This window comes from Loxodonta africana, chromosome 1, assembly GCF_030014295.1.
Source record: "Loxodonta africana isolate mLoxAfr1 chromosome 1, mLoxAfr1.hap2, whole genome shotgun sequence".
NCBI lineage: Eukaryota > Metazoa > Chordata > Mammalia > Proboscidea > Elephantidae > Loxodonta > Loxodonta africana.
In genome coordinates, this window is record NC_087342.1 from 41,073,650 (window position 1) to 41,361,350 (window position 287,701).

Genomic DNA, 287,701 nt, shown 5'->3' on the forward strand with positions numbered 1-287,701 from the left:
CTTTGCAGAATCCAAAACATCGAAATATTACAAAGCATCTTCTCAGACCACAAGGCCATAAAAGTGGAAATCAATAACAGAAAAATTAGGGAAAAGAAATCAAATACTCAGAAACTGAACAATACCCTCCTGAAAAAAGACTGGGTTATAGAAGACATTAAGGAGGGAATAAAGAAGTTCAAAGAATGCAACGAGAATGAAAACACTTCCTATCAAAACCTCTGGGACACAGCAAAAGCAGTGCTCAGAGGTCAACTTATATCGATAAATGCACACACACATAAAGAAGAAAGAGCCAAAATCAGAGAATTGTCCCTACAACTTGAATAAATAGAAATCGAGCAGCAAAAGAATCCATCAGGCACCAGAAGTAAATAAATAATAAAAATTAGAGCTGAACTAAATGAATTAGAGAACAGAAAAAACAATGCAAAGAATTAACAAAGCCAAAAGCTGGTTCTTTGAAAAAAATTAACAAAATTGATAAACCATTGGCCGGACTGAGTAAAGAAATACAGGAAAGGAAACAAATAACCTGAATAAGAGACGAGATGGGCCACATCACAACAGACCCAACTGAAATTAAAAGAATCATATCAGATTCTTATGAAAAATTGTACTCCAACAAATTTGCAAACCTAGAAGAAATGGATGAATTCCTAGAAAAACACTACCTACCTAAACTAACACAATCAGAAGTAGAACAACTAAATAGACCCATAACAAAAAAAGAGATTGAAAAGGTAATCAAAAAACTCCCAACAACAACAAAAAAAAGCCCTGGCCCGGATGGCTTCACTGCAGAGTTCTACCAAAGTTTCAGAGAAGAGTTAAGACCACTACTACTAAAGGTATTTCAAAGCATAGAAAATGATGGAATACTACCTAACTCATTCTATGAAGCCACCATATCCCTGATACCAAAACCAGATAAAAAAAGACACCACAAAAAAAGAAAATTGCAGACCTATATCCTTCATGAACATAGATGCAAAAATCCTCAACAAAATTCTAGCCAATGAATTCAAAACATATCAAATAAATAATCCACCAAGACCAAGTGAGATTTATACCAGGTATGCAAGGCTGGTTTAATATTAGAAAAACCACAAATGTAATCCACCGTATAAATAGAACAAAAGACAAAAACCACATGATCTTATCAATTCATGCAGAAAAGGCATTTCACAAAGTCCAACACCCATTTATGATAAAAACTCTCAGCAAAATAGGAATTGAAGGAAAATTCCTCAACATAATAAAGGGAACCAACAGCCAGCATCACCCTAAATGGAGAGAGCCTGAAAGCATTTCCCTTGAGAACGGGAACCAGACAAGGATGCTCTTTATCACCACTCTTATTCAACATTGTGCTACAGGTCCTAGCCAGAGCAATTAGGCTAGACAAAGAAAAAAAGGGCATCCGGATTGGCAAGGAAGAAGTAAAATTATCTCTATGTGCAGATGACATGATCTTATACACAGAAAACCCTAAGGAATCCTCCAGAAAACTACTGAAACTAATAGAAGAGTTTGGCAGAGTCTCAGGTTATAAGATAAACATACAAAAATCACTTGGATTCCTCTACATCAAAAAAAGAACATTGAGGAAATCACCAAATCAATACCATTCACAGTAGCCCCCAAGAAGATACAATTCTTAGGGATAAATCTTACCAAAGATGTAAAAGACCTATACAAAGAAAACTACGAACTACCAGTGCAAGAAACTAAAAAGGAACTACATAAGTGGAAAAACATACCTTGCTCATGGATTGGAAGACTTAACATAGTAAAAATGTCTATTCTTCCAAAAGCCATCTATACATAAAATGCACTTCGTATCCAAATTCCAGGGACATTTTTAAATGTGATGGAGAAACAAACCACCAACCTCATATGGAAGGGAAAGAAGCAGCGGATAAGTAAAGCATTACTGAAAAAGAAGAAGAATGTGGGAGGCCTTACTCTACCTGATTTTAGAACTTATTATACAGCCACAGTAGTCAAAACGCCTGGTACTGGTACAACAGCAGGCACATAGACCAATGGAACAGAATTGAGAACCCAGATATAAATCCATCCACATATGAGCAGCTGATATTTGACAAAGGACCAGTGTCAGTTAATTGGGGAGAAGATAGTTTTTTAAACAAATGGTGCTGGCATAACTGGATATCCATTTGCAAAAAAATGAAATAGGACCCATACCTCACACCATGCACAAAAACTAACTCCAAGTGGATCAAAGACCTACACATAAAGGCTAAAAAGATAGAGATCATGGAAGAAACAATAGGGACAATGTCAGGAGCCCTAATATGAGGCATAAACATAATATAAAACATTACCAAAAATGACGAAGAGAAACCAGATAACTGGGAACTCCTAAAAATCAAACAACTATACTCATCTAAAGACTTCACCAAAAGAGTAAAAAGACCACCTACAGATTGGGAAAGAATTTTCAGCTATGACATCTCCAACCAGTGCCTGATTTCTAAAATCTATCTGATTCTGTTAAAACTCAACCACAAAAAGACAAACAACCCAATCAAAAAGAGGGCAAAGGATATGAACATGCACTTCACTAAAGAAGATATTCAGGCAGCTCACAGATACATGAGAAAATGCTCTCGATCATTAGCCATTAGAGAAATGCAAATCAAAACTACGATGAGATTCCATCTCACTCCAACAAGGCTGGCATTAATCCAAAAAACACAAAATAATAAATGTTGGAGAGGCTGCGGAGAGATTGGAACTCTTATACACTGCTGGTGGGAATGTAAAATGGTACGACCACTTTGGAAATCTATCTGGCATTTTCTTAAAAAGTCAGAAATAGAACTACCATACAACCCAGAAATCCCACTCCTCGGAATATACCCTAGAGAAACAAGAGCCTTTACAGGAACAGATACATGCACACCCATGTTTATTGCAGCTCTGTTTACAATAGCAAAAAGATGGAAGCAACCAAGGTGTCCATCAATGGATGAATGGTTAAATAAATTATGGTCTATTCACACAATGGAATACCACGCATCGATAAAGAACAGTGACGAATCTGTGAAACATTTCATAACATGGAGGAACCTGGAAGGCATTATGCTGAGTGAAATTAGTCAGAGGCAAAAGGACAAATATTGTATAAGACCACTATCATAAGATCTTGAGAAATACTATAAATTGAGAAGAACACACACTTTTGTGTTTACGAGGGGGGTAGGGAGGGAGGGTGGGAGAGGGTTATTTACTGATTAGTTAGTAGATAAGAACTACTTTAGGTGAAGGGAAGGACAATACTCAATACATGGAGGGATCAACTGGACTGGACCAAAAGCAAAGAAGTTTCCGGGATAAACTGAATGCTTCGAAGGTCAGCGGAGCAAGGGCGGGGGTTTGGGGACTATGGCTTAAGGGGACTTCTAAGTCATTTGGCAAAATAATTCTATTATGAAAACATTCTGCATCCCACTTTGAAATGTGGCATCCGGGGTCTTATATGCTAACAAGCGGCCATCTAAGATGCATCAATTGGTCTCAACCCACCTGGATCAAAGGAGAATGAAGAACACCAAGGTCACACGATAACTATGAGCCCAAGAGACAGAAAGGGCCACATGAACCAGAGGCTTACATCATCCTGAGACCAGAAGAACTAGTTGGTGCCCGGCCACAACCGATGACTGCCCTGACAGGGAGCACAACAGAGAACCTCTGAGGGAGCAGGAGATCAGTGGGATGCAGACCCCAAGTTCTCATAAAAAGACAATACTTAATGGTCTGACTGAGAGTAGAAGAATCCCAGTGGTCATGGTCCCCAAACCTTCTGTTGGCCCAGGACAGGAACCATTCCTGAAGACAACTCATCAGACATGGAAGGGACTGGACAATGGGTTGGAGAGAGACGCTGATAAAGAGTGAACTATTTGTATCAGGTGGACACTTGAGACTGTGTTGGCATCTCCTGTCTGGAGGGGAGATGGGAGGGTAGAGAGGATTAGAAACTGGCAAGACCGTCACGAAAGGAGAGACTGGATGGAGGGAGCGGGCTGACTCATTAGGAGGAGAGTAAGTGGGAGTATGGAGTAAGGTGTATATAAGCTTATACGTGACAGACTGACTTGATTTGTAAACTTTCACTTAAAGCAAAATAAAAATTATTTAAAAAAAGAATTTCATCAAGTTTTTGGGAAAAGTAGGCAGAATAAGTTTCTAAATCTAAACTTGAGCCGCTATCATGTTTCTTGAATAGTGGAAGACACATATTTATCCTTCTATTCATCAATATTTTACCACACTCCATCATGCCACTGCCCCAAAAGATCTGATCTGTTGAGCTCTTAACATGATTAAAACATACCTGAGGACTGAAAGACAAATGCTGCGTCAAACATATAAGAATAACGGCACCCTGGTTTAAATGATCTCAATGCACCATGACTCCTAACAGCAGCTTCTTTCATATAATGCCCTGCACAAAGCAAATATGTTTACTAGGATATGCTTTAAAAAAAAAAAAAAAAATGAAGAGATGAATGTTTTAGTTTTATGTCTGAGATTTAAAAATAAATTCAGTACTTCACTGTTTTATTATTAAAACGCAGCATCCATCTTCCTCCCTCAGGTCAGAAGTTTTTGGGGGTCTTTCAATTCTCTCCAGCTGGATCTTCACTCATGCTTCCTCCCTTCCCACCAAATCTACCAGGCGGGTGTCTGATAAAAGATGATCAAAGATATCATCTTATCACTTAGAACTTGACGAATTAGTGTGAATTCCCATTGCAGGGCTTCAGAACACCACCAGAAAGTCTCCCTCAAAAAGCTGGATGTGGGTAGAATCACTTTGAATCCACAGTGTGATTGACCGTTCTTAGGGTTGTCATACTTACCTTCTCTTGAGAGAGCCTCAGACCTGCTGGTATTCCGCAAATGTTCCCTTGCTCACTATGTCTTCCATCCACTGGCCTCACATGGGCAGCCTAGGAACCACAGGGAGGAGGTGAAGCTCTGGTCTAGGCCACTCTGTGTCGAGGTGTTGGTGTTGAATAGTCTACTGAAAAAAATCCCCAAGACAAAGCTTATTGATCACACTGAGATCTGCTCTCTCCCCTTTTCTAAATCACATAAACACATTTTCAGTTTTAGTTTAAATTTTATAAATTTTCCTGATTTTTTTTTTTTCTGGTTTTCCTGATCATGGGGTACAAGTTCCTATGCCACTTACTAACATGTAAAGACAATAACGATTGATTAAGAATAATGGAAGGAATAGTTTACATTTCTATATCACTTTATGACATACAAAGTGATTTCACATGTTTTCTCATCTTGGGTTTGTAAGACTTCTTTACAAATTTCATCCTACTGTCTGTAGCATCAGACTGGCTATAATAAACATAACCAAACAAAATACTAAGCCAGTTGCCATCCAGTTTATCCTGGCTTAGGACAACCTCATGTGTTTCAGAGTAGAACTGTGCTCCATAGGGTTTTCAGTGGCTGACTTTTCAGAAGTAGATAGCCAAGCCTTTCTTCTAAGGTGCCTCTGAGCAGATTTGAAATGCCAACCTTGCCATTGGTAGCCAAGTGCTTAACCTTTTTGCCCCACCCAGGGACTCCATAAGCATAAAAAATAAAATAAAAAAGCATAGCCATCATTTATAGAGCCCTCATTGTGCTCCCACTTCTGTTCTTTGACCTTGTTTGTTCTAATTCATTTAACTGTTATAGTGAACTCTAATAGGTATAGTTATTGCCTGCATTTTATAGATCAGAAGACTGAAGTACAACACCTTGCCTGAAGTTGAACAGCTAAGGAAAGGGGCAGAGCCAGGACTGACCCTGGGCCAACTGATCCAGAGCTTCACTCATAACTGCTCATAACCACTGGCCCATTGTGTGAAGCTGGGCTAGTTACCTAACCACTTTCCTCTTGGTCCCCTCATCTTTAAATAAAGATAATAATGAGAATAACACAAGGATTTGTTGGGATTGAATAACATAATGTATATAAAGTGCCTCCTACGTGCTAAAACAGTTTTGAGGTGTTTCTTTTATTTTGGGTCATATATTCTCCCAGCAAATATTGAGAATCTATCATGTGCCAGGCCCTATGCTTGTGCTGAGGTTACGATTGTGTCTTAGGTTCCTGTTGCTGCTATAACAAATTGCCACAAACTCAGTGGCTTAACATAACACAAATATATTACATGATAGCTCTGGAGGTCAGAAGTTGGAAATGAGTCTTACTGGGCTAAAATCAAGGTGTTGGCAGGATTGTGTTCCTTCTGGAGGCCCTAGGGAAGAATAGTTTCCGTCTTTCCAGGTCTTAGAAGCTTCCCACACTCCTTGGCTTGTGGTCCTCTTCCTCCATCTTCCAAGCCAACAATGGCAGGTTGAGTCCTTTTCACATTCCATTATTTACTTGTTTCCCTCCTTTTTCCCTTATAAGAACCCTTCATGGTTACGTCGTGCCCACAGGAATAATCCAGGATAATCTCTTCTTCTCAAGATCCTTAACTTAATCACATCTGTAAAGTCCTTTTTGCCATGTAAGTTGTCAAAGTCTGAGATTCCAGGGATTCAGACATGGACTTTGGGGGCGTGGAGGTCACTATTAAGTTGACCACAGATGGTGGCATACCAGACATGGTCCCTGACTTAATGAGGTTTATTTACGATCCCATTTCTAGCTGGAAAAGGTTAGGAATAAGAGAAGAAATGGTTTACAGAGACCCTTGGAAGGACCAGTGTTGTTGAGCATTGCCAGATCATAGCATATTAGATTTTGAGAAACAGAGCTTTTTACAAAAGTCTCTGAGTGGCACAAATGTTTTGGGCTCAACTGCTAACCTAAAGGTTGGCTGTTCAAACCCATCCAGTGGTACCTCAGAAAAAAAGACCTGGTGATCTGCTTCTGTAATGATTATAGCCAAGAAAACTCTATGGAACAGTTCTACTCTATAACACACGAGGTTTCCATGAGTCAGAATTAACTCAGTGGCAACTAATAACAAGAACAATAAGCTTTTTACAAAATGCTTAGGATTTCTCTCTAAAAATAACCATATGTTAGATTAGAAAGAGTGAGAGAGCTAGAGAGAGAGAGAGGTAGAGGGAGAAAGAGTCAGAGAAAGTGAAAAAGAGAGAGATAAGGAAGAAAGGATGGAAGGGAAGGAGGGAGGGAGAGAGGCAGGGAGGAAGGAAGGAAGGTAGGTAGGAAGGAAGGAATTAAGGAAGAAAGAAGAAAGAAAGATTGAAAGGAAGAAGAAATCAGAGTTACCAAGGATACCTGGTGTGATATTCTAATTACTCATACTATTTATTTATTTATTTGTTTGTTTGTTTTGTCTAAGACGTAGTATTAATATGTTCCTGATACATTAATTCTGGAGATACAATTTCAGGAATATTTTTAAACTGTAACTAAAATTCTTCATCTGAAGACAGACTTTTGGAGCCATCTTGTTTTGTTCCTATAATTAATCAAATTCACTGTCACAATCAGATATTTCTCTTGGAAATAATTAAAGGCAACTCCAAACACTTCGTTCTACTGTTGCAGAAGAGCCTGTCTGATTAAATGCAGATTCTACCTATCCCAAAATGAACATTTCCTGTATCATATAGTGCTCATAGAAAACTCTTTGTTGTAACAGAAGTTCTTCTTCCTTCAGTTTGTGGTGTGAATGCCCTTGGACATCATTACTTTAAGTTTCAGAGTCTCTATAAGAATATTTTGTAGGCTAATGGGTAATGATGCTTAGAACCTAAAGGGACTTAGAAAAATAAATAAAATTTTAAAAGTGAGAGTCTGTCAGCCTTGCTGAACTTTATAATTACTTTTACAACCACTCTGCTGCTATTTAAAAGCTCCTCCTCGAAGCCAGAATCATTCAATTCTGCTTACTCGTACTTCACATAACTCTCTGTTTGGTAATTAATATGATATTGGACAACCACACACACACAAAAAAATTTCTTGCTGGAAGAAAAATGGCGGCACGTGATTGATTCTTCACAAATCAGGCCTTGTGAATGAGCGCTATTTCCCATTTGGTAGCTGGTTTTTTTTTTTTATGCCTAGGTAGGGAGCCTTGGCACAGTAGTTAAAACACTTGGCTGCTAACTGAAATGTTGGCAGTTGGAACCCACTAGCCACTCTGTGGGAGAAAGATGTGGCAGTCTGCTTTCGTAAAGATTACAGCCTTGGAAACCCTATGGGGCAATCCTCTTTTGTCCTATAGGGTCACTATGAGTGGGAATTGACTTGGTGGCAGTGGGTTTATGCCCAGGTAGAATTCTCACCTTCCATGTGAGAGACTCTAGTTTGATTCTCAGACAATGCACCTTATGCACAGCCACTACCCGTCTGTCAGTTGAGGCTTGTGTTTTGCTATGATGCTGAACAGGTTTCAGCAGAGCTTCCAGACTAATCAGTCTAGGAAGAAAGTCCTTCCAGTCTACTTATGGAAATCAGCCAGTGTAAACCCTAGGGATCAAAATTGTCCAATTTGCAACCAATAATGCACCAGGCAGCATTTTGTTCTGTTGTGCATGGTTCAGGGACCAACCTGATAACAGCCAGCAGCAATAAGCACCTGGGTAACAGGAGTTGGCTTTATCCTAATCAAAGCCTACAGAGTTAGGAAAAGGGCTGTAATACATGGAAAACCATATCCCCAAATCAAGAAAGTAACTGATTCTCAAGGGTATATACTATGTGGGCCAGTAAGTTTGGGGAAATTGTCATTCTGTAAAAGAACTGGAAGAGATCTTAAGGGTCATCTGCTCCAACTGTAATATCCTCTGGATGAGGTAACTGAGCCCAGACAGTACGAGTGACTCACCAGGGTCACCATCGAGTTAGTGACAAAGCCAGGGCATGCCAACAGGCAGCCAGGGAGACTGGTGACTCCCACCAAACCTTCCTGGGCTCTGAACTCACTGCAGGAAACTCTTTGTTTAAAAGGTAATTATTTTTTGTTGTTGTTGTTTCAAAATTGCTCAACTTTTCACACCTATAGGGAAATTAGCACTTTTTCTTGTATACTAAAAAAAAAGCAGTAGTGTAAACACGAAATTTACGAGTTTGATGAGGATATAAAGGACAAGCATGGAAGAAAAGAAAGATATTTTTGATTAATTTTGAAAAAATGTGCTGTACAGAAATGAAAGTTTAAATGTGTAAATACTGTGTGTCCTCAAGTTCATGTCTTAAATATATATTAAAGTCCATCTTTCTTTTCCCCCTTGCCCTTCTCTCTATCCCCCTTTAAAAAAACACACAAACAAACAAAAATTGCCATGCTGTCCCTACTCATGAGGGTCCCACCTGTGGCAGGGTAGAACTGAGCCCTGTAGGGTTTTGTTTTTTTTTTTTTTTTTGAGTTCCCATTTTCTCCATCCTTCTTGTTTTTGGTTTTAATTTTTATTGTGCTTTAAGTGAAAGTTTACAAATCAAGTCGGACTGTCATATAAAAATTTATAAATACCTTGCCCCAATGAGACAGCAAGCTCTGCTTTTTTCATGTCCACTTGGCCAGCTTCTGACCCTCTCTATCCTCTCATCTCCCCTTCAGTCAGGAGACGCCAACATAGTCTCATGTGTCTACTTGATCCAAGAAGCTCATTCTTCACCAGTATCGTTGTCTCTCCCATAGTCCAGTCGAATCCTTGTCTGAAGAGTTAGCTTTAGGAATGGTTCCTGTCTTGGGCAAATAGAAAATCTGCAGACCGTGACCTCTGGGGTCATCCTAATCTCAGTCAGACCATTAAGTTTGGTATTTTTATGAGAATTTGGGGTCTGCATCCCACTGCTCTCCTGCTGCCTCAGGGATTCTTTGTTGTGTTCCCTGTCAGGGCAGTCATCAGTTGTAGCTGGGCACCATCTAGATCTTCTAGTCTCAGACTGATGTAGTCTCTGGTTTATGTGGCCCTTTCTGTCTCTTGGGCTCATAATTACCCTGTGTCTTTGGTATTCTACATTCTTCTTTGCTCCAGGTGGGTTGAGACCAACTGATTCATCTTAAATGGCCACTTCCTAGCCTTTAAGAACCCAGACACCACTCTCTAAAGTGGGATGTAGAATGTTTTCTTAATAGATTTTATTATGCCAATTGACTTAGATGTCCCCTGAAACCAAGGTCCCCAAGCCCCCACCCCTGCTACACTGGCCTTCGAAGCATTCAGTTTATTCAGGAAACATCGTTGCTTTTCCTTTAGTCCAGTGGTGCTGACCTCTCCTATATCGTGTATTGTCTTTCACTTCACCTAAAACACTTCTTATCTACTATCTAATTAGTGAAAACTTTTCTCTCTCCCTCCCTCCCCTCTCTTGTAACCATCAAAGAATATTCTCTTCTCTATTTAAACCCTTTCTCGAGTTCTTATACTGGTGGTCTTATACAATATTTTGATGAAGTAAAAGCAATGAACAGAAGATTTCAAAGGGCCTCTCGAGAAGACAAAGTAAAGTATTATAATGACATGTGCAAAGAGCTGGAGATGGAAAACCAAAAGGGAAGAACACGCTCGGCGTTTCTCAAGCTGAAAGAACTGAAGAAAAAATTCAAGCCTCGTGTTGCAATAGTGAAGGAGTCTATGGGGAAAATATTAAACAATGCAGGAAGCATCAAAAGAAGATGGAAGGAATACACAGAGTCATTATACCAAAAAGAATCAGTCGACGTTCAACCATTTGAAGAGGTGGCATATGATCAGGAACCGATGGTACTGAAGGAAGAAGTCCAAGCTGCTCTGAAGGCATTGGCAAAAAACAAGGCTCCAGGAATTGATGGAATATCAAATGAGATGTTTCAACAAACAGATGCAGCAGTGGAGGTGCTCACTCATCTATGTCAAGAAATATGGAAGACAGCTTCCTGGCCAGCTGACTGGAAGAGATCCCTATTTATGCCTATTCCCAAGAAAGGTGATCCAACCAGATGTGGAAATTATAGAACAATATCATTAATATCACACACAAGCAAAATTTTGCTGAAGATCATTCAAAAATGGCTGCAGCAGTGTATTGACAGGGAGCTGCCAGAAATTCAGGTCGGTTTCAGAAGAGGACATGGAACCAGGGATATCATTGCTGATGTCAGATAGATTCTGGCTGAAAGCAGAGAATACCAGAAGGGTGTTTACCTGTGTTTTATTGACTATGCAAAGGCATTCGACTATATGGATCATAACAAACTATGGATAACATTGCGAAGAATGGGAATTCCAGAACACAATTAACTGCTCATGTGGAACCTTTACATAGATCAAGAGGCAGTTGTTCGGACAGAACAAGGGGATATTGATTGGTTTAAAGTTAGGAAAGGTGTGCATCAGGGCTGTATTCTTTCGCCATACCTATTTAATCTGTATGCTGAACAAATAATCCGAGAAGCTGGACTATAAGAAGAAGAACAGGGCATCAGCATTGGAGGAACACTCATTGACAACCTGCATCATGCAGATGACACAACCTTGCATGCTGAAAGTGAAGAGGACTTGAAGCACTTACTAATGAAGATTAAAGACCACAGCCTTCAGTATGGATTACACCTCAACATAAAGAAAACAAAAATCCTCACAACTGGACCAATGAACAACATCATGATAAATGGAGAAAAGATTTGAAGTTGTCAAGGATTTCATTTTATTTGGATCCACAATCAACAGCCATGGAAGCAGCAATCAAGAAATCAAAAGACCCATTGCATTGGGCAAATCTGCTGCCAAGGACCTCTTCAAAGTGTTGAAGAGCAAAGATGTCACCCTGAAGACTAAGGTGTGCCTGACCCAAGCCGTGGTATTTTCAATCACATCATATGCATGTGAAAGCTGGACAAAGAATAAGGAAGACCGAAGAATAGTTGACAACTTTGAATTGTGGTGTTGGTGAATAATATCGAATATATCGTGGCCTGCCAAAAGAACGAACAAATCTGTCTTGGAAGAAGTGCAACCAGAATGTTCCTTACAGGCAAGGACAGCGAGACTGCGTCTTACATGCTTTGGACATGTTGTCAGTAGGGATCAGTCCCTGGAAAAGGACAACATGTTTGGCAGAGTACAGGGTCAGCAGAAAAGAGGAAGACCCTCAACGAGGTGGACCGACGCAGTGGCTGCAACAACGAGTCCAAGCATAACAACAATTATAAGGATGGCGCAGGGCCGGGCAGTGTTTTGTTGTGTTTTGCATAGGGTAGCTGTGAGTCAGAACCGACTCTAGGGCACCTAACAACACGGTAGTTCTATTTCTAGTTTTTTAAGGAAGCACCAAATTGATTTCCAAAGTAGCTGTACCGTTTTACATTCCCACCAGCAGTGTATAAGTGTTCCAGTCTCTCCCCAACTTCTCCAACATTTATTATTTTGTGTTTTTTGGATTAATGCCAACCTTGCTGGAGAGAGATGGAATCTCGTTGTAGTTTTGATTTGCATTTCTCTAATGGCTAATGATCGTCAGCATTTCTTCATGTATCTGCAAGCCACCTGAATGTCTTCTTTAGTGAAGTGTCTGTTCATTTCCTTTGCCCACTTTTTAATTGGGTTACTTGTCTTTTTGTAGTTGAGTTTTTGCAGTATCATGTAAATTTGAGATATCAGATGCTGATGAGAAATGACATAGCTAAAAACTTTTTCCCAGTCTGTAGGTAATCTTTCTACTCTTTTGGTGAAGTTTTTGCATGAGATAAGTGTTTGATTTTTAGGACCTCCCGGTTATCTAGTTTCGCCTCTGCATCATTAGTAATATTTTGTATACTGCTTATGCCATGTATTAGGGATCCTAGTGTTGTCCCTATTTTTTCTTCCATGATTTTTATCATTTTAGATTTTATATTTAGGTCTTTGATCCATTTTCAGTTCCTTTTTGTGCATGGTGTGAGGTATGGGTCTTGTTCCATTTTTTTGCAGATGGATATCCAGTTATGCCAGCACCATTTGCTAAAAAGATGTCTTTTCCCCATTTAACTGACTTTGGGCCTTTGTCAAATATCAGCTGCTCATCCGTGAATGGATTTATGCCTGGATTCTCAATTCTGTTCCATTGGTCTATGTATCTGTTGTACCAGCACCAGGCTGTTTTGACTACTGTGGCGGTATAATAGGTTCTCAAATCGGGAACAGTGAGGCCTCCTACTTTATTCTTCTTTTTCAGTTCTGCTTTACTTATCCGGGGTCTCTCTCCCTTCCATATAAAGTTGGTGATTTGTTACTCCATCTCATTAAAAAATGTCACTGGAATTTGGATTGGAATTGCATTGTATCTATAGATCGGTTTTGGTAGAATAGGCATTTTTACATTGTTGAGTCTTCCTATCCGTGAGCAAGGTATGTTTTTCCACATATGTATGTCTCTTTTGGTTTCTTGCAGTAGTGTCTTGTAGTTTTCTGTGTATAGGTCTTTTACATCTCTGGTAAGATTTATTCTGAAGTATTTTGTCTTCTTGGGGGCTACTGTAAATGGTATTGATTTGGTGATTTCCTCTTTGATGTTCTTTTTGTTGGCTTAGAGGAATCCAACTGATTTTTGTATGTTTATCTTGTATCCTGATATTCTGCTGAACTCTTCTGTTAGCTTCAGTGGTTTTCTGGAGGATTCTTTAGGGTTTTCTGTGTATAAGATCATGTCATCTGCAAATAGAGATACTTTTACTTCTTCCTTACCAATCTTGATGCCCTTTATTTCTTTATTTAGCCTAATTGCTCTGGCTAGGACCTCCAGCACAATGTTGAATAAAAGTAGTGATAAAGGGCACCCTTGTCTGGCTCCTGTTTTCAAGGGGAATGCTTTCAGACCCTCTCTATTTAAAATGATGTTGGCTGTTGGCTTTGTATAAGTGCCCTTTATTATGTTGAGGAATTTCCCTTCTATTTCTATTTTGCTGAGAGTTTTTATCATGAATGGGTGTTGAACTTTGTCAAATGCCTTTTCTGCATCAGTTGGTAAGATTATGTGGTTCTTGTCTTTTGTTTTATTTATATAATGGCTTACACTGATTATTTTTCTAATGTTGAACCATCCCTGTACCTGGTATGAATCCCACTTGGTCATGGTGAATTATTTTTTTGATATGTTGTTGAATTCTATTGGCTAGAATTTTGTTGAAGATTTTTGCATCCAATTTCATGAGGGATCCCAAATCATGAGGGATATAGGTCTGTAATTTTCTTTACCTGTTTTTGGTATCAGGGATATGCTGGCTTCATAGAATGAGTTTGGGGGTATTCCATCCTTTTCTATGCTCTGAAATACCTTTAGCAGTAGTGATGTTACTTTTCTGAAAGTTTGGTGGAACTCGGCAGTGAAGCCATCCTGGCCAGGATTTTTTGTTGTTGTTGGGAGTTTTTTGATTACCTTTTCAAGCTCTCTCTTTTTTTTTTATGGGTCTATTTAGTTGTTCTAACTCTGTTTGTGTTAGTTTAGGTAGGTAGTGTGTTTCTAGGAATTCATCCATTTCTTCTACACAAAACCCAGTGCTGTCAAGTCGATTCTGACTCATAGCGACCATTTCTTCTAGGTTTTCAAATTTGTTAGAGTAAAATCTTTCATAGTAATCCGATATGATCTTTTAATTTCAGTTGGGTCTGTTGTGATATTACCCATCTCATTTCTTATTCAGGTTATTTGTTTCCTCTCCTGTTTTTCTTTTGTCAGTCTGGCCAATGGTTTACCAATTTTGTTAATTTTTTCAAAGAACCAGCTTTTGGTCTTGTTAATTCTTTGAATTGTTTTTCTGTTCTCTAATTCATTTAATTCTGCACTAATTTTTATTATTTGTTTTCTCCTTGTCCCTGAGGGTTTCTTTTGTTGCTGTCTTTCTATTTGTTCAAGTTGTAGGGGTAATTCTTTGATTTTGGCCCTTTCTTCTTTTTGTACGTATGTACTTACTGGTATAAATTGACCACTGATCACTGCTTTTGCTGTGTCCTGAAGGATCTGATACGAAGTGTTTTCATTCTCATTGGATTCTATGAATTTCTTTTTTCCATCCTTAATGTCTTCTATAATCCAGTCTATTTTGAGCAGGGTGTTGTTCAGTTTCCAAGTGACTGATTTCTTTTCCCTGCTTTTTCCGTTATTGATTTCTACATTTATGGCCTCATGGTCAGAGAAGATGCTTTGTAATATTTCAATGTTTTGGATTCTGCTAAGGCTTGCTTTATGACCTAATATGTGGTCTATTCTAGAGAATTCTCCATGTGTCCTAGAAAAGAAAGCGTACTTGGCTGCTGTTGGGTGGAATGTTCTGTATATGCCTATAAGGTCGAGTTGGTTGATTGTGGCATTTATATCTTCTGTGTCTTTAATTGAGCTTCTTTCTGGATGTCCTGTCCTTCGCCAAACATGGTATGTTGAAGTCTCCTACTGTAATTGTGGAGCTGTCTATCTCACTTTTCAATGCTGTTAGAGTTTGTTTTATGTATCTTGCAGCCTTGTCATTGAGTGCATAAATGCTTAATATGGTTATATCCTCCTGGGATATTGCCTCTTTAATCAATATATAGTGTCCTTCCTTATCCTTTGTGGTGGATTTAACTTCAAATTCTATTTTGTCAGAAATTAATATTGCCAGTCCTGCTATTTTTTGATTGTTGTTTGCTTGGTATATTTTTTCCATCCTTTGAGTTTTAGTTTGTGTCTCTAAGTCTAAGGTGTGTCTCTTGTAGGCAGCATATAGACAGAACGTGTTTTTGAATCCAATCTTCCACTCTCTGTCTCTTTATTGGTGCATTTAGTCCATTTACTTCAGCATAATTATGGATCGGTATGAGTTCGACTCGATGGCACTGGGTTTTGGGTTTATGAGTTTAGTGCTGTCATTTTGATGTCTTTTTTTGTGTGCTGTTGACAGTTTCTTTTTCCCATTTAATTTTTTGTGCTGAGTAGTTTATATATTATCTTTTCCTCTTATTCGTTGTTGATTTTCTTTCTGCCCATTCTCTATTTTTTTCTTGTATTTTATTTTGATGAGTAGGATAGTTAGTCTTTTTGTGGTTACCTTAATATTTACCCCTATTTTTCTAAGTTTAAACCTAACTTTCATTTCTTTATATCGCCATATCTTCTCTCCATGTGAAAGATCTATGACTGCATTTCTTAGTCCCTCTTTATTATTTTAACGTTGTCTTCTTTTACGTAATGACATAGCTGGTTCCCTGTATTGAGCATTTTCTTTTTATCTTGATTTATTTTTGTGATTTCCCTCTCTGGACTGACATCTGATTCCCCTGTCCAGTGTTCTAGTCTTAGGTTGACACCTGATATTATTGATTTTCTAACCAAAGAACTCCCTTTATTATTTCTTGTAGCTTTAGCTTGGTTTTTACACAATCTCTAAACTTCTGTTTATCTAGAAATGTCCTAATTTCACCTTCATATTTGAGAGGCAGTTTTGCTGGTTATATGCTTCTCGCCTGGCAATTTTTTCCTTCAGTGCTTTATATAAGTCATCACATTGCCTTCTTGCCTGCTTGGTTTCTGCCAAGTAGTCCGAGCTTATTCTTATCGACTCTCCTTTGTAGGTGACTTTTCGTTTATCTCTAGCTGCTCTTAAAATTCTCTCTTTAACTTTGGCTTTGGCAAGTTTGATTATGTCTTGGTGACTTTCTTTTAAAATCTACCTTATGTGGAGTTCGATGAGCATCTTGGATTGATATTTTCTCATCTTTCACGACATCAGGGAAGTTTTCTGCCAACAAATCTTCAACAATTCTCTCTGTATTTTCTGTTATCCCTCTCTGTTCTGGTACTCCAATCACTCACATGTTATTTCTCTTGATAGAGGCCCACATGATTCCTAAAGTTTTCTTCATTTTTTAAAATTCTTTTATTTGATTTTTTTTTCAAATATATCAGTGCCAAGTTCTTTATGTTCAAGGTCACTGATTCTGCCTTCCACTTGCTTGTTTCTGCTCCTCTGACTTTCTGTTGAGTTGTCTAATTCTGTAATTTTATTGTTAATCTTCTGAATTTCTGATTGCTGTCTCTCTATGGATTCTTGCAGCTTATTAAATTTTTCATTACGCTTTTAAGAACCTTTTTAATTTCTTCAACTGTTTTATCTGTCTGCTCCTTGGCTTGTTCTGCATATTGCCTGATCTCCTTCCTTATGTCTTGAAGAGTTCTGTATATTAATCGTTTGAATTCTGCATTCAGTAATTCCAGGAAGTCACCTTCATCCAGAAGATCCTTTGATTCTCTGTTTTGAGAGCTTGTAGAAGTGATCGTGATCTGTTTCTTTATGCGGTTTGATGTTGTCTGTTGTTTCCAAGCCCTCTATAAGTTATTGTATTAGTTTATTTTTGCTTACTGTATCCTAGTTTCTTGCTTTGTTTTGTTTTGATATGCCCAAATGGGTTGCTTGGGTGAGCTAGCTTGATTATTTTTCCTTTGGGGCTCTGACGTCCTGTCACCAGATGGCTAGAGCTGTTATCAGGTATATGAGCTTATGAGTCCATTCACTTTTTTTGTGTGGATTCAGTTGAGTTGTCCAGGTAGCTTGTCATCAAGTGTGTGGTACAGGCTCCGTCCTACAGTCTTAGAGGGGCAGGGGCAATTGGTGTAAGTACTGGTATCTGGTTGCAGCAAAGGGCCACACTCTGAACAAGGCAGGGGTTTGACAACTGTACCCAAGTGTCTCTGAGGAAAGAACGTCCATGTTCCCTAGAGCATACAGGTTGGTGGGTTCTGCATATGGACCATGGGTACCCAGTGCTTTTGGTTGTAAGGACTAGGAGGTATCAGTTATCTTTTGGCCCCTGTCATAGGTGGCTTTGTGACCTGAGTGGAGCCACCAGTCCTTAGGCCCCTGATGTGTGTAGGTGAGCACCCTGTTTAATAGGCAAAGCCATGTCAAATATCAAACACCTACCTCTCCACCACACAGCTTAAACAGTCACAGTCTACCAGCAAGGGCTTATTCTCCTGGAGTAGACCCACACAGGTCCATGCAGGGGGGGAAAGTATTCAAAGTCCACAGACCATTTATGCCTGGACAGGAGTCTCTTCTTTCCTGAGCTCCCCAGGTTAGTGGAACTGGCAAATTATCTTTTCTCCTTGTTGTAAATTTATCCCTTCTCCAAGTGTGGGAGCACGGCTCAGGGTGCTCAAATGGGCCTATCTCAGGCCCAAGGAAATCAATAGCTGCTGAAGCCAGCTTGAGGAGAGGGGACACGATAAAATATACTCATGTACTTAGCTTTTGCCGAGAGTGCTATTCTTCTCTGGTTCTGGAGATGTGAGTAGGCTGTGCAGTTGGCTGTTCCTCCCTGAGAAAACTGAGGCAGAATGCCACCAGCCTGCCACAGCCACTTCTGGGACTGGTGCCTGAGGGATCCCAACGTTTCAGTTCTGGCAACTCCTCTCCATTTCTGAATGGTCTCTCTCTTCCTTGCCACTCAGTCCATTTTCTAACTTTGCCTTTGATGTTCAGGGCTCCTAGCTTGTCATAAATATAATCGTTTCACTTGATTTTTCAGGTTTTTGTTGTCAGTAGGATCACTGGAAGCATCTGGCTATTCCACCGTCTTGGCCCCGACTCTACAGGGTTTTTAATGACTGATTTTTCAGTAGTAGATCACTAGGCCTTTCCTCCAAGGTGCCTTGGATGAATGTTACCTGCCAACCTTTCAGTTAGCAGCCAAGGGGTCAACTGTTTTGCCACACAAGAACACCTTGTATACCCCTGTTGTTATTGTTAGGTGCCTTCAAGTCAGTTCTGACTCATAGTGACCCCATGTACAATAGAACAAAGCACTGCTGGGTCCTGCACCATCCTCACAATCATCGCTATGCTTGAGCCCCCTCATCTGTCATTTTGTTGTACCGTGGTGGATCGTAGGTTGCTGTGATGCTGAAAGCTATGCTGCCAGTATTTCGAATACTAACAGGATCACCCATGGTGGACAGATTTTAGCAGAGCTTCTAGATTAAGACAAACCAGTAAGAAGGACATAACAGTCTACTTCTGAAAAAATTGGCCAGTGAAAGCCTTGTGAATAACAGCAGAATATTGTCTGATTTAGTGCTGGAAGATGATCCCCTTAGTTTGGAAGGCATTCAAAATATGACTGAGGAAGAGCTATCTCCTCAAAGTAGAGTTGACCTTGATGACACAGACGGAGTAAAGCTTTCAGGACCTTCATTTGCTGATGTGGCACAATGCAAAATGAGACAAAACAGCTGTACACTTCAATTAATAATCAGAACATGAAATGTATGAAGTATGAATCTAAGAAAATTGGAAGTGAAGATTGATATCTTAGGCATTAGTGAGCTGAAATCAATTGATATTGGCCATTTTGAATTGGACAATCAATCATATGGTCTACTATGCAGGAATGACAAATTCAAGAGGGATGACATTGCATTCATCATCAAAAAGTACATCTCAGGATCTATCCTGAAGGACAAAGCTGTCAGTGATTGGATAATGTCCATATGACTGCAAACAAGACCATTGAATATGACTATTATCCAAATTTACATACCCGTCACTAATGCCAAAGATGAAGAGATTGATTTTTACCAACTTCTGCAGTCTGAAATTGATCAAACATGCCATCAAGATGCATTGATAATTACTGGTGATTGGAATGCCAAAGCTGGAAACAAAGAAGAAGGATCAGTAGTTGGAAAACATGGCTTTGGTGATAGAAACAATGCCAGAGATCATATGATAGAATTTTGCTAGACTAACGGCTTATTCATTGCAAATGCTGTTTTCAACAACATAACAATAACTATATAGGCGGACCTCTCCAGATGGTATACATAGGAATCAAATTGACTACATCTGTGGAAAGAGATGATAGAGAAGCTGAATATTGTCAGTCAGAGCAAGAACAGGGGCTGACTGAGGAAAAGACCATCAATTGCTTAATTGCTTATACACAAGTCAAGTCAAAGCTGAAGAAAGTAAAACAAGTCCATGAGCACCAAAGTATGACCTTGAGCATATCCCACCTGGATTTAGAAACCATTTCACAAATAGGTTTGATGCATTGAACACTAATAACAGAAGACCAGGCAAGCTGTGGGATGACATCAAGAACATCATACATGAAGAAGGTGAAAGGTCATTGGAAAGATCAAAATGAAAGTCAGAAGAGACTCTGAAACTTGCTCTTGAACATAGAGCAGCTAAAGGGAACGCAAGAAATGAAGAAAAAGAGCTGAACAGAAGATTTCAAAAGGCAATTCAAGAAGACAAAGTATTATAATGAAATGTGCAAAGACCTGGAGTTAGAACACCAAAAAGGAAGTACAGGCTCAGCCTTTCTCAAGCTGAAAGAACTGAAGAAAAAATTCAAGCCTCGAGTTGCAATGTTGAAGGATTCTGTGGGCAGGATGTTGGACAGTGAGGGAGGCGAGGGGGAGGGGCGGCTGGAAGGAATACACAGAGCCACTGTGCCAAGAAAAATTGGTTGACATTCAAACATTTCGTGAGGTGGCATGTGATCAATAACCAATGGTATTGAAGGAGGAGGTCCAAGCTGCACTGAAGGCATTGACAAGGAAATGGGCTCCAGGAATCAACAGAATACCAATTAAGATGTTTCAACAAATGGACGCAGCACTGGAGGTGCTCACCTGTCTATGCTAAAAAATTTGGAGGACAGCTCCCTGGCCAGTCGACCAAAGGAGATCCATATTTGTGCCCATTCCAAAGAGGGGTGTTCCAGCAGAGTGTGGAATGTGGACATTGTTGAACAATATCACTGATATCGAAGCAGGTGAAATTTTCCTGAAGATAGTTCGGGGGTGGTTGCAGCAGTACATCCACGGGGAACTGCCAGGGGTTCAGATCAGACTCAGAGGAGGGCATAGATGGAGGGATATCATCGTCGATGTCAGATGGATCTTGGCTGAAAGCAGAGTATGTCAGAAAGATGTTTACCTGTGTTTTATCGACTATGCAAGGGCATTTGACTGTGTGCATCATAACGAATTATGGATAACATTGTAAAGAATGGGAATTCCAGAACACTTAATTATGCTCATGCAGAACCAGTATCCCCTCACTCCCACCTTAATCCAGGCCCTAGTCATCACTCCTGGTCACCTAATTGCTTAAAAGAGCTAATTGCTGCTCTTTTCCCTCCTCTAACATTCTTCCACAAAATAATCTTTCTAAAAATGAGTATTTGTTACTCTTCTCCCTCCTTAAAATTCTTCCTGACTGTGCAGTGCTGTATTTAAGATATTCTTAAATACACAGACCATTTAAGGAGGTATTTAAAACCCTGCTACATTAGCCACTGTCTCTTTCTCCAATCTCATATCCCTGTTTGTCCCCAGAAATTGTAAACTCCAGATGTACACAACAGTGGACTCTTTGTGGAATGAGCTGGGCCGTTCCAAACCCCATGCCCCCTGCCCTCTCCACTTAATGCCCATCATTACCACTTTTATTGAATTCCAACGCAAACTTCACTTCCTCAGTTGCTTTCCCTGGCCTGCAGACAGAATTAATCAGTTTTCTTGGTCCTACCAGGTCACCCAGACTGACTGCCACCACAGCATTCATGGCCCTTCGGTGTTCAGCATATGGGGTGGAGCGCCTCAACGTGTGAATAAGAAAGGTCTCTGGATTTAGCGTGAGGAAGAAAGAGGAGAGAAAAGTAATCTTGGTTGAACAAGCACTTTTTCCAAATTTGGAGGTGAGGGCAGTACAAATCTTGAGAGTGTCATGCTGTGCTTAACTTTGGGGAATGTGCTCATTCAGGGAGCCTGAGTTAAACTGTGGGTGGACACTTCTTGGCCCTGAGACATTTCTAAATGGAAACAACATCCTAAGGAAGTGAGTCTGTTTGGGGACTTTCTCATGCTTTGTTTTTTTTTTCAGCCCTTAAACATCTTTGTGAATTCATGCCACAGAAACACAGGAGATAGGGAAAGCTGGAGCAAGTTGACCTATCAAGGGATGGAAACATGTGTTAGAATTCCAAGACCGGATATAAGATAGAACTCCAGAGGAACTTTATATACTGAAGATCACCCAGACTCAGAGAATTCCTCAGCTCTGCTCACTGGCATGAGCAGATCTTTTCTATATGTAGTCAAGAAGAAGCAGTATATCCAAATGGTTACGCACAAACTCTGGAGGCTGATCCATTTGGACTCAAATCCCAACTCTGTCACCTGCTGAATATGTGACCTTTGCATATACAACCTCTCCAAACCTCTGTTATTCCCTCTGTGAAATGGCGGGTTTTGTGAGGATTGAGAAAACATGTAAGACATTAAGCACAATGCCTGGAATATAGAAAGTGGTCAAAATGTTAAAAGACAGATAGAGTACTTCGGTGACAGTCATTAAATTGAATTTCTCTGCTGCTGGTTTGAAACGTCTCTAGCTAAATGCATCGCACATATATAAACAACACTATCAAAATTCCAAACCCTGGGGGTGTAGTGGTTAAGAGCCATGGCTGCTAACCAAAAGGCTGGCAGTTCTAATCCACCAGATGCTCCTTGGAAATCCCATGGGGCAGTTCTACTCTGCCTGATAGGGTCACTATGAGTCAGAATCGACTCAATGGCAAAGGGTTTATTGAAATTTCAAGACAGTAAGCCTAATCTTTTCAGTTGCAGTTTAGTTTTCCTTAGTTAATGATTTTTTTTGTGTAGAACCCTCTTGGTCATCTAAGTTTCTAATGTGCTTATTTTCCTGACATGTCAAGTGTTTGGGATATCTGTTGCTGCATAAAAAACTTCTTCACAGCTAAGCAGCTGGAAATAAAAGCAGTTTGCTTTTCATATTCTGTGAGGTTATGAGGTGGTATCAGTGGATGTACTCATATGGCAGCAAGGCCCACAGGCTCCACTCACACAGTGTCTGCTGGGATGATGGGACGATGGGCGCTCAGCTGAGGCTGTGGGTTGGAGACTTTCTGTGCCCCCCTCCCATGCCTCTCCACTGGCTTGGGCTCTCACACCAGGGCAGCTGGGTTTCAAGGTGGAGAACTGTGAGCAATGGAGGAGGAAGCTGCAGGCCTCCTCAGGCTGGCCTGAAAGCTACACAGCTCCCTTCTGCCTTTCTGCCTCATTCTGTTGGTGCTAACAAGTCAAGAGCGAACCCAGATTCAAAGGCAGGGCCAATAGCTTCCAGTTAATGAGCTCAGCTGCTAACTGAAATGTTGGAGGTTTGAGCCCACCCGAAGGCACTTTGGAAGAAAGGACTGATGATCTACTTCTGAAAAATAGCCATTAAAAGCCCTATGGGTACAGCTCTACTCTGACACACATGGGACTGACATGAGTTGGAGTCGATTTGACAGCAACTGGAATTTTACACAACATAAAGGGTGGCAAAGAATGTGTAGCCTTTTTAATTGGCTACAGCAAGCTGGCTCACATCTTTAGCTAGTACGACGACACGACTTGAGAAGATGGTAAAAAAGATAGAGTTGGTACTCTTAAGTCTAAACAGACCAGATTTCCCAGGATATGTGTCAAAGTTCTGAAGTAACAGCTAAGGGCTCCTGTCATACCCAGCACCACACAAAGTACAACGTAAAGGTTAATCAACATGTTCAGAAAATTCTGTTGCAAGGAAACTATAGGAAAATTGTTTCCAAATAATTGGCAGGTGGGGTGGTTTAAATTAATAAAAATTCTGAATTATATTCTCATAAAAATGCTGCACTACTACTTTCAAGAAAAAGCAGTCATTAGCTAACAGTATTTACTACTAAATCCTCAAATACTGCAGCAAACTTCCCTTCCATAAAAACCATAGTGAAGGGGTCTGTGGGCCCTGCCTGTGGTCCCCAAGACAGGTGAGTTTCAGTTCTTCCCACCAAGCAGGAGCTCAGGAGTCTTGGTGAGGCCATCTTTGGCTTGGTGGCCAAGGGAATCATTCCTCCCTGTGGTCCTGCTGCCTCTCCATGGCTCAGCTGGGAAGTCTACCCACTCCCCTCCTTACATGCCCCCAGACTCATGGCATCTTTCTTCCAGCCTGTGGTAGAGTCCATATGCCCTACACCCTGCTTTCAGCCAGTATCACAAATTCTTCTCTAATGACTTTCATTTTTGGTACACAAAAGCCAGAGGTTCCTAGACCATGTTTCTTTCTGGCCTGGTATTGCCCCCTGTAAGGGCAAGGGGCAACTCAAATGCCAGATCCTGCACAGATTAACGTGTCAAGAATGCCACATCTCCATGCACAACGGTTGACTCTCTCACCCTGCAGGACACCACAGGGAGCACAACTTTGTGTTATTGCCATTCCAGAAGCCCATCTGCCCCAACTCTGAGAGCATTCTGTTGGAAGACTGGATTGAGTGAACAGACCATAAAAGATGGACTTGCTATTGCTCGTTTCATGAACTATATACCAACTCAGCAGACTGGTGATGACTTGAGGTAGACTTTCAGAGGAACATGGGACATCCAGTAAAATCCAGTGGTCAGGCAAGGAAGAGAAACCAGGATGGACTCGGGTTAATAAAATCAGTGTCTAGAAAAATAATGAAGTCAAAAGGTTGGGGAAAAGCAAGAATGTGCTAATCAAAATTGGGCTCATTGCAGAACTGGCTAATGTGTTGAGGGACTCTCAAGAAAAGAAGAAGAGAAAGAAGAAGAAGAAGGCAAGCTAAACAGGCTCTGTGGTTAGTGGTTGGAGGAATTCTGCTAAATGCTGATAAATATTTTGACATGAGACAGACAGTTTGAACTAAAGTTTATTCCAAAGAGAACCTCCTTTCCCAAGGCTAGAGAGGTCAGGAGAACATAGAGAACTGTGCAGAAAGGGCTGGGACACCAATGGTCAGGACTAAAGGAAGTGTTATCTGGAAGGTCGTGATGCTGTAGTAAGCCCAGCTCGGTGGGGTGCGCACACAGTGTTGATGACTGACACAGCCAAATACAACTCAGGGAAGCTGAAGTGCTTTACCCCAGATATCTTGACTTCCACCTGACAGTGGCTTCCTGACTTGCAGTGGTGTCTCCCAGCCTTATGACTGGGAAAGTCACTGATGAAAAGGAGAAGAAAGGACTACAAGTACCACCTGAACCCTGTTTTTGGAAAGGAAACCTTTCCTTACCTGTAAAATGGTGAGAGTAGTAGTAGCATCAGAATCTGCCTAACTTCAAGGGGGATAATGTGAATCAAGATCAACACAAAGTGATTTCAGACATATGTCCACTCTCCAAACTTTGACCAATTCTGACACCAGCTGTCCCTCCCATGGCACTCTCTACTTCTCTTCTCGGTTTGATAATCCATTCCAATAGCCACACAGAACTCACAGATCGTACTTACCGTTAATTGGTTTATTAAGGAAGTAACAGGGTACAACTTGGGATAAGAATCAAAAAAAGAAGAAAAGATGAGGATGAGCAGGCTACAATTTGGAATCAGGATCAGGAAGCACATAGGCAAAGTCTCCCTTCTTCCTTGCAGGACAGCTGTCTCAGCTCCTTTCAGCCATGCAGACCTCCTCTCAGCCCCCTCAGGACAGGCTCCTCTAGGATCCCTAAGGACAGGCTCCTCTGGGATCCCTCAGGACAAGCTTCTCTGGGACCCCTCAAGACAGGCTCCCCTCAGGACAGATTCCTTTCGGCCCCCTCAGGACAGGTTTCTCTGGGACCTCTCAGGACAGACTCCTGTTTGCCTTCAGCCTCCCTACCATCAGCATCTCCACTGCTAACTGACCCAGCTCAGAGCCAGCGTAATGGTTTTGTTCAGCTCTCCTAGCTGCATTTCTAGCAGCAGGTTTCTGCCAGGCCTGTCATCACTGGCTCCGCCGCAGGGCTCCTTCTGGGCCTCTCACTGTCTTCAGTGTTGCAGTCCTTGACCTGTGCTGCAGCTGTTTTAGATTTCTTGACTTCTCTCTCTCTGCTTCTTCTTTCTTCCTTTTACTGCTGTCTGCTTCCTATCTGAAAAACCTCTGTGGTGTTGGCTGCACATATACATAAACTCGTCATCAAGTTCAAGGGATGGCACTCCCACCAGGGCCACAAACTGACCAATCCCCTCTTGGTAGACCACAGACACTTCATTTGCATATTAGGCTATAGTAACTTCATTTGCATAGCCTATTGACCAATCTCTGCAAGGTGCATACCAATCACGGGGGGGGGGCTGCAGGCCAGGGCCAGAAAAAAGTGTCAAACCAAGTTGTTTACAGCTTATCCTGGAAATGTAGCAAATCCTCTGGGGTAGAAAACTAGGGCAAAAGTAAATTCTTGAGGCTTAGGGGAAAAATATCTCAAGCTGTTTTTCCAAAGAACCAGGGCAAAAGGCCACATAAAGGAACTCATTTCACCACATTATCATTTTTGTGGATGGTAGTCAGCAATTTTGCCCATAACAAACTACTCAGGAACCAGCCTTTTTGGTACCTGAGCAGTCAGGGAGCCACAAAGACTTTATTTAATATGTAAAAAATAATAAAGTTTAGTTAATGCTCCCAACCCAAATTATAAATTTGGTAACTGTCATGGATTGAATTATGTCCCCCCCAAAATGTGTGTATCATCTTGGTTAGGCCATGATTCCCAGTATTCTGTGGTGGTCCTCCATTTCATGATCGTAATTAGATGTTAAAAGGATTAGGGTGGGATTGTAACACGCTTACCAGGTTACATCCCTGATCCAATGTAAAGGGGATATCCGTGGGGTGTAGCCTTCACCACCTTTTATCTCTCAAGAGATAAAAGAAAAGGGAAGCAAGCAGAGTGGGGGACCTCATACCACCAAGAAAGAAGCACTGGGAGCAGAGCATATCCTTTAGACCCAGAGAAGCTCCTAATCGGGGGGAAGATTGACAAAAAAGACCTTCCCTCCAGAGCAGACAGAGAGAGAAAGCCTTCTCCTGGAGCTCACAGCCTGAATTTGGGCTTCTAGCCTACTAGACTGAGAGAAAATAAATTTCTCTTTGTTAAAGCCATCCACTTGTGGTATTTCTATTCTACCATATAGTAACCTATATGTTTTTCTTCCACTTGGTGTAATTTCTATTAGAAAGATATGCACCATGACCTATATGAAAGCGATAGTCACGAATGTCACAAAGATGTAACATACACTTTAAGAATATGAGGGAATCTAGCCCAAATTTTTTTTTTTTTTTATCCCAAATGGTATTTATTAATAACTAGCTAGGAAGGGTTTTTCCACTACAGCACAGTTACTCAGTTTCTGAGGATGACGCGGGGGCTACTATGACAGGAGGGCACAGGGTCAGCCAGAAACTGATCTCAAAAAAAAAAAAAAAAAAGGTCACAATTATTACCTATGCTGGTAGTCTTGGTTCAGGTTCCTTCCTATACCTTCCTTATTCTTGTTCTTGGAGGCATGGCTGTTTTGGTTCCAGGGCTCTCCTTGGATAGCACAGTGTAGATGGCATGTTATCCAAGTGGGTGGCAGGCTACCATGTGAGTGATGTGCTATCCCTATGGGTAACTTGCTATCCACGTGAGTGGCGTCTTATCCAAGCGACTAGCATGCTACTCATGTGTGGTGTGCTACCCATGTGAGTGGCATGCTATCCGTATGAGTGGCATGTTATTCATGTGGATGGAGCAAGCACAGGACTGGAAGACTCAAGAGCTAGATGCATTTAAAAGGCCACTACTGTGGGCAGAATTCTAAGATGGCTCTCAAGATTTCTGTCCTTGGTATACATGCCTTCTCCCAGTCATTCAGTCAAACACTAGTCTAGACGCTGCTGTGCAGGGCTTTTGCAGATGTAATTAATGTCCCAAATCTATTGACTTTCACGTATAGAGGTTTTATGGGTGGCCGTGATCTGTTCCATGAGCCCCATAAATTTGTATCTAGAGATCAGAGATGAGGGAAGTCAGAGATTCGAACCAAGAGCGGGAGTCAATGCACCATGGCTGATTGAAGGTGGAGGGGGCCATAAGGCAAGGAATGTGGGTGATGTTTAGGAGCTGAGAAGGATCCCTGACTGACTACTAGCAGGGAAACAGGGGCCTCAGTCTTACAGCCACAAGGATATGAATTCTGCCAACCTTAAGAATGAGCTTGGAAGCAGATTTTTCCCAGAGCCTCCAGACAAGAGCCCACACAGGGGCCTTCAGCCTTGTGATACCCTGAGCAGAGAACTCAGCTATTTTGGCCATAATTCTGATCTACAGAAACCACGAGATCATAAATTTGTGCTCCTTTAAAGCACCAAGTCTGTGGTAATTTATTATTCAGCAACAGAAAACAAGTACCTTCATTTCTTTCTATATTTTTCTTTCTCCTATTTTGCTTACTCTTGCTCTGTATCTCTAATGCACATAAAATAAAAGGAAATCTAAAAGTGTGAAAATAATTTTATCTGTGAAGGAGTCCTGGTGGCACAGTGGTTAAAGTGCTTGGCTGCTAACAGAAAGGTCAGTGGTTCAAACCCACCAGCCGCTCCATGGAAAAGAGATATGGCAGTCTGCTTCCATTGAGAGTTATAGCCTTGGAAACCCTGTGGGGCAGTTCTACCCTGTTCTATAGGATCGCTATGAGTCCGAATCAGCTTGACAGCAACAGATCAGGTAGGCCTAAAAGAGAAGTGTCCTTTATATGTTTAGACAGAAGCAATAGGCACTTAAGGCTTTGTGTCTTAAGGAAAATCAAACAGCTTGTTGACAGCATGAAATGTAAACAGGTCATGTCCAAGGGATTTAGATAGCTCTCTGCCTTCCCACTGCACACCCTCAGCTTCTCAAAGTCAGGAAGAAAGGGCCAGGACTAGGGTGAGGAGAGTGAGGCACTCACCTTGGGCACCAAACTCAGAAATCGAGATTAATAACTTTTTAACGTAGTCTTTTTTAAAGATCAAAACTAATACCAAAAAAAAAAAAAAAAGCCAGGATGAACAAAATATGAAACTTTTAAAGACTAGATCAATCTTTAAAATCCAGATAATGGACCCTCTGGAGCACCATCTCCATACTTTGACTCACTCTGCCAAATGACACAGTAATATACTCTGTTTTTCTAATTAAAGCGGCTGTTTTTCCTTCGGCCGTTTATTGCTAATATTGGTCGTCTATTCCGAGGCGCTCATTTGAGTCAGCCAGGACTGACTGTTGATAGAGTCTGGGCAGTGGACCCTGCTGGGACCTGGTGCTCCCCACACCCACCCCCACCCCGCCGGACATTTCTGGGAAGTTCAGAGGTGGGGAGTGGTGTAGATTACAGCTGAGAAATTAGTTCAGATCATGCAAATAAACGAGAGGAATGAAGAATCAGCATGGAACTTATTTCCTCAACCTTAAGCACAGCTCACATCACTGTTTCCAGAGCTTGTACTGGCATGACTTCAAAATAACTTCTCTCTGAGTTTCAGCAGAAAGTGCTTTCAGGGATGAGAGAATTGCTGTGTAATTGGGGGAAGGCACAGCCCTGTCCCTTTGAAAGCTTGGCCCTCCTTCTAACCATCTCCTTGTCACAGGGCCCTATGGGGCTGGGATACAGGGACTGCCCCCCTGCTGGCAGGCCTGTCCTGCATCTGGGTGTAGTCCCTCAGGGAGCCCGCAGTGAGTCTGGCGCCCTGAGTGGTGCAGTGTCCCAGCCATGTATCACAGAGAAGCATGGGTGTCACTCTTTTGGGGATGGGGGTCCCTTTTAAGCCTGGTCAGGGGAGGATGTCAGATGCCAGTTCCTGATATCCCTCTGATTGGAAGATGGTCTCTCTGCTTCTCAGGTGTTGGGGAGTGCCTTGGCCCTTGCTGATTTTGGGGGTATTGGGTCCATGCATGAAGGGGGAGACATTCCAGGAACAGCAGCAATTGTGGGGGAAGATAGTGGGGAGACACAGGAGGCTGTGGCAGACCAGGACCAGGGAAGGGAAGGATAGAGTGGGTATGTTGGCCTCCAGAGGGCCACCTGGCTCCTGGCAACTAACACCAGTTCCTGTCTAGTCAATTTCAACTCATGGTGGCCCATGTGTACTGCTTAGGGTTTTCAGTGGCTGAGTATTTGGAAGTAGATCTTCAGGTCTTCCTTCCAAGGCACCTCTGGGTGGACCCAAACCTCCAGCCTTTTGGTTAGCAGCCAAGCACATTAGCTGTTTGCCACCTGGGACTCCTCAAATGCCTCTTTTTCCAGCTCAAGAGATAAAAGCCCCTTTCCCCTCTACGTCTCAAGGAGGGGATGTTCCTAAACAGATCAAGGAAAACCCAGGGGAGTCAATCACAGGAAAGGCAAGCACTGGGTACTTCTGTTTATTCTCCTAGGTCTAGCATGAATGTTATTGTTTCATTAGTTGCTATCAAGGCAATTCTGACTAGGGTTTTCAAGGCTGTGACTCTTGGAAGCGAATCACCAGGTCTGTCTTCTGGGGTGCCTCTGGGTGGGTTCAAACTGCCAACCTTTTGACTAGTAGTTGAGGACTTAACCATGTGTGCCACCCAGGAACTTTTTCTATAATGAGTAAGCCTGTTTAAAAAGGAATATAAGTAATTTTCATTGCTGAGCTGCTGGAAATAGGTCTTAGCTTCTAAAGCAGAGGCTACTTTAATTTTGAAGGACCTATAACAGTAATGACTAAAAGCTTTGAATCTCTTCATAAGTTTTATGAATCTTGACACCTTCTGGGAGAACACCAACCTCACACCCTTTGCTACTGTTGCAAACAACATCCAGTGGTTCCTCAAAGGTGACTTCTCTGTAAAGAAAGGAAGAGAGACTTGAGTATCTGTCAGGGCGAACCCTTCAACACCACCACAGCCAGGTTCTCACATGGAGAGAAGATTACTTAGTCATTTAGTGCTGCTATAACAGAAATACCACAAGTGGGTGGCTTTAGCAAACAAAAATTTATTATCTCACAGTTTAGGAAGCTAGAGGTCCAAATTCAGGGTGCCAGCTCCAGAGGAAGGTTTTCTCTCTCTGTTGGCTCTGGGGGAAGGTCCTTGGCTCTTCTGAGTTTCTGTTCTTGGGCTACGTTCACATGGCTTGGCATCTCTCTTCCCCAATAATCGACTTCTCTCTCTTGCTTGCTTAATCTCTTTTGTATCTCAAAAAAGACTGACTCTCTTTTATGTCTCAAAAAAGACTGACTCAGGTTAATCCTGCCTCGTTGACATAACAAAGGCAGCCCATTCTCAAATGGGATTATAACCAAAGGCATACAGGTTAGGATTTATAACACATATTTCGAGAACACAATTCAATCCATAACAGTGACTGCCTGGATTGTAACGATGAGGAGGCGAGCACTTGGAGAACGTAGGAGTGCCCACAAAGTCAGACAGTGATGACTGGTATGAACCCAAGCTCATTGTGCCTGTGGGCACTGTCCGGTCCTTCTCATGGGCTCAGGCCTCCACAGCAGAACCAAGGGCAGCATGCCAGTGTGTGCATGTGTATGTGCGTGTGTGCATGTGTGTGCATGTGTACGTGTGTATGAGAAGACATGAGTACTTTATGAGTGAAGTCAAGTAAAACTGTACGTTCATTTCCAATATTCTAAAACTTCTCTTTGAGAAATGCGATGTTTTATTTTATGTATTTTGCTTTCTGGCCGGTGTAGGATAAAATTAAAAATGAAAGCTGGCCCTTTGCTGTTTTCCTAAAAAATGTCATTCTGGGATGCCCAGGGTCTAAATCCTATCAGCTGAGAGTTGGCTCAAAGGGAGTACAAGCGTAGAGGGCTGGGCAGCCAAGCAGTGGGGAGGGCCAAGCTCCAGCAGGGTCTCCATGACACAGTCCACAGGCGGCTCTTCTCGGCTCACAGCTCTCTCCTACTCCTTATCTCGGCCTGTGCTCAGTCCGGGGAAGTAAGGGGGAGGAATCCAGAGGGGTTAAGGGATTTACCCAAGTAATGGGACATCAGCCCAAGTTTTCAGACCCCGGGTCTCCGTACAAGGATGAGGCAGTGGTCCTCTCGTTTGGCCACAGAGGGTCCTATTGGTTGAGTGAGGACCCTGGCACTCCCTGAGTCTCGGTGCCCAGGCCTGGCAGAGCCAGGCTTCCGTTCCTGCTTCTGAAGGCTGCTTGCTACACTCCTAATCTTCCTGGTTGGACTTGGGTGAGTGGGGGAGCTGTAAAACTAGCTTCACTGACAATGTGACAATTAGGTGTTCACTTTTCCTGAGAACTAAAACTCTCTCTCAGGGCCAGCCAGTAAGCAGTTGGGGAGGTTTGCCTCCCTGGAAGTTCTACAAATGTTGAAGTACGTAACGCATGAATGTGCCATCGCACTGCCCCTTTGTTTAATGAGAAGCAGCAAAAACGAACCTCAGCTCCAAGAGTAGAATAAACCATATATTTGATCAACATAGAACGACCCTGAAACCGTCTCCAAAACAGCTTACCTCATAGGTTATTTCTGCTCCTGATTGTCAACTGCAAAGAAGAGAAGCAAATCGGAGAAGGGAAAAAGGAAACACTTCAGACTGTCCAGGAGGGTTTCTATTTTGCCTTTTTAACAGGGAAGTTTGTAAAAAAAAAAACAAACAGCAACGTGAAAATGCAACCTCAAAAACAGTGTGTGATCTAATTTTGTCATGATTGGTGCTGCAATGTGATGGGTCTTTGCTGCGTCCTGGGCCTCTGATGTGATTTTCTTTTCTCCCTGTTAGGTTTTCTGCTCTTTTGAAGTTAGGAAATGTCAGTGGTTTCTTTCAAGCATCTTTGGGCAAGGCTTTTTTTTCACAGTCAAAGCAGGAAAAGGCCATTCCGCTTATCTCGTTCACTTCCTGAAGTCCAAACAATTGCTCAGAAAACCTCATCACACCCTACGCATTCTGCTTGTTTCTCAGCCCTCTGGAAAGGAGAATTCAGAGCCATTTTGACTTTATAAAAACTTCTGGAACTGGTTTGAAAATCCTCCAAAGGCTTTGAGAAATAACTTGGAAATTCTGAAACCAAAATTGGTGTGGTTATTTCCCTCCTAAGGAAATGATTCAGAAAAATCCTTTCTTTCCTCAGAGAATTCCATCCCAAATGGCTGCCCAGCTCCCAAGGGAACTGATGGTTGATATTTTCATACACTTATTCGAATTATATACATCTGTCGATTGGAGAGGAAACCCTGGTGGCGTAGTGGTTAAATGCTACAGCTGCTAACCAAAGGGCTGGCAGTTCGAATCCGCCAGGCACTCCTTGGAAACTCTATGGGGCAGTTCTACTCTGTCCTATAGGGTCGCTATGAGTCAGAATTGACTCAACGGCACCGGGTTTGGTTTTTTGCTTTGGTAGATTGGAGGGTGCCTGCCCATTCTTGTAGCTCCCCTTGGCCTGAGAAAGTGGCTTTGAGGTTTGCATGCAATAGAAATGAAGTGTTTTGAATGAATCCTCTTGCCCTCATCAAGTAATACATGTTTAAAACTCATTTACAGACCATTAAATTCTCACTATGCAAACACACACACACAGAGCTAGGAATTCCAGTTCAAACTCCTGATCTAACTTCCCAGAAAGATTTAAAGCTCCCTGCTTCAAAAACAGTTACGGGGAAGCGGGTGGGGTGTCAATACAAATCCATTAAGTTTCCAAATACAGCGTGCCTCTTGGTTAATAATCTGGGCCCCTTCTTTCAAGATTCTTTTTATTTCCGTGTGAAAAACAGAAATGTCAGTAAAATACATTGCTAAGGACCAGGCAACACCAAGTAGGCAATGTTCAACTTTCTTTCCTATTTGACATAACAAAACACCTTAAAATGTACCTGGTATGGTCTTGGGGATCTTATCAACACTGTGGGTTTGTGTTAGTGAGCTCTTCCTGGTATTGTGAGTGCAATTAACTCTGAATGGTCCTGTCTCTGAGTAAAAGCAGTGGCTCCAACAGGCCTGTGAGGGTTGCCGGTGTTCAGGCCTTGCCACCAGGAATCTGTCGCTGTTATCACCCAGACAGTAAGTGTATTCATCCATCATCCGAGCGTTCATGTGAAAGCCCTGAGCCGACACTCATCAGGGGAGCAGGTTGGGCTGGGGCCATGGAATGAGCCAGCCTAGAGGGCGGGGCTTTTTTTTAAGTCCCATTATCAAACCACAAGATTTGTAGGCATATTTCATTGTCAGAATTAAAAATAAAATCCAGTCTCCAAAAATCATGGCACCCAATTCTTTCTATCAGACCATGAATGTTTGCTATTTTTGAACCACTTCCAGTGGCATCTTATCTATCAAGCTTCTCTGATAAATGCGTGAATCACTGAGATAACTTTTACTTATCCCTTTAAGCAGCATATTTTTATTTTTAATCTTAACCATTTTGGTTACATCTTTTTTCTCTGAAATGTATTACAAACTGCCTGGCCTTTTTAAAAACGGACGATTTTTAACACAACTGAGCCTTTCCTTGATGAGTCAGTATCATGGTGACAATTACCCATCACTGTGGTGTGTTGCAGTGTTGCCCATAGGGACACGTGAAATGCTGGTGCTGTTTGTTGCATTCACTAGAAATCCCCAGCTGCTGAGGTGTTTGAGGTCTGGAGGTACCTTTTTTATTGCTCTTGTTATTGTTGTATTCTTTGTCTTCTCCCACCAGGTTGTAGGTAATCATTTTTCTCTGGTTTCAGTAGACTTGCCTGTGATAGCTACCCTTTTCTAATTGACTACCGTCAAAGCCAATAACCAAGCTTGCCAGGATTATACGAAACTTCCAGTCCAAGAGCTGAGAAAGGCCCCCTGTAGTAACGTTCATAAATATTCTTGGTTAATGGACTTCAGGACATGAATTTTGGTCCTTTAGAAAATGTTTTTGCTTCTTTGTTTTGGGATGTAGTGGCTGACTTATACCTGATCTATAAATAAGAGAAGGCTCTTATCCCTTTCATGGGTGAATTGTTTTCTGTTCTGAATTTTTTGGCGATGCCATGTTTTTTTCACTGATAGAATGGACGCTGAATCACTGTTTGTTGGTAGTTTCTTATTATTTTAAAAAATGGGGTGCCAACTGCAAGCAGGACGTATTAATCCCGTGTTCCATGAAGCATATCCCACATGTGGGATATACTGGTGCCATGGCTCAGGAAGTGCATCACAAACTGTTTCATCCCAAAAATAACTCATTAGTTTTCCAAAAATAGACAAAAAATTCTAAATAAACATTGTGCTTGCTGCACATAATTGGTATCAGTGCGATTTAGAGCTGGCCATATCGGTACCATGTCTCATAAAGCACATCACACATGCAGGACATATTGGTCTTATGGCCCATGTAGTGCACCACAAACTGTTTTCACCCAAAAAATAACTCACTTACTTGAATATTTCCAAATGCGGTAACTGTACCTTCCCAGTAACACAAAGGAAATAGTAAACATACTTGCAAGCCCTTTTTCCCTGTACAGAAGCAAGCAAAAGACGTGAAAATATCACAAAATCACTCCTCTGGGAAGCATCCCTCATACAAATGGCTCTAACACTCAAATGTGGCATAGACCAACCTCCTTGTTTTTTAGGCATTTGCACCGGTATCCACCATGATGCCAGAACATACCAAAGTGGCTTAAATGCCTGCCAATAAACCTCCAGTAAACATAAAGCCATACAGGTCCCAGAGACCATGAAAGAGTTACTGCTGTGCGTCTTGGTTGCCTGAAGCTCCCCTTAATATCAAAAGGAAAATGCAATAATAGCATCTGGTGATCTATTCCCTGCTGTGAAAGCAAAATAGAAAATTAAGGAGCTGGAAAAATTAAGCAATGCTCTATTTTAGGCTCCTATTATTTCCTGTCACTGAAATAAAAGATTCTTTCTATATTTGCTCTTGATTTGTTTTTTTGTAAAAATTTTACTCATGAAATTATTCCTCCTAATTATGTACCTAAGCAGAAAAATAAACCTTGGTTAGTAATTCAGAGCAACTGGAAAGAAGGCCTTGGGGAAGGGACTAAAGGAGGTGGGTAGGTGTGCTCCCAAATACCTTCTCTCCTTTCTGCTTTGGTATTTGCTGAATGGGTGAGTATTTTCTCTGAGTGTATCTGCTACCAGCACTTGATTTGGGTATCTTACTTAAGTCACTGGTTCTCAACTCGGTTCAATCCTGCCTCCAGGGGATATTTGACAGTATCTGGAGACATTCTGATTGTCATGACTGAGGGTGGGGGGCTACTGGCATCTAGTGGGTAGAGGCCATAGATGCTGCTCAACATCCTACAATGCGCAGGACACACACACAACAAAGAATTATGGGGTCACAATGTCACAGGTGGAAAGACTGAGAATTCCTGAATTAAGTGATCAAAAGAATAATAGACAAAGATATGGGGAGGAAAGTGGCCTACTAGTAACCGTGAGGTGGTCATATAAACAGTGTAAGCTTAACAAAATGTTCATGCTTGGAACGAGTTTCTAAAGATGGATTTTTGAAGCTGGAGGACTATTGCTTATTGGGGTTTGATCCCACAAAATGTTACTAATCTTGTTAAGAAGCTGAGCCTGTACGGCTGAGGGGACCTGCACACTCACAGAAGTGGTAATTGTATCAGCACCTAAGAAGAGAGGGCCAGGAGGACCTCTGGTCTTAAAAAGGGACCTGAGCTTTAAAGAATTTGATTCTCAGAAGAACCCAACTAGTTAGTAACAACTGAGGAAATGCTCAAGCTCCTCGCAGTCAGGGAAATGCAGGTTAAGATAATGGGTGCCACTTTTCATCCTTCAAACAGCCACATTTTAGACATGTGCCAATAGCAACTTCTGCTCTCGGTGCTTCCATGTTCGAGTATTTCAGAGTCTGTACTCGTATATTATTTGTGTATTAAAACAATAATAATTTTCTTTAAAGAATCAAGTCCACTTCACAAATATTAAATGTCAATCAAAACTCACTACATTTATTTTGTGATCTATTGGTATTCACAACCCGCGGTCTGCAAACGCTGCTAGAGGAAGTTACTCAGGGAAACATGTATCAGAATGTAATTTAAAGGTTGGTTTGTAATAGAAAAAACTGGAAATAAAAGCTCAACTTTAATGGAGCCAATAAATAAAATGCAGCATATTTGTATGATGGAATACAAATATTCCTTGTTGTTGTTAGATGCGGTAGAGTAGGGTCCTGCTCCATCTTCATGATCTTCGGTATGTTTTAATCCACGGTATGTTGTGACTCTTGGGTCAATCCTTTTCATTGAGGGTCTCTCTCACCCTCACTAGCCCTCTAGCTTATCAACCATGATCTCCTCCTCCAGCAACTGGTCTCTCCTGATGACATATCCAAAATAAGCCTCAGAGTCTTGAGCAATATTCTGTGATCCATAGGGTTTTCACTGGCTAATTTTTGGAACTAGATTGTAGGCTTTTCTTCCTAGTCTGTCTTAGTCTGGACGCTCTGCTGAAACCAGTCCACCATGGTGACCCTGAGAATATTTGAAATACTGATGGCATCACTTTCAGCATCACCACTACATACAAGCCACCACAGTACAACACACTGACAGACAATTGGTGGAAATATTCCTCAGGGCGAGTAAATTGGTTATATCTTTCCACTTGAACAGCTCTTGAAAACAAATTGTTAAATATACAAAATAGTCCTAAACGATATATACAACATGATACCACTTACATAAATTTTAAAAATATAAAACAATCCTACATTTTGTTTGTGGAAAATGTGATAAAAATATTAAAACATAGACTCAAAGGAAATACATCAAATTAATTAGCAATGAGGGAAAGACAGGAGGTAGGAGGAGAAATAGGACCAAAAGAGGGCACAGAAGATGCTTCTATTTTATTGTTAATGTTTGGGTTGTTTTTAAAGAATATCTGAGGTGTATATGACAAAAAGTTGACATCTATTTATTCTAGACGGTGGCTGTAGTGGGTTGAATAGTGCCCCCTCCAAAAAGAAATCCATCCACCCCAAAGCCATATATGTGACCTTTTTTGTAAGCTAAGGATCTCAAGATGAGGAGATCATCCTGATTAGGGTGGGGCTTTATAAGACAAGAGAAGCCAAAACAGACATAGGCACACACAGGGAGAAGACCACGTGAAAACGAAGGCAAAGACTGGAGCAATGCAACTACAAGCCCAGGAACACCAAGGATTGCCAGAAGCTACCAGAAGTGCAGCCAGAGTGCTCCTTAGAAGCAAGGATGTCGAGACTACATCTCACATACTTTGGACACATTACCAGGAGACATCAGTTCCTGGAAAAGGACATCATGCTTGGTAAAATTGAGGGTCAGCGAAAAAGAGAAGGACCCTCAATGAGATGGATTGACACAGTGACTGCAACGATGGGCTCAAGCATAGCAACAATTGTGAGGATGGCGCAGGACCGGGCAGTGTTTCCTTCTGTTGTGCATAGGGTCGCTATGAGTCAGAACTGACTCGACAGCACCTAACAACAGCAACAACCAGAAGCTAGGAGAGAGGCGTGGATTCTCCTCAGAACTTTCAGAAGGGACCAATCCTGCAAAAACCTTGATTTTGGGTCTGGCCTCCAGAATTGTAAGAGATCAAATTTCTTTTGTTTTGAGCCTCCGCATTTGAAATAATTTGTTACAGCATTCCTGGGACACTAATGTAATGGCAGTATGAGTATCTGCGATGTTATTCTTTATACTTTATTTCATTTTCTTTTCGTTCTTCCCAAGTTAAAAGAAAATAAATAAGACTCGACGGCACACGACAACAATAACAATATGTTAAGAGAAGAACAGTAGGCATCCTAGAATAGGGTTCATAGAAAGAACACCCGTGAGTGTGTTTCCAGCATTGGATCTAGAAACTCAGGTCATCAAGCCTCTAAGGAACTATTAACTCCTATGGGGTAGGAATAGTTTATGGGGCTATCCTTGTGCTTAGGTGGAACATCTCTTTCCCCCACCCCAATAAACTATACTGCTTCCTATGTGTGCCTGTTAGGTGTCCATTTACTAAGTGCTCAACAGAAACCCTACGTTATGTGTGTTGTTATTCCCATTTTATTAGTGAGGGAACTGAAGCTCAGAAGAGCTAGCTTGACAAAGTTACAAAATAAGATAAGAGTAGAAATGCAAATCTAGATCTCTCCACCTCCAATTTGGCTCTTCAAGTAGCTTGAGACTTGTGAGGTGTATTCATTGGATGGGGTCTACCAGCAGTGAGGTCCCAGAAGAAGGTGATCTCCTAGAGAAGATTATACATTGCATTTTAGCTGATGGTCTGACTGAACATCTCCTCAGAGTCCTAAGTACTTTCTTTCTGAACCAGCTGGCACCCCAGGGGACCTCCCCAATAGAGTGACCCCCCACCCCCCAAACTCCAGCAAAACTGAAGCTGCTTTATAAAGGAATTCTACCCAGTTCACTTTTCTCATTAGGACTGGAAAGCCATCAAATTAATATAGGTTAAAAAAAAAACTCTAGAAAAATCTCAAAACCTTATGAATCTATGCATATTTTTACTCAAATAATGCCATTACAGATTTCAATTCTGCTTCCAAAATTCTGGAACTATCATCCAAAAATATGTTGACATATTTGAGAAAGAATGAAGACACCATTTAAAAATATAATAATTAGATCTGGGTTACACAGGGGCACCTAACCAGCTCTTGTCCTTCTTGGGGCTCTAAAACAAACCAAACCCACTGCCATGAAGTCTGTTCTGACTCACAACAGCCCCACAGAGTTTCCAAGGCTGTAAATCTCTATGAAAGCAGACTGCCACATCCTTCCACGTGGAGCGGCTGGTGGGTTTGAACCTCCAACCTTTCAGTTAGCAATCAAGCACTATGCCCCCAAGACTCTTTTCTTGGGTTCTAGAAGACTTCTAATTTTGATATGAGAATGTGGTCTTAAAAGCTCCCTACCTGACACTCTGGGCCCTTCCTCTCCTTGGCAGCAGTCTGGGGAGCCATGCAATCCAGATGTCATCAAAACAAGATGGCACTACCCTAGCCCCTGCTCTTTGCGGGAAGATCTCTGCCCTGGAGGGTTACCCGACTTATACTTAATGTACTGCTGCAATCACTTTTGAATTACCTTCAGCAAAATTTTACTTCTCTGTGATATTATTGATATCATTCAATAATTTTCACATTCTGTTGGATCACCTTTCTTTGGAATGGGCACATATACGGATCTCTTCCAGTCAGTTGCCTGGGTAGCTGACTTCCAAATTTTTTTGGCATAGACGAGTGAGCACCTCCAGTGCTGCATCTGTTTGTTGAAACATCCCAGTTGGTATTCTGTCAATTCCTGGAGCCTTGTTTTTTGCCAACGCCTTCAGTACAGCTTGGACTTCTTCCTTCTTTATCATCGGTTCTTGATCATATGCTACCTCCTGAAATAGTTGAATATCAACTAATTCTTTCCGGTACTGTGACTCTGTGTATTCCCTCCATCTCCTTTTGATGCTTCCTCTGTCTTTCAATATTTTGCCCATATTGAATATGCCAGTATTGCAACTCGAGCCTTGAATTTTTTCTTCAGTTCTCTCAGCTTGAGAAATGCTGAACATGTTCTTTCCTTCTGGTGTTCTAACCGTAGGCCTTTTCACATGTCATTATAATACTTTACTTTTCTTCTCGAGCTGCCCTTTGAAATCTTCTGTTCAGCTGTTGACCTCCTGAACATGAGTATTTAGGGATTCTGCTATCAAAGTTCTCCATTAATTATTCTGACCCAGTCAGTTCCCCATAGGACTGGTAAACCATTTGTAAGCAAAGGCATTAAAATCAATTTATGTACTTTTCCACTGAGATTTCACAAACATCATTTTATAGCCAAATAGTTTACCTCTCTCATCTGACTCAGAAAAGCATATTGTAATTGGAACACTTTTTGCACAATTATAAAAACAAAGCAGCTTTCATGGATTGCTTTGGGTGCCAAATGTGGTTAGGTCACTCAGATTTGAGTTCTCACTGGTACAGTTTATTTATACATATTAAAAAAAAAAAAAAGGACACGGGCTACATACTGCTACAGGGGTGTATGTGTGTATGTGTTTGTTACGGCTGAGTAGCCATGCTTGGTCTTAATAGTTCCTGGTCAAAAATGGTCTTCTACAGACCCATCTTACACAAAACCTGGAGCTACCTCGCATGTGGTGGAGCTATGACTTAAGGAAGCAGTGAAGGGCGGTGATGCAGAACCCAGGCTTTGAAGCTCCAGAGACCCATGTTCAAATCCTGACACTTACTAATGTGTGTCCTTGGGCAAGTTACTGCATGTCTCAGTTTTCTCATGTATACAATGGGCTGATATCGCCTCATGACATCATTAAGAGACTTAGTGAGATAATATATGAGAAGCTTTTACCAGGGAACTGGCAAAGAGTGACCCCAGATTGAGTGATAGCTCTTGCTGTAGTCGCATTGACCCACAGGGAATCCACAAAGGCCCTTGCCCCACAGACTAAGGAAGAATGAGGAAGACGAATGTGGCTGTGGTCTTCATGGCCACTTCCTGGAGTCCTGCTCCTAGGTCAGAAAGTGCAGAATTGCCTGTCTTGGAAGCTGATCAAGTTGACATCCAGGGATTCAGAGACCCTGTTTGGAAAAGCTCACAGGGCCTTTCCTGGAGGCAGGAGCATTAGAACCTGGGCCTTGGCAGATACAGAGGAGCAAACACTGGGGGCACAGGTGAGGAAACCCGGGTGGCAAGGAAGCCACTCACTTTTACAGAACCCAAGGTGAATCGGGGAACCGAAGTCACCTGCTTGGACTCAGTTAAATGTGTTGTGACCAGTTTTCAAGAAGGGGTAACCAGGGTATTGACAAGCTTATCTTAAAGTTAATGCAGAAGAGAGATGTCCTGAAGGGTATTCATTAAAATGTTAATGGTTATCCCTGCATGATGTATTTGGGGTGATTTTTCACACTTTATTCTACACAAAAAATAAAGCTATTTTCAACAAGGAAAAAAGAGATGGAAAGAAAGAGGAAATAGGCAGAGATCTGAGGCAGAGACCTGATTTCAAATTCCGACCCCCCACAATTATCTGTGACCTTGCATCACATAATTGCTGAGGGCTTGAATTTCCATATCTGCAAAATGGGGATAATAGCGTCTACCTCCTGGGATTATTTGAAATTTAAAGTAAATAACTTATGATATGCAAAACATCTAAAACAGTGTTTTACGTGGTAACTTTAAAAAAAAATTTTTCAAAACAACTTGTCAGGGAGAGACATTTTTCATGTAAGGTGTTGACTTTATCCTAGACTTGACCATCCCACTGAATCACAATCTACTTCCAAGGAAAAACAGAAGTGGGGAGTGTTCTACCCCACCCCCTACTGCCTCTGAAGCCCTGGCAGCCAGAGGGATGGTGCTGGCAACAGGGTCACAGTGAGAGACACAACAGTTGGCAGGGGAGGACAGTGCCCATTCATGCTTAACTATCACAGCCAACTCAGACTCAGATCCCAGAGAAGGTACCTGAATCAGACTGCAGACCCCAGCATGCATCCACCCACTCCACCCACTCACCCAGCAGAGCCACCCAGTGAAGCCCAGAGTGGCGTAGAACTTGCTCTCCATGGGCCTCCATTCTAACTTGGTGTCGTGGAGCTTTTTAATAGATCACACAGACTGTGAGGCAAAAATAGGCTGGTGCCTCTTTCTGACAGGACCCTCTGTTAGGGATGACGGCAGGAGAGCCACTGCCTGGCCTGCAGTGGGGACTCCCCCTTGGCCCGTGCAGTGTCATCTCACTGTCTTTATTTTCTCTTTTTCCCCTCACTTTCCTGTTCCTGAGGATCGATCTTCCTCCAAAAGTTGGCAGGTTAGTGAAAGACCAATCCCCACAGCTCGCTTCCCTGTCTTTTCCACGTCTAGCTTAAATGTCCCGCCCGGAGCTGGTAATCCACTCTCAGGTCATTCCTATCTTTTCTGGCAAAGCCCTGCAGGTGCTCTTGTACAAGTGCCACCCACCTCACCCTTCTTCGACTGGACCCGTGCAGGGGGCGACCTGGCTGCTCTGGGCAGCTCAGTTGCACCAGCTCCCACCTTCCTCCTCCGTGGCCTCTGTCATCTTCTTCTGTTTTAACCCTAGGCTTATCACTTATCACCACAATGAAACATCATTGCTTTATTGTGACAAGAGCCATGTTTGTAGACTTTCACCAGGGCCAACAATTTTGTAGCAGACAGAAGATTTTCTATCTAAAGCAGAGTAATGGTCTTGTTTTTTAAAAAGAAAAGAATAAATGACTTGGCCGTAAGCAGTCTCCTTCTCATTGGGAGAGGCGTTTTTCATATCTGCAATTTGTCTTTACTCGAACCACATGTGCTCACTAGCATGGCCCTTTGTTGATGTGGCCAGCAGAGAAACCCAGGGGCTGTGGCCTTCCTCCAAGCTTCCTTCTAACAGGTGCAGGCTCCAGTCAGCTCCTGAACACGTGTTCAAACACTGTCTCCTCTCAGCCCTCTGGACAATGTCTTTTCCTGCCTCCCTTACTCTCCTGCAGAGAGTGCACTACAAGGTAAAGGATAAGACAGGAGACCTTCCTTGGCCCAGTTTCTCTAAAGCGGCCCCGTAGCCTCTCTGGAAGAGTGAGGAGATTCAGAAAGCGCCTGGCTCCGAGGCCGTTCTTTCTCTCAGCTGGTGTGAAGGTCTGTGGGTCGAGTTTTGTAGAAAGTTGGTGTCTGAGGGACTCTTGTATTGATCTTATTGGCTGTGTAACCTTCAACGTCTTCGTCTGGATAATGGTGAACATGATAACTACTTTGCTGGATTGTGACGAGAAATGCTTCTGTTTCAGTCCTCCAGTGCTGTTATAACAGAAAGACCGCAAGTGGACGGCTTTAACAAACAGAAATTAATTTTCTTGTAGTTTAGGAGGCTAGAAGCCTGAATTCAGGGTGCCAGCTCTAGGGGATGGCTTTCTGTCTCTGTCAGCTCTGGAATAAGATCCTTGTCTCTTCTGGGCTTCTGCTCCTGAGCAAATCTTCATGTGTCTTGGCATCTTTCTTCCCCCATCTCTGCTTCCCTTGCTTGCTTATTTAATCTCTTTTATATCTCAAAAGAGATTGATTTAAGACACACCCTATACTAATCCTGTCTCATTAACATAACAAAGACAGCCCATTCCCAAATGGGATTATAACCGCTGGCATAGAAGTTAGGATTTACCACACATATTTTTGGAGGACACAATTCAATCCTTACAACTTCAAATAAAACAGGCACTAGGGCAGCGTGCCTGCTGAGCCAGGAGGACCACAGAGACTGATACCAGATGTAGAACAAAATTAGCATGTACCAGGCTGTGTTCAAGATAGCATGCGTGGCTACAGTCTGGCTGCGTTTTTCCTGGTTTGAGTATAGGAACCTGCCAACTCTTGTTTTCTCCTATTCTCCCACTGACTCCAAAAGTGGTGTAGTTTGATCAAGCCTCTTCGTTTTTGTTATTATCCAATCACCATCCTTTCAGGCTTGCCCCTATCACTGACTTGCTCCTCTCCAAAGGTCCCAGGATACCACATCGATCTCTTTCAGCTGTCATTAAGGAGGTCCAGCCCATAACCTCACCTTCTCAGACTGGTCCCTGTTAACCCAGGTCTCCTGCACTCCCGCCCTCTCCAGTCAGGGCCATAACTCAGGTACTTCAACTCCCTAAACAATGGGGAGCCCAGCGAGTCTGGCCAGTCACAGCCCTGGGTGGAGAAAAAGGCCTGGTCCTGACCCAGCAGGACTGAGCTGGGACGGTCTTGACTGCTAATGTCCAAAGTTTGTCACCTCTAATGCTACAAGAACACTTCTATACACTCCCACTGCCAGTGCTGTCTCCTGGCCCACTCTTGTCACTGCAGTGCCTGTCGCATCCTGGCTAGTCTCTGTCCATATAGCTCTCTGTAGGGGCTCTCTCCCAGACATCCACCTCGGTGCTTTATCCAGACTGAACTGACATGTCAGGCTACCCCAGTTGTGCGGGAGCTGCTATCCTTGCACCTTAATGCTTCTGTGAGCTTCCTCCTAAGCAACTGGGAAGTGGGGAATCTCCTGAGGAATGGTGTTTTATAAATCAAAGAATAACAACGAGCATACTTTAAGCATTTGGTGATTTACATAGTTTGGCATCAGAGCCTGGTCAGGAGCAGCAGTGGTGAGCCCGTGCCCCTAGTGAATGGCAACACTGCCCCCTAGTGGCCAACCTGAGCTAGGATTTGGATAGTGAAGGCAGCTATGGGTTTCCATACAGTGTAGGGAGGGGTCCTCCCACTAATTTCATAACCGGTTCCCTTGAGGCAATTCCAATTCATGGCGATCCCATGCACATCAGGGTAGAACTGTGCTCCATGGGGTTTTCAATGGCTGATATTTTGAGGTGGATCGCTAGGCCTTTCTTCCAAGGCACCTCTGGGTGGACTTGAAATTTCAACCTTTCTGTTAGCAGCTAAGTGTGTTAACTGCTTGCACTACCCAGGGCCTCGACTAATTCCAGAGAAACCGCAACTGAGCAATGTAAAGAATTCCCCAGGAAGTATTAAGGCCAGAAAGAAGCACGGTAGAAAAATCAAACAAAAATCTCTTTTTTTAGGAGTTTGAATTTTTTTTTTCTCCCTTTTGGCTCTCAGATAAGTAGCCATATTTCTGAATAGTTTGGAGTTCACAAAAGAAACTCAGCCTTTTCTGGTATTTTATAGTGTTGTTTCTCACAAATGAAATACTTAAACCATTGCATTCTCTACTACTGAGGGTTTCTGTTGATCAAAAATGCTCAAGATACTTCCTAAATGGAAAGGTTGGCTTGTGCCTCTTTCTCATTAAACAAAAATGCCATACTGTGTATGTATTAGTTTTTATGTGTAATTATCAGCCTGTGTTACTTTATATATAAACTCAGAATTTAGGTTCTCTGTGAGCCAGAGAGCTGTGCTCACCCACATGCCACGGCCTGGGAGAAGGGCACACTGGGAGTTTAACATATAATCCAGTTTGATGGACTCTATCATTAACAGGACATTTCATTAAAGTTAAACCACTTGCTATAAATATCTCCAGTCTGGACTGAGGAAAACGTTGTTGCATACTTGGAAATTGTGGTGAAGTATTGTAGCCCATGAAAGCATATTCCTTTTGGTGTTTTCCATTCTTTATCCAGGTAATCTCAGAGTCTCAACTCTCTCTAATCCTCCACAAACTGAAAGAACCATAGTGCTCCCAATTCTACCACATTACTGTGTGGGAAAGACTCATAAGATGGGTATTTAGAAAGTCTTTGAACTTCTTCCAAGGGAACAACTTTATGAAAGTTACCTTTAATGAAGTAGAAAAAATATATATTTAGATATTTTGATACTTTGCTTGAAAGTAAGAAGTGCTCTAATATTATATGTCAAATCTGTTCCTAAATAAATTGATGTAGACTTCAAGGAAATGTGGAAATGGCTGTAATTTTTATCTTCAGGAGTCTAAGTGCTTAGAAAATAGAAGTATCAGTCTAAAGAAAGGGATGTTTTTTGATGGAACTCTAAGCATCATAGAAAAATAAAATCCAAACAAACAAAAATGGGAATATACCCAGGTCCAAGTTGCACTATGTAAACTGTCCACTGTTTCACCTCAGATCCCGATGAATGCTGGCAAGAGGACCTTCATGGGACGAGAAAGATCGGTGGTTGTCACTGGACAGGGAGACCCAGGAAACTTTCATCCCTGAGCGCTGGGGGCCTTCCAAGTAAGTGGAGGAGGGCCTCCTTCACAGAGACCGTGTCTTCCTCTGGCAGTAAGGCTGCCTTCTTTGATGACTGTGACTGTCACATCTTCTGCCTGTGAACTCTAAAGAAACTCACATCACATGATTCCTGTTCATGGTGCCCCTGTGCCATGATCATCTCCAAGAAGAAAGTACTTAAGTGGATATAGTTAGTCATGACCTGGTCCGGATAGGTTTGTGACGGCCCCTGCTCTCCAACACCCAGCCCTTCCCCTCTTCTCCATTTCCACTACACTTCTTCCTGCACTTTCTCCTGCCTCTCATCCCTCAACCCCTAAAAGTACATTGAGAGTGGGTACGGGGAGGACGCCCAAGATTGTGGAGAGACCAGTGCCTGGGCTGCATCTGGAGGAAAAGCGGCAACCACACTGACCACACAGCTGCCTCTCACAACTTGGACACCCTCAAAGCCCAAGGTTCACAGCCCCAGGTTCTTGGGTCTTGGTGGCCACCTGGTCTGGCAATGCAAACATCCGTGGTTTCCAGTGGAGCCTGGGAAGAGGGAGCAACAGCAGGTTATAAGGGAACAAGACTCCGCCAGGCAAGAAGAATCCAGTGGGAAGCTCTGTGGCTTTGGCCAGGCATGAGAATGAGTTGAGATGGGAAATCATCTAAATAGAGCCTGTTTATAGCCAATTATCTGATTTCCCAGGCACTGTTGGTGTAAGAGTTAGTGACTATAGCACAGTTGTTCTAAAGTGGTCATTTTAATTATTGGCTTTTTATTTGTATTTGAAATAATTTTATTGTAGATATTGGAGAAGTATAACCCCAGACTATTGGTATTGTTGGAAGTTATCCAGAGCTCCCCATGAAAAGTTAATTTGTCTGCCTGTTTTGATGTTTGAATACTGGAATAAGATAAAACAGCCTGAAGTGATTGCCTCTGTTTCACATCTTACTCACCTTACTTCCCCAGTTTCCTACTGAGAAGTCTACACTAACTCTCACCCGTGCAAAGAATTGTACCTATAAACCTCAGTCCCAGGCTCGCTCACAGGGCTATGAAGAAGACCTGAGGCTGACAGTTACAGGAGCAGTCTTCTTGGGAAGGCTGTGCATTTCCAGTGAGTTAGGCTCAGTAGAAAACCTGAGTAATAAGCTGAGGGATGTCCCTCAGTACAAAACCCGTTGCCCTCTTTCCCATCTTTGTAGTTGTTACCCCAGGTTCTATGTTCCTGACAATCTTGCTGTTTCCTGTTCCTTCTCTTAGTGATGAGGCGTCCAACATTGGCCACCCATAAGAAAGACCTGAAGAGGTTTTCAAAGGCCTGGGGCCTGGGCTGTACCCAGACCATTTGGATCAGAATCTCTGGGGATGGCCAGGCAGCAGGGTTGGTTAAGGAAGAAAAAAAAAAAAAGGTCCCTAGTTAATTCTGAGGTGGAATGTTTACAGAAAGCACCAGGGCTAGCGGGACTACCATGCTGGTGACTGGAGCCGTAAAACGTTTGAAAGGAAATAACAGATCAAAAATTCTTTGACTGCTGACAGTGAGTAGCTGTCCTCTGAGAAGGTTCTAAAGCCAAACAAAGCACGGAACAAATAAATGCACGAAAACCAAAACTGAGAGCCGAGTCTTGCAAACCCCTTTTTCACCCACATACTTTCTTTCCTATTCCAGACTCAGAAATTTTCATCTTTCTTCCTCAGTCCTCATTAAAAATTGCTCTCAATTTATGAATTTAATTAATTTACTCAAAAGAGTAAATTAGAAGCGCTGGTGGTGCAGTGGTTAATGCATTCAGATGCTAACTGAAAGGTCAGCGGTTTGAACCTGCTCCATGGGAGAAAGATGTGGCAGTCTGCTTCCATAAAGATTACAGCCTTGGAAACCCTATAGGGCAGCTCTACTCTGTCCTATAGGGTCGCTATGAGTCAGAATCAACTCAATGGCAATGGGTTGGATTTGGTTTTGGAAAGAGTAAATTACCAATGATAACCAAAGTGATCCTTTTTCCTGGAATTTTCTCACTTGATCCCTTCTCCCCACACCTCCAACACACACACACACACACACACACACACATTCATGCTTGCGTACACAAGCATGCACACACACACGCATGAACACACCACAGGTGCACGCACACTCATCTACATATAGAAGCACACGCACACACACACACAGATTAAAGCAGCTGGCTTCTCTCCACATTCGTCAGTGTTCTGTGCATCTCCATCTTCCTTCACATCTGAAGTGTTCATTTCTTTTTTCCTTTTAAAAACTTTCTACTAACTACTGCGCTTCTTGTGTTTCCTCTTTCCTTACGATTACTATCTCTCAGGGTCCCTCTCCTGCACTTTTCCTAAATATAAGTCTACAAGTCCTGTTCACTGTAGAGAATTTTACTTTTAAAAATACAGGGAAATAGACATAGTCTAGAAATAATAAGCACAGGGAAAAGCCCAGAGAGTCAGGAAATACAGAAGATTCTTTTTTCCATGGACCTGGTTTCCTGGCTGCCTTTTCCAGATCAAGGACCTTCTCCTGCTTCTGGCCTCTACTTGTGGTTTCCCAGTGAATGGCCTGGGAACCCAAAAGCTTCAGGTCTTTCATTTTTTTCTGAAGGTAAAACATACACCTCAGCCCACCCCACCCTTCCCTACCACTCCGCTTTAAGTTCCCATGAGAATCCTGTGTCACTAACGTCCCCTTTTTGCATCCCTGCTGACAGGTGTGTTTCCAGGATGCATTCCCACTGGGCTTTAAGCATAAAGTCAAAGACTAACTCTACCAGGGACAGAGAGCATTCCAGCATCAACTAGGAGGGAGAGGAGAACTGAGTGATGCGGGGCCATTCCCATGTACTCCAGAGGATATGAGAGGATAAACTGGAGTCCTTCCTTCTTGCAAGCCCCAAATGGGCCAAGTTTGTGGAGGGGAACACCTCATAACAGCATAACTTTCAACAGTTACTAATTAAGCATGTGACAAAGCCATTTATTAAATCTGATGGAAATGATTAAGGGCTCAACAGTTTAAAAGAACAAAGTACTTGGAAAATGTTGAGTAGTTGACTATTAATGTCAAAATATGACCCTATGTGCCAACAGTCTGTCACAAATGGAGATTACTAATACATCTGCAAGGCCCTTTAAGAACAGTTGTTCCAAGAAATTGAGAACATAGGGCCCCCCTGGAAAATCCACTGCACTAGGAAGCTCAACTCTATCCCCAAATCTGCCAGAAGTAACTTAGGTCAGCCATTAAGCCACTGCAAGTCTCAGATCTTTATCTGTAAACTAGGAATAATAACATCTTTACCCTAAAAAAAAAAAAAGGGTTGGTAAATCCCTTGAAAACATTTTAACATACTGCTTAGCAGCAATATTAGCAAGACAATAAGCAAATGAAAAGGTGCTCAACATTATTATTCATCAGAGAAATGCTAATTTAATCCACACTAGATAACACTATAACCAAACCAAAAAAACCAAACCCAGTGCCCTCGAGTCAATTCCGACTCATAGCCACCCTATAGGACAGAGTAGAACTGCCCCATAGAGTTTCCAAGGAGCGCCCGGCAGATTCGAACTGCCTAACTTTTGGTTAGAAGCTGTAGCACTTAACCACTACAAACTATACTCCCGCTAAAATGACTAAAGTTAAAAAACTGACTATAGCAAGTGTTAGAGGATATAGAACAACTGGAACTCTTACACTTGACTGGGAGAAATGCAAAACGGTCCAGCCACTTCGGAAAACAGTGTGACTGTATGTTAAATATGTACTTATAAGATGTCCCGCAATCCCCACTCCTAGGTATTTAAGCAAGATAAATGAGTACATAGGTCCGAAAAAAGACTCCAACGGCAATATTCATAGCAGCATCACTCAGATCATCAAGAACTGGAAGGAACCCAAGTACACATCAATTGATAAATAAATAAAGTATAGAATATCCATACAATGGGAAACTACTTAGTACGAGAAAAAAAAGAAAATATTAACACAGCAACAACATGAATGGATCTCAAACACATTCTGCTAAGTGAAGGAACTCAAATGCAAAAGATCACATAGATTCCATTTACATGAAAGTCTAGGAAAGACAGAACTATAGTGACATAAAAATAATCAATATACTGACTGCTCTGACAAAGATCACAATATAGGGTTCCGGACAGAGCTGGAGAAAAACGTAGAACAAAATTCTAGCTCGCAAAAAGAGACCAGACTTACTGGCCTGACAACAGCTGTAGAAACTCCTAGAGTATGGACCCTGGACACCTTTTAGCTCAGTAATGAAGTCACTCCTGAGGTTCACCTTTCAGCCAAAGATTAGACAGGCCCATAAAACAAAACGAGACTAAATGGGCACAGCAGCCCAGGATCAAGGACTAGAAGGCAGGAGGAGGCAGAAAAGCTGTTAATAGGGAACCCAAGGTCCAGGAGGGGAGAATGTTGATACGTCATGGGGTTGGTAACCAATGTCACAACACAAAAAGCGTACTAAACGTTTAGTGAGAAGCTAGTTTGTTCTGTAAGCCTTCATCTAAAGTACAATTTTTTTTAAAAAGTGAGAGAAAAAAGAGTAAATAAATAATAAATAGTTAAGAGGCACTGGGAGTCAGAAGGGCATCGACTTCAAATGGACACAGGGACATTTTCCGGGTGATGGAAATATTCTATATATTGATTGTGGTGATGGTTGCTGTATAAAATTACCAAAATCCATCAAACTGTACACTTAAAATGGCAGAAATTATATCATATGTAAATAATGCCCCGATAAAGCTAGAAAGAAGACAGAAGGATTAATGCTTTTTTTTTTTCTCTCTCTCTATTTTATTTTGACCCCAGACATTGCTCTCCAAAGTGGGATGTAGAATGTTTTCTTAATAGATTTTATTATGCCATTGACTTGGATGTGCCCTGAAACCATGGTCCCCAAACTCCCGCCCTGGTATGCTGCTGGCCTTCAAAGCATTTGATTTATTCGGGAAACTTCTTCACTTTTGGTTTAGTCCAGTTCTGCTAACCTCACCTGTATTGTGTGTTATCTTTCCTTTCACTTAAAATAGATCTTATCTACTATCTAATCAGTGAATACCCCTCTCCCTCCGTCCCTCCCCTCTCTCATAACCATCAAAGAATATTTTCTTCTCTGTTTAAAATATTTCTCAAGTTCTTATAATAGTGGTTTTATACAATATTTGTCCTTTTGCAACTGACTAATTTCACTGATCATAATGCCTTCCAGATTCCTCCATGTTATGCAATGTTTTGCAGATTCATCACTGTTCTTGATCGATGCATAGTATTCCATTGTGTGAATATAACATAATTTATTTATCCATTCATCTGTTGATGGGCACCTTGGTTGCTTCCATCTTTTTGCTATTCTAAACAGTTCTGCAATGAACATGGGTGTGCATATATCTGTTCATGTAAAGGCTGTTATTTCTCTAGGATATATTCCAAGGGGTGGGATTGCTGGATCATATGGAACTTCTATTTCTAGTTTTTTAAGCAAGCACTAAATCAATTTCCGAAGTGGTTGTACCATTTGACATTCCCACCAGCAGTGTATAAGTGTACCAATCTCTCCGCAACTTCTCCAGCATTTATTATTTTGTGTTTTTTGGATTAATGCCAGCCTTGTTGGATTGAGATGGAATCTCATTGTAGTTTTGATTTGCATTTCTCTAATGGCTAATGATCGTGAGCATTTCCTCGTGTATCTGTTAGCTACCTGAATGTCTTCATTTATGAAGTGTCTATTCATATCTTTTGTCCATTTTTTAGTTGGGTTATTTGTCTTTTTGTAGTTGAGTTTTTGCAGTATCACGTAGATTTTAGAGATCAGGCGCTGATCGGACATGTCATAGCTAAAAACTTTTTCCAAGTCTGTAGGTAATCTTTTTACTGTTTTGGTGAAGTCTTTGGATGAGCGTAGGTGTTTGATTTTTAGAAGCTCCCAGGTATCTAGTTTTCCTTCCACATTATTAGCAATGTTTTGTATACCGTTGATGCCATGTGTTAGGGCTCCTAACATTGTCCCTATTTTTTCTTCCATGATCTTTATCATTTTAGATTTTATATTTACGCCTTTGACCCATTTTGAGTTCATTTTTGTGCATGGTGGGAGGTATAGGTCTTGTTTCATTTTTTTTGCAGATGAATATCCAGTTATGCCAGCACCACTTGTAAAAAAAAGACAGTGTTTTCCCCCGTTTAATTGATTTGAGGGCTTTGTCAAATATCAACTGCTCATATGTGGATGGATTTATGTCTGTATTCTCAATTCTGTTCCCTTGGTCTATGTATCTGTTTTTGTACCAGTACCAGGCTGTTTTGACTACTGTAGTGGTGTAATAGTTTCTAAAATCAGGTAGAGTGAGGCCTCTAACTTTGTTCTTCTTTTTCAGTAATGCTTTACTTATCCAGGGCCTCTTTCCCTTCCATATGAAGTTGATGATTTGTTTCCCCACCTCACTAAAGAATGTCGTTGGAATTTGGATCAGAATTGCATTAAATCTATAGATTGCTTTTGGTAGAATAGACATTTTTACAATGTTAAGTCTTCCTATCCATGAGCAAGGTATATTTTTCCACTTATGTAGGTCTCTTTTGGTTTCTTGCAGAAGTATTCAGTTTCCAAACACTTGGAAACTGAACAATACCCTGCTCAAAAAAGACTGGATTACAGAAGACATTAAGGATGGAATAAAGAAATTCATAGGATCCAGTGAGAATGGAAACACTTCCTATCAGAACCTTTGGGACACAGTGAAAGCAGTGCTCAGAGGTCAATTTATATCAATAAATGCACACATCGAAAAAGAAGAAAGGGCCAAAATCAAAGAATTACCCCTATAACTCGAACAAACAGAAAGAGAGCAACAAAAGAAACCCTTAGGCACCAGAAGAAAACAAATAATAAAAATTAGAGCTGAACTAAATGAAACAGAAAACAGAAAAACAATTGAAAGAATTAACAAGACCAAAAGCTGATTCTTTGAAAAAAATCAATAAAATTGATAAGCCATTGGCCAAACTGACAAAAGAAAAACAGGAGAGGAAGCAAATAACCTGAATAAGAAATGAGATGGGCGATATTACAACAGATCCAACTAAAATTAAAAGAATCATATCAGATTACTATGAAAAATTGTACTCTAACAAATTCAAAAACCTAGAAGAAATGGATGAATTCCTAGAAACACACTACCTACCTAAACTAACACAGAGGTAAAAAAAAAAAAAAAATTGTACTCTAACAAATTCAAAAACCTAGAAGAAATGGATGAATTCCTAGAAACACACTATCTACCTAAACTAACACAGAGGTAGAACAACTAAATAGGCCCATAATAAAAGAAGAGTTTGAAAAGGTAATCAAAAACTCCCAACAGCAAAAAAAAAGCCCTGGCCTGGACGACTTCACTGCAGAGTTCTACCAAACTTTCGGAGAAGAGTTAACACAACTACTACTAAAGGTATTTCAGAGAGCATAGAAAAGGACAGAATACTCCCAAACTCATTCTATGAAGCCAGCTTATCCCTGATACAAAAAAACAGGTAAAGACACCACAAGAAAAGAAAATTACAGACCTAGATCCCTCATGAACTTAGATGCAAAAATCCTCAACAAAATTCTAGCCTATGGAATTCAACAATGTATCAAAAAAATAATTCACCATGACCAAGTGGGATTTATACCAAGTACACAGGGATGGCTCAACATTAGAAAAACAATTAATATAATGCATCACATAAATAAAACAAAAGAATCACATGATTTTATCAATTGATGCAGAAAAGGTATTTGACAAAGTTCAACACCCATTCATGATAAAAAGTCTCAGCAAAATAGGAATAGATGGAAAATTCCTCAGCATAATAAAAAGCATTTATACAAAGCCAATAGCCAACATCATCCTAAATGGAGAGAGCCTGAAAGCCTTCCCCTTGAGATCGGGAACCAGACAAGGATGCCCTTTATCAATAACTGCTCTTATTCAACATCGTGCTGGAAGTCCTAGCCAGAGCAATTAGGCTAGATAAGGAAATACAGGGCATCCAGATTGGCAAGGAAGAAGTAAAAGTATCTCTATTTGCAGATGCCATGATCTTATATACAGAAAACCCTAAGAAATCCTCCAGAAAACTACTGAAACTAATAGAAGAGTTCAGTAGATTATCAGGATGCAAGATACACATACAAAAATCAGTTGGATTCCTTTACACCAACAAAAAGAACATCAAAGAAGAAATCACCAAATCAATGCCATTTACAGTAGCCCCCAAGAAGATAAAATACTTTGGAATAAATCTTACCGGAGATGTAAAAGACTTATACAAAGGATTAATACTTTTAAATTGTGGTGTTGGTGAAGGAAATTGAATATACTACGGAATTCCAGAAGAATGAACAAATCAGTATTAGAAGAAATACAACCAGAATGGTTCTTAGAAGAGAGGGTAGTGAGATTTTGGCTCACTTGCTTTGGACAAGTCCTTAGGAAAGACCAATCCGTAGGAAAAGACATGGTGTTCGATAAGCACAGGGTCAGCAAAAATGAGGGGAAACCCTCTGTGAGATGTATTGATACAATTAGCACAACAACGGATTCAAATATAACGATGGTCATGTTGATGGTGCAGGACTGGACAATATTTTGTTCCGTTATATGTAAAATCACCCTGAGTCAGAGCCAACTCAACAGCAACTGACAAAAACAAAGTTAAAAAAAAAAATTTTAATGAGTTACCCTCCATGCAACATCCATCATAAATCCATCACAGCCTTGACCTCAGGGCAGACAGTGCTCTCACCCAGTGATACTCCCTGGTGGCCAGCGTCATTATTGTCTCCATGCTTTCTGAGGTGCTGGTTGTTTCTTTTATAGTCCAGGATGGCAGAAGCCTTCTGCTTCCAGCAGGAGAACCAAACAACTGCAGGAGCGAGGGGCCTTTTAAGGCAGAGCTCGGGGCAGAGAGGATGCTGGCAGGAGGCTTCCCCATCCCTCAAGGGCTCTCAGGGGCTGACAACTAAAGGGGCGAGAGATCCTCCCAGGAGAGAAGGCAGAAGTTGAAGGACAAGAGCAGGTCCTGCGTGAGAAAGAGGCCCACAGGAGGTGTCAAACCAAAGTGGGAAAGTGCAGTGGGAAAACCATTTGTAGGAAGCTGCATTCACCCTCACTGTATTAAAATCAGTAAAAGGCAATCAATCCACTCAAACAACCAGGTGGATTGTTGATCCCAGTAGCCAGCAACTGACCACTTCTTCCACTTTACTGACCAGTGGGTCATTAGCTGAAATGGCCTACTTGATCATTTTGGCCAGCTGGTCATTTTGTTGCTATGTAGACCTAACCACAAGAACATTGGGATGGTGTCTGTTTAGTTTGAATTACTTTAAAAGCAGAGCCTCAGACACACATTTGGATGCAGGGTGTTTACGTGAGATAGTATAGGTCTCCTGCTTCTGGAAGCACCAGAGGTGGTAGATTGTGACCATGTGCTTATTATCCTAGGACTTAGGATAAGCCACAGCACACACAAACACTTGGAGAAGGTTTTAATAGTTTTATTTTAATGATATCCAATTCCTCCAAGACAGGCCAAGGGCACACTTCCTGCCCTCATGCCTTGCACCTGCAAGAAAAGGCCCCAGATGTCGATGGAAGAAGACAGGACACACTGGGGATAATCTGATACCCGAGCCTTATTCCTGGGGTAGGTGTGCATAATACACACATGTGTAATAAGAGCTCCGGGTGATGGCTGGAGGGATAATCTGTGCTTTTTTAGTTTTTCACTGGAGACAGGGAATGATCAGCCAATTTCTGCCATATTTGAAATATCAACTAACCATGCCCAGACTGTGTATGGAGGTCAGCCAACCCTCAAGCTTTGAGGGCATGTCTTTAATTCTCAGAGAAGCTCACATCCTGCAACAAAACTCTTGTCCTCCCAAAGTAGGAGACTCAAACCCCCAGGCAGCTCACAAAAAGGAAGGAGGGAGAGAGCAGAGATCTCAGATAAGTTCTTAGTAACAAAAACCTTTTATTAACCATGGTGTTTCCCTGTATCACCCACCAAATTTCCAGGGCCTGGCTAAACATTTCGGGTAACTGTGGGGCCAGCCTATCCCCAGAGTGTATTTGACACTCCATAAAAAACCTGAACTAATTTAAACAGTTCCAGAATGGCTGACAAATATAAACAAAGCTTTAGACTAGAAGTGAAAGGAAGGAAGTAATGGAATGCTTTCATTTTGAATGAATAGATTGATTTTACAATATAGATAAATAGATATAGGAACATCTACCAAGCAAGCTCACAAACATGTTTACAATGAGCAGTTATCCAGTAAACACTGACCTAGCCTAGGAGGAAGGCTAGGCTATTCTATTTTCCACATGTGCTTCCTTGTCTTTCACTTATTACTTCGTGGCATTTCACTGTAGGTGTAAGGCAATGTGCAGGAGAACCTGGCTGGGAGGGTGTGGGTGTGGGTATATTTTTAAACAATTTTTCATCTGTTATGGATTGAATTGTGTCCCTCAAAAAAAGTATCAACTTCATTAGGCCATGATTCCCAGTATTAAGTGGTTGTACTATATTTTGTGATTATAATTTTATGTTAAAGAGGATTAGGGTGGGATTGTTTAACACCTTTACTAAGGTCACATCCCTTATCCAACGTAAAGGGAGTTTTCCTGGGGGGTGCGGTCTGTACCACCTTATATCTGACAAGACATAAAATGAAAGGGAAGCAAACAAAGAGTGGCGACCTCATACCACCAAGAAAGAAGCACTGGGAGCAGAGTGCATCCTTTGGACCTGGGGTTCCTGCACGGAGACGCTCCTAGTCCAGGGGAAGATTGAAGACAAGGACCTTCAACAGAGAGAGAAAGCCTTCCCCTGGAGCTGATGCCCTGAATTTGGTCTTCTAGCCTACTAGACTGTAAGAAAATAAATATCTCTTTGTTAAAGCCATCCACTTGTGGTATTTCTGTTATAGCAGCGCTAGATGATTAAGACACCATCCTTAAGCCAACATTACTGTACTGTGGTGTCTTACATATGAATGTTTGATCTTTTATCTTGACTTTTGTTTAAGATTTCCAAGGTTGAAACACTGTGTGTGTGTTCATAGAGAATAACACCAGTGAACACAGGCAGAAGAGTTTCTTGATGAGGCCATAAGTATCATATGGGTGCTAGCTGCCTTTATTACTACAATGACTACTGCTGCAATGACATAGCATCACAGCAGTATCTCCTTAGCAGCTCCTGGGGAAGAAGCAGCTGAAACACATCTTTAATTTTCACAGTGGAAAGAATGTCAAAGTTTCTCAAAGGGGTACTTTCACATTGTCCTGCTTGTCCCCAATGATTTGGCGCCATCCTCACCACATCAGTGCCTGCATGGTGAAGATATACCTGGGGACAGGCATTGGAGGCTGTGTAGTGTAGTGGTTCATGTGTCTTTGAGATCAGAAAGACCTGAAGGTAAATGCCAACTTGGCCACTTCCTAACTGAATGACCTTCTACAATTCACCTAGCTATAGAAAACTCAGTTTTCTTATCTGGAAAATTGGTATTACAACAGGACATACTCCCAAGGGTTGTCGTGAAGATTAAATTATATAATAAGAGTAAACTTCTTAAGGACAAGCCCAGGCACAAAGTATCTGCTCAACTAATGACGATAACTATGGACATGGTATATCAGATGATTTTCATGCACATACCCACCAATATTTGAATAATTCTTTGAAATGTTTCTATCTTGGGTCCAGTCTGCCTCTCTGGGAAGCACAATGGAACTTCATTTTAATATGGTACATGACAGCATAAAACTCAGAAATACTTATCTACCATTAATTATACCCAAGGAGTACAAACATGAAGTCGTTAATGCAATTTTGCCTGCAAGGAGATCCCAGTGTGCCATTAGAATATTGCTGGTAATTTTATTTTACACTGACAACTGGATAGCTTTCCACCTGTATCACAGACTTCCTTGGGGTTGCTGCTAAAACAGCATTTACAGGGAAATTAATAACACTAAATGCCTGTGTTAGAATGAATAGATCTCAAATCTATGACCTAAGGTTTTACCTTAAGAAATTAGGAAAAAACAGCTAACTGAACAAAAAGTAAAGAAATTAAGTAATAAAATTAAGAACAGAAATCAATGAAATAGAAAACAGTTAATTAAATAGACAAATCAATGAAATAAAGGCTGATTCTTTGTTAAGGTCAATAAAATTGGTTAGCTTCCAGTCATATGGATCAGGAAAAAAGAGACAAGACACAAATTAGTGGCACAGTGGTTAAAGCACTCAGCTGCTAACCAAATGATCAGTGGTTGGAACCCACCAGCCAATCCACAGAAGAAAGATGCAGCAGCCTGCTTCCATGAAGAGTTACAGCCTTGGAAGCCCTGTGGGGCACTTTTATTCTGTCCAATAGGGTGGCTATGAGTCAGAATTGACTTGATGTCAGTGGGTTTGGTTTCTTTGGGTTTTGTATATTAAAAGGGTCAGAGAGAAATAGTATTTTTCGAGCAAATAAGCTCAGGTGAAATGGACAATTTCCTTGAAAAACACAAACTACCAACACTAAAGAACAAATGGGTACTCTGCATAACCCTATATCTATTAATGAACTTGAATTTGTAGTTAAAATCTTTCCCACAAAGAAAACTCCAGCCAGCAGCCTAGCAGCCCCTAGTGGGGGCAGACCAAGTTTGAAGCTCTTCAAAAAGCTCTAGCCCCAGAGCATTGCCACTATTGACCTGTCTGACAGCTTCCTGAAAAATCCGCATATGCAGGGCTCGTTATTTTACTTGACTCAGAGCTCATTCAGTAGGAAAAGCCCTATCCATAGGGCATTTGTTGAAGAAAATCAACAGCTATCATTTAACATCTTAGTTGCCTGAGGCACTGTTACCAGTAGGGGTAAAACAAGAGGCTGGTTGAAAAACTTAGAAATATCTGGGAAATGAGATGTTGATAGGGGGAATAACAGGCATCTGTAAAACACTCCGCCCAACAAGAATACGCATTGTTCTCAAGTGCACATAGAACTTTCTCCAGGATAAATCATATTGTCGGGTATGGAGCCTTTCGCAGTGAAAGATTTGGCCTTTGGCCCTGGTTCTGAGAGTGGGACCACAACTGAGACCAATGAGTGAGGGCTGACCCAACCAAGAGGGATCACTGCCTAAACCTAAGCCCGTGGTGAGGCTGGTAACAGCCTAGGAAGCCAGAGGCAGAGGTGCACTGGACGGAGAGTGTGAACTCTCAGCTCTTCGAGGACAACGGGTGAGTACATCCCCTGGGGACAGGGAAACTCTGTGCTGAAGACCCTTCCCCCAGCCTTGCCCCAGAGTGGAGACATCAGCTAGGGGATAAGAGGTTGGAAAGCTCACCAGGAGGGACTGGCTCCAGAGGCAGCAGTAGAAGGCAAAGCCTGGTGAAAGCAGCAGCAGAGGCCAGGAGAAACAGAGCGGTCTGAGAGGAATGGGCCAACAACCGTGATGCACTAGGTGCTGCAGCAGCACCAGAGGCAGCTGAGACCACCAGCAGACCTGGGCAGCCACCAGGGGGCTAGGCACCCGCAAGAACCCCAGCTTACAGCGAGAGGCCCCAAGGAAGCACAGGGGGCTGGTCTGAGGCTCAGGGGGGCTGTCCAAGGCTCTGGGGGGTCCGTCCCAAGCGCTAGGGTGCCTGTTGCAAGAGTTCTGTGGCCTGTCCGAAGTGGTAGGGGGCTGTCTGATGCACAGGGGGCCTGTCCTAAGAGCTAAAAGGCCTGTCCCAAGCACTAGGGGACCTGTCCCAAGGGTTAGGGGGCCTGTCTGAAGTGGTAAGGGGGGCTGTCCAAAGCTCAGGGGGCCTGTCTGAAGTGCTGGGGGGCCTGTCTGAAGCACAGGGGGGCAGTCAGATGTGTTAGAGGGCCTTTCTGAAGCTCAGAGGGCCTGGGTACACCCTGCGAAGAAGTTGACCTCAGAGCAGTTCTGCTTCAAGAAACGTTGGTCCAGAATATCCTAAGGCTGCTGGTTGAAAGTTGGACCAGCAGTGAAGGGGGCAGAGCCAAAAGATCTGCCAGCCCCATGAGGTGAGAGTAGACCTTCATTCCTCCCATGAAACTGATTTGTTTATCTGTTGGTTGCTATCTGCCTTCCGTGTGCTAACACTGGGAGGGAGGGCCTTGTGCATTCTACCTCTGACTCTATGAACGTGAAGTTATTAGTGAACAATGAACATGTGCACCATAATAATACATTTGTATTGTTTAAATAACTGATGAGTGAGTCACAGATATGATGTGTCTATACTGTCCATGTGTTAGGCCATAAATTCTCAATAAATTTAAAAAGATTGGAATCATGCAATTATATGCTCTGAGCACAGTGGAATTAAATTAGAAATCAGTAACAGGAAAATCTGGTCACCATCATGGAAGTAACTTGGTAGTTACATAGATTCTGTTGTACAACCATATTTCAAAGTCATATCAGAACTTTTCTGGAATAACTTTTAGAGTTCCATTATGGTTTTTAAAACATCTTCAATAATGGCAGCCCTTTAAATTTAAATTTAATTTTGAATTCCAAATTTTAACTTCTGAAAGCAGAAGTTATTTGAAGCCACTTTGGTAAATAAAGTGAGTAGAGAGGCTAAACTCTACCCCTACTCTGAACACAGGGTGAGATCAAGGCATGTGAGGGTCCTAAACACTGATCATCTGTGGTGCCCGTCCTCTGCTTATTCACCCATTTGAACGGAATATCTGAGTTATATATATGTGTGTGTGCACGTGTGTGTGTCTTAACTAACCATGGTGTAACTTCTTTTTTTTTTTTTTAATAACTTTTATTAAGCTTCAAGTGAACGTTTACAAATCCAATCAGTTTGTCACATATAAGTTTACATACATCTCACTCCCTACTCCCACTTGCTCTCCCCCTCTTGAGTCAGCCCTTTCAGTCTCTCCTTTCTTGACAATTTTGCCGGCTTCCCTCTCTCTCTATCCTCCCATCCCCCCTCCAGACAAGAGTTGCCAACACAATCTCAAGTGTCCACCTATTATAATTAGCTCACTCTTCATCAGCGTCTCTCTCCCACCCGCTGACCAGTCCCTTTCATGTCTGATGAGTTGTCTTCGGGGATGGTTCCTGTCCTGTGTCAACTGAAGATCTGGGGAGCATGGCCGCCGGGATTCCTCCAGTCTCAGTCAGACCATTAAGTTTGGTCTTTTTATGAGAATTTGGGGTCTGTATCCCACTGATCTCCTGCTCCCTCAGGGGTCCTCTGTTGTGCTCCCTGTCAGGGCAGTCATCGATTGTGGCCAGGCACCAACTAGTTCTTCTGGTCTCAGGATGATGTAGGTCTCTGGTTCATGTGGCCCTTTCTGTCTCTTGGGCTCTTAGTTGTCGTGTGGCCTTGGTGTTCTTCATTTTCCTTTGCTCCAGGTGGGTTGAGACCAACTGCTGCATCTTAGATGGCCGCTTGTTAGCATTTAAGACCCCAGATGCCACATTTCAAAGTGGGATGCAGAATGATTTCATAATAGAATTATTAAATGCAACTACAATATTAGTGATTGAACACAAAAGTAGAGTATGCCATGCCATTTTAGGGAGTACTTAAAAAATAATAATAATAATTTTTATTATTTTTTTAAAGAAATGATACTGACTGCCAGGAAGGCATTTGAAAAACAGGACAGTGGCAGTTCCTGGAAGAGAAAATTCCAAGTTTGCCTGAAGTAAAGAACTGGCACACACGAGTCAGAACAGACTCAAGAGCAACTAGTTACCCTTTAGGATGGCTATTTGAGGATGATGGTCATTTAAATGTGTAACATTTAGGAATTTCTTTAATTATCCTCAATACCTCATAATCACTTTATGATTCCTATTGTTTTCAGGTAGTTATAATTATATCTATGAGGGCACTGGTTTTTTTGGGGTTCTGTTGCAATAATGGTGGCATAGTGGTTAAGTGCTACGACTGCTAACCTAAAGGTCAGCAGTTCAAATCCGCCAGGCGCTCCTTGGAAACTCTATGGGGCAGTTCTACTCTGTCCTATAGGGTCTCTGTGAGTCGGAATTGACTCGACGGCAACGGGTTTTATTGCAATAAAGGGAAATTGGCAATGGTAGGTAGGCAAGAACTGGCCTAGAACTTTGATCCTTCAGGTCGAGTTTATATGGATTAAATGAGTTTTTATTTGATCTTAATTTGGTTTTTCTCCACTATTGTGACCATAGACCATCTGTGTATAAGACAAGGAATGTGTATGTACGTATAAATCTGCACATGCAAAACATGATACACCATTTTAAAGTAAAAAATTCCATGTGCAGTATATAAGTTTTTTTTTTTTTTTTGGTCCAATCAGCCTGCTCTGTCCACCATTTATCTGTCAGTTTGTCGTACTATGATGGCTTGTGTGTTGCTGCAATGCTGGAAGCTATGCCACCGGTATTTAAAATACCAGCAGTGTCATCCATGGTATACAGGTAACAGAGGAGCTCACTGACGAAAACAGACTGGGAAGAAGGACCTGGCAATCTACTTTGGAAAAAATTGGTCAGTGAAAACCTTATGGATAGCTGTGGAACATTTTCTGACATGGTGCCAGAAGATGAGCCCCTCAGGTTGGAAGGCACTCAAAATATGACTCACAAAGAGCTAACTCCTCAAAGGAGAGTCGACCTTAATGACATGGATGGAATCAAGCTTTCAGGATCTTCATTTGCTGATGTGGCATGACTCAAAATGAGAACACCTGCAAACATCCATTAATAATTAGAATGTGGCCCCAAATTCTTGTAAAAAAAAAAAAAAAAAAAGACTTAGTGGTCTGACTGAGACTAGAATGACCCCGGAGGTCATGGTCCCCAGACCTTCTGTTAGCCCAAGACAGGAACCATTCCTAATGTTAATTCTTCAGACAGGGATTGGACTGGACTATAGGATAGGCAATGATACTGGTGAAGAATGAGCTTATTGGATCAAGTAGACATCTGAGACCATGTTGGCATCTCCTGTCTGAAGGGGAGATGAGAGGGTAGAGAGGGTCAGAAGCTGGCTGAATGGACACGAAAAGAGAGAGTGGAGGGAAGGAGTGTGTTGTCTCATTAGCAGGAGAGCAATTAGGAGTACTTAGCAAGGTGTTTATAAACTTTTGAATGAGAGTCCGACTTGATTTGTAAACTTTCACTTAAAGCACAATAAAAATAAATAAATAATTGGAACGTGAAATGTACAAAGTATGAATCAAATAAAATTGGAAGTTGTCAAACACAAAAGGGAACACTTGAATATGGATATCCTAGGCATTAGTGAGCTAAAATGGACTGCTATTGGCCATTATGAATTGGACAGTCATATGGCCTACTATAACAGGAATTACAAATTCAAGAGGAATGGGATTGTGTTCATCATCAAAAAGGACATTTCAAGATCTATCCTGAAATAGAACACTGTCAGTGATATCCATATGCCTACAAGGTAGACCAGTTAATATGACTATTACTCAGATTTATACACCAAGCACTAAAGCCAAAGATGAGGAAATCGAAGATTTTTACCAACTTCTGCAGTCTGAAATTGATCAGATATGCAATCAAGATGCATTGATAATTACTGGTGAATGGAATGTGAAAGTTGGAAACGAAGAAGGATCATGGAAAACATGGCCTTGGTGACAGAAACAACGCTGGAGATCACATGATAGAATTTTGCAAGACCAACAACTTCTTCATTGCAATACCTTTTTCAACAACATAAACAGTGACTTTTTTTATACATGTGGACCTCACTGGATGGAATACATAGGAATCAAATTGACTACATCGGTGGAAAAGGAAGATGGAGAAGCTCAATATCATCCATCAGAACAGGGCCAGAAACTGACTACGGAACAGACCATCAATTGCTCAGATGCAAACATAAGAAAATTAAAAGTCCATGAGAGCCAAACTATGACATTGAGTATATCCCACCTGAATTTAGAGACCATTTCAAGAATGGATTTGATGCACTAAACATTAATGACCAAAGATCAGACAAGTTGTGCAATGACATCAAGGACATTATACATGAAGAAAGCAAAATGTCATTAAAAAGGCAGAAAAGGAAAAAATACCAAAATGGATGTCAGAAGAGACTCTGAAACTAGCACTTGAAGGTACAGTAGCCAAAGTGAAAGGAAGAGATGATGAAGTAAAAGAGCTGAACAGAAGGCTTCAAAGGGCAGCTTGAGGAGATCAAGTAAAGTATTGTAATGAAATGTGCAAAGACCTGAGATTATAAAACCAAAAGGGAAGAACACTGTCTTAGGCTGTGTTCTCCAGAGAAGCAAAACCAGTGAAGTGTATATATATGGTACATACATATTTGTGTATAGATAGATAGATAGATAGATAGATAGATAGATAGATAGATAGATGATAGATAGATAGATAGATAGATAGATAGATAGATAGATAGATAGATAGATAGATAGATAGATGATAGATAGATAGATAGATAGATAGATAGATAGATAGATAGATAGATAGATAGATAGATAGATCTGAAGGAAATGGCTCAGGTGGTTGTAGAGGCCGGCATGTCCTAAGTCTGTGGGTCAGGCGTCAGGCTTTTCCTGGCTCTTGTAGCTGCAGAGGCTGATGAACCCAAGATTTGCAGGTCAGGCAGTAGGTCTCTGGCTCACAGGCTGCAGAGGCTGATGAACCCAACATTCAGCAGGTCAGATGGCAAGTCTTTGGTTCACAGGTTGCAGAGCCTAACAACTCCCAAAAGCAGTAGGTAACCTGCTAGCTCAAGTCCCAAGAACTGGAGGTCAAATGATGACAAGCCAGAAGCAGGATCAAGAACAAGAGCCTTGCCACACCCCCAAGGAAATTCTTTTTCAACTGATTGGCTGCTCATAGAAGATCTCATCATGGAGGGGATTACATCATTACATAACTGCCAAATTGCATCATTATATAACTGCCAAACTACATTATAACTGCCAAACCACTGAGAATCATGCCTCAAACAAAGTGACACACAACCATCACAGTCCACACTTTATTCAAATACCAGCAGAGTCACCCATGGCAGAGAGGTTTCAGCTGAGCTTCCAGACTGACACAGACTAGGAAGAAGGACCTGGCAGTCTACTTCTGAAAAAATTTATCCAGTGAAAACTTTACGAATAACAGTGGAACATTTTCTGATACAGTGCCAGAAGATGATCCCTCAGTTTGGAAGGCATTCAAAATATGACTGGGGAAGAGCTGCCTCCTCAAAGTAGAGTTGACCTTAATGACGTGGATGGAGTCAAGCTTTTGGGACCTTCATTTGCTGATGTGGCATGACTCAAAATGGGAAGAAACAGCTGCAAACATCCACTAATAATTGGAATGTGGAATGTATGAAGTATGAATCTAGGAAAATTGAAAATTGTCAAAAAATGAAATGGAAGGCATCAACATTAATATCCTAGGGATTAGTGAGCTGAAATGGACTGGTATTGGCCATTTTGAATCGAATGATCCTCTGCTGGGAATGAGAACATGATGAAGAATGACATTGCACTCATCATCAAAAAGAACATTTCAAGATCTATGCTGAAGTACAATGCTGTCAATGGTGGGATAATATCCACACACTTGCAAGGAAAAGCAGTTAATATGACTATTATTCAAATTTACACATCAACCACTAAGGCCAAAGATGAAGAAATTGAAGATTTTACCAACTTCTGCAATCTGAAATTGATTGAACATGCAACCAGGATGCATTGATAATTACTGATGATCGGAAAGCGAAAATTGGAAACAAAGAAGAAGGATGGGTAGTCAGAAAATATGGCCTTGGTGATAGAAATGATGCTGGAGATCACATGATAGAATTTTGTAAGACCAACGACTTCTTCAATGCAAATACCTTTTTTCAACAACATAAACAGTGACTGTGCACATGGACCTCACCAGGTGGAATACACAGGAATCAAATTCACTACATCTGTGGAAAGAGATGATGGAAAAACTTGGTATCATCAGTCAGAACAAGGCCAGCAGCTGACTGCAGAATAAACCATCAATTGCTCATATGCAAGTTCAAGCTGAAACTGAAGAAAATTAGAACAAGTCCACGAGAGCCAAAGTACAACCTTGAGTATATCCTACCTGAATTTAGACACCATCTCAGGAATAGATATGGCTCATTGAAGTTGGCATGGGTGAGTGGAAGTCCATGTTGCTAAGCCCATGCATAACCTCCATTCCTGCCACTGTGGCCACTTTGTTCATGAGCCTCTTAGGCAATGACAGCAGTGACTGGGGAAAGAGGATGACTAGTTTCCACAGAAAGTGTCATCCTAACCACTTGATTTTTAAAATCCTCCTCTGCCAAGGTCACCCTTTGGTGAGCATTCACATGAGACAAATATCTTCACTTCTTTGGCCCATTCAGAGAAGCTTATCCACATACCTCTTCCCCTTACCTCCTTGTCTCCAATTTTCCAATCATGTTCGTTCCAAGTCCCTGACCATTCAGTCAAACCATAGGCCACAACCCATGAATCAGTGTAGTCAACATCTGGCCATTTCTCGTTTCAAGAAAAGTGAACATCCAGGTGCACTACTTGAAATATTGACCATTGGGAGGATTTCCCTTCACCACTGTCCTTCAGGGAGATCTTAGAAAGGGGCTGTAGTGCTGCCACTGTCCACTATCAAGTGGTCCCTGCATATTGTGCAGAACCATCAATAAACCAGGCACAAGTTTTCTCTTCCTCAGTCCATGAATCATAAGGAACTCCCCATGAGGCCATAGACGTAGGCTGGAAAAGGACAGGTAATGTGACAGGAGTGGAGGCCATGAGCATTTGAGCCACTTCCTCATGAAACTTACTTTTGCCTTCAGGTCCTGCTTAGGCCCAGTCTGTTATATACCACTTCCATTTAATGATGGAGTGCTGCTGTACGTGTCCACATTTATGATTCTGTGGGTCAGACAACATCCAGTTCATGATGGGCAGCTCAGTCCACATGGTGACTTAGTGGCCCGTGGTTAAGAGTTCAGTCTCTACTAAGGCCCAGTAACACGCCAAAAGCTGTTTCTCAAAAGGAGAGTAGTTTATCTGCAGAGGATAACAGAGCTTTCCTCCAGAATCTTAAGGGTCTGCACTGTGATTCACCAATAGGGGCCTGCCAAAGGCTCTAAACAGCATCTCTGTCTGCCACTGATACTTCAAGCACCACTGGATCAGCTGAATCATATGGCCCAAATGGTAGAGTGGCTTGCACAACAGCCAGAACCTTCTGTAGAGTCTTTTCTTGTTCTGAGTCCCTCTCAAAACTAGCAGCTTTTCAAATCACTTGGTAAATAGGATGGAGTAGGCACCCAAATGAGGAATATGCAGCCTCCAAAATCCAAAGAGGCCCACAAGGCATTGTGGCTCCTTTTTAGTTGTGGCAGGGGCCAAATGCAACAACTGATCTATCACTTTAGAAGGAATATTTCTACATGCCCCACGACACTGGACCCCTAGAAATTTCACTGAGGTGGAAAGTGCCTAAGTTTTTGTCAGATTCATATCCCACCCTTAGCACCCAAATATTTTATCAATAAGTCCATGTCATTGACATTTCTTCCTTACTTGGTCCAATCAGCATAACATCATCAATGTAATGGACCAGTGTGACATCTTTTGGAAGGGAAAGGTGATAAGGTCCCTGTGGACTAAATTATGACATAGGGCTGGAGATTTGATACACCTTTGAGGTAGGACTATGAAGGTTTATTGCTGGCCTTGCCAGATAAAGGTAAATTTCTTCTGATTGTCCTTCAAAATAGGTATTGAGAAAAAGGCATTGGCCAGATCGATAGCTGCATACCAGGTACTAGGAGATGTATTAATTTGCTCAAGCAAGGAAGCTACCTCTGGAACAGCAGCTTCAGTTGGAGTCACCACTTGGTTAAGTATCCATTTGGTTTTTGCACTGGCAAAGTTGAATAGGGATGTGGTGGAAATCACCACCCCCATATCCTTCAAATCCTTAATGGTGTGGTCATCTCTGCAAACCCTCCAAGAATGTGTTATTGCTTTTGGTTTACTATTTTACTAGGTAGTGGCAATTCTAATGGCTTCCACTTAGCCTTTCCTATCATAATAGCCGTTACTCCATATGTCGTGGATCCAGTGTAGGGGTTCTGCCAGTTACTGAGTATATCTATTCCGATTATGCATTCTGGAACAGGGAAAATCACTAGAGGATGTATTCAGGGACCCACTGGACCCACTGTGAGACAGACATGAGCTAGAACTGCTTCATTAATCTGACCTCTATGTGTCCCCAATCTTACTGATGGGCCACATTTTGTTTCTCCTGGAATTAGTGTCAGTTCACAACTGGTGTCCAGCAATCCCCCCAAAATCTGAAAATTTCCTTTTCTGCAATGCACACTCACTCTCATAAAGGACTGTAGATCCCTTTGGAGAAGGCTGGAAGAAAGATGAACAGAATAAATTGTTGGAAGTGCAGAGGGGTCCTTCCTCAAGGGAACTCAGCCTCACCTTCATTCAAGGGGTTGTGGGTCTGTAAACTGGCTCAAGTGTGGGAATTGATTGAGGGGCCGTGAATCCCTATTCTGGTGATTCAAGTTGGACTGCCATTCACTTGACCTAGAATTCTTCTGCTTGTACAGATCAAGTAAATATTTTGTACATTTCCTATCTATTTCGTTCCTAAGGACCCCATGATTACCATGTCAATGCCATATGTCCACGTTAAGTCATACTATTCTGATTACTACTTTGACTCCACTGTCCATTACTGTAATCATGCCCACCTTGTCTTTATCGATTCAGTGATGCCATGTGGCCTTTACCACCACAGAATCAAATCAACCCCATTGTAGCTGTTGTTGTTAGGTGCCATCGAGTCAGTTCCAACTCATAAAGACTGAATGAAACACTGCCGGGTTCTGTGCCATCCTCACAATTGTTCTTATGCTTGAGCCCATTGTTGCGGCCTCTGTGTCAATCCATGTTGTTCAGGGTCTTCCTCTTTTTTGCTGACCCTCTACCAAGCATGATGTCCTTCTCCAGAGACTAGACCCTCCTGATAACATGTCCAAAGCATGTGAGATGAAGTCTTGCCATCCTTGCTTCTAAGGAGCATTGCAGGTGTACTTCTTCCAAGACAGATTTGTTCATTCTTCTGGCAGTCCATGGTATATTCAAAATTCTTACCCAACACCATAATTTAAAGGCATGAATTCTTTTTCTTTCTTCCTTATTCATTGTCCAGCTTTCACATGCATATGAGGCAATTGAAAACACCACGACTTGGGTCAGATGCACCTCAGTCCTTTAAGTGACATCTTTGCTTTTTAACACTTTAAAGAGGTCTTTGCAGCAGATTTGCCCCCATCAGATGTCTTAATTCAATTAGGGCAGTTTCCGCTGTCAAATCTGACTTACGTAAAATAGCAATCACAACAGTCTTCAAGGATGCTTGAATTTTTTCCTTACCTTGTGGTAAAACGTGTGTCCTCTGGATTCTCCATGCGTGAGTCTGTGAGTCTAACCTGATAAATCCACTCTAACATGCCAATTTCCCTAAGCCTTTAGATACCTTCCTCTACAGTACCCCAAGGCAGGTCTGGTACTTCAGTTTGATTTAGTGTAGGCCACCGTCTAATCCATGTTTCAGTGATCCAACAAAATAAACTATGAGGTCCTTTCCGAATCGCTTGAGCTGAAACAGTGAATGAAGAATCTGTGCCTAGTGGGCCCATATCAATAAACTCAGACTGGTCCAACTTTATGTTCCTTGCACCATTATCCCACAGTTAATAGCCATTCCCACACATATTCCCCAAATTTCTGTTTGCACATATTAGAAAAGTCAAGCCGTTTTTTTTTGGAGTTTAACATGTCTACTGCTGGGTCACACTTTGCATTTAACCTTTTGGGGCTTGCTGGGGCCCAATCTAGTTATAAGTCTAGAAGCCAAAATGGGCAGTGGGCATGTGTTCTGAGAATATTCAGCAATGTCTTGTAAGGCATCTACCTCAGGCAATGCCCAAGGCAATTACTCCTATGAAGACTCTTCAGACACGACTGAGTTAATCTCATCAGATGGGGTGGAGGGGATAATGGTTTTACTCGGGAGGGTGATTAGCAGACAAAGATGGAATAATCTCTTCAGATGGGATTGAGAGGGCTGGTTCTGTTGGCAGGAATGATTCAACAGAATTTAGGGGCTCAGTGTCCCCAGCTTCCTGATTTTCTGTCCATATATACCCATCCCATGTTTCAGGATCCCATTTTTTTCCAATCAATGCCCTAAATTTAATTTTAGACACCATTCAAGTTTGGGAATTCAGAATTCAATTGGGCTTATAATTCAGCCACTCTTAAGATAAGACTCTAGGTTTAGTTTTTGACAATATCAGCTCTGTTACTACAAGAAATAAACCTTTTTCAGGGCATGAGTGGCAACTTTGAGGTTGTTTATGCAGAACCTGAGCTCTGATTCTGCAGCTCTCATCTCATCTGTTTCTTTTATGACTTTATCTAGCAAATGTAGACCCAAGCAACCAGCTTCCTTATACTTCTAATTCTAATAAAATTGTAGAAAAGTAACAAACGTGATAACCCAGGGCCATATCTCTTACCAATATTTGACATATTGGTGGTGATATTTTGCATATTTCTATTGTTACCTCATGCCACAGATTATCAGTGCTCTCTTTATTACTGGAAGCAGGATCATCAAACTCTGTAAGAGTAATCAGTCTCAAGGACCAATTTAGAAAACTCATCCTTACCATTTTACCTCTCTAGAACCACTCTTGGTACCAAATGTCTTAGGCAGATTCTCCAGAAGCAAAACCAGTGAAGCATACATATACATAAATATAGAGAGAAATTTATCTCAAGGACATGTCTCATGAAGTTGTAGAGGCTGGCAAGCCCCAAGTCTGTGGGTCAGGTGCCAGGGCGGAGGCTTCTTCTCATTCACGTAGCTGCAGGGGTGACAAAGCCAAGATTGGTAGGTCAGATGGCAGGCCTCTGGCTCACATGCTGCACAGGCTGATGAATCCCAAGATCAGCAGGTAAGCAGCTAGCTCAAGTCCCAAGAACTGGAGGTCAAATTATGACAGCCTTGCTGGAACATCCATTTACATACTGGAGGCAGGCCACACCCAAGAAAACTCTCTTTCAACTGATTGGTTGCTTGTAGAAGATCTCATCATGAAATTGATTACATCATTATGTAACTGCCAAATTACGTCAATACATAACTGCCAAACTACATCATAACTGCCAAACTACATCATAACTGCCAAAACACAGAGAATCATGGCTCAGTCAAGTTGACACAGAGCTTAACCATCATAAACATACTTGGCATTTCTCAAGCTGAAAGAACTGAAGAAAATTTTCAAGCCTCAAGTTGCAATATTGAGGGATTCTATGAACAAAAAATTGAATGATGCAGGAAGCATCAAAAGAAAATGGAAGGAATACACAGAGTCACTCTACCAAAAAGAATTGGTTGATATTCAGCCATTTCAGTAGGTAGCATGTGATCAAGAACCAATGTTACTGAAGGAAGAAGTCCAAGCTGCACAGAAGGCATTGGTGAAACACAATGCTCCAGGAATTGACAGAATACCAACTGAGATATTTCACAAAAAGATGCAACGCTGGAAGTGCTCACTCTTCTATGTCAAGAAATTCGGAAGACAGCTACCTGGCCACCTGACTGAAAGAAATATGTGTCTATTCCAAAGAAAGGTGATCCAACCAAATGTGGAAATTATCAAACAATATCATTGATAACACAGGCAAGTAAAATTTAGCTAATGATAATTCGAAAGCTGTTGCAGCAGTACATTTACAGGGAACTGCCAGAAATTCAAGCTGGCTTTAGAAGAGGACATGAAATGAGGGATTTCATTGCTGATGCCAGATGGACATTGCCTGAAAGCAAAGAATACCAGAAAGATCTTTACCTGAGTTTTGTTGACTACACAAAGGCATCAAACTGTGTGCATCGTAACAAATTATGGATAACATAGAGAAGAATGGGAATTCCAGAACACTTACTTGTGCTTATGTGGAACTGGTACAAAGACTAAGAGACAGTCATTCAAACAGAATAAGAGGATACTGCATGGCTTAAAATCAAGAAAGGTATGTGTAGGGATTGTATCCTTTCACCATACTTCTTCAATCTGCATGCTGAGCAAATAATCTGAGAAACTGGGCTATATGAAGAAGAACATGGCATCAGGATTGGAGGAAGATTCATTAACAACCTGTGATATGCAGATGACACAAACTTGCTTGCTGAAAGTAAAGAGGATTTGATGCACTTTCTGATGAAAATCAAAGACTACAGCCTTCTGTATGAGTTTCACCTTAACATAAAGAGAACAAAAATCTTCACAACTGGACCAATAAGAAACATTATGATAAATGGAGAAAACATTGAAGTTGTCAAGGATTTCATTTTACTTGGATCCATAACCAAGAAATCACATGATGTATTGAACTCGGTAAATCTGTTGCAAAAGACCTCTTTTTAAAGTGTTAAAAAGCAAAGATGTCACCTTGAGGACTAAGGTGTGCCTGACCCAAGCCATAGTATTTTCATTCACCTCTTATGCGTGTGAAAGCTGGACAAAAAATAAGGAAGACAGAAGAAAATCAATGCCTTTGAATTATGGTGTTGGCGAAGAAAATTCAATATACTATGGGCTGCCAAGGGCCAGAAGAATGGGGCCTGCTGGGGATGAGGGTGTGAGTCACTATTCAGATGGACTAGGAGAATGGAGCCACCCAAAGCCAATGGAGCACAGTTGCCATGCCAGTGGGTCTGGAAGGCAGAGATGAGCTCCAGGGCCGAGGGACCTCCATCCAGAATCCAGAGAGCATGGCCAACACCCAGAGTCTGGATGGCAGGGCCATCGCCTAGGTGGTCTCAGAGAACAGAGGATTATTTTCAAGCCTTGAGAGCTAATGCAAATTTTTCTGCTGCGTTTTGTACTTGCTTAGTACCCGTTATCCCCTCTTTCCCTCCAATTTCTACCATCTGTAATGGAAAAGTCTACCTTGTGTCTGTTCCAACACTACTTTAGAAACAGGTAACTTGCAGTCTTAATTTCACAGGTTCACAGATGAAGCAGAACTTTGGTCCAGGATGGACTATGTCTAAAATCTCACCCATATTTGATTTAGATGATTTAGGAGATGAGATTTTGGGCTTGGATTTGATTTAAGACCTTTTGGATGATACGGAGGGGGCGAATGTGTTTTACGTGTGGCAAGGACATGAGTTTTTGGGGCCAAAGTGTGGAATGTCATGGATTGAATGTGTCCCTCCAAAATATGTGTCAACTTGGCTAGGCCTTGATTCCTTGTATTGTGTGGCTCTACTCATTTAGTGATCTGATGTAATTATTCTCCATTTTGTGATGTGTTGTAAATCCTAATCTCTATATGTTAATGAGGCAGGATCAGTGTGGGGTGTATCTTGAGTCACAACCTACCAAGAGGCTGTGACTCAAGTCATAGTCTTCCTCAAGTCACACCCTTTCTTGAGTCATGCCTTTTATCTTACAAGAGGCAAAAGGTGAGAGAAGTGGGAAGGGGAGGGACCTCACTACCAGCAAGAAAGAAAAGCTGGCAGTGGAGTGAGTCCTTTGGACCTGGGGTCCCTGCATTGGGACCCTCCTAGACCCAGAAGATTGATGCCAAGATACAAGGAGATCTCTAAAGAACACTAGGCCCACAGATGTTTAAAGGAGATAAGGACCTTCTCCCAGGGCTAACAGAAAAAGAAAGCCTTCCCCTGGAGCTGGCATCCTGAATTTGGACTTCCAGTTCCTAAACTGTGAGAGAATACATTTCTGTTTTTTAAAACCACCCACTTGTGATATTTCTGTCATAGCAGCACTAGATAACTAAGACAATAAATTACTGTATACAAGCTAAACAGTAAACTGTGTTTACTTCTTACTGTAAGCAAACAGATAACTTATTTTACCAAATGAACAATGCCTCCTCTTATCCTATACTTTACAGGATATTGTTTAAAAAATACAAGTCCCAGTAGATGGTCACAATAGGAACAATCATTATCTCATTTGGTTCTTTTTGTGTTGTAACATCCTAATGTTGTAAAGCACCTTAAGCAAACAATATTTGATGTTTTAAGAAGCATTTGAATGTTAGCCAAATTTGTAAGATAGCACGAAGTAGAGCTATTGAGAGCAGGAGAAAAAAAGTGAAAACTATTGTTATAAAACAGAGGGATCTGGTTTAAGGAAAGCTAGTAGAAGGTGAGCTTGGCAGAGGAGCACAGCAGCAACATCCATGAAGACCTTGGACAGCTGTGATGTACTGCACACAAGACACGCTACTATGTTAATCATGGAATGATAAGATTTGGGACAAATAGGAAGGTTTTCAATGAAAGAATTTTAAAGCAAGCTATTTTTAAAAGTAGACCATAATGTCTTTTGAAACCTTAGGAAAACATAATTTTTTTTAATGAAAATTTCAATTTTATTAAACATATGGGTGGGTTTGAAATTGCTCAGAATATTAAAATTAATTTGAAAATAATCAAAATTTAGAAAAACCTCAGGTGTTCTTCCAAGTCCTGGGCAGCATTAATACGGTATAAAAACTGCTGGTGGAATTTACAGTGAACAGGTGTGTGAAATAATTGAGGGGAAAAAAAGTTCAGACTTTAATTACCAAGAATTATGAATATTCTTGTTGGATTATTTTCTCTCAAGTTGACATATTTTTAATCATATGTATAAAGGATATATTTTAAAATTATGAATATATAGGAAAAGTAAGCTTTTACTTATTCATAATATTCTGGACTTTTGCCATTAATCAGTGATGAGACATGGAAGAAAAACAAGACAGGGTTTAAACCAAAAGGTTAAAAAAAAAGACTCTAAATACTTTTGGAAGTTTGTGGTGGCACAGTGGTTAAGAGCTCAGTCGCTAACCAAAATTCACCAGTTTGAATCCACCAGGTGCTCCTTGGAAACCCTAAGGGGCAGCTCTACTCTGTCCTGTAAGTTCTTGATGAGTCGGAATGGACTTGCTGGCAATGGGTTTTCATTCAGTAAGTCTTGCTAATAGTGTTAAAATGTTCTCATTACAAATTCAGCAAAACAAGGATTCATGCACTCATAGAGTGTCTTTGTTGAGACTTGAGGAAAAAAAGAATAAATGAACCAAATATAAGACCCAAAGACCTGTACTCAAGGAATTTACACTATGGAGGGAAGATTTTTTAGCAAAAGGTTAGAGAATAATGTGACAAGTTCTATAAGAGAAATGTATAGAAGATGCAATGAGGACATAAGGACTTTGCCCTAGGTTGGACATGAATAGGATTTGGATGTTGATCAGGTAAACAAGGTTAGTGGAAAATATTTCAGACAAAGGGAAGAGGATGTACAAAGCTTCAGAATTATGAACAAGCTTATTGTATAGGCGCTGTCAAAAGTTTTAGAGTATTAATGTAACACAACAAAAACCTAAAATATAGGAGTACCTTTAGAATCAATCAGTGGGCAAAAGCTGGAAACTTTGAGAAGAGCATTAATGGAAGCTGGAATAGCATTGATGAGTGTTTCATGAAATTCTAATCACTCTTGAGGTGGTTGTGAGTGAAGACTTGTTGTTAGCTGCCAGTGAGTTGACTCCAATTCATGGCGAGCTTACGTGCAACAGAACTAAACATTGTGAATCCTGTGTCATCCTCACAATTGCCACCGCGTTCAAGTCCATCGTTGCAGCTGTTGTGCCAATCCATCTCACCAAAGATTTCCTTCACCCTCGCTGGCCCTCTACTTCACCAAACGTGGTGTCCTTCTTCAGTGATTGATCCTTCCTGATGACATGTCCAAAGCAAGTGACTTAGACAATCCATAGGGTTGTTGTAACCCATAGAGTTTTTATTGACTAATCTTTAAAAGTAAATTATCAGCCCTTTTTTCCTAGTCTTTTGTATCTGGAAGCTCCACTGAAACCTGCTTACCATGAGTGACCCTGCTGGTATTTGAAATACTGGTGGCATAGCTACTAGTATCATAGCAATATGCAAACTACTACAGTACCACAAACTGAGAGACAGGTAGTGGGAATGAAGGCTTAAAGGAAAGTAAGTAAAATGTTATTTGAAACTGAAAGAAGGAGATCTTTGTTTTATACTGGTATGAGTATAACAACACCTTCACCTGCAATAGTGGGGAAAGTGGAAAGCTGACCTGTGTGATCTGGTTAAGGAGATTTCCAGGCAAAGTCGTAAAGTATGGTTGGTTTCTTCTTGCTGCTTATAACAAAATGTGAGAAAAGAGAGGTAAATTAAAGGAAGGACTTTTAAACAAAATGAGATAAACTAAAAGAAGGGCTTTTGAACAAAAAAGAATTTAATATTTCTAGTCTTACCAGACAACAAGTGATGCTACAATTAAGAAATGGCTTTAGGCAAAGATCAAATGAGGTCAATCTGAAGGAAACATAGTCAAACATGAAGCCAAAAGTTTAAAATTCTTTAGAGACCTCAGAAATACTCAAGACAGTGCTGCAGAAAATCATTCAGTCAAACAATAGGACTTCTAAGACATTTGAGGGTGTTGTCCCTCAACAGGTTTGGCAGAGTCCAAGGTAGACAAGCGCTTATCTCAAAGAGATTTGTGGATGTGACATGGAGTGAACCCCAATAAAATTCGCAGGAAACCTATCAAGTTTTTAAAGAAATCATATTGGAAGAAAAGTTGCCAGCTTGGACTGAAATGGACAGAGGCCACCAAGAGGAAAGAGGCCTTTGTACTCTCAAACTCCTACCAGCAGCAAGTAGGCTGAGAAACCTACACTGCTGCAAACACAGCCTAGCTTTCATGAAAAAGGGAGAATAACTCAGAAGGTAAAATCAAGAGCCCAGAGGATAGGGCCAAAAGGTGTGGTGAATCATTCCTGGGAAGGAGTAAGACTGAGTCCTAAACAAGGAACTTCCAACATTTACCCCGCTGCATTTCAGAATTCTTGTATGTGTCCCCCCTTTCCTTTTTTGGAATACGAATCTTTTTGGTGGCTATTCTATGTCTGCCCCAACATTGTATGTTAGGTGGGTATGGTGGGTGTCTTAGGCTGGGTTCTCTAGAGAAGTAGAAGCAGTAAAATGTATAAATATGTATATATAGAGAGAGAGAGATATCAAGGAAATGGCTCACGGGGTTGTAGAGGCTGTAACGTCCCAAATCCATGGGTCAGGATAGAGGCTTCTCCTGATTCATGTAGCCGCTGGGGCTGGAGAACCCCAGATGAGCAGATCAGAGAGCAGGGCTGTTGCTCACAGGCTGTGAAGATAACAAATCTCAAGATCGGCTGGCAAGACCAAGGTAAACTGCTAGCTCAAGTTCCAAGAACTAGAGTTCAGATGAACAGGAGCCAGCTGCAGGATCCAGAATGAGCAAAAGCCCCTGAACCCTGTTAGAACATCCATCCACACTTGATGCAGGTCACACACCCAAAGAAGCTCCCCTTCAAATGAATGGCTACTCACAGCAGATCCCATCATGGGGGTGATCACATACCAAATTTCTACAGGGAAGTGACCACAACATGACAGTACTGCCAAAACACAGAAAATCATGGCCCAGCCAAGCTGACACACAATCTTAGTCATCACAGTGGGGAAGGGACACATATAACATTTCTCTTCAGTTTACTTGTCTTTGGACCTAGCGGAACTGGACTTGAGGAGCTACACTTAACGGTCTCCACTAAAGAAGACTCATCCACAACTAGACTTGATTTAGAAGATGATATTTTTCAAAGACTTTATAGAAGAATCCTAATCAAAAAGGGGAAAATGCAAGACAGAATTTCAAATTTCATGCAATCCAGACTTTCTGGAGCCATTGAGGCTGGAGGAACTCCTGAAGCCTATTACTCTGAGATAACCTTTAAACCTTAAACCAGTAACATCTCCTGAAGTTTTCTTTAAACCAAACAATGTTGTTGCTGTTGTTAGGTACCTTCAAGTCAGTTCCAACTATAGAGACCTTATATACAACAGAACAAAATACTGCCTGGTGCTGCGCCATGCCCACAATCACATTGTAATGCTTGAGCACATTGTTGAAGACACTGTGTCAGTCAATCTCACTGAGGGCCTTCCTCTTTTTCATTTACCCTATACTTTACCAAGCATGATGTCCTTCTCCAGGGACTGATCTCTCCTGACAAAATGTCCAAATTATATAAGGCGTAGTCTCGTAATCCTTGCTTCTAAGGAGCATTCTGGTTGTACTTCTAAGACAGGTTTGTTTGTTCTTCTGGCAGTCCATGGTATATTCAATATTCTTGGCCAACACCACAATTCAAAGGCATCAATTCTTCTTCCATCTTTCTTATTCATTGTCCAGCTTCTACAAGCATATGATGCGATTGAAAATACCATGGCTTGGGTCAGGTGCACCTTAGTTTTCAAGGTGACATCTTTGCTTTTCAACACTTTAAAGAGGTCTTTTGCACAGATTTGCCCAATGCAATGTGTCTTTTGATTTCTTGACAGCTGCTTCTATGGGTGTTGATTGTGGATCTAAGTAAAATGAAATCCTTAACAACTTCAATTTTTTCTCCATTTATCATGATGTTACTTATTGGCCCAGTTGTGAGGGTTTTTGTTTTCTTTACATTGAGGTGCAATTCGTACTGAAGGCTGTGGTCTTTGATCTTCATCAGTGTTTCAAGTCCTCTTTACTTCCCGCAAGCAAGGCTGTGTCATCTGCATAATGCAAGTTGTTATTGAGTCTTCCACCAATCCTGATGCCTCATTCTTGTTCATATAGTCCATCTTCTCAGATTATATTTGCTCAGTATACAAATTGAATAAGTATGATGAAAGGATACAACCCTGAGGCAAACCTTTCCTAACTTTAAACCACTCAGTATCCCCTTGTTCTGTCTGAACAACTGCCTCTTGATGTATGTACAGGTTCCTCATGAGCACAGTTAAGTGTTCCGGAATTCTCATTCTTTGCAATGTTGTCCATAATTTGTTATGATCCACACAGTCGAATGCTTTTGCATAGTCAATAAAACACACGTAAACATCTTTCTGGTATTCTCTGCTTTCAACCAAGATTCCTCTGACATCAGCAATGATATCCCTGGTTCCTCGTCCTCTTCTGAATCTGGCCTGAATTTCTGGCAGTTTCCTGTCAATACACTGCTGGAACCACTTTTGCATGATCTTCAGCAAAATTTTACTTGCATGTGATATTAATGATAATGTTCAGTAATTTCTGCATTTGGTGGGATCAGCTTTCTTGGGAATAGGTATGAATATGGATCTCTTCCAGTTCGTTTGCCAGGTAGGGGTTTTCCAAATTTCTTGGCGTAAAAGAGTGAGCACTTTATTATGCTGCGGAATTTTCCGTCTATGCCTATTTTGCTGAGAGTTTTCCTCATGAATGGGCTTTGGGCTTTGTCAAATGCCTTTTCTGCATCAATTCATAAGATCATGTGGTATTTGTCTTTTCCTTTATATGGTGGATTACATTAATGGTTTTTCTAATATTAAACCAACCTTGCATAAAAAAAATTTTTTTTTTTCGTGGTGGATTATTTTTTTGATATGTCGTTGAATTCTATTGGCTAGAATTTTGCTGAGGATTTTTGCATCTGTGTTCATGAGGGATATAGGTCTGTAATTTTCTTTTTTTGTTGTATCTTTACCTGGTTTTGGTATCAGGGATATGGTGGCTTCATAGAATGAGTTAGGTAGTATTCCATCATTTTCTATGCTTTGAAATAACTTTAGTAGTAGTGGTGTTAACTCTTCTCTGAAAGTTTGGTGGAACTCTGCAGTGAAGCCGTCTGGGCCAGAGCTTTTCTTCGTTGGGAGTTTTTCGATTACCTTTTCAATCTCTTTTTTTGTTACGGGTCTATTTAGTTGTTCTACTTCTGATTGTGTTAGTTTAGGTAGGTAGTGTTTTTCCACCAATTCATCCATTTCTTCTAGGTTTATAAATTTGTTAGGGTACAATTTTTTTGTAAGAATCTGATATGATTCTTTTAATTTCAGTAGGGTCTATTGTGATATGGCCCATCTCGTTTCTTATTCAGGTTATTTGTTTCTTTTCCTGTATTTCTTTAGTCAGTCTGGCCAATGGTTTATCAATTTTGTTAATTTTTTCAAAGACCCAGCTTTTGGCTTTGTTAATTCTTTCCATTGTTTTTCTGTTAGTTCAGCTCTAATTTTTATTATTTGTTTTCTTCTGGTGCCTCATGGATTCTTTTGTTGCTCGCTTTCTATTTGTTCAAGTTGTAGGGACAGTTCTCTGCTTTTGTCTCTTTCTTCCTTATGTGTGCATTTATCGATATAAATTGACCTCTGAGCACTGCTTTCGCTGTGTCCCAGAGGTTTTGATAGGAAGTGTTTTCATTCTCATTGCATTCTATGAATTTCTTTATTCCCTCCTTAATGTCTTCTACAACCCAGTCTTTTTTCAGGAGGGTATTGTTCAGTTTCCAAGTATTTGATTTCTTTTCCCTAATTTTTCTGTTATTGATTTCTACTTTTATGGCTTTGTGGTCTGAGAAGATGCTTTGTAATATTTCGATGTTTTGGATTCTGCAAAGGTTTGTTTTATGACCTAATATGTGATCTATTCTAGAGACTGTTCCATGTGCACTAGAAAAAAAAGTATACTTTGCAGCTGTTGGGTGGAGTGTTCTGTCTAGGTCTATGAGGTCAAGTTGGTTGATTGTAGCAATTAGGTCTTCCGTGTCTCTATTGAGCTTCTTACTGGAAGTCCTGTCCTTCTCCGAAAGTGGCGTGTTGAAGTCTCCTACTATAATTATGGACATGTCTATCTCACTTTTCAGTTCTGTTAAAGTTTGTTTTTTGTATCTTGCAGCCCTGTAATTGGGTGCATAAATATTTAATATGGTTATATCTTCCTGATCTATTGTCCTTTTAATCATTATGTAGTGTCCTTGTTTATCCTTTGTGGTGGATTTAAGTCTAAAGAATATTTTGTCAGAAATTAATATTGCTACCCCTGCTCTTTTTTGCTTGTTGTTTACTTGATATATTTTTTTCCATCCTTTGAGTTTTAGTCTGTTTGAGTCTCTAAGCCTAAGGTGTGTCTCTTATAGGCAGCATATAGATGGATCACGTTACTTTATCCAGTCTGAGACTCTCTGTCTCTTTATTGGTGCATTTAGTCCATTTACATTCAGTGTAATTATAGATAAGTATGTGTTTAGTGCTGTCATTTTGATGCCTTTTTGTGTGTTGTTGACAATTTCAATTTTCCACTTATTTTGTGCTGAGACATTTTTCTTTGTAAATTGTGTGTTCCTCATTTTCATAGTAGTCGAATTTATGTTTGCTGAGTCGTTATGTTTTTCTTGGTTTTTATTTTGAGTTATGGAATTGTTATACCTCTTTGTGGTTACCTTAATATTTACCCCTTTTTTTCTAAGTAAAAGCATAACTTTTATCATCGTATATCACCTTGTTTTCCTCTCCATACCGCAGTTCTGTGCCTCCTGTATTTAGTCCCTTTTTTTGATTATTGTGATGTTTTACATAATGACTTCAATGATTCCCTGTTTTGAGCATTTTTTTCTTTCTAAAATTAATCTTAATTTGTTTTTGTGATTTCCCTATTTGAGCTGATATCAGGATGTTCTATTCTGTGACTTTGTGTTGTGTTGTGCCATGTATGTGATTGATTCACTTGTTTTTCCGAGTCTTTGTTGCAACAGGGATCTGAGGTAGCTTCTACCTAGTCAGCCATCTTGGCCCCACCTCCAAATCTATTCTTGAAGTGGTCTCTAAATTCAGGTGGGATATATTCAAGGTTGTACTTTGGGTCTTGTGGACTTGTTCTAATTTTCTTCAGTTTCAACTTGAACTTGCATATGAGCAATTGATGGTCTGTTCTGCAGCCAGCCCCTGGCCTTGTTCTGATTGATGATATTGAGCTTTTCCATCATCTCTTTCCACAGATGTAGTCAATTTGATTCCCATTTATTCCATTTGGTGAGGTCCATGTGATTATTCACTGTTTACATTGGTGAAAAAAGGTATTTGCAATGAAGAAGTTGTTGGTCTTACAAAAACCCTATCATGCGATGTCCAGCATCATTTCTATCACCAAGGCCATATTTTCCAAATACTGATCCTTCTTTGTATCCAACTTTCACATTCCAATCACCAGTAATTATCAATGCATCCTGATTGCATGTTCAATTTCAGACTGCAGAAGTTGGTAAAAATCTTCAGTTTCTTCGTCTTTGGCCTTAGTGGTTGGTGCACAAATTTGAATAATAGTCATGTTAACTGTTCTTCTTTGTAGGGGTATGGATATTACCCTATCACTGACAGTGTTATACTTCAGGATAGATCTTGAAATATTCATTTTGACAATGAATGCAATGCCATTCCTCTTCAAGTTGTCATTCCCAGCATAGTATACCATATGATTGTCTGATTCAAAAAGGCCAATACCAGTCCATTTCAGGTCATTAATGCCTACAATATTCATCTTTGTGTTTTTCTTTTCATTTTGGATGATTTCTAATTTTCCTAGACTCATTCTTCATACATTCAACGTTCCAGTTATTAATGGATGTTTGTAGCTGTTTCTTCTCATTTTGAGTCATGCCACATCAGTGGATGAAGGCCCCAAAAGCTTGAATCCATCCACATGATTAAGGTTGACTTTTCTTTGAGGAGGCAGCTCTTCCCACTCGTCTTTTGAGTGTCTTCCAACCTAGGGGGGTTCATCGTCTGGCACTATATCAGACAATGTTTTGCTGCTATTCATAAGGTTTTCACTGGCTAATTCTCTTCAAAAGTAGACTGTTGAGCCTTTCTTCCTAGTCTGACTTAGTCTGGAAGCGCACTTGAAACCTGTCTGCCATGGGTGACCCTGCTGATATCTGCATACTGGTGGCATAGCTTCCAGCATCACAGCAACATGCAAGCCCCCACAGTACAACAAACCGACAGACACATGGGGGAAACCAAACAATAAAAAAAAAAAAAAGGTTAGCTTAATTAGTAAAGAATGCCTGCCTTGAGCATTGTGCTTTTTTAAGATCTATCTATATGGGATCAAACTGACAACAGCGAATCGAAAGATTAGGTAGGAAACTTGGGGGGCAGGGAGTTTACATTAATGGTGGACAGTTCTGAAAATGAGGGTGAGAACGGTTGTACAACATTAAGAATATAATAAATGTCACTGAATCGGTGTATGTTTTGCTGTGTGTATTTTCAAAAACAACAACAATAAATAAATAAAAATTTTATTTATAGACTTCCAGAAAAAAAAAGATGATGTTGATGATGAGATTCTTGACTTTGAGTTGATGCTGTCATGGGATGAGACTCTGAGGAGCATTTGGAGTGCTTGAATGTGGTTTGCATATGAGAGGCACATGTATCATTGGGGAGCCATAGGATGGACTATGGTAGCCAGCCTTCAGAATAGTCTAGTAATTCTCACCTTCTAGTATTCTTGCCTCATGTAGTCCCCTCCCACATGGAATAGGGCATTGTGGGAATTTAGGAGTGTGACTGTTGAGGGTAGGTCATAAAAGACATTGAGGCTTCCATCTGCTCTCTCTTTGATTACTCTCTCTGAGAAGCCAGCTGTCATATCATGAGTAGCATCATGGAGCAGTTCATCTGGAAGGACTCAGGTCTCCTGCAAAGAGTCAGCATCAATTTCGCAGCTTTGCAAGTGAGCCATCTTGGAAGTGAGACCTCTAGCCTCAGTCATTGTCTTTTCTGGCACTAGTTGTCTGTGACAAAGAGAAATAACATCACAGACCTTCATTAGTGCATTCAAATTAAAAATTTTAGGAACTGTGATATCCAAAAGACCTCTCTTCTGTAAGCCTCTTCTGGTCAGAAACATGGCATTATGACCCTACTGAAGGCCTAGAAGTAGAACCTTTAGGGTAAGAGGCGTGGGAAAGTGTAGCAAACGATGTTGGAAAGTAAACCTGACCACAAGAATACATGAGAATTTTAAGGAGTTTGAAATTTTTTTTTTTATGATAAAATTTCCAAACTTTAAAGTGATATAATCAGATTTGTGTTAGAAATAAAATTGACATCAATATGGAAGACTGAAGAAGGAAGAGACTGGAGTCCAAGAGATCAAGTATGAAATCTGGCATGATCTATGACGTATGAAAGTGTAAAGCTAGTGCTCTCCAACAACAAAACTGGGGACATAGGATGCAGATGGTTACTTAAGGACGGTGTTTGCTCATCACTAGTTCAACTCTCCACAGAACATTGCAGGATCTTAGTTTTCAGAGCTATATGAACTCAGAAGGGCCTTTCCTCTTTAAGGGGCATAGAGCTTGATGCATGTGGTCCTAGAGTCTGCTAGAGCAGCAAGATTCTTCTCTGCTGTTTTGCATCTATTTCAGGGGCATACCTCACCAGACTGTTAAGAGGAACAGAAAGCATTCTTGTTTAATAGTCCTGTGATGATTCGTTAAGTCCTAGCTTTAGTTGTCACTAAAGCTAACAGCAAGGATGGGGGGGGTGGAGTAAACATGCCTGGTGGCTTTATGAGATGTGTATTTTGGAGAGAACTAGACTTCATGGCAGAAAAAGGAAAAGGAACCATGCCCATTCCCAGGGACTCATATGCTCCTCAAACAGCCAAATGAGGGGCCAGAGGCAGAAGCTGAAAAAGCTTTCTCAGGAAGCATTGTGTAAGATGCTATGGCCAAACAGTACGATTGCATCTGTAATTTAATGGAATACTCTGGTATAGAAGTTAGTTCTGAAGCACCCTAATCAAGAATAAGCTGCTATGAGTCAGATCCCATTTAATGGCACCCAACAACAAAAACAATCAAGAATATATACTCCAGGTGTTGGCAGGTGTCCATACCCATTGCTGCTGAGTTGATTTTGACTCATAGCGACCCCATAGGTTTTCCAAGGCTTTAAATCTCTGCAGAAGCAAATGCCACATCTTTCTGTCATGGAGCAGCTGGTGGGTTCAAACTGCTCAGCTTTCAGTTAGCAGTCAATCGTTTTAACCACTGTGCCACTAGGGCTTCTTGGGGTTGGTAGTTAGCCCTAAAAATTAGAATAAGAAGGCTGGTTTTTACAACATTTCCTTCTTATGCCTGCTCAACACCAGAAGAGCTTTAAATTAAGATAGAAAGACAGACAGACAGACAGGCAGATGGACGGATGGACAGACGGACGGATGGACGGATGGACTGAGGGGTGGATAGTTGCTGTTGAGTTGACTCCAACTCATGGCAATCTATTTTTGATTAGGGTACTTCAAACATCAACTAACTTCTATGCTAAGGTATTTTATAGTAAATTACAGACAGAACAAAACATTGCCTGGCCCTGCGTTATCCTCACAATCACCAGCATGTTCAAGTCCATCTTGCAGCCGCTGTGTTAATCCCTCTTTTCAAGGGTCTCGCTCTCCCTTTCTGGCCTTCTATTTCACCAAACATGATGTCCTCCTCCAGTTATTGATCTTTCCTGATGACATGTCCAAAGCAACCAAGTCAGATAGTGTTCTGTTGTGATACATAAAGTTTTCATTGGCTAATTTTTGGAGGAAGATTGCCAGGCCAATCTTCCCAGTCTTTTAGTCTAGAAGCTCTACTGAAAACCTGTCCACCATGGGTGATCCTGCTAGAATTTGAGATACTGGTGGCATAGCTTACAGCATCGTAGCAACATGCAAACCACCACAATATAACAAACTGACAGATGGTTGGGGCTAAATTAGCATAGTGATAGAAAAAATGATTTTTTTAACTGCTGAAATTAGTGCTTAAGGTGTGTAGATTGGCTAGAAATACCGTAAAACTCTTCTACTCTTAAATGAAGTAGCTACAAGAAACTAGCAAGCTTAGGAGGTTATACTCTTGGGAGTGAGCTTCAGGCCTCAAATTCTATGGGTGTTGTGTCCAGCCACTTCTAGAAGATGCTGTCATTTGATCCAATTAGACAATTAGCTGAATCTTGTCACCAGAATATTGTCACATCTGCCTTGAGTGAGTCTTTCATGAAAGGTACCGCCAGGTGGCCTAAAGATCAGAAAGCCGAGGCTTCATTGGAATAACACTGCTGTATTTGCTTTACTGTGGTTCCACCTGCTAATCATCACTTGCATGTGTGGCAGACTTCAGCATGAGCCTTGCCTTCATTCTACCAAATATCACCTGGTAGACAGGGGCCCTTGGTGACTCAGTGGTAGAAAGCTCACCTTCCATGCAGGAGACCTCATGCACAGCCATCACTCATCTGTCAGAGGAGGTTTATGTGTTGCTGTGATGCTGAACAGGTTTCAGTGGAGCTTCCAGACTGAGAAGGACTAGAAAGAAAAGCTTGGCAAATTACTTATGAAAATCAGCTTTAGGAAAGCCTTATAGGTCACAAAGGCCTAATCCTCAACCAATCACAGGGTTGGTGCAGGACTGGGCATTGTTTCACTCTGTTTTGCATGGGGTCACCAACAGCAGACAGGTTATGGGGGCAGAGACCTAGGGCCTTCTAACAGTTGTGATAATCAAGTTTGCTTTGGTCTGTTGGATGAGGCTAAGCCTGGGGGTGGGCTTTCTCTGCCCTCTGAGTGGATGTGCGTGTAGTGTGAGTGCTATGAGGGCTCCAGGAAGCACCGTGTCCACCTGCACCTAGAAGGACACCAGGAGACAGTGCCCTTGGCGGGCGCAGCCATGTCCGTCAGGGTGGATCAGAGCAGCACAGGGGGCACCTGCACGTGGGGTTCTGCCAGAAAAGGGATCTCTCTCTGACACAATGGCTCCTAAGCATGTGTAAGAATATTCTGGGGGTCTCTAGAAATTACTAGGAGAGCTCTGGGGGACTCAGAGGCCCTGAGCTCTGCAGCTGAGTCCATAAGATAGCTGAACACGGGTTCATATCTTTCATGAGACCTTCTTTGTACCACAACGATGCCTGGGGAATGCTGATCGCTAGCTTTTGGGGAAGCTCCCTGTTAGCAGTGGCAGAAAGAAGAACTTGAAGGAGAAGCATGGGCGAGCACTTATGCTCCTCCTGGGTCAGGGCCATGATGTGTAGAAAGCAGGGAGGGGCGGTGAGGAAGAGGGTGGAGCCCTCCCTTGTGGTAAGGTGAGGGAAGATAAGGGAGGCTGTCCACTCCACCACACCTGAGGAGGGGGAAGGGGGCTGGGAGTAAGATGGCTGGCTCCTGTCTCCCTGTCAGCACCCTGAGCAAATGTTGAGAATCTAGGCCTGGAAAGTGTGGAGCACTGTCCACTGAGACCTATTTTTGTGTTGATCTTAGAGGGCCAATGAGGCTTCCTTGCCTCAGGAAAGAAGTCAGAATACCTCCTAGAGGTTGAAGTGTGAGAACAAAAAGACCCCATCCCTGCATGCACTGGAGACAGTAATAGAAAATTTTGTGGAGCAGCCTCAAGCCAGGAGGGGGACAGGGGCATTCCATCGTCCATCCGTCCTAAGCGAGCCAGCCCCAGCTGGGCTAACGCAGACAGGGACCCAGACATCACCCAGAGACATAGGCCTCTGAACTGAATAATCAAGTGGCATTTCCAGCCAAGATGGTGACTCCGGGAAGCCACCTGCATCAATGGTCTTCCAATAGAAGGTTTTCTGAAGCACTGTTCAGAGCCTGAGGAAAATCCGCTAAGTCACGTCACAGGGATGTACCGCTGCTAATGGCCTTAATAATTTACTAAACACTGTTCAGGCACCACTTTATGTACATCTCAGTCAGTATCTTTTTATTAATAGGAAATACCCTGAACCTTGTGTTGGCACACTGCAATCACTGTGTTTTCAAACGGGGAGTTGCTTTCCTGCGGGGCTGGTGGCATTCCTGCCAATGGATGGGGGCCCCTGTAAGTGCATACTCCTTTAGGTTTCTGGATTTTTAATGTCACAGTGACCATTGACATGTCGGACCTTGTCATAAAGGAGAGACTTTGTATTGCATTTGCCAAGTCCACTTCATTGAATAATTTAGCTCATTAACCAAATGATAAAACCCATATTTATTCTTCAATATGATACACACACATATATGATTGTTATATATTTTTGTAAGGCAAAGAGATACAGCTGAATGAAATCATGTTCAGAAATAAAAGTATGCAACATATATAGTCCCCATATTATGAATCCATTTTTATTTCTTATCTACACTGATAAACCTCATCAAAAGGACTCACTGGCACCTATCTGCTGGGATGACCAGAAAACACATATAAATCAACAGATGTACAGTTGGGTATTGGAAGTTTTTTGCTGTTTTGAAAAGGTAACAGTAGTTGAGTTAGAAGCCTTTATGGAAGGTGAAACTGCCCATTTCAAGTCCACTTATGCAAAACACATGTCACCAAAATGGAGCAAGAAGAAATATGCAGCACTTCTAATCTGAGAAAATATAGACCTCTTGCTATGTATGCTGGGAAGTAGCCTATCCCAGGAACTCAGCATCTGCTGTGGATTGAACTGTGTTCCCCAAATATGTGTTGTAAATCCTATCCTCTATCTACGCCTGTGGTTGGAAACCCTGGTGGTGTAGTGGTTAAGATCTACAGCTGCTAACCAAAAGGTCAGCTGTTTGAATCCATCAAGTGCTTCTTGGAAACCCTATGGGGTAGTTCTACTCTGTCCTATAGGGTCACTATGAATCGGAACCTATTCGATGGCAACAGGTTTTTGGGTTTTTTTTTGCCTATGGTTATCATCCCATTTGGGAATGGGCTGTCTTTGTTATGTCAATAAGACAGGATTAGTGTAGGGTGTTCTTGAGTCAATCTCTTTTGAGCTATAAAAGAGATTAAAAAAGCAAGCATAGATGAAGGAAGACACATGTCTAGCCACATGAAGATTACCCAGGAGTAAAAGCTCAGAAGAGGCAAGGACGTTCCACCAGAGCCAATAAAGAAAAAAAGTCTTCCCCTAGAGCTAGAACCCTGAATTTGTACTTCTAGCCTCTTAAAAACGTGAGAAAATAGATTTCTGTTTGTTAAGCCACCCACTTGTGGTATTTCTGTTGTAGCAACACTAGATAACTAAGACAGGATTTGGTACCGAGAAGTAGGCATGATATTCTAACAAATACCTAAAATGTGGAAGTGGTTTTGGAATTGATAATGAATAGAAGCTGGAAGAGTTTTAAGGTGCCTAAAGCCTAGGTTGACTTGAAGAGATTGGTAGAATTATGGACATCAAAAGAAATTCTGGTGAGGGCTCAGAGGGAAGTGAGGAGAGCTGTAGAGAAAGTCTCTATGATCTTAGAGAATACATATGGTGCCAGCAACAGAATGTTGCTAGAAATAAGGATGTTAAATGTGCTTCTGGCGAGGCTTTAAAAGGAAATGATGAACATGTGATTGGACAATGGAGGAAAGACAATGCTTTTTACGCAGTGGCAAAGAACTTGTCTGAATTATGTTCAAATATTTGGTGGAAAGCAGAACTTGTAAGTGATGAACTTGGATATCTGGCTGAGAAGGAGGAGATTTCTAAGCAAGATCTTAAAGGGGCTGTGCAGTTTCTCCTTGCTGCTTATAGTCAAATGTGAGAGGAAAGAGATACACTTAAAAATGAGCAGTGCAAAATGAAAACAGAACTTAAAGATTTGGAAAATTCTGTTGTACAAACTAAAGACATGTGTCCTAGAATATTCACCAAGGCTGTGTCTGCACAATCTTTGTGAAAGAGATTAATCCTGTGGCTGATGGATCTAACCAACTACTACAGCAGAAAACCATCAGCTTAGACTGAAGGGGACAGAGAATGAACGAAAGGAGAGAACACTGTCTGCCTCTTGGAATTCTACCAGCAGGAAACAGGCCAAAGGAGCTACATCTTTTGTCCTTCAAGAAAAGAACCATCCCTGGATCAGCTCAGAGATCAACAGAACTATTGGAAGGAGCGTGGGAAGCAGAGCTGCATCGGTCTCAAAGCATGGGGCCACAGCCTCTGCGGTCTTAAAGGGCAAGACCATGCCTCTGGGGTGTCAAAGGGTAGAGCCATGACCTCCTAGGTTTCGAAGTGCCAGATTTTCACCAACTCAGTTCCAGAGTGTGGTGCTGCCATTCAGCTTGGCCAAGAGGATGGGGCTGCTGCCCAAAGTTGAGGGGATAGGGTTTCCATGCCCAAAGTGCAGAAGAATGGGGCCTGCTGGGGTTGAGGATGTGGTTGTCATTCAGATGGACTAGGAGAATGGGGCCACCCAAAGCCAAGGGAGCAGAGTTGCCATCCTAATGGGTCTAGAAGGTGGAGCTGAAACCTAGGGCTTAGGGGCTTCTACCCAGAGTCCAGATGGCATGGCCAACACCAAGAGTCTGGAAGGCAAAGCCCTTGCCCAGATGGTCTCAGAGAATATAGGATTATTTTGAAGCCTTGAGAGCTAATACAAGTTTTCTGTTGGGTTTTGGATTTTCTTGGAGCCTTTATCCCTTCTTTCCTTTGGATTTCTTCTCTTTGTAATGGAAATGTCTACCTTGGGCCTGTTCCACCATTGTACTTTGAAAGCAGATAACTCGTAGACTAGATTTCATAGGTTCATGGGTAAAGAGGAACTTTGTTCCTGGATGGAATATGCCTAAAGTCTCACCCATATTTGATTTAGATGATTCAGAAGATGAGACTTGAGACTTGGAGTTGATTTAAGATTTTAGGGATGATGGCACAAATGTGTTTTGCCTGTGGCAAGGACATGAGTTTGGGGGGGGCCAAAGGGTGGAATGTTATGGATTGAAATGTGTCCCCCCAAAATATGTGTTGTAAATCCTTCGTCTATGTCTATGGTTATAATCCCATTTGGGAATGGGTTGTCTTTGTTATGCTGATAGGATTAGTGTAGGGTGTTCTTGAGTCAATCTCTTTTGAGCTATAAAAGAGATTAAACAAGGAAGCATAGATGGAGGGAGACACATGTCAAGCCACATGAAGATCGCCCAGGAGCAGAAACTCAGAAAAGATGAGGACATTCCTCCAGAGCTGACAGAGAGAGAAAGCCTTCCCCTAGAGCTGGGACCCTAAACTTGGACTTCTAGTCTCCTAAACTGTGAGGAAATAAATTTGTTTGTTAAAGCCACCCACTTGTGGTGTTTCTGGTATAGCAGCACTAGATAACTAAGACAACATCTAAGTTTCCTTTAGGACAGAAAACAATTCCTTTTTTGAATCATTAGTTTCATCTTGAAAAGCCTTTGGGGGGAGTTGTGATGGATAAAAAGATGTATTTTAATTCTAACTAAGAAAAAATAAATAAAGAGCAAAAGGAAAGTAGGGCGCATCTAAGATTTTGAGAAGTGAGCCTCAGTAATGCTGAGCCTGACACTTGTGCTGCTGCCTTCAATGGTGATGGAGTGCCAGGGAACAGATAGCTGAGCTGGGTATCACAGCCATGAAAGCAAAGCATCTTGCTTCTTCCTCTCAATTATGCTCTCACAAATGAGTTTTCCAACTGAAGCTCCTTAGATTGTTCTCTTAAAAAAACCAAACTCACTGCTGTCAAGTCGATTCCAACTCATAGTGACCCTGAAGGACACAGTAAAACTGTCCCACAGAGTTTCCAAGGAGCAGCTGATGGTTTTGAACTGCTGGCCTTTTGGTTACCACCAAATTCTCAACCACTAGGCCACCAGGGCTCCAGATTAAATAAGCAATGTCTGCACACCTGTCTAACAGCAAGGGCAGGGTAAAGAGAACTGAAGGGACATAAAAGGAATGAAATAGGAGTAGAACTCTATTTCTCTAACATAAAATCCACATTTTGATTCTAAAACAAGAAAAATTGCTATAATAATTAATTTCCATAAAATGAATAAAAATGAAAACATTCATACATCTTTCAAAACATTCACACCAAAGTATGCCGTGACAATGGCAACATGCCTACTTAAATTTTTGAGGAAAGAAAGCAAATTAATATCAAGTCAGACAAGAAGCAAATGCAAACAAACCGATGGTGCTCAACAGATAAGCGGTATGCCTTTTCAACCTAGAAACCTTTTCACTAAGTTAGTCAAATCAATTCTAAAGTTCTTTCTGTACATTATGTAACAAATTGGGGCGTCAGCCCTATCTCCTCAATTTTTAAATGGCTACAGACTCTGGGTAACTCTTGGTGCCCTCCAGACTACAGGTATGGGCATTCTTTTTCCTCATTCTTTGTGAGGTCTATTTCTCTCCAGACAGTGGGAAGTGCCACATCAGTGCTTAATTTCCTCTACTGGCTGAAGAAAGAACTGGGATGGGGAGTGAGGCATAGCCATAAAGTGCAATGTGGGGAAGAAAATGCCATCAAGAGGATGAAGGGGAAATCCAGCTTCTGTAATGACTTCTTGGAAAAATGGATCACAATCACCCCAGTCCAGCCAGGCTCGCTTCTCTGGGCCCATGCTTCCATCTGGCCTGGTTCCTCTACTCTGCAGAGCCTATTCCCAGCGGAGTAGCAGTATCTGAATGCTAGGCTCTCTGGCACAGATGCACACTGGGGGGAGTGCCAGACTGATACTCTCACGTTTCACATTTCACCGTCCTTGAGACTGGACACTGCCAACTATCCCCAACTGGGGTATAAAACATACCCCACTAGCATGAGGTGGCACCCATCTAAATATGGAAATCCAACTACAAAGTTAAACAAGATCCATTTTCAAAGTGGAGCTTCCTTTCTAAACCTTTATAAAAAAAAAAAAAAAAAAAAAGCTGTACACCCTCTAACCACAGGGTCATCGGTGCCTTAATTTGGCAGGTCTAGGCTGTCTCTTCAATGGGCTCTGGGGACAGTTGATTGCAGGGAGAGTCAGAATGGAAGCTGGACACAAACCACTCGTCTTAAAGGGACCTACTGATGGTCTGGTAGATAATCTGTGCGGCAGGACAGAAATGCCTTTCCACACGGGCCTTAAAAATCAGGCTTTTGTGTCTTATTTAGCAGTTGAATGAAGGCCAGTGCTCTGTGGTATGACAGAGTATTAATGCATGCTCTGGCTTGTGTTTTTCCAGACTCGATGAATAGCATCACCTAAAGATAGCACAGTAATGTAACACTTCAGTCATGGCCTTTTTCTCTTTTTTTTTTTTAAAGGAAAATAAATTAAACATTTTAAGCACAGTCACATAACAGGAACAAGAGAAAGCAAACGTGGATAAACGCACAGGCCGAAGGAAAACAGAAATGCATCATCATGTAAGAGCAAAAGCTGGTTTCATACTTGGCATGACCACAAAACTGGCATGTGGCCTTAACCAAACTACACATTTTCTCCTCTCTCTGTCTCCCCTTACCTTAAACCTGAGGCTGAGGATGTTGAGTGGAGAGCTATTCATGGGCATACTATAAGGATTCATTAGGTGGATATGAGAAATAATAGAAAAAGCCAGAGTAATTTAAATCTGCCCTCACTAACACAGCCACTAAGTTATTTTTATTACCTTTAATTGCTATTCTGACAATGGTAGCATAGAATGATTTACTGGTAAAGATAAAGGCATTATTAGAGCTGATCTCAATCTGACTGTCTTGGAAACAGAATGTGCAAAGAAAGCTTAAAAAGCTAGCTGGCTCTCTTGGTGTCCAGCGAGTAATACAGGTGAAGTGGGGCTTCACATTGTCTCTTCACAAAGAAATGACTCATGTGTTTGCTTTGTAAAGGCCCTGTGCCTTCTGCCCAACCACCTGCCATATGCAATAGAGCTCATTTCCCTTAATAAAGCTCTCTAATGAAATGGCATTCAACCTCAGAGACTAAGAAGCTTCTGAATGGAAATAGTTCTCAAGTCCAAAAAGTGAATAGAGTGTTCCTGACTTCTGGTTTCTGAATTATATTTTCCACAACCGCTGAGTCACATGAGTCTATGCATAGGTGGGACAACTGGTCTTGATGAATGTTTGCATTTACCCAGAGACTTGAGAGCTGTTTCCTAAATGACTCCAACCCTAGAAGCCAAGCTCGTCCTTCCCAGGGACGCATACACTTGTCTCTTAACAGTCGGGACTTAAGAAACCTCTGGTGAATGGGACAGTATTCCAGAGGTGGTGATTTGAAAGACCAACAATTAACAGATACCTCTAAAAGTTAGTGTGTTCCATATGGATGGTTCAGAAGACACCAGGAAGTGAATTCCAAAAATGTGTTTCACTAATTTAAAAGCAGAACCAGCTACTTTAAAGAAACAGATGTGCTTTGAAGAGAATTCAGAACGAATGGAAAATACAGTGTCTGACGCCTCTTACCTCAGAATTCAGAGACGTCTTATGTCTCTAATAGCAAATTATTTAGCAATTGAACTCATTTGATTTCAGACCAAGCTAAAATTATCGAGTCTGAGAAACTAAGCATTTAAGAGTGCATCAGACTTAGAATTTTTTCTGGCCATATAACCATCATTTTAAAAGTCAGAGTTTAATAGTTGCATGCAGTTTTCTCCCCCTAAAAGCATCCTCAGATTTTAAAAGCTCAAGTAAATCTCCAGTATGATTTCACCTTCGGTGTGGGAGACCCAGATTCCCAGCCAATGCACCTGAGTGCAGCCACTGACCGCCTGTCAGTCCATGCTTGCGTATTGCTATGAGGCTGAACATGTTTTAGCAGAGCTTCCAGACTAAGATGGACCAGGAAGAAAGGCCTGGTGATCTACTTTTGAAAGTCAGCCACTGAAAACCCTGTGGGTCACAAGGGTCCAATCCTGCTGTGCATGGGGTTGCTATGAGTGGGGGGCTGACTGGAGAGCAGCTAACATCAACGACAACAACATGATTTCTCCAGTAATCTGAGAAATGGCAGACATAATGCAACCCCTCACCCAGTAACAAAGATGAAAAACTAGAATACAGATTTTAAAAAGCTAAAAAAGGCAGGCAAGTATCTTCCCAAGTGTGAATTTCCACGGGGGAGACAGGATGGTGAGGTACAGGATGCAGGCATGGGGTTCGCTTCCTGGATCTCTCAGTGGGTCCCTCAGGTACTCTGCAGCTCAAGAAGTTGGGTGGCTCCACTGGCTAAGGCTCCTGCCAGTCAAAACAGGGGTCAAGGCATCGGAACTGCTGAATTTCCCCCAAAATCTTCTCACAGCAGCTGCAACTACAGCAGTCTTCCTGCAAAGCAAACAAAATATGAATCTTGTTTAATTCAGCAGGGCTTTTAAAATTGTAATTAGCTGCTTGTGCTCCTCAGGAAAACCACAGATGACTTTTTTACAACATATGTGTGTGTGGAAGAAAAAAAAAGAAACCTCTTGAAGGATTCCACTGCTTACCAAGGGATTTTTTTTTTTTTTTTTTTTAGTTGATATAAGATATTTTAGTGCTATTTGCTAAATTGGAAGGACAAGGCTCCTTTGTTTCATCTGAAGTACAACCAGCACTGAAGCTGTGGCTGCTCATTCATTCTGTCGTCAGTGTGAGGATGCAAATCACGTGTGTGAATATTTTCATTTTGTTTTAAAACCACATCTGACCTGGGCTGGTTAGGCCACTCACTCCCCCAGATTATCCCTACAGGTCTAAGAAGGTATCCTAAATTTACATCTCACAGGTTGGCAAAAGATGCAATAGAAACGAGAAATGAAATGCCACTAGGTGGATTTTTGGAATGTTTCCTCAACACATCAGAAAACCTCTAGCAAACTGCAGGAGATTTATATGCCTCTATACATTTTTTTTTTTTTATACATGGTGGACTATGCTTTATTCCTGCAGCCTGGAAATCTTTCAGTTTCCACAGGAATAATCTTCAACCACCAGATTTTAAAAATCAATATTATCACAAATTTGGCTTTACTCATAATATATCTGGCCAAAAAGCCCATCTCATTCTGGCACGGAATATTATTGTGAAGAGTGATCTTTTTTTCTTTCTTTTTAAACTGTCTTCTCAAATGAGGCAGCTCCCAGGGTTAATACCCTCATTCCAAGTTTTAATTTGAGAGAGAAAAAGGAGGGAGGGAGGGAGGGAGGGAGGGAAGGAGGGAGGGAGGGAGGGAGGGAGGGAAGGAGGGAGGGAGGGAGGGAGGAACGAAAAAACGAAGGAACGAAGGAACGAAGGAGCGAAGGAAGAAACGAAGGAAGGGAAGGAAGGAGGGGAAGGAAGAGGGAAGGGGGGAAGAAGGAAGGGAGGGAGAGAGAAAGAAAGAAGCAGAGAAGCATCATACCACCTGAATCCAAAAGGACTCTTTCTGGCCTGAGGTAGACCCAGGTGAATTGCTGTGGCCAAATGTGACTAAGGAGCCCAGGAAAGGCAGGCAGCCAGCCAAGTCAGAAGGTGGTTGACCAAGTTCAGAAAAGGGTTTCATCAGCAATTCCAGCAAAGTTTGTGTCTACTAGGCCAGTGTGACCAGTCAAAAACTTTCTTCTCCATTTCTGTGCAGATGTCACCTCCTGGGGCTGCCATTGTCATCTGCCACATTGGGTTCAAAGGGAGCCAACCCTACGCATCTCACCCCCATTTCCTCATAGCTCTTTCCCACCCCTAGGATCCCAGCAGCCTTGAACACAACCCGCTCTGTCTCCCAATGAATTCATTCTCACTGGGCCTCTAAAGTGACTATAGTTACAGTGGGAAGACAGTTTGTGGCAAACCCTCAGGGTTTGTGGTGATTGGGACAGGGGGCTTCAAGAATGCTTCTGGGTGAGCAGGCAGGGATGGGAGAGCAAGAACAGCCACGGCCTAGCTGCCCATAGACCCTGGTCACCACAGCTCACAGTGAAGGCAGGGGCTGTGCAGACCTGGGGAGCATGGGGAGCCCTTCGTTCCCCATATGATCACAAGAAACAAAACTACTTTGTGCTCTTCCCGAGACATTAATATCCTAGCTATTTCTGACAAACAAAAATTGTTTTTGTAAATAGTACAAGCCTTCGTTTTGATCCTTCACATATTTCTAAATAAATAATAGACTTATAAGTGACTCTATCAAGGGTCATATGTTTTCCTAACGCTGGTGTCTTAGGCTGGATTCTGTAGAGGAGCAAAAGCAGTAAAGCATATATATATAAACACATATAGAGATTTGTTTCAAGGAAATGGCTCATGCAGCTGTGAAAGCCGACAAGTTCCAAATCCATGGATCAGGCATCAGGCTGGAGGCTTCTCCTGACTCATGTGGTTGCAGGGGCTGACAAACCCAGAATTGGCAGGCCAGATGGCAGGCTGCTGGCTCATGGGTCTGCATGAGCTGGCAAACCCAAATATCTTCAGCTCAGACGGAAGGCTGCTGGCTCACATCTCAAGAACCAGAGGTCAGAGGATGATGAGTTGGATGCAGGATCCAGAGAGGGTAAGCTTTGCCAGAACATCCATATATATTGGATGCAGGCCACACCCCCCAAGAAAACTCCCCTTACATCAGATTACAAAATGGAGAATAATTACATAATACAGAGAATCATGGCTGAGCCAAAATGACATACAACATTAACCATCACAGTCCACCCCTTGTCAACTTGGCACCTGTACACATCTCCTTAAACCATACATGATCTCTAAATGAAGACAGTTATAAAGTTATACTTGCACCTAACATGATACAACTAACACACATACCAACTGAAAACTTACTAGCCCTGTTTACAACTTATATTTCATAATAAGTAATGGAATAAGGGATGGAAGGAAACAAAGATATTTGCTACATATAAAACACCAAAACTTGCATCAGAAACACCTGGTGATTATTAAGGATGCAGATTTCTGGGCCCTACCCAGTTCCTTCACTGATTCATACTTGTTACCCATTGGCATCGAGTTGATTTCAACTCATGGCAATCCTATAGGACAGAGTAGAACTGCCCCCTAGAGTTTCCAAGGAGCACCTGGTAGATTTGAACTGCTGACCTTTCAGTTAGCAGCCATAGCACTTAACCGCTATGCCATCAGGGTTTCCTTGCTATATGTGTGTGTGTGTGTGTGTGTATACACACACACAAACATGCACTTGTAACAAAACAAATACAATCATCATTTCTGCAATTGGTCATGTGGCCATAACTGGTATTTAGAACTACCTTCTTCCACCACCCATTTGGTATTCCCTCTGCCCTCAGCAAGCATCTCAGCTGGTCGTGGTTCTTTGCCTGGTGGGGTGATGCAAACCTTCATTCCTGAAGGGCCTGGACCATTAGTAGTCATGTAGGAACTGGGTTTCCATAGTTTTCTATTGACTTTAATCACAGGGCACGGTAGTACAACGAGACTTCCTAAGGGAGCTCCTGTATTCCAGACATATTCTACTTTACCTCCATGATGTAATATCAATCCAATTTCCCCTTGGTAATCAGGATCCATCACGCCAGCAAATATGGTAACTCCCTTCTTTGCCTTTTGATCCAGAGGCATGAGGAGCCCAACGTGGCCATGTGGCATTCTTAACTGTCAGTTCAATGGAACCACTGTTGTCTTCTGGTGGGAGCATTCCTCCCTTTGGAACTAAGACCTCTAACTGCAGCACATGGGGTTGAGGGCACAGGAAGCAAAAATTTTGTGAGTGGGTCACTAGGGGAAATGATGAGTGGTGCCACTCTCAATTCCACTCCTTGATTCCTGGACTGATGAATCCTGGCTGTGGGAGAAACAATACCATATATTGGACAGTGTTTTAGAGCATATACAGCCTTCTGGAGAACATTGCCCCAACCCTGCAAGGTATTGCCACCTAAGTGGCACTGTAACTATGCCCTTAGAAGGCCATTCCATCGTTCTATCAAGCAAGCTGCTTCAGGATGATGGGGAACATGGTAAGATCAGTGAATTCCATGAGCATGGGCCAAGTGCTACACTTCATTTACTGCAAAGTGAGTTCCTTGATATGAGGTAATGCTCTGTGGGGTATCATGATAGTGGATAGAGCATTCTGTAAGTTCACAGATGGTAGCTTTGGCAGAAGCACTGCATCCAGGGAAGGCAAATCTGTATCCAGAGTAAGTGTCTATCCCAGTAAAAAGAAAATATTGCCCTTTATATGACAGACCTTGTCAAATGTAATAAACCTGCCATCAGGTTGCTGGCTGATTGCCCCTAGGAATGATGCCATATCAGAGACTCAGTGTTGGTCTCTGCTACTGGCAGATTGGGCCCTCAGCAGTGGCTGTAGACTAGTCAGCCTTGGTGAGTGGAAGTCCATGCTGCTGAGCCCGTGCATAACCTCCATCCCTACCAGCATGGCCACTTTGTTCATGAGCCCATTAGGCAATGGCATGAGTGGCTGGGGAAAGAGGAAGACTGGTTTCCACAGAAAGCATCACACTATTCACTTGATTGTTAAAATTCTCCTCTGCTGTGGTCACCCTTTGGTGAGCATTCACATGAGACACAAATGTCTTCACTTCTTTGGCCCATTCAGAGAGGTCAATCCACATACCTCTTCCCTATACGTCCTTGTCACCAATTTTACAATCATGTTCCTCTATGAAGGAGGGGTCAGATGTAACAACTTACCCTTCATATTATAAGGAATATATATCGATATACCCCACACCACTGGACCCCTAGAAATTTCACTGAGGTGGAAAGAGCCTGAATCTTTGTTAGATTAATTTCCTACTCTCTAAGAAAAATATATATATATTTTTTTTAGCACACGTATGAGTTACCAATAATTCTAGAATCATTGATAGTTTTTTCCTTACTTGGTCCAATCAACATAATACCGTCAATGTAATGGAACAGTGTGACACCTTTTGCAAGAGAAAATTGATCAAGGTTCCTGCAGACTAAATTATGATACAGGGCTGGAGAACTGATATACCCCTGACGTAGGACAGTGAAGGTCTATTTCTGGCCTTGAGAGTTGAAAGCAAATTTCTTCTGGTGTTCCTTCGAAACCAGAATCTAGAAAAATGCATTGGGCAGATCAATAGTTGCATGCCAGATACCAGGAGATGTGTTAATTTGCTCAAGCAACGAAACCACATCTGGAACAGCAGTTGCGATTGGAGTCACCACCTGGTTAAGTTTACGATAATCCACTGTCATTCTCCAAAATCCATCTGTTTTTTGCACAGGCCATATAGGTGAGTTGAATGGGGATGTGGTGGGAATTATTACCCCTGCATCCTTCAAGTCCTTGATTTTTGCAGTAATCTCTACAATCCCTCCAGAAATATGGTATTGCTTTTGGATTACTATTTTCCTTGGTAGAGGCAGTTCTAATGGCCTCCACTTTGCTTTTCCTACCATAAGAGCCCTTACTCCACATGTCAGGGATCTAATGTGGGAGTTCTGCCAATTGCTGAGTATTCATTCCAATTAAGCATTCTGGAGCTGGAAAAATCAATACAGGACAGGTTTGAGTATACACTGGGTCCACTGTGAGACAGACCTGAGCTAAGACTGCATTAATAACCTGACATCCATATACCTCCACATCTGGTAAGCCACAGTGATGTTTTGGGTCTCCTGGAATTAGCGTCAGTTCAGATCCAGTGTCCAGTAATCCCTGAAACGTCTGATTATTTCCTCTTCCCCAGTGAACAGTCACTCTCCTAAGTGGCTGCAGACTCCTTTAGGGAAGGCTGGGAGAAAGATTTTTGTGCAGCTGGGTCCTTCTTCAAGGGGATCCAGCCTCCCCTTGTGGGTCTGTAAATTGGCTCAAGTTTGGGAATTGATTGAGGGGCTGTGAATCTCTCTTGTGGCAATTTGAATTAAACTACTGTTCAGTTGACTTAGAATTCTTTCATTTGTACAGATCAAGTAAATATTTAGTAGATTTTCTACCTATTTCACTTTTAGTGACACCAAGACTAAGTAGCCAATGCAATAAGTCCATATGAGTCAGACTATTCTGATTTCTGCTTTGACTCTTCTGTCCATTATAGTAACCAAGCCCACCTCATCTTTGTCAATTAAGTGCTGCCACTTTGCCACAGGATCCAATCAGCCCCATTGTACTTAGGTGTCTTAATTCAGTTAGGGTAGTTCCTACTGTCAAATACGACTTACATAAAATAGCAATCACAGCAGTCTTCAAGGATGCTGGGGCTCCTTTCACATATTTGTTCCTCACCAATGTGGTAAAAGGTGCGTCCTCTGAGCACTGCATGGGGGGGTCTGTGGGTCCAACCTGATAAACCCACTCAGCATGCCAGTTTCCCTAAGCCTTTAGATACCTTCTTCTACAATATACCAAGGCAGGTCTTGATTTAGTGTAGGCCACCACACAATCCATGCTTCAGTGAACCAACCAAATAAACTATTAGATCCTTTCCTCACCTCTGGAGATGAAACATTGAATGAAGAATCTGTGCCTAGCGGGCCCATATCAATAAACTCAGACTGGTCCAATTTTATGTTCCTTGCGTGATTATCCCACACCAACACATAGACCCCAGGTTTCCATTTGTATGTATTAGAAAAACCAAGCAGTTCTTTTAGAGTGTAGCATACCTCCTCCTGAGTCACACTTTGTACTTCATCTTTTAAGGCTCAGTGGAATAAGTCTAGTTATGCATCTAGAAGCAAATAAGGGTGGTAGGGTTGAGTTCTGGGGATATTCAGCAATGTCTTGAAAGGCATCTGCCTTAGGTGATGCCCTAGGCAACGCCTCAGGCACCATCCCAGGCAATACCTCAGACAAAAACTCTTCGGGCACAGCTGGGTTAAGCTCATCAGATGGTAGTGGGGAGGGTGGTTTAGCAGACAAAGATAAAGTAATCTCTTGAGATGGGAGTAAGAGGGCTGGTTCTGTTGGCAGCATGATTCAACAGAATTTAGGGATTCAATATTCCCAGCTTCCTGATATCTGCCCATATGTCCCATCCCAAGCTTCAGGATCCCATTTCTTCCCAATCAATGCCCCCACTTTAACTTCAGACACCATTCAAGGTTGAGAATTCAATTGGCATTGTAATTCAGCCACTCTTATAATAAAACTCTGGGTTTTGTTTTCGGCAATATCAGCTCTGTTACTACAAAAAAAAATAAGGCTTTTTTTCAGGGCACAAGTGGCAGGCGACTTTCAGCTCTTGTATGCGGCTCTTGCACTGTGACTCTGAAGCTTTGAGCTCATTCCTTTCTATCACCACTCTGTCTAGTAAAGGTAGGACCAACCAACGAGCTTCCTTATACTTTTCATTCTGACAAAATTGTAGAAAAGTGTCAAATATGCAGTCACTCAGAGCCTCGTCTCTCACAAATATTTAATCCATCAATGGTGTGATATTTTGCATATTTTCATTGCCACCTCACACCATGGATTAGCAGTGTCCTCTTTACTGCTGGAGGCAGAGTCATCAGCCCTTTTAAGACTAGCCAGACTTGGGAACCAATCCAGAACCACTCTCGGTACCAAATGTCTTAAGTTGGGTTCTCTAGAAGAGAGAAATCAGTGAAGTATACATACATAAGTGTATATATATATGTACACATATATATATATACATACATAGAGAGAGAGAGAGAGAGAAGTCAAACCCACTGCCGTCGAGTCATTTCTGACACATAGCAACCCTATAGGACAGAGCGGAACTGCCCCATAGAGTTTCCAAGGAGTGCCTGGTGGATTCCAACTGCCAACCTTTTGGTTAGCAGACGCAGCACTTAACCACTACGCCACCAGGGTTTCCATAAATATATAGAGAGATTTATTTTAAGGAAATGGCCTATGCAGTTGTAGAGGCTGGCAAGTCCCAAATCCATAGGTCAGCCGTTAGGCTGGAGGCTTCTTTCTCATGTGGTTGCAGGGGCTGATAAATTGTTGAAAGGACTAAGTGAGATAGTTTGTGTACAGTTACCAGCACCTACTGACAATAGCCAAGGTTTATGGAGTACCTGGTATTTGTTAGGCCCTGGCCTCAGGGCTTTGCTTGTGTGGCTCAAAATATCTCATTTGAACCACATGACAACCTTAGGAAGCAATACTATTATCATCCCAATATGCAAATTAGGAACCTGAGGTTTCCCAGCCAGGAGATGGCAGAGCCAGGGAACAAACACAGTTGGTCTGAACTCAGAGCTCATCTCACTCCCTTAGCCAAAACGCTATCCTGCTCCCCACATGGTTTGTGCAACAAACGGCAGGGTTCTTTCTTGTTTCTCTCTCTAAGGCTTGTGCAGACACCTCTTTAGCCACAGATCTGAGACCAACCTTTCAAACGGGTTCTTTCCATGGACTATTTGGTCCCATGATTCTGGGCATCAGAGTAGCAATTCTTCTTCTTCTAGAAAAAGCAGAAGACATTTGGGGAAGGATCAGAGATTTTTCCGTCAGTTCCTGACTTCTAAGAAAACACTTGAATAAATAACTTGCTACTGAGTAGAAAATGTTCTTCAAAAGTGGCTCTTGAAGCCTACATAGTGGACAACTCCCAGACAAGTCCACTGACTTGGGTCCTGACTGCCTTCATAGTCCAGTTCAAACTTGTCCCTACCTCTCCCCATTTTTCCTCTGGTCCTTGCCACCACTATTCTTCCTTTTCACTTAGATCCAGGGCCAAAAAGCTTAATACCTAATTATACTCAAGTTTTACGCTTGTGTGTTTTGTTAACACTTCAGCAAACATTTACTATGTGCTTTCTAAGCACAAGAGTCAGGACTCATACGGGGTGCAGTGAACACAGAGGTGTCTGAAGCAGAAACTGCTTCTTCCAGAAGCTTTTAAATCTAGTAGACAAAAGCTAATTGAGTGTCACATAAAATCTAAGTGCTGCAAGAGAGATTCAAGAAGACAGAGAAAGGATTTCTAGTCTGGGGATTGAGAAAAGATGTCTTCAAGGAGGTGGCATTTGAAATAGGCCTTGGACGATAACCAGGATTAGGGCTGATACGGAGGGAGTATGGAGATAAGACTAGAAATCTCAGATTGGGCCATATTGCAGCAGGCCTTGACTGCTTGGTGTGTTTGGTTTGGTGTGGACAATGGGCAATCTGTTGATCAGGGAGTAACATGATCAGAGCTTTAATTAGGAAAATAATGATTTGATGGATTAGGGAACAAAATAAATGGAGGTTGAATATTAGCTTGTAGGTTATTAGTTCAATAAATGAGAAGAAGGGCTGAGATAAGGCAGTAGTATGGGGAATGAGAAGGAAGAGGGCTTATTAGTTCTGGGAGAAAAGAAACCATGTCATATTTATTCTTCTTCCCTCCCCTCCAAGCCCCAGATGAATTCTAATAAATTTTTACTTTGGGATGCTTCTCCCCACCCCAGGTTGACAGCTGTTTCTGATGGAAGATAGGTTATGTGTGGATGGTTAGGAAACAAAAGAAAGGCTGAGAACCACTACATGTCATCTTGAACACAGTACAGAGGACGGAGAGTTTCAGTACCTTAATTTCTAAGAAGAAAAGAACCTTAAGTTTAGTGGCTGATTATAGGCACACTTAGTAGTTAAGAGAGAGCAAGTGCTTTTAACAGTTTTATGACAATTAAAAGAGATAAATAAGAAGGCAGGTTGTTTTTATGTGCTGTCATGTTGGCCCCCAACTCATGGCAACCCCAGGCACAATAGAACAAAACACTGCAAAAGACTTTTAAAATAGAATTTCAGTTTAAATGGTAAATAGCTTTAGATAAAAGTTAAATTTTCAATGTAAAGTTAAATTCTGACTTTATGGAACATCTCAGAACTAAGATTATCCAAAAAATAAATCTGAAAAAATTGAGTCTCAATATATCATTGCAAAATAAACATATTAAGCTTGACTATTGGCTTTCAGAAAGACCAAAAATGTAAGGTAGAAGAAGAGTTCTGGAAGCATCACTCAGACCCCCTTTGCCCAGCAGCCAGTCACTGGGCTGGGTGTTCTGAGGCTCTGCTCTAGGATCAGAGCCAGACTGCCTGGGCTGCATGCTGGCTCTGTCACTGGGCAAGTTCTTAACCCCTCATCCTCAGTTCCCTCATCTGTGTAATGGCATAACAGTGCCTATTTCTTATGACTAGTATGAGAATTAAATGTGTTCATTTGCGTAGAGAAATTAGAACAGTGTCTAGCATATACAAACCACCAAACCCATTGCTGTCAAATTGATTCTAACTCATATCAGCCCTATAGGGCAGAGAAGGACTGTCCCATAGGGTTTCCAAGGCTATAATCTTTAGGGAAGCCGGTTGCCGCATCTTTCTCCTGTGGAGTAGCTGGTGGGTTTGCACTGCCAACCTTTCAGTTAGCAGCCAAGTACCTAAACACTGCACCATGAGGGCTGCTATTAATTACAACTTTAATGATAACAAACTAGATTTATAGAATGAAATTTGTTTTTCTAAAAAACATAAAACAAAAATCCTCACTATCCTTGAACTATCTGTTCACCTCACATACCAGCAGCTGGACGGAATAAACGAAAGGTGGTTTTTGTTGTTATTGTTGTTATATGGTTTTTAAAATATTTTTAAACTTCTAAAAATTTATAATGTCATTAATCATCTGCTGTGGTTTCTATATTGTCCTACCATGGCAAAGTGTTATTTAGACACCAATAAGCTTGGATAAAAATACATTGGTGGAAAATTGGCTCAAAATAGGCTGGTAACCCTAATAAGCAGTTTATGTAGTCTGGATGAGGTAGCAACTAGGTAATAAGCCTATTTTTATCTGACATCAGTACCAATTATCACAGAAGGTATATTCAGCCCACAAATAAAACTTAGTACTGATGCTAAATTTAGAATTATAAAGTTAATTTTAATAAAAACTTGATGTGGAAAAAATGAGTACCTGAGCATAGTCATTCCGAGGTTTGTTGTTCTGTGAAAAAGTTCCACACCAAAGCAGTAGGCGGTGAGGGGCAAAGGTGGGAGAAATCAGAATGTACTGAACACCCACTGTGCCAGGGGCATGAGGGCAACCATTTAGCTTATGCTCACATCAGACCTGCCCCAAGGAGGCCTGAGGCAAGGCAGGAAGCATCAATTGCTGATCACCTCCACATTAATATCCTACATGTTTAATAAAGTTACTTGAATGTTACACATTTGTTTTGGTGTTATTAATACAATCCACAATTGTTAGGATGGAGACATAGAAGAGAAGACAGAGAAGCCAGATAGAAGACTACAGTAATTCGAGTGAGGGATATCCTAGTCCAGGATGGCCATGGGGATGGAGAGGATTGGACAGATTCCAGACGTAATTAGGGGACAGAATGTACAGAACTTGGAGATAAATTAAGTATGAGATGGGGGACGTGCTGAGGGAGAGGGGGGAAACAAAGAAGGTGCCCTGGGTCTGATTTAGGCTCCCAGGGACATCATTCCCTGAGAAAGGATTGTTTAGGATGAGGTGCAGTAGGGGAGATGAGTTTGGTTTAGGATTGAGAAGATCCAAGTGCATATGTCTAGTACACAGTTGGATATATGGATCTCAACCTTAGGAAAGAAATCTGTGATAAAGAGACAGAAGAGGGAGCCAGAATATAAATGGCAAGTTAAAGCAATGGAAGTAGGCTGAGATTTAGTTGTGAGAAGTTATTCCAGAGCATGGGCTTAATTATTCACAACAAATACTTCAGTTGTCTTTTTCAGCCTCCCCTAAGAGCCTTCTTCACATATACTTAGATGGGTATCTGGAAAGCTGAGTATTAGAGTGAAATTTTGGTTCCCAGAGCAGACTAAACCAAATAAGCACAGACTTTAGAATTCTGAATTCCATTTTAAGCAAGCATATTAGCATATATTTTCCAAAACTTTCTATGTTAACGTAGAAAGTGTGTGTGTGTGCGTGTGTACAGTACAGTACAATGATGTGATTCATGTCATAATGGATATAATGATTTAATAATAAATTTAATATTTAAACAGTTATGCCATAAATAATACTCTTGAGTAATATTAGCATGTTTTTTAATACAAAATGCTCTAAAAATGCATTTTAAGCAATTCAACAAGAGCACTAGATTTGAAGGCTGTGAGAAAAAGAATTAGAAAGAACTTCATCTAAGACATCTATGCCTCTAGCATGTGGTCACCAAAAGACTGAAGTCAACTTGACGAGAAGAGGAAAAATGACAAGACGTGGTCACCTGTGCTCTGAGTCTGGAGTGCAGCTTGTGTTCTGACAACCAAGGGTGCTTCAGAGCTTCACTTGCACTTATCCTCCAGCTAAAGGAAAAAGCAGAAGGTTGTTAGTGGGCATACCCAGTGAGGCTCTGCCTTTCAGAGGCCAGACAGCTGAATGTCAAATTTATCATCAATTCCACTCTCTCTGATTTGTGCATTATCAGTGATTGTGTGAGCGTCATATCCAATCAGGGTGACAACCCTGGAAGCGCAGGTAAGGCATATAACTCAAACTTTTTGTTAATTATGAACCTCTGCTTTCACATATAAGTAACCATTCTTGATGTGACCTCTGAGCTTCATAAATAGATCTATCAGTCAGTGGAAGAATAAATGTATATCGTCTTTGCAAAACAAAATGCTACAATGATTCTTGATTATTGCAAAATCAATTTATGTACTAAAACTTTTGAATGATATGTATTAATAACTGTCAAATTAAGAACTTTTGAATAGTTAAATATAGGGAAGTAGATGGAGAGTGGATATAACTATTAAGAGAGAGTACTTTAGTTAGATACCTTTAGGAAGAAACTATATCCTTTTGGAGCCAGCAAAATTTTGTATGAAAAACTTTTGTGAATAATAAAGGTTATGTTGTATCCTAATTCTAAACTTGTTTGGCATGCTAACATATATCACATTAAGCCAAATAACCCTTCAAAATAAAAAACTGTGGATGCAACAACCTGATGTTTGCTTTTGAAAAAATATCAAGAAAGTAGCTTCAAGCAGTGCATGAAACTTCACTTTGAAGGATTTCTTCATCAGATACCAAATATTTAAGCACAAGAGTTGAAGAGGAGATACTTTCCTTCAGTCAGTTAGAATTGGGGGGAAGGAAAGCTTAATATCCTGGTGACAACAGCACCATTAGTTGGACCCTATATGGGGAAAATACTAAATGATGAAGGAAGCATCAAAAGAAGATGGAAGGAATACACAGAGTCACTATACCAAAAAGAATTGGTCAACATCCATTTCAATAGGTAGTATATCATCAGGAACCAATGGTAATCAAGGAAGAAGTCCAATCTGCACTGAACGCACTGGCGAAAAACAAGGCTCCAGGAATTGACAGAATATCAATTGAGATGTTTCAACAAATGGAAGCCATGCTGGAAGTGCTCACTTGTCTATGCCAAGAAATTTGGAAGACAGCTACCTGGCCAACCAACTGGAAGAGATCCATATTTATGCCTATTCCTAAGAAAGGTAATCCAACTGAAAGCGGAAATTATCGAACAATATCATTACTATCACACGCAAGTAAATTTTTGCTGGATATCATTCAAAAGTGGGTGCAGCAGTATATTAATAGGGAACTGCCAGAAACTCAGGCCAGATTCAGAAGAGGATTCAGAACCAGGGATATCATTGCTGATGTCAGATGGATCCTGGCTGAAAGCAGAGAATACCAGATGGATGTTTACCTGTGTTTTATTGACTATGCAAAGGCATTGGACTGTGTGGATCATAACAAATTATGGATAATATTGCAAAGAATATGAATTCCAGGACACTTAACTGTGCTCATGAGGAACCTGTACATAGATCAAGAGGCAGTTGTTCAGACAGAACAAGGAGATACTGCGTGATTTAAAGTCAGGAAAGGTGTGCGTCAGGGTTGTATCCTTTTGCCATACCTGTTCAATCTGTATGCTGTGCAAATAATCCGAGAAACTGGACTACATGAAGAAGAATGGGGCATCAGGATTGGAGGAAGACTCATTACAACCCACGTTATGCCGATGACACAACCTTGCTTGCTGAAAGTGAAGAGGAGTTGAAGCAGTTACTGATGAAGATCAAAGACCATAGCCTTCAATATGGATTATACCTCAACATAAACAAAAATTCTCACAAGTGGACCAATAAGCAGCATCATGACAAACAGGGAAAAGATTGAAGTTGTCAAGGATTTCATCTTACTTGGATCCACAATCAACAGCCATGGAAGCAGCAGTCAAGAAATCAAAAGACGCATTGCATTGAGCAAATCTGCTGCAAAAGGCCTCTTTAGAGTGTTGAAAAGCAAAGATGTCACCTGACCTAATCCATGGTATTTTCAATTGCATCATATGCATGTGAAAGCTGAACAATGAATAAGGAAGACCAAAGATGAATTGACACCTTTGAACCGTGGTATTGGTGAAGAATATTGAATATATCATGGACTGCCAAAAGAACAAACAAATCTGTCTTGGAAGAAGTACAACCAGAATGCTCCCTAGAAGCAAGAATGGTAAGACTGCATCTTACATACTTTGGACATGTTGTCAGGAGGGATCAGGCCTTGGAGAAGAACATCACGCTTAGTAAAGTAGAGGGCTATTGAAAAAGAAGACCCTCAACGAGATGGATTGACAAAGTGGCTGCAACAATGGGCTCAAGCATAACAATGATTATGAGCATGGCGCAGGGCTGGGCAACATTTCATTCTGTGATACATAGGGTCGCTATGAGTCAGAGCTGACTTGATCATACCTAACAACAACATATGGGCAGAGGTAATAAAACAAAATCTCCAATCCTTAGCCAATTTCAGTTGAAGTGAGATTCTGTTCCATATCACAAATTTTCAGTATTGAACCCCCAGAAGCATCCTAACAGCTGATTTTGCTTGCTGAAAATTATTATTCCTCCACCTGATCATGTCAAACTTTTAAAAATTGACTATTTAAAAGTTAGCAATAAAACTGTACTAATCATTACATTTTTCATAAAAATTTCAGTCTTATTTTTGTACTCCAGAACTTTATTCCATGATGGTGATATTTGGCTCTGGTCCTAGATTCATTCAAATACCAGTCCTAACAGTGAGGCTTCACTTCACCCCAGGGTGTATTTGATGCTTCTGTGGAATCTAAGGACACCCCCTGACTGCAGGAGTGGGCAGGGCAGGGTCTGCTCTGACCTAGCCGTGGGACTGCCTCACTGCACTCAGGCTCAGTTTCCTGGCCTGTAAAACAAAGAAAACAATAGCCATGCACCATAGGATTATCTGAAGGATTAATTCACAAGATGCATAAAAGACTCTCAGTAAATGTGGGCTTTTCATCTTCCAAGGATACTATAACGTTGACATTTTCCATCTGTTTACTGCCTGGGCTACAGGTAAAACTTGTTGTCATAGAGTCAATTCTAAAGCATAGTGACTCTGTAGGACAGAGTCGAACTGCCCCATAGGGCTTCCAAGGCAATAGCCTTTACAGAAGCAGACTGCCATATCTTTCTCCCACGGAGTGGTTGGTGAGTTTGAGCTGCGCCGACCTTTCAGTTAGCAGCCGAGTGTTTAACAACTGCACCACCAGGGCTCCTTTCCTGGGCTACAGTGATGTGCAAATAATATTAACAATAGTAACATTACTGTTATTGTGCCTTTCCTTTAAGGATAAAGAACACAACCCACTGATTTCAAGTCAATTCCAACTTATAGTGACCTTATAGAACAGAGTAGAGCTGCCCCAATCCAAGGAGCAGTTGGTGTATTCAAACTGTCAGCATCTTGGTTAGCAGCTGTAACTCTTAATCAGGGCAGCACCAGGGCTCCGTAAACACAAATAAAAAAAAAACCATTGCCATCAAGTCAATTCCAACTCAAAGATAAACACAAAAAAAACAAGTATCTGTTAATTGCCCCTCTTCTCAGCGTGACTAGGTCCTCTTCACCCTTTGGACTCAGTTCTGGCCCTTCTTAGCGTGACTAGGTCCTCTTCACCCTTTGGACTCAGTTCTGGCCCTTGTCAATACACTCTACCTTTGCTTTTATTAGATAGTAAGTTACCTAAAGCGGGGACTGGACTTCGTACATCTTTTCTCGACACCCCAGATGCTTTTCCTGGCATATAATAGATAATCAATTGCATGCTGGAATGAATGAAGCTCCTGAGAGTCAGGTACTGGGCCAGACTATTACACATGCCGCATCCTCTGACCCCTGTGTACCCTCCTATCTATTGGTGTGGTCATGTTTATTAATGACTTAAAAGCCGTAAAGATAATAAGCAAAAAACGGTATCTGAATATTATCTACCATGATATGTTTTCAGTATAAAACAACCTCAAGCAGCGTGTTCGACAGGTGAGTCACAATGTCCTTTCTCCTCTGTAATTCTAAAATGCAAGCCCCTATATGTCTATATCACTGTTTTTCACCCACTGAAAGTTGAATCAATGAGGCTTTGGCATGACAGAAAATAGAAGGTAATGTGACACCTATGGTTATGGGTATGGACTTGGGGGAAGGGGGCCTTGTGTTTGATCATTAGCTCTGCTGCTTACTACCATATGATCGTAGGCAAATTACTTAGTGTCTCTGTGCTTCATCCATAAAACAGTAATGGTCATCTATCACCATCATTAATGATTAAAAGAGATAATGTCTATAAAACGCTTGGCACAGTCTGGTACATAATAAGCTCTCAAATGAAATGGTAGCCAAGTGTTCAGTTACACAGAACATATATGTGCTTCTAAAAGGTGAAAAGGACCATTGTAGCAATAACTTACCCCAAGCTCTTCATTTTGTTGGTGAGTAAACTGAGGCCAAGAGAGGCCTTGCTTGCTGGAGCCTCGTATGGAAAGGCAGAAGGAGGGAAGCTTTTTGGCAGCCCCATTCAAGCCTAATGAACAAGTAGTCCCGATCTCAGGAGACCAGGGACATCACATTACTTCTATCTACAACTCTGCACTGAACACCACAGCAAATCAGGGGCTCCTCGACCTAAGTCTAACCATGAGCACGGACTGAACCCGGCTTACCTCTTTTCCTTAATCAGGAGCTTGGAGATGAACTCCCGGGCCTCCTCTGAGACACCCTGAAATTCTTCATCCTCCAGGTCCCACCTACAGGCCAGGATGTTGCTCAGTGTCTCTGCATCATTGTCACCTAGGAAAGGTGACAGGCCACTAAGCCTAGAAGACAGAGGAGCCAGGGTGAGTGTTTTAGACAACATCCAACCCTGTGAAGAAGACAGGCTGCTTTCCTAAACCACCTAATAAGTAAGGATACTTTTATAATACATTATTGCAATCAAGAAAATGCTTACTCCCCTCCCCTAGCCCCGAATCAAACCACCGCAGCAATGGGGACAGCAGTCACAGAAGTGGAGCCTGAAGGAAGAATACCACTTTCTCCTACAAGCAAAGTGCTGTCACACACAGGCAGCTAAAGCCAGGTGTCCCCTCGGAGCAGGAAGCTGGCAGCATTCGCTTAGGCTAGCAGGACACAGTTTTTTGTTCTTTTTTTTTTTTAAAGATTGCTTTTAGCGCTTTAGGTGTTGCCCTAGGTGTTAAAGTGTTGAGTCCAGGGAACATAATTCACTGTCCTTGCACCCATGGGAACTCAGAGAGTCTAGAAACTACCCAGGTATGGTAAAATGTTACTTTAAAATTTTTTTTACTGTGGTAAAACAAGTATTACAAAACCTTTGCCATTTTAACCACTTTTTAGTGTATAACTTAATGACATTAATTACATTCACATGTTGTGCTGCCATCACAACTACCCATTTTCAAATGTTTGTCATCCCACTAAACAGAAACTCCAAGTCCCTGGGTTGTACAGATGGTTAAAGTGCTCAGCTGCTAACCAAAAGTTTGGAGGTTCAAGTCCACCCAGAGACATCTTGGAAAAAAAAAACCTCACAATATCCTTCCCAAAGGTCACAGCCATTGAAAACCCTATGGAGTACAGTTCTACTCTGACACACATGGGGTTGCTACAAGTCAGGATCCACTCAACAGCAACTGAAAAACAGAAACTCAGTACCCCTTCAGCAGTAACTCCCATCTCCCCTCCCCTCAGCCCCTGTAACCACTAATAAACTCTGGTCTATGCAGTTGCCTGTTCTGGATATTTCGTATAAGTGGGATCATACACTATTTGTCCTTTTGTGTCTGATTTATTTCACTCAGCATAATGTTTTCAAAATCCATCCATGTTGTAGCAGGTATAAGAAGACCTGGTGGTACAGTAGTTAAATTGCTTAGTTGCTAGCCAGAAAAGGTCAGCTGTTCAAATCTACCAGTTGATCCACAGGAGAAAGATGTGGCAGTCTGCTTCTATAAAGATTTCAGCCTTGGAAACCCTATAGGGCAGTTCTACTCTGTCCGGTGGTGTCACCAGGATTGGTGTCACCCAGTGTGGTACGTCATGACATCACCCCCTCACACTGATTACTACAATATTGTGGCTAAAATGCCAGAAATTTTGACAAAGTCGGCGACTATAAAAGCACCAGCAGCAATGAAAAGAGTGAGTGCTTGTAACATGTGTGGACTAAATCATGTGATTCAAAGTGTCACTGTAATTGGGTAATAATGACAGCTCTAACCCAAGTACGTTAGAAGGCTCAAAAGTAAATTAGCATAGAGTTCTAGCCTTGTACGTATACCAGGACACGTAAGCTGGGCTTATGAAAACATTTTTTGTTCTTATAAGTAACTACATGGATTTTTTATTAAAAAATAATAAAGTTCGAGGCAGGGGCAAATGGCAGAGTACTCAGATGATTCATGTGGTCCCTCTTACAACACAGACCTGAAAAAAACAGGTGAGTCAATTATATATGACCATCTAGGAGCCCTGAACATCAAAGGCAAAGTTGAGGAATAGGACTGAGCAGCAGAGGGAGGGAGAGACGGTTCAGAAGCAGCAAGGAGTTGCCAGACCTGACCCAGCAGGAACTGGCACCTTGCAGGCTAGGTCGGTTGGCATGCACAGTGAGGCAAGCAGTGGCACTCGGGATGCGTTTTCCACATTGGGAGAGACCGAGCATCAGAGAGCCTGCTCAGCCACCCAGAACCAGCAAGAAGCGGCACTCGATCAGCAAAAGATAAGTACATGTGTCTAACCAACCACGAGGAGCTAAAAAACACACCCTTAGGGAAGAACTGGTCTCCAATTTACCTGCCCCCTTCCTGCTCTACACCAGGTCCAGGCCAGCTTCAGCGATTGCCACATTCCTGGGCCAGAAGTAGGACCCATCGTGCACCCTTAGCCGTTCTCCCAGCATTAGAGAAGGAACAAAGTAACAAACAGGAAAAAATAATCTGCCAGCTCCCCTAAGCCAGGAACTCAGGGAAAACACAGCCCCTTTGCCTAAACACAGGCGTAAATGGTCCATGGACTTTGAATGCCTTTCACTCCTACATAGGCCTGAGTGGGCCCATTTCAACAGCATAGGCCCTCCTTAGCACAGTACAACAGGGTATATACCTGAAGCCTATTTTCAACTATATCAGCTATAAGGCAGTATGGCAGATTCATGACATTTGATACCACACTGCCTATTAAGTAGAGTCCTCACCTACCCACATCAGGGACCAGAGAACTGGTGGCTCTACCCATGCCACCTAGCAATCCACAACAGGGGTCCAAGCATAAGTGGTGCCTCCCAATCCTTACAGCCAACAGCACTGGGTACCCATAGTTGGGCTGCAAAACCCACCCATCTACATGCTGTAGAGAACAGGATGCTCTTTCCTCCCAGACACTCAGAGGCAGCTGTCAGCCCCCTGCATTTTTCAGTGCATGCCCCTATACTGCAGCCAGATACCTGTGCCTACTCCAATCATCCCTGCCAGTCTAATTCTGTAGGTGAGAGCCTGCACCAAGCATTTGGTGACCGAATACCTGGACACCTAAGCTGAATCCATACTAGAAAAGTAAACAGACTCCTGGGCTCACATACCTAGTAACAGCTCTAACCACCTGGTGACAGGATGTGAGAGCTTCAAAGATGCCCATAATCAAACTAGCTCACACAACCAGCCTATCTGAGCATATCAAAACAAAACAGAACAAGAAGCTAGGACACAGTAAGCAAACTTAAAATAAATAAACATAATAACTTATTGATGCCTCAGAGACAACAGTCAATATCAAATTACATAAAGAGGCAAACCATGATGGATTCAGGAAGTGACCAAAACAAAGAATCAAAAAAGTTTCCAGAGGAAAAGCACATCTTGGAAATACCAGAGTTCTTCAAGAGAGGAAAAAAGAGATGAGGCAAAATGCAGAACAAGCCAAGGAACACACAGAGAGACTTAAGAAGGTTATAAAAGACCATAATGACAAATTTAACAGGATGCCAGAATCCACAGAGAGAAAGCAAACAGAAATCCAAAAGATTAACTATAAAATTTCAGAGTTAGACAACTTAATAGAAAATCATAGGAGCAGAACTGGATTAGTGAGACTGAAGATAAAGCACTTGACACCAACTCATGTGAGGAAAAATCAGGAAAAAGAATTTTAAAAAATGAAGAAGGCCTAAGAATTATGTGGGACTCTATTAAGAGGAATAACCTACAAGTGATTGGAGTACCAGAACAGGAGGAGATAACAGAAAATACACAGAGAATTGGTGAAGATTTGTTAGCAGAAAACTTCCCTGATTTTGTGAAAGATAAGAAGATATCTATCCAAGAAGCTCATTACACCGCACACAAGGTAGATCCCAAAAGAAAGTCACCAAGACATATTATAATCAAACTTGCCAAAACCAAAATGAAGAGAGAATTTTAAGAGCAGATAGGGATAAACAAAAATTCATCTACAAAGGAGACTCAATAGGACTAAGCTCGGACTACTCAGCAGAAATCATGCAGGAAAGAAGACAATGGGATGACATATATAAAGCCTGGAAGGAAAAAAACTTCCAACCAAGAACTATAAATCTAGCAAAACTGTCTCTCAAATATGATGGCAAAATTAGGGCATTTCCAGATAAGCAGAAGTTTAGGGAATTTGTAAAAATCAAACCAAAATTACAAGAAATAATAAAGGGAGTCTTCTGGTTAGAAAATCAGCAACATCAGATAAAAACCCAAGAGTAAAACACAGGACAGGATAACCAGATATCAACCCAGATAGAGAAGTCACAAAAATAAATCAAAGCTAAAACACAGAAAATAGGGAAACAGAGAGGTCAATACGTAAAAGATGACACCATTAAAACAAAAAAAGGGAACTAAATAATGTAATCATAGATCTTTCACATGGAGAGGAAGTCAAAGCTATATAAGCAGATAAAAGATTGGTTTAAACTCAGAAAAATTTAGAAAAATAGTGGTAAATATTAAAGTAACCAAAAAGGAAACTAACAATTCTACGCATCAAAATAAAAAACAAGAAAAACATAAAGACTCAGCAAATAGAAAATCAACAGCAATTAAAAAGATGAAAAGAAAACACATAAAGAAAAATGACTCAGTACAGAAAATTAAGTGGAACAAAAAACTGTCAACAACACACAAAAAAAGACATCAAAATGACAGCACTAAACTCATACCTATCAATAATTACACTGAATGTGAATGGACTAAATGCATCAACAAAGAGACAGAGAATGGCAGAATGAATAAAAAAGCATCAGAAACACACCTTATAATAAAGTCACAAACAAACTTAAAACCCAAAGGATGGAAAAATATATGTCAAGCAGACAACATTCACAAAAGACCAGGAGTGGCAATAATAATCTGACAAAACAGACTTTAAAAACAAAATCCACAACAAAGGATAAGGATTAAAGGGTCAATACACCAGCAGGACATAACCATAGTAATATTTACACACCCAATGACAGGGCTCCAAAATAATAAAACAAACTCTAACAGCACTGAAAAGAGAAGTAGCCTCACAATAATAGTAGGAAAGTTCAACGCACCACTTTTGGAGAAGGGCAGAACATCCAGAAAGAAGCTCAATAAAGACACGAAAGATCTAAATGCCACAATCAACCAATGTGATCTCATAGACATATGCAGAACACTCCACCCAACAGCAGCCAATCATACTTCCATTTCCAACCCACATGGAACATTCTCCAAAATAGACTACATACTAGGCCACAAAGCAAGCCTTAACAGAATCCAAAGCATTGAAATATTTTTCTGACCATAAAGCCATTAAAGTAGAAATCAATAACAGAAAAAGCAAGGAAAAAAAATACATGGAAACTGATAAACTCCTTGGTCAAAAACTACTGCGTTATATAAGAAATTAAGGACAGAATAAAGAAATTCACAGAATCAAATGACAATGAAAACACATCTTACCAGAGCCTTTGGAACATAGCAAAAGCAGTGCTCAGAGGTCAATATATAGCAATAAATGCACACATCCAGAAAGAAGAAAGGGCCAAAATCAAAACATTAACCCTACAACTGGAACAAATAGAAAGACAGCAGCAAAAGAAGCCCTTGGGCAAATAATAAAAATTAGAGCAGAATAGAAAAACAATTGAAAGAGTTAACAAGACCAGAAGCTGGTTCTTCGAAAAGATCAACAAAATCAATAAACCACTGGCCAAACTGACAAAATAAAAACAGGAGACGAAGCAAACAGCCCAAATAAGAAATGAGATGGACAATATCACAACAGAACCAACTGAAATTAAACAAATCATAACAGAATACCATGAAATATTGTACTCCAACAAATTTGAAAACCTAGAAGAAATGGACAAATTTCTAGAAACACACTACCTACCTAAACTAAAACAGAGGTAGAACAACTAAATAGACCCATAACAAGAGAAGAGATTGAAAAGGTAATCAAAAAACTCCAACAAAAAAAAGCCCTGGTCTGGACAGCTTCACTGCAGAGTTCTACCGAACTTTCAAAGAGTTAACACCACTACTACTAAAGGTATTTCAGAGCATAGAAAAGGATGGAATACTACCAAACTCATTCTATGAAGCCACCATATCCCTGATACCAAAACCAGGTAAAGACACCACAAGAAAAGAAAATTATAGACCTATATCCCTCATGAACATAGATGCAAAAATCCTCAACAAAATTCTAGCCTGTAGAATTCAACAACATATCAAAAAAATCATTCACCATGACCAGGTGGGATTCATACCAGGTGTGCAAGGATGTTTCAACATTAGAAAAACAATTAATGTAGTCCACCACATAAATAAAACAAAAGACAAGAATCACATGATTTTATCAATTGATGCAGAAAAGGCATTTGACAAAGTTCAACACTCATTTACGATAAAAACGCTCATCAAAATAGGAATAGAAAAGAAATTCCTCAACATAATAAAGGGCATTTATACAAAGCCAACAGCCAACATCACCCTAAATGGAGAGAGCCTGAAAGCATTCCCACCGAGATCGGGAACCAGACAAGGATGCCCTTTATCACCACTCTCATTCAACATTGTGTTGGAGGTCCTGGCGAGAGCAATTAGGCTAGGTAAAGAAATAAAGGGCATCCAGATTGGTAAGGAAGAAGTAAAAGTATCTCTATTTGCAGATGACATGACCTTATCCACAGAAAACCCTAAGGAATCCTCCAGAAAACTACTGAAACTAATGGAAGAGTTCAGCAGAGTATCGGGATACAAGATAAACATACAAAAATCACTTGGATTCCTCTACACCAACAAAAAGAACATCAAAGAGGAAATCACCAAATCAATGCAATTTACAGTAGCCCCCAAGAAGATAAAATACTGAGGAACAAATCTTACCAGAGATGTAAAACTTATACAAAGAAAACTACAGTACACTTCTGCAAGTAACCAAAAGAGACTTACATAAGTGGAAGAACATACCTTGCTTGTGGCTAGGAAGACTTAACATTATAAAAATGTCTATTCTACCAAAAGCAATCTATACATTTAATGCAATTCTGATCCAAATTCCAACGACGTTCTTTAATGAGATGGAGAAAGAAATCACCAACTTCATATGGAAGGGAAAGAGGCCCCAGATAAATAACGCATTACTGAAAAAGAAGAACAAAGTGGGAGCCCTTACTTCACCTGATTTTAAAACCTATTATACTGCCACAGTAGCCAAAACAGCCTGGGACTGGTACAACAACAGATACAGAGACCAGTGGAACAGAATTGAGAATCCAGACATAAATCCATCCACATATGAGCAGTTGATATTTGACAAAGGCCCCAAAACAGTTAAATGGGGAAAAGACAGTCTTTTTAACAAATGGTGCTGGCATTCCTGGACATCCACCTGCAAAAAAATGAAACAAGACCCATACCTCACACCATGCACAAAAACTAACTCATAATGGATCAAAGTCCTAAATATAAAATCTAAAATGATAAAGATCATGCAAGAAAAAATAGGGACAACATTAGGAGCTCTAATACATGGCATAAACAGTATACAAAACGTTATTAAGAATGCAGAAGAAAAACTTGATAACTGGGAGCTCCTAAAAATCAAACACCTATTCTCATCCAAAGACTTCATCAAAAGAGTAAAAAGACTACCTAGAGACTGGGAAAAAGTTTTTAGCTATGACATTTCTGATCAGCATATGATCTCTAAAATCTACATGATGCTGCAAAACTCAACTTCAAAAAGACAAATAAGCCTATTAAAAAATGGGCAAAAGATATAAATAGACACTTCACTAAAGAAGACATTCAGGTAGCTAACAGATACACGAGGAAATGTTCGCAATCATTAGCCATTAGAGAAATGCAGATCAAAACTACAGTGAGATTTCATCTCACTCCAACAAGGCTGGCATTAATCCAAAAAACACAAAATAATAAATGTTGGAGAGGCTGTGGAGAGATTGGAACACTTAGACACTGCTGGTGGGAATGTTAAATGGTACAGCCACTTTGGAAATCGATTTCGCACTTCCTTGAAAAGCTAGAAATAGAACTACCATACGATCCAGCAATCCCACTCCTCGGAATATATCCTAGAGAAATAAGAGCCTTTACACAAACAGATATATGCACACCCATGCCTATTTGCAGCACTGTTTACAATAGCAAAAAGATGGAAGCAACCAAGGTGCCCATCAACGGATGAACGGATAAATAAACTACGGTATATTCACAGAATGAATACCATGCATCAATAAAGAACCGTGAGGAATCTGTGAAACATTTCATAACGCGGAGGAACCTGGATGGCATTTTGCTGAGTGAAATTAGTCAGTTGCAAAAGGACAAATACTGTATAAGACCACTATTATAAGAACTTGAGAAATAGTTTAAACTGAGAAGAAAACATTCTTTTGTGGTTAGGAGAGGAGCGAGGGAGGGAGGGTGGGAGAGGGGTATTCACTAATTAGATGGTAGATAAGATTTACTTTAGGTGAAGGGAAAGACAACACATAATACAGGGGAGGTCAGCACAACTAGACTAAACCAAAAGCAAAGATGTTTCCTGAATAAACTGAATGCTTCGAAGGCCAGTGTAGCAGGGGCAGGGGTTTGGGGACCATGATTTCAGGGGACATCTAAGTCAAATGGCATAATAAAATCTATTAAGAAAACATCCTGCACCCCACTTTGAAGAGTGGTGTCTGGGGTCTTAAATGCCAGCAAATCTAAGATGCATCAATTGGTCTCAACCCACCTGGATCAAAGGAAAATGAAGAACACCAAGGACACAAGGTAATTACAAGCCCAAGAGACAGAAAGGGCCACATGAACCAGAGACTACAGCATCCTGAGACCAGAAGAACTAGATGGCACCCGGCTACAACCGATGACAGCCCTGACAGGGAACACAACAGAGAACCCCTGAGGGAGCAGGAGAGCAGACCCCAAATTCTCATAAAAAGATTAGACTTAATGGTCTGACTGAGACAGGAAGGACCCTGGTGGTCATGGCCCCCAGGCCTTCTGCTGGCCCAGGACAGGAACCATTCCCAAAGCCAAGTCTTTAGACATGGATTGGACTGGACAATGGGTTGGAGAGGGATGCTGGTGAGGAATGAGCTTCTTGGATCAGGTGGACACTTGAGACTGTGTTGGCTTCTCCTGCCTGGAGGGTAGATGAGAGGGTAGGGGGGGTTAGAACCCGGGGAAATGGACACGAAGAGAGCGTAGAGGAAGAAAGCAAGCTGTCTCATTGGGGGAGAGTAATTGGGAGTATGTAGCAAGTTGTATATAAGCTTTTATCTGAGAGACTGACTTGATTTGTAAACTTTCATTTAAAGCACAATAAAAATTATATTAAAAAAAAGAAATGAGATGGGTGATATCACAACAGAATCAACTGAAATTAAATGAATCATAACAGAATACTATGAAGAATTGTACTCCAACAAATTTGAAAACCTAGAAGAAATAGACAAATTTCTAGAAACACACTACTTACCTAAACTAACACAAACAGAGGTAAGTAAAGCTATAATTAAAGAAAAGATTGAAAAGGTAATTAAAAAACTCCCAACAAATAAAAGCCCTGGCCCGGACGGTTCACTGGAGAATTCTACCAAACTTTCAGAGAAGAGTTAACACCACTACTACTAAAGGTATTTGAGAGCATAGAAAAGTATGGAATATTCCCAAACATTCCATGAAGCCCGAGTAACACTGATACCAAAACCAGGTAAAGACACCACAAAAAAAAAAAAAAGAAAATTACAGACCAATATCCCTCATGAACGTAGATGCAAAAATCCTCAGCAAAATTTTAGAGAATAGAACTCAACAATGTATCAAAAAAATAATTCACCATGACCAAGTGGGATTCATACCTGGTATTCAGGGATGGTTCAACATTAGAAAAACAATCAATGTAATCCATCACATAAATAATACAAAAGACAAGAATCACATGATCTCATCAATTGATGCAGAAAAGGCATTTGATGAAGTTCAACACCCATTCATGATTAAAAAAAAAAAAACTCTCAGCAAAATAGGAGTAGAAGGAAAATTCCTCAACATAATAAAGGGCATTTATACAAAGCCAACAGCCAACATCATCCTTAATGGGGAGAGTCTGAAGGCATTCCCTTTGAGAATGGGAACCAGACAAGGATGCCTTTTATCACCACTCTTATTCAACATTGTGCTGGAGGTCCTAGCCAGAGCAATTAGGCTGGAAAAAGAAATAAAGGGCATTCAAACTGGTAAAGAAGAAGTAAAATATCCCTATTTGCAGATGATATGATCTTATACACAGAAGCCCCAAAGAATCCTCAAGAAAACTATTGGAACTAATAGAAGAGTTCATCAAAGTATCAGGATACAAGATAAACATATAAAAATCACCTGGATTCCTCTACACCAAGAAAGAGAACTTCGAAGAGGAAATCACCAAATCAATACCATTCACAAAAGGCCCCAAGAAAATAAAATACCTAGGAATAAATCTTTTTTTGTTTTTGGCAAAGCTGCATTTTTTTTAAATTTAATTTTAGTTGAAGGTTACAAAACGAACTAGTTTCTCATCAAACAGTTAGTACACACATTGTTGTATGACATTGATTAACAACACCATGACTCTCCCTTCTCAACCCTGGGTTCCCTATTACCAACTTTCCTGTTCCCTCCTGCCTTCCTGTACATGCCCCAGGGTGGTGCACCCCTTTAGTCTTGTTTTGTTCCATGGGCCTGTTCAATCTTTGGCTGAAGGGTGAACCTCAGAAGTGGCCTCATCACTGAGCTGAAAGGGTGTCCGATGGCCATATTCTCAGGGTTTCTCCAGTCTCTGTCCAGCCAGCAAGTCTGGTCTTTCTTTTTGAGTTAGAATTTTATTCTACATTTTTCTCCAGCTCTGTCCAGGACCCTCTGTTGTGTACCCTGTCAGAGCAGTCAGTGGTGGTAACCTGGCACCATCTAGTTGTACTGGACTCAGTCTGGTGGAGGCTGTGACAGACGTGGTCCATTAGCCCTTTTGACTAAAGTTTCCCTTGTGTCTTTAGTTTTCTTCATTCTTCCTTGCTCCCGAAGGGGTGAGACCAGTGGAGTATCCTAGATGGCTGCTCAAGACCATCTTTTAAGACCCCAGACACTACTCACCATAGTAGGCTGCAGAACATTTTCTTTATAAACTCTGTTATGGAGTTTATAAAGAGCTAGATGAGCTAGATGTTCCCTGAGACTGTGGTCCCCACAGCCCTCAGCCCAGCAATTCAGTCCCTCAGGGAGTTTGGATGAGTCTGTGTAGCTACTGTGGCCTTGCCTTGTAGAGGTTGTGCTGGCATCCCCAGTATTGTGTACTGTCTTACCCTTCACCAAAGTTACTGCTACTCTATTGTCTATTAGGAGTTTTTCCATCCCCACCCCTCCCTTCACTCATAACCATCAAATATTGTTTCTTTTTATATGTAAGCTTTTTCACGAGTTTTTACAGTAGTGGTCTCATGCAATATTTGTCCTTTTGTGATTGACTTAATTTCACTCAGCATAATGTCCTCCAGATGCATCCATGTTATGAGATGCTTCACAGATCCACTGTTGTTCTTTATTTTTGAGTTAATTGCTGTCATCTTGTAGTGCTTTTTTTTTTTTTTGTGGTGCTAATGTTTTCTTTGGAAGCCCTGGTGGCGTAGTGGTTAAGTGCTATGGCTGCTAACCAAAGGGTCGGCAGTTCAAATCTGCCAGGCACTCCTTGGAAACTGTATGGGACAGTTCTACTCTGTCCTATAGAGTTGCTATGAGTTGGAATCGATTCGACGGCACTGGGTTTTTGTTTTTAATGTTTTCTTTGTTCCTCTTACTCTCCTGTGCTGAGTTTCTTTTGTTTATGGATTTCTTTTTCATTTCTTTTGTTTTTGTAGATTTTGTTTTTATTGAGACTTTGTTTTTCTTTTTTATTTCGATGAGTAGGTTTGTTAACTTTCTTTGTGGCTACCTTGAAATTTACCCTTATCTTCCTAGGTTTGAACCAGTCTATTATTACTTAGTATCACCTTGCCTTCCTCTCCATTAGAAAGTTCTATACCTATACTGTTTATTCCTTCTTTTATTGTTCTGACGTTGTTGTCATTTACAGATTAACCTCTCTGGTTCCCTGTTGCAACTGTTTTGGTTTTGGATAGTCTTTGAGAGTTCATTTCCTAGGTTGGTATCTGGCTGGTACAATCTTGCATCCTAGATTCAGGCTGTGGTCTGATGTTGTTTGTTCTCAGACTGAAGGATTCCCTTTAATAATTCTTGTAAATTTGGTTTGGTTTTTACATATTCCCTTAATTTCTGTTTATCTGGAAATATCCTAATTTCACCGTCATATTTGAATGAAAGTTTTGCAGGACGTGTTATTCTTGGTTGGCAGTTTTTTTCTTTCAAGATTTTATATATGTCATCCCATTGCCTTCTTGCCTGCATGGTTTCTGCCAAATGATCAGAGCTTAGTCTTATTGTTTCTCCTCTGTATGTGACTTTTTGTTTTTCTCGAGCTGCTCACAGGATTTTTTCTTTGTCTTTGGTTTTAGCAAGTGTGATTATGATATGCCTTGGTGATTTTCTTTTGGGGTCTATCCTATATGGGCTTCGCTGAGCTTCTTGGATGGTCAGTTTTTCATCGTTCATGGTATTAGGGAAGTTTTCTGTCAGCAATTCTTCAATGATCCTCTCTGTGTTTTCCATTTTCTCTCCTTGTTCTGGAACTCCAATCGCTTGCAAATGTTTGCTTTTGGTTGTGTCCCACATAAGTCTTAGGGTTTCTTCATCTTTCTTTGTTCTTCTTTCTGATTTTTCCTCAAACAGTGTCGTAACCAAGTGTTTGTCTTCAATTTCACTAAGTCTGTCTTCCATCGCTTCAAACCTGCTCCTCAGCCCTTCTATGACACTCTCCATTTCTGAAATCTTGTTGTTTATCTTTTGGATTTCTAATTGTTGTTTTTGTATGATTTCTAGTTGTGAATTTATTTTGGCATTTTGTTCCTGTGTTACTTTCTTGAATTGTTTCATTTTTTTTGTCTGTAGTCATGATAATTTCACCTCCTTGCCCAATGGGCAGGGCCAGTCATTCAGCTATGGTGCAGCAGGGCAGGTCAAGCTGAAGGGGTGGGGCTGGGATGGGTTGTTTGTGGCAAGTCGTACTAGGGCCAACGGCGGGGAGGGGGGACAGGGATCAGTGCCAGGCAGGTTCCAGTAGGCCATGCCTGTGTTGCTCGGAGGTGTGATATTCAGTGCACAGTGCAGGTAGGCAGGAAAGAGGGGAGGAGGTTGTGATGTGTGGAACTAAGAGTGGTAGGGGAAAGATGAGAGAGAGGGGAGAAAAACACGAGCCAAAAGCAAACAAGCAAAAAAAGAAAAAGAAAGAATGCTAAGGGAACTTAACCATTGGAGTAGAGAGATGAAAACTGAGAAATGGAGAATAGCAAAATGGAAAAAGAAAACAGGAAAAAATACCTAGATAAATTTGGAAAATAAAAAAAGAAAAGCCCCCAGGAGTCCCAGAGTCCCTCTGGTGGGGCTACTAAGACTGGGGAATCGGTTCCCAGGCTGCACAGTGTAGCCTGGCTAGAGGGGGTATAGATGTCACCTAGCACCAGGTATTCAGGAGACAGGAAAAGAAGATAAATGTAGAGAGACAAGAGCTGAGAAATGAAGACAGACAGAAAGGGAAAAAGAAAGAGAAAAGAAAGAAAGAAGAAAAAAGAAATGCCCCCAGGGATTCCACCTACATGGCTGCACAGATTGGGGGAGTGGTTCCTAAGCCATGCAGTGCAGCCCAGCTAGAAGGGGTTCCCAAGCTGCAAAAAGAAAAAGAAAGCAAACAAAACAGAACAAAGCAAAACAAGTAAAAAAAAAAAAAAAGCCCCAGGGATCATACCAGCATGGTGTTGCAGGCCAGGGGAGTGGTTTCCCAGTCAAGTGTGGCTTCGCAGCCTTTCAAGAAGAAGCAAAGATGGCACATGGAGCCAGGTATTCCAGAGAAAGGAGGGGGAGGTGGTAGGAGGCATAGAAGAAACCAAAAGAGATGAAAAGAAGCAATAACAGCTCAGGGGCCCGGCCAGTGTGGGCAGAGTGAATCCAAGCAGCCTGAGGCCAAAGCAGTTGCCTCCTGGCCAAGAGACTGCATATGGCAGGAAGCAGAAGAGGCCAAGGGTGGGTGGGGGGAGAAGGAGCGGGACGAGGAGAACGTATATCGCTCATTACCAGGTGCTCTGTCTCCTGCTGGGAACTTTATGAAGCTGCTTTCCTGTACTCCTTGTCTGTTGATCTCTGATGTGGATGGGGTAAATCCAACCAGCACGGACACTGCACTTCCTGGCTGGCCAAGCCTCTGCAGCCAGCCAGGAAGCTCAGAGGTAGAGCATCGGAGAGAATGGTGGGTGGGAAAGCATGTATAGCAGGTTACTGGGTGCTCTGTCTCCTGCTGGGAGCTCCACAAAGCTGCTTTCCTGTGCTCCCTGTCTTCTGATCCCCAGCTGGAGTCCAAGATGGTAGATCAGTGCTGTGTTAGCTGTTGGGGCCCTCCACACATATCTCTCCTCGCTCTCCGTCCTCTGTCAGTTTCTTATTCCACTCAGTGTTTGGCTGAGTTCTCTATCTCTTCATTTGGTACTTCAGGTTCTAGGAACGACATTTGTTTGTGTTTTACATAGTTTTTTGGGTCTTTGCTGTGGAGGGATGGTATGGTGCTTCTGTCTATGGTGCCATGTTTGCTGGACGTCTAGGAATAAATCTAACCAGAGACATAAAAGACCTATTCAAAGAAAACTATAAGACATTACTGCAAGAAACTAGAAGAGACTTACGTAAGTGGAAAAACATACCCTGCTCATGGATAAAAAGACTCAACACTGTGAAAATGTCAGTTCTACCCAAAATGATCTATAGTTACAATGCAGTTCTGACCCAAAGTCCAATGACATTTTTTAATGAGATGGAGAAACAAAACACCCACTTCATTTGGAAAAGGAAGAGACCCCAGATGAATAAAGCATTACTAAAGAAGAAGAAAATAGTGGGAGGCCTCACACTACCTGATTTTAGAACCTATTATACCACCATGATGGTCAAAACAGCCTAGTATTGGTACAATGGATACATAGAACAATGGAACAGAATTGAGAATCCAGACATAAATTTACCCACATATGAGCAGCTGGTATTTGACAAAGGCCCAAAGTCCAATAAATGGGGAAAAGACAGTCTCTTTAACAAATGGTGATGACATAACTGGATATTCATCTGCAAAAAAATGAAAGAAGACCCATACCTCACGCCGTGCACAAAAACTAACTCAAAATGGATCAAAGACCTAAATACAAAATCTAAAACAATAAAGGTCATGGAAGAAAAAATAGGGACAATGCTAGGAGCCCTAATACATGGTATAAACAGAATTCAAAATATTACTAAACAATGCACAAACACCAGAAGAGAACCTAGATAACTGGGAGCTCCTAAAAATCAAACACTTTCACTCATCAAAAGACTTCACCAAAAGAGTAAAAAACCTACAGAGTGGGAAAAAAAAAATTGGCTATGACATATTCATTCAGGGTCTAATCTCCAAAATCTACAAGATACTGCAAATCTTCAACAACAAAAAGACAAATAACTCAATTACAAAATGGGCAAAAGATATGAACAGGCACTTCACCGAAGAAAACATTCAGGCAGCTACCAGATATGTGAGGAAATGGTCACGATCATTAGCCATTAGAGAAATGTAAATCAAAACTGCAATGAGATACTATCTCACCCCAACAAGGCTAGCATTAATCCAAAAAACACAAAATAATAAATGTTGGAGACGCTGTAGAGAGACTGGAACATTTATACACTGCTGGTGGGAATGTAAAATGGTACAAACACTTTGGAAGTCGATTTGGCACTTCCTCATAAAGCTAGAAATAGAAGTACCACTCCTTGGAATATATCCTAGAGAAATAAGAGCCCTCACACGAATAGATATGTGCACACCCATGTTCACTACAGCACTGTTCACGACAGCAAAATGACTGAAACAACCTAGGTGCCCATCAACAGATGAATGGAGAAACAAATTATGGTATATTCACACAATGGAATACTACACAATGATAAGGAACAATGATGAATCCTCAAAACATCTCATAACATGGATGAATCCGGAAGGCATTATGCTGAATGAAATTAGTCAGTTTCAAAAGGACAAATATTACATGAGACCACTATTATAAGAACTCAAGAAAAAGTTTAAACACAGAAGAAAACATTCTTTGATGGTTACTAGGGTGGGGTGGGAGAAGAAGGGTATTCACTAACTAGATAGTAGACAAGAATTATCTTAGGTGAAGGAAAGGATAACACACAATACAGGGGAAGTCAGCAGAACCGGACTAAACCAAAAGCTAAGAAGTTTCCTGTATACAACCAAACACTTTAAAGGATAGAGTAGCAGGGGCTGGGGTCTGGGGACCATGGTTTTGGGGGACATCTAGGTCAACTGGCATAGCAAAATTTATTAAGAAAATGTTCTGCATCCCACTTCGGTGAGTGGCATCTGGCGTCTTATAAGCTAGTGGGCAGGCCATCTAAGATGCATCAATTAGTCCCTGCCCACCTGGAGTAAAGGAGAATGAAGAACACCAAAGACACAAGGGAAATACTAGCCCAAGAGAAAGGAAGGTCCACATAAAACAGAGCCTCCATCAGCCTGAGATCAGAAGAACTGGATGGTGCCCGGCTACCACCAATGTCTGCCCTCACAGGGAACACAACAGAGTCCCTGATGGAGCAGGAAAAAAGTGGGGTGCAGAACTCAAATTCTAATAAAAAGACCAGACTTAACGTTCTGACTGAGACTGGAAGAACACCAGAAGATATGGCCCCTGGACTCTCTGTTAACCCAGAACTAAAACCATTCCCGAAGCCAACTCTAAAAAGATTAGACAGGACTGTAAGACATAAAACAACACTTGTGAAGAGTGTGCTTCCTAGTTCAAGTAGATACACGAGACTAAATGAGAAGGAAGTTCCTGTCTGGAGGCAAGATGAGAAGGCAGAAAGGGACAGGAGCTGGTTGAATGTACACAGGAAATCCGGGGTAGAAAGGAGGAGTGTGCTGACATATTATAAGGATAGAAACTAGGGTCATGTAACAATGTGTATAAATTTTTGTATGAGAAACTAATTTGTGCTGTAAACTTTCACTTAAGGCACAGTAAAATAATAATAAATTTCTACTGAAACACTGCACAAAAATTTTACAGACAGTCGTATTGGTGTTACCCACTGTGACAGTGTCACCCAGTGCAGTCTGAACCTCCCCAGTGATGCCACTAACTGTGTCCTATAGTCTCACTGGAGCCCTGGTAGTACAGTGGTTAAGAGCTTGGCTGCTAATCAAAAGGTCAGCCGTTCAAATGTACCATCTGTTGATGGACACTTGGGCTGTTTCCACAATGTTAATTAATTTAAAAGACCTAAGTTAGTGCTTTTATTCAAGATGGCCAATCCTCACAGGAGACCTGTGGGTTTGTGAACGAAGGTCAGACGGAGACGGAGCTCCCTTACAGCATGTAGGCGATGACTCCTACGCTCCACATGTCCGTCGGGAAGGAGACAAAGTCATAGTTCACAACTTCAGGGGCAAGGAATTCCGGGGTGCCAAAGTTCACCCTCAGCTTCTCTCTGGGCTTATATCTGAAATTTAAGAGCATGTGGAGGAATTAAAAAAAAAAAAAAAAAAATTGAAAAGATGTAGTCTGGAAGACAAATTAATTTAGTTCTACAGTGAACTTAAAATAGACTCTAAAGGAAATTACGTATGTAAAGGGACAGTGTCAAAAACTTGTAAAGAAAATCTAAGGGTTTTAAAAGTCCTAATTCATACTGTAAAACACCTTAACAATAATTAGAACATCTGCATGACAGAAGACCTTTAAAGGAAAACTGTCACAGCCACTGCCATGGAGATGGCTGAAATAAGCCTGTATTAAAGAAAAAAAAACTGCCGTTACAACAGCCATGTCCTATGCCTCATTAATGGGCCAAATTCCACAAAAATGCATTGCTCCCTTAAGAAGCTTATATGTGCTAGAGCCTTCTGCATTCTTGTTTACACTACTCATTTTTTAAAAATAAATCTCTGTACAGATGGGAGCAGTATAAAAGATTGAGACAAACTTTTACAAAGTCTAAATTAATGGCTTGTAGTTTAATAAATTTACCATATTAGGTTTTAATTTTCTTATTTTTTCTTGCATACACTGTAAAAATTTCAAACATTCAAATGCCAAATTTCACAATTTAAGACTGAGCATACTTTTTGCTAAATTAATTCTAAATGAGAACATGGGACCAAGGGGTACGTAAGATTTTTCTTTGCAAAGAAAGAGCACCCGTCTGCCTTAACTCCATTCATATCCAGAGTCCAAATAGACATACCTTCTGGCCAATCCAAAATCAATAATTTTTATTTGTTTAGTATCCCGATTCACACACAGGATATTCTCAGGCTGCAGGAGAAAGAGACACATTAGCAATGAAAACAACCATCATTCACTCAAATTGTCCTTGAACCACAACTAAAAATACAACAGTGCTCAGAAAAACACATCAGGCCTTTCACGTCGCAGCTGGCTTGTCTGTGTGGGTACTTTCTCTTTTCATTATGTGGTGGGTGAGGCTGTGGGGCCCCTGCCAGCCTCGCACTTCCCGCCTGTCCCTCTCTCTGGCTCCGAAGTCCCCCGCCTGTCCCTCTCCTGGCTCCACAGTCACCACCATGCACAAGAGAAGAAGAGAGAGCTCAGCGCTCTCCAGGTGACTAGTGGAGGCTGTCTCTACTTAACATCTGCCTCCCAGAATTATTAAGTATGAATTTTCCCTCTGTGGAGGAGTGTGTTTCCAGAGATTTATGGGCTCTGATAGAAACAGCCTGGCTCATTTAAACAGCCACTCTGAATATGCAATATTATGTGAATGTTCCGGCTCGCTTGGTTTTCCCTTTGAGCATTGTCAAGTGGGAAAGTCGTATGTCAAAGGGAGGCTTTCCTCCCTTCTCATTCTTCATTCTGGGCAATTCCAAAGTTCTGCTGAACTTGGCTTCAATGCCCAAAACGTTTGACTGAGTGCTTCCTTGGAGTTTGACTCTGGTAAGAATTTTTACCCGCAGTCTTTGGGGTGAGGGGGGAAGAATATAGATGGTAGCCCTACTGCTCTGTGTTAATAGGATGCCTTACAAGTGCACTGACATCTGAGGAAAATAAGGGATTCGATTTAAAGTCAGGGTCATCAATAAAAGAGAAATAAAGCTTTCAGGGAAGAGCCCAGAAATCTCAAGTTCAAGCTCCAACTCGCCCTAAGAGCTGGGGACATTAGCCAATTGCCCAGTCCCTGGAATTCCATTTCCTCACTTCCTAGGTAGGATAATGCTGCTCCCTCTTCCTGTCTGAGTGGAAAAGAGGGTCAAGGGAGATAAGAAATTCAGAAGCACTTTATGAAATGATGCAATGTCTCTTTAACAATATTCAGTAGTCCATTTGATTGGACATATATTTGGCAGCCTTTTTCTCAAATATCTGTAAAACAGATTTCTATGGGTAAAAGCTATTTATAGAGAAGTAGGTGCTATGTAAGAAATTTGGTTTCATGCTTAAATAACTAATCAATCATGTATAAAACTGTCCAATTATCAAAGAATACTATGACATTAAAAAACATTTATTTGAAAAATGTAAAGAAACAGCTTTGAGTTACTTCAAAAAGTTATTTCTTTCTGATTTTGAAATTATAGCATGTTCATTGAATAACATTTGCAAAGCACAGAAAAATATAAAGGAGAATATTTTAAAATCACAGCCATTATTGTGTTTGGTCCTTTTCCTTCCAAGGAGTCCCTAGGTGGTGCAAATGTTTAATGCACTCTACTGCTAACTGAAAGGTTGTCAGTTCGAATCCACCCACATGATCTTGAAAGAAAGGCCTGGCAATCTATTTTGGAAAAACCAACTATTGAAAAGCCTATGAAGCACAGTTCTACACTGACACACATGGGGTCACCATGAGTTAGAATCAACTCCACAGGAAATGGTTTGGGTTTTGGCTCTCCTTCCAAGGGAGATATGTGAAAGTGACGAACAGTCTTAAATGATCCACCCAGGTTTCACCTTGATTATACTCTTCATAAAAACCGTGAGTGAAATTGTGCACTGCAAGTCCTCAAAAAACGTCATGAAGCCAGCTGTGGAGCAATTTGACTTGTGGTAGGTCAGCTTTTAGTTCCAGTCACCTATCAAATCTCTGTGGAAATACCTGCAGAGTGTCTACACTGAATGAAAATACACATCATCAAGCTCAGTTCACAGCCAAGTGCATCACCGATGATTTCCAACCTCTGACTGTCGTTTTCTGTGCTACTTTCTCCTGCCCTCCTCCCACGAGAGCGAATGGGAGGGGGAATGTGTAAATCAAGATAGCAAGGCAGCCTGCGTGAGAGGAAGACAGGCTCATGGAAGCCTAGTTAAGGAGACTAAGTTCAGCTCTGCAGTCCCTGGGACTCACAAGATATGGTGGTTTATATTTAAGAATACTTTATCTCACTGTCATGCTATGCAAACGGGGAAATAAGATGAGATGGAGCCACACAAGGAGATGCACTTGGTGATGCTGAGCCCCTATACTAGAGCTGACCAGGGTTATGGGGCCTGGGTCTGTTATTGGTGGAAATGGAAACTATATGCTGCTCGGTTTTAGGAAGAGCACGAAGACGGAAACAGGAAGGCGCAATCAGCAAGAGAAGACGGCAGGTGGCTCCGCTCCCTCAGTTCTCACATACGCTTTTACCATTCCCGGTGTGCCGCCCCAACCCCACACGCAGCCTCTAGGCTCCTGGGCATTTCAGCACCCCACTTCTGGCTGCCCTGCAGTCCTGTTTTGCCAGCAGTTCCTACTCAGTGCTCTGTCAATCCCCAAAGCCCAGAACTTTCCTGAAGATTTCAGGAGAGTGATGGGGACTCTTGGCGAGCCAGAATGTCTGCCTATTGCTGTTGTTGTAAGGTGCCATCGAGTTAATTCCGACTCATAGGACCCTCATGGGACAAAGCAGAACTTCCCCCATGGGCTTTCTAAGTTATAATCCTTACCGGAGCTGACCACATCTTTCTCCCAGAGCCTCTGGGTACGTTTGAAACATCCACCTTTTGCTTAGCAACCGAGTACTTAACCATTGCACTACCAGAACTCCTTTTGTCATTGCGGTTTTAAACTTTTAGTGAAACCATCCCCCATGTAGATTCCCTTAATATGGGCAGGATGTAAGACTCTGAACTGGGGCCTCAGAGCTGAGGGCATGCAGACACGCGCTCTGTCCCCACCTTCAGGTCCAAATGGAGGATGTACATCTGGTGCATGTGCCTGACGCCCTCGCAGATCTGCCTGATGAACAGGATGGTATCGAGCTCTGTGAGATTGCAGTTTTCATCAATGATTCGGTCGAACAGCTCCCCTCCATCCACGCTGCAGAGGGGAGAGGTGAGAAGCCCTTAGCAGGATTCCTCAATGACCACATGGTTTTCTCGTCCCAACGTGGTGTTTACTTTCCTCTAACTCTTCCAAAAGCTTTGTGCATGCTGTTGTCTCTCTACCTTCTCCACTGCCTCATTAGAGGATTCTGATAGTCAAGGTCTTTATCTTATGGACATTCAATTTCACAATGGGACATCGTAAAGTCCCTTTCATCCAGTGGCTGTGGGGTTTGAGGGAGTCCACATCTGCCATTCTCTAATGTATGCTGAAGATAAAAGAGAACTACTGGAGCACACAGATTAATTCCAGTGATAAACCGCTTATAGGGTTCGATGCTAGATACTTCATTACCCAAAAGTTCTTACTGCACAGTGATAAATAAAACCCAAAATGAAAAAAAAATTAACTAAATCACAATATTGATTCAGTCTTAGTTAGAACTACTCATTTCTTACAACTGAGTAACCAGTTATGTATATACATATATATACATTTTTTAAATAAAGATGGCTTTAAATTGAAGCTTCTTAGCCCTAATCATCAGCGTTTATGCTAAGCTTTTTATTAGTGGTCAGGTTGAGAGTGAAATGCAGTTCAGAAATCACTTTTCTCCAGGTTATTCAGAATCATATTTAAGGTTGATTTTTGACAGTATAGCTTAGATACAAAGCTAAATCTGCTTTTCCATCCTACCTCTGATAAATAAAATTACATGTGGAAATTGCATATTCATAAACAATTTCCTTTCTGAACTGAGTGAGAATGTCTAATTCAAGCAGAACAGAATCAGTGATGTCCCAAACATGGTTCCAGCCACTTTTCAGGTAGAAGAAAATAGCGACGGATGAGGCCCTTGGCTGTGCCCGAGGTTTGGCAGGGGAAGAGAAGGCGGGCACACGTAGGAGGTGAGGAAGGGACACATACTATTCCATGACCAGGACCATGTCGTTCTTAGACTCCAAGGCATCATAGAGCTGAATGAGATTTACGTGGTCCAGCTGGTTCATGACGCTGACTTCATTCCTCACTTCATCCTGTGAAGAAGAAAAGGGCTTTCAGTGTGGCGATGCCTGAACCAGAAGGGAGAAACCCACATGACACCATCCTCACCTTATTCTTGGTGCCTCTGGTCTTAATGATTTTGATTGCCAGTTTCAGACCTGTGGCTTTCTCTTCACACTTGTAAACCCGGCCAAAGCGCCCCCTGCAAAGGAAAGGAAGAGTGCAAGTGTGAGGTGTTACCATCCAGCAAGAGCCCTGGATTTTGGGGCTACCAAGTTCTTTGTGCATTACTGCCACTGGCTTTCCTCTTTTGAATGTGAAGGAGCAAACCTATTAGTGTATCTACTGTATCCAGTAAGCTTTGCAAACATTGTTTTTCCAAGTGTGGTCTGCAGATCACTTGCATCAGAAACACCTGGGGTTTATTAAGAATGAAGATTTCTGGGCCCCACCCCTGCCCTACCAAGGTAGGACTCCGGGGTGAGGTCCCAGAGCCTGCATTTTTACCAAGTCCCTGCAGTGACTCATACCCATTATCCATTGCCATTGAGTCGATCCCAACTCATAGCAACCCTATAGGACAGAGTAGAACTGCCCCACAGAGTTTCCAAAGAGCGCCTGGCAGATTCGAACTGCTGACCCTTTGGTTAGCAGCCGTAGCACTTAACCACTGCGCCACCAGGGCTTCCCTGATGATTCACATGCACTCTAAAATTTGAGAACCACCTATGTAGATAATATAGCCTTCTGAATACTTGTGAATGTAATAAGCGAGGCTTTGTGAGCAGTTGAAAACTAGTTGCCGTAGAGTTGGCTCCAACTCACAGCAACTCCATGTGTGTCAGAGAACTGTGCTCCATAGGATTTTCAATGGCTGTTTTTTTGTGTGTGTGTTTTCTTAAAGTTGATTGCCAGGCCTTTATTCCAAAGCACCTCTGGCTGGACTGGAACATCCAACATTTCACTTAGCAGCCAAGCATGTTAACTGTTTGTACCACCCGGGGACTTCCAAGCTTAAGAACATAACACATCAAATTACTTTTTTGGAAAATGCATGTAAATAAGAAGCATAACAATATTGCATATAACCCCCCCCCCAAAAAAAACCCACTACTGTTAGAATAAATTCTGACTCATGGTGACCCTCTAGGACAGAGTAGAACTGCCCCATAGGGTGTCCAGGGAGCGGCGGTGGATTCAAACTCCGACCTTTTGGTTAGAAGCCGAGCTCTTGACCACTTTGCCACCAGGGCTCCACATATAAATATAAGTTATAATGACATTGCACATAGGTAAATATAATAAAAAATACATAGTGTAGAGTTACCTATGAGATTTTTGATGGTATAGCTTGGATTGAAGCCTATACATACTTTGTAAGACAGATTCTTACATATATAATCACATACAGAAACACACTCAAAACCAGGATGGCCCAGGACCAGGCAGTGTTTTGTTCCATTGTGCATGGGGTTGTCACAAGTTGGGGGTCAACTCGATGGCGGCTCACAACAACAACAGCAACTTATGGTTGCCAGTTGTGAGTGGAGCCCAGAACAGCAGGTTGTTGTTCCCAAGTGCAGTACAACCTGCCTTGCCCCTTGGATCCTATGACCGAGAAGATCAATGGGGGCCATGCTAACAGAAAGACATTTTTAAGGAGCCCTTGGAAAACCTTGACTGGAGGAACAGCATAAACCCTAGGGATTGTCACAAAGCCGTACCCTCATCTGCAAATAACCGTTCTGCTCTAGAGAAATAGTTCCAGACTTGCCACTGAAATCTCTGGAGACCCAAACAAGCTGCCCAAGTCATGTGCAGTCCTCGTGGCTCCTCTTCACGCTCTGAACCCAGTTTCTCCCTCAGCTCATTCCCATAGTCTCATGGGGAGGCCCTCTGAACAGCAGCTGCGGGAGAACTCGTTCAGATGGTGCCATGGGACACAGGGCAAAAGAAATAAGGAACAGCAAGAGGAGAAAGGGACTTCCTAAGTGTCAGCTACCCCCTGTGACCAACTGCACAGCCATGTACTACAGTCACTGTGCATATTTTCTTTGCATTGGTAAGTAGATTTCAATATATTTATATATGCTTTCTGCTCTCTCTCTCCTATTTTACATAGAAATGCTGATAGTAGCAAACTTTATAATTCAGGTTTTAAGCAGTGAGTTATCATAGGGGACTGTGGCTGAAATAGAAGAAGAAAGAACATTGCCAGAAATAAATTCAGTCCCTGATGGTCAGATGCCCCCAAATAAGTTCTTCAGTGATGAATGAATCAATTGAAGTGGATAACTGTAAGTAATGCAGTAACACCATAAATGGAAAAAATGGAAAACAAGTAACAAGGATAAAAAGTTACACATGCCTCGAGAAATACACAGTATTCACTCATCTCCACGTTTTGTTTCTTGGTGTTTAAGCCAAAGCACGAGACAACTGCTAAACCTTCTGGTGACTCACTGGGTTTCTCTCATTTTCAGACATTACAACATGGGAAGGAAAGCAGATAATAAATTTAGAATTCAGTCACTGTCACCACATCAACCTCTCTGGCACTAGTAACAGTTTTAAGAAGTGGCTAAAATCTCTTAAATGTGCGTTTGTAATGTATCTGGTTCTCAGGTTGAGGCTGGCAAATATTTATGAGATCCTTAGACTCTGTCTCTGCAAAAGCTCTCTTGTTAAGATTCAGCATGACTTACCCTCCCAAAATTTCTGTCCTGCTCACGGTGTAAAAACTGTTGACTGCTGCTTGTTTGACTGCCACAATTCGATGATCAAATGGGGCAGGAGGAGCTGGGACATCCTCTAGAAGTGAGAGGGAGAAGGGGTCATTCGTTAAGCAGTCAGACCTCTTTATGGCACCTAGTCCTGAGCCTTATAACAGAAATTTGCTCAGTATAAACAGGGAAGCCTTTGTGGTGTAGTGGTTAAGTGCAACAGCTACTAACCTAAAGGAATCGGCAGTTTGAATCCACCAGGCACTCCTTGGAAACTCAACAGCCAGTTCTACTTTGTCCTGTAGGGTTGCTATGAGTTGGAAACGACTCGACAGCACTGGGTTTGGTTTTTGGTTTTAATCACAAAACACAATGAGCCATATGTTTTATTCCTAGTGATTCAGGAATGTAAGTTTTCCTTGCATATTATTATCTGTGATTCATGAAGGGAATGCCTAACATCTTTAAGAAAGAATATCAGGGCCACCCAACTACTGTTCATACCATCTTCAGGGCTGCTTTTGGAAATATTAAAATAGCCAAAATCTCCAGCCTCAGCATAGTCCAAACAGGTCATACTTCCAAACTTGAGAGCACCTTAATTTAAGGTGAGAAACTGTTTGATCCATTTTTAAAAAAAAAAACCACCTATATAGCCCATTATTTTCACAAAAATGGGGAGAAAAACGTAAAGTTTCTTCACATTATTAAAATTTTTGATATTACATATTACTTTGTGAAATATTTTAGGCTTTACCTAAGACACATTTAGTTCACAGAGATGAATTTTTCCTGGCTGGAAATAAAACACTCAATAAAGCTTGTAAGTGCGTATTGTACAGCTATTAAATTCCTTCCACTTCCCACCTTCCATCTCGAGCGTTTGCCTCTTGTCTACATCAGCAGCATTTCTCAAATGTGCAATTACTGGACAGCATTTCTCCCAGTGTTCTTCCTACGTTTCCATGACTGCGGCTGTGAAGGCAAGCTTGCCACCGACCTGCGCGGGTCTACATTTGTTCACGTATTACCCGTCTGCGCAAGCCTACGCTGAGGAGCCTAAGGGAGGCGTGGAGTTTTTGGAAGTTCAAGTTGATTCAACACAGATTTCCTGAGCACTTGTTTTGTGCAAGGCACTCTGGCAGGTGTTAATATTTGTAAAAACCAGATAACATAAAACTCTAGGAACTGAATTTTCCCATTTGACATAGACATTCACCTCTCACGCCATAAATAAGCTGAAAAATAAAGTGATTGTGAGAGAGCTCTCTTCGTGGCATTCATCTCATCAGATTAAAAAAAAAAAAAAAAGAGTGATCGAGTTAGGAGCACAAACGGCACCAATATGGCGTGAAGAAATATTAGACTAAGGGAAATCCTTGCTGGAAAGGCTTAAGAAGCTGTAAAAGGCCGAAACGAAAGCAACATCCTACCCAATAGGGCCACCAGAGCTTGCTCTCTGCAGGGCTGAATCACACCGGGCTCCTGGCGCTTGCCTGGTGAGCTTTCCTAGGCCTCCCTGGCTTCCCGTGCGTCTTGACATGCGCCCACTACAGCTTCCCTGCACTTTTTACTGCCCTCCCTGAGGAAGCTCCTCTCTTGTCATTCTACACTTGCTGCTGCCAGCGTGCCCTCTCTGTTCTGTGTTCTGGAAAATGGGTCCTATTGTGGAGTTTCCAGGGAGTCGAGAGGTAGGAATGGCCTTGGCCTCGCTGATGCACCTGAAACACAGAATCCAATCACAGTGCTCAAAGTGTCAAGGAGAAAGATTCAAGTGCTTATGTTCTTACACTTCCTTAGAATGGCATTTGTGGATGCAGACATGAGTTTCGTGATGAGAGGTGAGCATGTCAGCCTTTTGGGATCATGTGAAGCTGTGGCTTCCCGTCGACCCTAGCGAGGTGTGACGATGGAGGTGCCTGGCAGGCATCCAGACAGTCTCTCTAAACCTCACTGAGACCCTTTACAAAAGCAGTCATTTTATGGTAATACGTAACTCATTTGAGCTTCGTTTTTTTCACTCTCATTTATGCAGAAGAGAGAAATGACGAAACTAAAGCAAGGCAAAGGAAGCAATAATCACTCTGAATATGAACAGCAATGAGAGTACATTGGTGAAAGAATTTACCTAATTTCAGTTGCTCCTGACCTCCTTTACAGTGATGGACTTTCTTAGTAATAGCTATTATTTGTAATTCGTGGAGAATTAGACTTCTCCTAGATTTTAATATAGTATTTTCAAATAAAGTAAAAGTTATATCTAAAATCCCTAAAAAAAGTAAAGATGTTTGGATATTATTTGTTTCAAATAGATACTGTGCTTCATTATAACCTAGAAAAATTGATTTTGATTGGCTACAAAATTACTTAAGTTTATATACAAACTTTCCAATTCAGGAGGAAAATCATTCAATAATCTACTTTTTACTCAACCCTCGCAATATTTGTGGGAAAATAGCCAATTTGTCATATATTATGGAGTAGGTACACTATTTTAAGATATGAGTTTTCACAGGTAAATCTGGTTATTATTTAATACTTGATTTTAGGAATGATGTGCTCTGTATTACTAAAAGGAGTCCTGGAGGTGCAGTGGTTAAGCATTCAGTGGCTAACCAAAAGGTCAGCAGTTTGAATTCACCAGTTGCTCCTTGGAAACCCTATGGGGCAGTTCTACTCTGTCCTATAGGGCCGCTATGGGTCGGAATTGACTTGATGGCAATGGGTTTATTTCGGGTTTTTTTTTTTTTTTTTAATATTGCTAAAAATAAAACCTTTTCATCTGATCTTAAAAAATATATTGATTCATGTGAGTACTAATAATCATTGTCTCTGTCCACCAGTTGGTAGAAGAATTAGAAAACAATAAGATAGCTAAAAATGTCAAATGACAAGAAAATGTGGCCGTGAAAACACTACATAAGCCGGGCAGCTGGGTTCTCAATCACTGTTTGAAAACTGGCCTTTGATATCCTTTGACTTGGCAGTTGACATGGCCTTCAGGTTGCCAGGGCATGCAGATGTACTGTGGATATTGTGCTGTGAGCCCTACCTTTCATAGAATGAATCACCACTAGTTCCATCAACACACTGGTTGCTGTTTGCACACTTGTCCCACACAGATTCCTTTGCAGTTTCTGGTTCCCCCTTTTCCTTGGCTTCTCTTCCACTAGCATCTTCCTTAGAATGAAGCCCGTCTTTCTCTCCTTTGCACACTGGGCTTTCATTTCTATCCATAGTGACTTCCTTCTCATCTCCAACACTATCATGTTCTTGTCTTTTCCATCTCTCTGTGCATGAAATGTCTCTTCCATCTCTAGTCTCTCCTGGCTCTATGGGATTTCTTGGAGCAAAAGCTTCTCCCTTGTCCTGCCATCTTTCTGCAGGAAATGGGGCAAGACTTTTTTGAACTAGAAAGCCTTGGTCTTCTCCACTTTTTTCTTGCTGAGCTTATTAACCTTTTCTTCCACAGAGGAGGGCTGGTTCTTCTGACCAGATCTCTCTAGAAGCTACCACAGGACACAAAATATTTTAATGTAGACACATGTCATCAGTGTAATTTGGCTGCATATAATGGTATCTCTATTCAGGCTTCTCTTTATCAGCAGACATAAGCTTTTAAAAAGCAAAGTAGAAGCAAATATTCCGGGTTGACCGAAGTTGGGGTCCTAAAGACTTTTTTGTTTGAAACTAGTTGGATCCAAAGCCAGTCAGACAAAGGTATTCAAACTACACCTCTCCCTACATCTGAGCTTTGTGAATGTGTAACTTCCTCTGAATAAGAACGACAACAGCAAAAATGACTTTTGTAACAGAGCTCTCCTGTCTGTAAATATCTAGTCTTCAAGAGATGTTACCTGTGAGGGCTGAGGTCCTTTTGCTTGTGACAGGTGCTGTGTCCTTCAGGCTGGAGTGCGACCATACCTTTTCTTTAGCCTGTGGGTACACAAAGAGCAACTGAGGTAACACAGTGCATCAGGGTTACTCAGTCTCAGCTCCATTGACATTGGGGGCTGGATAATTCTCTTTGGGGGGGGGGGCTGTCCTGTGCACTGTAAGATGCTGAGCACCATCCCTGGCCTTTACCCACTAGATGTCAGTACCTTCCCCCCCCTAGTTGTGACAACCAAAAGTGTCTCCAGAGATTGCCAAATGTTCCCTGGGGGTAAACCTGTCTGCCTTTGAGAACCATTATATTACATGATTCAAATACAAAATTTAATAGTAATTTAGAGGGCAAGACAGTCTGAATTAATGATAATCTTCATAGCCTACAGTATTTGGAAGCAAATGTATTCACTACTTCCAAAGAGATTCTGTAAAACTCTGGCATTGTTTGTGGAAGAAAGTCCATCTTAATGCATAGATGAAAGGATATTGATAATTTGTATGCTACCCTTGACTTCTGCTTATATTGTCTTGATACCATTTATACATAAATCAAATAGAAATGAGAGGATATACGTGGATGTGCTCTGTAAACCAGAAAGTAGGAGACTAGAGTATGCTTTCATACACAGGAGCGCTTCCATTGCTTAGAACCAGATGGCTACTTTCCTAAGTGGATAAACATTCTGCTCAAAATCCTGGCTACTCTCAACTACTTTCGCAAATCCTTTCAAAGTACCAGGTAAAAGGTAAACATTAGCCCAATCCCCCCAAATTATCACAAATCCTAAAGTTATCTACTCTAAGTAAGTGAAATTGTATGGATGCCCAACGAATCAGTCTTTTTTTTTTTTCTTTTTCCTTCTAACAGAAAGAATCGCCTTCAGGAGATTTGCAGGCAAGTAACACAGTGTCAGTGCAGAGCAGCAATATCAAGACAAATTGCAAATAACTTTTCAACAATGTTCGGAACAGTTTCATTTTTCAGATGGGATTTAAAACACAGAGGCATGTTTGGTGAATCTGCGGAAACACCAAGAGTAGAGATTAGAGCCTTGGATTTTATAGTTTTCTTTTTAAGAGAACAAGCACTTCTCCTGTGGGAAAATGTTCTTCAGCTCCTCAGGTAAAGTCCAACCACCCTGCACTTCTCCAGCACTCAGCATACACCCCTCAGTAGCCATTGCAACATCATTGAGTTTTTTTTTTTTTTCTGTCAATTTGCCACAAGATTGTAAGGTCCTAAACAGAGCCCTGGTGGTGCAGTGGTTAAGAACTCAGGCTACTAACCAAAAAAGGTTGGCAGTTTGAATCCACCAGCCGCTTCTTGGAAACCCTACAGAGCAGTTCTACTCTGTCCTATAGGGTCGCTATGAGTTAGAATCGACTCGATGGCAACTGGTTTTTGGTTTAATGAACAAATGGCTTGGGTCAGGCACACCTTAGCCCTCAAAATGACCCCTTTGTTTTTTAACACTTTAAAGAGTTCTTTTGCAGTAGATTTACCTAATGCAATACATCGTTTCATTTCTTGACTGGTGCTTCCATGGATTTTGATTGTGGATCCAAGTCAAATGAAATCCTTGACAACTTCAATATTTTCTCTGTTTATCATGATGTTGCTTATTGACCAAGTTGTGAGGATTTTTGTTTTCTTTAAGTTGAGGTGTAATCCATACTGAAGGCTGTTGTCTTTGATCTTCATTAGTAAGTGCTTCAAGTTCTCTTCACTTTCAGCAAGCAAAGTTGTGTCATTCACGTATCACGTATAGTTCAGTTTCTGGGATTATTCGCTCAGCATACAGACTGAATAAGTATGGTGAAAGGATACAACCCTGACATACACCTTTTCTGATTTTAAACCACTCATTACCCCCTTTTGTTCTGTTCAAATGACTGCCTCTTGGCCTGTGTACAGGTTCCGCTTAAGCAGAATTAAGTGTTCTGGAATTCTCATTCTTCGTAATGTTATCCATAATTTGCTATGATCCACACAATTGAATGCCTTTGCATAGTCAATAAAACACAGGTAAACATCTTTCTGGCATTCTCTGCTTTCAGCAGAGATCCACCTGACATCAGCAATGATATCCCCTGTTCTATGTCCTCTTCTGAATCCAGCTTGAATTTCTGGCAGTTCCCTGTCAATGTACTGCTACAACTGTTTTTTAATTCCCTTCAGTTAAATTTTATTTGCATGTGATATTAATGATATTTTTCAATAATTTCCATATTACTTTGGATCACTTTTCTTTGTGATGGGCACAAATATGGATCTCTTCCAGGTAATTTATTCAGGTAGCTGTCTTCCAGATTTCTTGGCATAGACCAATAAGTGCTTCCAGTGTTACATCCATTTGTTGAAGCATCTTAATTGGTATTCCGCCAATTCCTGGAGCCTTGTCTTTTGCCAATGACTTCAGTACAGCTTGTACTTCTTCCATCAGTACCTTTGAGGTTAAGGCACTCCTGACCCAGACCATGTTATTTTCAGTGACCTTTTTTTCAGATGCATGTGAAAGCTGGACAATGAATAACACAGAAGAAAAATCAATGCCTTTGAATTATGGTGTTGGCAAAGGATAGGAACTGCCAGAAGAATGAAAAAATCTGTCTTGGAAGAAGTACAGCCATGATGCTCTCTAGAAATGAGAATGACAAGACTTAATCTCACTTATTTTAGACATGTTATCAGGAGGGACCAATACCTGGAGAAGGACATCATGCTTGATAAGGTAGAGGGTCAGCAAAACGGGGAAGACCCTTTACTAGACTGACACAGTGTCTATAACAATGGGCACAGGACTGCGCAATGTTTTGTTCTGTTATACATAAGGTTTCTCTGAGTCAAAACCGTATCAATGGTACCTAACAACAACAACAATGGACAAATGGAGGCCCTGGGTGGTGCAAACTGTTAATGTGCTCAGCTGCTAATGGAAAGGTTGGCAGTTCAATTCCACCCAGAAGTACCTTGGAAAAAATCCTGGTGATCTACTTTTGAAAAATCAGTCATTGAAAACCCCATGGAGCACAATTCTATTCTGGCCCACATGGGGGTGCTGTGAGTACTGATCAACTCCATGGCAACTGTTTTTGTTCTTTTGTTTGTTTGTTAAATGGACAAAAAGACTGGCTCATTCTTGAATCCTGGCATTTAGCCCACAGGCTAGCACATAGTGATGACGGTGATGATGATGATGGTGATGACGGTGATGGCAGCTAACATGTATTAAGCCTGACTGTTTGCCAGGCACTATTCTAAGCACGTTACAGTATTAACTCAGTTGCTCCTCATAGCAACCCCTTGGGGTAGAAACTATTAACCCCATTTTATAAGTGAAGTTGGCTAATTTCCCAAGGTTATACACCTTGGATATGGCAGGGCTGGCATTCTAATTCCACCGTCTACTTCAGTCTGTGCTCTTAGGCACTACATTTTCCTGTTACTCTGAAAAAAAAAAGGAATAGAAGGATTTCGGCCAAGTTACATTGTTAAAATTTATTGAATATTTACTACATAGTCGGCACCCCAGTAGATAAGAAAAAAGATTAGGACAGAAGGACAGAAAACAAATTAGCAGAATGAAGAAATAGATATTTATTGTCAAAAGATTGGAATTAACATGAAAGAGAGGAACAATAAGTCCAGTCTTAAAACCATATACCCAAATTAGTTAACTAAGTTCAAAAACACTTTTTATGAAATGTCGTGTTTAAGATATTTTAGAACTTTGTCTTTCGCTGCTTCCCTTTCCAAGTGAAAACCCCTGGTGGGTAGGAATTGTGCCTCTAGGTTTATTTTGTATGGCATGAATACTGTGGCAAAAGCATATGGTGTACATTGTCAAGGCCAGTCAATCAAAGTGTTTGGTTGTAGGAATCCTTGGATGCTGAGGAAGCAGCGTTAGTCTAAGGCCAGTGAAGCATCCACAGCGAAACGCCCACAGGCTGTGAATGCCTTCCTGGGGTCCAGCAGTCCTACTGCACCAGCCAGCAGAGCTGTCAGTCCTGAGGGATATCAGAACCAGCTTCCAGATGAGGGTGGTTTTTCTTTTCCAATTATACCACATATGTTTTATCATTTAAAGAGTGTAAGGAGGCATTTAGGCATTGCTACAGGCTATCATATTTTTATTTTCCTATATAATACTGACATCTAGAGGCATTTTGAGCTGGAGAGTTTTCAAAAAAACAGAGGTAGTATTTCTCCTTTTCTGTTTGCTGACAGCAACTGTATAAACTTCAAAACGAAGCACGTTCGCTTAGTATTTCCAAGTTATGTGTAGAAGTTGCTAAAATAAGAAGCAAACAGATTGCTGTTTGGATAAGCCTTGTTTGTTGTCCAAAACTGAAGCAGTTTTCTACTGATCAGAGCCACTAGAACCAATGTTGTTAAGTATGATGTTCCTGAAAGGATTCCAATCCTCGTTCCCTGTTAATAGAAAACATGCCGCGGGCTCTGCCCCTCAGCCCAGTTCACGGTGATGGCTGAGAAGGCAGAAGGGTCTCATTTTATTCAAATCCATTCACTTAATAAACATTTCATGTTTGTATATCCGTTCCTTTTGTAGCTATCTAACGGTTTCCCTTATAATAATGTATCAGTGGATTTGGAATGACACAGGGAAGACAGGTGACTTGGCCCAGATTCCCAAGTACCCAATTCACAGTTGTGCTCTGACCACTCTGTGGAGCTTTCTAGACTGGTCTCCTAGTGGAACGTGTGTACCCATGGAGTGTCCAAGGCAGCCTTTCAGGGTGCAGGAAGAAGATATTAGTGCTCTTATCCCTATTTTATTCCATTCCTTTGAAATTTATATCTTACGTATGTTTCAAGATATATATTAATTAAACTGTATACACACATAATTTATAAGTACTTATAATATATTAAAAAAAGGTCCCCAAGTGGCACAAATGGTTTGCATTCAACTACTAACCTAAAGGTTAGCAGTTTGAACCTACCCAGTGGCTCCACAGAAGAAAGGCCTGGCAATCTGCTTCTGTAAAGATTAAAAAAATACAGCCAAGAAAATCCTATGGAGCAGGTCTGCTCTGTAACACTTGCAGTTGCCATGAGTCAGGATTGACTTAATAGCCATGTGTTTTGGTTTTATAACATATTAAATATTATTTATAAAAAACACTGTTTTTATAACATTAAATATTATTTATTAAAATAAATATTATTTATTAAAATAAATATACATGTATTGGTTGTCAGTGTGTATAATTTATAAATAATAAATATGTTGAGGGTGTATTCATTTTTTTTTCTGATAGCAGTGCAAAATCAAAATAGTTTAAAGATCATTCACTATTCAATTGTTCAAATGCCTACTTGACTATTTAAGGCAGTTGTAAGCACTGTATATTCCTGTCTCTGTTTGCAGCTTCACTCATTGCCATAGAATTAGGACTTTAACAAGAGGGCAGCATAAACCCACAGTGTGCGCCCAGCCACTGGAAATGAGCTCACCCTGGCCCTATATCACAAGCCTTTCCCAGGTCACTAAAAGCCTTCCACTCTTCCTGAAAGTGGCGGAGTAACCTAAAGGGAAAGTCAGTCAATTGGACAACTTTGCCTAGTCCCTCTTTCATTACCATTCAATAACAAGTAATGTAAAAGATAGATCCTAACACGAATTTAACTTTGTTGCTGCTCATCTGACCCCTACAAAGCTGTGCCAGTTTTCTGCATTGTTGTGCTGCTGGTGGTCAGGTCTATGCTCCCAGTGGAGTGTAGGTCCCCTCTTGAGCTTCGTATCCCCAGCACAGCACGGGGCGCAGGGCTCCCCAAAGGCTTGATGAACAAAGGTGCCAGTGAAGGAAGAAGCCTGTGCTTCTGAAATGGTGCGTCCGTTGTGAGAACGTTCCTTCATAAGGCAGAACCACTGGAGGAGCCGGACCATCCTGGCATCATCCACCCAGGACACGTCAGTAAAAATCTTCCACTTTTCCTGAAAGTGATAGAATAACCTAAAAGAGAATTCACTCAATTGGACGACTTTGCCTAGTCTCTCATTCCCATTGAGTAACAATTACTGTCACGGTTCTCATATCTTTGCATCACTTCATTGAATATCCACAGCCCTGCAGTTTGGGGTTAGAGCTGCCACAGCGAATGATTTGTTTAACATCACATATGGGACGCAACTAGACTATGTTGTTTTTGTTGTTAGTTGCCATCGAGCTGGCTCTGACTCACAGTAACCCATGTACAACAGAATGAAATATTGCCAGCCCTGTGCCATCTTCACAGCAGTTGGCATGCTTGAGTCCATTTTGGGGGCCACTGTGTAATTTGAGTGCCCACCAACCTAGGGGGCTCATCTCCCAGCACCATACTGGACAATGTTCTGTTGTGATCCATAGGATTTTCATTGGCTAATTTTTGGAAGTAGATTGCCAGACCTTTCTTCCTAGTCTGTCTCAGTCTAGAAGCTCCACTGAAACCTGTCCACCACAGCTGACCCTGCTGGTATTTGAAATACTGGTAGCATAGCTTCCAGCATCACAGCAACATGCAAGCCTCCACAGTACAACAAACTGACAGATGGGTGATGGAACTATGTGCCCTGAACTAAATGTTTTTCAAGTTATTGCTTAAGGCTGAAAAGATCAATGCTTTTTAGTAATTTTAACCTAATGCTTAGAAATATAAAAACAAAATTATAACATTTGGTAATGACTCTTAAACTTGGATTAGACTCCTAAGAAAGAAGAGAAAAAAATAAACCCTAAAAGAATACAAAGAGAGGACTTTTCGGAAGAAATATTAAAACTCCATTTCCTTGCTTGAACATAAAAGAATTTTAGAAATCATTCTGTAAAGTCATCCTTAGTGCACTCTCATATTCCTTGTGTGTGAAGTGAGTAGACAGCCCAAAGTCCTAGCAGATAGAAGGAATTCTCGCAAAGCGTGGCCTGTTTGTGGCCTGTGGGGACCAGCCTGGTGTAAAGCAGGACAGCATCCGGCTGACCAGCTCAGGAAGGGAACGTGTTACCCTTGACCTCAGAACTCAGTAAGTGGATCCTCCCCAGGCTGCTGAGGGAATGAGAGTGATCGCACGCTCACCTGAGAAAATAACGCTGCCAGGAAAATTAAAGCCTTTGGTACATCCACAATGACATGAACAGTGCTTCGTTCAGAAGCCACATAAACACGGCTCTTCAAAAACACAGATTAAGAAAGGACCTGAAATTAAGGTGCTGATTCAGGAAAGTCTAATTGGTCCAGCTGTCAGGTGAACTTGCATGGATAATTTTAATTCTATCCAATTATAATATGCAGTAAGCAGTACTATTTAATAATTAAAAAAGTGTACTATCACATGTAACAGCCCCTCTAGCAAGAAAAGACTGGACAGAGCAAAGTGCTAGTCACATTTACTCTATTCACTTATTTTTTACTGGAAACTGTCTTTTCTTTCTTAATATGCTTTCAAGTTTGCTTATTCCAGTAACCCCCTCGTTATAGCAGAGACCATGGGGTGAAGTGTTTGATATTGAGGAAGTGTGGTAAGACCAAGAACGCTGATGGACTTTGGGTGCAGTAGAGGACAGAGATGTCTCAAAAGAAAGGCCTGGCAATTTCCTTCCAAAAAACGTGGCCATTAAAAATCCTGTGGACACACATCTACCCCATCGCCACCAGAATTTAAGGTGAGGACCAAAGTTACAAACTATTAAAAAATGTTTGCTTTCCCTTATTTTTATGTCCTGCCTATCCTTATCAATTTGAAGGAAAACAGATAAAATTGACTTTGAACAAATTAAAACGTTTCACCTAAATATTTGGGCACATTGGTTCTTGTGCCCAACAGCATACCCAATGGATGAACTTAACTAAAACATCTTAAAAATGATTCATACTTTTCTATTTCCTCCCCATTACCACCTTGCCTGTCTTCCCTAAACAGAAAATACCGGAACTTCTGACTCATTACCATTCTTTTAATCCGCTAAAAGTACCAAAACGACTTAACGTGGCCTTTGAGGCCCTGCCTGGTGGCCCTCACCTCTCTGTCCAGCCTCAGCTTGCCCAAACTCTCTTTTTCTCTAACACAGTGTTTCTCAAGCCTGGCTCCATGCTAATACCGCCTAAGGCACTTCTGGAAAATGCTGATGTCTGGGCCCAGCCTGGGGAGAAGCCCGGACACTGGTATTTTCTTTAATGCTCCCTCAGCGGATCTAATGTGCTGGGAGGCCTGGACCCTCCGCCCCATCAGCCGCAGTCACTCTGGCCTTTTCTCAGGCCTCCACTCACCCACGCTCCGCTAGCCCCAGGTCTGAATGGCAGTGATAACAACGGAGACCAAGTGTTTCTCTTAATCCCTGGTTCCTCCCACCGTTCAGCAAGTGCCCTTGATCCTTTCCGGCCTGGATTATCTACCAAGCCACTGCCTCTTCCTCATCGCCCACCCAGGGGCACATATGGGGAAATGAGCTTAAGGGCAGACCACCTTGGAGACCACAAAACCTCCCCTCAGAAAATTACCTGTGAGACATCTAGGGGTGCAAGCCAATGAGGCAGCCAATGTGCACACTATGTCTCATAGCCCTCAGCCCGAAACCTTCCTGACTTGCTTCTTGGCCAAAATTCAATAATGGAAAGTGACTTAATTGTCACCAAAACGGAAGGAGCCGGGATAAAGTTGAGAAACGCTACTATACCAGTTGTTGTGGTATCAACTCCAACTCTCAGAGGCCCCATGTGCCAGAACAGAGCTGTGCTCCACAGGGTTTTCAGTGGCTGATTTTTCGGAAGTAGACCTTTCTTCCAAGGTGCCTCTGGGTTAGCAGCTGAGCATGTTAGCCGTTTTCACCACCCAGGGACTCCGTACAGGGCACAGAATTGTGTATAGCACTTTACACAAAAATATATCTGAGAAGAACTAGATGGTGCCACTACCGACTCTCTGACAGGGATCATAATAGAGGGCCTCAGACAGAGCAGAAGAAAAGTGTAGAACAAAATTCAAATTCACAATAAAAGACCAGACTTACTGGTCTGACAAAGACTGGAAGGACCCCTGACACTATGGCCTCCGAACACCCTGCTAACTCAGAACTGAATCCATCCCCGAAGTTCACCTTTCAGCCAAAGATTAGACAGCCCTATAAAACAAACAATAGCACATGTGAGGAATGTTCAATCAACTATAGGAGACCAAACGGGCAACACCTGCCAAAAGAGAGAGACGAGAAGACAGGAAAGGGCAGGAAAACTAGATGAACGGACACAGGGAACCAGGGGGGGGAGGCAGAAAGGGGAAGAGTGCTGACACATGGCAGGGCCTGCAACCAATGTCACAAAACAATTTGCGTCTAAAATTTTTGAATTAAAAACTAATTTGTGCTGTAAACTTTTACTTAACACACACTAAAATTTTTAAAAATGTAAAAATCAAAACAAATATATGTTTGTCGTTGTTAGATGCCGTTGAGTAGGTTCTGACTCATAGTGACCCAATAGGACAGAGTAGAACTGCCCCATAGGGTTTCTAAGGAGCAGCTGGTGCATTTGAACTGCTGACTTTTTGGTTAGCAGCCAAGCTCTTAACCACTACGCCACCAGGGCTCCATATATATGTATATATATATGAAAGACGTAATCATGGAATGTGTTTGCCACCCCCAGGGTTCAGGGTTCTGTAACCAGAAAAGCCCTTGAGCATTTCAAAATCTATGTGATAAGGTTGCAAAGACACTGCAATGGTGCATATGTGTGTGTGTGTTTGTGTGTGTGTGTGTGTGTGTGTTAATACCAATTTCAAAAGCAGGTATAAATGGAATTATTTTTGTTCATTTGATTAAAATGAGTCTATTATACTATACAAGAGTAAACCTTGGAATGTTTTTACATGAAGTTTACAGCATTTTTTCATCACCTAATAAAATGCTTTGATTTCTTCCCGCCTCAGACAGTTTTATAAAGCATTCATTTCACAGAATGTTCTTGGTATGCTTTTTAATTTTTATTTCAGGTTCACGTTTATCACCCCATCTCCTGTCTCCTGGTCCAAGCTTAAGCAGCCAAGCTGCAGTCCATCTCTCCTCACCGGCGAGCTCAGGGAGGCAGGTAGGCCCGCAGGGGTCACGGAGCACAGCCTTTCCCATGTGGGGCCAGGTATGGTCCCGTGGGCTGTAAGGGACCTCTTGAGAGCTGAGCTCTAGACTCGCTGATTTCCTCTCTGATCTTGGGCAAAATATTTAACCTCCTAATAGTTTACCTTTCCACATCTTCCCCTGAACAGGAAATTCTGCACACATATGACAAAGCAAAGTAGCTTCAAAAAGCTAGCTCTGAAAAGCAGTAAGAGGCTGCAAAGGTCTTAAAAAGTCTCTGAATTTGGAATATGTAAGACAAACCCTGTAGATATAAAACCATCAGTTATTTATATCCCCAAACATTTCGTTGTCTAGTCGCTTCTCCTCGAGGTGGGTCCATGGGCCAGCAGCATCGACATCCCCTGGGAGCCTGTTGGATATGCAGGTTCAGCCCCTCCGCACAGCCCAGCCATGAGCATCTGCATGTAACCAATCCCAGGGGACTCCTGTGCACACTGTATTCAAGAAACATGGGCCTAGATAACATCCGTGCTGACTTGGTATGAAGAAACATTTCATAATAATACTTGTGTCAGTTTGCTGTACTGTGGTGGTTTGTGTGTTGTGACAATGCTGGAAGCTATGCTACTGGTATTTCAAATACCGACAGGGTCACCCATGGTGGACAGGTCTCAGTGGAGATCCCAGAATAAGACAGACTAGGAAGAAAGGCCTGGAAATTTGCTTCCAAAAATTAGCCAATGAAAACCCTATGGATCACAACAGAACTTGGTCTTGGTATGGTGCTGGAAGATGCGCCCCCTGGGTTGGAAGGCACTCAAAGCACACAGTGACCTCAACAATGGACTAGAGCATAGCAACAATCGTGAAGATGGTGCAGGACCAGACCACGCTTTCTTCTGTTGTACACGGGGCGTCATGAGTCAAGCCAATTTGCAATAGCTCTTTCCTTTGAAATGACTGCTTAAATTTCTTTGTACATCACCTAGCCCAACACTAAAATAAATGACTTTGCATTTTACCACTAAAGTCCTAGATAATAATCCTAAAGGCAAGTAAGTAGCCAGTTTAACTATAAGGTCCCTTCAGCTCTAAAGTTATATGACTCCGCATCACCTGTAAGAAAGCTTGGCACAGCTAACAAGCATGCTCAGAAGCTTTTGATGTGCGTGAAAGAGAACGTTTCTCTGGTGTGTTCCCAGATTCTTAAGTAAGAATGGGTGGAAAATCATAGAAAGAAATGATGTACTTGTTTGTTTGGCTGTGTACTCATTATTTGTCTATTTATTTATTTACCTGTTATTGTCTATTTAATTCTTCTCCATTTCTCAGAAGGCAAGGGCTTTGCTGCTGTGAAGTAATAAGGCTCTCCCCACTGCATTAGGCCCCATCAACATAAAGCCAAACCAAACCTGTTGCCATTGAGTCGATTCAGACTCATAACAACTCTATAGGACAGAGTAGAACTGCCCCATAGAGTTTCCAAGGAGCGCCTGGTAGACTCAAACTGCCAACGTTTTGGTTAGCAGCTGTAGCTCTTAACCACTGCACCACCAGGGTTTCCACCAACAACATAAAAGGAGTTTTCAGTGGGACTTTATCAGTAAAGCCTCCCATTTTCCCCTTTCTACAAAGGGGAAGGAATGTGACAGGAATAGCCTTGGGGCTCTTCGAACTTCTTCTCAAGCGTTGTTCTGCTGTAGTTATCAGTGAGGAGGTGAGGGGGGTTCTGAGCTTGTAAGACACATCCCCTCCCCAGTTGCATTTCAAATTCTTGGTTTCTACCAGCCATGGCAATGACCCCATTCTGCCTGTTTTCACAGGGAACTGTATCAGCTGATTTGAACAGGAATTACAATCTGTTGTTCTCTAAGGCAGGAGAGGCTGTTCAATGAACAGCAGCCAAAATCAAAACAAACGCAAAGAAGGTAGCAGTTTTTTGTGGTGCAAATCAGCTGTTTATTCCACATCTTGGCTGAAGGCAAAACAAGGAGAAATCCGCTTAAATCTAACATCACAGATTTAAATGAGATATTAGAAAGAAATGAAGGTAATGGTAGGAGTTTGCCTCACGATCCAGTGGACTATGAACACAACTCTTTTGGATTCCTAACTAATTGAACACAACATTTGAAAGGTTCAAAATAAGAAATAGAAAACTTCCCAAATCATGAAATGCATTTGAATTTGGAAAGACCTTAAAAGCATGTAAGCCCAATCAGTTCAACTGGAGTAGAGAAAATGAAATTCGACTTATTTACCCTAATTATAGGACATTTTAAATAACGTTTAAAATATTTCTACTAAAAGGGGTGGCTGTTGATTTTACTGGTGATTTTATCCCCAACATATTTATCTTTAAAAACATTACAGGGCACAGTTGAGTACAGCCTTTCCGTCATTATTCTCTCATTAAACCCTTGCCCATCTCCACACCTTTCAAACGCACACATAGTTCTCAACATTGCATTTGTTATTATACTGCAGTTTTCTATGACGTTTAGAAGAAGTGGGCATATGTAGATTAATTTATGTTAGGTATCAGAACAAGCTTGGAGTCCTTAGGTGGCACAAACGGTTAAGTGCATGGCTGCTAACATCAAAGTTGGAGGTTCGAGCCCACCCAGAACTGCCTCAGAAAAAATCAGCCATTGAAGACCCTGTGGAACACAGTTCTACTCTGACACACATGGGGTTGCCATGAGTTGGAATCAACTCGAGGGCAACTGGTTTGATTTTTTGAGGTTATTGGTGTAAGCATAAGCATTAATTTTGTGTTTGGTGCCAGGTTACTATACCGAGAGGTGCAGAGATAGGTCAATTTAACTCTAAAGTGAGTGTTTCTGTAGGAGGAAAAAATGCTCTCATATAAAACATCTACCTGTCTTAGTTATCTAGTGCTGCTATAACAGAAATACCACAAGTGGATGGCTTTAACAAACAGAAAGTTATTCTCTTACAGTTTAGGAGGCTAGAACTCTGAATTCAGGGCACCAGCTCCAGAGGAAGGTTATCTCTCTGTCGGCTCTATGGGAATGTCCTTTCATCAATCTTCCCATGGCCTAGAAGCTTCTCAGCACATAGACCCCAGGTCCAAAGGACACGCTCACTCCCAGCTCTTCTTTCTTGGTGGCATGAGGTCTCTCTCTCTGCTTGCTTTTCTCTCCTTCTGTCTCTTGTAAGATAAAAGGTGATGCAGGCCACGCCCCAGGGAAACTCCCCTTCCATCAGATCAGGGCTGTGACCTGAGTAAGTGTGTTGCATTCCACCTTAATCTTTTTAAACATAATCTAACCTTGTCTCATTAACCACAGGCAGAGATTAGGATTTACAACACATAGGAAAATTCATCAAATCACAAAATGGAGGACAACCACACAATACCAGTAGTCATGGCTTAGCCAAGTTGACACATATTTTGGGGCAGCACAATTCAATCCACAACAACATCCTAATGGACAGGATGAAGAGAATTATATTATCACCTGCAGAAAATATCTAAACAGAGTCTGTAACCTTCAGAGAGAGCATGTGCACCGCCTTCCCTGCCTCCAGAGAGCCTACTTGGAGGCTCTGTAAGTGGAGAGGGGCAGGGCCATGCCACTGGAGAATTTCCATCAGAGCAAAACCACGCTGACTTGTGCTTCTACCTTCAAGGAGACTGTCTGCCAGCTAACCCAGCACAGCAATAAATAAACACCTACAAGGAGGGGACAGCTGGCCTCAGCAGCAGAAGGGTACACTCACAGATGGCAAGTTCAACCATGGGTATTCCAAGAGCAGAATGGAAGTCTGTTTTCAGTTAGGAGTCACATATAAAATGCACCATCTATGTTTACTACATGCAGCTGCACCTTCCTCACATTTAACGAACTTTTTCTTTGTGAACGCTGACCTACACACAACGGGAACGACCTTAACTAAGTATCAGGAGCAAAATGCCTGTGTAAAACACCACTGGCCAGTAGGTGCTTGCTATCCCTCTGTGAACTGCGAGGTACTATATACTTCATACTCATGAGCTAAGCGATTTCATCAGCTTTCAAAAAATAAACCTAAACTATGAAATTAGAAATTGCTTAAAAATAGTAACTCTTTCCAATTATTCTGGTCATATCTCATTATTTTCATGTATTAATATTTAGGCAATAGTCTAAATATACTTGAATTTCACATGTAATGAGATCAGTTCAATTTGGCACTAACCATCACTGTAAAATTTCTCATTTCGATTTAATCAGATATATAGCAACATATTTTTCAAACCGATTTCATTATTGGTAGAACACATTTATACAAATATGTAATTTACTATAGTGACATCAGTCAAGTCTGACCATGAAAAGCTCTTCATATGCTATTACTTTGCTGTTGTTCATTTTTATTCAGATTGGCACCAACTTTTCCTACCTAATAGAGAAGGTAGGTTATTTAAAAATAGCTAAGTTCAGTCTCCAGGTAGATGTTACAAAAGTACTAAGTACATTTTATGAATTCTACTCTTTTAGTTAGTATAAGCTGAGAATTTTTCTTTACCGGAAGTTGTGACAATAATGAGAGATATCAAAGTCAAATGCAGCTTTTCTTTTCAATTTTAAAGTATTTTAACCAAATGAGGATTGAAATTTCTATGAAAATCCATATCCTATAAAAATCCTCAACTCAAAACCCTCAGACCTGTATTTTTTAAGTGATTAAATAACTGACTAGTTTATAATACAATATGAATATATATTTTAAATGAAATAGTATACCATTCATATGTATTTCATCTGTACCCGTATTTTTATTAAAATATTGCTCCCATCAATATTGATTTAACCAGATCCAGGTCAAAGTGTGTACATAACCTTTTCTCTCTAGGTAATCTCATATCTTTAATAAAATTTAAAAGTAGGAGTTTTGATAGTAGTAATCACTACCTTATATCTAAACACATTTTTCCAAACAATGTTTTATTTTAATAATAATTGAAAATAACTTATCTTACTAAGTGTAAGTACAAATAATAACACCAGCTCCAAAACAGAAGTTGAGAAAGATTATAGCAAATCTATCATATACTAGTGCTTAGAAATAAGAAAACTACGTGCTTATGAGTAATATTTTTTGATGAAAACCCCATTTTTTAAAATTTGACTTTTAACATTATATGTTGTTACATTCTCCCCCTAAGGCTTTGTGAATCATTTTCCAGAGGATACCAAAAAGCTGATCTTTGCTAAGCTTAGATAAGCAAATATCAGCTCTTTGTATTCTCTGAGAAATGATTCACAAAACCTTTGCCATACAACACAGTCTTCATTATCATGAATTTTTGCAATGAAAAAAAAATCATGGTAACAAAGCAGAAGGAATTATTATCCAATCTCAAAAAAGCATATTTGCATTAACTTAAGTTACCATTAGTCCCAGGCAGCCCAGGAGGCAACTGGCTACTCCAACTATGCTTAGAGTATTCTGAGAATTCTGACAGCTCTCAACATCTCACAACGTTCTTGTTCTGGTATGCCCAGGACAATATGTTCCAGTTCACTTAATCTTCTGGTGTGTTAATGTGTGCTCCAGCTCATAACTAAACATTCTGATCTCATCTCTACATAGTTTCTTTAACGTTGAAATCTTTATATTATAGAAAGGCCTGGGTTTGTCTTCTGGCTTCTATATCTCAGTGTATTTTCCTGCATAGCTCATATCCTTGAAAACACTGTCTGGTTTCTTTCTAAATGAGAAACTCTAATATAGCAATTTTTTTTAAATCTGAAAAGTCAAACCTCCTTTCTCAAACCAGGTACCTATCAGATTTTATATTGCCCCATTGCCTTAGAAGAGCCTTTGACTTCTGCAGCTTGATAATACAAAATTGACTAGGGATGCCATAGAGCTTATCCTTTTATTTTTCGTAATTAGAAACTGATAGCAGTTTGAAATTTATTTCTGCTTTGGTCATTATAACACTTTACTAGTCTGATGGTCTCCTTGTCTGCTTGACATCTATGAACATTGAATGAAGATTTATTCCTCTTGGACAACTCATCAACCCTTTCAACCAAACTATCCAGATGATTCCAAAATGTTATCTCTATTCTCATAACCTCAGTGGTTACTAGACCTTCACATTAGGTCATGCTGCAAGAATTTTAAACTCTACGTATCTAAAATACGACTCAACATCGTACACCTCAACTGGCTTGCCTTCCTGTTGTCCCAATTTCTGTCAGTAGTTTTACGATACTTCTGTCTGATTGGTGGATCTATCAATAAAGCATGGGATCCCACCTGAAGCAAGACAGAGCTGGATCTGTGCCTTGCAGTAGTCCTCATCCTCCCGTTGGCCATATATAACAAAGCAGGTTCACCCACCTTAGGATACAAGGCCACGACAGGCTCCAGTCAAAGTTTAGTCATGCAATGACACCAGGAATCTAGGAGGTCAGTAGAGCACAGCACATGGGAATCTAGGGAAACGTTGCTCTGAATTCCAGCCAGGAGGACTAAATTTTGAAAGGCCTGCCCATGGTTAGTAGGGCCCTAGCTACCGAGCTCAGGTCCAAGGAGGGAGTCCAGGCTCTAGGACTGAGTCCAACAAGGGCTTAGTGTAGATTTAGTTCTTGTACGTACAACCACATCTTGGAATGGGGACTGACAGAGCCTGGTCCTGATATCTGGGTCATATTTGGTAAATGGAGCACTCTGCTGTGGAGACCCAGGCCTAGGAGACTCATTATGAGACTCTGAGGTGCCAGCAAGGGTGAGCTGCACATCTGTGAAGCACAAAGCACCAAGATCAGCTTAGGCTTCATGCCATGGCTTGAGGTCCAGAAACGAGCCCAGTGTCCACACAGAGGCGATCCATCTCCCAATGACTCTGATAGGAAGAAGTTCCCAAAACGAAAGCTCCACTGTACCAGGAAGGGCAGAGAGGCCAAAGCTGCACAAGTGGTTCTGCTTCACACTGAGCCTGAGGGTTCAGAGATCACCGAGACTGGCCTGGGGAGGCTAAGGCACGAAGCGACCTTGGAAATGAGGTGGACCTTTCACTCAGAAGTCCCTGAAGTAAAGTTAAAATGCACATTATAGGGCCATGATTCCTAACCCTAGCAACACAATAGAATCACCTGGAGAGACCTTTCGAAAAATACTAATACTGGTGTCCTATCCCAGACCAAAATCCAAACCCAAACCCACTGCCGTCAAGTGGATTCAGACTCATAGCAACCCCATAGGGTTTCCAAGGCTTTAAATATCTACTCAAGCAGACGACCACATCTTTCTCCCTCGAAGTGGCTGATGATTTCAAACCACCAACCTTTCAGTCAGCAGGTGATCACTTTAACCACTGCTCCTACAGGACACGTGGTTACATTTAATATTTTTTATCGTAAGTATGGTTAATATTTTTTATCATAAGTATGTCACATGCAATATTTGAGATACAATTATACTAAAAAATTCATTCATTGTTTATCTGAAATTCAATGTCAACTAGTGTCCTGTACATGGCAACCCTGTATGATTCTAATGTGCAGTCAAGGATTAAGAACAATTGTCCTAGTATTAGCTGGCTAAGGTGCCGTTCCTAGAATCCACATGTAAAATGGCAGCGTCACACCTCGTCTAACTTCAGGGGCAGGAGTAAGAATCAAGATCAGGATCAGCCCAAAGCTAATTCCTATGAGGTGGAGGTCAAATATTCCTCCACTCCTCAGGCTTTGTACCAATTCTGACACCAGATGTCCCTACAACAGCACTCGCTGCTTGTCTGCTGGGTTTGATAATTCATTGTAATGGCTACACAGAACTCACAGACCATACTCGTGATTGAGTTTTATTAGGGAAATAACAAGTTGCAATTCAGGATCAGGAACAACCTGGAAGTAACACGAACAACTCAGGATACAGGTCTTTGATCACGACAGGTTCTTTTTGGTCATGCCTGTAGGCAGGCCCCTGCTACCCAGCCCCATTCAGGCCTGGCCTCTGTCCAGCTCAGGAAAGTGTTACAGCTTTTTAGCTCATGCCTAAGTATCCAGAGGTACCGCACTCAGCCAGGAAACCTCCTGCCTAAAGGCGCTCAGCTCTCTTGCTCCCTGGGTCAGCGAACCCACTGCAGCTATCTGCCAGTCCCATGCTGCTGCTGCCTCCAGTGTTACAGCAATCTGTCTCCTGGGTCTACGAGGTTCTCAGCGTAGGGACCCTGGGTCCAAAGGATGCGCTCCACTCCCAACACTTCTTCTTGAGCCCCCATCCCCCACCTCTGGGATTGGCTCTTTTTAAGCCTAGCAGGATGACAAAACTAACCAATCCCCTTGGTGGGCCATGGTAACTTATTTGCATATCCCAGCCAATCCTACAAGAATTTTACACAGCTTGTTTACATAGTCTCAACCCCACAAGGGTTACATGCACCTTATTTGCATTATCAGACTGTCCAGTCCCCACAAGGGCTCCATGCACTTTATTTGCATATTCCCACCCAATCATTCCATGGAAGATACAAGGCCGTGGCTAGAAAGGTCACATAAAAGTGATTCATTGCACTGCATTGTGAAATTGTCTTAAGTGGAAAGTGAATTCTGAAGCCCTAGCCAAGTCTCCTCTTTCAGTTTTGGTTAACTAGGGTTTAATTCAATAAACTTTAATAATGTGTGTTGGGCATGCACTAGGATTTAAAGACAGAGAAATATTGTCCCTGCCCTCAAGGAACTAACAGTCCAGAGGTAGAGGAAAATAAGATTTTCTACACTTGAACATATATTTCATTAAAATAAGAAATCATTACTTTAAAAGAGTAAAATATTTAACTAATTAATAATTAGCCACACTGACATTTCTGTTTATAAGACAATTTCACTAGGAGGAAGACTTAGAGAAATAAAACACCTCAATTTTTTTTTTTTTTTTGTAGAGGTATGAAGAATACATTCTCAAAAATGAACAACTTTTTAATACTGGTCTAGAGCTCCCCTCACCTATAGGCTTTGTGGCACTGAAAGCCATTTCCAGCTTTCGATTATGTCTCACTCCTACAGGTTGCTTTCAGCTTTGGTGTCAGAAGCTCTCAAACGAGATGGTTCCTCAGGAGATTAAATCATACCAACCTTTAGTGTTCTTTAGAGCTGGTGTTGAAAATGTTGACCAGCATGAGACCTAGGGACAAAGGGGCTGTGTCATATCACAGATACTATAGTATCTTATAGTATCACAAATAATTGTCACCAATAATGCTCAAAGAATTGAAATTAGTGAGTTTTTCTTTTTCTAAATCAGAGTCATTTCAGGTTTAATCTTATAATCCTGTCTCTTTCCCTTCCTTGTGTGCAGTCATGTTTTCTTGAGTGGGGGCAACATTTAGACTTGCAGCCAGCATGGCTGGACTGCACACGACCACACAAGACCCTGACGCGAGTCCTCCGCGTGAGCCACCTGGAAAGCAGCTGGAGGGCCATGCTCCTGGCTTGAATCAGCGCCTTAACAAGCACTCATTGTGTATGTTCCTTCAGTAACCACAAGTTCACCCAGCTCTTCTGTTATCCAGTTTGCATGTCTCTGAATTTCACACAAGGACACGGTAAGAAACTTAATTGCGGAAATTAATTGCATTTTCCTCATTGGTTAATTTAGTAAACAGGGGTAATGCCTACCTTGGTAACCAGTAGGCGCTTACCTTGCCTACCAGATCATCTGTAGCGAACAATGTCACTTCTTTGCTGTGGCGAAACCCATGTGACATTGTTCACTAGAGATTAGTAAGTAAGCATAAGTAAGCCCACGCTTACCTTGATTACTGTGTCATTCGCCCCTGTCAGGGATTTTAAATTTGAAAAGAGGCTTTGACTCTGTAGAATGGTGCTATAGGGTTGGGAGAGAGATAGATGCCAGCCATATCTAGGCGCAAATCTTTGATGTAGTGAAAAAATGTGGAATTGTTCACTACAGATGCTCTTGTAAGCATTGGATAATCTGCCTGTTAGTAACCCAGGAGAAAAGAGAGTAAGATTAGTTTAGCATGACATTCTCTTGATGAATGTAAATTAAAAAAATTTGTTTAGTGTTTTTTATGTAATAGTCTTTCCCTACATTCATCCCGGGAGGTTCTATATCCTAAATATTCTGAGTTGCCAGTTGCTTCCAAATTTTCACATTAAATTCCCTTGCCTACACAGTGGTTAAGAGCACAGTTGCTAACCAAAAGGTTGGCAGTTCAACACAACAGAGAACCCCAGAGGGAACAGGAGAGCATTGGGACACAGACTCCAAATTCTCAAAAAAAGACCAAAAAAAAAAAAAATTTTTTTTTTTTTTTTTTTAATGGTCTGACTGAGACTAGAAGGACCCCAGAGGTCATAGTCCCCAGACATTCTGTTAGCCCAGGACAGGAACCATTCCCAAACCCAACTCTTCAGACAGGGATTGGACTGGACTATGGGATAGGAAATAATACTGGTGAAGAGTGAGCTTCTTGGATCAAGTAGACACATGAGACTATGCGGGCAGCTCCTATCTGGAGGGGAGATGAGAGGGCAGAGGGGGTCAAAGCTGGCCGAATGGACACAAAAATAGAGGGTGGAGAGAAGTGTGCTGCCTCATTAGGGGGAGAGCAACTAGGAGTACATAGCAAGGTGTATATAAATTTTTATATGAAAGACTGACTTGATTTGTAAACTTTCGCTTAAAACACAACAACAAAAAAAAGGGTTGGCTGTTCAAATCCACCAGTCACTCTTTGGAAACCCTATGGGGCAGTTCTACTCTGTCCTACAGGGTGGCTATAAGTGGAAATCAACTCAAAGGCAACAGGTTTTTATTTTTTTGTATGGCTCAGTAAAGATGAAATGGAGGAAAGATTCTTTACTTAATTTTCAAACATTATTTTAAAAAGACACAGAAAGGACATTTTCTGGTTATCTTGGGTGGGCTTTGCTGTGGGATGTCAGCCTCATGGGATGAACACTATTGCACAGCAACAAGATTTAACAAGGTGGTATTATCTGAGAAGCCACAGGGCAAAGATGCTTTGGGAGAGGATCAGAGACATGTATTTAATATGTAACATGATCTATTACTTAAAAGAAATGTTTCAAGTGAAGTTAAAGTTGGGTGTTTGGGGTTAAATAAAAATAAGGCAAATTTAATTTAAATTTAAGGTAACACAAAGTAGGCTTTGAGGATTTCATTCCAAAAACAGCATATATGTGATAAACTTCTTTCACAGTAATTAAATCTCCCTACTCTAATCATGATACCCTTGACGGAAGGTGTTTACATAAAGATGTAATAATATAAATAAAAGGCATACATTATGCAGATAGATATGTATTGGAGTTGGTCATCAGAAGTAGGTTTTTTTATTACCTTTTAAAGCAAAAGAGGAACTGCCATTAACTGGCTTCTTTAAATAAACTATCACATTTGCCGGAAACCCTGATGGCATACTGGTTAAGAGCTACAGCTGCTCCAAAAGGTTGGCTGTTCGAATCCATCAGGTGTTCCTTGGAAGCCCTATGGGGTGGTTTTACTATGTTCTATAGGGTCGCTATGAGTCAGAATCAACCCGACGGCAATGGGTATATAATGGGTATCACATTTTCCTACTAATACTCTTCGTAATCTAAAACTCTAAAGCCCCAGCACCCACCTCCCTGTAACGGCAGCTTAGTCATGCTCTGTGGCCCCCCTGCAGCAGAGGTCCCTGAGCAGATGGGTGACCTCTGTGGGTAGAAGCCATGGGTCTAAACTGGCTCCCTCTGTCCCTCCGCGGCACCACCTGTTGAGTGTTGGACACTCAGGTCCTCCACTAGCACATTCCAGAAGATGGGCCGTTGATGGGTAGCCTGATGTGTTCTACCCAAGCCTGTATATCTACTTCAGGGCATTTTAAAAATCAAGTAAAAATCCAACAGTCATTCACAAAACATTGTCAGTGATATAAAATTTCAAGTTATCTCTGAGTTGAGCTATGCAGAGCAACGATAACAAACAAACAAAAAAAACAGCCATGTCATTAGACGAAGACATTCACGTTTTGAGTACTTGGTTTTAATGATCATGAAAGACACAAACAATGGTTTCTAAACTTAAGCTAAGTGGAATTAACCAAACCAAGTTTCTAATAGTTTTGAGGAGTACGAAGTAGTATTCTCTGAGGGTAAAAAGGTCCAGCTTAGATGTGCCAGTACTCACAGGGACAGGCACCTGCCTGGGGCTTCAGCACACCAAGGCTTTATGGAAAAAGGGCCAGACACATGATACTCTGCCACTGCTCAGCAGAGTAACTTGCTTCAAGCCATAAAAATCCTGAAGAAGATGGGGTATTCATATCCACAACATTTAAACACCTGGATGTAAACATCTAGGTCAAAGCCAGCTAGTGGTCTACAGTCAGGATACCTGTATTCTAGTCCCAGTCCTGCTGATCAACTGCATGTCCTTGAAGAAGGCATTTAGTACCTCAAAGACAGATTTTCTCTTTGCCAAACTGGTATACTTTCAACATGTTCCAAAGATTATTGTGAGCTTCAGATATAGTGGCAAAGGTGAAAGTGTCCTGGAAAATAGAAAGCAACATAAACACTACACTGATTAGTCTTTCATCAGGAAAGGATTTTCAGGTGTCTGTGGCAAACAGAGCAGCGCACTTAATCCTCTCTCTACTGCCAAGAGGGAAAGTTCTCCATGAAAGAGACTCCGTGTGAGGGGTGTCAGGTCTTTGTCACCACCACTGAAATATGAGGAGTGTCCGTGCCTGACCCTGGAGCTTGGAAAAGCACTCCCCCTTTAACAGATACCACAAAAACGCCACTGGTGTTATGTCAGAGGGTTCGCACATCAGGACGGGGCGTAATCCAGGGGAGCTCACTGAGTGCTCGCACAGGCAGGTGGTGCTGGGTTTCCCACCCTGGCTTCTAAAGGTCACATCCCATATTTAGGCCCTGAACTACCAGTCAGTGGAGAATCTGCCCTTTCTTATTCCTCTTCAAAACACGCACAACTCACAGCCACTCCCTCCCAAAGTCAGGCTGAGGGTGAAAAGTTTGTTGTTGTTAGTTGTCATTGATCTGTTCAGCATCATAGCAACACATACAAGTCTCCATTGACAGACGGGTGGTGGCTGCACTTGAGGTGCACTGGCTGGGAATCAAACCCAGGTCTCTTGCATGAAAGGGGAGAATTCTACCACTGAACCACATGAGAAAAGTACTGAAAGCTAATTCCATTTGTTTTGCTGCTTGGGAACGTTCTGAGGAGATAGTCCTCTGATCCGAACCCCTGTATGCAGAGAAAAGTGTGGTGTTAAGATCCCTCCTGAAGCACAAAAGGCCTGTGCAGTGGAGATTTTATCTAAAATGCTAAAGCGGGTGGAGCCCTGAAGAGAACCAAGTCAAAGCTCTCACTCACTTCTGAGAATCAACTAGTCCCACTTTGAATCGGGTCTGTAGGTGAGGATCAACATTACTCATGAGTATGCTCTTCCCAGGCTCACAGTGGCAGAAATCCTTGCTTTCTCCCTTTTAGAGAAAGGTGCATATTTGCACCATATGGAAAATGAAGGTGTTTTCCCTGCTAGAGAATGAGATGAATGTTTACACAGTAGAGTAACTCAGAACATGTGTGAAACCAAAGGCCCTTGGAAAATCCAAGATTTATGGAACCTTTTCTGCCCTGGTCCAGGAATCCATGGTTCATTATATCTCGCCACCTTTGAATTGTGGTGTTGGCAAAGAATATTGAATACACCATGGACTGCCAGAAGAACGAATAAATCTGTCTTGGAAGAAGTACAACCAGAATGCTCCTTAGAAGCAAGGATGGCGAGACTGCGTCTTACATACTTTGGACATGTTGTCAGCAGGGATCAGTCCCTGGAGAAGGACATCATGCTTGGCAAAGTACAGTGTCAGCGGAAAAGAGGAAGACCCTCAATGAGGTGGATTGACACAGTGGCTGCAACGATGGGCTCAAGCATAGCAACGATTGTAAGGATGGCTCAGGACCGGGCAGTGTTTCGTTCTGTTGTGCATAGGGTCACTATGAGTTGGAACCGACTCGACGGCACCTAACAACAACCCAGGCTACCAAGTCAGCTGCCACTGTGGCTTCGAGAGCTTTCCCATTCCGGTCCCAGTTGGAACCACCCTCGCCTTTGTCTTAACCCCAGTAAAAGCTTCTTTGTAAAGGCAGAAGAATAACAGAAACCAAATGACTCTCAGTGAGCTCTGCTGACAAGCATCTTGGTTAAGATGTGTAATTATCTCTTTCCATACTTCATTTCCTATTCCACAAAGGATTGGAGGTTACTATCATGTGGCTAGAGCATTTTTTAAATTGGATTTGGGGTTAAGATTAAATGACCAACATCTTTATGGACACAAAATCAGTGGACTTTCCAAGGTATGACAGTTAATCAAAATATCATGAAACATCCCTTCTTTGATTTTTCACTTTCTGTAGGTTGAAAATAATTTCAGTTAGACCTATATGTCCTAACAAGGAGCAGAATGTGTTTACATGTGATCCTGCTTGAATAAATCCCTTAAATCGTATGCATATATGCAGGTATATGCATAAAATCTTCTGGAAGAAATGACAAGAAACTATTAAGAGTGTTTACTATGGTGAGAGATACTTGAGTTGGGGCCACAGAGTAATCTCACTTGATATTAGAGTTTTGTGTACAGTTTTAATTTATTACCACATGTGAGTAACTGTGTGTGTATGTGTGTAGATAGATGTGTGTGTAGATAGATAGATGTGTGTGTATAGATAGATAAATGCGTGTAGATAGATGACAGATAGATAGATGTGTGTGTGTGTATAGATAGATACACATGTGTGTATAGATAGATAGACGTGTGTGTATGGATAGATAGACGTGTGTGTAGATAGGTGGATGGATGGATGGATGGATGGATGGATGGATGGATGGATGGATGGATGGATGGATGGATGGATGGATGGATGGATGGGTGGATGGATGGATGTGTGTTTGTATAGATAGATACACATGTGTGTATAGATAGATGTGTGTGTGTGTACAGATAGATAAATGTGTGTGTAGATAGGTAAGTAGGTAGATGTGTGTGTATAGATAGAAGTGTGTGTGTATAGATAGATGTGTGTGTATATTTATAGATACATACATACATAGACACACACTTACAACTTCAGTATGGATTACGGCTCAATACAAAGAAAACAAAAATCCTCACAACTGGGTCCATAAGCAACATCACTATAAACAGAGAAAACATTGAAGTTGTCAAGGATTCATTTTACTTGGCTTCAGCAGCAGTCAAGAAATCAAAATATATATTGCATTGGGCAAATCTGCTGCAAAAGACCTCTTTAAAATGTTAAAAAAAAAAAGCAAAGATGTCTCTTTAAGGACTAAGGTGCGCTTGACCCAAACCACGGTGTTTTCAATGCCTTATATGCATGTGAGGACTGGACAATAAATAAGGAAGATCGAAGGAGAACTGACGCCTTTGAATTATGGGGTTGGCAGTACCATGGACTGCCAAAAGAACAAACAAATCTTTCTTGGAAGACATACAGCCAGAATGCTCCCTAGAAGCGAGGATGGCAAGACTTCATCTCTCTTACTTCGGGCATGTGATCAGGAGGGATCAGTCCCTGGAGAAGGACATCATGCTTGGTAAAGTAAAGGGTCTATGAAAAACAAGACCCTCAAGGAGATAGATTGAAATAGTGGTTGCAACAATGAGCTCAAGCACAGCAACAATTGTAAAGGTGGTCCAGGACCTGGCAGTGTTTCATTCTGTGGTACATAGGGTTGCTATGAGTCAGAACTGACTCGACAGTGCTTAACTACAACAACCCTAAAACAACATATATATATGTGTGTGTATCTATATATATACATACATATATACAGTACATACACATATATATACAGTATATATACTTACACCTATATATACAGTCATGGGTTGCTTAACGTCCATGATATGTTCTGTGAAATAGGAAATTACGTGATTCAGACATTGTGCAAACACCACACAGTCATGTGTTGCAAACACCCGATCGCATATCCTTGTGGTCCATAAAGTTATATGGGGAAATCAGTTGTGTGTTTACAGCATTTGCAACCTCAGCTTTGAAATAACAAATGCTATGCATGCAAATTGCCCACCTCTGTTGCTAAGCAATTATTTGTTGGCCTCCTGGCACCACAAAGCCCAAGAGTTGGCCACTGGGGAGGGCTGAGGTTGCAAACGCTGTAAACACACCATTTATTTCCTCATATAATCTTATGGGACCACAGACTTATGTGCAGTCAGATGTTGCCTGAACGGACATGATGTGGGCATGACTGTGTATGTGTGTGTGTGTGTGCGTGCGTGTGTGTGTGTATACACGTATGTGTGTGTATATATGTACAGATACATTCATTCATTCATGATAAAAGGGTGGGTATGCTCAGAAGAATAAGACAGAGGCCTGACTGAAAATTCTTTATAGTTACATATGTGTGCTGTAACTGGTTGGGAGTTTGGGCTCTGAACCAGATTACCAGGCTTCAAATCGTTACTTGGCCATTCCTTGCTGTGTAGCTTTCAGAAAGCTACTTACCTCCTGTACCTCAGTTTTCATCTATAAAATGAGGATAGTTACAGTTCTCACCTTACAGAGTTTTCACAAATATTAAATGAATTAATATATGTAAATTACTTGTCACAGAGCCTGGCAGTAAGTGCCCAGTCAGTGTCTGATGTTACTGCAGTAAACATAGGAAGCAGGTGTTATGCCAGCACCGCTGGGCATTGCCCTTCCATCACCATTCCTCCTTCAGGCTGCAGGAAAAGTCGATATTGTGTCAGGAGCTCCAGCAACCATCTTAGGGCCATGAAGGAAAGGCCAGAGAATTTCAGAGACCTTAGCTATAAACCAGCGCCTCTGGGCTTCTTTTTTGTGAGTAATTACTTCTGCCCAGGCCCTGGTTATCAAAGCTTCTAAGCAGAGATGCTGTTTGAGCAAGATTTTAAACGATAAACAGGTTTTTTGCCAGGGGAGGAGGGGGAAAGGACATTTTAGGAAAAGGGAACAGCATGAGCACAGGTGTGGAAGTTGGCCACGTGGACAACTACGTGAACTCCTGAATGTTCCTTCCAGGAGTGTCTCCAGGAAACAAAAAAGAAAGAGCAACTTTGTTTGCCGTGAAAGTCCAGTAAGTCTGACCCTTGGTTATGGCATTTCAGACTCTTGTTAAATTTCCTTTTTATGGTCTTCTTGGTACAACTTCACACCTGATCAAACAGCTATAAATGAGCTGGTATAAAAAATGAAAATTCTGGAGTGTAAAGCACATACCTAAGCAGACCCCAGAGTCCAGACACGCAGCCAGCGGCAGCCTCACACCTCGGCAACCCAATCACACCCACTCTTGGGCTGGGGAATTTGTAACCCAGCGGCGTGGCACTAGGCACTGGCCTTGTGGCATGTACGCCTCAGTCCCTGCTAGGTGGGATTCAGAGGCAAAGACCCAGCACAACCCACCTATCACCTTGGGTTACGACATGTCCCCAAAGTGAGGTTAGAGTGTACCCATGGGCTTCACAACTCAGCACCATGCTGAGTAAGCACCTATGTGTTTAGAATCTGCATTAAGTCATTTCCACAAACATTCTCTCATCTAAACCTGGCCACAAACCTCTGGGTAGACATGATTTCTTTTTTATAGGGGAAAAAACTGAGCTTCTGAGAGTTAGTATTGCCAGAGTCTATGGTTAATACATAGGGATTTGGGTTCAGGTCGGCTGGCTCCACCTTGAATGCCTTTTTTTTTTTTTTTTTGATAGTTTTTATTGTTCTTTAAGTGAAAGTTTACAAATCAAGTCAGTCTCTCACACAAAAACCCATATACACATTGCTACACACTCCCAATTACTCTCCCCCTAATGAGACACGCTCTCTCCCTCCACTCTCTCTTTTCATGTCCATTTCACCAGCTTCTAGCCCCCTCCACCCTCTCATCTCCCCTCCAGGCAGGAGAGGCCAACACAGTCTCAAGTGTCCACCTGATCCAAGAAGCTCACTCCTCACCAGCATCCCTCTCCAAACCATTGTCCAGTCCAATCCGTGCCTGAAGAGTTAGCTTCTGGAATGATTCCTGTTGTGGGCCAACAGAAGGTTTGGGGGCCATGACCACCAGGGTCCTTCTAGTCTCAGTCAGACCATTAAGTCTGGTCTTTTTATGAGAATTTGGGGTCTGCATCCCACTGCTCTCCTGCTCCCTCAGGGATTCTCTGTTGTGTTCCCTGTCAGAGCAGTCATCAGTTGAAGCCAGGCACCATCTAGTTCTTCTGGTCTCAGGATGCTGTAGTCGCTGGTTCACGTGGCCCTTTCTGTGTCTTGGGCTTGTAATTGCCTTGTGTCCTTGGTGTTCTTCATTCTCCTTTGATCCAGGTGGGTTGAGACCAATTGATGCATCTTAGATGGCTGCTTGCTAGTGTTTAAGACCCCAGATGCCACTCTTCAAATTGGGATGCAGAATGTTTTCTTAGTAGGTTTTATTATGCCAAATGACTTAGATGTCCCCTGAAACCATGGTTCCCAGGCCCCTGCTCCTGCTATGCTGGCCTTCGAAGCACTCAGTTTATTCAGGTTTAGTCCAACTGTGCTGACCTCCCCTATATTGTGTGCTGTCTTTCCCTTCACCCAAAGTAGTTTTTATCTACTATCTAATTACTGAGTGCCCCCTCCCACTCTCCCTCCCTCCCCCCTCCCCCCTCTTGTAACCACAAAGAATGTTTTCTTCTCAGTTTAAACTATTTCTCAAGTTCTTATAATAGTGGTCTTATATAATATTTGTCCTTTTGCAACTGACTAATTTCACTCAGCATAATGACTTCCAGGTTCCTCCACGTTATGAAATGTTTCACAGATTCCTCACAGTTCTTTACCGATGCGTAGTATTCCATTGTGTGAATATACCATAATTTATTTATCCATTCATCCATTGATGGGCACCTTGGTTGCTTCCATCTTTTTGCTGTTGTAAACACTGCTGCAATAAACGTGGATGTGCATATATCTGTACGTGTAAAGGCTCTTATTTCTCTAGGATATATTCCAAGGAGTGGGATTCTAGCTTTTTGAGGAAGCGTCAAATCAATTTCCACAGTGGTTGTACCATTTGACATTCCCACCAGCAGTGTCTAAGTGTTCCAATCTCTCCACAGCCTCTCCAACGTTTATTATTTTGTGTTTTTTGGATTAATGCCAGCCTTGTTGGAGTGAGATGAAATCTCACTGTAGTTTTAATCTGTATTTCTCTAACGGCTAATGATCGTGAACATTTCCTCATGTATCTGATAGCTACCTGAATGTCTTCTTTAGTGAAGTGTCTATTCATATCTTTTGCCCATTTTTTTAATAGGCTTATTTGTATTTTTGCAGTATCATGTAGATTTTAGAGATCAGGCACTGATCAGAAAAGTCATAGCTAAAAACTTTTTCCCGGTCCGTAGGTAGCCTTTTTACTCTTTTGGTGAAGTCTTTGGATGAGCATAGGTGCTTGATTTTTAGGAGCTCCCAGTTATCTAGTTTTTCTTCTACATTCTTTATAATGTTTTGTATACTGTTTATGCCATGTATTAGGGCTCCTAACGTTGTCCCTTTTTTCTTCCATGATCTTTATCATTTTAGATTTTATATTTAGGACTTTGATCCATTTTGAGTTAGTTTTTGTGCATGGTATGAGGTCTTGTTTCATTTTTTTGCAGGTGGATATCCAGGAATGCCAGCACCATTTGTTAAAAAGACTGTCTTTTCCCCCTTTAACTGTTTTGGGGCCTTTGTCAAATATCAACTGCTCATATGTGGATGGATTGATGTCTGGATTTTAAATTCTGTTCCATTGGTCCATGTATCATGTATCTGCTGTTGTACCAGTACCAGAGTGTTTTGACTACTGTGGTGGTACAATAGGTTCTAAAATCAGGTAAAGTAAGGCCTCCCACGTTGTTCTTCTTTTTCAGTAATGCCTTGTTTATCCAGGGCCTCTTTCCCTTCCATATGAAATTGGTGATTTGTTTCTCCACCTCATTAAAGAATGTCCTTGGGATTTTGAGAGGAATTGCATTAAACGTATAGATCACTTTTGGTACAATACACATTTTCACAATGTTAAGTCTTCCTATCCACGAGCAAGGTATATTCTTCCACTTACGTAAGTCTCTTTTGGTTTCTTGCAGAAGTGTACTGTAGTTTTCTTTGTATAAGTCTTTTACATCTCTGGTAAGATTTATTCCTAAGTATTTTATCTTCTTGGGGGCTACTGTAAATGGCATTGATTTGGTGATTTCCTCTTCGATGTTCTTTTTGTTGGTGTAGAGAAATCCAACTGATTTTTGTATGTTTATCTTGTATCCTGATACTCTGCTGAACTCTTCTATTAGTTTCAGTAGTTTTCTGGAGGATTCCTTAGGGTGTTTTGTGTATAAGATCATGGCATCTGCAAATAGAAATACTTTTACTTCTTCCTTACCAGTCTGGATGCCCTTTATTTCTTTGTCTAGCCTAATTGTTCTGGCTAGGACTTCCAGCACAATGTTGAATAAGAGCGTTGATAAAGGGCATCCTTGTCTGGTTCCCGATCTCAGTGGGAATGTTTTCAGGCTCTCTCCATTTAGGGTGATGTTGGCTGTTGGCTTTGTATAAATGCCCTTTATTATGTGGAGAAGGTTTCCTTCTATTCCTATTTTGCTGAGAGTTTTTATCACGAATGGGTGTTGAACTTTGTCAAATGCTTTTCTGCATGAATTGATAAAATCATGTGATTCTTGTCTTTTGTTTTATTTATGTGGTGGATTACATTAATTGTTTTTCTAATGTTGAACAATCCCTGCATACCTGGTATGAATCCCACTTGGTTATGGTGAATGATTTTTTTGATATGTTGTTGAATTCTACTGGCTAGAATTTTGTTGAGGATTTTTGCATCTACGTTCATGAGGGATATAGGTCTAAAATTTTTGTTTGTTTTTTAAATAATTTTTATTTTAAGTGAAAGTTTACTAATCAAGTCAGTCTGTCACATATAAGCTTATACACATCTTACTCCATACTCCCACTTACTCTCCCCCTAATGAGTCAGGCTGCTCCCTCCTTCCAGTCTCTCCTTTCATGACGGTTTTGCAAGTTTCTAACCCTCTCTACCCTCCCATCTCCCCTCCAGACAGGAGATGCCAACACAGTCTCAAGTGTCCACCTGATACAAGTAGTTCACGCCTCATCAGCATCTCTCTCCAATCCATTGTCCAGTCCCTTCCATGTCTGATGAGTTGTCTTAGGGAATGGTTCCTGTCCTGGGACAACAGAAGGTTTGGGGACCATGACCGCCAGGATTCTTCTACTCTCAGTCAGACCATTAAGTCTGGTCTTTTTATGAGAATTTGGGGTCTGCATCCCACTGTTCTCCTGCTCCCTCAGGGGTTCTCTGTTGTGCTCCCTGTCAGGGCACTTATGGGTTGTGGCTCCATCTAGTTCTTCTGGTCTCAGGATGATGTAAGTCTCTGGTTCATATGGCCCTTTCTGTCTCTTGGGTTCATAGTTATCGTGTGACCTTGGTGTTCTTCATTCTCCTTTGATCCAGGTGGGTTGAGACCAATTGATGCATCTTAGATGGCCGCTTGTTAGCATTTAAGACCCCAGACACCACACTTCAAAGTGGGATGCAGAATGTTTTCATAATAGAATTATTTTGCCAATTGACTTAGAAGTCCTCTTAAGCCATAGTCCCCAAACCCCCGCCCTTGCTCCGCTGAACTTTGAAGCATTCAGTTTATCCAGGAAACTGCTTTTGGTCCAGTCCAGTTGAGCTGACCTTCCCTGTATTGAGTATTGTCCTTCCCTTCACCTACAGTAGTTCTTATCTAATAACTAATCAGTAAATAACCCTCTCCCACCCTCCCTGCCTCCCCTCCTCATAACCACAAAAGATTGTGTTCTTCTCGGTTTATACTATTTCTCAAGATCTTATAATAGTGGTCTTATACAATATTTGTCCTTTTGCATCTGACTAATTTAACTCAGCATAATGCCTTCCAGGTTCCTCCATGTTATGAAATATTTCACAGATTCGTCACTGTTCTTTATCAATGTGTAGTATTCCATTGTGTGAATATACCATAATTTGTTTAACCATTCATCTTTTGATGGACACCTTGGTTGCTTCCAGCTTTTTGCTATTGTAAACAGAGCTGCAATAAACATGGGTGTGCATATATCTGTTCGTGTAAAGGCTCTTATTTCTCTAGGGTATATTCCGAGGAGTGGGATTTCTGGGTTGTATGGTAGTTCTATTTCTGACTTTTTAAGAAGACGCCAGATAGATTTCCAAAGTGGTTGTACCATTTTACATTCCCACCAGCAGTGTATAAGAGTTCCAATCTCTCCGCAGCCTCTCCAACATTTATTATTTTGTGTTTTTTGGATTAATGCCAGCCTTGTTGGAGTGAGATGGAATCTCATCGTAGTTTTAATTTGCATTTCTGTAATGGCTAATGATCGAGAGCATTTTCTCATGTATCTGTGAGCTGCCTGAATATCTTCTTTAGTGAAGTGTGTGTTCATATCCTTTGCCCACTTTTTGATTGGGTTGTTTGTCTTTTTGTGGATGAGTTTTAACAGAATCATATAGATTTTAGAGATCAGGCACTGGTCGGAGATGTCATAGCTGAAAATTTTTTCCCAATCTGTAGGTGGTCTTTTTACTCTTTTGGTGAAATCTTTAGATGAGAATAGGTGTTTGATTTTTAGGAGTCCCCAGTTATCTGGTTTCTCTTCGTCATTTTTGGTAATGTTTTGTATTCTGTTTATGCCTTTTATTAGGGCTCCTAACATTGTCCCTATTTTTTCTTCCATGATCTTTATCATTTTAGTCTTTATGTTTAGGTCTTTGATCCACTTGGAGTTAGTTTTTGTGCATGGTGTGAGGTATGGGTCCTGTTTCATTCTTTTGCAAATGGATATCCAGTTATGCCAGCACCATTTGTTAAAAAGATTATCTTTTCCCCAATTAACTGACACTGGGCCTTTGTCAAATATCAGCTGTTCATATGTGGATAGATTTATATCTGGGTTCTCAATTCTGTTCCACTGGTCTATGTGCCTGTTGTTGTACCAGTACCAGGCGTTTTGACTACTGTGGCTGTATAATAAAAAAAAAAAAAAAAAAAAAGAGTGAGGCCTCCCACTTTCTTCTTCTTTTTCAGTAATGCTTTACTTATCCAGGGCTTCTTTCCCTTCCATATGAAGTTGGTGATTTGTTTCTCCATCACTTTAAAAAATGTCATTGGAATTTGGATCGGAAGTGCATTGTATGTATAGATGGCTTTTGGTAGAACAGACATTTTTACCATGTTAAGTCTTCCTATCCAGGAGCAAGGTATATTCTTCCACTTACATAAGTCTCTTTTGGTTTCTTGCAGAAATGTACTGTAGTTTTCTTTGTATAAGTCTTTTACTTCTCTGGTAAGATTTATTCCTAAGTATTTTATCTTCTTGGGGGCTACTGTAAATGGCATTGATTTGGTGATTTCCTCTTCGATGTTCTTTTTGTTGGTGTAGAGAAATCCCACTGATTTTTGTATGTTTATCTTATAACTTAAGACTCTGCCAAACTCTTCTATTAGTTTCAGTAGTTTTCTGGAGGATTCCTTAGGGTGTTCTGTGTATAAGATCATGTCATCTGCAAATCGAGTTAATTTTAATTCCTCCTTGCCAAACCGGATGTCCTTTATTTCTTTGTCTAGCCTAATTGCTCTGGCTAGGACCTCTAGCACAATGTTGAGTAAGAGCGGTGATAAAGGGCATCCTGTCCGGTTCCTGTTCTCAAGGGAAATGCTTTCAGACTCTCTCCATTTAAAGTGATGTAGGCTGTTGGCTATGTATAAAAAAAAAAAAATTTTTTTTTTTTTTTTAATTATGTTGAGGAATTTTCCTTCAGTTCCTATTCTGGTGAGAGTTTTTATCGTGAATGGGTGTTGGACTTTGTCAAATGCCTTTTCTGCATCAATTGATAAGATCATGTGGTTTTTCTCTTTTGTTTTATTTATATGGTGGATTACATTAATGGTTTTTCTAATATTAAACCAGCCTTGCATACCTGGTATAAATCCCACTTGGTCATGGTGGATTGTTTTTTTTGATATGTTGTTAAATTCTATTGGCTAGAATTTTGTTGAGAATTTTTGCATCTATGTTCATGAGGGATATAGGTCTGTAATTTTCTTTTTTTGTTGTGTCTTTATCCGGTTTTGGTATCAGGGATATGGTGGCTTCATAGAATGAGCTAGGTAGTATTCCATCATTTTCTATGCTTTGAAATACCTTTAGTGGTAGTGGTGTTAACTCTTCTCTGAAAGTTTGGTAGAACTCTGCAGTGAAGCTGTCCAGACCAGGGTTTTTTTTTTTTGTTCAGAGTTTTTTAATTATCTTTTCAATCTCTTCCGTTGTTATGGGTCTATTTAGTTGTTCTACCTCTGTTTCTGTTAGTTTAGGTAGGTAGTGTGTTTCTAGGAATTCATCCATTCCTTCTAGGTTTTCAAATTTGAGTATAGTTTTTCACAGTAATCTGATATGATTCTTTTTATTTCAGTTGGGTCTGTTGTAATATTGCCCATCTCCTTTCTTATTCGGATTATTTGCTTCCTCTCCTATTTTTCTTCTGTCAGTTTGGCCAATGGTTTATCAATTTTGTTGATTTTTTCTAAAACCCAGCTTTTGGTCTTGTTAATTCTTTCAATTGTTTTTCTGTTTTCTATTTCATTTAGTTCAGCTCTAATTTTTAGTATTTGTTTTATTCTGGTGCCTGTGGGTTTCTTTTGCTGCTCTCTTTCTATTTGTTCAAGTTGTACGGATAATTCTTTGATTTTGGCCCTTTCTTCTTTTTCGATGTGTGCATTTATTCATATAAATTGGCCTCTGAGCACCGCTTTTGCTGTGTCCCAAAGGTTCTGATAGGAAGTGTTTTCATTCTCACTGGATTCTATGAATTTCTTTATTCCATCCTTAATGTCTTCTATAATCCAGTCTTTTTTTTGAGCAGGGTATTGTTCAGTTTCCAAGTGTTTAACTTCTTTTCCCGTTATTGATTTCCACTTTTATGGCCTTATGGTCAGAGAAGATGTTTTGTAATGTTTCAATGTTTTGGATTCCGCTGAGGCTTGTTTTATGACCTAATATGTGGTCTATCCTAGAGAATGTTCCATGTGCACTAGAAAAGAAAGTATAGTTGGTTGCTGTTGGATGGAGTGTTCTGTATATGTCTATGAGGTCAAGTTGGTTGATTGTGGCATTTAGATCTTCCGTGTCTCTATTCAGCTTCTTTTTGAATGTCCTGTCCTTCACCGAAAGTGGTGTGTTGAAGTTTTCTACTATTATTGTGGAGCTGCCTATCTCACTTTTCAATGCTGATAGAGTTTGTTTTATGTATCTTGCAGCCCTGTCACTGGGTGCATAAATATTTAGCATGGTTATGTCTTCTTGGTATATTGTTCCTTTAATCATTATATAGTGTCCTTCTTTATCCTTTCTGATGGATTTAACTTTAAAGTCTATTTTGTCAGAAATTAATATTGCCACTCCTGCTCTTTTTTGATTGTTGTTTGCTTGATATATTTTTTTCCATCCTTTGAGTTTTAGTTTGTGTCTCTAAGTCTAAGGTGTGTCTCTTGTAGGCAGCATATAGATGGATCTTGTTTTTTAATCCATTCTGCCACTCTCTGTCTCTTTAGTGGTGCATTTAATCCATTTACATTCAGGGTAATTATTGATAGGTATGAATTTTTCTTTTTTTTTCTAATTATGAATTTAGTGCTATCATTTTGATGTCTTTTTTTGCACGTTGACAGTTTCTTTTTCCCACTTGATTTTATGCGCTGAGTAGATTTGCTTTATATATTGTCCTTTCCTCATATTTGTTGTTGTTGATTTTGTTTCTGCTGAGTTTTTATCTTTCCCTTGATTTTATTTTGATGAGTAGGATAGTTTGTCTCTTTTGTGGCTACCTTATTATTTACCCCTATATTACTAAATTTAAAACTAACTTTTATTTCTTTGTATCACCATATCTTCCTCTCCATATGGGAGGTGTATGATTACATTTCTTAGTCCCTCTTTTTTATTTTAATGTTGTCTTCTTTTATATAATAACATCACCCTTACCCTGTGTTGGGCTTTTTTTTTTTTTTTTTTTTTTTGGATTTCCCTGTCTGGGTTGACTTCTGGTTGCTCTGCCCAGAGCTCTAGCCTTGGGTTGATACCTGATATTATTGATTTTCCAACCAAAGAACTCCCTTTAGTATTTCTTGTAGTTTTGGTTTGGTTTTTACAAATTCCCTCAACTTGTGTTTATCTGGAAATGTCTTAATTTCACTTCATATTTAAGAGACAGTTTGGATGGATATATGATTCTTGACAGGCAATTTTTTTCCTTCAGTTTTTTAAATATGTCATCCCATTGCCTTCTTGCCTGCACAGTTTCTGCCGAGTAGTCCGAGCTTATTCTTATTGGCTTTCCTTTGTAGGTGACTTTTTTATCCCTTGCTGCTCTTATAATTCTCTCTTTATCTTTGGTTTTGGCAGGCTTGATTATAATATGTCTTGGTGACTTTCTTTTAAGATCTACCTTATGTGGAGTTCGATGAGCATCTTGGATAGATATCTTCTCATCTTTCATGATATCAGGGAAGTTTTCTGCCAACAAATCTTCAATAATTTTCTCTGTATTTTCTGTTATCCCTCCCTGTTCTGGTACTCCAGTCACTTGTACGTTATTTCTGTTGATAGAGTCCCACATGATTCTTAAGGTTTCTTCATTTTTTTTAATTCTTTTATCTGATTTTTCTTCAAATATATTAGTGCCAAATGATTTATCTTCGAGTTCAGAAATTCTAGTTTCTACTTGCTCAATTCTGCTCCTCTGACTTTCTATTGAGTTATCTAATTCTGTAATTTTATTGTTAATCTGAATTTCTGATTGCTGTCTGTCTATGGATTTTTCCAGCTTATTAAATTTTTCATTATGTTCCTGAATAATCTAATTTCTTCAGTTCCTTTATCTGTGTGTTTCTTGGCTTGTTCTGCATATTGCCTCATTTCCTTCCTGATGTCTTAAAGGATCCTGTATATTAAACTTTTGTATTCTGCATCTGGTAATTCCAGGAATGCACTTTCATCTAGAAGCTCCCTGGATTCTTTGTTTTGAGAGTCTGTTGAGGTGATCATGGTCTATTTCTTTATGTGACTTGACATTGACTGTTTTCTCCAAACCATCTATAAGTTATTGTGTTAGTTTATGCTTGCTTACTATGTCATAGCTGCTTGCTTTGTTTTGTTTTGGAATACCCCTACGGGTTGCTTGAGTGAGCTAGATTGATTATTTTCATCTTTGGAGCTCTGGTGTCCTGTCCCCAGCTGGTTAGAGCTGTTATCAGGTATATCAGTCCATTCAGTTTTCTTCTATGAATTCAGCTCAGGTTTCCAGGTAGCTGATATCAAGTGTGTGGTACAGGTTCTGTCCTACAGTCTTAGAGGGGCAGGGGTGATTGGTGTATATACCGGTATCTGATTACAGCAGGGAGTCACTCTCTGAACAAGGCAGAGGGCTGAGAACTGACCCCCACGTGTCTCTGAGGAAAACGCATCTCTGTTCCCTACAGCGTGCTGGTGGGTCGGTTCTGCAGAGGGACCATGGGCACCCAAGGTTTTTGGTTGTAAGGACTGGGAAGTACCAGTTGTCTTTGGACCCCTGTTGTGGGTGGCTGGGTGACCTGAGTGGAGCTACCAGTCCTTAGGTCCCTGATGTGGGTAGGTGAGGACCTTGTTTAATAGGCAAAGCAATGTCAAACATCAAACACCCACCTCTCCACCGCACCACTGAAATGGTTGGAGTTTGCCCACAAGGGCCTATTCTCCCGAAATAGGCCCACACAGGTCCATGCAGAAGGGAAAGGCGCTCAAGGTCCGTGGACATTTTATGCCTGGACAGAAGCCGCTTCTGTCCTGAGCTCCCCCGGTTAATGGAACTAGCAAATTATCTTTTCCCCCCAGTTGCAAATTTTTTCCTTCCCCAAGGACGGGAGGATGGCTCTAGGTGCTCATCAGGGTCTATCTCAGGCCCAGGGATTCAGCCACTGAAGCCGGCTTGAGGTGGGGGGGGGGGGCGTGCTAAAATATACACAAGTACATAGCTTTTGCCCAGAGCATGCCGTTCTCCTCAGGTTTTGGAGGTTTGAGTGGGCTGTTTGGCTGGCTGCTTCTCCCTGAGGAAACTGTGGCTAAATGCTAGTACCAGCCCACCACTGCCGCCGCCACTCCAGGAATGGTGCCTGAGGGCTCCCTGTGATTCAGGTCCTGTAACTTCTCTCCACTCCGGATGGCCTCTTCCTCCCCCTGCCCCTCAGTTCATTGTCTAAGCTTGCCTTTGATGCTCAGGGCTCCCAGATTGTCACAAATATTCTCATTTAAATTGTTTTTTCCGGTCTTTGTTGTAAAAAGGGCTCAATGGAAGCACCTGTCTATTCCGCCATCTTGGCTCCACCCCCTCAATGCACTTTTCACTGCTACACACTACCTTCTCTGAGAAATGACTCAAACTTTGCTCCCTAAGATGTCAGCCTCCTGGGTCATGGAGCGTTAAAGATGTAAGAAATTGGGAACATCCAGCCCTGTGGTCTCCAATCCATACAGTGCAGGCCCCAGTGGGGTCTGTGATTACCTGCACACTCCCAGCATCAACTGTAGACTGACTCCATCACAGACTGCTAGCAGCCACACTCCCAGCGTAAACTGTAGACTGACTCCATTACAGACTGCTAGCAGCCACATTCCCAGCATCATCTGTAGACTGACTCCATCACAGACTGCTAGCAGCCACACTCCCAGCATCATCTGTAGACTGACTCCATCACAGGCTGCTAGCAGCCTATCCAATCTCCTCTCCCATCTTCCTTTGACAGATACCTAGTAATGTGCCCTGCTGAAAAACGGCATTCTTCAGCATTTTTTGCAGGTGGAGTTCCTTTGAGATACATGCATAAAAGGATAAAAGGTTTCAAGGGAAACTTTTTGCCCTGTCATCACCATTCCTCCTTCTGGCTGCAAGAAAAGTAGATGTGTCAGGAGCTCCAGCAATCACCCTGGGGCCATGAGGGAAAGCCCAGAAAATTTCAGAGACCTTGGCTATAAACTCACACCTCTGGGCTTCTTTATTGTGAGGCTCTAAATCTATCCCATAAAGTTAAAAAAAAACAAACCTGTTGCTGTCAAGTCAATTCCAACTCATAGTGACCCTATAGGACGGAGTCTGAAAGAGTAGAACTGTCCCATGGGGTTTCCAAGGAGCGGCTGGTAGATTCAAACTGCTGACCTTTGGTTAGCAGCCACGCTCTTAACCACTGCGCCATGAGGCCTCCGTTCAAGAAAGTTAGACCTCTGTTTCTAGAAGCCAAATATACTGCCTAAATATTATCAAGTACTGAATGCATGGATATTACTCAAATATTTGTTTAAACTCATGTAGATAGTAAAATTCAAACTTATTTGACAGAATTGCCAAATAAAGTCATATATTTTTCTCAACAGCAAATAACAAAAGTACAGCTTTTATCGTAAGGGAGTTTGTGAATTTTTTTTTCTTTGACATTAAAAGAGGTTGCTCACATTTGAAAAGGTTAGGAGTCACTGATCTCATTTGGCCCTTAAGGTGACTCTCTGTGTCGAGTCCCCTGGACACACAATGTGGCTCTATCCACTGTCCCACTGACACCGTTTTGGACATTCAGACCCTCCATCAAGGAGAGAGCAAAAAAGGGGCCCCAGGACCTTTGGGGCTTCTTAGGGAAAGCCAGCACTCTTCATATAAAAGACCTCAAAGGACAGGGTATTGGGCTAAATTTTGTGTTAGTCCCTATGAGTTGAAATCAACTCAACGGCACCTGACAATGACAATGATCTTGAATTACATCCACCCACGCATGGGAGAAAATACTCCAGTAAGATTCACACATAAAAACCAGCACACTGAATGTCTAGGAGGTGTGGGGAGTGAGGACAAGGAAGGGAAGGGAAGACCAATGAGGAGTATTGTTGTTGTTGTTAGGTGCCGTCGAGTCGGTTCCGACTCATAGCGACCCTATGTACCACTGAACAAAACACTGCCCAGTCCTGCACCATCCTTACAATCATTGTAATCCATCTTCTTGAGGGTCTTCCTCTTTCCCACTGACCCTCTACTTTACCAAGCATGATGTCCTTCTCCAGAGACTGATCCCTGCTGATAACATGTCCAAAGTATGTAAGATGTAGCCTCACCATTCTTGCTTCTAAGGAACATTCTGGTTGTACTTCTTCCAAGACAGATTTGTGTGTTCTTTTGGCAGTCCATGGTATATTTAACATTCTTCACCAACACCAAAATTCAAAGGCATCAATTCTTCTTCGGTCTTCCTTATTCATTGTCCAGCTTTCACATGCATATGAGGCGATTGAAAATACCATGGCTTGGGTCAGGCGCGCACCTTAGTCTTCAAGGTGACATCTTTGCTTTTCAACACTTTAAAGAGGTCTTTTGCAGCAGATTTGCCCAGTGCTGGTCTTTTGATTTCTTGACTGCTGCTTCCATGGCTGTTGATTGGAAGATCCAAGTAAAATGAAATCCTTGACAACTTCAATCTTTTCTCCATCTGTAATGATGTGGCTTATTGGTCCAGTTGCGAGGATTTTTGTTTTCTTTATGTTGAGGCGTAATCTATACTGAAGGCTGTGGTCCTTCATCTTCGTCAGTAAGTGCTTCAAGTCCTCCTCACTTTCAGCAAGGAAAGTTGTGTTATCTGCATAACGCAAGTTGTTATGAGTCTTCCTCCAATCCTGATGCCCCATTGTTCTTCATATAGTCTGGTTTCTCAGATTATTTGCTCAGCACATAGACTGAATAGGTATGGTGAAAAGATACTACCCTGACCCACGCCTTTCCTGGTTTTAAACCACTCAGTATCCCCTTGTTCTATCCAAACAACTGCCTCTTGATCTATGTAAAGGTTCCTCATGAGCACAATTAAGTGTTCTGGGATTCCCATTCTTTGCAGCATTATCCATAATTTGTTATGATCCGCACAGTTGAATACCTTTGCATAGTCAATAATGCACAGGTAAACATCCTTCCGGTATTCTCTGCCTTCAGCCAGGATCCATCTGACATCAGCAATGATATCCCTGGTTCGAAGTCCTCTTCTGAATCCAGCCTGACTTTCTGGCAGTTCCCCGTCGATATACTGCTGCAGCTGTTTCTGAATGATCTTCAGCAAAATTTTGGTTGTGTGTGATATTAATGATATTGTTTGATAATTTCCACATTCAGTTGGATCACCTTTTTGCGGCAATAGGCATAAATATGGACCTCTTCCAGTCGGTTGGCCAGGTAGCTGTCTTCCAAATTTCTTGGCATAGACGAGTGAGCACTTCCAGCACAGCTTCCATTTGTTGAAACATCTCAATTGATATTCCGTCAATTACTGGAGCCTTGTTTTTCGCCAATGCCCTCAGTGCAGCTTGGATTTCTTCTTTCAGTACCATCGGTTCCTGATCATATGCTACCTCTTGAAATGATTGAACATCAACTAATTCTTTTTGGTATAATGACTCTGTGTATTCCTTCCATCTTCTTTTGATGCTTCCAGAATCATTTAATATTTTCCCCATAGAACCCTTCACTATTGCAACTCAAGGCTTGAATTTTTTATTTAGTTCTTTCAGCTTGTGAAGTTTCCTTTGGTTTTCTATCTCCAGCTCTTTCCATGTGTCATTGTAATACCTTACTTTGTCTTCTCTAGCTGCCCTTAGAAATCTTTTGTTCAGTTCTTTTGCTTCATCTTTTCCTCCTTTTGCCTTAGCTGCTCAATGTTCGAGAGCAAGTTTCAGAGTCTCTTCTGACATCCATCTTGGTCTTTTCATTCTTTCCTGTCTTTTCAATGACCTCTTGCTTTCTTCATGTATGATGTCCTTGATGTTATTCCACAATTCATCTGGCCTTCAGTCATTAGTGTTCAACACATCAAGTCTTTTCTTCAGATGGTCTCTAAATTCAGGTGCGATATACTCAAAGTTGTATTTTGGCTCTCATGGACTTGCTCTGATTTTCTTTAGTTTCAACTAGAACTTGCTTATGAGTAATTGATGCTCTGTTCCACAGTCAGCCCCTGGCCTTGTTCTGACTGATGATATTGAGCTTTTTCAACGTCTCTTTCCACAGATGTAGTCAATTTTACTCCTGTGTATTTCATCTGGTGGAATCCATGTGTATAAAAGTCACCATTTATGCTGGTGAAAAAGGTATTTGCAATGAAGAAGTCGTTGGTCTTACAAAATTCTATCATTCTATCTCAAGCATTGTTTCTATCACCAAGGTCATATTTTCCAACTACCTATCCTTTTTCTTTGTTCCCAACTTTCACATTCCAATTGCCAGTAATTATCGATGCACCCCGATTGCATGTTCAATTTCACACTGCAGAAGCTGATAAAAATCTTCAGTTTCCTCATCTTTGGCCTTAGTGGTTGGTGCGTAAATTGAATAATAGTCATATTAACTGGTCTTCCTTGTAGGCATATGGATATTATCCTATCACTGACAGCATTGTACTTCAGGATAGATCTTGAAATGTTCTTTTCAACGATGAATGCAACACCATTCCTCTTCAAGCTGTCATTCCCGGCAAAGTAGATGACATGATTGTCCCATTAAAAATGGCCAATACCAGTCCATTTCAGCTCACTAATGCCTAGGATATCAATGTTTATACATTCCATTTCGTTTTTGATGATTTCCAATTTTCCTAGATTCATACTTCATACATCCCAGGTTCCAATTATTAATGGACGTTTGCAGCTGTTTCTTCTCATTTTGAGTCGTGCCACATCAGCAACCAAAGGTCCTGAAAGCTTTACTCCATCCAAGTCATTAAGGTCGACTCTACTTTGAGGAGGCAGCTCTTCTCCAATCGTCTTTTGAGTGCCTTCCAACCTGGAGGGCTCATCTTCTGGCACTGTATCAGACAACATTCCACTGCTATTCATAAGGTTTTCAGTGGCTAATTCTTTTCAGAAGTAGACTACGGGGTCCTTCTCCCCAGTCTGTCTTAGTCTGGAAGCTCAGCTGAAACCTGTTGTCCATGGGTGACCCTGCTGGCATCTGAATACCAGCAGCATAGCTTCCAGCATCACAGCAACATGCAACCCCCCACAGTACAACAAACTGTCAGACACATGCGAGATGGGGAGTATTAGAAAGAAACAAACCCTGCCAGTAACAGGGAAATTGACGCGGTGGAACTGGCTAAACTGGGATCCTTGCTAGAAGAGAAAGGCAAACAGTCAATCACCAATCCAACCAAAACTGAAGAAAAGCAAACATGCCCAGTGTCCCAGGACGAACAGGAGGAGGCACAGGTACTGACGCTTCCCCTGCAAGCCCACCACGCCATGGAGAAGATGGAGGAGTTTTTGCGTAAGGTCTGGGAGGGGCATTAGAGAGTCAGTACATATGATGTGTTCCCTGACTGGCTGAAGGACAATAACTACTTGCTGCATGGCCATAGAGCACCCACGCCCTCCTTTCGGGCTTGCTTCAAGATCATCTTCCACATCCGTACAGAAACTGGCAACATCTGGATCCATCTGCTTGGTTTCTTGATGTTGCTCTTTGGGAATCTTGACCATCCTCAGATCAAATATGGGGAGTATTAGAAAGAAACAAACCAACAATTTGTTCGGTGAATTAGAATCCTGCGGCACAGTATCCCCCAGGTTTTATAATAGTTCCTAAAAGATTCAAAAGAGGGCCACCATTGCACAGGTAAAATTGTGAATTTGAAAGCAATTCACAAAATATATTAAAGCAGTTAAATATAGTAATTTCCCACCCAGCTACAGAACTGACTGTGTCAAAGAATTTAGTATTAACTGACTGCGAATATTCTTGGCATTTTATAGCCCTTGGATTTCTTGTTTGTGTTTTAAAAAACCCATTGCCATCAATTCTGACTCATAGCAATCCTATAGGACAGAGTAGACCTGCCCCAGAGGGTTTCCAGAGAGTGACTGGTGGATTTGAACTCCTAGCCTTTTGGTTAGCAGCCAAGCTCTTAACCACTGTACCGCCAGGGCTTCATGTCTGTTTAGTGGTTTATTAATTATAAATGACACATTATGTTTCACAGTTTGTGTTTTCTGTTAATTTCATTAGAATAACCCCTCAACCTTTTCAAGTTCAGGTATATGAGAAGACACTAGTTTGTAAAAAAAAAAAAAAAATTATGAAATATGTTTAAAAAGGGGCACAAAGTTTATTCTAGACCTGTTATTTCAGCAATACAGACTAACAGCTTACAAAGGGCGGTTCAAGCATATGTCCTATCAGGTTCACATTAATCAGCCTCACCTATACTCGAAAGAACTAATTTGTCTTCCTACACATAAATACCAGTAATATCCTTAAATATTTTCTCTCTTAGCCAGGTTAACAACCAATCTGTAACTGCGCTTACACTAATATTTTTTAGTCCTCTCCCTGCCAAACAGGGCAAAGATAAAATTAACCAAGTCCATTATTACTAATTATATATTAGTGAAGTTTGAATAAATAAGGCTTTACTGTGTAACTATGATACCACTGCTCCCATATTTAAAGAAAATGTGGTTTGTCTTTTTGAATATACAGTCTAAATTACTGCTGATATATTTGTGTGAATATATATATAAATATATATATGCTGATATATTTCTGTATACAAAAAAAAAAAAAAACCATTGCCATCAAGTTGATTCCAACTCATAGCAACCTTATATAAAAAAAAAAAAAAAAACCTTACTGCTTACATATTTGTATATATGTCATTGGGATCCCTCCAGTTCAAATCCCACTTCTTCAGAGTATCCTTTACTACCTAGCTTACTCCACTCCCTGCTCCTTCTTTAAACCCCAACAGTAAAGAGATTTATGAAATAGAACACACACAGCCAAAAAAAGACAAGCGAGAAGACAACAGTAACAGAATTTTGGAAACTAGAAGGTAGATGGATAAGTGGTAATTGACTGGGCAACCCATGAAAGCTAAATCTTAAGACAACAGAAGAGAAAGCTGAGAAGCAACTTGAAATACTACAGAGAACACCCATAAACTCACCTGGAAAGCCCCCAAAAACACTGATACCTATGCCCCATTTGCAGAGATTATTATTTAATTGGTCTGGCATGTGGCCTGAGCTTTGGAATTTCCAAAGATCTCCAGATTATTCCAATGTACAGACAAGTTTGGGAACCACTGCCTAATATGAAAAACAGAGACTAAGACTAACAGGACACAGCACATTGGAGGAAACAGAGATTTTGCAGGGAAAGGAAACTTTAAAAAAAGAAGAAAAAACTCATAATATTCACAAGGAGATAAGGAAATGTATTAAATCTGTGTAATAAAAGCAGGAATAATGAACAAGGAACATTCGCAGAATGAAAAAAGTTCTTGGAACTAAGACTCTGATAGCAGAAAGGAAAATGCAAAAAAAAAAAAAAAAACTCCATGAAAGAGTAAAGAAGCTTCTCTAAAAGTCGAGCAAACAGGTATAGAGAAGAAAAATGGGAATGAAAAGGTGAGAAATTTAGAAGACTGGACTTGGAGATCCAACATTCAAATAATAGGAGTTCAAGAGCAAGAGAAAGTAAGTTTTTTTTTCCCCTCTGGTTTTTGAACTCTAAAGTTTCCCACACTAAAGGATGGGAAAGTCCACCAAACCTCCAGCACAATGGATGAAAACACCCGTACAAGGCCCTTCGTTGTGAAATTTCAGAATATCAGGGACAAACAGGTCTCACACATAAGCTGCTAAAGAGAAAAAAACATCGGCCACAAACAAAGGATCGGGAATCTAAACTTATGCTGACCTCTCCATAGCAACATAAAAGCTAGAAGACAATGGTGAAATGTCTTCAAAAATTTGAAAAGAAATTATTTCCAACCTAGAATTATATACCCAGATAAACTGTTATCCAAGTTACATGTAAAATAAAGACCTTTTCAGATATGCAAGGTTTCAAAAATAGTATATCCCACCACCATTTCTCATGAGACTACTGGAAGATGTATTCCATCTAGACAAAGGAGTTATACAAGAAAGAAAAGCACAGGCTATCTGTCTTAGTCATCCAGTGCTGCTATAACAGAAATACCACAAGTGGATGGCTTTAACAAAGAGAAGTTTATTCTCTCACAGTCCAGTAGGCTGTAAGTCTGAATTCAGGGCACTGGCTCCAGGGGAAGGCTTTCTCTCTCTGTCGGCTCTGGAGGAAGGTCCTTGTGATGCATCAGTTTTCCCTTGGTCTGGGAGCATCTCAGCACAGGAACCTCAGGTCCAAAGGACACACTCTGCTCCCAGCGCTACTGTCTTGGTGGTATGAGGTCCCCAGCTCTCTGCTTGCTTCCCTTTCCTTTTATCTCTTGAGAGATAAAAGGTGGTGCAGGCCACACCCCAGGGAAACTCCCTTTACATTGGATCAGGGATGAGACCTGATAAGGGTGTTACAATCCCACTCTCATCCTCTTTAACATAAAATTACCATCAAGAAATGCAGGACAACACAGAATACTGGGAATCATGGCCTAATCAAGTTAATCCACACATTTTGGGGGGGGACATAATTCAATCTGTGACACTATCCAACAGAGGCTCTCTAACCCAGCAGAGACAGAGGGCCTCTCCTGACTGATGGTGAACGGAAATCCTCAGGTGCCAGCTGTGCTTCAGAGGGCAGCCGCTGTAGAGTGGAATAAAGGTCAGGTTGTTGAGTCTCTGGAATAAACGTCTTCAAGAAGATAAATACATCTGAAGGTATGCAGAGAAGATTCAGACAATTGAGATCATTTGGTGTCAAACTAGTGGTAAGTGTTTTAAAGAATCAGTAAATTAAAAAATCAACCCACCCACTGCCATTGAGTCGATTCCGACTCATAGCGACCCTACAGGACAGAGTAGAACTGCCCATAGAGTTTTCAAGGGGCGCTTGGCGGATTCGAACTGCCGACCTCTTGGTTAGCAGCTATAGTACTTAACCACTACACCACCAGGGTTTCCTAAAAATTCAAGGTAACCAGTAACTCCAGGGAAAAGATAGAGCAGAGCAAGAAATGAATGTTCACAGCTGCACTCTGACTGTTCTCAGCTACGAATAGCATTTTCAAAGTCACAATAATTTAAACACTGAATTTTTATTTAAACAAAAATTATAACTTTGCTGGGAAGATGGAGGTCTGGAGGCAAACATAAAAGCTGTATGTCTGTGTGTGTTTGTGTGCATGTCTGTGTGTGTTTGTGTGCATGTATATGTGTGTTTGTGTGCATGTATGTGTTTGTGTACATGTCTGTGTGTTTCTGTGCATATATGTGTGTATGTCTGTGTGTTTCTGTGCATGTATGTGTGTGCTCGTGTGTATGTCTATGTGTGTTTGTGTGCATGAATGTGTGTATCGGAGGTGAGAGATGAAATAGACCTAGTCCTCATATTTCTCTCTATAGAAGTAAAAAAAATAATAAATATGAAATCAAAAAGAAAGAATATGTGCATGTTTCTTAGACATATGGAGGTAAATAACAAAAAATCAGCTAAGCCAGATGAAAATGTTTACCACTGATGAGGTGAAAATGTGGATGGGGGGTAGGAACTACTGTTTTTCACCACAGCCTTTACAGAGTTGCATGTATCTTTAAACTATGTGAATGTATAACATGTATGAAAAGTTTATACAAAAAATGAAGGCTTTTATGTAAAAATATTTCTCTGTATTTTATATATAAATTTTTTTATTATGGGAAGGCTGCCCTAATGTTTGTATGACAATTTGAGACCTACTGTATCACTTAATAATTTATTTTTACACTTAATAATTCACATGGGTTAACTTATACACCAACTTCTAATATTTTTGCTTTTTTAAAAAAAATAAAAAGCTATATGAGCTCTGTAATTATTAAGATGATTAAGTAAGGTTTTAAGAGTAACCTATTTTCATCCTTGTGGAATATCAGGAAGAATTTATTTTTAAAACTCTAAGTTGAGATAAATTTGCTCAAGCAATTCAACAAACAATCAAATCCTTGGAAATACAAAAGATATAAAGGTCTCTCCAAAAACTGGGTGGCTTCCCTTGTACACAGCTATCTTGAAGTTGTCTCACTCTCACTGGCCCCCAGGCTCTGCATTTGTCCTTTCAGTGGGAATCAGGTTTTTGTGGTCCAGCAGAGTGCTCAAAAAGCTACGGTTTGGGCTTTCAGCATTCCAAAGGGGAGCACAAGTCAAAGCAGTTGGACCACATGTAGGGCTGGCTCTAGGGCAACTTGATTGTCTTCCACACAGTTATTCTGTCTGTTTCCGACAGTCTTCACACCGGCTACATTGAGTGATCATTTTAAACATGACTTTGTCCTCTTTTAGTCTCCCTGCAGCCAAGAATGAGGTTTCTTTACCTCTTCACCCTGAACCTGCTGCACATAAGCTATGCACATGAAGAACTTTCCAGAGGCTTCTTAGTCACCATTACAAAAAACCCAGGGCATTACAAGTCAGAATCCACTCAAAGGCAACGGGCTGGGGAGTTTCTGACCTTGCTGCCTGTGAGGGTCCAGCAGTGGTTTACTCTGGGTCCAGTTATGTTAAAGAAAAACACAGAGTGTGTTCACATTTATAGTTTTTTTTTTTTTTTTTTATGAAACAGCTGCCCTGACTGATCCGGCTGGGAGAAACCAAACCCTAACTCATGTCAAAGGCATTTAGGGGTACTTTGTCACCCTCTGCTGGGGAAGGAAAGTGGGGAGGATCCACGAGAACCATAGGGGAAGTTGTGAAGACAAAAATAAAGCTTTTTTTTTTTCTGGCCGAGTAAAAAATCACACTACAGAAATTCATCCCTTAGACCTTTATAGTCAGTTGCTAAGTAACCAAGACATTGGGATCTACTCTAAAGCTCATTTATTGGGTCTCTTAAGGGAATTATTTTGCCGTGATGGGTGAACATGTACAGCACAACCTGGCCTGTGTAACTTTCTAACCGCTGTACACAGTACAGAACCACACAGATAAAAATGAGTAAGTGCCTGATGGTAACAAAGACATGGAAAGCCTCATATGAAATCAGCTATTACATATTCTATTAACTCAAGAAACATAACTTCCTAAGTTAAGGCTCATAACACAACAACTTAAGGATATTAAACTATATATAGTTAGGAATGTGTTGTAGATAAGTAGAATGTTGGACTTACCTTTTTGAATTAAATCTTGATATGTAGAGCATTTAAAAAAAAAAAAACTAACCTCACAGGTACTGGGGAATGCCAAATAAAAACACTCAAAGAATCCTATAGTTTGAAGGGGCATGTGAGTGTATCTCATTCAACCTCCTTTTATAATATCTCTGACAAGCAGCAAGCCTACTACCTCATGAGCCTGTTCAATTACTGAATGATCTCGGTATTTGGAAGGGTTATTCTTAGGTTTGGAAACACTGGTGGCATAGTGGTTAAGCACTATGGCTGCTAGCCAAAAGGTCAGCAGTTCGAATCCACCAGGTGCTCCTTGGAAACCATAGGGAACAGTTCTACCCTGTCCTATAGGGTCGCTGTGAGTCAGAATCGACTCAACGGCAATGGGTTTGGTTTTGTTTTTTATTCTTAGGTTTGAGACATTAGATGGTGCAGTTAATAACATGCTCGGCTGCTAACCAAAAGGTTGGAGGTTCGAGTCCACCCTGAGACAAATTGGAAGAAAGGCCTGGAGATCTACTTCCAAAAATTGAGCCACTGAAAACCCTAAGGAGCACAATTCTACTCTGACATACATGGGGTAGCCGTGAGTCAGAGTTTATTCCATGGCACCTGGTTTCTTTTCCATTTTTTTAAATTTTTTATTCTTATGTACCAAGGTTAACACTGCCACCAGGGTTTCCTTTTTCGCTTTTCTTTCTTTTTTTACCAAGGTTAACACTATTGATCTCTTATCTTTGGAACACTGACTTTTAGGGGTTTACCAAGGAGCAAGTAGTGTCTGAGGGAGCTGAGCCGTCCATTCTCTTGGCTGACTTTTCTCATTACCTGTGGAACACATGACCACATATCTCACTGAGATTGAGATAAGGGACATGAAAACATCTCTAAAAAGGTTATGAAATAATCAGCATATCCAACACCTTTAGGAAATGCGTACTGCTTGTTAAGTCCAAAAATCATATCGAGACTTCGTAACTGCAGAATTGCAAAAAGTAAGATATTTAAGGTTCTAGACAGCTGTAATGAGAAGCAAAGAAAGTGCAGTGAGCTAAGGAAGGAAGGCTCTATGGGCACACATTCCACCAGGAAATGGTTTTAAGACTGCAGGTGAGTAGTTTGCTTGAAACCAGATTTCAGTGTCATGTCGGCTTAAGTAAATTCCATCCTAACACTCTCTCTTTTCAAACACTGAGAAAATTATTCACTCCAACTTAGCGGAGACAAAAACCATGTCCAGAGTAGCCAGATCATTACATGAGGTAAGAAAGCATAGTAAAAAGTGGGAGTGGTCCAAGAGAATCCCAAGCCTAATTAATCCTCAAATCTTTAGCCTTTCCTACTAGATAGTTAACCAAAGTATAACTCAATCTATTGAAATTTCAATGTAAATATCAGTTAACCAAAGTATAACTCAATCTATTGAAATTTCAATGTAAATATCTTACAGTTTACACAGCAGGAAAGACTAGTTTCGTTATATGTTATCCTTTGAAATTCTAAACGTGTGTCAGATCCTGTTGTTTGAAATGTAGTCCAGTGATGTCAGATGTTGCATTTCTGAGTGTACAAGTGCAGAGAGAGCTGGCAGACCTTGAAGGACAAGTGGAATTTGTTGTTTCTGCTCTCTCTGTCAATTGTCAGGAATCTTAAAGACAAGGCTCCATGAACTAGATCAAAGTCAAAGGCTGCAACCCTTTAAAACTATTTTGAGCCACCTCTTGACCTCAAATATAAAAAATTTGGATTCTACTACTCTAAGAGTCTGACCTAAAGGAAGGAGTCAGAAACTGGAAAGCCCCACAGGCTTTCAGGGAAAACACTGAAATTGGAAACTGAGGGAGCAATGCCAGGAGAAAGGGCTGGGGCAGGGGCACCTCCAGCACCTCCAGGAACACAGCCCAGCCTAAGTGATGGATCAGGAGGCCCCCAAAAGACAGCCACTCTTCAACAGAAAACAAAAGGTCACTGCTTCTGAAATTCCAATGCCCAAGAACAACTCAGGGTTGTACTTAAACACAAGGATCAGAGATTGATTTAGCTGGGCTGGGGTGGGGCTCAGAAATGAAAAAAATAATGTGTTGGTTCGTAGCTCTTTATTATTAATAGCTATCTTTCTCGAGGGCTTACAATAGCCCTGGCACTACCCTAATTTAACCGTCACAAGGTTTTACAGGTACTAAATTTCTCTCCATTTCACAGACAGGTAAATTGAGGTACAGAAAGGTGAAGCAGTCAGTCTGAAGTCACTTGGGTAGTAAATAGCAGAGCCAATACCTCTACTTTTAAATAGCTCAGATCATCCTGAGGTGAGCCAGGGACCACAGTTTGAAAAACAAAGTACCAACAAGTGGTAGCAAGCAGGTCGCAACTTCCAAAGCTGTATACTTGGTTTCTTCATGTTTGTTTTAAGGTATTTTTCACCTGTGAGATGAAGGCAATGGAATAAATCCTGTTTTCTCTAGAACAGGAGGGGTTTGGTCCCTCCTGCCTCCAAAAGGGCCATTATTATGTCCTTTATTTAACTCATCAGTTCCCTGTGGCTCTTCTTGCTGCACCTGCCTCCCTCTTTGCTGTGAGGTTGATCTTGTGGACACTGTCGTGAAATCTTTGCCAGTCCATATGCTCATGACCACACAATTGTTCAAAGAGTTTCCACTCCTTCTTTATACAACCAACCAACTGTGCTCTACACTGGGCTCTGTAGCTCACCTCCCGCACAGCCACAAAGCTCTCTTAGTTACAGGCCATGCCCAAAGAAATCCTCTCCTGGAACGATGTTACCAGATTTAGCAAACCAAAATACACCCAGTTAAATCTGAATTTCAGATAAACAACCAATAACTTTTTAGTATAAGTATGCCCCCAATATTACATGGACATGCTTATACTTAACTAATGCATTGCTTATATGAAATTCAAATTTCACTCCTGTATTTTTTTTATTTTACCTGGAAGCTCTATCCTGGACCCTGCCAGGAGTAGCAGCCCAGATTCCCTCAAGGAGAGGCTCTCTTTTAAGCCTCACAGAGTCGTCTCCAAGCTGCAGACTTAGGTTCTAAGGACTTTGAACTTCACTGGGGAGGGGGTGGGGTCCCTGGGTGGTACAAATGCTTAGCTGCTAACCTAGAGGTTAGACATTCAAGTCCACCCAGAGGACCCCTTGGGAGAAAGGCCTAGTGACCTACTTCAGAAAAATCAACCATTGAAAATCCTATCAAAAAAAAAACCTGCTGCCGTTGAGTCGATTCCGACTCATAGTGACCCTATAGGGCAGAGTAGAACTGCCCCATAGAAAATCCTATGCAGCACACTTACTCTGACACACATGGGGGGAGGGGCACAGGTACAGGCAGAGAAGGGGAGAGGGTCTCCTTTGTTCCTAGGAGGATCCTCCCCAGGAAATTCTCAACATTTACATACCAACCGTTACTGGGGGAAAAGATTTTGGCAAACTGTAAAAGACTGTCCCTCAGGCAATGGTCTGTGTGTTCTGTTGTTTATTTATTCATTTATTTTCATTTACAAACATAAAGGATCACCAAGGCAACTTTTTACCATCATCCAAGCAGAAAAGAGCTTCAAGTGATAGCTCTTCTCCCCAAAGCACTGCCTACCAGGAAACCCACTGCACTACCTTCACAAACACATTGTCTGGGGTCTTGCTCATACAATACCAGCAGTTCAACAGGAGCAAAGGGACAGCTGGCCGGGAACAAAGCTCTGGGGTGAACTCCAGCCAGGTATCCACGTGCATTTGTGCAGTCCACACACTGCACTGAGGCCCAAGGCCAGCGGCTTCTCCCTTTAAGTCCAAGAAGGGATAGCTTTCTCTTCCAAAGGCTCCATCAGCTGGCCAAGCTGTGAGCCCGCAGGGCACAGAGGGCTGCCTTCCTCCAAGTCTACTGCCCTGGAGGGAGCAACTTTTTTAACTTTGTAGAAAGACACTTTGTCAGGCTGGAGCAACCCTCCATCCCTGGCAAAAGCCCAGCAGAGGGGAAGAAAGGACACAGAAACGCAAGTAGACTGCAAGTCTCAAAAACCCAGATTTCCTTCCGGGCCGCGTTGAATATGGGACCCTAGATAGCCATGGGAACAGGCCCCTATGGGGTTAGAGGCTCTGGTGTTCACTTAGGGGCTAATTTTCAGGCAACATTCTCTTACTCAGCACTTTTCATCAAAATAATCAGCCCAATATCTGCAGAGGAACAGGCACGAATAGGACAGTGTAGGAATCCCTTGTTGCTAATAAAATGTTGGAAAGTCCAGGAGAGGGATGCCGCATCCTACTTAATACCCAGGACACGCTCACTACTGCCCCACATACCCTGGATTGTTTCCTATCTTGCAAGAGGAAAAAAATAGAGTTTATACACCTTAAAAAAAATGAACTGAAAAGTTATCCATCAGCACAGCAGAAACCCATTTCCAGGAAACAGGTTTTGAAAGAAAATTCCTGCTGTCCAGAGGTTAAAACCAGAAGGTGTCATAACTTTGAAACTGAAATATGAAAAGAGCCACTGTGTCCAGCTGCAGCCGAGGCTGTACCTCATTCCATCTGGGGAGGGAGGCTGCTTAAGGTCCCTGGTTGGACTCCAAAAATATCCTGGCAGTTACCATCCTGCATTAAAATTTATAAACCACGAAAGACCTTTTCTTACAGAAAAGTTAATTCAGGCTGGAGAGCCTGAAAAAAAAATTTTTAAATGGATAGTCATCAGAAGTGGTTATATGGAAAACTAGAGGTAAGTAATGGTTTTCACTCCCATAAAATGTACTAAAAATATAGCAGCAGTAATTTCAGAAGGAGGGGAAATGGCACCAACTATAATTTCATTTCTAAGAAGTCCCAGGAAGGAGCACTAGAGCTGCCAGAATTAACTTTTAGGGCTGACAAAATAATGGTAGGGATATTAGCAGGAAATCAAGCCTGTCGGAGAAGGGAGGCGCCCCGCGGGTGGGGTCTGCAGAGTCCCCTCTCTAGGCTCCAGGCAGGCGAGCCTGACCCGCCCCTGCCCTTGAACCAGGGCCTCCAGTGCTCTTCCCCATCTCTCTCTGCCTTGCCTCAGTCATTCCTTCACTCACAACCAGCAAAGCTGGCTGCGGCTGAGTCACCTCTGACTCCTGGCAACCCCACATTTGTCAGAGTAGAACTGTGCTCCCTAGGGTTTTCAACAGCTGATTTTTCAGAAGTATATCACCAGGCCTCTTCTTCTGTGGGAAACCCTGGTGGAGTAGTAGTAAAGAGCTGCTAACCAAGAGGTCGGCAAGTCGAATACACCAGGCGCTGCTTGAAAACCCTATATGGGGCAGTTTTACTCTGTCCTATAGGGTCGCTATGAGTTGGAATCGACTCAACAGCAACGGGTTTGGTTTCTTTTTTTTATATATATATATATATATGCTGCCCTGGAAACCCTGGTGGCATAGTAGTTAAGTGCTACGGCTGCTAACCAAAGGGGCAACAGTTCAAATCCACCAGGTGCTCCTTGGAAACTCTATGGGGCAGTTACACTTTGTCCTATAGTGTCACTATGAGTCAGAATCGACTCAATGGTGATGGGTTTGGTTTTGGATTTTGGGTATGCTGCCCTGGCTTTATTCCTGCTCATCTTTTTGTGTCCCCAAAAAAGCTATGTTGAAGTCCTAACCCCTGTACCTCTGAATGTGACCTTGTGTGGAAATAGGGTCTTTGAAAACGTAATCAGTTAACATGAGGCCACAGTGGGGTAGGGAGGGTCCTAAGCCAATATGCGGGTGTACTGATGAGAGGAGAGACAGAGAGACAGACACACAGGGAAGACAGCCACATGAAGACAGAAGCAGAGGCTGGAATGGTCCATCTACAAATCACGGAGCACCAAGGACTGCCAGGAACCACCAGAACCAGAAACGGGCAAGGAAAGCCCTTCCCCGAGTGCCTTCAAAGAAAGTGTAGCCCAGGTAACACCCTCAATTTAGACTTTCTGTCTCCAGAGCTAAAAGGATGCGTTTCTATTGTTCCAGACCAGCCACCTTGTGGCCCTTTGTTATGGCAGCCCCAGGGCACTCACCAAGAGCATGCGGGTGAGGTAAGCTGCCCTGCTTTGCACCCCAACACCGCAGCACCCTTTCAGTTACCTGTCATGGCTGTCAGATTGTGAGGGTGGCACTGTTTCTTTTACCCTTGTGTCCAAACTTCCCCACCCGACGCTGTGCGGGTAAGTACCAGGCACCCCACTGAGTGCTCACCAAGAATTGGTGAAATGAATGAATGCCAGACCCTGGGACTCCAGCCTCACAGCCTATTTTATCTTTTATGCCAAAAGGACTCAGAGGTTTTACTTACAAAGTTAGAATTTTACTGGGCTCGCTGGAGAAGAGAGAGAGGAAACCAGGGGAGGTAACTACCAAGCAGACAGTGTTATCCCATGCACAGGGGCCAGGCTATTGCTGCAGTCAGGCTGGTGCAGAGGGCTGGCTCCACTGCCACACAAACTCCCCAGAGGCAGTGGCCTGCAGGCCTGCCCTGGCGGGACCAGCCTGCCCTGGCGGGACCAGCCTGCCCTGGCGGGACCAGCCTGCCCTGTAAAGTGCCTGGTAAATTACAGTCCCACAGGCCCAGGCTTGAATTTGCCTGCCTCGTTTTCTCCTTGATTCATATAATCAGACATCCCAACTCCAATTAAGCAATGAAATCCTAGTGTAGCAGGAACAATAATACTCATAACCATTTCAGCTACCATTTATTGAGTGCTTACTCTGTACCAGGCACAGTGGGAAGCCCTTAGTACACAGTATCTGTTTACTCTGCACAGCAGCAGCCCATTCACCGGTATTTCAAATAGCTGCTTGCAAACTGAAGGACTTTTTACAGGTCCAGCAGCTGCTGATGATCGGACTGCAGGTCCCATCTCTTTGGCCTCCCCTGCAGATCTTGGCAGGTTTCAGGCTTGCAGAAAGCACTGAAGAAACGCCTCCAATGTGACCAAAGCAGAACGGTGCAGGTCCTTCTGTTTATGGGCACAGTTGTTGCAGCTGCTGGGGCCGTCTGAGGTGGACCCCGGTCTTACCTAGAGTTTCTGGCCACCTCAGCAGTGAACCTAGTAGCACCACGATGGCCAGGTCCTGCTGAGTGGCCCTGAGACTAGTGAAGCAGGAGGGTCTTGAGGAGGTACGAGGATAGACATTTGCCAAGTCTTCCTCCAGAGCTGTAAAACCGAAACTCTAGAGGGCTTTGTAGGAAAGGCCAAGGGTACAAGCCGTGCTTTGTCCCTGCTGAGAGTGAACCCACTTTGCAGAGAGTTTGGGCCTCACTCCACCTGGCCAGGGCTGTTCATCCCAAATAGTCTTTCACTTGAAGCCTTCCTTGACCCTCTGTCCCCATCTGCCCTCTCCGTCTATTTGTAGATGCATTCTGGGCAAATAATACTAGGGTTGGATTTCATTCCATTTCTCAAGTACATTCAAGGAAGGTTTATTTATAAACAGTGAGAGACCCTTCTACCTGATTTCACACGGTGCAAATGATCCTCAACTCAATGCTTCTTTAAACCTTCGTATAATATCTTTCTTTTTAACTTATTTTTAATCTACTGGATTTATCCAGCATAAATCCCTTTTGCTAGTTTTTCTACACATTGTACCCACATGTGATACATTTACATATATTTTTGTTATCTGCTCTTGAGTAGCCCCCAAAACGTGATGACCTACTCACGATAGAACCCTTGTGATCTATAGACTTTTCATTGGCTAATTTTCAGAAATAGATCACCAGACCTTTCTTCCTGGTCTGTTTTAGTCTGGGAGCTCCCTGAAACCCATTCAGCATCACAGTCACATGCAAGCCTCCACTGGCAGGTGGGTGGGGGCTGCACACAATGTACACTGGCTGGGAATGGAACCCAGGTCTCCCATGTGAAAGATGAGAATTCCACCACTGAACCACCACTGCCCTCCATTTCTACATATATTACAGATTACATATTATGTTACATATTATACACATATATGTTACATATTATACATATATATGTTATACCAAACCCAGTGCCGTCGAGTCGATTCTGACTCATAGCGATCCTATAGGACAGAGTAGAACGGCCCCATAGAGATTCCAAGGAGCACCTGGCAGATTCGAACTGCCGACCCTTTGGTTAGCAGCCATAGCACTCAACCACTATGCCATCAGGGTTTCCATATATGTTATATCTTATACATACTACATGTGCAAAAATACATGCTATAGGTCTTATACCAAACCATGAAAGAAACAGTCTTCTATCAGAAAAAGATTTCTGAATCTACTAGGTATGAGAGCCTACTAGGTATGAGAGAACCAAATTTTTAATCCCACACACATTTCTTATTTTAGTCTTGATAGAACTGATACAGAAGTAAGAGCTATAATAGAAATGAAAATATATAGGTAAAACTATACTTTCCAAAATTTTCCATGAATTCAGAATCCCCAGAGATCAAGAGACCTCAGAGATAAAGCAAACAATAGCAGGAGCATGAAGCTGGATATCACTTACAATCATGTAGCATGTGCTCAATACAAAGAACTCTGCAAGAGGTGCATATTGTTATCAACCTCATTCAATAGACAAGGAAATGGAGGCATGTGGAGGCTGGATGTTTGCAGAAAGTTCTGTGGGTAATGAGTGGAGAAGCAGAGGAGCTGAGATTTGAAGCCCAGCTGTTGGAAGTTGTCCCCACCACTGGGATATACACTCTCCACTTGGAAGTAGAATATAGGTGACGATGCTTTCCTCTCTCATTCCTCTATTTTTAAAAGGTCCATCTTTAATTTCCTGACTTGCACATAGGGCAGTTCTGGGAGACGGCTAGTAGAAAGAAATGCCATCTGGTCTTGCATTTTTGATCCCATCATATCCAATTTTAATGACTTCCCTTCAGAAGATGGTAAAGGAAAAGAGAATATGAACTAGGCTTTGTCACATTAAGGTAAGGAATGACGGGAAAGAAGAAATTCTTGGCTGTGAGCTAAACAAACTTTTTTTTAAAAGACTGATTTCATTGTAAGAGGTAGGGTGATTAGTCAGCCCAGGAAGAGGCTGTGAAGGTTAAGGTTGTGTGTCAGCTCGAGTGGCCCATGATTCTCAGTGGTTTGGCAGTTATGTAATGATATAGTTTGGTAGTTGTGGAGTGATATAATTGGCAGTTATGTAATGGTGCAGTTATCCTCCATTTTGTAATATAATGTAATCACCTCCATGATGTGATCTGATGTGACAGCCAATGAGTTGTAAGGGGAGTTTCCTAAGGGGTGTGGCCTTCATCCAATATATATGGACATTCTGGCAAAACTCACTGGCTTTTGTTTGCTCTAGATCCTGCATCCGGCTCATCATCATCTGACCTCTGGTTCTCCGGACTTGAGTTAACACATAGTACCTTCTGATCTTGAGATTCATTGGCCTCCACAGCCCGTGAGACAGCAGCCTACCATATGACATGCTGATTTTGGGTTCATCAGCCCCTGCAGCTACATGAGTCAGGAGAAGCCTCCAGCCTGATGCCTGACCCTCGGACTCGGGACTTGCCAGCCTCTACAGTCACATGAGCCATTTGCTTGAGATAAATCTTTCTCTCTCTCTGTAAATATATATGTGTGCCTGTGTGTGTTGTGTGTATACACTTTACTGGTTTTGCTTCTTGGCTTGGGTGTTGCAGCGAGCTGGAAGCTATGTCACCAGTATTTCAAACACCAGCAGGGGCACCCGTAGTGGACAGGTTTTAGTGGAGCTTACAGACTAAGACAGACTAGTAAGAAGGACCTGGTGGTCTACTTCTAAAAAAAATTGGCCAGTGAAAACCTTATGAATAGCAGCAGAACATTGTCTGGCATATCGCCAGAAGATGAGCCCCTCAGGTTGGAAGTCGCACAAAAATACTACTAGGAAAGAGCTGCTTCCTCAAAGTAGAGTTAACCTTATGACATGGACGGAGTAAAACTTTAAGGACATTCATTTGCTGATATGGCATGATTCAAAATGAGAAGAAACAGCTGCAAACATTCATTAATAATTGGAATATGGAATGTACAAAGTATGAATCTAGGAAAATTGGAAGTCATCAAAAATAAAATGGAATACATAAAGATCAATATTCTACGCATTAGTGAGCTGAAATGGGTTGGTATTGGCCATTGTGAATCAGACAATCATATGGTCTACTATGTCAGGAATGACAAATTCAAGAGAAATGGTATTGCACTCATGGTCAAAAGAAGCATTTCTAGATCAATTCTGAAGTATAATGCTGTCAGTTACAGGATAATATCCATACACCTACAAGGAAGACCAGTTAATACAACTAATTCAAATTTATGCACCAACCACTAAGGCCAAAGATGAGAAAATAGAACATTTTTACCAACTTCTTCAGTCTGAAATTGATCAAACATGCAATCAAGATGCATTGATAATTACTGGTGATTGAAATGTGCAAGTTGGAAACAAAGAAGAAGGATTAGTAGTTGGGAAATATGGCCTTGGTAGTAGAAATGATGATGGAGATCGCATGATAAAACTTTGCAAGAGCAATGAGTTCTTCATTGCGAATACCTTTTTGCAACAACATAAACAGTGACTACACACATGGACCTCACCAGATGGAATACGCAGGAATCAAATCGGCTATGTCTGTGGAAAGAGACAAAGGAAAAGCTCATTACCATCAGTCAGAACAAGGCCAGGGGCTGACTGCAGAACACATCATCGATTACTCACATGAAAGTTCAAGTTGAAACTGAAGAAAATTAGAAGAAGTCCACAATAGCCAAAATATGACCTTGAGCATATCCCACCTGAATTTAGAAACCACCTCTAGAATAGATTTGATGCATCGAACACTAATGACCAAAGACCAGATGAGTTGTGGAATGACATCAAGGACATCATACGTGAAGAAAGCAAAAGGTCATTAAAAACCCAGGAAAGAAAGAAAAGACAAAATGGATGTCAGAAGAGACTCTGAAACTTGCTATTGAACATCAAGCAGCTAAACGGAAAGGAAGAAATGATGAAGTAAAAGAGCTGAACAGAAGATTTCAAAGGGAGGCTCAAGAAGACAAAGTAAACTATTATAAAGAAATGTGCAAAGACGTGAAGTTAGAAAACCAAAAGGAAGAACACCTCAAGCTGAAAGAACTGAAGACAAAATTCAAGCCTCCAGTTGCAATTCTGAAGGATTCTATGGGCAAAATATTGAACAATGCAGGAAGTATCAAAAGAAGCTCGAAGGAATACACAGAGTCACTGTACCAAGAAGAACTGGTCAGTATTCAACCAATTCAGGAGGTAGAATATGATCAAGAGCCAGTGGTACTGAAGGAAGAAGTCCAAGCTGCACTGAAGGCATTGGTGAAAAACAAGGCTCCAGGAACCAACGGAATACCAATTGAGATGCTTCAACAAATGGACACAGCACTGGAGGTGCTCACTTATCTATGTCAAAAAGTTTGGAAGACAGCTTCCTAGCCAACCAACTGGAAAAGATCCATATTTGTGCCCATTCCAAAGAACCGTGACCCAACAGAATATAGAAATTATTGAACAACATCATTAGTACCACACAGAAGTAAAATTTTGCTGAAGATCATCAGAAGCAGTTGCAGTAGTACATCACCAAGGAAATGCCAGAAGTTCAAGCTGGATTCAGAAAAGGATGTGAAATGAGGGATATCATTGCTGATGTCAGATGAATCTTAGCTGAAAGCAGAGAATACCAGAAAGATGTTTACCTGTGTTTTATTGACTATGCAAAGGCATTCATTCATTGAATTTTGTTTGGATCATGACAAATTATGGATAACATTTCGAAGAATGGGAATTCCAGAACACTTGATTGTGCCCATGAGGAACCTGTACTTAGACCAAGAGGCAATCATTTCAACAGAACAAGGGTATACTGCATGTTTTAAAATCAGAAAAGGTGTGTGTCAGGTTTGTACGCTTTCACCATACTTAATCTATATGCTGAGCAAATAATCTGAGAAGCTGGACTACATGCAGAAGAACGGGGCATCAGGACTGGAGGAAGACTAATTAACAACCTGCGTTATGCAGATGACATAGCCTCACTTGCTGAAAGTGAAGAGGACTTAAAGCACTTACCGATGAAGATCAAAGACTACACTCCTTCAGTATGGATTCCACCTCAACACAAAACAAAAATCCTCACAACTGGACCAATAAGTAACACCATGATAAAAGGAGAAAAGATTGAAGTTGTCAAGGATTTCATTTTGCTTGGATCCACAATCAACATCCATGGAAGCAGCAATTAAGAAATCAAAGGACATATTGCATTGGGCAAATCTACTGCAAAAGATCTCTTTAAAATGTTAAAAAAACAATGACATCATCTTGAAGACTAAGGTGCCCCTGACCCAAGCCAGGGTGTTTTCAGTAACCTCATATGCATGCAAAAGTTTCATATGAATAAGGAAGTCCAAAAAATTGACACCTTTGAATTATGATGTTGGTAAAGAATGCTGAATATGCCTTGGACTGCCAGAAGAACAAACAAATCTGTTTTGAAAGAAGTACAGCCAGGAGGTGGAGCCAAGATGACAGAATAGACAGGACGCTTCTGTCAAGCCCTCTTTACAACAAAGACCAAAAAAAACAAGTGAAACGAGTATATTTTTGACAAGCTGGGAGCCCTGAGCATCAAAGGCAAGCTTAGACAATGAAGTGAGGGGCAGAGGGAGGAAGAGGTCGTTCAGAATTGGAGAGGAGTTAACGGACCTGAATCGTGGGGAGCCCTCAGGCACCATTCCCAGAGCAGTGGCGGCGGCAGCGGCGGCAGGCTGGTACTAGCATTTGGCCGCAGTTTCCTCAGGGAGAAGCAGCCAGCCACACAGCCCACTCACACCTCCAGAATCTGAGAAGAACGGCGCTCTGGGCAAAAGCTAAGTACTTGCGTATATTTTACCGCACCCTCCCCCACCCCCAAGCCAGCTTCAGCGGCTGAATCCCTAGGCCTGAGATAGACCATGCTGAGCACTAAAACTGTCCTCCCGGCCTTGGGGAAGGAAAAAATTTGCAACTGGGGGGAAAAGATAATTTGCTAGCTCCATTAACCGGGGGAGCTCAGAACAGAAGTGGCTCCCGTCCAGGCATAAACCGTCCATGGACCTTGAGCACTTTTCCCTTCTGCATGGACCTGTGTGGGCCTATTTTGGGAGAATAGGCCCTTGTGGGCAAACTCCAACCATTTCAGTGGTGCGGTGGAGAGGTGGGTGTTTGATGTTTGACATTGCTTTGCCTATTAAACAAGGTCCTCACCTACCCACATCAGGGACCTAAGGACTGGTAGCTCCACTCAGATCACCCAGCCACCCATGACAGGGGCCCAAAGATAACTGGTACTTCCCAGTCCTTACAACCAAAAACCTTGGGTGCCCATGGTCCCTCTGCAGAACCGACCCACCAGCATGCTGTAGGGAACAGAGATGCATTTTCTTCAGAGACACTTGGAGGTCAGTTCTCAGCCCCCTGCCTTGTTCAGAGAGTGACCCCCTGCTGTAATCAGATACCAGTATATACGCCAATCACCCCTGCCCCTCTAAGACTGTAGGGCAGAGCCTGTACCACACACTTGATATCAGCTACCTGGAAACCTGAGCTGAATTCATAGAAGAAAACTGAATGGACTGATATGCCTGATAACAGCTCTAACCAGCTGGGGACAGGACACCAGAGCTCCAAAGGTGAAAATAATCAATCTAGCTCACTCAAGCAACCCATAGGGGTATTCCAAAACAAAACAAAGCAAGCAGCTATGACATAGTAAGCAAGCATAAACTAATACAATAACTTATAGATGGTTCGGAGAAAACAGTCAATGTCAAGTCACATAAAGAAACAGACCATGATCACCTCAACAGGCTCTCAAAACAAAGAATCCAGGGAGCTTCTAGATGAAAGTGCATTCCTGGAATTACCAGATGCAAAATACAAAAGTTTAATATACAGAATCCTTCAAGACATCAGGAAGGAAATGAGGCAATATGCAGAACAAGCCAAGGAACACACAGATAAAGCAACCGAAGAAATTAGAAAGATTATTCAGGAACATAATGAAAAGTTTAAGCTGAAAAAATCCATAGACAGACAGCAATCAGAAATTCAGAAGATTAACAATAAAATTACAGAATTAGATAACTCAATAGAAAGTCAGAGGAGCAGAATTGAGCAAGTAGAAACTAGAATTTCTGAACTCGAAGATAAATCATTTGGCACTAATATATTTGAAGAAAAATCAGATAAAAGAATTTAAAAAATGAAGAAACCTTAAGAATCATGTGGGACTCTATCAACAGAAATAATGTACAGTGATTGGAGTACCAGAACAGGGAGGGATAACAGAAAATGCAGAGAAAATTGTTGAAGATTTGTTGGCAGAGAACTTCCCTGATATGAAAGATGAGAAGATATCTATCCAGGATGCTCATCGAACTCCACATAATGTAGATCTTAAAAGCAAATCACTAAGAAGACATATCATAATCAAGCTTGCCAAAACCAAAGATAAAGAGAGAATTATAAGAGCAGCGAGGGATAAAAGAAAAGTCACCTACAAAGGAAAGCCAATAAGAATAAGCTCGGACTACTCGGCAGAAACTGTGCAGGCAAGAAGGCAATGGGATGACATATTTAAAAAACTGAAGGAAAAAAATTGCCTGCCAAGAATCATATATCCATCCAAACTGTCTGTTAAATATGAAGGTGAAATTAAGACATTTCCAGATAAACACAAGTTGAGGGAATTTGTAAAAACCAAACCAAAACTACAAGAAATACTAAAGGGAGTTCTTTGGTTGGAAAATCAATAATATCAGGTATCAACCCAAGACTAGAACACTGGGCAGAGCAACCAGAAGTCAACCCAGACAGGGAAATCCAAAAAAAAAAAAAGCCCAACACAGGGTAAGGGTGATGTTATTAAATAAAAGAAGACAACATTAATATAATAAAGAGGGACTAAGAAATGTAATCATAGACCTTCCATATGGAGAGGAAGATACAGCAATATGAAGAAATAAAAGTTAGTCTTAAATTTAGAAAAATAGGGGTAAATAATAAGGTAGCCACAAAGGAGACAAACTATCCTACTCATCAAAATAAAATACAAGGGAAAAATGCAGGCTCAGCAGAAACAAAATCAACAATAAATATGAGGAAAGGACAATATATAAAGCAAATCTACTCAGCACATAAAATCAAGTGGGAAAATGAAACTGTCAACACTCAAGGAAGAAGTACTGCCAGAATGCTCCTTAGAAGCGAGGACGGCGAAACTTCATATCACGTACTTCAGACAAGTTATGAGAAGGGACCAGTCCCTGGAGAAGGACATCATGCTTCGTAAAGTAGAGGGTCAGCGAGAAAGAGGAAGACCCTCAACAAAATGGATTGACACAGTGGCTGCAACAACAATGGCCTCAAGCCCATTGTTGATTATGATAGTGCAAGATAGAGCAGCAGTTCGTTCTGTTGTACATGCAGTTGCTGTGAGTCAGAACTGACTGGAAGGCACGTAACAAGAACAACGGAGAACCCAGGCTATGACAAAGACCAAGTATTTCAGAGTTTAATCTTTTTTTTCTTTTAGTCTAGCCAAATCCCATCAATGACACAATATCATCTTCTCAGTTGCCAACTGGCATCTCCTGAAAGGAGCCCGTTTGGAGGTGCAGAAGAAGTGACCCCTAGCCTAGGAGTGCTAACTGCACTTTTCATAGGGATGTCTAGGAGGGTCAAGAACAGATCCCCAGCTCCAGGAGTCCTAGGGTACTGGGGACTTGTACACCACCAAGGAAGGTCTGAGAAACACCACATTGGAACAGGGGTTCTCATCCCTGAGAAGTAAGTGCTGGAGCATCACATCACTTTTTCAAAGTCAAGGACACATGCCTAGTGTGAGTGGCAAAGCCCAGGTGGACCCACAGACTATGATACCAGTGATCCTTACACTCCATCCTGGGACTGAGCCAAACATCACCCTAAAATCACTACCATGGATGCCTTAGGACGTGACGCCCATCCGCCAGGCTCATGGTTACAACCTTGGCTAGGAAGCGCCTAACGAGGTCAGTGGGTACACAGCACAGCAGGTCAGTGCTACACTCAGCACATACTGGCTTTTGGTTAGACCAGCACAGCTTTGTGACCAATAGACTGAGGATTCCCACCCTGCAGAGCCCCTGTCAGTGTCTCATCACTCATTGTCCCTGTCCTTCCCTGGAGAGGATGGGGCAGCCCCAGGGGGAGACAGGATCCACCCGGCATGCCACGGTCCTCTCACCCTGCAGACCTAACTGGCACTAGTGCAAACAGTCCTCTCACCCCACAGACCTAACTGGCACTAGTGCAAGTCTGAACTTTGTCCGGGAAATCTAACAGAAAGAACTATTATTAGACATACTTATTTTATCAAGGAAAATATGCTTTTAAAATGTTCATGGAAGGATATGGCCTGGTTTCCAAGGAATAGCCTGAGAAACCCCTGGGAAAATACATGTGTGTGTGCATACACACACACACACACACACACACACACACAATTATATATATTCTGTAATATATAGATATATATGTATATGTGTAATATACTTATTACTTAAACCAAAAACCAAACCCATTGCCATCAAGTTCAATTCTGACTCATCGTGACCCTATATGGCAGAGTAGAACTGCCCCGTAGGGTTTCCAAGGCTTTGCGGAAGCAGGTGCCACATCTTTCTCCCACGGACTGGCCAGTGGGTTAGAGCCCCCAAACTTTTGGTTAGCAGCCAATCACTTAACCACTGTGCCACCATAGCTCCTTACATATTACTTAGGTAAGCATATATTCAAGGAGCCTTGGTGATGCAACAGTTAAGCATTTGGCTGCTAACCAAAACGTCAGCAGTTCAAAACCACCAGCTGCTCAGTGGGAGAAAAGACCTGGTGTTATGGATTCAATAGTGTCCCCCCAAAATGTCTATCAGCTTGGCTAGGCCATGATTTCCAGCATTATGTGACTGTCCACCATTTTGTCATCTGAAGTGGTTTTCCTGTATGTTCTAAATCCTGCCTCTAGGATGTTAATGAGGCAGCATTACAGGGAGCTATGTTAATGAGGCAGGACTCAATCTACAACATTAGGCTGTGTCTTAAACCAGTATCTTTTGAGATATGAAAGAGAGATGCAAACAGAGAGACAGGAGGACCTCATACCTCCAAGAAATGAGAGCCAAGAGGTCCCTGCAATGAGAAGCTCCTCCACCAGTGAAGGCAATGACAGGGACCATCCCCCAGAACCAACAGAGCGAGGGGGCCTTTCCCTGGAGCTGGCACCCAGGATTCAGACTTCTAGCCTCCTACACTGTGAGAGGATGGGTTTCTGTTTGTTAAAGCCATCACTTGTGGTATTTCTGTTATAGCAGCATGAGATATCTAGGACAGAATTTGGTACCAAGAGTGGGGTGCTGCTCTAACAAACACCTAAAATGTGGAAGCAGTTTTGAAACTGTGAATGGATCAAGGCTGGAAGAGTTTTAAAATGCCTCATAGTAAAAGCCTAGATCACCTTGAAGAGACTGTTGGTGGAATTATGGACGTCAGACAATTCTGGTGAGGACTCAGAAGAATGTGAGGAGAACTACTACACTGGAGATGGTGCAGACAGCAAGAAGCAGCAGCAGAACCAGGAGACCAGCACACCAACCCACGCAGCTAGAGAGCCTAGTGCCTTTGCACAGGAGACTTCCTGGAGGAGTAGGGTGCCTTCGGGCACTTATCAGTGGAGCTACAGAGCTTTGGAACACTTGCCCCAGCAGGGCAGACATGGGTCGTAAGGCCCAAAGGGCCAAGAGGCCAAGGAACCAGGAAGCAGAAGCTGAAGAGAAGAGGAACACAGGAAGCAGAGCTGCCTCAGTTTCAAAGGATGGAGTTGCCACTCAGATGGACAAGGAGAATGGTGCACCCAAAACTGAGGGAGCAAAGTTTCCTGTTTCAGTAGGCCCTGGAAGTTGGTGCTGAAGCCCAGGGCTGAAGGGCTTCCACTCAGAATCTGGAGAGTATGGCCAATACTTAAGAGTCTGGAGGGCAGGGCTATTGTGTGAATGAATGGTCTCAGAGAACAGGATTATTTTCAAGGCTTGAGGTCTAATGTAATGTGTTCTGCTGTCTTGCTTGGTGCCTGTTATTCTTTCTTTCTCTCCAACTTCTCCCATTTGTAATGGAAATGTCTAGCTTGTCCCTATTCCACCACTGTGTTTTGGAAGCAGATTACTTGTAATCTAGATTTCACAGATGAAGAGGAATTTTGCTCCAGGATGGGATTCACACTTGGAGTTAACTTAAGACTTTTGTTATGATATTATGGAGTGAATGTGTTTTACATGTGGCAAGGACATGAATTTTGGGGGGGCTAAAGGATGGAATGTTATGGATTGATGTGGTATATCTGTTACAGCAGCATGAGATATCTAAGACATCTGGCAATCTGCTCTCGTAAAGTTTTCAGCCTAGGAAACCCTATAGGGAAGTTCTACTCAGTCCTATATGGTCCTTATGATCAGAATCCACTCGACAGCACACAACAACAATAACAAACATATATTCACAACTGAGGCAGTAAATGTTAACCTATTTTTCTTTCAGCAATTTTTTTACAGTAAACTTCAATTTCATCCTTCATTTTCAATTGTATGAAGTAACACATATTCTAGTGCTTCTCAAACTTTAATATGTGCATGAATCACCTAGAGATCTCATGGAACACATATTCCTATTCAGCAGGTCGGGGTGGGGCCTAGGATTCTGCATTTCTAGTCAGTTCCGAGGTGAGACAATGCTGAGGAGCCGTGGGCCACACCCTGAAAGATTCTAGTTGGTGGTGAAGGGCCAGTTGCATCACACATAAAACAGCAACTGTCAAAGGCCGGAATATGTAAAAGACACAAAAAAACTGTGTTCAAATTAAGTTTTTTCTCGGATGATTCCAAAAGGGAATTCAGAATTTGCAATGGCTCTTGGCTCTAATTATAAGCAACTTTTGCTGTATTAGAGACATTTCGGAGTAAAAGTTACGTCCTCCAGGAAACTGGAAATGTGCGACTTGAAGCAAGAAAGAGATCAGGCCACAGAAAAAGATGTCTGGGACATTGCAAAAGTCTAGCTACTATTAATAATAAAAGCTTATAAAAGCTTGGCTGCTAACCAAAAGGTTGGCAGTTCAAACCCATCAGCCATTCCTTGGAAACCCTGTGGGGCACTTCTACTCTGTCCCAAAGGGTTGCTATGAGTCGGAATCAACTCGACAGCAGCTAACAACAACAACGACATTGTGTTGTCTATTGAGCACTTTCTCTATGCCAAGCACAGTGTTAAATGCTTTATGCAACAACCGTTGGGTAGGTGCTCTGAGCCCCAAGTGAGGAAGGAGCCTGAGAGAGGCTAAATAATATGCTCAGTGTCACAGAGGTGACAACAGGCAGAAATTAAATTTACACTTGTGGTCTTAAACTAAACTATATCGCACAATCCAAATGTATCATATTATACCTTCTCATTATTAGGTAAACCATTTTAGTAGCTAAACCTAAAAAAATACCAAGTCATACTATTAAACCTAAATTAAATAATCTTTGAATTATCCACCTTCCTGAGGTATCTTCAGTGAAAAGTAAATTCCATTCAACATTCAAGATTTAATTATGATTAATAAAGTACTAAGAACATAGAAACTATAAAAAGTATTTTACAGCACACTGACAAACAGTATGTAGTTTATAATTCTCTAGCCTTATTCTATATCCTTATTCTGTACCCTAGGTGGCAGTTCCACTCTGTCCTATAGGGTTGTTATGAGTCGGAGTCAACTCGACAGCAATGGGTTTGGGTATGGGTAATCTATTCTTGAGGGAATCATTAGTTCCTGTGTGTTCTTTCATGGCCTCCCCTGTGTCCGTGAACCAGGGCTGAATGCAGACTGGCTGTGCAGCCACAGGACACAGGTCTCAACAATCCAAGGATCAACCTGAGGCTCCCTCACTGAACGCTGTGTGGCCTCAGTAACCTTTGCAATTTCTCACCAGTGGAGGGAGCAGCTACATCGTTGTTCCAGAGAAGAAAATTCGTCCTGGCAAAGAAAACAAAATGTTTTTGTCTACCAAGTATGGATGCATTTTTATAAAGAAATCAAACAACCCCTCCAAAAAAAATCATCAAATGTGAAATGTAGTTCAAATCTTGTGAAGATAATGCAAACTGTCCTTAGAGAATTCATTAGTAAAATGACTTGTTTTCAAATACTTAATGTTTAATTTTTTTTAAATAAATCCTAGTTAAATTTTCTACAAATAAACCTAACTGCCTGTCCTACATGTTGTACAAGCTAATCCATTCGAAAAAGGATACAGTGGCATTTAGAGCATAACTTTGGGCAAGTTCCTAACCTCTCTAAGCCTCAGTTTACTCATCTGTAAAGCAGAGGCAAGAATTGTGCCAACTTCCCGGGGTTGTTGTGAGAATTGAGATACTGTGTGTAAGTCTTAGCACAGTGCCTGAAACACAATAAACACAACCTAAAGTTTAGCCATCATGATCATTGTCCACAGAGCCGTCAAGGACTAGCTACTTTTCGAGGCAGCAAAGTTTAAGAGTTCATATTGTAAACTGCTTAGAACAGGATCTGGCTTACAGTAAGGGCAATTTCTGTGTTTATTAAATAAAATATGTAAACAAATAAATAGACTCAAGTTAAATGTGTAACTAATATACATAAAACACCAACACAGCCTTAAGAATATAAAATCTTATCTATGTTATGATATCAATTCAGCATGCTCATTCCAGAAGGTTGGGAGGAAATGAGGCCAAACCCTCGCTATAACCTTTTTTTAAGATGCTGAGTAGTCTGAGGGGAAACACTAAGCTGCAGACAGAGAACGAACAATTAGTAAACTGAAGACCTGTCCTCTGTTCACCTTTTAAACAATTTCATCCGATTCTGCCTATCTTTGTGACCATCAGTAATCATTAATAGGTGAAACTTTGAACGTCTTTGGGTTTCAAGTATTTGCCCTCCAGACCAGAGTCATATTTGGCAACAATTATTGGAGTTAAACTCCCTGAGGAGAGGCCCAGGATGACTAGAATATGGCTTGCATACACTTTTGTTGCTACTGTTAACAGCCATAGTTCCATCTCCAACTCATGGTGACCTTACAACAGAATGAAACCTTCCCTGGTCCTGCTTCATCTGCACGATCATTGGTATGTTTAAGTCCATTTTTTCAGCTATTGTGTCAATCCATCTCATTGGGGGTTTCCCTCGTTTTGGTTGGCCCTCTATGTTATCAAACTTTGCCCAAAATGGAGGCAATTTGAAGCACTTACTGATGAAGGTCAGACTAAAGCCTTTTAGCATGTATTACACTTGAATGTGAAGAAAATGAAAATCCTCACAACTGGACAAACAAACATAATAAATGGATAATAAATTGAAGTCATCAAGGATTTCATTCTACTTGTACGAACAATCAATGTCTATGGAAGCAGCAGTTGAGAAATCAAATGATGTATTGCATTAGGAAAACTGCTGCAAAAGACTTCTTTAAAGTTCTGAAAAGTGAAGATGTCACTTTGTTGACTAAGGTGCACCTGACCTAAGCCATGTTTTTTTCAAATGCCTCATATGCATGCTAAAGCTGGACAGTGAAAACGGAAGACAGAAGAAAAACTGATGCATTCAAACTTTGGTACTGGCGAAGAATATTGACTATACCGTGGACTGCCAGAAGAGCAGACAAATCAGTCTTAGAAGAAATATAACCAGACCGCTCCTCAGAAGCAAGGATGGCTAGATTTTGGCTCTCTTCCTTTCCTCACATCGTTAGGAAAGGCCAATTACCGGAGAAGGACATCACCTTTGGGAGAGAGCGAAAATGAGGAAAACCCTCGATGAGATGGGATCAGTATTTGTTGAATAAACTAATTCGGAATCTGGGCATAAGGATTTAAACCAACACCGAAATTTTGATATACTCTGATTCATTTTTATACTCATTACCCTGTATACTAAGTTAGTATAAACCCTAAACCACAACGAAAGTATAGAACAGAACATTTTTACATCTCCATGAACTGCAAATACTAAGGACGAGGCCCAGCTAAGGTTCCCACGTCCCTCCCTTCCAGCTTGTTCACAGCCCTTATCAGGGCTCCAGACACCAGGCCACGGACCTGGGCACCAAACCTGCTTGCCGCAGCCTTACCTCCCCGGAGCCCCCGCCTGCTCAGAGCCCAGCCTCGGCCCGGCCTTCGCACCTCCGCGGGGAGCAGGGCGTTTCTGGAGGCCGAGCCTCCAGGAGGCGGGGCGCGGGCTTAGCTCCAAGGGTCGGGGCCAAGACCTAAGCCCCCCGGCCGACCCTAACCGCCCAGCTCAGGAGGCCCTCAGGCTTCGCAGACACCTCCTCTCCGGCCGGCCTGCGGCCACCATGGGAAGCTGCGATGGCTCTGCCAGTGACAGCGACCGTGCACGGTTCTGCCACTGCCTCCAAGGAGAGGGCGGCTCTGAGCAAACAAGTGGGCAGGCGGCCGCAGGAGCCCTGGCAGGCAGGCCCTGGCTGGTGGAGATCCTGAGTCTAGGGAGGCATATGCTCCCCTCGTTATGGGTCTTGGCCAGGACTTTTAGCCTCCTTTGGACTTTGATTGCCTCCTGCAAAGAAAGACTTGGATGAGCTGACCTCCAAGTTTCCTTGAAATCTAGGCTTCCGAGGTCCCTGATCTTTGAGTCACTATGAAAGTACCACGCAGCTGACCCCTCAGAAGCACCAAAGGCGGAAGCCGTGAGCCAGGGTTCTAGTACAGGTGTCTGCTGGTATCTGAATGCCGCACGTATCAGCTTAAGCTCGGTCAAGGGACACTCTCCCTAATTAACAATTGTAAATGAGGCTGAAAGGATCACTTAGAGTAATAATACAGGTTGTAGTTTTAGGTGGACTCCATGCAAGGATGTTCTGAAGCACCAAAAGGAACAATTTGGTGTAATAATAGAAATAAACAACAACAGCAACAAAAAAAAATTGCTGTCAATTTTTTTACAGTTCACATAGCACCACTGCAGATATATATTTCACTTGACCCTTGCAATAGGTCTGCATGGTGTGTGTGTGTGTGTGTGTGTGTGTGTGTGTGTGTAGAAATTATCAGGCATGAACTGTTAGGGAGGGAATGAAAGGACTTCCCTGAGGCAGAAGTCAGCATCAGAACCCACATCCTGAATTCAGTGGCCCTCACCCAACCTCTGTCAGCACCTGTAACAGTATACTTACCTGTTAAGCACCAAGTTATAGCCAGAGACCCTTCTGGGTGGCGGCTTGGGACAGGACACCCAGCTTCAAATCCCAGCTCCACCTCTTGCTAAATGTGACTCAAGCAGGTAATTTAACCTGCCTGTGTCTGTAAAGGGAAGGTAACAAACAGCACCTGCCCCACAACTGACAGTGAGAGAAACCTGTGTGTGAGTCAGGCCCCTATCCAAATGCCTCTTGCCCTACCCCCTCTTCCCAAGCCCACCCTGGGACATCCGGCTGCACACAGGTTCTTAGGATAAGATGTCCAGTGAAAAAAAGATGATAATGGGAAAAAGCCTGAGCAGCATTACTGTGAATCCACCTTCGTATCAGAAGAATGATTTGTACAGGCTGTTATTTATGGTATTCGCTAAACTGTGGTCTACTGTTTTAAAAATAATTTTATCATATGCTAATTGACAAAGAATTAAATACAGTATGTGGAAAGAGCTGTTTTCCCAGATTTGAATACTTTCTTTGGAAAGTGATAATTTTTCAGAGGCTCCCTGGTAGCTCAGTGGTTAAGAGCTTGGCTGCTAACCAAAAGGTTGGCAGTTTGAATCCACCAGGCGCTCCGTGGAAACCCTATGGGGCAGTTCTACTCTCTCCTATAGGGTCGCTATGAGTCGGAATCAATTCCATGGCAACAGGTAATTCCTTACAATCTAAATTCTTCTTCTTCCAGAGTTCTGTTTCCCCGACTGAATTCCATTCCTGTGATAGTTCCAGTATCGCACAAGAAGCACTATCAGGCAATGCTTCAAAGGGAAAAGCGTAGAAGGCCACACTAGATTGCTTTTGCAGAAGTGGTCACTCTTCAGGATGGCCTCTGCACTGGACTTCTCAGTAAGGGGGGAGGACGTGCTGTTTTTGTCTTATTTTACTTTAATAATTAAGTAATTTAATTCAAGAAGTAGGAGAATGTCCCTCTGATGTTAACATCATTTTTAGCTCCAACAAACAAAAATAGATGACCAGCTTTAATATTCACCACACATGGCTGGGATATTCCCCCGAAAGTGGCTGCAACTGTTTGAAATACTGACTATGCCACATGCACTATTATTATCCCAACCCCTCCCAAGACACACAGTCCCAGGCAAGGATTAGCCAGGCATGCATTCCATTTCCTTTGGCGAGCAACACACCCTGGCTGGAAACATTAGAACAGAGCTGTAAAACACTTCTGCCCTTGGTGAAAGCGTTTCCACTACCTGTGCATCCTCAAGAGCAGCACCCTGTCTGTGGCTTCCCCGGGTCATCACGTACCAGAACACGTACCAGAGACATGAAGAGACAAGGCACAAACTACCTACAGCCCAAACACCTTGCCTTCTAAGCTAGAAAGCCATTCTCTGGAAGCAGTCACATCAGTCCCTGGCTTATAGGTTCTTTCCCTCTCTTGATGGAGCACAGGGACATTTCCACACTCTGTTCTGAAGAGTGGGCATCACCAAACTGCAGAAGGTTGGGGCAGGGTCCTGCAATGGGTGTTTCCGGTTACATGGTCAACAAATAATCTGCCTCTTTAAAAGGGAAAATATTATGGCCGTGTGTGACAGGTCTGAGACAGGTGCAGAACAGGGCGAGGCCTGCTGGATGTAATTTGCAGCAACACGAATGCACTTGTCACCAGTTCAAGGACGATTAACAACACTGTAGCTGGCATCTGTGGACATGGCTGGGCCACAGCCCAGGGCTGGCCATCTCTTGCCCTTGCCTTGAGGAGCAAAGGGATAGGGGGAGGGAAATGCAATTTAAAAAATCACAAACCTCCGCCCTCAGCTATGTTATTTTGAGACCTAAATTAGAGTCATTATGAGCAGGGCTGATGGTACAATTTCATAGCAGCTAGTCAGGAAATGCCATCCCCTATTAAATGGGCCCATTGCAATAAAAGTAGAGGGAGCCTTGCTTCATGACCCAGCAGCCCACTCTATCCTAGTATGCATCTTGTTAGTAAATACTTTGTTTTGTTTGGTCTTTGAGGTGTTTGCACCAGGGGTAGCCAGGTCCCATGCCTCTGTTAGGGCCACCCTTGCCCTGTACCTCCACAGAGTCTTCTTACTCCCCTAGTTGGAAAATTTAAAAGTCACTATTTTTAAAAGTCACTATTCTCTGTTTAGGAGAACACTTAAACATAAATCAAAGAGGCTTAAGATAAATTAGAAATAATTTACTTATAAGAAGTCTTCTAGCACTGATGTGCAGTGGTGGTAGATGTTCTGAAGAATAATCATCCACATTCTTGGTCCTAAAGCTTCCGTACTTGACAAGGCCCTCTGGAAGGAGGATTGGTAATGATGGATTACAGGAAGGTGGCAGAAAACTGAGGCCAAGTTGGTGAGCACCAAAAACCATTGCCATCGAGTTGACTCTGACTCATAGCGACCGTATAGGACAGAGTAGAACTGTACCACAGGGTTTCCAAGGCTGGAAATCTTTATGGGAGCAGGCTGCTACAACTTTATCCCGTTGAGCAGTAGTGGGTTCGAACCTCTGACTTTTTGGTTGGCAGCTGAGCTCTTTAATCACTATGCCACCAGGGCTCCTTGGTGAGTACAGAAAACAGTAATCTTGGGAATAAAAGGTGGGTGTGTGTGTAGTGTATGGGGAAGGAAGAAGAAAGCAAACAGAGCTGAAGGGGTGAATGGAACCCTGCTTGTGTGAGAACACCATCTGGCACCTGTGTGTATACACGCATGCATGAGTGTATGTGTGCATGTATACAGAGTGCATGTGTGCATGTGTGCAAGTCCAAGCATGTGTGCATGTGCATATGTGTGTGCACATATGCATGTGTGTGTGATTATATTAAACAGCATGGGGTTTACAATCAACTTTACCCAAAGAATTTGGTCTTTGTCTCAGCTTCTGAGGAATAACCAAATGGAGTCCCTGGGTGGCACAAACAGTTAAGCACTCAACTACTAGCCAAAAGGTTGGCAGTTTGAACCCACCCAGAGGCATCTTGGAAGACAGGTCTGGCAATCTTCTTCCAAAAGGTCACGGCCTTGAAAGTCCTATACAGCAGTTCTACTCTGCACACATGGGGTTGCCATAAGTCCAATACAAAGGAATATCTCTCATCAATAAAAAATAGACTTCCAATACACACAACAACATGAATGAATCTCTGATACAGAACCTCTAACACCTTGGAATTTCCTCAGTGATTGGAGCCTTTGCTATTTGTGAGGGCCCCAGACCACACAGGAGAGTTTATGCTTATGAGGCAACTCTTTCTGGGTGGGAACATGCTAGAAAGGCCCACCATATGATATCAGCCTAACCTCAGGGGAAGGGGACTGGAAGTTAGGGTCAACCACGTGGTCACTGATTCGATCAGTTGAATGGAACCCCCATAAAATAAAAGCTCTGGAGAGGCGGGGCCAAGATGTCTGACTGGGTAGACGCTACCTCCAATCCCTCTTGCAGCAAAGACTCGGAAAAACAAGTGAATCGATCACATACATGACAATCTACGAACCCTGACCATCAAACACATATCTAAAGAGTTCACCTGAGTGACAGGTGAGTGAAAAGCTGAGACCTGAACCAGCGACCACTTCTGGAACCCGTGACCCACTCCACAGCCTTGAGCCCTCCCGGTTCTCTGGTGCCGAGTGGCAGGGCTGATAGTGGCTTGCTGAGGCGGGGCAGGCACAAGACACAGCCCTAACCCCTAGCCCCCTGGGGTAACCTCCGTAGAGACTCAGCCAGCGCAAGCAGGCTGCACACTAATGGGGCTAAAGAGAGAATGAACGAGCAACCACGGAGAGCAGTAACTGTTTTCAGAGCCTGCATCCAGCATCCCAGTCAGAAAACCTTGGCGCCGGGTTTTTGACTGGGCGCAGGGGAGCTAAGAATGGCATCCTGAGATGGCACAAACATGGGATGCAGCCCTAGCCTTCAGACGTGACCTCGGGGGAAGCCCAGCCAGTGCACGCAGGCAGCACAGCGATGCGGCTGACAGGAGGAGAAGTCACCGGGAAGCAGTGACTGGTTTTGGAGCCGGGAGTGCGGCATCCCAGCCGGGGATCAGTGGTGCTGGGCTTTGGACAGGGAGCGGAGGCACTGACCATGGCTTCTGAGACAGCACAAGCACAGGACGTGGGCCTGACCCCCGGGGGCAATCTTGACCTAGCCAATGCACACAGGCTACCTGCCCCTTGGGAATCTCAGATAAAACATTCCTCACCAAGAAAGATAAGTAACTTTGTCTATATTCCTCAGTGCTACTCTCTTCTATCTATCTGATCCTTCCCCTCCCGTCCCCAGGCGGCTTCATTAACATTGGAATTTCCTGGGCCAGAGAGTGAAGTGCTCTGCGGTTATTTTGTTTGTTTGTTTTGTCTTTTCCTAACACATTCTACTGGCCTGAGAGAAGCAGCTACAAAAAACCCAGGGACCAAGAATCCTTCCCCGATTTCCCGAAATTGGACTAAAAATACAGAACCAGCTCCAGCCAAGCATATGAGATCCACAGTCTTGGGCTTTCATCCCTACAGGGAACAAGGTGGCTATTATAATGCAAAGGCAATTCTGATAGGGATCTGACTGTGATTGCTTTAGCGGATTGCTGGAAAGACAAGTTTCCCAGGTCTGATATCTTTACCTATTAAACAGAGCCCTCAATGAGCCACAATGGGGAACTGAGGGCTGAAGCTCCACCCAAACCACCTAACCTCCTGCCATAGGGGTCTGAGGATAGTGACATCTACCAATCTGTAGAGGTAAATGCATTGGGTGCCTAAGGTACAGCTGCAGAGCCCACCCACCAAAGTGCTTTAGGAATAGAGACACACCTACCTCACTCACACTTGGGGGAGGCCTGTCAGCATCCTGCCCCCCTGGAATGTGATCCCCTGCTGCTACTAGAATCTGGTGCACACAACTATCACCACTACTCCTTTAAGCGAATAGGTGACAGTCTACTCACACACACTTGGTGACCCCAAATTGGATTCTACTCAAGAATAGTGAACGGACTCTTAGGCTTATATTTCTGGTAACGGCCCAAACCAGCTGGTAAGAGGACATAAGTGATTCAAAGGCTACAACAATCAAGACAGCGCAATCTAGTAGCCCATCTATGTATATTGAAAGAAAACAAAACAAGATAAGACTCAGTGAGCAAACATAAAATAAATCATTACAATGTCTTATAGATTGCTTGGAGACAACAGTCGATATCAAACCACATAAAGAAGCAGACCATGATTGCTTCTACGACTCCCCAACTAAAGAATCAAAATCTTTCCCAAATGAAGATACAATCCTGAAATTGCCAGATGCAGAATATAAAACACTAATTTACAGAATGCTTCAAGACATCAGGAATGACCTCAAAAATGAAATAAGGCAATCTACAGAAAAAGCCAAGGAACACACTGATAAAGCAGTTGAAGAACTCAAAAAGATTACTCAAGAACATAGTGGAAAAATTAATAAGCTGTAAGAATCCATAGGGACAGCATTCAGAAATCCAAAAGATTAACAGTAAAATTACAGAATTAGACAACTCAATAGGAAGTCAGAGGAGCATAATCAAGGAATTGGAATGCAGAGTGGGGGAGGTGGAGGATAAAGCAATTGACATAGTTGAAGAAAAATGAGATAAAAGAACTAAAAAAATGAAGAAACCCTAAGAATCATGTGGGACTCTATCAAAAACAATAACTTGTGTGTGATTGGAGTTCCAGAACAAGGAGGGATAACAGAAAATAAATAGAGAATAATTGAAGATCTATTGGCAGAAAACTTCCCTGACATCATGAAAGACGAAAAGATATCTATCCAAGATGCTCATCTAACCCCATGTAAGATTGATCCAAAAAAAAATCATCAAGACATATTATCATCAAACTTGCCAAAACCAAAGATAAAGAGAAAATTTTAAAAGCAACCAGGGATAAAAGAAAGGTCTCCTACAATGGAGAATGAATAAGAATAAGTTCAGACTACTCAGCAGAAACCATGCAGTCAGGAAGGCAATGGGATGACATATATAGAGCACTGAAGGAGAAAAACTGCCAGCCAAGCATCATTTATCGAGCAAAACTCTCTCTCAAATATGAAGGCAAAATTAAAACATGTACAGCTAAACACAAGCTTAGAGAATTTGCAAAAACCGAACCAAAGCTACAAGAAATACTAAAGAAAATTGTCTGGTCAGAAATCAATAACATCAGATAACGACACAACTCAAGGTCACAGAACAGAAAATCCTGATATCAACTCAAATAAGGAAATCACAAAAACAAATTAAGATTAATTTTAAAAAGAAAAAAAAATGCTCAAAACAGGGAATCATTGAAGTCATGATGTAAAAGATCACAATAATCAAAAAGAGGGAATAAATACATGAGGCACAGAACTGCCATATGGAGAGGAAAACAAGGCGATATAGGACGATACAAGTTAGGTTTTTACTCAGAAAAATAGGGGTAAATATTAAGGTAACCACAAAGAGGTCCAATGATTCCATAACTCAAAATAAAAACCAAGAAAAACATAACGACTCAGCAAACATGAATTCGACTACTATGAAAATGAGGAACACACAATTTACAAAGAAAAACATCTCAGCACAAAAAAGTAAGTGGAAAAGTGAAATTGTCAACAACACACACAAAAAGGCATCAAAATGACAGCACTAAACACATACTTATCTATAATTACACTGAATGTAAATGGACTAAATGCACCAATAAAGAGACAGAGAGTCTCAGACTGGATGAAGAAACACTATCCGTCAATATGCTGCCTACAAGAGACACACCTGAGACTTAGAGACACAAACAAACTAAAACTCAAACGATGGAAAAAAATATATCAAGCAAACAACAATCAAAAAAGAGCAGGAGTAGCAACATTAATTTCTGACAAAATAGACTAAAGTTAAATCCACCACAAAGGATAAAGAAGGACACTACATAATGATTAGAGGGACAATTGATCAGGAAGACATGACCATATTAAATATTTATGCACCCAATTACAGGGCTGCAAGATACATAAAACAAACTTTAACAGAACTGAAAAGTGAGATAGACACCTCCACAATTACAGTAGGAGACTTCAACACACCACTTTCGGAGAAGGAGAGGACTTCCAGTAAGAAGCTCAATAGAGACATGGAAGACCTAATTGCTACAATCAACCAACTTGACCTCATAGACCTAGACAGAACACTCCACCCAACAGCTGCAAAGTATACTTTTTTTCTAGTGCACATGGAACATTCTCTAGAATAGATTACATATTAGGTCATAAAACAAACCTTTGCAGAATCCAAAACATCGAAATATTACAAAGCATCTTCTCAGACCACAAGGCCATAAAAGTAGAAATCAATAACAGAAAAATCAGGGAAAAGAAATAAAATAGTTGGAAACTGAACAATACCCTCCTGAAAAAAGACTGGGTTATAGAAGACGTTAAGGAGGGAATAAAGAAATTCATAGAATGCAACAAGAATGAAAACACTTCCTATCAAAACCTCTGGGACACAGCAAAAGCAGTGCTCAGAGGTCAATTTATATTGATAAATGCACACATAAAAAAAGAAGAAAGAGCCAAAAGCAGAGAACTGTCCCTACAACTTGAACAAATAGAAAGCGAGCAACAAAAGAATCCATCAGGCACCAGAAGTAAATAAATAATAAAAATTAGAGCTGAACTAAATGAAATAGAGAACAGAAAAACAATTGAAAGAATTAACAATGCCAAAAGCTGGTTCTTTGAAAAAATTAACAAAACTGATAAGCCATTGGCCAGACTACAGGAACTACAGACTAAGAAATACAGGAAAGGAAACAAATAACCCGAATAAGAAACGAGATAAGCCATATCACAACAGACCCAACGGAAATTAAAAGAATCATATCAGATTCTTACAAAAAATTGTACTCTAGCAAATTCGCAAACCTAGAAAAAATGGATGAATTCCTAGAAAAACACTACCTACCCTAAACTAACACAATCAGAAGTAGAACAACTAAAAAGACCCATAACAAAAAAAGAGATTGAAAAATAATCGAAAACCTCCCAACAAAAAAAAAAGCCCTGGCCCGGACAGCTTCACCACAGAGTTCTACCAAACTTTCAGAGAAGAGTTAACACCACCACTACTAAAGGTATTTCAAAGCATAGAAAATGATGGACTACCACCTAACTCATTCTATGAAGCCACCATATCCCTGATACCAAAACCAGGTAAAGACACCACAAAAAAAGAAAATTACAGACCTATATCCCTCATGCAAAAATCCTCAACAAAATTCTAGCCAATAGAATTCAACAACATATCAAAAAAATAATCCACCACGACCAAGTGGGATTTATACCAGGTATGGAAGGTTGGTTTAATATTAGAAAAACCATTAATGTAAATCTACCATATAAATAAAACAAAAGACAAAAACCACATGATCTTATCAATTGATGCAGAAAAGGTATTTGACAAAGTCCAAAACCCATTCATGATAAAATCTCTCAGCAAAATAGGAATTGAAGGAAAATTCCTCAACATAATAAAGGGCATCTATACAGAGCCAAAAAAAAAAAAAAAAAAAAATTTTTTTTTTTTTTTTTATGCAAAGCCAACAGCCAACATCATTCTACATGGAGACAGCCTGAAAGCATTTCCCTTGAGAATGGGAACCAGACAAGGATGCCCTTTACCACTGCTCTTATTCAACACCGTGCTAGAGGTCCTAGCCATAGCAATTAGGCTAGACAAAGAAATAAAGGGCATCCGGATTGGCAAGGAAGAAGTAAAATTATCTCTATTTGCAGATGACATGATCTTATACACAGAAAACCCTAAGGAATCCTCCAGAAAACTACTGAAACTAATAGAAGAGTTCAGCAGAGTCTCAGGTTACAGGATAAACATACAAAAATCACTTGGATTCCTCTACATCAACAAAAAGAACATCGAAGAGGAAATCACCAAATCAATACCATTCACAGTAGCCCCCAAGAAGATAAAATACTTAGGAATAAATCTTACCAAAGATATAAAAGACCTATATAAAGAAAATTACAAAGTACTACTGCAAGAAACTAAAAAGGACCTACATAAGTGGAAAAACATATCTTGCTCGTGGATAGGAAGACTTAACATAGTAAAAATGTCTGTTCTACCAAAAGCCATCTATACATACAATGCACTTCCGATCCAAATTCCAATGACATTTTTTAATGTGATGGAGAAACAAATCACCAACTTCATAGGGAAGGGAAACAAGCCCCGGATAAGTAAAGCATTACTGAAAAAGAAGAAGAAAGTGGGACGCCTCACTCTACCTGATTTTAGAACATATTATACAGCCACAGTAGTCAAAACAGCCTGGTACTGGTACAACAACAGGCACATAGACCAATGGAACAGAATTGAGAACCCAGATATAAATCCATCCACATATGAGCAGCTGATATTTGACAAAGGCCCAGTGTCAGTTAATTGGGGAAAAGATAGTCTTTTTAACAAATGGTGCTGGGGCATAACTGGATATTCCTTTGCAAAAAAAAAAAAAAAATGAAACAGGATCCCTACCTCACACCACACACAAAAACTAACTCCAAGTGGATCAAATACCTAAACATAAAGACTAACACGATAAAGATCATGGAAGAAAAAACAGGGACAACATTAGAAGCCCTAATACAAGGCATTAACAGAATACAAAACATTACTAAAAATGACAAAGAGAAACCAGATAACTGGGAGCTTCTAAAAATCAAACACCTATGTTCATCTAAAGACTTCACCAAAAGAGTAAAAAGACCACCTACAGACTGGGAAAAAATTTTCAGCTATGACATCTCCGACCAGCGCCTGATCTCTAAAATCTATATGATTCTGTTAAAACTTAACCACAAAAAGACAAACAACCCAATCAAAAAGTGGGCAAAGGACATGAACACGCACTTCACTAAAGAAGATATTCAGGCAGCTAACAGACACATGAGAAAATGCTCTCAATCATTAGCCATTAGAGAAATGCAAATTAAAACTACCATGAGATTCCATCTCACTCCAACAAGGCTGGCATTAATCTAAAAAACACAAAATAATAAATGTTGGAGAGGCTGCGGAGAGATTGGAACTCTTATACACTGCTGGTGGGAATGTAAAATGGTACAACCACTTTGGAAACCTATCTGGCATTTTCTTAAAAAGTTACGAATAGAACTACCATACAACCCAGAAATCCCACTCCTCGGAATATACCCTAGAGAAATAAGAGCCTTTACACGAACAGATACATGCACACCCATGTTTATTGCAGCACTGTTTACAATAGCAAAAAGCTGGAAGCAACCAAGGTGTCCATCAATAGATGAATGGTTAAATAAATTTTACTTGATTTCAACTGTGTATTCTTAGATTTAGTGTACTATTACGTATGGTTATCTGCTTAAACTTAAAATCCTACACTACCTAAGTGATTTTGAACACCCTTTAGAATGTAATAGAATCTGGAAAGTCATCAGAAAGCAGGAAAAAAAGTACAGTAGAAAAATAAAAAGAATGAAACTTAAGTAAAATATAAAAAATATATTGCATTGAAAAAAATTCAACAAAAATAAAAGATAGAAAAAATGGATTGTTAAAAATAAACTCAGAGGAGAAAAAATTAAATTAAAAAACTCTGTCAAGAGCCCAAGCCTTGTTGCCATCAAGTCGATTCCAACTCATAGTAACCCCACAGGACAGAGTAGAACTGCCCCGTAGGGTTTCCAAGGAGCAGCTGTTGTATCCCAACTGCTGACTTTCTGGTTGACAACTGAGCTCTTAACCACTATACCACCAGGGCTCCCAGTTAAGAGCAAAAAAAAAAGAAAAACAATCTGAGCTTTACCAACATACATATATATATATATATAAATTTCATGTAAATATTTCACCAGCTAACTCTAAATTCTAAATATCCCTCATCCCCTTTTGGAACTGGAGAGTAGTTAAAGGCTCTTCTAGAAATTGCCCTCCAAGCTTCCAAGACAAAGCTTCAATTTTGCCAATGCACCTCAAATTCAGAGTGAATTCTTTTCAGGGCACCACAGAGAATGTCTCCACTATGATTAGCAGTGCTAATCTTCTCACAGTGAGAAGGGATGAAAGAGAAAGGAGAATAAGTGGGGAGTCATGACAGGCATTTGTGTAACAGTCCCCGGAGAGAAAGTGGCATTGTGAAGATTTATTGCATTACAGGCAGAAGAGGGAGACCGGCTAACCTAGCCCTGTCTGCATACCTTGCAGACATCTGAGCTGCTAGGACCCTCCACCCTCCCCACCAAGGCCTCGGGCTGCTCTGGGCTCCCTGACAGGGGAGAAAGACCCTCCAGAGAAAGGCTTGGGCCCCTACAGGAAGAAGTATGAGCCTCCGCCCACAAGCCTACCCCTTCCCCACAGGGAAAGAGAGGAGGAGGAAAATTTATTACTGACATCTCTGGGCCCTTCACCATTTTCAGATAAGAAACTGAATGGAATATTTAGAGCTATTGGTCCTTCCCTCCTCCTCTACACCGACACCCCAGAGGCAGAGCTGAGGCCAGTGGGCCCCAAGTGGCAATATGGATGAACAGACTTATTATTAAGGATGTTATTTTGGGGTTTATATACACACATAACATTCTCAGTCTTTCCTTTCAAAATATCATAAAAATATTTAACTTCCAAATAATTAGATTTCTAACATTCTGGAGCAGTCTGTTATCACACAAGTAATTCTTCCAAAAAACATTAATGTTCCAACTTATCACTGTCTCACTCTTTAAAGATATTGCCTACTTACAAGAATTATATACAGGACTTGAGAAAAAGATACTTAAAAAATAATCAAATGCACGTAAACCATGACAATTTCAAAGCTACCCAGGAGCAGCATTTGTCTTTTGGGTCCTCTGAAAATTAAGGAACAGAAAAATCCCCTCAGAATACCTTCTGTTTATTCCTTCGTCTTATAAACAGACCTAGTGAGGAACTCCATATCCAATTTAACCTTGCCTGTGGAAATTTCTTCTTGGTCTGTACTGAACAAGATATCAACTCAAAGGGAAAGTGGAGGTCTCAAAACCCTAACTTCAAACCTACCTCATTCCTTCTCTCAGCACATTTTACTGCTCCTCATTCAGGTACATGAAATCCAGCATGTCCTTTGTGTCCAGCATCTCCATTTCTCCATCTGTCCTATTGTCAGAACAGTGCTGGGCAAGAAAGGACAGTACCCAAGCTTGACTGAAAAAAAACCATCTGTTCTAATGATTAAAAACACTGATTCCAGCCAGGGCCAAGACAGTGGAGTAGTCAGATGCTTCTGGTGGTCCCTTTTACAACAAAGACCTAAAAAAATAAGTGAATCGATTACATATGACAAGCAAGGAGCCCTGAACGTCAAAGACAAAGTTAAGAGCAGACTGAGCTGCAGGGGGTGGGAGAGACAGTTCAGAAGCAGTGAGGGGTTGCCAGACCTGACTCGGTGGGAACCGGCACCCCTCAGGCCTGCTTCCCTGGCATGATCGTGGCAGGGCTAGTGGTAGTGTTCAGGACACATTTTCCACCGTGAAAGAGAGAGAGCAACACAGAGTCTACTCATGCCTCTGGAATCAGTGAAGAACAGCACTCTCAGCAAAAGATAAGTACTTGGATCTAATAAACCATGCAGATCAAAAAGCACCCCTTTGGAAAGAACTCTCTCCCATTTATCTGATCCCTCCTCCCTCTGCTCCAGACCCCAAGCCAGCTTCACTGGTGGTCAATTTCCCTGGGCCTGAGATAAGTCCTGCTGAGTATCCTGAGCCATTCTCCTGGCCTTGGAGAAGGAACAAACTAACAAATGGGGAAAAATAATCTGCCAGCTCCCCTAAGCTGGTAACTCAGGGCAGAAGCAGCTTCTGTCCAGGCACAAGCAGTCCATGGACTTTAAGTGCCTTTCAGCCCAGCATGGACCTGTGTGGGCCCATTTGAGCAGCTTAGGCCTTTGTTGGCAGAGTGCAACAGTGTACATGCCTGAGGTCTGACTTCAACTGTTTTCCCTGTGTGGTGGAAAGGTGGGCTTTTGACATTTGACACTGCTTTGCTTATTAAGCAAGATCCTCACCTACCCACATCAGGGGCCTGAGGACTACTGGCTCCCCCAATGCCACCTAGCCACCTGTGACAGGTGTCCAAGGATAAGTGGTACCTCCCAGTCCTTACAACGAAAGTATTGGGTGCCCATGGTCTAGCTGCAGAGCCAACCCACCTGTGCAATCTAGGGAACGGGGATACATTTTCTTCACAGACACTCAGGGGATTGTTGTCAGACCCCTGCATTGCTCAGAGCATGAATCCCTGCTGCAAACAGATACCTGTGCCTACACCAATCACCCCTGCTCCTCTAAGACTGTAGGCAAGAGCCTGCACCACGCACTTGGTGACTGGCTACCTGGAGACCTGAGCTGAATACATATAAGAAAACTGAATGATCTCCTAGGCTCATATACCTGGTTACAGCTCTAGCCATCTGGTGACAGAACGTTAGAGCTTCAAAAGTGCCAATAATCAAGCTAGATCACAGCCTATTTGGGCATATCAAAAGAAAACAAAGCAAGAAACTAGGACACAGTAAGCAAACATAAAATAAATTAATACAGTAACTTATAGATGGCTCAGAGACAACAGTCAATATCAAATCACATAAAGAAACAGACCATTATTGCTTCAACAAGCTCCCAAAACAAAGAATCAAGGAATCTTCTGGATGGAGAGATATTCCTGGAATTACCAGAGGTAGAATTCTGAAGATTAATATCCAGCACTCCTCAAGACACCAAGAAGAAGATCAGACAAAAAACAGAACAAGCCAAGGAACACACACATGAAGCAGTCGGGGAAATTAAGAAGGCTATTCAAGGGTATAATGACAAATCTGATAGGCTGCAATCAGACAGCAATCAGAAATTCAGAAGATTAACAATAAAATTTCAGAATTAGATAACTCAATAGAAAGTCAAAGGAGCAGAATTGAGGAAATGGAAATCCAAATTACTGAGATTGAAGATAAAACACTTGGCATTAATATCCCCCCAGTAACGTCAAGTCGATTCCAACTCATAGCGACCCTATAGGACAGAGTAGAACTGCCCCATAGAGTTTCCAAGGCACTAATATATTTGAAGAAAAATTAGATACAATAATTTTAAAAAATGAAGAAACCCTAAGAATCATGTGGGAGTCTATTAAGAGAAATAGCTCATAAGTGATTGGAGTACCAGAACAGGGAGGGAGTACAGAAAATACAGAGAATTGTTGAAGATTTGTTTACAGAAAACTTCCCTGATATCGTGAAAGATGAGAAGATACCTATCTAAGATGATCATCAAAACCCACACAACGCAGATTCCAAAAGAAAGTCACCAAGGCATATAATCAAACTTGCCAAAACCAAAAATAAAGAAAGAATTTTAAGAGTGGGTACGGATCAGTCTCTGGAGAAGGACATCACGCTTGGGAAAGTACAGAGTCAGCAGAAAAGAGGAAGACCCTCAACAAGGTGGATTGACACAGTGGCTGCAACAATGAGCTCAAGCATAACAACGATTGTAAGGATGGCGCAGGACCAGGCAGTGTTTCATTTTGTTGTGCATAGGGTCACTATGAGTTGGAACCAACTCAACGGCACCTAACAACAGCAGGGATAAACGAAAAGTCACCTACAAAGGAGAGTCAATAAGAATAAGCTCAGACTACTCAGCAGAAGGCAAGAAGGCAATGGGATGACATATTTAAAGCCTTGAAGGAAAAAAAAAATTGCAAGCCAAGAATCATGTATCCAGCAAAGCTGTCTCTCAAATGTGAAGGCAAAATTAGGACATTTCCAGACAAACGAAAACTACAAGAAATACTAAAGGGAGCCCTCTGGTTAAAAAATCAATAGCATCAGATAACAATCCAAGACTAGAACACAGGACAGAACAACCAGATATCAACCCAGATAGGAAAATCACAAAAATAAATCAAGATTAAAAAAAAAAAAAAACACTCAAAACAGGGAAACAGCAATGTCATGTAAAAGTTGACAACATTAAATCAATAAAGAGGGACTAAAAAATGTAGTCATAGATCTTTCATATGAAGAGGAAGTCAAGGCGATATAAAGAGATAAAGTTTGGTTTAAACTTAGAAAAATAGGGGTAAATATTAAGGTAATCACAAAGGAGACTAACAATCTTACACATCAAAATAAAAGAAAAACATAAAGACTCAGCAAAAACAAAAACAACAACAACAACAAAAATATATAAAGAAAAACTACTCAGCACAAAAAATTAAGTGGAAAAATGAAACTGCCAACAACATACAAAAAAGACATTCAAATGACAGCACAAAACTCATACCTATCCATAATTACACTGAACGTAAATGGACTAAATGCACCAATAAAGAGACAGCGGGTGGTAGGATGGATTAAAAAAACACAATCCTTCTGTATGCTGCCTACAAGAGACACACTTTAGACTTAGAGACACAAACAAACTAAAACTGAAAGAATGGAAAGAAATATATCAAGCAAACAGCAACCAAAAAAGAGCAAGAGTGGCAATATGAATTTCTAACAAAATAGACTTTAAAGTAAAATCCACCACAAAGGATTAGAAAGGACAATATATAATGATTAAAGGGTCAATATACCAGGAGAATATAACCATATTAAATATTTACACACCAAATGACAGGGCTTCAAGATACATAAAACAAATTCTAACACCATTGAAAAGAGAGATAGACAGCTCCACAATAATAGTAAGAGACTTCAACACACCACTTTCAGTGAAGGACAGAACATCCAGAAAGAAGCTCAATAAAGCCACGGAAGATCTAAATGCCACAATCAACCATCTTGACCTTATAGGCATATACAGAGCATTCCATCCAATGGCAGCCAAGTATACTTTCTTTTCCAACGCACATGGAACGTTCTCCAGAATAGACCACGTATTAGGTCATAAAGCAAGTCTTAACAGAATCCAAAACATCAAAATATTGCAAAGCATCTTCTCTGACCATAAAGCCATAAAAATAGAAATCAGTAACAGAAAAAGCAGGGACAAGAAATCAAACTCATGGAAAATGAGCAACACCTTGCTCAAAAACTAATGGTTTATAGAACAAATTAAGGGTAGAATACAGAAATGAGAAAGAAAACACTTCCTATCGGAACCTTTGGGACACAGTGAAAGCAGTGCTCAGGGGTCTATTTATAGCAATAAATGCACACATCCAAAAAGAAAAAAAAAAGACAAAAGGGCTAAAATCAAAGAACTATCCTACAACTTGAACAAATAGAAAGAGAGGAACAAAAGAAACCCTCAGACACCAGAAGAAAGCAAATAATAAAAATTAGAGCAGGAGTAAATGAAATAGAGAACAGAAAAACAATTGAAAGAGTAAAAAGTCCAAAAGCTGATTCTTTGAAAAGATCAACAAAATTGAAAAACCATTTGCCAAACTGACAGAAGAGAAATAAGAGAGGAAGAAAATAAACTGAATAAGAAATGAGATGGATGATACCACAATGGACACAATTGCAATTAAAAGAATCATAACAAAATACTATGAAAAATCACACTCCAACAAATTTGAAAACCTAGAGGAAATGGAAAATTCTAGAAACACACTACCTACCTAAACTAACTCAAACCCAGGTAGAAAAACTAAATAAACCTATAACAAACAAAGAGATCGAAGAAGTCATTAAAAAAAAAAATCCCAACAGGAAGAAAACCCATGGCCCTGATGGCTTCACTAGAGAATTCTACCCAATTTTCAGAGAAGAGATAACAACAGTACTATTAAAAGCATTTCAGAGCATAGAAAATGATGAAATACTCCCGAACTCATTTTATGAAACCAGCATAACCCTGATACCAAAACCAGGTAAAGACACCAAAAAAAAAAAGAAAGAAAATTACAGAACTATATCCCTCATGAAATTTGACACAAAAATCTAATGAAATTCTAGCCAATAGAATTCAACAACATATCAAAAAAAATAATTCACCATGGCCAAGTGGGATCCATACCACGTATGCAATGATGGTTGAACATTAGAAAAACAATACAATCCATCATATAAATAAAACAAAAGACAAGAATCACATAATCTTACCAATTGATGCAGAAAAGGCATTTGACAAAGTCCAACACCTATTCATGATAAAAACTCTCAGCAAAATAGGGATAGAAGAGAAATTCCTCAACATGATAAAGGGCGTTTATACAAAGCCAACTGTCAGCATCTTCCTAAATGGAGAGAGTCTGAAAGTATTCCCTTGAGAATGGGAACCAGACAAGGATGCCCTTTATCACCACTCTTATTCAACATTGTGCTGGAGGTCCTAGCCAGAGCAATTAGGCTAGATAAAGAAATAAAGGGCATCCAGATTGGCAAGGAAGAAGTAAAAGTATCTCCATTTGCAGATGACATGATCTTATACACAGAAAACCCTAAAGAATCCTCAAGAAAACTACTGAAACTAATACAAGAGTTCAGCAGAGTATCAGGATACAAAAATCAGTTGGATTCCTCCACACCAACAAAAAGAACATCGAGGAGGAAATCACCATATCAATATCATTTACAATAGCCCCCCAAGAAGATAAAATACTTAGGAATAAATCTAACCAGAAAGGTAAAAGACCTATACAAAGAAACTACAAGATGCTACACAAGAAACAAAAAGAGACCTATGTAAGTGGAAGAACATACCTTGCTCCTGAATCGGGCGACTCAACATTGTAAAAATGTCTATTCTACCCAAAGCAATCTATAGATACAATGCAATCCAGATCCAAATTCCAACAACATTTTTTAATGAGATAGAGAAACAAACCACCAACTTCATATGGAAGGGAAAGAGGACCCAGATAAGTAAGGCATTACTGAAAAAGAACGAAGTGGGAGGCCTCATACTACCTGATTTTAGAACCTATTATACACATAGACCAATGGAACAGAATTGAGAATCCAGACATAAATCCATTCACATATGAACAGCTGATGTTTGACAAAGGCCCAAAATCTGTTAAATGGGGAAAAGATAGTCTCTTTAACAAATGGTGCTGGCATAACTAGATATCCGTCTGCAAAAAAATGAAACAAGACCCATACATCACACCATGCAAAAAACTAACTCAAAATGGACCAAAGACCTGATATAAAATCTATAACGATATAAACCATGGAAGAAAAAAGAAGGACAACTCTAGGAGGCCTAATACATGGCATAAACAGTATATGAAACATTACTAACAATGCATAAACACCAAAAGAGAAATTAGATAACTAGGAGTTCCTAAAAATCAAACACTTCTGCTCATCCAAAGACTACACCAAAAGAGTAAAAAGATTACCTACAGACTGAGAAAAAGTTTTTGGCTATGACATTTCTGATCAGCGCCTGATCTCTAAAATCCACATGCAAAAACTCAACAACAAAAAGACAAACAACCTAATTTAAAAAATGGGCAAAGGATATGAACAGGCACTTCACCAAAGATAACATTCAGGCAGCTAACAGATACATGAGGAAATGCTCATGATCATTAGCCACTGGAGAAATGCAAATTCAAACTGCAATGAGATACTATCTCACCCCAACAAGCCTGGCATTAATCCAAAAAACACAAAGTAATAATTGTTGGAGAGGTTGTGGAGAGACTGGAACACTTATACACTGCTGGTGGGAATGTACAACCACTTTGGAAATTGATTTGGCACTTCTTTTTTTAAAAAAAAGCTAGAAATAGAAGTACCATACAATCCAGCAATCCCACCCCTTGGAATATATCCTAGAGAAATAAGAGCCCTCACATGAACAGATATATGCACACGCATGTTCATTGCAGCACTGTTTACAATAGCAAAAAGATGGAAGCAACCAAGGTGCCCATCAACGGACGAATGGATAAATTATGGTATATTCACATAATGGAATACTACACAACGATTAAGAACAATGATGAATCTGTGAAATATCTCATAACATGGAGGAATATGGAAGGCATTATGCTGAGTGAAATTACTCAGCTGCATAAGAACAAATATCGTACGAGACCATTATTATAAGAACTCAAGACAAAGTTCAAACACAGAAGAAAATACTCTTTGTGGTTACAAGGGTGGAGTGGAAGGGAGAGGGGTATTCATTCACTAATTAGATAGTAGACAAACTATTTTAGGTGAAGGGAAAGACACACAATACAGGGGAGGTCAGCACAACTGGACTAAACCAAAAGCAAAGAAGTTTTCTGAGTACAATCAAACACTTTGAAGACCAGAGTAGCCAGGACAGGGGTCTGGGAACCATGATTTCAGGGGACATCTAGGTCAGTTGGCATAACAAAATGTGTTAAGAAAATGTTCTGCATCCTGCTTTGGTGAGTGGTGCTTGGGGTCTTAAACGCTAGCAAGCAGCCATTTAAGATGCATCAATTGATCTCATCCCACCTGGAGCAAAGGAGAATGAAGAACACCAAAGACACAAGGTAAAGATGAGCCCAAGAGACAGAAAGGGCCACATAAACCAGAGACTACACCAACCTGAGACTGGAAGAACCACCGATGACTGCCCTGACAGGAATGCAACAGAGAATCTCCGATGGAGTAGGAAAACAGTGGGATGCAGACCTCAAATTCTTGTAAAAAGACCAGACTTAATGGTCTGACTGAGACTAGAGGGACCCTGGAGGTCATGGTCCCTGGACCCTCTGTTAGCCCAAGACTGGAACCATTCCCGAAGCCAACTCTTCAGACAGGGATTGAACTGAACTATAAGACAGAAAATGGTACTGGTGAGGAGTGAGCTTCTTAGCTCAAGTAGACACATGAGACTATGTGGGAAGCTCCTGTCTGGATGCAAAAAGAGGAGGCAGATGGGGACACGAGGTTGTTGAATGGACACAGGGAATGCAGGGTGGAGAGGAGGAGTGTGCTGTCTCATTAGGGGGAAAGCAGCTAGGAATACATAGCTACATAGCAAGGTATGTAAGTTTTTGTTTGAGAAACTGACTTAATTTGTAAACTTTCACTTAAAGCACAATAAATAAAAAATTAAAAATAGATTAAAAAATTACTGATTCCAGCCCTTAGCCAGAATCCAAATCAGTAGAGGAGGATCTGGTAACCTGCATGTCTTACCTGTCACGTGATCTGTGGCATGTTGTTGCTGTTGTTAGGTGCTGTCAAGTCAGTTCCAACTCATAGCAACCCAATGTGCAACAGAACGAAACACTGCCTGGTGCTGTGCCATCCTCACAATTGTTTATGTTTGAGCCCATTGTTGCAGCTACTGTGTCAATCCATCTCATTGAGGGTCTTCCTCTTTTTCGCTGACCCTCTATTTTACCAAGCATGATGTCCTTCTCCAGGGACTGATCCCTCCTGATAACATGCCCTAAGTATGTGAGACAAACTTTGAGAGCACTCGGGTTATATTTCTTCCAAGATCGACTTGTTCATTCTTCTGGCAGACCCTGGTATATTCATATTCTTTGCCAACACAATAATTTAAAGGCATCAGTTCTTCGGTCCTCCTTATTCATTGTCCAGCTTTCGCATGCATATGAGGCGATTGAAAACACCATAGCTTGGGTCAAGCACACCTTAGTCTTCAAAGTGACACCTTTGCGTTTTAAAATTTTAAAGAGGTCTTTTGCAGCAGATTTGCTCAATGCAACACATGATTTGATTTCCTGACTGTTGTGGCATACAGACCATCATTTAACTAAAAATCAAATTTCCAGTGCAATTACCTGAGTACCCCCCAAAAGGTGGTCCCTGGGCAGGGAGGATGTTGGAAGCAGACCACCAGTTCTTTAAACAGTGGGCATGGATAACATTGTTACAACTTTTAAAACCTGAATTAAAAAATACCTTCCCAAACAAACAAACATAGCCAGCAACATTTAAGGAGGAGAGTGAGGGAGGGCATAGTCCATCCCAGTTTCCCCTGGCACTAGTGTTCAGAGCTGCGTATATAAATTTACACAATTTATACATTTGAGGAGCCCCTGGGTGGTGCAAACAGTTAACACACTCAGCAACTAACCAAAATGTTGGTCCTTTGAGTCTACCCGAAGTTGCCTAGGAAGAAAGGCCTGGCAATCTACTTCCAAAAGTCACCCACTGAAAACCCTATGCAGCACATATGGGGTCATCGTGAGTGGAATGCGATTAGGGAGACTGGTTTTTATACATTTAAGGGAAGTTTTCAGCAACAAGTAGTGGAGACACCCCCTTGCTCCCTGTCAACTGACTTCCTAAGCTCTGCAATAACAGGGCCTGAGGGTCCCAGAAGGGGTGGCCTGCGTCCTCAGCTGCATTTCCTCCTCATTCTGAGGATCTCTAGACTCAGAGTCTCACCTGCTGCCTTCTGTAGCTTTTCCCACTCTGCAGTGAAGTACTTACTTGGGAGGCTCCAACAGAAACATCGTTCTAGTCAGGACAGGAATCCATAATCCTGTCTGTTTTTCTTCCCCTTTCTACTTCAGTGTCCCTACTGAACCCAGCAAAGATGATGGTTTAGGTGTGCGTAATCTACATGGGGACAGGCCATATCTCTTTCCTGGGTGGGACTAAGGTTTCCAGGTGGCTAGGACCTCCTGTCCAGGATGCTGAGCCTCCTCCCTGCTTGGGAAATGGAGCGGTTCCCCACTGCAACTGCTGGATTTGTTTCCAAATGCTCACCCTCTTAAAAGTCTTCCACATCCTTTGGTTTCGTTCTCTGAGAGGCAATCTTGACACCAGAGCAGGACGCGGTTTTAATAGAGCAGCTGTGTAAGTTACCATATAAATCTGGCCATTTGGGGAGTGAAAGGGGCCAACCCGAACATTCGTGCTGGGGTGACAAGCACAGACCAGGCTGGCTGGGGGCCTCCTGTGTGTGTGAGCTTAGGGCCTAAACACCATACTAGCCCAGAGGTGTTTTTTCCTTCAATATGGATTTTTTTAGACACTGTCATTTTTAATAAAAGTCACTTAATTTTTCCTTTCATTTAAGTTGAGGTTGAAACTAATCCAGACTATGAGAGGGTGCTTAAAACAATGTTTGTCCCAAATAGTGAGACATTGAATTCCTGGTTTATCATGTGAAAAGCTACAAAGCCTGTACCGGAGCATAAACTAAAAGCACAGTAATTAGCATCAAGGTTTGGTAATTTTCTATGGTAAATCTTATCTCATGAGAGTTTCCTGGCTTTTAGAGTGGAGGTCTAAGCACCACTCTTTATTATTCTAACACTGTCCAAAGCCTTATGAAGGGTTAACCAAAGTCCTGGGTGCAGGGTACCATTTTACCAGGCAGCTGACTTTTCGTGTTACCATTCTTATAATTATCTTTATTGTTTGATAATGACTATCACGAACTCACAGGGAAGCATACAGCTCCAGTGGGACCTTGGGACTTCAGGCCAGGCCATTTTAGAAACCAGTGCCAAAGGGTAATGCCTCTTTATGTTCACAATGGCACAGACATAATTCACTATTAGCTTATTTTTTTATATAAAATTCTCAAAGTCCACAAGACAGACATGTTCATACATGTAAGTCAGTCTTCTGTGTCCAGCTTTTTGCTGTCTAGGTTTGTTTGAGCTTCCTCAGTCACGTGCCTTGTCTGTGTGTTTGCTACACCGACTCATGGCAATCCCACGTGTGCGGAGTAGAGCTACTCCACAGTGTTTTCAAGGCTGTGACTTTTCAGAAGCAGATCACCAGGCTGTCTTCTGAGGCACCTCTGGGTAGGTTTAAACCTCCGATCTTTCTGCTAGTAGTTGAGCTGTTAACCATTTGCACTACCCAGGGTCTGTCCTCTCTTCTGTTAACTAGAGCTTGATAGATCTTTTCAGTCACTTAAAGAGATCTATCCATCCAATAAACGTCATTGGTGTTTCATGGATGCATGGTGAGTAACAGGGGCCTGGCCTGGAGGAGCATTCTTCTGGGAAAGATGTAATGGATTGAATTGTGTCCCCCAAAAATATGTGTCAACTTGGTTAGGCCATCTGTGATTGTCCTCCATTTTGTGATCTTCCTGTGTGTTATATAAATCATAATCTCTTCCTGTGGTTAAAAAGGGTTAAGGTGGGATGTAACACCCTTACCAGGTCACATCCCTGATCCAGTGTAAAGGGAGTCTCCCAGGGGTGTGGCCTGTACCACCTTTTATCTCTAAAGGTAAAAGAGGGAAGCAAGCAGAGAGTTGGGGACCTCATACCACCAAGAAAGAAGCACCGGCAGCAGAGTACATTCTTTGGACCTGCGGTTCCTGCAAGGAAAGCTTCCAGTCCGGGGGAAGACTGACGAGAAGGACCTTCTTCCAGAGCCAACAGAGAGAGAAAACCTTCCCCTGGAGCTGACACCCTGAATTGGGACTTGTAGTCTAACATGCTGTGAGAAAATAAATTTCTCTTTGTTAAAGCCATCCACTTTCTGTTATAGCAGCACTAGATGACTAAGGAAAGGTGTAAACACATTCAGAACGATGGCATGTGCTAGAATGAAGGCTCGGACGAAAGGCTGTGAGGCCTCCGCTGAGCAAGGAACTTCATACGTGTGGATTGATAAGTGAGAATGGACTAAGCCAAGGCAGGGGAGGGATCGGTGATAGTGATGATGAGGGCTAGCACTTACTGAATGGTTACTATGGTGACACTTATGGTGCTGCTTTATACACTTCATCACACTTATTGTGCACACCAACACTGTGAGATAGGGGCTACTATAATCCCACTACTCAAACAAGGCCACCAAGGCTGAGGTTAGTAACTTGGCAAAGTTCAGGCCACTGGAATGTACTCAGGCCCATGCTCCACACACATGAGGATGTGGGGTTCACGCAGCACAGCCTTGTATAGCACGCTCGCCCCTTGTCTGAGCACAGCTGCCCAGTCAGCAGCCCTGCCACCTGCCTTCCATGAACTCACGATCTTGCAGAAATTAGAAGCTTCTTCAGCAGCAAAGTTGTGCCCCTCACAGTACTCTGAATGTCAAGCCCAAATCCATCACTTTAAGTGATTCTTCTTAAATGCGTGTTACCAAAAGTTTGCTTTCGTATGTTCTGAACCAGAAAACACAACATGGAGTAGGCTGCAGGTAGAGATGGACCCTGACAACCCTCTTAACTACTGACCAAAGCTCAAATGGACAGTTTACACAAATTACTTCCAGGGAAACACAATGGAAATTCTATTCGTAAACTTTCCTTAATTCCAGACACGAGTGACAAGACAGAATTTGAAAAGGGCCTAATAAATGGCTGCAAGATATCAGAAAAGACAGTGTAGAACTAACACTTCTTAGGGGACAAAATCAGCAGATAGTTACCTCATCCTTTCCGGACCTTGAATCCTGTTCATAAGAATTTTCTTCCAAATAACGTTTCACTTTCTCTACCTTTTCCATACACTGAAAAAAGGCCATTTCCCCCAGCCGGGCGCTGCTGTAGCAGGTGTTGATTTCCTCCAGCCTGTTGACCGTTAGCACAGTGGTGGGCAGCTCGGTTAGGGTACTGTCTGGAGTGTGGTTTCCGTCTGCCTCAGACTCCGATCTGTAAATCATGATGCAATCATGACTTTTCAGTGCCCCATTTTGTAGGCTGTCAAGAAGGGAAACAAAGAAAGTACTGGTCACTTATTTAATACTTGACTCTTTCGGAAAATTACCAATATGAATTTCGAAGTCTCTTCTATTTAAGCTGGAGAGAGAACCTAAAATTAGGAAGAGAGATACTAATATTAATGTCCAGTTTCAAACGCTGGAACTTAGAAAGGAAAACATTTTTTGTTTGTTTTTCACATTTCTCTACAAAAGCAAACAGCAAGAAGCAAGCTTGAGTTTCATTCAGTGACTAAATATGTCCTCATTATTTAAAACAAGATCTACATCTAGTAGCCAGCTTAAATATAGAATCTACAGTTTTTTCAGTTTGCTCGGAGTCATAGGTGTCGGTCCTGTCCTGCAGAGGGGCTGTGAATGGCCTTCTGTGCCACTGGCAGGCCCCATGGTGGAAGGCTTTCTGCAGAAGGATTTTCTCACACTTCCCCTCCTGGGAATCATCTCCACCAAATGATGCCATCTCCAGAACTCTTCTCTGCCTATACTTTAAAACAGTTGGTGTGTATTTTAAGAAAGAAATTTGTTTCCTTACAGACTTCTCACATTGAGAAGGTACCCAGATACTTCTAGGCATTTTCATTAAAGGCTACGGGGTTCAGAGTCCTGGGTTTTCCTTGAAATACTTCTCTCACAAATTAAATAATACACATAGCACATGACACTGCTCTTTGGCTAGAGACATTTGTGCATGCATCAACACGTCATTAGATCCCACAGGGAAAGGGAGAAAGAGGGAGATGGGGAGGGAGAGACTGAGATTAGGATACATGCTGTGTTCTTACGGCTGAATCCTGAGGCCCCCTGCTGGAGAACTTCTAAAAATTACTTCTTACTGCTGTTTCTCAGCTTAAAAATCATCTGTGATGATCTCCAGAACGCTTTCATTGCCTTAACTCATATAATACAAGAATACTCTTGCATTCCAAAGTATTTAAAATGTAATGCTCCACAAAATTCTACTTAGCCATATAAAAAAAAAAAATAAAGAGCTTATATTCAAACAAATCCAAACTTAAAAATTATTAATCAGAGCTCTATAGATACATTATAGACCATTATTAGCAATCTTTGAAATTGTCCTGCAAAATAATCATTATTAAAACAAGGAAACAGATGCATGGCTATCTCTAAGGCAAACTATGAATAAAATACAGTATTTAATGCAGATGGTGCTCAAATTTAATCAGGAAGCCACATGAAAATTACCATATTAAAATAAAAGCTTTTATCTAAGATATAATAACAAAAATAAACCCTACCTGAAGGTTAGTACAACTTATTATTAAGGCAACATGGAGAGGATGAAAAGGAGATTTGAGAGGTTGTACCAATTTAAAAAAAAAAAAGGGTAATTACCTTGTATAGGATGACATCATAGCACTTGGCCAGTCCAGGTGTAGAGTGTAAGTCCCACAGATAAAAGGAAACCTTGCAGAATTCAAACTGACTGTGGAATTCTCTGGTGAAAGCCTTTACTGTCAGCAGACATGTCCCACTGTGAAAGGAAGTATCCTCTGTCTCAAATGCCACTTTCAGCCCCTGTTTAAACTAATATGGTCCTTGAGCTCATATTGCTCAGCTGTTCCTTCTTAGTCAGATGAAGAAGAACATTAATTTTAGACACTTGGCTTTTCAAGGCCAATGGCTCCATTTCAGAGGTCAGGTAAGGAGAGGATGAGCTGGGGACAGGATGAAATACCACTTCACCTTTCCCTCTCACCCAGGTGACAGTCATATCAGAATTACAAAGCTGGGTTTGTCTTTGGCGGTCTCAAGCCCAGCCTCCTCTGCCTTTCAAATGAATGACAAGAGTTTGCCCTCTCTGGCAGCCTTGTGGGTGTGGGGCCTTCACAGTCAACTTTGTTCACTCACCTTACACTTTGAGCATATCCAGTTGGGCTGTCAGAGATCTTCCGAAAGCATTTAGACAACTTATGTTTTAGCTTTTGCAATCCTGAAAGGCACCTGCTGACTGCTGATAGCTCCAGTGGGTACAGCATCCACATAGGTGGAAAGAATAGGGATGAATTTTCATAAACTCCCCTCACTACAGACTATCCTACAACTCTCAAGCTCCTTTCTTGGGAGCCTTTGCCAGTCCTGCACACCCCACCACCAACCCCAGCCTCTAGTGGGGCACTCTTGCTTTAAAAAAAGAGTTATTTTTAATTCAGAGCAATGTATTCTATTCAAAGTAAAAACAGATTTTTCAATACCTTAAGTAGTATATAAAAAATTACAGCAAAATCTTAAAAAACAGAATTTTTGGTATTTTTCCAGGCTTAGAGAACTTTGTTCTTCAGGAAAAACAACTAATAAGTTTAAATTATCTGGCAAAATTATGGAAAGGCTGAACTGATTTGAGGTTACCAGTTGTTCCTGGTGCAATTAAATTGTGAAAAACTACCGATAAGATGACAAATCTGCTCCCCCAACCCCAGGCCCAAGCGAACCAGAGACTAACAGACTGCTCCTTTGTTTTCTTTAAAAAAAAAAAAAAAAAACTTGTTATTTTAGAGTAGTTTTAGATTTACAGAAAAGGTGCAAAATTAGTACAGAAAGTTCCCAAATACCCGGCACCAGTTTTCCCTATTTTTAACATCTTACATTTGTAATGGCATGCTTGTCACAATTAATGAACCTGATACTTTGTTCAGATTTTATTACTTTTTACCTAATAACCTTTTTCCCTTCCAGAATCTCATCAGAATTCCTCATTACATTTAAAGCCAATAGGATTCGTGGTGGACTGGGTATGAGGTGTGAAAGAAAGAAGGGAGAGAAGGATGACTTCAGAAATGCTTTCCTGGACACTTCAAGGACGAAGCTGACATTAACTGAGGTGGAGAAGGCCTTGGTGGAAGCAAATTTTGGGGAAAAGGTCAGGAGCTCAGTTTTTCACAAGCCCATTAGACTTATTCTGCTTGGAGATAGAATACTTGGAGCTACGAAGATAGTAATGTTACAAAATGTCCAGACTTACCACCCAGTTTGATATTAGACCCTTAAATTTTCCAATTGGAAGTTAATTTTGTATAATAAAAGTTAAAGAGAGTGTTAAAAAATAGGTAAAATATGAATGGGATCATATAAAAATTGACCTCTTTCAGAAATATTACATGTTTTAGTTTATTGCATCTGTTTAATGGTTATTGCTTCTGTAATGGTTGCACAAATGGTTCATCTAATTATATCCTTCCATTAATTCTTGTAAAATGAAAACATATGCCACTGAGTAAATGTATTGTTTGGAAAATGTGTGTCGTTCAGTGGAAACAAAGTTCATTATGCAACTGCTACTCATAAATAAATTCATAAATAAATTTCCAAAGCTCATATATGACTTTCATGTCATTTTTGTTAAAGTTTTTTCTGCCCCCTTCCCCAGTCTTAGTTATCTAGTGCTGCTATAGCAGAAATGCCACAAGTGGATGGTTTTAACAAAGAGAAATTTATTTTCTCACAGTTTAGGAAGCTAAAATTTCAAATTCAGTGTGCTGGTGTTACCAAATCCAGGGAGTGGGTCCTTGTCCAGAAAGGTCAGACTTGCCAGTTATCTGGACACCAGTCTTTGAGAAAGTAATTTTATTACAATGCGCAGAGCAAGGAGCCCGGAGGAAGTTCCGTAGACGCAGCTCCTCAAGCTATGGGTAAACCCCAACCCAGAGCCATCGAGTCGATCCCGACTCATAGTAACCCTATGGGACAGAATAGAACTGCTCCATAGAGTTTCCAAGGAAAGCCTGGCGGATTTGAACTGCTGACCTTTTAGTTAGCAGCCATAGCACTTAACCACTACACCACCAGGGTTTCCGAGCTATGGGTTTAAAAAAAAAAAAAATTTAGGCAGGGCTTATTTGTGATTTGGGCAACAAGATGGTGGCTGAGCAGGTGTTCTGGTGAGAGAAAAAGGTGGAAAAAGGTGGCCAAGAAACAGAAGGTGACATGATTCTTGTCAGGCTGCTCCCTTCGAAATACAGTCCAAGTGATGATTTCCTTCTGATTCATTCCTCCTGTTGCTGAGTCCTCTGTTGAGGTCAATTAGCAGTCACAGCTGACCCTTTTGTGCATGCGGGGCAGGCCAAATCTGATTTGGGCTAGTTTAAGGACTAATGGAAATTTAGTGGCATTAGTAAGGTCAGGTTCCACTGGCTCTAGTAGGCTTTCTCTCTGTCTGCTCTGAAGGAAGGTCCTTGTCTTTTTAGCTTGTTTCCTAGTTCCTTGGAGATCTCCATGTGGCTTGCCATCAATCTTCCCCCATCTCCGCAGGCTCGATTGCTTGTATAGTCTCTTTTATATCTCAAAAGAGATCAACTCAAGACGCATTCCACACTTGTCATTAACATAACAAAGACAAAACCAGACCCGTTGTTGTGGAATCAATTCCGACTCTTTTCTGAACAGTATTATAACCACAGGCAAGAAGGTTAGGATTTACAATAAATATCTTTGGGGAACACAATTCAATCCATAACACTTCCTCAACTTTTATCTTGAGAAACTTCAAATCTGCAGAGAATTTGCAAGAATAGCACAATGAACATCCCTAATCTTCCACCTAGTCTCACCAAATGTTAACGTTTTCCTTATTCTGTCTTTCCCTTTTCTGAGAGTAAGTTGCAGATGTCATGCAGGACACATTGCCCCTAAACACGTTAGCATAAGTCTCCTAAGAACACTCGCTCTCACGTGACAGGATCCAATCACAAACCACGCACTGCATTTAGTTGTCATGTCTTTTTAGATCCTTTGTTCAGAGAAGAGTCACCTGTCTCTCTGTGTGTTATAGCCTTTATGACACTGATTTTTTTTTTTTCTGAGTCCAGACCAACTCCTTCATAAAATGTCTTTCCATTTGAATTGCCTGATTTTTTCTTCATGTTGGGAATCAAGTCAAATATCTAGGCATGAAAAATGACGTAAGTGATTTTGTGTCTTTCCCAGAATTTTACACACATGCACATGATATCAGTCTGTCTCATTATTGGTGATGTTAAGCTCGATGACCCAAGTAACGTGGTGCCAGACAGATTTCTCCACAGTAAATTTACCCTTCTTCTCTTTGTAATTGGAAACCCTGGTGACGTAGTGGTTAAGTGCTACCGCTGTTAACCAAAAGGTCAGCAGTTCAAATCCACCAGGCACTCCTTGGAAACTCTATGGGGCAGTTCTACTCTGTCCTATAGGGTTGCTATGAATAGGAATCCACTCAACAGCAGTGGGTTTCTATTTGTAATTAGCAAGTAATCTGTGGATATCCTGTTCTACAACAATCCTTCATCCCGTGTTTTTAGTGCTTGAATTATCACCACAGTGATTATTGAACGGTGACGTCTTAATTCTATCATTTTTCTGCATTTACTAATTACTATTCTTCTATTAGGAAGGACTCTCATCCCTATCCTTGTCCCCCTCTTTAGTGTCAGTACGAACTTACGGATTCTTTTTTACACTCCCTACTTCATTCTTTTGGATGCTCAACTTATCCTAGGTTTCGCCGGTGGGAGCACCTTCAAGCTAGATCCTGTATACTTTTGACATATCACTATTACTTTTTTAAAATATTTCCTTACTTTGTGGCATAACAAGATGTTCAAAGCCCATTTTATATTTTTCCGGCCCTAATTCTGGAGCCTACCATTTCTCTGAGGAGCTCTGGTTCCTTTTAGAGGAGAATGGTATTCAGACATTAAGACGTGGGCACTGGGAGTGTTCTTTACTACTGGGCTGTCATCGATTCTAGGCCTTTCAGTGGAAGAAAAAAAACCCCTAGGAAATATCATTTTTAAATAATCGTAAAAGTTCATGCTTTTATACTTCTAATTCCAACACACCATTCTGTATTTGTATCTCCCACCCATTAATTCTTTATATCTAAAACTGGAAGAACAAAAGAAAACCTGATATGTTTGCTACAAAGTAAAATTCATGCTGCTGTTGTGAATATCTCTTCTAAACAATTGGGTATCTATGCCGAATTTTTAAAAATACCATTCTACAGCATGAATCATCATTTTCCAGTTTGGGGAAACAGAGGAGCATATTTATATTTACATTCTCGGGAATACTTTTCTAAATTGGAAGTGAGTTTCAAAAGCTAGAATAAGCTGATGATCGTAACAAGGCATGAAATTACAGGAGTGCAAAGCCCAAGTCGTGCTCTTTCCACAAAATGTTGCCCTGCTTTCTCCATGAGGGTGAGGTTCAGAGAGAAATTTTCCACACGGAAACACTGCCATAGGGACGCACTGAGGGCCGACAGAAGAGGGTGAAACCTGCACACACTTTCAGGGATGTGCTTTTTCCTATTAAAGTAAAAAGCGTATTTTTAGGTAGGAAAGAAATTGGGCGGTTATGTAATGGTTCATAACTGTTGTTAGGTTTTCTTCTATACCTTCAAAAGTATTGAAATATTTTGCTGCAAAAGGACCAGAGCAGCCGGTAAACTAAAGGTGTAAATGAAGGCTGGGAGAGTGTCAGGTGATGGGCACTCTCAGACACTTCTGGTCAGAGTGCACGTTGCTCTGACCTTTCTGGGAGGCAATTTGGCTGTTCTCTTGGACGACACGATTCCATTTCTAAGAATTTTAAGAAAGCTGAAGAAATAGTTGTACACAAAAACTTATCTTTGAATATATCAATTATGTAGTTATATTTAAAATGCTGAAATAGAAACTAAGTACGATAGTTGGTTAAATAGATAATGGTGTTTCCATAAGAAAGAATAATACGCTTCCATTAAGTCGCCTGTAGAATATTTAACAAAATGGGGAAAAGTCCATGTTCTAGCTAGGGGGAAAAGAGCAGATTATGGACTAGTATATGCAGTAGGACCCAAATTTGATTAAAGTAAGATGCAGTATCAACATTTATTTGTTGTTGTTATCAGGTGCCATCAAGGTGGTTCCGACTCATAGGTGAAAGATAATACAGATACATATTTTAAAAAAACAAACCCAAACTCACTGCTGTCGAGTAGTCGCTAATGCATGGCAACCCAATGTGTCACAGAGTAGAACTACTCCATAGGGTTTTCTTGGCTATAATCTTTACAGAAGCAGATGAGGTCTTTCTTCCACAGTGCTGCTGGGTGAGTTCAAGCTGCCAACATTTAGGTTGGTAAACCCACTGTCATTGAGGCAATTCTGACTCACAGCAATCCTGTAGGAGAGAGTAGAACTGCCCCATATGCTTCCAAGGAGCAGCTGGTGGATTTGAACTGCCGACCTTTAGCGAAAACCATTTGTGCCATGCCGGGACCTCTACAGAGACATATATAGCTAGGAAAATAAGTAAGATTGCTATACCAAATATTAACAATGGTTAAGTCTTTTTGTAGCCAATTTCCCCTTTCCCTTGGGCAAATACCTGGACACGCGATTTCTGGGTCATAGGGTGGGTATATGTTTAATTTGAATAGGAAACAACCAAAAAGTTTTCCAAAGTATTTGTATCATTTTACACTTCCACCAGCAATGTATGACACTTCCAGTTGTTCTACATCCTATCCAACTTTTCACATATTGTCAGCTTTTTTAATTTTTGTTATTTTAGGTGGTGTGAAGTGATATCTCATATTTTTTGAATTAACCTCATTGAGATAGGATTTATGTAGATAAAATGCACTCATTTTAAAGGTACAGTCTGATAAATTTTGATAAACCTATACACCTGTGTAAGCATCTCCTCAATGTATGTCCTATTTCCATCGCCCTCCAAAAATCATTCATACTCCTTCACCATCAACACTCCTGTAACCCCTACTCCAAGTAACCACTGATACAGCTTCTATCATTAGAGTTTTGCCTGTTCTAGAATTGCACATAATTGGAATCATCATACATGTATATTCTTTTGTGTCTGGTTTCTTTTGGCACGATATTTCTACAATTTACCTGTTTTGTTGTATGTATTGGTAGTTTATTCCTTTTCTACTGAAAAGAATTCCATTGTATGAGAAAAAAACCATTCATGTACTCATTCATTCACTCATTCCCAGCAATGCATGACAGTTCTGGTTGCTCATTATGTCCACGAATATTTAATATTGCTAGTCTTTTTACTTTCAGTCATTCTAGTTGGTATATGTCCCTTGTTGTCGTTGTTATTAGGTGCCATCGAGTAGGTTCTCACTCATAGCGACCCTATGCACAAGAGAACGAAACACTGCCCAGTCCTGACCCATCCTTACAATCGTTGTTATGCTCGAGCTCATTGTTGCAGCCACTGTGTCAATCCACCTCGTTGAGGGTCTTCCTCTCTTCCGCTGACCCTGTTCTCTGCCAAGCATGATGTCCTTCTCCAGAGACTGATCCCTCCTGACGACATGTCCAAAGTATGTAAGACACAGTCTCTCCATCCTTGCCTCTAAGAAGCATTCTGGCCACACTTCTTCCAAGACAGATTTGTTCATTCTTTTGGCAGTCCATGGTATATTCAATATTCTTTGACAACACCACAATTCAAAGGCATCAGCTCTTCTTTGGTCTTCCTTATTCATTGTCCAGCTTTCACATGCATATGATGTGATTGAAAATATCATGGCTTGGGTCAGGCGCATCTTAGTCTTCAGGGTGACATCTTTGCTCTTCAACACGTTGAAGAGGTCCTTTGCAGCAGATTTGCCCAATGCAATGCGTCCTTTGATTTCTTGACTGCTGCTTCCATGGCTGTTGATTGTGGATCCAAGTAAAACGAAATCCTTGACAACTTCAATCTTTTCTCCATTTATCCTGATGTTGCTCATTGGTCCAGTTGTGAGGATTTTTGTTTTCTTTATTTTGAGGTGTAATCCATACTGAAGGCTGTGGTCTTTGATCTTCATTAGTAAGTGCTTCAAGTCCTCTTCACTTTCAGCAAGCAAGGTTGTGTCATCTGCATAACGCAGGTTGTTAATTAGTCTTCCTCCAATCCTGATGCCCTGTTCTTCTTCATATAGTCCAGCTTCTCGGATTATTTGTTCAGCATACAGATGAAATAGGTATGGCGAAAGAATACAACCCCGATGCACACTTTTCCTGACTTTAAACCGATCAATCTCCCCTTGTTCTGTCCAAACAAGTGCCTCTTGATCTATGTAAAGGTTCCTCATGAGCACAATTAACTGTTCTGGAATTCCCATTCTTTGCAGTGTTATCCATAGTGTGTTATGATCCACATAGTCGAATGCCTTTGCATAGTCAATAAAACACAGGTAAACATCCTTCTGGTATTCTCTGCTTTCAGCTAGGATCCATCTGACATCAGCAATGATATCCCTGGTTCCACAACCTCTTCTGAAACCGGCCTGAATTTCTGGCAGTTCCCTGTTGATATACTGCTGCAGCCATTTTTGAATGATCTTCAGCAAAATTTTGCTTGCGTGTGATGTTACTGATATTGGCCTATAATTTCCACATTCAGTTGGATCACCTTTCTTGGGAATAGGCATAAATATGGATTTCTTCCAGTCAGTTGGCCAGAAAGCTGTCTTCCATATTTCTTGGCATAGACGAGTGAGCACCTCCAGCACTGCATCTGTTTGTTGAAACATCTCAGTTGATATTGCATCAATTCCTGGAGCCTTGTTTTTCGCCAATGCCTTCAGAGCAGCTCGGACTTCTTCCTTCAGTACCATCGGTTCCTGATCATATGCCACCTCTTCAAATGGTTGAATATCGAATAATTCTTTTTGGTATAATGACTGTGTATTCCCTCCATCTTCTTTTGATGCTTCCTGCATCATTTAATATTTTCCCCATGGAATCCTTCACTATTGCTACTTGAGGCTTGAATCTTTTCTTCAGTTCTTTCAGCTTGAGAAACGCCGAGTGTGTTCTGCCCTTTTGGTTTTCCATCTCCAGCTCTTTGCACATGTCATTATAATACTTTACTTTGTCTTCTGGAGAGGCCCTTTGAAATTGTTTGTTCAGTTCTTTTACTTCATCAATTCTTCCTTTTGCTTTAGCTGCTCGACGCTCAAGAGCAAGTTTCAGAGTCTCCTCTGACATCCATCTTGGTCTTTTCTTTCTTTCCTGTCTTTTCAGTGACCTCTTGCTTTCTTCATAGATGATGTCCTTGATGTCATGCCACAGCTCGTCTGGTCTGCGGTCACTAGTGTTCAATGCATCAGATCTATTCTTGAGATGGTCTCTGAATTCAGGTGGGATATGCTCAAGGTCATATTTTGGCTCTCGTGGACTTGCTCTGATTTTCTTCAGTTTCACCTTGGACTTGCATATGAGCAATTGATGGTCTGTTTTACAGTCCGCTTCTGGCCTTGTTCCGACTGATGATATTGAGCTTTTCCATCGTCTCTTTCCACAGATGTAGTCAATTTGATTTCAGTGTGTTCCATCTGGTGAGGTCCATGTGTATAGTCACCGTTTATGTTGGTGAAAGAAGGTATTTGCAATGAAGAAGTGGTTGATCTTGCAAAATTCTGTCATTTGATCTCTGGCATTGTTTCTGTCACCAAGGCCATATCTTCCAACTACTGATCCTTCCTTTGTTTCCAATTTTCCCAGTCCAATCGCCAGTAATTATCAAATTATCTTGATTGCATGTTTGATCAATTTCAGACTGTAGCAGCTGATAAAAATCTTCTATTTCTTCATCTTTGGCCCTAATGGTTGGTGCATAAATTTGAATAATAGTCGTATTAACTGGTCTTCCTTGTAGGCATATGGATATTATCCTATCACTGACAGCATTGTACTTTAGGATAGATCTTGAAACGTTCTTTTTGACAGTGAATACAACACCATTCCTCTTCGAGTTGTCATTCCCAGCATAGTAGACTATATGATTGTCCCATTCAAAATGGCCAATACCAGTCCATTTCAGCTCACTAATGCCTAGGATATCCATGTTTATGTGTTCCATTTCATTTTTGATGATTTTCCTAGATTCATACTTTGTACATTCCAGGTTCCAATTATTAATGGATGTTTGCAGCTGTTTCTTCTCATTTTGAGTCATGCCACATCAGCAAATGAAGGTCCTGAAAGCTTTACTGCATCACATCATTAAGGTTGACTCTACTTTGAGGAGGCAGCTCTTCCCCAGTCATCTTTTGAGTTCCTTCCAACCTGGGGGGCTTATCTTCCAGCACTATATCAGATGATGTTCCGCTGCTATTCATAAGATTTTTACTGGCTAATGCTTTTCAGAAGTAGACTGCCGGATCCTTCTTCCTAGTCCGTCTTAGTCTGGAAGCTCAGCTGAAACCTGTCCTCCATGGGTTACCCTGCTGGTATCTGAATGCCAGTGGCATAGCTTCCAGCATCACAGCAACACACAAGCCCCCACAGTATGACAAACTGACAGACACATGGGGGTAATACGTCCCTAGGTGGCACAAATGTTTAAGTGCTCAGCCACTGACCGAAAGAATGGAGGTTCAAATCCATGCAGAGGCTCTTTGGAAGAAAGGTCGGGCAATCTACTTCCAGAAAAAGAAATCAAACATTAAAACAAAACAAAACAAAAAGGCCCTGAAAACTCTATGGAGTAGCTCTACTCTGAAAAACATGGGGTCACCATGAGTAAGGATCAACCCAATGGCAACTTGTACTGATAGTGGGTATATAGTAGCATCTCATTGTGATTTTATTTTGCATTTCACTATGCATGTTTCATAATTTTTTTAATTTTTTTGTTTTTTTGCTGTTTATGTATCTTTTTTGTGAAGTATTCTTTCATACTTTTTGCCCATTTTTCAATTGGGATGTCTTGTTGCAATGGTTCTTTACATATTCTGAATACAAGTCCAATGCAAATATATGTATTATAAATATTTTCTTAGTCTGTGGTTTGTCTTTTCACTTTCCTAAAGATGTCTTTTAAAAAGCAAAAGTTTTCACACTTCAATGAAGACCAATTTATTTATTTTTATGGCTAGTGCTCTGTGTCCTCTCTAAGAAATCTTTATGTACCCAAAAGTCATGAAGATATTCTTTCTTTCTTTGTAGAACTTTTATAGTTTTAGCTTTTACATTTAGGCTCATGATCCATCTTGAATCAATTTTTGCATGTGTTGTAGAGGCTCATGTTTCTTCTTTTGGATATTCAGTTTTTGAAAGCAACATTTGTTGATCTTCACTTTATTTTTTAATGCCTTTTAAACAAAGTCTGTGAGATTATCCTTTACACCACACCACCCCATCAAACAGTCAGCAGCTCCCAGCGTGTCCCCTACTTATTTCTGGGAATTCCTCAGAGTTGCCTAAGTGTCCTCCAAGCCATTCCATCAGCTAGTCATGTGTTACGTCTGCAAGGTTCTATCATTTGCACTTAGTGAAGTTGAAGGGGAAACAGTCTTTGTGAGGCTGAACACAAGCACCCTCATGTAGTCAGCAACTTCAGTACAGTTTGCTAGTCATCCTTATGTGAGTCCCTGGTACGTAGCTACTATCGTCCACCACCACAATACAACCTCTGCCTCCACTGTTGGGTGTGGAGATCTGCTTTGTTTCTGTGTCCAGCCACGACTGACTTGTATGTAAGTCTCCCTAATAAACTCCTCCGCAGCCACACTAGATTTGCCCGCCTCTTCAGTCTCTCACCACCCTCCATCTTTAGAGGCAAATTTAACTCTACTGGTCTGTGCCTGCACAATTGGCGAGCCAACCAGACTACTGAGGAAATGACGAGTGTCGGTGATATCTCTGTGGGAGAAATACCAGGTTGGCCAGTGACCTCCATGTGAGGAGGTCTGGCCCTATGCTATTCTCTGTTGACTGCCATATGAGTACCGGGACACCCTAAAAATGCCAAGCAGTATGGCCCAGTTGTGGGCAGACACATGCCTTCATAAGTGTGGAAAAAAAGCTAGAAGAGCAGTAGTGGCTGTGAAATGGCTGCTGCTCTGGGCTGTTTAGCGGGCCACCAAAGCCCAGGCAGCTGTTGAAGCATGTATAAGAGCTGCAGAGTTACAGTTAGAAAGAGATGTGTGGCAGTTGTGTGTGGCCACGACTGACATATTGAGCAGCCATGTCTGCCAATGGGATGAGCAACTGAAAATGCTTGCGTGCAGGTTTGTAAAAACGCGAGATTCAATGACTAGTGGAGCAATCCCATAGCCATTGCTCAAATCCTTCCAACGAGGAGACCAGAGATAGATGGAGGGGCTAAGTAGGTCCCTGGTGCTGACAATAACCTTTAATACCTAGCTCAAAGCAAGAGCTAGAACAGCAGGGAAAAAAAGCAGTAAAAAGCCCTTCAAGACAGCTTGTGTTGAGCAGCCTTGAAAAGACTTAAGAGGTCCTCTCTGGAATTCTCTGATAATTGCCCCTGCCAAGATAACTGAGCAGCAAAGTAATCACAGCTGCAATATTAAGGGGGGAAACTAAAAGAGGAGGGCACTCCTCCAGGTTACCAGGAGACTAGGCTGAACTCAGGCTTACACTTGATGTGGTGGAGGTGTAAATGACTGAGGGCTCTGCCAACTCTGTCCAGACCTTCTGCCTTTCAGAAATAATTAAGATGAGAATTAAGCCTAGGTCCCTTTGTCACCAAGGAGGACCAAAGGCTTTATGTTACAATTAAAATTTAATGAGGAAATGAAAAGAATTGTATATCTTGGGTTTTTAGATACTATTGCACAGGTGACTATAATCTGTGGCACCAAAATGAGGAAAATTTCTGGGTGTGAGGTCACTATCATCGAGACCCTTTCCCAAGCCTATGAATAAGTCTCTTTTGGGTCCCTAAAAACCCTTATTGTATATATTAATGGCAATGATGTATTAATGTATACTTTGCAAACTTTTGCCTCCAAGCCATGATGAGAATTGCTGCCATTAGGGCCATTTTTTGGCGGGGAGGCACACGGAAATTGTGACGTGGGCTATAGCTAATAGCCTGGGCATTCAATTTGGTCACTGACAACCCTCAGGCTGATGTATAAAGCAACACCCTATGGGGATGAGACATCTGGACCAAAAAAAAAAAAAAAAAAATCACTTCTGCTTCTGATAAGCCTCTGTTACTTGTGTGGAGGGTCACCAGAAAGGCCCCAATGCTTAAAGGAGAAAACAACCAATGAGCAGACCAGTCTTACCAAATGACTACAGAGGCTGAAGCATCCTCTGCTCCAGAGAAAAGAGACATGCAACTGAACACCTCCATATTTAAGAAAGGACCCATTGGCCTCCACGTATGGATTGCCACTGTCATCAGAAAATGCCAGACAGCATAGAAAACCTGACCTACCTATGAGACCATGGTCAAGGCTAAAATCTGCCCAGGGGAAACAACCCTAATGTCATGAAAGATGAAAAGCTGACTGCCAAGAAGCTCAGTGAGCCCCATATAGTCCCCAAAAGAAAGTTACCAAGACATATCATAATCACCTTGCCAAAGCCAAAGAAAAAGAAAGAATCCTGAAAGAAGCTTAAAAAAAAAAAAAAAAAACAGAAAGAAAGAAAAGTCACTTGCAAAGAAAACCAAACCAAATCCATTGCCACTGAGTTGATTCCAACTCATAGCAACCCTATAGGACAAAGCAGAACTGCCTGATAGGGTTTCCAAAGAGCAGCTGGTGTATTCAAATTGCCAATCTTTTAGTTAGTAGCCAAACACTTAAACAATAAGAATAAACTTTGATTACTCAGCAGAAACTACGTAGGCAAGAAGGCAATGGGATGATGTACATAAAGCCTTGAAAGAAAAAAAATCCGCCAACTAAGAAAACTCTCTCAAACACAATGGCGAAATTAGAACATTTCCAGATAAACAGAAATCAAGGGAATCTGAGAAATTCAAACAAACTTACAAGTAACATTAAAGGGAGTCCTTCAGTTAGAAAACCAACGACATCAGACAACAACTGGAGTCTAGGACACAGGACAGCATCAGCCAGACACCAACTAGATAAAGAACTCTCAATGAAAAAAACAAAGCTAAAAGGCTAGAAACAGGGAAACAGAGATGTCAGTCTGTAAACTCGAGAGGAAGTCAAGGAAATATAAAGTAATAAAAGACTGGTTCAAACTTATGCAAATAAGGGTACATTTCAAGGTAACCACAAAGAAAGTTAACAAACCTACTCAAAAGAAAAAAAAAAAAAAAAAAAACCATAAAGACTCAGAAAACACAAAATCTACAAAAACAAAAGAAAAGAAATTTTACAAACAAAAGGAACTCAGCACAGAAAAGTAAGAGGAATAGAGAAAATGTGAGCACCACAAAAAAACAAAGCACAACACTATTACAGCAATAAACTCATACCTATCGATAATCACACTGAATGTAAATGGCTTAAATGCACCTGGAAAGAGACAGAGAGTGGCAGAATGGATTAAAAACATGACCCATCAATATGCTATCTACAAGAGACATGCCTTAGACACAAAGACATAAATACATTAAAAATCAAAAGATGGAAAAAATACATCAAGCAGATAAAAAAAATAGTAACCAAAAAAAGCAGGAATGGCAATTCTAATCTCAGATAAAATAGACTTTAAGACAAAATCAACGATAAAAGACAAGGAAGGACATTATATAATGACTAAAGGGACAATCAACCAAGAAGACATAACCTTAATAAATATCTACACAGTCAACGACAAGACTCCAAAATACATAAAAGAAACTCTAACAGCACAGAAAAGAGAAATAGACAGTTCCACGATAATAGCAGGAGACTTCAACACACCAGTCTCAGTAAAGGATAGAACATCTAGAAAGAAACTCAACGTTACAGAAAATTTAAAGGCCATAGTTAACCAACTTGACTCCACAGACATATGTAGCACACCCCACAGAACAGCAGGACAGTATACATTCATTTCCAGTGTACATGGAACATTCTCCAGAATAGACTTTATTTTAGGCCACAAAGCAACCTTCAATAAAATCCAAATCATTGAAGTAGGAATTGCCACTCCTGCTCTTTTTGGTTACTATTTCTCTCCGATCACAATGCCATAAAAGTTGAAATCACTAGCAGGAAGGTAAAGGGAAAAAAAATCATTTGCAGAAGGCGGGGGCCAAGATGGCGGACTAGGTGGACGCTACCGCGGATCCCTCTTGCAACAAAGACTCGGAAAAACAAGGGAATCGATCACATACATAACAATCTACGAACTCTGAACAACAAGCACAGACTTAGAGACGGAAAACGAACAAATACGGGCAGACAGCGACTGTTTTCAGAACTAGGAGCCAGCGCACCAGGCAGGTGACCTTCGGAGCTCGATCTGGGGCAGAGCCCAGGGGGGCAGACGGCACAGAAAGGGGGCCCACCCCTTCCCCCCGAACCCATCCCGGGAGGAAGCCTAGCAGGTTGGCGCAGGCGGCGTAGGGGCGCAGCCGGAGGGAGAAGCACCCGGGAGGCAGTGACTGATCTGGGAGGGGGGAGAACAGCGTCCCAGCTGGGGTGCCGTCCCACCGGGAGTTAGGCGAGAAGCCGACGGGGCGCGAGCGGGTGGGGGGTCAGCTATATTTCCCTAAAGTGACCCCAGGGCGGGGCCCACACATTCGTGCGGGAGGATGCACACCCAGTCCGCGCGTGTGGCACGGCACACCAGAGGGAGAAATCCCCGGAAGTGTCTGGTCTCAAAACAGGGAAAGCAGCATCCCAGACGGGGAGCCATTCCGCTGGGATCTGGGCACGCGCGCGCGCGCGCGGGCGGGGCATGAGCGCGGGGTCCATTTTTATTACCCTGAATTGACCCAGGGGGCGGGACCACCTGGTCGTGCGAGTGACGCCCTCCCAGTTTGCGCGTGAGGTGTGGCACACCGGAAGGAGAAGTCCCCGGGAGGAACTGATTGGTCCCGAAGCGCAGAAAGTAGCGTCCCAGACAGGGTGCCGTCTTGCCGGGGCTTGGGCACGCGCACGAGCGGGGCGTGAGCGCGGAGTCCATTTTTATTGCCCTGAATTGACCCAGGGGGCGGGCCCACCTGGCCGTGCGGAGAAACTGATTGGTCCCGAAGCGCAGAAAGTAGCGTCCCAGACGGGGTGCCGTCCTGCCGGGGCTTGGGCGCGCGCACGAACGGGGCGTGAGCGCGGAGTCCATTTTTATTGCCCTGAATTGACCCAGGGGGCGGGCCCACCGGGCCGTGCGGAGGAACTGATTGGTCCCGAAGCGCAGAAAGTAGCATCCCAGACGGGGTGCCGTCCTGCCGGGGCTTGGGCGCGCGCACGAGCGGGGCGTGAGCACGGAGTCCATTTTTATTGCCCTGAATTGACCCAGGGGGCGGGCCCACCTGGCCGTGCAGGTGACCCCAAACCAGTTCGCGCGAGAGGTGTGGCGCTCTGGAAGGAGAAGTCCCGGGGAGGAAGTGACTGGTTCCCGAACAGGGAAAGCAGCGTCTTAACCCGGAAGTCATCCCGCTGGGATTTGGGCGCGCGCACAGGCGGGGCGTGACCGCGGGACCTAATTATAATCGCCTGAATAGACCCTGGGGGCGGGCCCACCCGTTCGTGCGGGAAACGCCCACCCAGTGCCCACGAGCGGTGCCGCGCACCGGAGGAAGTCCCCAGGAGGAATTGACTGGTTTCCGAGCAAGGAAAGCAGTGTCCTAGCCAGGGACCCGTCCAGCCCGGATTTTGGCGAACGGGGGCAGAGCGTGAACGTGGTGTTCAGCTCTATATTCTGTGGTGCTACACTCCTAGCTCTCAGATCCCTCCCCCACCCTCCCCAGGCGACCCCATTAACATCCGAATACCCGGAGCCAGAGAGAGAATTCAGATAGGGATCTGACTGCATTTTTTTTTAGCTGACTACTTGGAAAATCTAGTTTCCCAGTGATGGCTCGGAGACAGCAGTCCATATCAAACCACATAAAGAAACAGACCATGACAGCTTCTCCAACCCCCCAAACAAAAGAATCAAAATCTTTCCCAAATGAAGATACAATCCTGGAATTATCAGATACAGAATATAAAAAACTAATTTACAGAATGCTTAAAGATATCACAAATGAAATTAGGATAAATGCAGAAAAAGCCAAGGAACACACTGATAAAACTGTTGAAGAACTCAAAAAGATTATTCAAGAACATAGTGCAAAAATTAACAAGTTGCAAGAATCCATAGAGAGACAGCATGTAGAAATCCAAAAGATTAACAATAAAATTACAGAATTTGACAACGCAATAGAAAGTCAGAGGAGCAGACTCGAGCAATTAGAATGTAGACTGGGACTTCTGGAGGACCAGGGAAACAACACCAACATAGCTGAAAAAAAATAAGATAAAAGAATTTAAAAAAATGAAGAAACCCTAAGAATCATGTGGGACTCTATCAAGAAGGATAACTTGCGAGTAATTGGAGTCCCAGAACAGGGAGGGGGGACAGAAAACACAGAGAAAATAGTTGAAGAACTCCTGACACAAAACTTCCCTGACATCATGAAAGAAGAAAGGATATCTATCCAAGATGCTCATCGAACCCCATTTAAGATTGATCCAAAAAGAAAAACACCAAGACATATCATCATCAAACTTGCCAAAACCAAAGACAAACAGAAAATTTTAAAAGCAGCCAGGGAGAAAAGAAAGGTTTCCTTCAAGGGAGAATCAATAAGAATAAGTTCAGACTACTCAGCAGAAACCATGCAGGCAAGAAGGGAATGGGACGACATATACAGAGCACTAAACGAGAAAAACTGCCAACCAAGGATCATATATCCAGCAAAACTCTCTCTGAAATATGAAGGAGAAATTAAGATATTTACAGATAAACACAAGTTTAGAGAATTTGCAAAAACTAAACCAAGACTGCAAGAAATGCTAAAGGAGATTGTTTGGCCGGATGACCAATAATATCAGCTACCAGAACAATACAAGGTCACAAAACAGAACGTCCTGATATCAACGCAACTCAAACAGGGAAAGCACAAAAACAAACAAATTAAGACTAATTCTAAAAAATAAATAAATAAACAAAATAATACACACAACAGGAAATCATGGAAATCAATAGATAAACGATCAAAATAATCAAAAAGAGGGACTAAATATAGGAGGCATTGAACTGCCAGATGGAGAGTGATACAAGGCAAAATAGAAGGATACAAGTTAGGTTTTTACTTAGAAAAATAGGGGTAAATAAAAAGGTAACCACAAAAAGGAATATCAATCCCATAACTCAAGAAAAAAGCCAAGAAAAACATAACAACTCAATAAACACAAAGTTAAACATTATGAAAATGAGGATCTCACAAGCTACTAAGAAAAACGTCTCAGCACAAAAAAGCATGTGGGAAAATGAAATGGCCAACAACACACATGAAAAGGCATCAAAATGACAACACTAAAAACTTACTTATCTATAATTACGCTGAATGTAAATGGACTAAATGCACCAATAAAGAGACAGAGAGTCACGGACTGGATAAAAAAACACGATCCATCTATATGCTGCCTACAAGAGACACACCTTAGACTTAGAGACACAAACAAACTAAAACTCAAAGGATGGAAAAAAATATATCAAGCAAACTATGAGCAAAAAAGAAGAGGAGTAGCAATATTAATTTCTGACAAAATAGACTTTAGACTTAAATCCGCCACAAAGGATAAAGAAGGACACTATATAATGATAAAAGGGACAATTGATCAGGAAGACATAACCATATTAAATATTTACGCACCTAATGACAGGGCTGCAAGATATATAAATCAAATTTTAACAGAATTGAAAAGTGAGATAGACACCTCCACATATATAGTAGGAGACTTCAACACACCACTTTCGGAGAAGGACAGGACATCCAGTAAGAAGCTCAATAGAGACACGGAAGACCTAATTACTACAATCAACCAACTTGACCTCATTGACTTATACAGAACTCTCCACCCAACTGCTGCAAAATATACTTTTTTTTCTAGCGCACATGGAACATTCTCTAGAATAGACCACATATTAGGGCATAAAACAAATCTTTCCAGAATCCAAAACATCGAAATATTACAAAGCATCTTCTCAGACCACAAGGCAATGAAGCTAGAAATCAATAACAGAAAAACTAGGGAAAAGAAATCAAATACTTGGAAAATGAACAATACCCTCCTGAAAAAAGACTGGGTTATAGAAGACATCAAGGAGGGAATAAGGAAATTCTTAGAAAGCAACGAGAATGAAAATACTTCCTATCAAAACCTCTGGGACACAGCAAAAGCAGTGCTCAGAGGCCAATTTATATCGATAAATGCACACATACAAAAAGAAGAAAGAGACAAAATCAGAGAACTGTCCCGACAACTTGAGCAAATAGAAAGTGAGCAACAAAAGAATCCATCAGGCACCCGAAGAAAACAAATAATAAAAATTAGAGCTGAACTAAATGAATTAGAGAACAGAAAAACAATTGAAAGAATTAACAAAGCCAAAAGCTGGTTCTTTGAAAAAATTAACAAAATTGATAAACCATTGGCTAGACTGACTAAAGAAAAACAGGAAAGGAAACAAATAACCCGAATAAGAAACGAGAAGGACCACATCACAACAGAACCAAATGAAATCAAAAGAATCATTTCAGATTACTACATAAAATTGTACTCTAACAAATTTGAAAACCTAGAAGAAATGGATAAATTCTTGGAACAATACTACTTACCTAAACTAACACATTCAGAAGTAGAACAACTAAATAGACCCATAACAAAAAAAGAGATTGAAACGGTAATCAAAAAACTCCCAACAAAAAAAAGTCCTGGCCCAGATGGCTTCACTGCAGAGTTCTACCAAACCTTCAGGGAAGACTTAACACCATTACTATTGAAGGTATTTCAAAGTATAGAAAAAGACGGAATACTACCCAACTCATTCTATGAAGCTACCATCTCCCTGATACCAAAACCAGGTAAAGACATTACAAAAAAAGAAAATTTTAGACCTATATCCCTCATGAACATAGATGCAAAAATCCTTAATAAAATTCTAGCCAATAGAATCCAACAACACATCAAAAAAATAATTCACCCTGATCAAGTGGATTTATACCAGGTATGCAAGGCTGGTTTAATATCAGAAAAACCATTAATGTAATCCATCACATAAATAAAACAAAAGACAAAAACCACATGATCTTATCAATTGATGCAGAAAAGGCATTTGACAAAGTCCAACACCCATTTATGATAAAAACTCTCACCAAAATAGGAATTGAAGGAAAATTCCTCAACATAATAAAGGGCATATATGCAAAGCCGACGGCCAATATCACTCTAAATGGAGAGAACCTGAAAGCATTTCCCTTGAGAACGGGAACCAGACAAGGATGCCCTTTATCACCGCTCTTATTCAACATCGTACTTGAAGTCCTAGCCAGAGCAATTAGGCTAGACAAAGAAATAAAGGGTATCCAGATTGGTAAGGAGGAAGTAAAGCTATCACTATTTGCAGATGACATGATCGTATACATGGAAAACCCTAAGAAATCCTCCAGAAAACTACTGAAACTAATAGAAGAGTTTGGAAGAGTCTCAGGATATAAAATAAACATACAAAAATCACTTGGATTCCTCTACAGCAACAAAAAGAACACCGAAGAGGAAATAACCAAATCAATACCATTCACAGTAGCCACCAAGAAGATAAAATACTTAGGAATAAATCTTACCAAGGATGTAAAAGACCTATACAAAGAAAACTATAAAACTCTGCTACAAGAAATTCAAAAGGACACACTTAAATGGAAAAACATACCCTGCTCATGGATAGGAAGACTTAACATAGTAAAAATGTCTATTCTACCAAAAGCCATTTATACATACAACGCACTTCCAATCCAAATACCAATGTCATACTTTAAGGGAATAGAGAAACAAATCACTAATTTCATATGGAAAGGAAAGAACCCCCGGATAAGCAAAACATTACTGAAAAAGAAGAAGAAAGTGGGAGGCCTCACCCTACCTGATTTCAGAACCTATTATATAGCTACAGTAGTCAAAACAGCCTGGTACTGGTACAACAACAGGCACATAGACCAATGGAACAGAATTGAGAATCCAGATATAAATCCATCCATTTATGAGCAGCTGATATTTGACAAAGGACCAGTGTCAGTCAATTGGGGAAATAATAGTCTTTTTAACAAATGGTGCTGGCATACCTGGATATCCATTTGCAAAAGAATGAAACAGGACCCATACCTCACACCATGCACAAAAACTAACTCCAAGTGGATCAAAGACCTAAACATAAAGACTAAAACGATAAAAATCATGGAAGAAAAAATAGGATCTACCCTAGGAGCCCTAATACAGGGCATAAACAGAATACAAAACATTGCCAAAAATGATGAAGAGAAACCAGATAACTGGGAGCTCCTAAAAATCAAACACCTATGCTCATCTAAAGACTTCACCAAAAGAGTAAAAAGACCACCTACAGACTGGGAAAGAATATTCAGCTATGACATCTCAGACCAGCGCCTGATCTCTAAAATCTACATGATTCTGTCAAAACTCAACCACAAAAAGACAAACAACCCAATCAAGAAGTGGGCAAAGGATATGAACACACATTTCACTAAGGAAGATATTCAGGCAGCCAACAGATACATGAGAAAATGCTCTCGATCATTAGTCATTAGAGAAATGCAAATTAAAACTACGATGAGATTCCATCTGACACCAACTAGACTGGCATTAATTCAAAAAACACAAAATAATAAATGTTGGAGAGGCTGCGGAGAGACTGGAACTCTCATACACTGCTGGTGGGGTTGTAAAATGGTACAACCACTTTGGAAATCCATCTGGCGTTATCTTAAACAGTTAGAACTACCATATAACCCAGAAATCCCACTCCTCGGAATATACCCTAAAAATACAAGACCCTTCACACAAACAGATATATGCACACCCATGTTTATTGCAGCTCTGTTTACAATAGCAAAAAGCTGGAAGCAACCAAGATGTCCATCAACGGACGAATGGGTAAATAAATTGTGGTATATTCACACAATGGAATACTACGCATCGATAAAGAACAGTGACGAATCTCTGAAACACTTCATAACATGGAGGAATCTGGAAGGCATTATGCTGAGCGAAATGAGTCAGTTGCAAAAGGACAAATATTGTATAAGACCACTATTATAAGATCTTGAGAAATAGAAAAAACGGAAAAGAACACATACTTTTGTGGTTACAAAGGGGGGAGGGAGGGAGGGAGGGAGGGAGGGAGGGAGGGAGGGAGAGGGCTTTTTATTGATCAATCTGTAGATGGGAACTGCTTTGGGTGAAGGGAAAGACAACACTCAAAACATGGAAGGTCAGCCTAATTGGACAGGATTAAAAGTAAAGAGGTTTCCGAGATAAAATGAAAGCTTCAAAGGATAGCGAAGCAGGGGCTGGGGTCTGGGGAACTTGGTTTGAGAGGACTTCTAAATCAATGGGCAAAACAATTCTATTATGAAAACACTCTGCATCCCACTTTGAATTGTGGCACCTGGGGTCCTAAATGCCAACAAGCAGCCATCTAAAATACATTAATTGGTCTCAACCCACCGGGAGCAAAGGCAAAGGAAGAACACCAAGGTCACACGACAACTAAGAACCCAAGAGACAGAAAGGGCCACTTGAACCAGAGACCTACAATATCCTGAGACCAGAAGAACTAGTTGGTGCCCGGCCACAATCGATGTCTGCCCTGTCAGGGAACACAACAGACAACTCCTGAGGGAGCAGGAGACCAATGGGATACAGACCCCAAATTCTCATTAAAAGACCACACCTAATGGTATGATTGCGACTAGAGGAATCCCAGAGACAATGCTCCCCAGAACTTCTGATGGCACAGGACAGGAACCATCCCCGAAGACAAATCATCAGGCATGAAAAGGACTGGTCAGTGGGGGGGGAGAGAGATACTGATGAAGAGTGAGCTAATTAAATCAGGTGGACACGGGAGAGTGTGTTGGCAACTCTTGACTGGAGGGGGGATGGGAAGATAGAGAGAGAGGGAAGAAGGTAAAATTGGCACGAAACGAGAGACTGTAAGGGCTGACTCAATAGGGGGAGAGCAAGTGGGAGAAGGGAGTAAGATGTATGTAAACCTACATGTGACAGACTGATTGGAATGGTAAATGTTCACTTGAAGCTTAATAAAAATTTAAAAAAAAAAAAAAAGAAAAAAAAATCATTTACAAAGAAACTGAATAACACCTTGCTTAAAAACAACTGGGTAATAGAAGAAATCAAAGAGAAAATAAAAAATTCCTAGAATCAAATGAGAATGAAAATACATTATACCAAAATCTTTGGGACACAGCAAAAGCAGTGCTTAGAGGTCAATTTATATCAATAAATGCACACATCAAAAAAGAAGAAAAAAGAAAATCTGAACAAATCAATAAGAGAAGAGATAGAAAAGGTAATAAAAAGACTCCCCACAACAACAAAAAAGCCCTGGCCCAGAGGGCTTCACTGGAGATGTTTTACCAAACATTCAGAGAAGGGCTCACACCAGTACCACAAAAACTATTTTGTTTGAAAAGGAAGGATTACTCCCGAATTCATTCTATGTAGCCAGCATAACCCTGATATCAAAGCTAGGAAAGGAACCACTAAAAAAAAATTACAGACAAATATCTCTCATGAATATAGATGCAAAAATTCTCAACAAAATTCTAGCCAATACAATTCAGCATCATATAATATATATATTTATACATATACCACAACCAAGTGGGATTCATACTAGATATGCAAGGATGGTTCAACATTAAAAAATCAATCAATGTACTCTACCATATAAATAAAACAAAAGAAAAGAATCACATGATCATCTCAATCAATGCAGAGAAGGCATTCGATAATGTCCAACACTCATTCCTGATAAAAACTCTCAATAAAATAGGAATAGAAGGAAAATTCCTCAACATAATAAAGGGCATCTATACAAAACCAACATCAGTCTCAATGGAGAGAGGCTTAAAGTATTTCCCTGGAGAACAGGAACAAGACAAGGATGCCCTTTACCACCACTCCTATTTAACATTGTGCTGGAAGTCCTAGCTAGAGCAATAAGGCAAGAAATAGAAATAAAGGGCATCCAAATTGGAAAGGAAGAAGTAAAACTACCCCTAGTCACAGATGATATGATTGTATACATAGGGAAGCCCAAAGAGTCCACAGAAAAACTACTGCGACAAATAGAAAAATTGAGCAGAGTATCAGGATACAAGGTCAACATACAAAAATCACTTGAATTCCTATACACCATCAACGAGACCTTCAAAAAGGAAATTAGGAAAACAAAACCATTTATAATAGCCCCTGAAAAGATAAAATACTTAGGAATAAATCTAACCAGGAATGTAAAAGACTATACAAAGAAAACTACAAAACACTATTGCAAGAAGCCAAAAGAGACCTACGTAAATGGAAAAACATATCACGCTCAGGGAAGGAAAGACTCACCATTGTGAAAATGTCAATTCTACCAAAAGTGACCTACAGATACAAAGCAATTTCTACCCAAATACCAACAGCATTCTTTAACGAGATGGAAAAACTAACACAACTTTATATGGAAAGGAAAGAGCCCCTGGATTAGCAAAGCATTACTGAAGAAAAAGAAGTAGGAGGCCTTACGCTACCTAATCTCAAAACCTACTATACAACCATGGTAATCAAAACAGCCTGATACTGGAACAACCACAGACACATAGACCAATGGAACAGAATCAAGAACCCAGACTTGAATCCATCCACCTATGGTCAGGTGATCTCTGACAAAGGACCAAAGTCCATTAAATGGGGAAGACAGTCTTTTTAACAAACGGTGCTGGCAAAACTGTAGGTCCATCGGTACAAAAATAAAACAGGACCCATACTTCACACCATACACAAAAACTAACTCAAAATGAGCCAAAGACTGAAATATAAAACCTAAAACAATAAAGACCATGAAAGAAAAAACAAGGACATGCTAGGGACTCTAATTAATACATGGGATAAATTCAATACAAACCATAACTAACAATGCACCAACACCACAAGATAAGCTAGATTACTGGAAGCTCCTAAAAATTAAACACTTATGCTCAGCAAAAACTTCACCAAAAGAGTAAAAAGAGAACATACAGACTGGGGAAAAAAAATTTGGCTACAACATATCTGAGAAGGATCTAACTGCTAAAATCTATAGAATACTTCAACACATCAATAACAGAAAGACAAATAATCCAATTTTAAAATGGGCAAAGGATATGAATAGACCCTTCACCAAAGACATTCAGGAAGCTAACAGACGCTTGAGATCATTAGTCATTAGAGAAATGCAAATCAAAACTACAATGAGATACCATGTCACCCAACACTACTGGCAGGCATTAAAAAAAAAAAAAAACAGATGTTGCAGAGGTTGTGGGGGAGAGTGGAACACTTATTCACTGCTGGTGGAACTGTAAAATGATATAACCACTATGGAGCTAGAAATAGAAATACCATATGATTCACCAATTCCAGTCCTAGGAATATACCCTAGAGAAATAAGACCCATCACTCGAATAGACATATGCACACCCATGTTCACTGCAGCACTGTTCACAATAGCAAAACGATGGGAACAACCTAAGTGCCCATCAGCAGACGAATGGATAAACAAATTATGGTACATACAGTGGAATATCACATAATGATAACAATGACGAATCCTCAAAACATCTCACGACATGGATGAATCTGGAGGGCATTATGCTGATTGAAGGAAGTCAATCACAAAAGGACAAATATTGTATGAGAACACTATTATAAAAACTCACAATGAATGGAAATGGGGAACCCAGGGTGGAAAGGGGAGAGTGCTGACACATTGCAGGGATTGCAACAAATGTCACAAAACAATCTGTGTACAAATTTTTGAATGAGAGACTAATTTGTGCTGTAAACTTTCACCCAAAACAATAAAAATTTTTAAAAAGAATGTAATAATAATAAAAAAAAATTTTTAATAAATAATACCTGCCCAAAGACAGATTCCCAAGCCAAGAAGCCAGGGCATTCTCGGCAGAAAAATCGTATCATTGCCTCTTATTCTGTACAGAGGCCACCACTGAATCTTGAATGAACTCTTCACACTCTATATCACCCTCAAGCCATAGGAGCCATTGAGCACTTAAATGGACAGGCTTTAATGGCTAATGGGAGGGGACAAGACAATACCAACCTGAACTATACATCTCAGGAAAGCAGTCTGTGGTCTCAGTGCAGCAGTTCCCTGCAAGGGCATTTCTCATTTACACCATATGTTTGATCAAACTGCCTATCCCATAAAATGTGTTTCTTTTGTACGCAACAGTTCCTGTCAAAAGATCTGGGCTCCCACAGAGATCACTGCCTCAAGACTATGACAGACAGCCTGGGTGGCTATACCAGGGCAACCCTCACCCCAAGTTCCATGGGAGATAGGGATGGGGAGGGGGAAATTGTTAATTTTGTCTGTTTTTCTTCCTAGATTATCTCACAATGATGGTCAGGCCCATCATCCATGGGCCCCAATGATACAGGCTTTTGTTAGAGCTACCAATCAGACCAACTGTTGGCTCTGTTAACATTTGAATTCAGATGACGAGTCATCTTCCCACAGTGTTACAGAGAAGGAAATTTCTCCCTGTGTGTTAAAAGCGTAAATGGCATGGGACTGGATGGTTTGACTCTGAGAACAGTACTTTTAAGACAGTTTGACATTACTCTGGACATGGAAAACTTACAGAATATGACCAGGTGGTCCGATGTACATTGACTGACTACAATAAGTCTGACTTAGCCTGGTCTGGCAATCCTAATACCTTGTTCAATTGCACTGATAAAGAGGGATTTTGTATTACTTGTACTGTTCATAAATTGTGCTAAGCTGAGAGAAATATGCTGTCTTCACATAAACGAATCAAGACATGTTATACATACATAAGATTGGACAAATGCAGCCATTTGATCTATTCAGTTGGCTTAGATTAAGCCACAACTAGGGCAGCAGATTGGGATCTTTCCCCCAAGCAAGCCTGATCTATCTGCTGGGGACAGTCCTACTAGTAACCCTCATTAAATGCTGCCTCAAATGATGCACAGATACAACACTCACCAGAGTTATGCACTAAACCATGGACATACAGCTTAACATCCAAAATGGGTGATGGGCATACCAGACTTGGTACTACTTTGCTTCTTTTTCTGGCACCCTGATGGGAGTCAGGGGGTGGACTGTTGGGCTAATGGTACACTTCTACGCCTCCCATCTGGGCTGCCTAAGTAAAGATCTTGGGCCCAGAACATTCTCTGATAAGAAGGCTGAGAATTGGGTCACCTTCTCTCTCCTAGTTCCTTCTCTTTATCGTAGAAGCTTTCCCACTGCTCTGGGCACACAGTAATTTTCTCTGTCTCTTATATATGTGTGGGCACCATACAGTGTCTGGCCAACCCCACTTCTATATCTGTTCACTGCAGGGAGGAAACAGGGTCTCTCGTGCTTTGGCACAAGCAGGGGAATGTGCCAGATGGTAGGAGCCAGCCTCAAGGGATAGACTGAAGGAGAAATAGGCTTTGCAAGGCCAAACATGAGCACCCTCATCTAGTCCACTAGTTCACTACAGTTTGCTAAATTATCCTTATGTAAGTCCCTGACATGTAGCCACTATTGTCCACTGCCACTATAAAACCTCAGCCCTCCCACTGCAGGGCACAGAGATATGCTTTGGTCCTGCAGCCACATAAGACTGCCTTATATGTAAGTCTCCCTAATAAACTTACACTGGAGTTGCCTGCTTCTTTCTTCCATCTCTCGCCATCTTCCATTTTTTGAGGCAAGTTTCACATTACTGGTCCATTCCTGGACAGAAGTCCACTGCTCAAGACACTTCTTGAAGAAGTCTGACCACTGGTACTTCCGACCAGTGCTTATGGTGAGAACAACAAGGTCTGGGCCGTGAGTGCTATCAGCAGGTGCTCCCTAAGCTGCTTGTCCTCAGGTGCCCAGGCAGAGCCAGAAAATACAGCTTCCTCTCTAGCTTGGTGCTGCACATGGTCTTCTAGATTGTGAAGCAGCACCATTCATGCCCAGGACATCCAGCTTCTTGTGAACAGTTTGGTCATCTCCAGGTCTTTGGCCCTTTAACCATTGGGTTTTAAATACAGCTCGATGGACAAAAAAGAAAACATGCCACAGTATAACCTCCATGTTTTCTTTTTTCCTCAATTAAAAACCCATCTCTTCCTAAAACAACACAATCTTTCTTCCTAGGAGCAACTCTCCATTCTTCCTAGATGACCGTTTTATTCTCATCTCAAAAAAATAATAAAACAAAATCTTTTTTTTTCTTTTTGGAAGTGTTCTCTATATCAGCAGAAAGTCATCTAACCTTTCTATAATTATAAGCCCTCAAGCCTGCCTGAAGAGCCTTAGCGGCACAGTAGTTAAAGTCCTCAGCTGCTAATCAAAAGTAGGCGGTTTAAAGCCTGCCTGATTGTTTTCTCTCACTGATTCCACTCGACCACACTTTAGCACCTCGTACATGTCAGGCAAGGTGTCTGCCACTGGGGATGCAGGGTGGAAAAACTATCCTCCAATGAGGTTGCATACAGTGTGGAAATAGACAAGTAAATTGGTAATTATAATATGGTAAGGTAGCTATTATAAATGAGAGACAGAGTGTCAAATAAGTATATGGCAAAGAGTACAAAACTAGCCTGGAAAGTCAGGGAAGGCTATCAAGGTTATATCTAAACTGAAGGGTAAATTGTTGCCCAGATATAGCAGGGGCAGTAGAGGGTGCTGGAAAGTTATTCCAAGACAAGGAAGTAAGATGTGCAGGGTGGGTTAGTGAAGAATACAAAAAATACCTTCAGTGTTTTTAGCCATTAAGCATAACAATGACTGTAATGATGGCTGCTAATTTAAGGCAAAAGGGCTTTTTGTTAAAGAGGTTTCATTTGCTATTTTACTATACAGCTTTGTAAATCAGGTATTGAAACATAATTTTATCATATGTCATTTCACAGGGAGAAAGATGTGGCAGTCTGCTTCAGTAAGGATTACAGCCTTGAAAACCCTATGGGACAGTTCTACCCTATCCTACAGGGTGGCTATGAGTCGGATTCAACTCGATGGCAAGAGGTGATGAGTCATTTCACATTTCCCTTTATAAGATAATGAAGCCTGCTCTAATAATTTATCATTACCTAATAGTGGCCAAGGCAATTCAAAAGAAAAACAAAATAATAGATGAATTTATTGGAAAAAAAAAAAAAAAGGAAGAGACAAAAGTATCAATTGAAAACATCTGAGAACTAATAAAAGAATTCAGAAAAAGGCCACATATTAAATAAATTTATAAAAATCAAAGCATTTATTACACATCAATAAAGACCAGCAAGAAAATACAGTAATAAAAATGACCTACTTGTAAAAGGTAACAATTCAAAAATGGCTGCAGCAGTACATTGGCAGGGAACTGCCAAAAATTAGAATTGGATTCAGAAGAGGCTATGGAATGAGGGATATCATTGCTGATGTCAGATGGATATTGGCTGAAAGCACAGAATACCAGAAAGACGTTTGCCCGTGTTTTATTGAGTATGCGAAGACATTCGACTGTGTGGATCATAACAAATTATGAATAGTATTGCAAAGAATGGGAAACCCAGAACACTTAATTGTGCTCATGCAAAACTTTTACACAGACCAAGAGGCAGTCGTTCAAACAGAGCGAGGGAATACTGTGTCGTTTAAAATCATGAAAGGTGTGGGTCATGGCTACATTCTTTCACCATATACTTATTCAGTCTGTATGCTGAGCAAATAATCCAAGATGCTGGAGTATACGAAGAAGAACAGAGCATCAGGATTGGAGGAAGGCTTATTAACAACCTGTGATATGCAGATGACACAACCTTGCTAGCTGAAAGTGAAGAGGACTTGAAGCACATACTAATGAAGATCAAAGGCTATAGTCTTCAGCATGGATACACCTCAACATAAGAAATAAAAAATCCTCACAACTGGATCAATAAGCAACATGATGATAAAAGGAGAAAAGATTGAAGTTGTCAAGGATCTCATTTTACCTGGATCCACAGTCAACATCCATGGAAACAGCAGTCAAGAAATCAAACAGTATATTGCATTGAACAAATATGCTGCAAAAAACCTCTTTAAAGTGTTCAAAAGCAAAGATATCACTTTGAGGACTAAGGTGCGCCTGACCCAAGCCATGGTATCTTCCATCGCCTCATATGCATGTGAAAGTTGGAAAATGAATAAGGAAAGACCAAAGAAGAATTGATGCCTTTGAATTATGGTGTTAGTGAAGAATATTGAATATACCATGGATTGGCAGAAGAACAAACAAGTCTGTCTTGTATTTACTGCTGAATGCTCTTTAGAAGCAAAGGAGGTGACACTTTGTCTCATGTATTTTGGACATGTTATCAGGAGGGATCAGTGCCTGGAGAAGGACATTACGCTTGGTAAAATATAGGGTCAGAGAAAAGGAGCAAGACCCTCAAAGACAGAACTGACACAGTGTCTGCAACAGTGGGCTCAAAACATAGCAACAATTGTGAGAATTGCACAAGAGTGGGCTGCATTTCGTTCTGTTGTACATAGGGTCGCTATGAGTCAGAACCGCTATGTTGTCAACAACAACGGCATGTTGATTCCAAAAGAAAGTTTAAATTTGGTTAGAAAAGCAAAATTAGAGAAGTGATTTTTTTTTTTTTAAGTCCTTATTGCTATGGTTTATTTATTTCCCTAGAGGAGCCCTGGTGGCACAGTGGTTAAGTGCTTGGCTGCTAACTGAAAGGTTGGCAGTTTGAACCGACCAGCTGCTCCCTGGGAGAAAGATGTGGCAGCCTGCTCCAATGATTTACGGCCTTGGAAACTCTATAGGGCAGTTCTACTCTGTCCTATGGGGTTGCTATGAGTTGAAATCAACTAGATGGCAATGGGTTTATGGTATTTCTCTTCCACCACCATCTAGTGGAGAAAACACTGAACTTCAGACAGAATGAGCTAGGATTCTGTGTAGTAAACACCATACTAAATACTTTGACATTTACAAATTCATTTAATTCTCTCAACAGAATTGTAGTAGGCATTATTACTCCTCTTTTAGGTTTGAGAACTGAGTCTGAGAAGTTAAGTAGTGGTCAACTCTAACCCAGATCCTTGAAGTCCTATTCTAGTGCCACTTTTACATCACAGTATGTCTTAGGCTGCGTTCTCTAGAGAAGCAAACCAGTGAAGCTTATATGTAAATATATATAGAAAGATTTATTTCAAGGATATGGCTCACGAATTGTGGAGGCCAGCAAGTCCCAAATCCATGAGTCACTGGCAGGCTGGAGGCTTCTCCTGACTCACACGGTAGTAGGGGCTGATGAACCCAAAATCTGCAGGTCAGGCAGCAGGCTGCTGGCTCATGTCCCAAGAACTGGAGGTCAGAGGATGATGAGGAGAATGCAGGATCAAGAGAGAAAGAGCTTTGCCAGAACATTCATATATATTGGATCCAGGCCACATTCCCAAAGAAACTCCCTTTTCGACTGACTGCCTGCTCACATCAGATCACAAAACGGAGGATGATTACATAGTATCTACCAAACCACAGAGAATCATAGCCTAGCCAAGATGACACATAATCTTAACCACCACACAGTACATCTGTATAGCCAAACTCTCTGGATTTAGGCATCCGACCATGGAAGATACATATATAACATATATATATATGTATATATATGTATATATATGTATATGTATATATACACAAATTCTGTACAATCTCTTCCAGAAAACAGTAGATGGAACACTTTCTGACTTATTCTCTGAAGCCAGCATTACTCTAATACTAAAACACCAAGTGGGATTTATTCAAAAAATGCAAGGCTAGTTTGACATTTGAAAATCAATTAATGCAATCTATTACATCAATAGGCCTAAGAAGAAAAACATGTGATCATATCAATAGATGCAGAAAAAGCATTTGACAAAATTCAACACCCATTCATTATAGAAACTCTCAGCAAACTAGAAATAGAGGGGAGTTTCCTCAACTTGATGAAGAACATCAACAAAAAATTTACAGCTAACGTGATACTTAATAGTGAGAAACTAGATGCTTTCCCACTAAGTTTGGGAACAAGACAAAGATGTTCCTCTCACCACTCCTATTCAACTACACACTGGAAATCCTAGTTAATGTAGTTAAAAAAAAAAAGGAAACAAAATGTACACAGATTATGAAGAAAGAAACAAAACTCTCTTTGTTCACAGATTATGTAATTGTCTATGTAGAAAACCCAAAAGAATCAAGAAAAAAACTCCTAGAACAAATTATAGTAAGGTTGTAGGATGAAAGGTTAATAAACAAAAGTCAATTCTTCTCTATATACCAGCAGTGAAAATTTAGAATTTGAAATTAAAAACATAATACTATTTACACTGGCATCAAAAAATGAAGTATTTAGGGATAAATCTAACAAAAATTGTACAAGATCTACATGAGGAAAACTACAAAACTCTGACGAAAGAAATCAAAGAAGATCTAAATAAATTGAGACATATTCCATGTTCATAGGTAAGAAAACTCAATAAGAACCTAAAGATGTCAATTCTTCTGAACTTGATCTATAGATTGAACGCAATCCAAATCCAAATCCAAATCCCAGTAAGTTATTTTGTGCGTATAGGTAAAATTATTCTTTGAAGTTTATAAGGTAAGGCAAAAGATCAAGGATAGCCAGCACAATACTAAAAAAGAACAAAGCCAGAAGATTAACACTACCCAACTTCAAGACTTACTACAAAGCTACAATGATCATGACAGTATGGTACTGGTGAAAAAAATAGACAAATGGATCAACAGAGCAGAAGAGAACCCAGAAATAGGCCCACAGAAGTATAGCCAATTGATCTTGGACGAAGGAACAAAGGACAATTTAATGAAGAAAAGAGTCTTTTTAATTGATTATGCTGGAACAACTGGACATCCACATGGCAAAAAAAAAAAAAAAATGAATCTAGAGACAGATCTTACATTTTTCAAAAAAATTAACTCAAAAATGCATTATAAATTTAAATGTAATATGCAAGATCTAAAACCTCTAGAAGACAACATAAGAGAAACTTTAGATCACCTTGGGCTTGGCAATGATTTTTTTGATACAAAACGAAAAGAACGATCCAGGAAAAAAAAAATTAATAAGTAGGATGTCATTAAAATTAAACATTCTGCTCTGTTGAAGACATCACTAACAGAATGAAAAGATAAGTCACAGGCTGGGAGAAAATATGTATCCTTATGTGCAGTCACCATCTGTTATAGATTTAAATTGCATCCCCCAGAAATACCCAGTGCCTTCGATTCCCACTCATAGCGGCCCTATAGAAATACATGTTGTAAATCCTAACCTCCACGCCTGTGATTATAATCTCATTTAGGAATGGGCTGTCTTTGTTATGGTAATGAGACAATATTATAGTTGGGTGTATCTTAAGTCAATCTCTGTTGAGATGTAAAAGAGATTAAACAAGCAAACGAAAGAAGCAGAGATGGGGGGAGAGAGATGCCAAGCCACATGAAGATTCGCCCAGGAGCAGAAGCTCAAAGAGACAAAGGCCTTCCTCCAGAGCCAACAGAGAGAGAAAGCCTTCCCCTAGAGCCCCTAAAGCCAGCACCCTGAATTTGGACTTCTGGCCTCCTAAACTGTAAGAAAATAAATTTCTGTTTGTTAAAACTTCTCGCTTGTGGTATTTCTGTTATAGCAGCCCTAGATATCTAAGACATTACCCATCTGTCAGCGGGGGCTTGCCTGAAGCTATGATGGTGGACAGGCTTCAGCAGGGCTTCCAGATTAGCACAGGCTAGTGTAAAAGGCCTGGTGATCTACTTCTAAAAAATTAGTCAATAAAAACCTAAGGGATAACAACAGTCCTATCTGTAACTAACTAATCGTGGGGATGGTGCAGGACCTGGCATCATTTCATACTGTTGTGCATGGGGTTGTCATGAGACAGGGGCTGATTCAATGGCAGTTAACAACGATATCCAAGATATACAAAAAACATTTATAACTCAACAGTAAGGAAACAAACAACCCAATTTTAAAAATGGGCAAAGATCTGAATAGACATCTCACCAAAAATACAGACGACAAATAAGCATATGAGAAGATGCTCAATATCATATATCATTAGAGAATTTCAAATTAAAACAACAATGAGATACCATTACACATCCATTAGAATAGCTAAAATCCAATACACTGACAATGTCAAATGCTGGAGAAGACGTGAAACAACAGGAACTCTCATTTATTGCTGATAGGAATGAAAAATAGTAGTCACTTTGGAAGGCACTTCGCAGTTTCTTACAAAGCTAAACATAGGTCTTACCATATGATCCAGCAGTCACACTCCTTGGTGTTTACCCAAACGAGTTGAAAATTTATGTTCCCACAAAAACCTGCACATGAATGTTTGTAGAAGCTTTTTCCATAATTGTCAAACCTTGGAACCAACCAAGATGTCCTTTACCAGGTGAATGAATCAACAAACAGTGGTACACCCATACAATGCAATATTATTCAGTGATTTTAAAAAATGAGCTATCAACCCATGAAAAGACATGAAGTAACCTTAAGTGCATATTGTTAAGTGAAAGAAGCCAGGCTACATACTGTATGATTTCAACTCTATGACATTTTTGAAAAGGCAAAACTATAGAGGCAGTAAAAAAGATCAGTAGTCTCCAGGGGTTCAGGAGAAGAGAGGGTGAGATGAACAGGTGGGCACAGAACATTTTTAGGGCAATGAAACTATGACACCATAATGGTATCATGACATTATGCATGTGTCAAAACCCATAGAACTATATAACACAAAGAGTGAAACTTACTATAAACTATGGACAATAGTTAAAAACAATTTTCAAAACTCATTCATCGATTGTAACAAATGAACCACACTAGAGCAAGATGTTGATAATAGGGGAAACTGTGCCGGAGGGAGAGTAGGGAGGCTGTATATGGGACCTCTCTGTACTTTCTGCTCAGTTTTTCTGGAAACCTAAAGCTGCTCTCCTCTGCACATGTGGGGTCATCATGAGTTGGAATTGATGGAATTACAACTAACAAAAGCAGCAACAAAATTGCTCTAAAAAATAAAGGCCGTTTTTTAAAAGCAATGTGATACCCCGTGAAGAAAGTCTCCCTAAATGTCACTGAGCCCAGCCTTGGAAATGCTCATTATTTCCAACCAAGAAGGCTGGGCCCTTAGTCACATGTCCCCTAATGAAGCTGAGTATATCACAAGTTGGCAGAAATGGGATAAGCAATGGCTTTGAAGTTCAAGACTTTGGCTAAAATACCACATCTGCTATGTACTAGTCATGAGACCTCGGGGATATTCCTTAAACTTTCAAAACCTCCATTAACTCTCTGTAAGATGGGGCTAAAAGTATCTAGCTTGCAAGAGTTTTATGCGATTAAATAATTTAATTATAATGTATGTCTAGTCCTCGGTGGCTCTTAGCTCCATTATTAAAAGGAAGAGACAACACAAGCTCAGAGTCAGTTATGGGAAAACCAAGAAACTACCTCCCCACTCCCACCCTGACCTTCCTCTCAAAAGCTCTCAGAGAAGATCAGGTGTATTTTCAGTAATTTCAGAGTATGCTAAGGAATCCAATAAAGCAGATGTCATTGTTTTGTACATTCCATTTTCTGATTATTAATGGATATTTGCAGCTGTTTCATCTTATTTTGAGTCATGCTGCATCAGCAAGTGAAAGTCCCAAAAGTTTGGCTCCATCCACGTCATTAAGGTTGACTCTACTTTGAGGAAGCAGCTCTTCCCCAGTCATATTTTGAGTGCCTTCCAACCTGAGGAAACCCTTTTGGTACAGTGATTAAGAGCTACTAATACACATGTCTCCAGGCTGCAGTGAATTCCACTGCAGCTTGCTTGGCCAGCCTCACTATTTCCAGTTCCATTGCTTGGTGGGTCTCGTAATCTGCATCAGAATTGCAGTTCCTTTGCTCTGCTGCCTCACCATTTTCAGTACCATTACTTGGCGATCTGCGTCAGAATTGCAGTTCTTTTGCTTGGCCTTCCCCCTGAAAATACTGGACACTGCGTGGTATGATTGAGTGTTGCTGATGTAACTTGTATGAACTCCTTACTTGTAAGCCCCTTGAAAGTAACTATTTTCCTCACCCACGTGAAGTAGTCTTAGAGGCAGCGCTCTCCATTGCTTCCTTCCTTGCTCAATGAAATAAAAGGCACCTTTATGTTCTCCCACCTAGGTCTCTTCTTCATTGGCCGATCCGAGTCATGCTGAGCAAAACCTGGGGTTTCCACCCAGGAACATTTCTGGTGAGCTAGCCAGGAGTCATCCACTTGGTTCCGGAGGTGGATCAGGCAACAGACTAACCCCGACATCTGGCACCACCAGATTTCTTCTGGAGACATTGGACTGGCTCTGAAAGGTGATCCTCCTCGGACCTAACAATGACTTCTCCGTGGGAGACACGAAACCTGCCTGGGTTATTTGCTAAGTCTCTAGGTAAGGCCTTAGAAGCATCCCAGGAAGCGGGAGGAATTGACCATTGAGGGCATTAGGCATCTGAGGTCATTTGGTAAATAACAGGGTAATTTCTAGGTAAGGCCTTAGAAGAATCCCAAGAAGCGGGAGAAGCTGACTGTTCAGGGTGTCAAAGGTTGCTATTATTAGGGTGGTGCACTGAATTAGGTTGTGTGACTGTGTGTGTGTGTGTGTGTGTCCAGAGAATGGGGAATGTTCAAGGGATTCTCAGTCGCAGCCCCTTAAGATGTATTCTTGTGAATTGGAAATCTTTAGGGCCAAGCCCCACGAAAAAGAAAAAATGATTTTTCTTTTTCACTGCCTGGCCAAAGTATAAATTAGCAGATGAAGAGGAATGGCTAAAAAATGGGTCCCTAAAAAAAAAAAAAATTTTTTTTATCTTTTAATACCATCTTTCAGTTGGACCTTTTCTGTATTCGAGAGGCAAAGTTGAATGAGAAGTATTAGGTAGAAGCTTTCATGACTCTATATCAGGAAGAGGGGTTACGGAAGAAACGTAAAAGTCTAGTCCAGAAGGGGGCAGGCAGATCACGACCTGACCCCAAGAAGGATTTTCTGGCCCCACGTTACCAGCTTGCTGGCTGTCCACCCTCACCCCAGCCTCCGCCACTTTAGCAAACTTGCCACCCCCTCCCTACTCCCTGCCTCCGCCCCACGGGGCCACCGAGCCAGTGAGAGCCCTCACAGTTAAGCCTCCTCAACCTTTGTATCCACCCCCCAAGCCCTTTCACCCCAATGTCAGGCTCTCCACCCTATATACAGAGTGGAATGGCATTCGGGTGCCCCAATTCAGTGACTAGGGAGAACAAAAGTAACACGAGGGCAACCGAGTTCTCAGGACAGCCGCACAGTTGAGCCCAGGGGCATGCATCCCTTCCAACAAGTCCCAGCAGAAGACACCAGCACGGTCTGAGTCCATGTACCTTTTTCAACAAGTGACCTTTTTAACTGGAAAAACCATTGCCCCAGGTATTGGGAAGACCCTAAGAGAATGCAGGATCTTTTTGCCTTCATCTCCCACAACCATAACCGTAACTGGGAAAAATTGTCAGATGCTGCTAGATGTGCTCCTCACCCCAGAAGAAAGGTGCACGGTCCTAGAAAAGGCTAAGGCTGAGGACGACATTTGCCACTAAGTGCAGGCAGTAAATCTGCCTGAAGCAGAGACTTTCCCTGTGGAGGACCTTAATGGGATCAGAATACAGCTGAGGGACAGGCCCACTTCGCTTATCATAGGGAGTGCCTTTTAAAAGGGCTTAAAAAGGGGTGCCTAAGCAGAAAAACCTTAGCAAAATATATGAGATCAAACAAGAACCAACCAAAGATCCCTCTAAGTTTCTGAAAAGAATTTATGAGGCTTTTAAACAGTTCACAGACACAGGCCCTGAGAGTCCCGAAAACATTTGCATGAAGAATATGATTTTTATCAGGCAGAGTGCCCCAGGTAGATGGAAGCAACTCCAAAAACTTGAGGGAGATGTGAAGTTAGGGATCTGATGGCTTGTTAAGCTTGCCTGCCAGGTATATTCCAATCAGGACCAGGAATAGGAAAAGGGAAAAATCACCAATCAGAGGAGACAGGCTGCATTCCTGGCTGCCGCTTTGCAGAGAAATGGCCTGTCTCCCAGCGGCCCAAGAAAAGGAAGGTCCTTGAGAAGAGAAGGAGGTGAGAGGCTCCAGCGCCCTTAGGCCAAGACCAGTGCACCTGGTGTAAAGAGAGAGGACATTGGAAGAGAAAGTGCCCTAAATTTCTACCCAGAGGTAAGAAAGAACCTGGGACTGCCCAGTGCCCTGTGATGCCAATGGGGGAAGACTCAGATTGAGGAGGACTGGAGCTGAGTTCCCCATCTGAGCCTCTGGTTATAGTGAAGGTGGGAGGGGAACCTATACAGTTTCTAGTGAATACTGGAGCAACCCACTCTGTCCTGACCCAGAAAAAGACAGCACAAATAAAACAAACTGTGTCAGTTGTGGGAGTCTCAGGTAAAAGAGAGAATCCTCCCTTCCTCCAGCCTCTAACCTGCTCCACACAAGGGAAGTCATTAATACATTATTTTCTCTACACCCCCGACTGTCCTGTTCCCTTGATGGGAAGGCATCTGTTGTGCAAACTGCAAGCTTTAATAAAGGGACCATGCAGATGCAGGTACCACCAGAAAACGGATGGCAACGGCAGATGGCCGTTACTGCTGAGTCACCCATCAACTACAGTGCGGAAGGACACTATTCATAATCGGTAGGGCGAGATGTCTAGGATGCAGTAATCTCATGGGTATGGGCCAACAAGGTGTCAGGATGTGCCAAAAACACTCCCCCAGTGGCAGCCAAGCTCCTACGAGGCATAGCTCTCCCCCAACTTAAGCAATACCCCACCCAGGCAGAGGCCTGACAGGCACTTTTGGAAAAATCACCAGATACCTGAAAAATGGACTGCTCAGATCATATCAGTCACAGTTCAACACCCCCATCCTGCCAGTGAAGAAGAAAAACAGAGAATACCGGCTCGTTCAGAATCTACGAGCCATCAACCAGGCAACAGTCATGACTTACTCTGTAGTTCCCAACCCATATGCCTTGCTGTCAACCCTGTTGCCCACCTTTTCCAGGTTCTCTGTGCTAGACCTGAAGGATGTCTTCCTCTGCATCCGAGTGGAGGAGAAAAGTCAGGAAATCTTCACCTTCAAGTGGGAGGACCCAGGAACAGGACAGAAACAGCAGCTGTGCTGACTAGTCCTCCCACAGGGCTTTAAAAACAGTCCTACTCTGGATCAGCTTTGGCCCAAGAACTGAGACAACTGACCCTAACTAATGGTGCCCTCCTCCAATATGTGGACAACCTACTTATAGCCAGTCTCAGTGAGTACAACTCAGTTCAGAACACCGTAGAAGTTTTAAACTTCCCAGGAAATGCAGGGTATTGGATCTCAGAAGAAAAAGCTCAGGTCAATCAAAAGGAGGTGATTTACCTGGGTTTTAAAACCTGACAGGGAGATAAGAACCGCGCCCCCCCCACCCCACCCAAAAAGACGCTATCTGTAGATGGGCGGCCCCTACCAACTGGAGACAGCTTTTTGGGAATGGCTGGTTTTTGATGCATCTGGATCCCAAATTTCAGACTTATTGACAAGCCTTTGTACTGAGCCTTAGAGGGAAAATACACAGACCCCTCAGAATGGACCAGGACAGAGTAACAGACTTTTGATACCATTAAAACAAAGGAGATGGAGGCCCTTGCCTTAGGACTGGTATGAATAAATCACTTGACTTGTTCGTACAGGAGTCTGCCAGAGTGGCAGCCGGGGTGCTTACCCAGACTCATGGGACTTGGAAGCAGCTGGAGGCGTAGTCCTCAAAACAGATAGACCTGGTCACCTGAGGATGGCCAGCGTGCCTTCAGGCACTAGCGGCAGCAGTTTTAATCATCAAAGAGGCCTAGAAACTCACCCTTGGCCAATCTCTCAGCTGATCATGCCCCATTCAGTTCTGACCATCTTAGAGCAGAGAGGGTCACATTGGATCTCCCTGGGGCAAATGGTCCAGTACCAAGCAGTGCTGTAAGACAACCCAGCCAGTACCCTATGAGAATCTGTCAATTTAAACTCAACCATGCTACTGCCTACCCTGCCAAAGCAAGAAAAGGAACATGATTGCCTCGGGACCATTGACCTGGTGTATGCAAGTCAACCTGACCTTGCTGAACGGCCTTTCTAAAATCTAGACCTTGAACTGTTTGAGGAGTTACAGTTGAACTGGAAGGAGTTACATGGAACAAGGAGAAAGAAAAGCTGGTTATGCAGTGGTCATTTTGGAGAAGGTTCTAGAAGCTAATGTACTTCCCCCAGGTACCTCTGCTCAGAAGGCTGAGCTCATTGCCATGCTGCCAGCCCTTAAAATCACCAAAGGTAAGCAAGCAACTATTTTTACTGATTCAAAGTACATATGTGGGGTATTGCATGCACACAGGACAATCTGGAAGGAAAGAGAACTCCTAACAGCAGGAGGTAAAAACATTAAATATTCTCAAGAGATCTTACAACTTTTACAAGCCGTTCTCCTACCTACCCAAGTAGTGGCAGTACAGTGCAGAGGCATCAGAAAGGGGACATCACAGTGGCCAAGGGTAATTACAAAGCAGATGCAGCAGCAAAGAAAGCTGCAATCCAACAGAAACCTATGTAGTAGCCCTGCTAATTCCCCATTTGGAGTTACTGCCACCTGACCTCCACCCGGACTGTTCCCAACAAGATAAAGACATTGCCAAAACCTGGGGGGCCACTCTAAGCAAAGATGGATGGCTGTACACCCCCCATGGAAATATTTTCATTCCATCAAAACTCATGCACCCTATTCTACAGAGAACCTACCAGTCCACCCACTATGAACACGATGGACTATATGATTGGGTTAAGAACTATTTAATTGGACCAAAAGTCCATGCCACTATTTTGGCAGTGGTGAAGAGCTGCCCCAGATGTGCAATAATCCCCAAAACACTGCTGAAGCACCCCAAGGGGTCTAGCGAACTGGGGCAATGACTGGAGACAACTGGCAGGTAGATTTCCCTGAGATGCCTCGAGGTCCCTGGAATTACAAATATGTTTGTCTTTTTATCGACATCTTCACTAACTGGGTTAAAACTTTTCCTTGCAGGACTGAAAATGCCACTGAGGTTGTGAAACACCTCCTGAACAAAATCATCCCTTGATTCGGGCTTCCTGTCTCCATTGACAGTGACAACTGACCCCATTTTGTGGCTTTGGTGGTGCAATCAGTGACAACTGCCCTGGATATTAATTGGAACTTACACACAGCCTGGAGACCCCAGTCCAGTGGTAAAGGAGAGCAGGCTAACCAGATTCTAAAGAGACACCCAGCAAAGCTGTTGGTATGGACAAAGGCATTGCCAACGGCCCTCTTGAGAGTTCGGTCCACCCCTAGAGCCAAACTAAAACTTAGCCCATTTGAGCTATTATACGAACACCCTTTATGAGAGAACCCCAATATGACCAATGTAGCTTGCTTTAATGATGACAGACCTCTCCCCATCCATGAGGTTGGAGATGTTCAAGTTATTAAATACTTGCAGTCCCTTTGGGTGACTCTGTCTTCTCTCTAAAGGTACACTCACCTGAGGAGCCCACCTGAGCCAGAGGTGCCCGTCCATCCATTGCAGCCTGGTGATTGGGTCCTTCTCAAGGCGTGGAAAGCCAACCCCCTTCAGCAGAAGTAGACTGGCCCCTTTGAAGTTCTTTTGGCCACCCTGATGGCTGTCAAACTCAACAGATTCAAAGCTTGGATTCACCATACTTGAGTAAAGAAAACCACCCTGCCGGACGCTGAGAGACAAACTCACCAGAACTGTGAGGAATGGACTTGTGAGCCAGTCAAGACCGTAAGTACTTGTTTTCACCCTCCTGCATGGGTGAGATCCCCCAAAGACTCTTAACACTGCTAATAACCTTGGTATTAGTATTATGTTTCCTGTAGCTGTATACTCTACTTAAACAGGTTAGATTGCTATACACCTTTGAGTGAGCAGAACCAATCATGAGCAGGGTAATGTGGTTATTCCTAGGAGTCACCCTGTGTGTAAATGCTGAATGGGATTTCAATGTTCTTAATAGGTTGTACCAGGAAGTTGTAAACCATACTGCATGGGCTAACAATTGCTGGATTTGTTCACATTTCCCCTCATATGTAGGGCAAGGATTACGCATAATCCCTGTACCCTTCATCCAGTTTACTGGCTAAAAGAAGAGGGTGCATAATTAATAAATAAAAACAAAACCCTAGACAGAGTCCAATACACCACTGTGAGGTCTGACTACCTCATATTTTGGTGCATACAGTGGCATCCTACCCATAATGCCTCAACACTAGGACAGTGGCCTCAATACAATACTGCCTGGGTCTACTCTAACCAAACATGGACCAAATTCAATACCAACACCTCTTTTAAATGGGTCAGATCTAGCACGGTTATGTCAGAAAAACTAGGACACAGTGTAACCCATCAAAGCATTATAAAAGCAGTCTTCCAATTTCCCCCTGTAGCCTACTCATTAAGACATCGGGATTTTATTGGTTGTGTGGGTATTCAGCCTATAAGATATGGCCAGCTAATCATACTGGCGCATGTATGCTGGGCTGGATGTGGGCAGGAGGCATACATTTACTCTCCCTAAAGAGGTTCTGTATTCCACCTGAAGCATCCATATGTTTAAAAGAGAAACCATAGATATTACTAAGACTGCTTGCGAAAAGGCACTGAGGGTGCTATTCCCAGTGCTTGGGGTTGGGAAGAATTATGATGACATTCATACCCCACACCAGTTCATTAAGAATGTATCTCTGTCACTTGAGATAGGAGCCAGTATCACCAAAAGCCTGACCCAAACTTTGCAGTCTGAAGTAAACTCCATCGAAACCATTTTCCTACAAAATCGGGTTGCCTCAAATGTAATGTTAGCTTCTTACAGAGAAGTTTCTATATCAACGCTAGCTGTTGCTCTTTAGTCAATGCATCTAAACAGATTGAACATAAACAAGAAAAGCTGAGTTTAGTAGTCAGAAAACTACAACAAGATCGTGTGACCACTGAACAATTAATGATGCCTTTGGGTCCTGATTTTAGCTGGCTAGCATCATCATTACCCATGGTTACCCATGATGGGTATGGTTAAAATCATTGGTTATCTTTATAATGTTAATAATGGTCGTGGGTATATGCTCCTGCTGTTGCGTACAATGTATCCCTGCCTGCATGTTCTGGTTAAAAAGGCCAACTGTTCAAGTCTATGTCCAATATTTGCCCCCCTCCAGGAGAACATGCCAAACAATTCCAAGCCAAGGCTATAGTTCAGAATGGACACTAGTTTTGAGTGACCAATGTCCAAAAAAAGAAAATGAGGAAATAATACAGAGGTCTTCAGGCTGCAGAAAATTCCACTGCAGCTTGCTTGGCCAGCCTTGCAATCTGCATCAGAATTGCAGCTCCTTTGGCTGGCCTTGCAATCTGCATCAGAGTTGGCTCCTTTGCTCTGCCAGCCTCACCATTTTCTGTACCATTGCTTGGCAAATCTGCATCAGAATTGCAGTTCTTTTGCTTGGCCTGCCCCCTGGAAATCCTGGCCCCTGTGTGGTATGACTGAGTGTTGCTGATATAACTTGTATGAACTCCCTACTCATACCTGCCCAGTGCCCTCAAGTCGATTAAACCACTTAAAAGTAACTGTTTTCCTTGTGTACATAAAACAGTCTTGGAGGCAGCAGCACTGACTGCTTCCTTCCTTGAGCAATGAAATAAAAGGCACCTTTACATTCTTCCACCTTGGTCTCTCATTTATTGGCCGATATGAGTCATGCCAAGCAAAACCTGAGGTTTCCAACCAGTAACCCTACAGCTGATAACCAAAAGGCTGGCAGTTTGAATCCACCAGGCGCTCCTTGGAAACTCTATAGGTCAGTTCTACTCTGTCCCATAGTGTCACTATGAGTCAGAATCTACTCAACAGCAATGGGTTTTGGCTTTTCCAACCTGAGGGGCTCATCTTCCAGCACTATGTCAGACAGCATTCCGCTGCTATTCACAAGGTTTTCAGTGGCCAATTTTTTCAGAAGTAGACCACCAGATCCTTCTTCCTAGTCTGTCCTAGTCTGGAAGCTCTGTTGAAATCTGTCCATCATGGATGACCATGCCGGTATTTGAAATACTGGTGGCATGGCTTCCAGCATCACAGCAACATGAAAGACACCACAGTAAGACAAACTGATAGACACGTGGTGGTACGAATCCAAGAAATTGGAAGTCATCAAAAATGAAATGGAATGCATGAAGATCAAAACCCTAGGCTTTAATAGTGAGCTGAAATGGACTGGTATTGGCCATTTTGAATCAGGCAATCACATGGTCTACAACGCCAGGGATAACAAATTGAAGAAGAATGGCATCTCATTCATCATCAAAAAGAACATTTTAAGATCTATTCTGAAATAATACAACACTGTCAGTGATAGGATAATATTCATACACCAACAAGGAAGACCAGTTAATAGGATTATTCAAATTTATGCACCAACCACTACTGCCAAAGATGAAGAAATTAAAGATTTTTACCAACTTCTGCAGCCTGAAATTGATCGAACATGCAACCAAGACACATTGATAATTATTGGTGATTGGGATGCGAAAGTTGGAAACAAAGAAGGGTCGGTAGTTGGAAAATATGGCCTTGGTGATAGAAACGATGTGGGAGATCGAATGATAGAATTTTGCAGGATCAATGACTTATTCAATGCAAATACTTTTTTCAACAACATAAACGGTGACTATACACATGGACTTCACTGGATGGAAAACACGAGAACCAAATCAACTACATCTGTGGAAAGAGATAACAGAAAAGCTCAATATCATCAGTCAGCACAAGGGCAGTAGGCTGACAAAAAAAAAAAAAAAGGCTGACAGTAGACCATAAATTGTTCATTTCCAAGTTCAAGTTGAAGCTGATGTTTAAAAGAGTCCATGAGAGTCAAAAACTGACCTTAAGTATATCTCACCTGATTCAGAGACCATCTCAAGAACAGATTTGACACATTGAACACTAATGACCAGATGAGTTGTGGGATGACATCAAGGACATCACACATGAAGGCAAAAGGTCATTAAAAAACAGAGACAGGAAAGAAAGAAAAGACAAAAAGGGGATGTCAGAAGAGACTCTGAAACTTGCTCTTAAACATGGAGTAGCTAAATCTAATGGAAGAAATGAGGAAGTAAAAGAGCTGAACAGAAGATTTCAAAGGGCAGCTGAAGAAGACAAAGTAAAGTATTATGATGAAATGTATAAAGACCTGGAGTTAGAAAACCAAAAGGGAAGAAAATGCTTGGCATCTCTGAAGCTGAAAAAATTGAAGGAAAAATTCAAGCCTCAAGTTGCAATTTTAAAAGATTCTATGGGCAAAATATTGAATGACACAAAAACCCAAAAAACCAAACCCAGTGCCGTTGAGTCGATTCCGACTCATAGCAACCCTGTAGGACATAACAGAACTGCCCCATAGAGTTTCCAAGGAGTGCCTGGTGGATTCGAACTGCTGACCCTTTAGTTGGCAGCCGTAGCACTTAACCACTACACCACCAGGGTTTCCAGAATGACACAGGAAGTATCAAAAGATTGAAGGAATACACAGAGTCACTGTACCAAAAAGTATTGGTCAATGTTCAACCATTTCAGGAGGTAGAATATGGTCAAGAACTGATGGTATTGAAGAAGGCCAAGCTGCATTGAAGGCATTGGCAAAAAACAAGGCTTCAGGAAATGATGAAATACCAATTGAGATGTTTCAACAAACTGATGCAGCACCAGAAGTGCTCATTCATCTATGCCAAGAAACTTGGAATACACCTACCTGGTCAACTGACTGGAAGAGATCCATATTTGTGCCCATTCCAATGAAAAGTGATCCAACAGAATGTGGAGATTATCAAACAATATATTAATATGTCAGGCAAGGAAAATTTAGCTGAAGATAACTCAAAAATGGTTGCAGCAGTACATAGACAGGGAACTGCCAGAAATTCAAGCTGGAACAAGAGATTTCATTGCTGATGTCAGATGGATCTTGACTGAAAGCTGAGAATACCAGGAAGATGTTTACCTGTGTTTTATTGGCTATGCAAAGGCATTTGACTGTGTGGATCATGACAAAACATGGACACCAGCGCGAAGAATGGGAATTCCAGAACACTTAATTGTGCTTATGCGGAAGCTGTATATAGATCAAGAGGCAGTCATTCGAACAGAACAAGGGGATACTGAGTGGTCTAAAGTCACGAAAGGTGTGCATCAGTGTTGTATCCTTTCACCATACTTAGTCAATCTGTACACTGAATAAATAATCCGAGAAGCTGGACTACATGAAGAGTCAGGATTGGAGGAAAACTCATTAACAACCTGCGATATGCAGATGACACAATCTTGCTTGCTGAAAGCAAAGAGGACTTGAAGCGCTTACTGATGAAGATCAAATTCTGCAGCCTTCATTATAGATCACACCTCAACATAAAGAACACAAAAATCTTCACAACTGGGCCAATAAGCAACATCATGACCAATGGAAAAAGGTTGAAGTTTTCAAGGATTTGATTTTACCTGGATCTACAATCAACCACAGAAGCATCAGCCAGGATATCAAATGACGTATTGCATTGAGCAAATCTGCTGAAAAGACCTCTTTAAAGTGTTCAAAAGCAAAGATGTCACTTTGAAGACTAAGGTGTACCTGACCTGAGCCATGATATTTTCAATCGCCTCACGTGCATATGAAAGCTGGACAATGAATAAAAGACCAAAGCAGCATTGACACATTTGAATTGCGGTGTTGGCAAAGAATACTGAATATACCACGGACTGTCAGAAAAATGAACAAGTCTGTCTTGAAGAAGTACAGCCAGAGCACTCCTTCATCTCACATACTTTGTTATCGGAAGGAAGTAGTCCCTGGAGGACATCATACTTGGTAAGGTAGAGTGTCGGCGAAGAATAAGACCCTCAAGGAAACGGATTGACACAGTGGCTCAAACACAGCAAAGACTGTGAGGATGGTGCATGACCAGGCAGTGTTTTGTTCTGTTGCATATACCGTCATGCAATGACACCTAACAATAATTTCTAAAAATAAAATTTTAAGGCTTATATTTATAGAAAAAAAATTCAAGAAACTTCAGTTGTGCAGTTTTCACTTTAAAAAAAATCTGTGCATGTTAAAGGTGACCACATATATATAAATTCCCATGTTTAGTAACACTTCTCTGCACAACTTGTTTTGATGGAAGTCCTATAACTTTTTTTCAAAAAAGTACTTGCTGAACTATAGGAAAAATCCTTTGATGGTCACTCTGAGGGATAAATAAAAGGGTATAAAAAGTTTATAACCCACCATTTCTTTGCACAATTTCAATTTATATGATGGTCAAAGAATATTCTTTACTCACCTTTCTTTAGCTTTTCTATTCTATTCTATCCTGAGTCTAACATTTCAAGTTAGAAAAACTATTAGTCATCAAGACATCAGATTTCACTCCTCTTACAATTGCCAGGTTGAAACATATACTTGACAGCCTATACCAATTGAAAAAAAATACTTCCTGCATACTTTATTATTACTCTTATCTCATTGTAGTTCTTCGTGAGTCATTCCTCTTTTCGTAAAATCATTTGATGTGAAAAGGCTCATAAACCCCTTAAATATTTGCTTTTGGGTAACTTTCAACGTGATTC

General features: G+C 41.4%; 1 protein-coding gene across 1 annotated transcript; it reads right to left on the reverse strand.

Moving 5' to 3' along the window:
• Nucleotides 1-103,768: 103,768 nt before the first annotated feature.
• Nucleotides 103,769-239,075, reverse strand: MYLK4 (myosin light chain kinase family member 4). Its single transcript, XM_064279812.1, has 11 exons — nucleotides 238,581-239,075; nucleotides 141,404-141,482; nucleotides 137,529-137,634; nucleotides 134,932-135,025; nucleotides 134,746-134,855; nucleotides 133,671-133,812; nucleotides 130,744-130,814; nucleotides 129,871-129,999; nucleotides 112,420-112,572; nucleotides 107,619-107,697; nucleotides 103,769-103,816 (listed from the first exon to the last, which is right to left on the reverse strand). Exons 1-11 carry the CDS (start codon nucleotides 238,812-238,814, stop codon nucleotides 103,769-103,771), a joined length of 1,245 nt encoding a protein of 414 aa, XP_064135882.1. The 5' UTR covers nucleotides 238,815-239,075.
• Between the last annotated feature and the right edge of the window lie 48,626 nt (nucleotides 239,076-287,701).

Bases quoted from the DNA above. Each gene is read 5' to 3' on its own strand.
- MYLK4 (XM_064279812.1), bottom strand. From the start codon at position 238,814: ATGATTTACAGATCGGAGTCTGAGGCAGACGGAAACCACACTCCAGAC. The intron at 141,483-238,580 runs GTAACTATCTGC...GTGTACCCACAG, and splicing joins CAAGGTCCGGAAAGGATGAG to GCTAAAGAAAAGGTATGGTC. The intron at 103,817-107,618 runs GTGACCACGTCT...TGCTTTTTCTAG, and splicing joins ACTCCAGACTCAGAGCACAG to AAGAAGAAGAATTGCTACTC.